The sequence below is a fragment of the Myxine glutinosa genome, chromosome 9 (genome assembly GCF_964187855.1).
Source record: "Myxine glutinosa chromosome 9, kmMyxGlut1.1, whole genome shotgun sequence".
Lineage (NCBI taxonomy): Eukaryota > Metazoa > Chordata > Myxini > Myxiniformes > Myxinidae > Myxine > Myxine glutinosa.
Genome location: NC_136269.1, coordinates 147087673 through 147376030, shown reverse-complemented (window position 1 = coordinate 147376030; position 288358 = coordinate 147087673). Strand labels below are relative to the sequence as shown.

The 288358-nt window shown below is 44.9% G+C and overlaps 1 long non-coding RNA gene across 1 annotated transcript; it reads right to left on the bottom strand.

Annotated features, from left to right (window-relative positions):
- Positions 1–123303: 123303 nt before the first annotated feature.
- On the bottom strand, positions 123304–277572 carry LOC144893578 (uncharacterized). The gene is made up of 3 exons (XR_013624478.1): positions 277477–277572; positions 174057–174155; positions 123304–124136 (listed from the first exon to the last, which is right to left on the bottom strand). It is a non-coding gene; the product is annotated as an uncharacterized LOC144893578 (long non-coding RNA).
- Between the last annotated feature and the right edge of the window lie 10786 nt (positions 277573–288358).

Sequence of the window (288358 nt, the reverse complement as noted above, 5' to 3'; positions counted from 1 at the left end):
AAGTGCGGAAAGTGGTTTTCAACACGAACACAAGTGCGAAAAGTAGTTTTCTACACTAACACTAGTGCGGAAAGTGATTTTGCAACACGACTACAAGTGTGGAAAGTGGTTTTGCAACACTAAAACAAGTGCGAAAATTGGATTTCAACACTATGAGGAGAGGAAAAGTGGTTTTGCAACAATTACACAAGTGCGCAAAGTGGTTTTGCTTCACCAGCACAAGTGTGGAAAGTGGTTTTGCAACACCAACACAAGTGTAGAAAGTGGTTCTGCAACACGAATACAAGTGTGTAAAGTGGTTTTCAACACGAACGCAAGTGCAAAAAGTGATTTTGCAACACGACCACAAGTGTGGAAAGTTGTTATGCAACACTAACACAAGGGTGAAAAGTGGTTTTCAACGCAACCACAAGTGCGGAAAGTGGTTTTCAATGCAACCACAAGTGCGGAAAGTGGTTCTGCAGCACGAACACAAGTGTGAAAAGTGGTTTTCGACACAAACACATGTGCGGAAAGTGTTTTTGCAATACTAACACAAGTGTGGAAAGTGGTTTTGCAACACCAAAACAAGTTCGAAAAGTGGATTTCAACACTATCAGGAGAGCGAAAAGTGGTTTTGCAACAATTACACAAGTGCGGAAAGTGGTTTTGCAACAATTACACAAGTGCCAAAAGTGGTTTTGCATTGCCAGCACAAGTGTGGAAAGTGGTTATCCAACACAAACACAAGTGCGAAAATCGTTTTGCATTACAAGCACAAGTGTGGAAAGTGGTTTTTCAACACCAACACAAGTGTGGAAAGTGGCTTTGCATGACTTGCACAAGTGTGGAAAGTGGTTTTGCAACACGAACAGAAGTGCAAAAAGTGGATTTCAACACGAACAGGAGCGCGAAAAGTGGTTTTGCAACAATTACACAAGGGCGAAAAGTGGTTTTGCAACAATTACACAAGTGCGAAAAGTGATTTTGCATTGCCAGCACAAGTGTGGAAAGTGGTTATGCAACACCAACACAAGTGTGGAAAGTGGTTTTGCATCACGAGCACAAGTGGGGAAAGTGGTTTTCAACACGAACACAAGTGCGAAAAGTAGTTTCTACACTAACACAAGTGCGGAAAGTGATTTTGCAACACGACTACAAGTGGGGAAAGTGGTTTTGCAACACTAACTCAAGTGCGGAAAGTGGTTCTGCAACACTAACACAAGTGTAAAAAGTGGTTTTGCATTGCCAGCACAAGTGTGGAAAGTGGTTATGCAACACCAACACAAGTGAGAAAAGTGGTTTTGCAAAACTAACCCAAGTGGGGAAAATGGCTTTGCAATACTCACACAAGTGTGAAAAGTGGTTTGTATTGATAGCACAAGTGTGGAAAGTGGTTATGCCACACCAACACAAGTGCAGAAAGTGGTTCTGCATCACCAACACAAGTGCAGAAAGTGGTTTTCAACACCATCGCAAGTGCGGAAAGTGGTTTTCAACACTAACACAAGTGCGAAAAGTAGTTTTCTACACCAACACAAGTGCCGAAAGTGATTTTGCAACACGACCACAAGTGTGTAAAGTGGTTTTGCAACACTAAAACAAGTGCGAAAATTGGATTTCAACACTATCAGGAGAGGAAAAGTGGTTTTGCAACAATTACACAAGTGCGCAAATTGGTTTTGCTTCACCAGCACAAGTGTGGAAAGTGGTTTTGCAACACCAACACAAGTGTGGAAAGTGGTTCTGCAACACGAACACAAGTGTGTAAAGTGGTTTTCAACATGAACGCAAGTGCGAAAAGTGCTTTTGCATTACTAGCACTAGTGTGGAAAGTGGTTTTGCAACACCAACACACGTGTGGAAAGTGGTTTTTCATCACTTGCACAAGTGTGGAATGTGGATTTGCAACACGAACAGAAGTGGGAAAAGTGGATTTCAACACTAAGAGGAGTGCGAAAAGTGGTCTTGCAACAATTACACAGGGGCGAAAAGGGGTTTTTCAACAATTACACAAGTGCGAAAAGTGGTTTTTCATTGCCAGCACAAGTGTGGAAAGTGGTTATGCAACACTAACACAAGGGTGAAAAGTGGTTTTCAACGCAACCACAAGTGCGGAAAGTGGTTTTCAATGCAACCACAAGTGCGCAAAGTGGTTCTGCAGCACTAACACAAGTGTGAGAAGTGGTTTTCGACACAAACACAAGTGCGGAAAGTGGTTTTGCAATACTAACACAAGTGTCGAAAGTGGTTTTGCAACACTAAAACAAGTTCGAAATGTGGATTTCAACACTATCAGGAGAGCGAAAAGTGGTTTTGCAACAATTACACAAGTGCGGAAAGTGGTTTTGCAACAATTACACAAGTGCCAAAAGTGGTTTTGCATTGCCAGCACAAGTGTGGAAAGTGGTTATCCAACACAAATACAAGTGCGAAAATCGTTTTGCATTACACAAGTGTGGAAAGTGGTTTTGCAACACTAACACAAGTGCTAAAAGTGGTTTTCAACGCAACCACAAGTGCAGAAAGTGGTTTTCAATGCAACCACAAGTGTGGAAAGTGGTTCTGCAACACTAATACAAGTGTGGAAAGTGGTTTTGCAACACGACCACAAGTGGGGAAAGTGGTTTTCAACACTAACAGGAGCGCGAAAAGTGGTTTTGCAACAATTAAACAAGGGCGAAAAGTGGTTTTGCAACAATTACACAGGGGCGAAAAGTAGTTTTGCAACAATTGCACAAGTGCGAAAAGTGGTTTTGCATTGCCAGCACAAGTGTGGAAAGTGGTTATGCAACACCAACACAAGTGTGGAAAGTGGTTTTGCATCACTAGCCCAAGTGTGTCAAGTGGGTTTGCAACACTAACACAGGTGGGGAAAGTGGTTTTCAACGCGAACACAAGTGCGAAAAGTAGTTTCTACACTAACACAAGTGCGGAAAGTGATTTTGCAACATGACTACAAGTGGGGAAAGTGGTTTTGCAACACTAATTCAAGTGTGGAAAGTGGTTCTGCAACACTAACACAAGTGTAAAAAGTGGTTTTGCATTGCCAGCACGAGTGTGGAAAGTGGTTATGCAACACCAACACAAGTGAGAAAAGTGGTTTTGCAAAACTAACCCAAGTGGGGAAAGTGGCTTTGCAATACTCACACAAGTGTGAAAAGTGGTTTTGTATTGATAGCACAAGTGTGGAAAGTGGTTATGCCACACCAACACAAGTGCAGAAAGTGGTTCTGCATCACCAACACAAGTGCAGAAAGTGGTTTTCAACGCCATCGCAAGTGCGGAAAGTGGTTTTCAACACTAACACAAGTGCGAAAAGTAGTTTTCTACACCAACACAAGTGCCGAAAGTGATTTTGCAACACGACCACAAGTGGGGAAAGTGGTTTTGCAACACTAACGCAAGTGCGGAAAGTGGTTCTGCAACACTAACACAAGTGTAAAAAGTGGTTTTCAACGCCATCGCAAGTGCGGAAAGTGGTTTTCAACACTAACACAAGTGCGAAAAGTAGTTTTCTACACCAACACAAGTGCCGAAAGTGATCTTGCAACACGACCACAAGTGTGGAAAGTGGTTTTGCAACACTAAAACAAATGCGAAAATTGGATTTCAACACTTTCAGGAGAGGAAAAGTGGTTTTGCAACAATTACACAAGTGCGGAAAGTGATTTTGCAACACGACCACAAGTGGGGAAAGTGGTTTTGCAACACTAACGCAAGTGCGGAAAGTGGTTCTGCAACACTAACACAAGTGTAAAAAGTGGTTTTGCATTGCCAGCACAAGTGTGGAAAGTGGTTATGCAATACCAACACAAGTGAGAAAAGTGGTTTTCAACACTAACACAAGTGCGGAAAGTGGTTCTGCAACACCAACCCAAGTGTGATGAGTGGTTTTGCATCACAAGCAGAAGTGTGGAAAGTGGTTTTGCAAAACTAACCCAAATGGGGAAAGTGGCTTTGCAATACTCACACAAGTGCGAAAAGTGGTTTTGCATTGATAGCACAAGTGTGGAAAGTGGTTATGCAACACCAACACAAGTGCAGAAAGTGGTTCTGCAACACCAACACAAGTGCAGAAAGTGGTTTTCAACGCCATCGCAAGTGCGGAAAGTGGTTTTCAACACGAACACAAGTGCGAAAAGTAGTTTTCTACACTAACACTAGTGCGGAAAGTGATTTTCCAACACGACTACAAGTGTGGAAAGTGGTTTTGCAACACTAAAACAAGGGCGAAAATTGGATTTCAACACTATGAGGAGAGGAAAAGTGGTTTTGCAACAATTACACAAGTGCGCAAAGTGGTTTTGCTTCACCAGCACAAGTGTGGAAAGTGGTTTTGCAACACCAACACAAGTGTAGAAAGTGGTTCTGCAACACGAATACAAGTGTGTAAAGTGGTTTTGCAACACGACCACAAGTGTGGAAAGTTGTTATGCAACACTAACACAAGGGTGAAAAGTGGTTTTCAACGCAACCACAAGTGCGGAAAGTGGTTTTCAATGCAACCACAAGTGCGGAAAGTGGTTCTGCAGCACGAACACAAGTGTGAAAAGTGGTTTTCGACACAAACACATGTGCAGAAAGTGTTTTTGCAATACTAACACAAGTGTGGAAAGTGGTTTTGCAACACTAAAACAAGTTCGAAAAGTGGCTTTCAACACTATCAGGAGAGCGAAAAGTGGTTTTGCAACAATTACACAAGTGCAGAAAGTGGTTTTGCAACAATTACACAAGTGCCAAAAGTGGTTTTGCATTGCCAGCACAAGTGTGGAAAGTGGTTATCCAACACAAACACAAGTGCGAAAATCGTTTTGCATTACAAGCACAAGTGTGGAAAGTGGTTTTTCAACACCAACACAAGTGTGGAAAGTGGTTTTGCATGACTTGCACAAGTGTGGAAAGTGGTTTTGCAACACGAACAGAAGTGCAAAAAGTGGATTTCAACACGAACAGGAGCGCGAAAAGTGGTTTTGCTACAATTACACAAGGGCGGAAAGTGGTTTTGCAACAATTACACAAGTGCGAAAAGTGATTTTGCATTGCCAGCACAAGTGTGGAAAGTGGTTATGCAACACCAACACAAGTGTGGAAAGTGGTTTTGCATCACGAGCACAAGTGGGGAAAGTGGTTTTCAACACGAACACAAGTGCGAAAAGTAGTTTCTACACTAACACAAGTGCGGAAAGTGATTTTGCAACACGACTACAAGTGGGGAAAGTGGTTTTGCAACACTAACTCAAGTGCGGAAAGTGGTTCTGCAACACTAACACAAGTGTAAAAAGTGGTTTTGCATTGCCAGCACAAGTGTGGAAAGTGGTTATGCAACACCAACACAAGTGAGAAAAGTGGTTTTGCAAAACTAACGCAAGTGGTGAAAATGGCTTTGCAATACTCACACAAGTGTGAAAAGTGGTTTGTATTGATAGCACAAGTGTGGAAAGTGGTTATGCCACACCAACACAAGTGCAGAAAGTGGTTCTGCATCACCAACACAAGTGCAGAAAGTGGTTTTCAACGCCATCGCAAGTGCGGAAAGTGGTTTTCAACACTAACACAAGTGCGAAAAGTAGTTTTCTACACCAACACAAGTGCCGAAAGTGATTTTGCAACACGATCACAAGTGTGTAAAGTGGTTTTGCAACACTAAAACAAGTGCGAAAATTGGATTTCAACACTATCAGGAGAGGAAAAGTGGTTTTGCAACAATTACACAAGTGCGCAAATTGGTTTTGCTTCACCAGCACAAGTGTGGAAAGTGGTTTTGCAACACCAACACAAGTGTGGAAAGTGGTTCTGCAACACGAACACAAGTGTGTAAAGTGGTTTTCAACATGAACGCAAGTGCGAAAAGTGCTTTTGCATTACTAGCACTAGTGTGGAAAGTGGTTTTGCAACACCAACACACGTGTGGAAAGTGGTTTTTCATCACTTGCACAAGTGTGGAATGTGGATTTGCAACACGAACAGAAGTGGGAAAAGTGGATTTCAACACTAAGAGGAGTGCGAAAAGTGGTCTTGCAACAATTACACAGGGGCGAGAAGGGGTTTTTCAACAATTACACAAGTGCGAAAAGTGGTTTTGCATTGCCAGCACAAGTGTGGAAAGTGGTTATGCAACACTAACACAAGGGTGAAAAGTGGTTTTCAACGCAACCACAAGTGCGGAAAGTGGTTTTCAATGCAACCACAAGTGCGCAAAGTGGTTCTGCAGCACTAACACAAGTGTGAGAAGTGGTTTTCGACACAAACACAAGTGCGGAAAGTGGTTTTGCAATACTAACACAAGTGTGGAAAGTGGTTTTGCAACACTAAAACAAGTTCGAAAAGTGGATTTCAACACTATCAGGAGAGCGAAAAGTGGTTTTGCAACAATTACACAAGTGCGGAAAGTGGTTTTGCAACAATTACACAAGTGCCAAAAGTGGTTTTGCATTGCCAGCACAAGTGTGGAAAGTGGTTATCCAACACAAATACAAGTGCGAAAATCGTTTTGCATTACACAAGTGTGGAAAGTGGTTTTGCAACACTAACACAAGTGCTAAAAGTGGTTTTCAACGCAACCACAAGTGCAGAAAGTGGTTTTCAATGCAACCACAAGTGTGGAAAGTGGTTCTGCAACACTAATACAAGTGTGGAAAGTGCTTTTGCAACACGAGCACAAGTGGGGAAAGTGGTTTTCAACACTAACAGGAGCGCGAAAAGTGGTTTTGCAACAATTAAACAAGGGCGAAAAGTGGTTTTGCAACAATTACACAGGGGCGAAAAGTAGTTTTGCAACAATTGCACAAGTGCGAAAAGTGGTTTTGCATTGCCAGCACAAGTGTGGAAAGTGGTTATGCAACACCAACACAAGTGTGGAAAGTGGTTTTGCATCACTAGCCCAAGTGTGTCAAGTGGGTTTGCAACACTAACACAGGTGGGGAAAGTGGTTTTCAACGCGAACACAAGTGCGAAAAGTAGTTTCTACACTAACACAAGTGCGGAAAGTGATTTTGCAACACGACTACAAGTGGGGAAAGTGGTTTTGCAACACTAATTCAAGTGCGGAAAGTGGTTCTGCAACACTAACACAAGTGTAAAAAGTGGTTTTGCATTGCCAGCACGAGTGTGGAAAGTGGTTATGCAACACCAACACAAGTGAGAAAAGTGGTTTTGCAAAACTAACCCAAGTGGGGAAAGTGGCTTTGCAATACTCACACAAGTGTGAAAAGTGGTTTTGTATTGATAGCACAAGTGTGGAAAGTGGTTATGCCACACCAACACAAGTGCAGAAAGTGGTTCTGCATCACCAACACAAGTGCAGAAAGTGGTTTTCAACGCCATCGCAAGTGCGGAAAGTGGTTTTCAACACTAACACAAGTGCGAAAAGTAGTTTTCTACACCAACACAAGTGCCGAAAGTGATCTTGCAACACGACCACAAGTGTGGAAAGTGGTTTTGCAACACTAAAACAAATGCGAAAATTGGATTTCAACACTTTCAGGAGAGGAAAAGTGGTTTTGCAACAATTACACAAGTGCGGAAAGTGATTTTGCAACACGACCACAAGTGGGGAAAGTGGTTTTGCAACACTAACGCAAGTGCGGAAAGTGGTTCTGCAACACTAACACAAGTGTAAAAAGTGGTTTTGCATTGCCAGCACAAGTGTGGAAAGTGGTTATGCAATACCAACACAAGTGAGAAAAGTGGTTTTCAACACCAACCCTGGTGTGATAAGTGGTTTTGCATCACAAGCAGAAGTGTGGAAAGTGGTTTTGCAAAACTAACCCAAGTGGGGAAAGTGGCTTTGCAATACTCACACAAGTGCGAAAAGTGGTTTTGCATTGATAGCACAAGTGTGGAAAGTGGTTTTGCATTGCCAGCACAAGTGTGGAAAGTGGTTATGCAACACTAACACAAGGGTGAAAAGTGGTTTTCAACGCAACCACAAGTGCGGAAAGTGGTTTTCAATGCAACCACAAGTGCGCAAAGTGGTTCTGCAGCACTAACACAAGTGTGAGAAGTGGTTTTCAACACGAATGCAAGTGCGAAAAGTGATTTTGCAACACGACCACAAGTGTGGAAAGTTGTTATGCAACACTAACACAAGGGTGAAAAGTGGTTTTCAACGCAACCACAAGTGCGGAAAATGGTTTTCAATGCAACCACAAGTGCGGAAAGTGGTTCTGCAGCACTAACACAAGTGTGAAAAGTGGTTTTCGACACAAACACAAGTGCGGAAAGTGTTTTTGCAATACTAACACAAGTGTGGAAAGTGGTTTTGCAACACTAAAACAAGTTCGAAAAGTGGATTTCAACACTATCAGGAGAGCGAAAAGTGGTTTTGCAACAATTACACAAGTGCGGAAAGTGGTTTTGCAACAATTACACAAGTGCCAAAAGTGGTTTTGCATTGCCAGCACAAGTGTGGAAAGTGGTTATCCAACACAAACACAAGTGCGAAAATCGTTTTGCATTACAAGCACAAGTGTGGAAAGTGGTTTTTCAACACCAACACAAGTGTGGAAAGTGGTTTTGCATGACTTGCACAAGTGTGGAAAGTGGTTTTGCAACACGAACAGAAGTGCGAAAAGTGGATTTTCAACACGAACAGGAGCGCGAAAAGTGGTTTTGCAACAATTACACAAGGGCGAAAAGTGGTTTTGCAACAATTACACAAGTGCGAAAAGTGATTTTGCATTGCCAGCACAAGTGTGGAAAGTGGTTATGCAACACCAACACAAGTATGGAAAGTGGTTTTGCATCACGAGCACAAGTGGGGAAAGTGGTTTTCAACACGAACACAAGTGCGAAAAGTAGTTTCTACACTAACACAAGTGCGGAAAGTGATTTTGCAACACGACTACAAGTGGGGAAAGTGGTTTTGCAACACTAACTCAAGTGCGGAAAGTGGTTCTGCAACAATAACACAAGTGTAAAAAGTGGTTTTGCATTGCCAGCACGAGTGTGGAAAGTGGTTATGCAACACCAACACAAGTGAGAAAAGTGGTTTTGCAAAACTAACCCAAGTGGGGAAAGTGGCTTTGCAATACTCACACAAGTGTGAAAAGTGGTTTTGTATTGATAGCACAAGTGTGGAAAGTGGTTATGCCACACCAACACAAGTGCAGAAAGTGGTTCTGCATCACCAACACAAGTGCAGAAAGTGGTTTTCAACGCCATCGCAAGTGCGGAAAGTGGTTCTGCAACACTAACACAAGTGTAAAAAGTGGTTTTGCATTGCCAGCACAAGTGTGGAAAGTGGTTATGCAATACCAACACAAGTGAGAAAAGTGGTTTTCAACATTAACACAAGTGCGGAAAGTGGTTCTGCAACACCAACCCAAGTGTGATAAGTGGTTTTGCATCACAAGCAGAAGTGTGGAAAGTGGTTTTGCAAAACTAACCCAAGTGGGGAAAGTGGCTTTGCAATACTCACACAAGTGCGAAAAGTGGTTTTGCATTGATAGCACAAGTGTGGAAAGTGGTTATGCAACACCAACACAAGTGCAGAAAGTGGTTCTGCAACACCAACACAAGTGCAGAAAGTGGTTTTCAACGCCATCGCAAGTGCGGAAAGTGGTTTTCAACACGAACACAAGTGCGAAAAGTAGTTTTCTACACTAACACTAGTGCGGAAAGTGATTTTGCAACACGACTACAAGTGTGGAAAGTGGTTTTGCAACACTAAAACAAGTGCGAAAATTGGATTTCAACACTATGAGGAGAGGAAAAGTGGTTTTGCAACAATTACACAAGTGCGCAAAGTGGTTTTGCTTCACCAGCACAAGTGTGGAAAGTGGTTTTGCAACACCAACACAAGTGTAGAAAGTGGTTCTGCAACACGAATACAAGTGTGTAAAGTGGTTTTCAACACGAACGCAAGTGCAAAAAGTGATTTTGCAACACGACCACAAGTGTGGAAAGTTGTTATGCAACACTAACACAAGGGTGAAAAGTGGTTTTCAACGCAACCACAAGTGCGGAAAGTGGTTTTCAATGCAACCACAAGTGCGGAAAGTGGTTCTGCAGCACGAACACAAGTGTGAAAAGTGGTTTTCGACACAAACACATGTGCGGAAAGTGTTTTTGCAATACTAACACAAGTGTGGAAAGTGGTTTTGCAACACCAAAACAAGTTCGAAAAGTGGATTTCAACACTATCAGGAGAGCGAAAAGTGGTTTTGCAACAATTACACAAGTGCGGAAAGTGGTTTTGCAACAATTACACAAGTGCCAAAAGTGGTTTTGCATTGCCAGCACAAGTGTGGAAAGTGGATATCCAACACAAACACAAGTGCGAAAATCGTTTTGCATTACAAGCACAAGTGTGGAAAGTGGTTTTTCAACACCAACACAAGTGTGGAAAGTGGCTTTGCATGACTTGCACAAGTGTGGAAAGTGGTTTTGCAACACGAACAGAAGTGCAAAAAGTGGATTTCAACACGAACAGGAGCGCGAAAAGTGGTTTTGCAACAATTACACAAGGGCGAAAAGTGGTTTTGCAACAATTACACAAGTGCGAAAAGTGATTTTGCATTGCCAGCACAAGTGTGGAAAGTGGTTATGCAACACCAACACAAGTGTGGAAAGTGGTTTTGCATCACGAGCACAAGTGGGGAAAGTGGTTTTCAACACGAACACAAGTGCGAAAAGTAGTTTCTACACTAACACAAGTGCGGAAAGTGATTTTGCAACACGACTACAAGTGGGGAAAGTGGTTTTGCAACACTAACTCAAGTGCGGAAAGTGGTTCTGCAACACTAACACAAGTGTAAAAAGTGGTTTTGCATTGCCAGCACAAGTGTGGAAAGTGGTTAAGCAACACCAACACAAGTGAGAAAAGTGGTTTTGCAAAACTAACCCAAGTGGGGAAAATGGCTTTGCAATACTCACACAAGTGTGAAAAGTGGTTTGTATTGATAGCACAAGTGTGGAAAGTGGTTATGCCACACCAACACAAGTGCAGAAAGTGGTTCTGCATCACCAACACAAGTGCAGAAAGTGGTTTTCAACACCATCGCAAGTGCGGAAAGTGGTTTTCAACACTAACACAAGTGCGAAAAGTAGTTTTCTACACCAACACAAGTGCCGAAAGTGATTTTGCAACACGACCACAAGTGTGTAAAGTGGTTTTGCAACACTAAAACAAGTGCGAAAATTGGATTTCAACACTATCAGGAGAGGAAAAGTGGTTTTGCAACAATTACACAAGTGCGCAAATTGGTTTTGCTTCACCAGCACAAGTGTGGAAAGTGGTTTTGCAACACCAACACAAGTGTGGAAAGTGGTTCTGCAACACGAACACAAGTGTGTAAAGTGGTTTTCAACATGAACGCAAGTGCGAAAAGTGCTTTTGCATTACTAGCACTAGTGTGGAAAGTGGTTTTGCAACACCAACACACGTGTGGAAAGTGGTTTTTCATCACTTGCACAAGTGTGGAATGTGGATTTGCAACACGAACAGAAGTGGGAAAAGTGGATTTCAACACTAAGAGGAGTGCGAAAAGTGGTCTTGCAACAATTACACAGGGGCGAAAAGGGGTTTTTCAACAATTACACAAGTGCGAAAAGTGGTTTTGCATTGCCAGCACAAGTGTGGAAAGTGGTTATGCAACACTAACACAAGGGTGAAAAGTGGTTTTCAACGCAACCACAAGTGCGGAAAGTGGTTTTCAATGCAACCACAAGTGCGCAAAGTGGTTCTGCAGCACTAACACAAGTGTGAGAAGTGGTTTTCGACACAAACACAAGTGCGGAAAGTGGTTTTGCAATACTAACACAAGTGTGGAAAGTGGTTTTGCAACACTAAAACAAGTTCGAAAAGTGGATTTCAACACTATCAGGAGAGCGAAAAGTGGTTTTGCAACAATTACACAAGTGCGGAAAGTGGTTTTGCAACAATTACACAAGTGCGAAAAGTAGTTTTCTACACCAACACAGGTGCCGAAAGTGATTTTGCAACACGACCACAAGTGTGTAAAGTGGTTTTGCAACACTAAAACAAGTGCGAAAATTGGATTTCAACACTATCAGGAGAGGAAAAGTTGTTTTGCAACAATTACACAAGTGCGCAAATTGGTTTTGCTTCACCAGCACAAGTGTGGAAAGTGGTTTTGCAACACCAACACAAGTGTGGAAAGTGGTTCTGCAACACGAACACAAGTGTGTAAAGTGGTTTTCAACATGAACGCAAGTGCGAAAAGTGCTTTTGCATTACTAGCACTAGTGTAGAAAGTGGTTTTGCAACACCAACACACGTGTGGAAAGTGGTTTTTCATCACTTGCACAAGTGTGGAATGTGGATTTGCAACACGAACAGAAGTGGTAAAAGTGGATTTCAACACTAAGAGGAGTGCGAAAAGTGGTCTTGCAACAATTACACAGGGGCGAAAAGGGGTTTTTCAACAATTACACAAGTGCGAAAAGTGGTTTTGCATTGCCAGCACACGTGTGGAAAGTGGTTATGCAACACTAACACAAGGGTGAAAAGTGGTTTTCAACGCAACCACAAGTGCGGAAAGTGGTTTTCAATGCAACCACAAGTGCGCAAAGTGGTTCTGCAGCACTAACACAAGTGTGAGAAGTGGTTTTCGACACAAACACAAGTGCGGAAAGTGGTTCTGCAACACGAATACAAGTGTGTAAAGTGGTTTTCAACACGAACGCTAGTGCGAAAAGTGATTTTGCAACACGACCACAAGTGTGGAAAGTTGTTATGCAACACTAACACAAGGGTGAAAAGTGGTTTTCAACGCAACCACAAGTGCGGAAAATGGTTTTCAATGCAACCACAAGTGCGGAAAGTGGTTCTGCAGCACTAACACAAGTGTGAAAAGTGGTTTTCAACACAAACACAAGTGCGGAAAGTGTTTTTGCAATACTAACACAAGTGTGGAAAGTGGTTTTGCAACACTAAAACAAGTTCGAAAAGTGGATTTCAACACTATCAGGAGAGCGAAAAGTGGTTTTGCAACAATTACACAAGTGCGGAAAGTGGTTTTGCAACAATTACACAAGTGCCAAAAGTGGTTTTGCATTGCCAGCACAAGTGTGGAAAGTGGTTATCCAACACAAACACAAGTGCGAAAATCGTTTTGCATTACAAGCACAAGTGTGGAAAGTGGTTTTTCAACACCAATACAAGTGTGGAAAGTGGTTTTGCATGACTTGCACAAGTGTGGAAAGTGGTTTTGCAACACGAACAGAAGTGCGAAAAGTGGATTTCAACACGAACAGGAGCGCGAAAAGTGGTTTTGCAACAATTACATAAGGGCGAAAAGTGGTTTTGCAACAATTACACAAGTGCGAAAAGTGATTTTGCATTGCCAGCACAAGTGTGGAAAGTGGTTATGCAACACCAACACAAGTGTGGAAAGTGGTTTTGCATCACGAGCACAAGTGGGGAAAGTGGTTTTCAACACGAACACAAGTGCGAAAAGTAGTTTCTACACTAACACAAGTGCGGAAAGTGATTTTGCAACCCGACTACAAGTGGGGAAAGTGGTTTTGCAACACTAACTCAAGTGCGGAAAGTGGTTCTGCAACACTAACACAAGTGCGGAAAGTGGTTCTGCAACACTAACACAAGTGTAAAAAGTGGTTTTGCATTGCCAGCACGAGTGTGGAAAGTGGTTATGCAACACCAACACAAGTGAGAAAAGTGGTTTTGCAAAACTAACCCAAGTGGGGAAAGTGGCTTTGCAATACTCACACAAGTGTGAAAAGTGGTTTTGTATTGATAGCACAAGTGTGGAAAGTGGTTATGCCACACCAACACAAGTGCAGAAAGTGGTTCTGCATCACTAACACAAGTGCAGAAAGTGGTTTTCAACACCATCGCAAGTGCGGAAAGTGGTTTTCAACACTAACACAAGTGCGAAAAGTAGTTTTCTACACCAACACAAGTGCCGAAAGTGATTTTGCAACACGACCACAAGTGTGTAAAGTGGTTTTGCAACACTAAAACAAGTGCGAAAATTGGATTTCAACACTATCAGGAGAGGAAAAGTGGTTTTGCAACAATTACACAAGTGCGCAAATTGGTTTTGCTTCACCAGCACAAGTGTGGAAAGTGGTTTTGCAACACCAACACAAGTGTGGAAAGTGGTTCTGCAACACGAACACAAGTGTGTAAAGTGGTTTTCAACATGAACGCAAGTGCGAAAAGTGCTTTTGCATTACTAGCACTAGTGTGGAAAGTGGTTTTGCAACACCAACACACGTGTGGAAAGTGGTTTTTCATCACTTGCACAAGTGTGGAATGTGGATTTGCAACACGAACAGAAGTGGGAAAAGTGGATTTCAACACTAAGAGGAGTGCGAAAAGTGGTCTTGCAACAATTACACAGGGGCGAAAAGGGGTTTTTCAACAATTACACAAGTGCGAAAAGTGGTTTTGCATTGCCAGCACAAGTGTGGAAAGTGGTTATGCAACACTAACACAAGGGTGAAAAGTGGTTTTCAACGCAACCACAAGTGCGGAAAGTGGTTTTCAATGCAACCACAAGTGCGCAAAGTGGTTCTGCAGCACTAACACAAGTGTGAGAAGTGGTTTTCGACACAAACACAAGTGCGGAAAGTGGTTTTGCAATACTAACACAAGTGTCGAAAGTGGTTTTGCAACACTAAAACAAGTTCGAAAAGTGGATTTCAACACTATCAGGAGAGCGAAAAGTGGTTTTGCAACAATTACACAAGTGCGGAAAGTGGTTTTGCAACAATTACACAAGTGCCAAAAGTGGTTTTGCATTGCCAGCACAAGTGTGGAAAGTGGTTATCCAACACAAATACAAGTGCGAAAATCGTTTTGCATTACACAAGTGTGGAAAGTGGTTTTGCAACACTAACACAAGTGCTAAAAGTGGTTTTCAACGCAACCACAAGTGCAGAAAGTGGTTTTCAATGCAACCACAAGTGTGGAAAGTGGTTCTGCAACACTAATACAAGTGTGGAAAGTGGTTTTGCAACACGACCACAAGTGGGGAAAGTGGTTTTCAACACTAACAGGAGCGCGAAAAGTGGTTTTGCAACAATTAAACAAGGGCGAAAAGTGGTTTTGCAACAATTACACAGGGGCGAAAAGTAGTTTTGCAACAATTGCACAAGTGCGAAAAGTGGTTTTGCATTGCCAGCACAAGTGTGGAAAGTGGTTATGCAACACCAACACAAGTGTGGAAAGTGGTTTTGCATCACTAGCCCAAGTGTGTCAAGTGCGTTTGCAACACTAACACAGGTGGGGAAAGTGGTTTTCAACGCGAACACAAGTGCGAAAAGTAGTTTCTACACTAACACAAGTGCGGAAAGTGATTTTGCAACATGACTACAAGTGGGGAAAGTGGTTTTGCAACACTAATTCAAGTGTGGAAAGTGGTTCTGCAACACTAACACAAGTGTAAAAAGTGGTTTTGCATTGCCAGCACGAGTGTGGAAAGTGGTTATGCAACACCAACACAAGTGAGAAAAGTGGTTTTGCAAAACTAACCCAAGTGGGGAAAGTGGCTTTGCAATACTCACACAAGTGTGAAAAGTGGTTTTGTATTGATAGCACAAGTGTGGAAAGTGGTTATGCCACACCAACACAAGTGCAGAAAGTGGTTCTGCATCACCAACACAAGTGCAGAAAGTGGTTTGCAACGCCATCGCAAGTGCGGAAAGTGGTTTTCAACACTAACACAAGTGCGAAAAGTAGTTTTCTACACCAACACAAGTGCCGAAAGTGATCTTGCAACACGACCACAAGTGTGGAAAGTGGTTTTGCAACACTAAAACAAATGCGAAAATTGGATTTCAACACTTTCAGGAGAGGAAAAGTGGTTTTGCAACAATTACACAAGTGCGGAAAGTGATTTTGCAACACGACCACAAGTGGGGAAAGTGGTTTTGCAACACTAACGCAAGTGCAGAAAGTGGTTCTGCAACACTAACACAAGTGTAAAAAGTGGTTTTGCATTGCCAGCACAAGTGTGGAAAGTGGTTATGCAATACCAACACAAGTGAGAAAAGTGGTTTTCAACACTAACACAAGTGCGGAAAGTGGTTCTGCAACACCAACCCAAGTGTGATGAGTGGTTTTGCATCACAAGCAGAAGTGTGGAAAGTGGTTTTGCAAAACTAACCCAAATGGGGAAAGTGGCTTTGCAATACTCACACAAGTGCGAAAAGTGGTTTTGCATTGATAGCACAAGTGTGGAAAGTGGTTATGCAACACCAACACAAGTGCAGAAAGTGGTTCTGCAACACCAACACAAGTGCAGAAAGTGGTTTTCAACGCCATCGCAAGTGCGGAAAGTGGTTTTCAACACGAACACAAGTGCGAAAAGTAGTTTTCTACACTAACACTAGTGCGGAAAGTGATTTTCCAACACGACTACAAGTGTGGAAAGTGGTTTTGCAACACTAAAACAAGGGCGAAAATTGGATTTCAACACTATGAGGAGAGGAAAAGTGGTTTTGCAACAATTACACAAGTGCGCAAAGTGGTTTTGCTTCACCAGCACAAGTGTGGAAAGTGGTTTTGCAACACCAACACAAGTGTAGAAAGTGGTTCTGCAACACGAATACAAATGTGTAAAGTGGTTTTCAACACGAACGCAAGTGCGAAAAGTGATTTTGCAACACGACCACAAGTGTGGAAAGTTGTTATGCAACACTAACACAAGGGTGAAAAGTGGTTTTCAACGCAACCACAAGTGCGGAAAGTGGTTTTCAATGCAACCACAAGTGCGGAAAGTGGTTCTGCAGCACGAACACAAGTGTGAAAAGTGGTTTTCGACACAAACACATGTGCAGAAAGTGTTTTTGCAATACTAACACAAGTGTGGAAAGTGGTTTTGCAACACTAAAACAAGTTCGAAAAGTGGCTTTCAACACTATCAGGAGAGCGAAAAGTGGTTTTGCAACAATTACACAAGTGCAGAAAGTGGTTTTGCAACAATTACACAAGTGCCAAAAGTGGTTTTGCATCACGAGCACAAGTGGGGAAAGTGGTTTTCAACACGAACACAAGTGCGAAAAGTAGTTTCTACACTAACACAAGTGCGGAAAGTGATTTTGCAACACGACTACAAGTGGGGAAAGTGGTTTTGCAACACTAACTCAAGTGCGGAAAGTGGTTCTGCAACACTAACACAAGTGTAAAAAGTGGTTTTGCATTGCCAGCACAAGTGTGGAAAGTGGTTATGCAACACCAACACAAGTGAGAAAAGTGGTTTTGCAAAACTAACGCAAGTGGTGAAAATGGCTTTGCAATACTCACACAAGTGTGAAAAGTGGTTTGTATTGATAGCACAAGTGTGGAAAGTGGTTATGCCACACCAACACAAGTGCAGAAAGTGGTTCTGCATCACCAACACAAGTGCAGAAAGTGGTTTTCAACGCCATCGCAAGTGCGGAAAGTGGTTTTCAACACTAACACAAGTGCGAAAAGTAGTTTTCTACACCAACACAAGTGCCGAAAGTGATTTTGCAACACGATCACAAGTGTGTAAAGTGGTTTTGCAACACTAAAACAAGTGCGAAAATTGGATTTCAACACTATCAGGAGAGGAAAAGTGGTTTTGCAACAATTACACAAGTGCGCAAATTGGTTTTGCTTCACCAGCACAAGTGTGGAAAGTGGTTTTGCAACACCAACACAAGTGTGGAAAGTGGTTCTGCAACACGAACACAAGTGTGTAAAGTGGTTTTCAACATGAACGCAAGTGCGAAAAGTGCTTTTGCATTACTAGCACTAGTGTGGAAAGTGGTTTTGCAACACCAACACACGTGTGGAAAGTGGTTTTTCATCACTTGCACAAGTGTGGAATGTGGATTTGCAACACGAACAGAAGTGGGAAAAGTGGATTTCAACACTAAGAGGAGTGCGAAAAGTGGTCTTGCAACAATTACACAGGGGCGAGAAGGGGTTTTTCAACAATTACACAAGTGCGAAAAGTGGTTTTGCATTGCCAGCACAAGTGTGGAAAGTGGTTATGCAACACTAACACAAGGGTGAAAAGTGGTTTTCAACGCAACCACAAGTGCGGAAAGTGGTTTTCAATGCAACCACAAGTGCGCAAAGTGGTTCTGCAGCACTAACACAAGTGTGAGAAGTGGTTTTCGACACAAACACAAGTGCGGAAAGTGTTTTTGCAATACTAACACAAGTGTGGAAAGTGGTTTTGCAACACTAAAACAAGTTCGAAAAGTGGATTTCAACACTATCAGGAGAGCGAAAAGTGGTTTTGCAACAATTACACAAGTGCGGAAAGTGGTTTTGCAACAATTACACAAGTGCCAAAAGTGGTTTTGCATTGCCAGCACAAGTGTGGAAAGTGGTTATCCAACACAAATACAAGTGCGAAAATCGTTTTGCATTACAAGCACAAGTGTGGAAAGTGGTTTTTCAACACCAACACAAGTGTGGAAAGTGGTTTTGCATGACTTGCACAAGTGTGGAAAGTGGTTTTGCAACACGAACAGAAGTGCGAAAAGTGGATTTTCAACACGAACAGGAGCGCGAAAAGTGGTTTTGCAACAATTACACAAGGGCGAAAAGTGGTTTTGCAACAATTACACAAGTGCGAAAAGTGATTTTGCATTGCCAGCACAAGTGTGGAAAGTGGTTATGCAACACCAACACAAGTATGGAAAGTGGTTTTGCATCACGAGCACAAGTGGGGAAAGTGGTTTTCAACACGAACACAAGTGCGAAAAGTAGTTTCTACACTAACACAAGTGCGGAAAGTGATTTTGCAACACGACTACAAGTGGGGAAAGTGGTTTTGCAACACTAACTCAAGTGCGGAAAGTGGTTCTGCAACACTAACACAAGTGTAAAAAGTGGTTTTGCATTGCCAGCACGAGTGTGGAAAGTGGTTATGCAACACCAACACAAGTGAGAAAAGTGGTTTTGCAAAACTAACCCAAGTGGGGAAAGTGGCTTTGCAATACTCACACAAGTGTGAAAAGTGGTTTTGTATTGATAGCACAAGTGTGGAAAGTGGTTATGCCACACCAACACAAGTGCAGAAAGTGGTTCTGCATCACCAACACAAGTGCAGAAAGTGGTTTTCAACGCCATCGCAAGTGCGGAAAGTGGTTCTGCAACACTAACACAAGTGTAAAAAGTGGTTTTGCATTGCCAGCACAAGTGTGGAAAGTGGTTATGCAATACCAACACAAGTGAGAAAAGTGGTTTTCAACATTAACACAAGTGCGGAAAGTGATTCTGCAACACCAACCCAAGTGTGATAAGTGGTTTTGCATCACAAGCAGAAGTGTGGAAAGTGGTTTTGCAAAACTAACCCAAGTGGGGAAAGTGGCTTTGCAATACTCACACAAGTGCGAAAAGTGGTTTTGCATTGATAGCACAAGTGTGGAAAGTGGTTATGCAACACCAACACAAGTGCAGAAAGTGGTTCTGCAACACCAACACAAGTGCAGAAAGTGGTTTTCAACGCCATCGCAAGTGCGGAAAGTGGTTTTCAACACGAACACAAGTGCGAAAAGTAGTTTTCTACACTAACACTAGTGCGGAAAGTGATTTTGCAACACGACTACAAGTGTGGAAAGTGGTTTTGCAACACTAAAACAAGTGCGAAAATTGGATTTCAACACTATGAGGAGAGGAAAAGTGGTTTTGCAACAATTACACAAGTGCGCAAAGTGGTTTTGCTTCACCAGCACAAGTGTGGAAAGTGGTTTTGCAACACCAACACAAGTGTAGAAAGTGGTTCTGCAACACGAATACAAGTGTGTAAAGTGGTTTTCAACACGAACGCAAGTGCAAAAAGTGATTTTGCAACACGACCACAAGTGTGGAAAGTTGTTATGCAACACTAACACAAGGGTGAAAAGTGGTTTTCAACGCAACCACAAGTGCGGAAAGTGGTTTTCAATGCAACCACAAGTGCGGAAAGTGGTTCTGCAGCACGAACACAAGTGTGAAAAGTGGTTTTCGACACAAACACATGTGCGGAAAGTGTTTTTGCAATACTAACACAAGTGTGGAAAGTGGTTTTGCAACACCAAAACAAGTTCGAAAAGTGGATTTCAACACTATCAGGAGAGCGAAAAGTGGTTTTGCAACAATTACACAAGTGCGGAAAGTGGTTTTGCAACAATTACACAAGTGCCAAAAGTGGTTTTGCATTGCCAGCACAAGTGTGGAAAGTGGTTATCCAACACAAACACAAGTGCGAAAATCGTTTTGCATTACAAGCACAAGTGTGGAAAGTGGTTTTTCAACACCAACACAAGTGTGGAAAGTGGCTTTGCATGACTTGCACAAGTGTGGAAAGTGGTTTTGCAACACGAACAGAAGTGCAAAAAGTGGATTTCAACACGAACAGGAGCGCGAAAAGTGGTTTTGCAACAATTACACAAGGGCGAAAAGTGGTTTTGCAACAATTACACAAGTGCGAAAAGTGATTTTGCATTGCCAGCACAAGTGTGGAAAGTGGTTATGCAACACCAACACAAGTGTGGAAAGTGGTTTTGCATCACGAGCACAAGTGGGGAAAGTGGTTTTCAACACGAACACAAGTGCGAAAAGTAGTTTCTACACTAACACAAGTGCGGAAAGTGATTTTGCAACACGACTACAAGTGGGGAAAGTGGTTTTGCAACACTAACTCAAGTGCGGAAAGTGGTTCTGCAACACTAACACAAGTGTAAAAAGTGGTTTTGCATTGCCAGCACAAGTGTGGAAAGTGGTTATGCAACACCAACACAAGTGAGAAAAGTGGTTTTGCAAAACTAACCCAAGTGGGGAAAATGGCTTTGCAATACTCACACAAGTGTGAAAAGTGGTTTGTATTGATAGCACAAGTGTGGAAAGTGGTTATGCCACACCAACACAAGTGCAGAAAGTGGTTCTGCATCACCAACACAAGTGCAGAAAGTGGTTTTCAACACCATCGCAAGTGCGGAAAGTGGTTTTCAACACTAACACAAGTGCGAAAAGTAGTTTTCTACACCAACACAAGTGCCGAAAGTGATTTTGCAACACGACCACAAGTGTGTAAAGTGGTTTTGCAACACTAAAACAAGTGCGAAAATTGGATTTCAACACTATCAGGAGAGGAAAAGTGGTTTTGCAACAATTACACAAGTGCGCAAATTGGTTTTGCTTCACCAGCACAAGTGTGGAAAGTGGTTTTGCAACACCAACACAAGTGTGGAAAGTGGTTCTGCAACACGAACACAAGTGTGTAAAGTGGTTTTCAACATGAACGCAAGTGCGAAAAGTGCTTTTGCATTACTAGCACTAGTGTGGAAAGTGGTTTTGCAACACCAACACACGTGTGGAAAGTGGTTTTTCATCACTTGCACAAGTGTGGAATGTGGATTTGCAACACGAACAGAAGTGGGAAAAGTGGATTTCAACACTAAGAGGAGTGCGAAAAGGGGTCTTGCAACAATTACACAGGGGCGAAAAGGGGTTTTTCAACAATTACACAAGTGCGAAAAGTGGTTTTGCATTGCCAGCACAAGTGTGGAAAGTGGTTATGCAACACTAACACAAGGGTGAAAAGTGGTTTTCAACGCAACCACAAGTGCGGAAAGTGGTTTTCAATGCAACCACAAGTGCGCAAAGTGGTTCTGCAGCACTAACACAAGTGTGAGAAGTGGTTTTCGACACAAACACAAGTGCGGAAAGTGGTTTTGCAATACTAACACAAGTGTGGAAAGTGGTTTTGCAACACTAAAACAAGTTCGAAAAGTGGATTTCAACACTATCAGGAGAGCGAAAAGTGGTTTTGCAACAATTACACAAGTGCGGAAAGTGGTTTTGCAACAATTACACAAGTGCGAAAAGTAGTTTTCTACACCAACACAGGTGCCGAAAGTGATTTTGCAACACGACCACAAGTGTGTAAAGTGGTTTTGCAACACTAAAACAAGTGCGAAAATTGGATTTCAACACTATCAGGAGAGGAAAAGTGGTTTTGCAACAATTACACAAGTGCGCAAATTGGTTTTGCTTCACCAGCACAAGTGTGGAAAGTGTTTTTGCAACACCAACACAAGTGTGGAAAGTTGTTCTGCAACACGAACACAAGTGTGTAAAGTGGTTTTCAACATGAACGCAAGTGCGAAAAGTGCTTTTGCATTACTAGCACTAGTGTAGAAAGTGGTTTTGCAACACCAACACACGTGTGGAAAGTGGTTTTTCATCACTTGCACAAGTGTGGAATGTGGATTTGCAACACGAACAGAAGTGGGAAAAGTGGATTTCAACACTAAGAGGAGTGCGAAAAGTGGTCTTGCAACAATTACACAGGGGCGAAAAGGGGTTTTTCAACAATTACACAAGTGCGAAAAGTGGTTTTGCATTGCCAGCACACGTGTGGAAAGTGGTTTTGCAACACTAACACAAGGTGAAAAGTGGTTTTCAACGCAACCACAAGTGCGGAAAGTGGTTTTCAATGCAACCACAAGTGCGCAAAGTGGTTCTGCAGCACTAACACAAGTGTGAGAAGTGGTTTTCGACACAAACACAAGTGCGGAAAGTGGTTCTGCAACACGAATACAAGTGTGTAAAGTGGTTTTCAACACGAACGCTAGTGCGAAAAGTGATTTTGCAACACGACCACAAGTGTGGAAAGTTGTTATGCAACACTAACACAAGGGTGAAAAGTGGTTTTCAACGCAACCACAAGTGCGGAAAATGGTTTTCAATGCAACCACAAGTGCGGAAAGTGGTTCTGCAGCACTAACACAAGTGTGAAAAGTGGTTTTCAACACAAACACAAGTGCGGAAAGTGTTTTTGCAATACTAACACAAGTGTGGAAAGTGGTTTTGCAACACTAAAACAAGTTCGAAAAGTGGATTTCAACACTATCAGGAGAGCGAAAAGTGGTTTTGCAACAATTACACAAGTGCGGAAAGTGGTTTTGCAACAATTACACAAGTGCCAAAAGTGGTTTTGCATTGCCAGCACAAGTGTGGAAAGTGGTTATCCAACACAAACACAAGTGCGAAAATCGTTTTGCATTACAAGCACAAGTGTGGAAAGTGGTTTTTCAACACCAATACAAGTGTGGAAAGTGGTTTTGCATGACTTGCACAAGTGTGGAAAGTGGTTTTGCAACACGAACAGAAGTGCGAAAAGTGGATTTCAACACGAACAGGAGCGCGAAAAGTGGTTTTGCAACAATTACATAAGGGCGAAAAGTGGTTTTGCAACAATTACACAAGTGCGAAAAGTGATTTTGCATTGCCAGCACAAGTGTGGAAAGTGGTTATGCAACACCAACACAAGTGTGGAAAGTGGTTTTGCATCATGAGCACAAGTGGGGAAAGTGGTTTTCAACACGAACACAAGTGCGAAAAGTAGTTTCTACACTAACACAAGTGCGGAAAGTGATTTTGCAACCCGACTACAAGTGGGGAAAGTGGTTTTGCAACACTAACTCAAGTGCGGAAAGTGGTTCTGCAACACTAACACAAGTGCGGAAAGTGGTTCTGCAACACTAACACAAGTGTAAAAAGTGGTTTTGCATTGCCAGCACGAGTGTGGAAAGTGGTTATGCAACACCAACACAAGTGAGAAAAGTGGTTTTGCAAAACTAACCCAAGTGGGGAAAGTGGCTTTGCAATACTCACACAAGTGTGAAAAGTGGTTTTGTATTGATAGCACAAGTGTGGAAAGTGGTTATGCCACACCAACACAAGTGCAGAAAGTGGTTCTGCATCACCAACACAAGTGCAGAAAGTGGTTTTCAACACCATCGCAAGTGCGGAAAGTGGTTTTCAACACTAACACAAGTGCGAAAAGTAGTTTTCTACACCAACACAAGTGCCGAAAGTGATTTTGCAACACGACCACAAGTGTGTAAAGTGGTTTTGCAACACTAAAACAAGTGCGAAAATTGGATTTCAACACTATCAGGAGAGGAAAAGTGGTTTTGCAACAATTACACAAGTGCGCAAATTGGTTTTGCTTCACCAGCACAAGTGTGGAAAGTGGTTTTGCAACACCAACACAAGTGTGGAAAGTGGTTCTGCAACACGAACACAAGTGTGTAAAGTGGTTTTCAACATGAACGCAAGTGCGAAAAGTGCTTTTGCATTACTAGCACTAGTGTGGAAAGTGGTTTTGCAACACCAACACACGTGTGGAAAGTGGTTTTTCATCACTTGCACAAGTGTGGAATGTGGATTTGCAACACGAACAGAAGTGGGAAAAGTGGATTTCAACACTAAGAGGAGTGCGAAAAGTGGTCTTGCAACAATTACACAGGGGCGAAAAGGGGTTTTTCAACAATTACACAAGTGCGAAAAGTGGTTTTGCATTGCCAGCACAAGTGTGGAAAGTGGTTATGCAACACTAACACAAGGGTGAAAAGTGGTTTTCAACGCAACCACAAGTGCGGAAAGTGGTTTTCAATGCAACCACAAGTGCGCAAAGTGGTTCTGCAGCACTAACACAAGTGTGAGAAGTGGTTTTCGACACAAACACAAGTGCGGAAAGTGGTTTTGCAATACTAACACAAGTGTCGAAAGTGGTTTTGCAACACTAAAACAAGTTCGAAAAGTGGATTTCAACACTATCAGGAGAGCGAAAAGTGGTTTTGCAACAATTACACAAGTGCGGAAAGTGGTTTTGCAACAATTACACAAGTGCCAAAAGTGGTTTTGCATTGCCAGCACAAGTGTGGAAAGTGGTTATCCAACACAAATACAAGTGCGAAAATCGTTTTGCATTACACAAGTGTGGAAAGTGGTTTTGCAACACTAACACAAGTGCTAAAAGTGGTTTTCAACGCAACCACAAGTGCAGAAAGTGGTTTTCAATGCAACCACAAGTGTGGAAAGTGGTTCTGCAACACTAATACAAGTGTGGAAAGTGGTTTTGCAACACGACCACAAGTGGGGGAAGTGGTTTTCAACACTAACAGGAGCGCGAAAAGTGGTTTTGCAACAATTAAACAAGGGCGAAAAGTGGTTTTGCAACAATTACACAGGGGCGAAAAGTAGTTTTGCAACAATTGCACAAGTGCGAAAAGTGGTTTTGCATTGCCAGCACAAGTGTGGAAAGTGGTTATGCAACACCAACACAAGTGTGGAAAGTGGTTTTGCATCACTAGCCCAAGTGTGTCAAGTGGGTTTGCAACACTAACACAGGTGGGGAAAGTGGTTTTCAACGCGAACACAAGTGCGAAAAGTAGTTTCTACACTAACACAAGTGCGGAAAGTGATTTTGCAACATGACTACAAGTGGGGAAAGTAGTTTTGCAACACTAATTCAAGTGTGGAAAGTGGTTCTGCAACACTAACACAAGTGTAAAAAGTGGTTTTGCATTGCCAGCACGAGTGTGGAAAGTGGTTATGCAACACCAACACAAGTGAGAAAAGTGGTTTTGCAAAACTAACCCAAGTGGGGAAAGTGGCTTTGCAATACTCACACAAGTGTGAAAAGTGGTTTTGTATTGATAGCACAAGTGTGGAAAGTGGTTATGCCACACCAACACAAGTGCAGAAAGTGGTTCTGCATCACCAACACAAGTGCAGAAAGTGGTTTTCAACGCCATCGCAAGTGCGGAAAGTGGTTTTCAACACTAACACAAGTGCGAAAAGTAGTTTTCTACACCAACACAAGTGCCGAAAGTGATCTTGCAACACGACCACAAGTGTGGAAAGTGGTTTTGCAACACTAAAACAAATGCGAAAATTGGATTTCAACACTTTCAGGAGAGGAAAAGTGGTTTTGCAACAATTACACAAGTGCGGAAAGTGATTTTGCAACACGACCACAAGTGGGGAAAGTGGTTTTGCAACACTAACGCAAGTGCGGAAAGTGGTTCTGCAACACTAACACAAGTGTAAAAAGTGGTTTTGCATTGCCAGCACAAGTGTGGAAAGTGGTTATGCAATACCAACACAAGTGAGAAAAGTGGTTTTCAACACTAACACAAGTGCGGAAAGTGGTTCTGCAACACCAACCCAAGTGTGATGAGTGGTTTTGCATCACAAGCAGAAGTGTGGAAAGTGGTTTTGCAAAACTAACCCAAATGGGGAAAGTGGCTTTGCAATACTCACACAAGTGCGAAAAGTGGTTTTGCATTGATAGCACAAGTGTGGAAAGTGGTTATGCAACACCAACACAAGTGCAGAAAGTGGTTCTGCAACACCAACACAAGTGCAGAAAGTGGTTTTCAACGCCATCGCAAGTGCGGAAAGTGGTTTTCAACACGAACACAAGTGCGAAAAGTAGTTTTCTACACTAACACTAGTGCGGAAAGTGATTTTCCAACACGACTACAAGTGTGGAAAGTGGTTTTGCAACACTAAAACAAGGGCAAAAATTGGATTTCAACACTATGAGGAGAGGAAAAGTGGTTTTGCAACAATTACACAAGTGCGCAAAGTGGTTTTGCTTCACCAGCACAAGTGTGGAAAGTGGTTTTGCAACACCAACACAAGTGTAGAAAGTGGTTCTGCAACACGAATACAAATGTGTAAAGTGGTTTTCAACACGAACGCAAGTGCGAAAAGTGATTTTGCAACACGACCACAAGTGTGGAAAGTTGTTATGCAACACTAACACAAGGGTGAAAAGTGGTTTTCAACGCAACCACAAGTGCGGAAAGTGGTTTTCAATGCAACCACAAGTGCGGAAAGTGGTTCTGCAGCACGAACACAAGTGTGAAAAGTGGTTTTCGACACAAACACATGTGCAGAAAGTGTTTTTGCAATACTAACACAAGTGTGGAAAGTGGTTTTGCAACACTAAAACAAGTTCGAAAAGTGGCTTTCAACACTATCAGGAGAGCGAAAAGTGGTTTTGCAACAATTACACAAGTGCAGAAAGTGGTTTTGCAACAATTACACAAGTGCCAAAAGTGGTTTTGCATTGCCAGCACAAGTGTGGAAAGTGGTTATCCAACACAAACACAAGTGCGAAAATCGTTTTGCATTACAAGCACAAGTGTGGAAAGTGGTTTTTCAACACCAACACAAGTGTGGAAAGTGGTTTTGCATGACTTGCACAAGTGTGGAAAGTGGTTTTGCAACACGAACAGAAGTGCAAAAAGTGGATTTCAACACGAACAGGAGCGCGAAAAGTGGTTTTGCAACAATTACACAAGGGCGGAAAGTGGTTTTGCAACAATTACACAAGTGCGAAAAGTGATTTTGCATTGCCAGCACAAGTGTGGAAAGTGGTTATGCAACACCAACACAAGTGTGGAAAGTGGTTTTGCATCACGAGCACAAGTGGGGAAAGTGGTTTTCAACACGAACACAAGTGCGAAAAGTAGTTTCTACACTAACACAAGTGCGGAAAGTGATTTTGCAACACGACTACAAGTGGGGAAAGTGGTTTTGCAACACTAACTCAAGTGCGGAAAGTGGTTCTGCAACACTAACACAAGTGTAAAAAGTGGTTTTGCATTGCCAGCACAAGTGTGGAAAGTGGTTATGCAACACCAACACAAGTGAGAAAAGTGGTTTTGCAAAACTAACGCAAGTGGTGAAAATGGCTTTGCAATACTCACACAAGTGTGAAAAGTGGTTTGTATTGATAGCACAAGTGTGGAAAGTGGTTATGCCACACCAACACAAGTGCAGAAAGTGGTTCTACATCACCAACACAAGTGCAGAAAGTGGTTTTCAACGCCATCGCAAGTGCGGAAAGTGGTTTTCAACACTAACACAAGTGCGAAAAGTAGTTTTCTACACCAACACAAGTGCCGAAAGTGATTTTGCAACACGACCACAAGTGTGTAAAGTGGTTTTGCAACACTAAAACAAGTGCGAAAATTGGATTTCAACACTATCAGGAGAGGAAAAGTGGTTTTGCAACAATTACACAAGTGCGCAAATTGGTTTTGCTTCACCAGCACAAGTGTGGAAAGTGGTTTTGCAACACCAACACAAGTGTGGAAAGTGGTTCTGCAACACGAACACAAGTGTGTAAAGTGGTTTTCAACATGAACGCAAGTGCGAAAAGTGCTTTTGCATTACTAGCACTAGTGTGGAAAGTGGTTTTGCAACACCAACACACGTGTGGAAAGTGGTTTTTCATCACTTGCACAAGTGTGGAATGTGGATTTGCAACACGAACAGAAGTGGGAAAAGTGGATTTCAACACTAAGAGGAGTGCGAAAAGTGGTCTTGCAACAATTACACAGGGGCGAAAAGGGGTTTTTCAACAATTACACAAGTGCGAAAAGTGGTTTTGCATTGCCAGCACAAGTGTGGAAAGTGGTTATGCAACACTAACACAAGGGTGAAAAGTGGTTTTCAACGCAACCACAAGTGCGGAAAGTGGTTTTCAATGCAACCACAAGTGCGCAAAGTGGTTCTGCAGCACTAACACAAGTGTGAGAAGTGGTTTTCGACACAAACACAAGTGCGGAAAGTGGTTTTGCAATACTAACACAAGTGTCGAAAGTGGTTTTGCAACACTAAAACAAGTTCGAAAAGTGGATTTCAACACTATCAGGAGAGCGAAAAGTGGTTTTGCAACAATTACACAAGTGCGGAAAGTGGTTTTGCAACAATTACACAAGTGCCAAAAGTGGTTTTGCATTGCCAGCACAAGTGTGGAAAGTGGTTATCCAACACAAATACAAGTGCGAAAATCGTTTTGCATTACACAAGTGTGGAAAGTGGTTTTGCAACACTAACACAAGTGCTAAAAGTGGTTTTCAACGCAACCACAAGTGCAGAAAGTGGTTTTCAATGCAACCACAAGTGTGGAAAGTGGTTCTGCAACACTAATACAAGTGTGGAAAGTGGTTTTGCAACACGACCACAAGTGGGGGAAGTGGTTTTCAACACTAACAGGAGCGCGAAAAGTGGTTTTGCAACAATTAAACAAGGGCGAAAAGTGGTTTTGCAACAATTACACAGGGGCGAAAAGTAGTTTTGCAACAATTGCACAAGTGCGAAAAGTGGTTTTGCATTGCCAGCACAAGTGTGGAAAGTGGTTATGCAACACCAACACAAGTGTGGAAAGTGGTTTTGCATCACTAGCCCAAGTGTGTCAAGTGGGTTTGCAACACTAACACAGGTGGGGAAAGTGGTTTTCAACGCGAACACAAGTGCGAAAAGTAGTTTCTACACTAACACAAGTGCGGAAAGTGATTTTGCAACATGACTACAAGTGGGGAAAGTAGTTTTGCAACACTAATTCAAGTGTGGAAAGTGGTTCTGCAACACTAACACAAGTGTAAAAAGTGGTTTTGCATTGCCAGCACGAGTGTGGAAAGTGGTTATGCAACACCAACACAAGTGAGAAAAGTGGTTTTGCAAAACTAACCCAAGTGGGGAAAGTGGCTTTGCAATACTCACACAAGTGTGAAAAGTGGTTTTGTATTGATAGCACAAGTGTGGAAAGTGGTTATGCCACACCAACACAAGTGCAGAAAGTGGTTCTGCATCACCAACACAAGTGCAGAAAGTGGTTTTCAACGCCATCGCAAGTGCGGAAAGTGGTTTTCAACACTAACACAAGTGCGAAAAGTAGTTTTCTACACCAACACAAGTGCCGAAAGTGATCTTGCAACACGACCACAAGTGTGGAAAGTGGTTTTGCAACACTAAAACAAATGCGAAAATTGGATTTCAACACTTTCAGGAGAGGAAAAGTGGTTTTGCAACAATTACACAAGTGCGGAAAGTGATTTTGCAACACGACCACAAGTGGGGAAAGTGGTTTTGCAACACTAACGCAAGTGCGGAAAGTGGTTCTGCAACACTAACACAAGTGTAAAAAGTGGTTTTGCATTGCCAGCACAAGTGTGGAAAGTGGTTATGCAATACCAACACAAGTGAGAAAAGTGGTTTTCAACACTAACACAAGTGCGGAAAGTGGTTCTGCAACACCAACCCAAGTGTGATGAGTGGTTTTGCATCACAAGCAGAAGTGTGGAAAGTGGTTTTGCAAAACTAACCCAAATGGGGAAAGTGGCTTTGCAATACTCACACAAGTGCGAAAAGTGGTTTTGCATTGATAGCACAAGTGTGGAAAGTGGTTATGCAACACCAACACAAGTGCAGAAAGTGGTTCTGCAACACCAACACAAGTGCAGAAAGTGGTTTTCAACGCCATCGCAAGTGCGGAAAGTGGTTTTCAACACGAACACAAGTGCGAAAAGTAGTTTTCTACACTAACACTAGTGCGGAAAGTGATTTTCCAACACGACTACAAGTGTGGAAAGTGGTTTTGCAACACTAAAACAAGGGCAAAAATTGGATTTCAACACTATGAGGAGAGGAAAAGTGGTTTTGCAACAATTACACAAGTGCGCAAAGTGGTTTTGCTTCACCAGCACAAGTGTGGAAAGTGGTTTTGCAACACCAACACAAGTGTAGAAAGTGGTTCTGCAACACGAATACAAATGTGTAAAGTGGTTTTCAACACGAACGCAAGTGCGAAAAGTGATTTTGCAACACGACCACAAGTGTGGAAAGTTGTTATGCAACACTAACACAAGGGTGAAAAGTGGTTTTCAACGCAACCACAAGTGCGGAAAGTGGTTTTCAATGCAACCACAAGTGCGGAAAGTGGTTCTGCAGCACGAACACAAGTGTGAAAAGTGGTTTTCGACACAAACACATGTGCAGAAAGTGTTTTTGCAATACTAACACAAGTGTGGAAAGTGGTTTTGCAACACTAAAACAAGTTCGAAAAGTGGCTTTCAACACTATCAGGAGAGCGAAAAGTGGTTTTGCAACAATTACACAAGTGCAGAAAGTGGTTTTGCAACAATTACACAAGTGCCAAAAGTGGTTTTGCATTGCCAGCACAAGTGTGGAAAGTGGTTATCCAACACAAACACAAGTGCGAAAATCGTTTTGCATTACAAGCACAAGTGTGGAAAGTGGTTTTTCAACACCAACACAAGTGTGGAAAGTGGTTTTGCATGACTTGCACAAGTGTGGAAAGTGGTTTTGCAACACGAACAGAAGTGCAAAAAGTGGATTTCAACACGAACAGGAGCGCGAAAAGTGGTTTTGCAACAATTACACAAGGGCGGAAAGTGGTTTTGCAACAATTACACAAGTGCGAAAAGTGATTTTGCATTGCCAGCACAAGTGTGGAAAGTGGTTATGCAACACCAACACAAGTGTGGAAAGTGGTTTTGCATCACGAGCACAAGTGGGGAAAGTGGTTTTCAACACGAACACAAGTGCGAAAAGTAGTTTCTACACTAACACAAGTGCGGAAAGTGATTTTGCAACACGACTACAAGTGGGGAAAGTGGTTTTGCAACACTAACTCAAGTGCGGAAAGTGGTTCTGCAACACTAACACAAGTGTAAAAAGTGGTTTTGCATTGCCAGCACAAGTGTGGAAAGTGGTTATGCAACACCAACACAAGTGAGAAAAGTGGTTTTGCAAAACTAACGCAAGTGGTGAAAATGGCTTTGCAATACTCACACAAGTGTGAAAAGTGGTTTGTATTGATAGCACAAGTGTGGAAAGTGGTTATGCCACACCAACACAAGTGCAGAAAGTGGTTCTACATCACCAACACAAGTGCAGAAAGTGGTTTTCAACGCCATCGCAAGTGCGGAAAGTGGTTTTCAACACTAACACAAGTGCGAAAAGTAGTTTTCTACACCAACACAAGTGCCGAAAGTGATTTTGCAACACGATCACAAGTGTGTAAAGTGGTTTTGCAACACTAAAACAAGTGCGAAAATTGGATTTCAACACTATCAGGAGAGGAAAAGTGGTTTTGCAACAATTACACAAGTGCGCAAATTGGTTTTGCTTCACCAGCACAAGTGTGGAAAGTGGTTTTGCAACACCAACACAAGTGTGGAAAGTGGTTCTGCAACACGAACACAAGTGTGTAAAGTGGTTTTCAACATGAACGCAAGTGCGAAAAGTGCTTTTGCATTACTAGCACTAGTGTGGAAAGTGGTTTTGCAACACCAACACACGTGTGGAAAGTGGTTTTTCATCACTTGCACAAGTGTGGAATGTGGATTTGCAACACGAACAGAAGTGGGAAAAGTGGATTTCAACACTAAGAGGAGTGCGAAAAGTGGTCTTGCAACAATTACACAGGGGCGAGAAGGGGTTTTTCAACAATTACACAAGTGCGAAAAGTGGTTTTGCATTGCCAGCACAAGTGTGGAAAGTGGTTATGCAACACTAACACAAGGGTGAAAAGTGGTTTTCAACGCAACCACAAGTGCGGAAAGTGGTTTTCAATGCAACCACAAGTGCGCAAAGTGGTTCTGCAGCACTAACACAAGTGTGAGAAGTGGTTTTCGACACAAACACAAGTGCGGAAAGTGGTTTTGCAATACTAACACAAGTGTGGAAAGTGGTTTTGCAACACTAAAACAAGTTCGAAAAGTGGATTTCAACACTATCAGGAGAGCGAAAAGTGGTTTTGCAACAATTACACAAGTGCGGAAAGTGGTTTTGCAACAATTACACAAGTGCCAAAAGTGGTTTTGCATTGCCAGCACAAGTGTGGAAAGTGGTTTTCCAACACAAATACAAGTGCGAAAATCGTTTTGCATTACACAAGTGTGGAAAGTGGTTTTGCAACACTAACACAAGTGCTAAAAGTGGTTTTCAACGCAACCACAAGTGCAGAAAGTGGTTTTCAATGCAACCACAAGTGTGGAAAGTGGTTCTGCAACACTAATACAAGTGTGGAAAGTGCTTTTGCAACACGAGCACAAGTGGGGAAAGTGGTTTTCAACACTAACAGGAGCGCGAAAAGTGGTTTTGCAACAATTAAACAAGGGCGAAAAGTGGTTTTGCAACAATTACACAGGGGCGAAAAGTAGTTTTGCAACAATTGCACAAGTGCGAAAAGTGGTTTTGCATTGCCAGCACAAGTGTGGAAAGTGGTTATGCAACACCAACACAAGTGTGGAAAGTGGTTTTGCATCACTAGCCCAAGTGTGTCAAGTGGGTTTGCAACACTAACACAGGTGGGGAAAGTGGTTTTCAACGCGAACACAAGTGCGAAAAGTAGTTTCTACACTAACACAAGTGCGGAAAGTGATTTTGCAACACGACTACAAGTGGGGAAAGTGGTTTTGCAACACTAATTCAAGTGCGGAAAGTGGTTCTGCAACACTAACACAAGTGTAAAAAGTGGTTTTGCATTGCCAGCACGAGTGTGGAAAGTGGTTATGCAACACCAACAACACAAGTGAGAAAAGTGGTTTTGCAAAACTAACCCAAGTGGGGAAAGTGGCTTTGCAATACTCACACAAGTGTGAAAAGTGGTTTTGTATTGATAGCACAAGTGTGGAAAGTGGTTATGCCACACCAACACAAGTGCAGAAAGTGGTTCTGCATCACCAACACAAGTGCAGAAAGTGGTTTTCAACGCCATCGCAAGTGCGGAAAGTGGTTTTCAACACTAACACAAGTGCGAAAAGTAGTTTTCTACACCAACACAAGTGCCGAAAGTGATCTTGCAACATGACCACAAGTGTGGAAAGTGGTTTTGCAACACTAAAACAAATGCGAAAATTGGATTTCAACACTTTCAGGAGAGGAAAAGTGGTTTTGCAACAATTACACAAGTGCGGAAAGTGATTTTGCAACACGACCACAAGTGGGGAAAGTGGTTTTGCAACACTAACGCAAGTGCGGAAAGTGGTTCTGCAACACTAACACAAGTGTAAAAAGTGGTTTTGCATTGCCAGCACAAGTGTGGAAAGTGGTTATGCAATACCAACACAAGTGAGAAAAGTGGTTTTCAACACCAACCCAAGTGTGATAAGTGGTTTTGCATCACAAGCAGAAGTGTGGAAAGTGGTTTTGCAAAACTAACCCAAGTGGGGAAAGTGGCTTTGCAATACTCACACAAGTGCGAAAAGTGGTTTTGCATTGATAGCACAAGTGTGGAAAGTGGTTATGCAACACCAACACAAGTGCAGAAAGTGGTTCTGCAACACCAACACAAGTGCAGAAAGTGGTTTTCAACGCCATCGCAAGTGCGGAAAGTGGTTTTCAACACGAACACAAGTGCGAAAAGTAGTTTTCTACACTAACACTAGTGCGGAAAGTGATTTTGCAACACGACTACAAGTGTGGAAAGTGCTTTTGCAACACTAAAACAAGTGCGAAAATTGGATTTCAACACTATGAGGAGAGGAAAAGTGGTTTTGCAACAATTACACAAGTGCGCAAAGTGGTTTTGCTTCACCAGCACAAGTGTGGAAAGTGGTTTTGCAACACGAACACAAGTGTGTAAAGTGGTTTTCAACATGAACGCAAGTGCGAAAAGTGCTTTTGCATTACTAGCACTAGTGTGGAAAGTGGTTTTGCAACACCAACACACGTGTGGAAAGTGGTTTTTCATCACTTGCACAAGTGTGGAATGTGGATTTGCAACACGAACAGAAGTGGGAAAAGTGGATTTCAACACTAAGAGGAGTGCGAAAAGTGGTCTTGCAACAATTACGAAGGGGCGAAAAGGGGTTTTTCAACAATTACACAAGTGCGAAAAGTGGTTTTGCATTACCAGCACAAGTGTGGAAAGTGGTTATGCAACACTAACACAAGGGTGAAAAGTGGTTTTCAACGCAACCACAAGTGCGGAAAGTGGTTTTCAATGCAACCACAAGTGCGCAAAGTGGTTCTGCAGCACTAACACAAGTGTGAGAAGTGGTTTTCGACACAAACACAAGTGCGGAAAGTGGTTTTGCAATACTAACACAAGTGTGGAAAGTGGTTTTGCAACACTAAAACAAGTTCGAAAAGTGGATTTCAACACTATCAGGAGAGCGAAAAGTGGTTTTGCAACAATTACACAAGTGCGGAAAGTGGTTTTGCAACAATTACACAAGTGCCAAAAGTGGTTTTGCATTGCCAGCACAAGTGTGGAAAGTGGTTATCCAACACAAATACAAGTGCGAAAATCGTTTTGCATTACACAAGTGTGGAAAGTGGTTTTGCAACACTAACACAAGTGCTAAAAGTGGTTTTCAATGCAACCACAAGTGCAGAAAGTGGTTTTCAATGCAACCACAAGTGTGGAAAGTGGTTCTGCAACACTAATACAAGTGTGGAAAGTGGTTTTGCAACACGAGCACAAGTGGGGAAAGTGGTTTTCAACACTAACAGGAGCGCGAAAAGTGGTTTTGCAACAATTAAACAAGGGCGAAAAGTGGTTTTGCAACAATTACACAGGGGCGAAAAGTAGTTTTGCAACAATTGCACAAGTGCGAAAAGTGGTTTTGCATTGCCAGCACAAGTGTGGAAAGTGGTTATGCAACACCAACACAAGTGTGGAAAGTGGTTTTGCATCACTAGCCCAAGTGTGTCAAGTGGGTTTGCAACACTAACACAGGTGGGGAAAGTGGTTTTCAACGCGAACACAAGTGCGAAAAGTAGTTTCTACACTAACACAAGTGCGGAAAGTGATTTTGCAACACTAACACAAGTGTAAAAAGTGGTTTTGCATTGCCAGCACAAGTGTGGAAAGTGGTTATGCAACACTAACACAAGTGTAAAAAGTGGTTTTGCAAAACCAACCCAAGTGGGGAAAGTGGCTTTGCAATACTCACACAAGTGTGAAAAGTGGTTTTGTATTGATAGCACAAGTGTGGAAAGTGGTTATGCCACACCAACACAAGTGCAGAAAGTGGTTCTGCATCACCAACACAAGTGCAGAAAGTGGTTTTCAACGCCATCGCAAGTGCGGAAAGTGGTTTTCAACACTAACACAAGTGCGAAAAGTAGTTTTCTACACCAACACAAGTGCCGAAAGTGATCTTGCAACACGACCACAAGTGTGGAAAGTGGTTTTGCAACACTAAAACAAATGCGAAAATTGGATTTCAACACTTTCAGGAGAGGAAAAGTGGTTTTGCAACAATTACACAAGTGCGGAAAGTGATTTTGCAACACGACCACAAGTGGGGAAAGTGGTTTTGCAACACTAACGCAAGTGCGGAAAGTGGTTCTGCAACACTAACACAAGTGTAAAAAGTGGTTTTGCATTGCCAGCACAAGTGTGGAAAGTGGTTATGCAATACCAACACAAGTGAGAAAAGTGGTTTTCAACACTAACACAAGTGCGGAAAGTGGTTCTGCAACACCAACCCAAGTGTGATAAGTGGTTTTGCATCACAAGCAGAAGTGTGGAAAGTGGTTTTGCAAAACTAACCCAAGTGGGGAAAGTGGCTTTGCAATACTCACACAAGTGCGAAAAGTGGTTTTGCATTGATAGCACAAGTGTGGAAAGTGGTTATGCAACACGACCACAAGTGGGGAAAGTGGTTTTGCAACACTAACGCAAGTGCGGAAAGTGGTTCTGCAACACTAACACAAGTGTAAAAAGTGGTTTTGCATTGCCAGCACAAGTGCAGAAAGTGGTTCTGCAACACCAACACAAGTGCAGAAAGTGGTTTTCAACGCCATCGCAAGTGCGGAAAGTGGTTTTCAACACTAACACAAGTGCGAAAAGTAGTTTTCTACACTAACACTAGTGCGGAAAGTGATTTTGCAACACGACTACAAGTGTGGAAAGTGGTTTTGCAACACTAAAACAAGTGCGAAAATTGGATTTCAACACTATGAGGAGAGGAAAAGTGGTTTTGCAACAATTACACAAGTGCGCAAAGTGGTTTTGCTTCACCAGCACAAGTGTGGAAAGTGGTTTTGCAACACCAACACAAGTGTAGAAAGTGGTTCTGCAACACGAATACAAGTGTGTAAAGTGGTTTTCAACACGAACGCAAGTGCGAAAAGTGATTTTGCAACACGACCACAAGTGTGGAAAGTTGTTATGCAACACTAACACAAGGGTGAAAAGTGGTTTTCAACGCAACCACAAGTGCGGAAAGTGGTTTTCAATGCAACCACAAGTGCGGAAAGTGGTTCTGCAGCACGAACACAAGTGTGAAAAGTGGTTTTCGACACAAACACATGTGCGGAAAGTGTTTTTGCAATACTAACACAAGTGTGGAAAGTGGTTTTGCAACACTAAAACAAGTTCGAAAAGTGGATTTCAACACTATCAGGAGAGCGAAAAGTGGTTTGCAACAATTACACAAGTGCGGAAAGTGGTTTTGCAACAATTACACAAGTGCCAAAAGTGGTTTTGCATTGCTAGCACAAGTGTGGAAAGTGGTTATCCAACACAAACACAAGTGCGAAAATCGTTTTGCATTACAAGCACAAGTGTGGAAAGTGGTTTTTCAACACCAACACAAGTGTGGAAAGTGGTTTTGCATGACTTGCACAAGTGTGGAAAGTGGTTTTGCAACACGAACAGAAGTGCAAAAAGTGGATTTCAACACGAACAGGAGCGCGAAAAGTGGTTTTGCAACAATTACACAAGGGCGAAAAGTGGTTTTGCAACAATTACACAAGTGCGAAAAGTGATTTTGAATTGCCAGCACAAGTGTGGAAAGTGGTTATGCAACACCAACACAAGTGTGGAAAGTGGTTTTGCATCACGAGCACAAGTGGGGAAAGTGGTTTTCAACACGAACACAAGTGCGAAAAGTAGTTTCTACACTAACACAAGTGCGGAAAGTGATTTTGCAACACGACTACAAGTGGGGAAAGTGGTTTTGCAACACTAACTCAAGTGCGGAAAGTGGTTCTGCAACACTAACACAAGTGTAAAAAGTGGTTTTGCATTGCCAGCACAAGTGTGGAAAGTGGTTATGCAACACCAACACAAGTGAGAAAAGTGGTTTTGCAAAACTAACCCAAGTGGGGAAAATGGCTTTGCAATATTCACACAAGTGTGAAAAGTGGTTTGTATTGATAGCACAAGTGTGGAAAGTGGTTATGCCACACCAACACAAGTGCAGAAAGTGGTTCTGCATCACCAACACAAGTGCAGAAAGTGGTTTTCAACGCCATCGCAAGTGCGGAAAGTGGTTTTCAACACTAACACAAGTGCGAAAAGTAGTTTTCTACACCAACACAAGTGCCGAAAGTGATTTTGCAACACGACCACAAGTGTGTAAAGTGGGTTTGCAACACTAAAACAAGTGCGAAAATTGGATTTCAACATTATCAGGAGAGGAAAAGTGGTTTTGCAACAATTACACAAGTGCGCAAATTGGTTTTGCTTCACCAGCACAAGTGTGGAAAGTGGTTTTGCAACACCAACACAAGTGTGGAAAGTGGTTCTGCAACACGAACACAAGTGTGTAAAGTGGTTTTCGACATGAACGCAAGTGCGAAAAGTGCTTTTGCATTACTAGCACTAGTGTGGAAAGTGGTTTTGCAACACCAACACACGTGTGGAAAGTGGTTTTTCATCACTTGCACAAGTGTGGAATGTGGATTTGCAACACGAACAGAAGTGGGAAAAGTGGATTTCAACACTAAGAGGAGTGCGAAAAGTGGTCTTGCAACAATTACACAGGGGCGAGAAGGGGTTTTTCAACAATTACACAAGTGCGAAAAGTGGTTTTGCATTGCCAGCACAAGTGTGGAAAGTGGTTATGCAACACTAACACAAGGGTGAAAAGTGGTTTTCAACGCAACCACAAGTGCGGAAAGTGGTTTTCAATGCAACCACAAGTGCGCAAAGTGGTTCTGCAGCACTAACACAAGTGTGAGAAGTGGTTTTCGACACAAACACAAGTGCGGAAAGTGGTTTTGCAATACTAACACAAGTGTGGAAAGTGGTTTTGCAACACTAAAACAAGTTCGAAAAGTGGATTTCAACACTATCAGGAGAGCGAAAAGTGGTTTTGCAACAATTACACAAGTGCGGAAAGTGGTTTTGCAACAATTACACAAGTGCCAAAAGTGGTTTTGCATTGCCAGCACAAGTGTGGAAAGTGGTTATCCAACACAAATACAAGTGCGAAAATCGTTTTGCATTACACAAGTGTGGAAAGTGGTTTTGCAACACTAACACAAGTGCTAAAAGTGGTTTTCAACGCAACCACAAGTGCAGAAAGTGGTTTTCAAGCAACCACAAGTGTGGAAAGTGGTTCTGCAACACTAATACAAGTGTGGAAAGTGGTTTTGCAACACGACCACAAGTGGGGAAAGTGGTTTTCAACACTAACAGGAGCGCGAAAAGTGGTTTTGCAACAATTAAACAAGGGCGAAAAGTGGTTTTGCAACAATTACACAGGGGCGAAAAGTAGTTTTGCAACAATTGCACAAGTGCGAAAAGTGGTTTTGCATTGCCAGCACAAGTGTGGAAAGTGGTTATGCAACACCAACACAAGTGTGGAAAGTGGTTTTGCATCACTAGCCCAAGTGTGTCAAGTGGATTTGCAACACTAACACAGGTGGGGAAAGTGGTTTTCAACGCGAACACAAGTGCGAAAAGTAGTTTCTACACTAACACAAGTGCGGAAAGTGATTTTGCAACACGACTACAAGTGGGGAAAGTGGTTTTGCAACACTAATTCAAGTGCGGAAAGTGGTTCTGCAACACTAACACAAGTGTAAAAAGTGGTTTTGCATTGCCAGCACGAGTGTGGAAAGTGGTTATGCAACACCAACACAAGTGAGAAAAGTGGTTTTGCAAAACTAACCCAAGTGGGGAAAGTGGCTTTGCAATACTCACACAAGTGTGAAAAGTGGTTTTGTATTGATAGCACAAGTGTGGAAAGTGGTTATGCCACACCAACACAAGTGCAGAAAGTGGTTCTGCATCACCAACACAAGTGCAGAAAGTGGTTTTCAACGCCATCGCAAGTGCGGAAAGTGGTTTTCAACACGAACACAAGTGCGAAAAGTAGTTTTCTACACTAACACTAGTGCGGAAAGTGATTTTGCAACACGACTACAAGTGTGGAAAGTGGTTTTGCAACACTAAAACAAGTGCGAAAATTGGATTTCAACACTATGAGGAGAGGAAAAGTGGTTTTGCAACAATTACACAAGTGCGCAAAGTGGTTTTGCTTCACCAGCACAAGTGTGGAAAGTGGTTTTGCAACACCAACACAAGTGTAGAAAGTGGTTCTGCAACACGAATACAAGTGTGTAAAGTGGTTTTCAACACGAACGCAAGTGCAAAAAGTGATTTTGCAACACGACCACAAGTGTGGAAAGTTGTTATGCAACACTAACACAAGGGTGAAAAGTGGTTTTCAACGCAACCACAAGTGCGGAAAGTGGTTTTCAATGCAACCACAAGTGCGGAAAGTGGTTCTGCAGCACGAACACAAGTGTGAAAAGTGGTTTTCGACACAAACACATGTGCGGAAAGTGTTTTTGCAATACTAACACAAGTGTGGAAAGTGGTTTTGCAACACCAAAACAAGTTCGAAAAGTGGATTTCAACACTATCAGGAGAGCGAAAAGTGGTTTTGCAACAATTACACAAGTGCGGAAAGTGGTTTTGCAACAATTACACAAGTGCCAAAAGTGGTTTTGCATTGCCAGCACAAGTGTGGAAAGTGGTTATCCAACACAAACACAAGTGCGAAAATCGTTTTGCATTACAAGCACAAGTGTGGAAAGTGGTTTTTCAACACCAACACAAGTGTGGAAAGTGGCTTTGCATGACTTGCACAAGTGTGGAAAGTGGTTTTGCAACACGAACAGAAGTGCAAAAAGTGGATTTCAACACGAACAGGAGCGCGAAAAGTGGTTTTGCAACAATTACACAAGGGCGAAAAGTGGTTTTGCAACAATTACACAAGTGCGAAAAGTGATTTTGCATTGCCAGCACAAGTGTGGAAAGTGGTTATGCAACACCAACACAAGTGTGGAAAGTGGTTTTGCATCACGAGCACAAGTGGGGAAAGTGGTTTTCAACACGAACACAAGTGCGAAAAGTAGTTTCTACACTAACACAAGTGCGGAAAGTGATTGTGCAACACGACTACAAGTGGGGAAAGTGGTTTTGCAACACTAACTCAAGTGCGGAAAGTGGTTCTGCAACACTAACACAAGTGTAAAAAGTGGTTTTGCATTGCCAGCACAAGTGTGGAAAGTGGTTATGCAACACCAACACAAGTGAGAAAAGTGGTTTTGCAAAACTAACCCAAGTGGGGAAAATGGCTTTGCAATACTCACACAAGTGTGAAAAGTGGTTTGTATTGATAGCACAAGTGTGGAAAGTGGTTATGCCACACCAACACAAGTGCAGAAAGTGGTTCTGCATCACCAACACAAGTGCAGAAAGTGGTTTTCAACACCATCGCAAGTGCGGAAAGTGGTTTTCAACACTAACACAAGTGCGAAAAGTAGTTTTCTACACCAACACAAGTGCCGAAAGTGATTTTGCAACACGACCACAAGTGTGTAAAGTGGTTTTGCAACACTAAAACAAGTGCGAAAATTGGATTTCAACACTATCAGGAGAGGAAAAGTGGTTTTGCAACAATTACACAAGTGCGCAAATTGGTTTTGCTTCACCAGCACAAGTGTGGAAAGTGGTTTTGCAACACCAACACAAGTGTGGAAAGTGGTTCTGCAACACGAACACAAGTGTGTAAAGTGGTTTTCAACATGAACGCAAGTGCGAAAAGTGCTTTTGCATTACTAGCACTAGTGTGGAAAGTGGTTTTGCAACACCAACACACGTGTGGAAAGTGGTTTTTCATCACTTGCACAAGTGTGGAATGTGGATTTGCAACACGAACAGAAGTGGGAAAAGTGGATTTCAACACTAAGAGGAGTGCGAAAAGTGGTCTTGCAACAATTACACAGGGGCGAAAAGGGGTTTTTCAACAATTACACAAGTGCGAAAAGTGGTTTTGCATTGCCAGCACAAGTGTGGAAAGTGGTTATGCAACACTAACACAAGGGTGAAAAGTGGTTTTCAACGCAACCACAAGTGCGGAAAGTGGTTTTCAATGCAACCACAAGTGCGCAAAGTGGTTCTGCAGCACTAACACAAGTGTGAGAAGTGGTTTTCGACACAAACACAAGTGCGGAAAGTGGTTTTGCAATACTAACACAAGTGTGGAAAGTGGTTTTGCAACACTAAAACAAGTTCGAAAAGTGGATTTCAACACTATCAGGAGAGCGAAAAGTGGTTTTGCAACAATTACACAAGTGCGGAAAGTGGTTTTGCAACAATTACACAAGTGCGAAAAGTAGTTTTCTACACCAACACAGGTGCCGAAAGTGATTTTGCAACACGACCACAAGTGTGTAAAGTGGTTTTGCAACACTAAAACAAGTGCGAAAATTGGATTTCAACACTATCAGGAGAGGAAAAGTGGTTTTGCAACAATTACACAAGTGCGCAAATTGGTTTTGCTTCACCAGCACAAGTGTGGAAAGTGGTTTTGCAACACCAACACAAGTGTGGAAAGTGGTTCTGCAACACGAACACAAGTGTGTAAAGTGGTTTTCAACATGAACGCAAGTGCGAAAAGTGCTTTTGCATTACTAGCACTAGTGTAGAAAGTGGTTTTGCAACACCAACACACGTGTGGAAAGTGGTTTTTCATCACTTGCACAAGTGTGGAATGTGGATTTGCAACACGAACAGAAGTGGGAAAAGTGGATTTCAACACTAAGAGGAGTGCGAAAAGTGGTCTTGCAACAATTACACAGGGGCGAAAAGGGGTTTTTCAACAATTACACAAGTGCGAAAAGTGGTTTTGCATTGCCAGCACACATGTGGAAAGTGGTTATGCAACACTAACACAAGGGTGAAAAGTGGTTTTCAACGCAACCACAAGTGCGGAAAGTGGTTTTCAATGCAACCACAAGTGCGCAAAGTGGTTCTGCAGCACTAACACAAGTGTGAGAAGTGGTTTTCGACACAAACACAAGTGCGGAAAGTGGTTCTGCAACACGAATACAAGTGTGTAAAGTGGTTTTCAACACGAACGCTAGTGCGAAAAGTGATTTTGCAACACGACCACAAGTGTGGAAAGTTGTTATGCAACACTAACACAAGGGTGAAAAGTGGTTTTCAACGCAACCACAAGTGCGGAAAATGGTTTTCAATGCAACCACAAGTGCGGAAAGTGGTTCTGCAGCACTAACACAAGTGTGAAAAGTGGTTTTCAACACAAACACAAGTGCGGAAAGTGTTTTTGCAATACTAACACAAGTGTGGAAAGTGGTTTTGCAACACTAAAACAAGTTCGAAAAGTGGATTTCAACACTATCAGGAGAGCGAAAAGTGGTTTTGCAACAATTACACAAGTGCGGAAAGTGGTTTTGCAACAATTACACAAGTGCCAAAAGTGGTTTTGCATTGCCAGCACAAGTGTGGAAAGTGGTTATCCAACACAAACACAAGTGCGAAAATCGTTTTGCATTACAAGCACAAGTGTGGAAAGTGGTTTTTCAACACCAATACAAGTGTGGAAAGTGGTTTTGCATGACTTGCACAAGTGTGGAAAGTGGTTTTGCAACACAAACAGAAGTGCGAAAAGTGGATTTCAACACGAACAGGAGCGCGAAAAGTGGTTTTGCAACAATTACACAAGGGCGAAAAGTGGTTTTGCAACAATTACACAAGTGCGAAAAGTGATTTTGCATTGCCAGCACAAGTGTGGAAAGTGGTTATGCAACACCAACACAAGTGTGGAAAGTGGTTTTGCATCACGAGCACAAGTGGGGAAAGTGGTTTTCAACACGAACACAAGTGCGAAAAGTAGTTTCTACACTAACACAAGTGCGGAAAGTGATTTTGCAACCCGACTACAAGTGGGGAAAGTGGTTTTGCAACACTAACTCAAGTGCGGAAAGTGGTTCTGCAACACTAACACAAGTGCTGAAAGTGGTTCTGCAACACTAACACAAGTGTAAAAAGTGGTTTTGCATTGCCAGCACGAGTGTGGAAAGTGGTTATGCAACACCAACACAAGTGAGAAAAGTGGTTTTGCAAAACTAACCCAAGTGGGGAAAGTGGCTTTGCAATACTCACACAAGTGTGAAAAGTGGTTTTGTATTGATAGCACAAGTGTGGAAAGTGGTTATGCCACACCAACACAAGTGCAGAAAGTGGTTCTGCATCACCAACACAAGTGCAGAAAGTGGTTTTCAACACCATCGCAAGTGCGGAAAGTGGTTTTCAACACTAACACAAGTGCGAAAAGTAGTTTTCTACACCAACACAAGTGCCGAAAGTGATTTTGCAACACGACCACAAGTGTGTAAAGTGGTTTTGCAACACTAAAACAAGTGCGAAAATTGGATTTCAACACTATCAGGAGAGGAAAAGTGGTTTTGCAACAATTACACAAGTGCGCAAATTGGTTTTGCTTCACCAGCACAAGTGTGGAAAGTGGTTTTGCAACACCAACACAAGTGTGGAAAGTGGTTCTGCAACACGAACACAAGTGTGTAAAGTGGTTTTCAACATGAACGCAAGTGCGAAAAGTGCTTTTGCATTACTAGCACTAGTGTGGAAAGTGGTTTTGCAACACCAACACACGTGTGGAAAGTGGTTTTTCATCACTTGCACAAGTGTGGAATGTGGATTTGCAACACGAACAGAAGTGGGAAAAGTGGATTTCAACACTAAGAGGAGTGCGAAAAGTGGTCTTGCAACAATTACACAGGGGCGAAAAGGGGTTTTTCAACAATTACACAAGTGCGAAAAGTGGTTTTGCATTGCCAGCACAAGTGTGGAAAGTGGTTATGCAACACTAACACAAGGGTGAAAAGTGGTTTTCAACGCAACCACAAGTGCGGAAAGTGGTTTTCAATGCAACCACAAGTGCGCAAAGTGGTTCTGCAGCACTAACACAAGTGTGAGAAGTGGTTTTTGACACAAACACAAGTGCGGAAAGTGGTTTTGCAATACTAACACAAGTGTCGAAAGTGGTTTTGCAACACTAAAACAAGTTCGAAAAGTGGATTTCAACACTATCAGGAGAGCGAAAAGTGGTTTTGCAACAATTACACAAGTGCGGAAAGTGGTTTTGCAACAATTACACAAGTGCCAAAAGTGGTTTTGCATTGCCAGCACAAGTGTGGAAAGTGGTTATCCAACACAAATACAAGTGCGAAAATCGTTTTGCATTACACAAGTGTGGAAAGTGGTTTTGCAACACTAACACAAGTGCTAAAAGTGGTTTTCAACGCAACCACAAGTGCAGAAAGTGGTTTTCAATGCAACCACAAGTGTGGAAAGTGGTTCTGCAACACTAATACAAGTGTGGAAAGTGGTTTTGCAACACGACCACAAGTGGGGAAAGTGGTTTTCAACACTAACAGGAGCGCGAAAAGTGGTTTTGCAACAATTAAACAAGGGCGAAAAGTGGTTTTGCAACAATTACACAGGGGCGAAAAGTAGTTTTGCAACAATTGCACAAGTGCGAAAAGTGGTTTTGCATTGCCAGCACAAGTGTGGAAAGTGGTTATGCAACACCAACACAAGTGTGGAAAGTGGTTTTGCATCACTAGCCCAAGTGTGTCAAGTGGGTTTGCAACACTAACACAGGTGGGGAAAGTGGTTTTCAACGCGAACACAAGTGCGAAAAGTAGTTTCTACACTAACACAAGTGCGGAAAGTGATTTTGCAACACTAACACAAGTGTAAAAAGTGGTTTTGCATTGCCAGCACAAGTGTGGAAAGTGGTTATGCAACACTAACACAAGTGTAAAAAGTGGTTTTGCAAAACCAACCCAAGTGGGGAAAGTGGCTTTGCAATACTCACACAAGTGTGAAAAGTGGTTTTGTATTGATAGCACAAGTGTGGAAAGTGGTTATGCCACACCAACACAAGTGCAGAAAGTGGTTCTGCATCACCAACACAAGTGCAGAAAGTGGTTTTCAACGCCATCGCGAGTGCGGAAAGTGGTTTTCAACACTAACACAAGTGCGAAAAGTAGTTTTCTACACCAACACAAGTGCCGAAAGTGATCTTGCAACACGACCACAAGTGTGGAAAGTGGTTTTGCAACACTAAAACAAATGCGAAAATTGGATTTCAACACTTTCAGGAGAGGAAAAGTGGTTTTGCAACAATTACACAAGTGCGGAAAGTGATTTTGCAACACGACCACAAGTGGGGAAAGTGGTTTTGCAACACTAACGCAAGTGCGGAAAGTGGTTCTGCAACACTAACACAAGTGTAAAAAGTGGTTTTGCATTGCCAGCACAAGTGTGGAAAGTGGTTATGCAATACCAACACAAGTGAGAAAAGTGGTTTTCAACACTAACACAAGTGCGGAAAGTGGTTCTGCAACACCAACCCAAGTGTGATAAGTGGTTTTGCATCACAAGCAGAAGTGTGGAAAGTGGTTTTGCAAAACTAACCCAAGTGGGGAAAGTGGCTTTGCAATACTCACACAAGTGCGAAAAGTGGTTTTGCATTGATAGCACAAGTGTGGAAAGTGGTTATGCAACACCAACACAAGTGCAGAAAGTGGTTCTGCAACACCAACACAAGTGCAGAAAGTGGTTTTCAACGCCATCGCAAGTGCGGAAAGTGGTTTTCAACACTAACACAAGTGCGAAAAGTAGTTTTCTACACTAACACTAGTGCGGAAAGTGATTTTGCAACACGACTACAAGTGTGGAAAGTGGTTTTGCAACACTAAAACAAGTGCGAAAATTGGATTTCAACACTATGAGGAGAGGAAAAGTGGTTTTGCAACAATTACACAAGTGCGCAAAGTGGTTTTGCTTCACCAGCACAAGTGTGGAAAGTGGTTTTGCAACACCAACACAAGTGTAGAAAGTGGTTCTGCAACACGAATACAAGTGTGTAAAGTGGTTTTCAACACGAACGCAAGTGCGAAAAGTGATTTTGCAACACGACCACAAGTGTGGAAAGTTGTTATGCAACACTAACACAAGGGTGAAAAGTGGTTTTCAACGCAACCACAAGTGCGGAAAGTGGTTTTCAATGCAACCACAAGTGCGGAAAGTGGTTCTGCAGCACGAACACAAGTGTGAAAAGTGGTTTTCGACACAAACACATGTGCGGAAAGTGTTTTTGCAATACTAACACAAGTGTGGAAAGTGGTTTTGCAACACTAAAACAAGTTCGAAAAGTGGATTTCAACACTATCAGGAGAGCGAAAAGTGGTTTGCAACAATTACACAAGTGCGGAAAGTGGTTTTGCAACAATTACACAAGTGCCAAAAGTGGTTTTGCATTGCCAGCACAAGTGTGGAAAGTGGTTATCCAACACAAACACAAGTGCGAAAATCGTTTTGCATTACAAGCACAAGTGTGGAAAGTGGTTTTTCAACACCAACACAAGTGTGGAAAGTGGTTTTGCATGACTTGCACAAGTGTGGAAAGTGGTTTTGCAACACGAACAGAAGTGCAAAAAGTGGATTTCAACACGAACAGGAGCGCGAAAAGTGGTTTTGCAACAATTACACAAGGGCGAAAAGTGGTTTTGCAACAATTACACAAGTGCGAAAAGTGATTTTGAATTGCCAGCACAAGTGTGGAAAGTGGTTATGCAACACCAACACAAGTGTGGAAAGTGGTTTTGCATCACGAGCACAAGTGGGGAAAGTGGTTTTCAACACGAACACAAGTGCGAAAAGTAGTTTCTACACTAACACAAGTGCGGAAAGTGATTTTGCAACACGACTACAAGTGGGGAAAGTGGTTTTGCAACACTAACTCAAGTGCGGAAAGTGGTTCTGCAACACTAACACAAGTGTAAAAAGTGGTTTTGCATTGCCAGCACAAGTGTGGAAAGTGGTTATGCAACACCAACACAAGTGAGAAAAGTGGTTTTGCAAAACTAACCCAAGTGGGGAAAATGGCTTTGCAATATTCACACAAGTGTGAAAAGTGGTTTGTATTGATAGCACAAGTGTGGAAAGTGGTTATGCCACACCAACACAAGTGCAGAAAGTGGTTCTGCATCACCAACACAAGTGCAGAAAGTGGTTTTCAACGCCATCGCAAGTGCGGAAAGTGGTTTTCAACACTAACACAAGTGCGAAAAGTAGTTTTCTACACCAACACAAGTGCCGAAAGTGATTTTGCAACACGACCACAAGTGTGTAAAGTGGTTTTGCAACACTAAAACAAGTGCGAAAATTGGATTTCAACACTATCAGGAGAGGAAAAGTGGTTTTGCAACAATTACACAAGTGCGCAAATTGGTTTTGCTTCACCAGCACAAGTGTGGAAAGTGGTTTTGCAACACCAACACAAGTGTGGAAAGTGGTTCTGCAACACGAACACAAGTGTGTAAAGTGGTTTTCGACATGAACGCAAGTGCGAAAAGTGCTTTTGCATTACTAGCACTAGTGTGGAAAGTGGTTTTGCAACACCAACACACGTGTGGAAAGTGGTTTTTCATCACTTGCACAAGTGTGGAATGTGGATTTGCAACACGAACAGAAGTGGGAAAAGTGGATTTCAACACTAAGAGGAGTGCGAAAAGTGGTCTTGCAACAATTACACAGGGGCGAGAAGGGGTTTTTCAACAATTACACAAGTGCGAAAAGTGGTTTTGCATTGCCAGCACAAGTGTGGAAAGTGGTTATGCAACACTAACACAAGGGTGAAAAGTGGTTTTCAACGCAACCACAAGTGCGGAAAGTGGTTTTCAATGCAACCACAAGTGCGCAAAGTGGTTCTGCAGCACTAACACAAGTGTGAGAAGTGGTTTTCGACACAAACACAAGTGCGGAAAGTGGTTTTGCAATACTAACACAAGTGTGGAAAGTGGTTTTGCAACACTAAAACAAGTTCGAAAAGTGGATTTCAACACTATCATGAGAGCGAAAAGTGGTTTTGCAACAATTACACAAGTGCGGAAAGTGGTTTTGCAACAATTACACAAGTGCCAAAAGTGGTTTTGCATTGCCAGCACAAGTGTGGAAAGTGGTTATCCAACACAAATACAAGTGCGAAAATCGTTTTGCATTACACAAGTGTGGAAAGTGGTTTTGCAACACTAACACAAGTGCTAAAAGTGGTTTTCAACGCAACCACAAGTGCAGAAAGTGGTTTTCAATGCAACCACAAGTGTGGAAAGTGGTTCTGCAACACTAATACAAGTGTGGAAAGTGCTTTTGCAACACGAGCACAAGTGGGGAAAGTGGTTTTCAACACTAACAGGAGCGCGAAAAGTGGTTTTGCAACAATTAAACAAGGGCGAAAAGTGGTTTTTGCAACAATTACACAGGGGCGAAAAGTAGTTTTGCAACAATTGCACAAGTGCGAAAAGTGGTTTTGCATTGCCAGCACAAGTGTGGAAAGTGGTTATGCAACACCAACACAAGTGTGGAAAGTGGTTTTGCATCACTAGCCCAAGTGTGTCAAGTGGGTTTGCAACACTAACACAGGTGGGGAAAGTGGTTTTCAACGCGAACACAAGTGCGAAAAGTAGTTTCTACACTAACACAAGTGCGGAAAGTGATTTTGCAACACGACTACAAGTGGGGAAAGTGGTTTTGCAACACTAATTCAAGTGCGGAAAGTGGTTCTGCAACACTAACACAAGTGTAAAAAGTGGTTTTGCATTGCCAGCACGAGTGTGGAAAGTGGTTATGCAACACCAACACAAGTGAGAAAAGTGGTTTTGCAAAACTAACCCAAGTGGGGAAAGTGGCTTTGCAATACTCACACAAGTGTGAAAAGTGGTTTTGTATTGATAGCACAAGTGTGGAAAGTGGTTATGCCACACCAACACAAGTGCAGAAAGTGGTTCTGCATCACCAACACAAGTGCAGAAAGTGGTGTTCAACGCCATCGCAAGTGCGGAAAGTGGTTTTCAACACTAACACAAGTGCGAAAAGTAGTTTTCTACACCAACACAAGTGCCGAAAGTGATCTTGCAACACGACCACAAGTGTGGAAAGTGGTTTTGCAACACTAAAACAAATGCGAAAATTGGATTTCAACACTTTCAGGAGAGGAAAAGTGGTTTTGCAACAATTACACAAGTGCGGAAAGTGATTTTGCAACACGACCACAAGTGGGGAAAGTGGTTTTGCAACACTAACGCAAGTGCGGAAAGTGGTTCTGCAACACTAACACAAGTGTAAAAAGTGGTTTTGCATTGCCAGCACAAGTGTGGAAAGTGGTTATGCAATACCAACACAAGTGAGAAAAGTGGTTTTCAACACCAACCCAAGTGTGATAAGTGGTTTTGCATCACAAGCAGAAGTGTGGAAAGTGGTTTTGCAAAACTAACCCAAGTGGGGAAAGTGGCTTTGCAATACTCACACAAGTGCGAAAAGTGGTTTTGCATTGATAGCACAAGTGTGGAAAGTGGTTATGCAACACCAACACAAGTGCAGAAAGTGGTTCTGCAACACCAACACAAGTGCAGAAAGTGGTTTTCAACGCCATCGCAAGTGCGGAAAGTGGTTTTCAACACGAACACAAGTGCGAAAAGTAGTTTTCTACACTAACACTAGTGCGGAAAGTGATTTTGCAACACGACTACAAGTGTGGAAAGTGCTTTTGCAACACTAAAACAAGTGCGAAAATTGGATTTCAACACTATGAGGAGAGGAAAAGTGGTTTTGCAACAATTACACAAGTGCGCAAAGTGGTTTTGCTTCACCAGCACAAGTGTGGAAAGTGGTTTTGCAACACGAACACAAGTGTGTAAAGTGGTTTTCAACATGAACGCAAGTGCGAAAAGTGCTTTTGCATTACTAGCACTAGTGTGGAAAGTGGTTTTGCAACACCAACACACGTGTGGAAAGTGGTTTTTCATCACTTGCACAAGTGTGGAATGTGGATTTGCAACACGAACAGAAGTGGGAAAAGTGGATTTCAACACTAAGAGGAGTGCGAAAAGTGGTCTTGCAACAATTACGAAGGGGCGAAAAGGGGTTTTTCAACAATTACACAAGTGCGAAAAGTGGTTTTGCATTGCCAGCACAAGTGTGGAAAGTGGTTATGCAACACTAACACAAGGGTGAAAAGTGGTTTTCAACGCAACCACAAGTGCGGAAAGTGGTTTTCAATGCAACCACAAGTGCGCAAAGTGGTTCTGCAGCACTAACACAAGTGTGAGAAGTGGTTTTCGACACAAACACAAGTGCGGAAAGTGGTTTTGCAATACTAACACAAGTGTGGAAAGTGGTTTTGCAACACTAGAACAAGTTCGAAAAGTGGATTTCAACACTATCAGGAGAGCGAAAAGTGGTTTTGCAACAATTACACAGTGCGGAAAGTGGTTTTGCAACAATTACACAAGTGCCAAAAGTGGTTTTCCATTGCCAGCACAAGTGTGGAAAGTGGTTATCCAACACAAATACAAGTGCGAAAATCGTTTTGCATTACACAAGTGTGGAAAGTGGTTTTGCAACACTAACACAAGTGCTAAAAGTGGTTTTCAACGCAACCACAAGTGCAGAAAGTGGTTTTCAATGCAACCACAAGTGTGGAAAGTGGTTCTGCAACACTAATACAAGTGTGGAAAGTGGTTTTGCAACACGACCACAAGTGGGGAAAGTGGTTTTCAACACTAACAGGAGCGCGAAAAGTGGTTTTGCAACAATTAAACAAGGGCGAAAAGTGGTTTTGCAACAATTACACAGGGGCGAAAAGTAGTTTTGCAACAATTGCACAAGTGCGAAAAGTGGTTTTGCATTGCCAGCACAAGTGTGGAAAGTGGTTATGCAACACCAACACAAGTGTGGAAAGTGGTTTTGCATCACTAGCCCAAGTGTGTCAAGTGGGTTTGCAACACTAACACAGGTGGGGAAAGTGGTTTTCAACGCGAACACAAGTGCGAAAAGTAGTTTCTACACTAACACAAGTGCGGAAAGTGATTTTGCAACACTAACACAAGTGTAAAAAGTGGTTTTGCATTGCCAGCACAAGTGTGGAAAGTGGTTATGCAACACTAACACAAGTGTAAAAAGTGGTTTTGCAAAACCAACCCAAGTGGGGAAAGTGGCTTTGCAATACTCACACAAGTGTGAAAAGTGGTTTTGTATTGATAGCACAAGTGTGGAAAGTGGTTATGCCACACCAACACAAGTGCAGAAAGTGGTTCTGCATCACCAACACAAGTGCAGAAAGTGGTTTTCAACGCCATCGCAAGTGCGGAAAGTGGTTTTCAACACTAACACAAGTGCGAAAAGTAGTTTTCTACACCAACACAAGTGCCGAAAGTGATCTTGCAACACGACCACAAGTGTGGAAAGTGGTTTTGCAACACTAAAACAAATGCGAAAATTGGATTTCAACACTTTCAGGAGAGGAAAAGTGGTTTTGCAACAATTACACAAGTGCGGAAAGCGATTTTGCAACACGACCACAAGTGGGGAAAGTGGTTTTGCAACACTAACGCAAGTGCGGAAAGTGGTTCTGCAACACTAACACAAGTGTAAAAAGTGGTTTTGCATTGCCAGCACAAGTGTGGAAAGTGGTTATGCAATACCAACACAAGTGAGAAAAGTGGTTTTCAACACTAACACAAGTGCGGAAAGTGGTTCTGCAACACCAACCCAAGTGTGATAAGTGGTTTTGCATCACAAGCAGAAGTGTGGAAAGTGGTTTTGCAAAACTAACCCAAGTGGGGAAAGTGGCTTTGCAATACTCACACAAGTGCGAAAAGTGGTTTTGCATTGATAGCACAAGTGTGGAAAGTGGTTATGCAACACCAACACAAGTGCAGAAAGTGGTTCTGCAACACCAACACAAGTGCAGAAAGTGGTTTTCAACGCCATCGCAAGTGCGGAAAGTGGTTTTCAACACTAACACAAGTGCGAAAAGTAGTTTTCTACACTAACACTAGTGCGGAAAGTGATTTTGCAACACGACTACAAGTGTGGAAAGTGGTTTTGCAACACTAAAACAAGTGCGAAAATTGGATTTCAACACTATGAGGAGAGGAAAAGTGGTTTTGCAACAATTACACAAGTGCGCAAAGTGGTTTTGCTTCACCAGCACAAGTGTGGAAAGTGGTTTTGCAACACCAACACAAGTGTAGAAAGTGGTTCTGCAACACGAATACAAGTGTGTAAAGTGGTTTTCAACACGAACGCAAGTGCGAAAAGTGATTTTGCAACACGACCACAAGTGTGGAAAGTTGTTATGCAACACTAACACAAGGGTGAAAAGTGGTTTTCAACGCAACCACAAGTGCGGAAAGTGGTTTTCAATGCAACCACAAGTGCGGAAAGTGGTTCTGCAGCACGAACACAAGTGTGAAAAGTGGTTTTCGACACAAACACATGTGCGGAAAGTGTTTTTGCAATACTAACACAAGTGTGGAAAGTGGTTTTGCAACACTAAAACAAGTTCGAAAAGTGGATTTCAACACTATCAGGAGAGCGAAAAGTGGTTTGCAACAATTACACAAGTGCGGAAAGTGGTTTTGCAACAATTACACAAGTGCCAAAAGTGGTTTTGCATTGCCAGCACAAGTGTGGAAAGTGGTTATCCAACACAAACACAAGTGCGAAAATCGTTTTGCATTACAAGCACAAGTGTGGAAAGTGGTTTTTCAACACCAACACAAGTGTGGAAAGTGGTTTTGCATGACTTGCACAAGTGTGGAAAGTGGTTTTGCAACACGAACAGAAGTGCAAAAAGTGGATTTCAACACGAACAGGAGCGCGAAAAGTGGTTTTGCAACAATTACACAAGGGCGAAAAGTGGTTTTGCAACAATTACACAAGTGCGAAAAGTGATTTTGAATTGCCAGCACAAGTGTGGAAAGTGGTTATGCAACACCAACACAAGTGTGGAAAGTGGTTTTGCATCACGAGCACAAGTGGGGAAAGTGGTTTTCAACACGAACACAAGTGCGAAAAGTAGTTTCTACACTAACACAAGTGCGGAAAGTGATTTTGCAACACGACTACAAGTGGGGAAAGTGGTTTTGCAACACTAACTCAAGTGCGGAAAGTGGTTCTGCAACACTAACACAAGTGTAAAAAGTGGTTTTGCATTGCCAGCACAAGTGTGGAAAGTGGTTATGCAACACCAACACAAGTGAGAAAAGTGGTTTTGCAAAACTAACCCAAGTGGGGAAAATGGCTTTGCAATATTCACACAAGTGTGAAAAGTGGTTTGTATTGATAGCACAAGTGTGGAAAGTGGTTATGCCACACCAACACAAGTGCAGAAACTGGTTCTGCATCACCAACACAAGTGCAGAAAGTGGTTTTCAACGCCATCGCAAGTGCGGAAAGTGGTTTTCAACACTAACACAAGTGCGAAAAGTAGTTTTCTACACCAACACAAGTGCCGAAAGTGATTTTGCAACACGACCACAAGTGTGTAAAGTGGTTTTGCAACACTAAAACAAGTGCGAAAATTGGATTTCAACACTATCAGGAGAGGAAAAGTGGTTTTGCAACAATTACACAAGTGCGCAAATTGGTTTTGCTTCACCAGCACAAGTGTGGAAAGTGGTTTTGCAACACCAACACAAGTGTGGAAAGTGGTTCTGCAACACGAACACAAGTGTGTAAAGTGGTTTTCGACATGAACGCAAGTGCGAAAAGTGCTTTTGCATTACTAGCACTAGTGTGGAAAGTGGTTTTGCAACACCAACACACGTGTGGAAAGTGGTTTTTCATCACTTGCACAAGTGTGGAATGTGGATTTGCAACACGAACAGAAGTGGGAAAAGTGGATTTCAACACTAAGAGGAGTGCGAAAAGTGGTCTTGCAACAATTACACAGGGGCGAGAAGGGGTTTTTCAACAATTACACAAGTGCGAAAAGTGGTTTTGCATTGCCAGCACAAGTGTGGAAAGTGGTTATGCAACACTAACACAAGGGTGAAAAGTGGTTTTCAACGCAACCACAAGTGCGGAAAGTGGTTTTCAATGCAACCACAAGTGCGCAAAGTGGTTCTGCAGCACTAACACAAGTGTGAGAAGTGGTTTTCGACACAAACACAAGTGCGGAAAGTGGTTTTGCAATACTAACACAAGTGTGGAAAGTGGTTTTGCAACACTAAAACAAGTTCGAAAAGTGGATTTCAACACTATCATGAGAGCGAAAAGTGGTTTTGCAACAATTACACAAGTGCGGAAAGTGGTTTTGCAACAATTACACAAGTGCCAAAAGTGGTTTTGCATTGCCAGCACAAGTGTGGAAAGTGGTTATCCAACACAAATACAAGTGCGAAAATCGTTTTGCATTACACAAGTGTGGAAAGTGGTTTTGCAACACTAACACAAGTGCTAAAAGTGGTTTTCAACGCAACCACAAGTGCAGAAAGTGGTTTTCAATGCAACCACAAGTGTGGAAAGTGGTTCTGCAACACTAATACAAGTGTGGAAAGTGCTTTTGCAACACGAGCACAAGTGGGGAAAGTGGTTTTCAACACTAACAGGAGCGCGAAAAGTGGTTTTGCAACAATTAAACAAGGGCGAAAAGTGGTTTTTGCAACAATTACACAGGGGCGAAAAGTAGTTTTGCAACAATTGCACAAGTGCGAAAAGTGGTTTTGCATTGCCAGCACAAGTGTGGAAAGTGGTTATGCAACACCAACACAAGTGTGGAAAGTGGTTTTGCATCACTAGCCCAAGTGTGTCAAGTGGGTTTGCAACACTAACACAGGTGGGGAAAGTGGTTTTCAACGCGAACACAAGTGCGAAAAGTAGTTTCTACACTAACACAAGTGCGGAAAGTGATTTTGCAACACGACTACAAGTGGGGAAAGTGGTTTTGCAACACTAATTCAAGTGCGGAAAGTGGTTCTGCAACACTAACACAAGTGTAAAAAGTGGTTTTGCATTGCCAGCACGAGTGTGGAAAGTGGTTATGCAACACCAACACAAGTGAGAAAAGTGGTTTTGCAAAACTAACCCAAGTGGGGAAAGTGGCTTTGCAATACTCACACAAGTGTGAAAAGTGGTTTTGTATTGATAGCACAAGTGTGGAAAGTGGTTATGCCACACCAACACAAGTGCAGAAAGTGGTTCTGCATCACCAACACAAGTGCAGAAAGTGGTTTTCAACGCCATCGCAAGTGCGGAAAGTGGTTTTCAACACTAACACAAGTGCGAAAAGTAGTTTTCTACACCAACACAAGTGCCGAAAGTGATCTTGCAACACGACCACAAGTGTGGAAAGTGGTTTTGCAACACTAAAACAAATGCGAAAATTGGATTTCAACACTTTCAGGAGAGGAAAAGTGGTTTTGCAACAATTACACAAGTGCGGAAAGTGATTTTGCAACACGACCACAAGTGGGGAAAGTGGTTTTGCAACACTAACGCAAGTGCGGAAAGTGGTTCTGCAACACTAACACAAGTGTAAAAAGTGGTTTTGCATTGCCAGCACAAGTGTGGAAAGTGGTTATGCAATACCAACACAAGTGAGAAAAGTGGTTTTCAACACCAACCCAAGTGTGATAAGTGGTTTTGCATCACAAGCAGAAGTGTGGAAAGTGGTTTTGCAAAACTAACCCAAGTGGGGAAAGTGGCTTTGCAATACTCACACAAGTGCGAAAAGTGGTTTTGCATTGATAGCACAAGTGTGGAAAGTGGTTATGCAACACCAACACAAGTGCAGAAAGTGGTTCTGCAACACCAACACAAGTGCAGAAAGTGGTTTTCAACGCCATCGCAAGTGCGGAAAGTGGTTTTCAACACGAACACAAGTGCGAAAAGTAGTTTTCTACACTAACACTAGTGCGGAAAGTGATTTTGCAACACGACTACAAGTGTGGAAAGTGCTTTTGCAACACTAAAACAAGTGCGAAAATTGGATTTCAACACTATGAGGAGAGGAAAAGTGGTTTTGCAACAATTACACAAGTGCGCAAAGTGGTTTTGCTTCACCAGCACAAGTGTGGAAAGTGGTTTTGCAACACGAACACAAGTGTGTAAAGTGGTTTTCAACATGAACGCAAGTGCGAAAAGTGCTTTTGCATTACTAGCACTAGTGTGGAAAGTGGTTTTGCAACACCAACACACGTGTGGAAAGTGGTTTTTCATCACTTGCACAAGTGTGGAATGTGGATTTGCAACACGAACAGAAGTGGGAAAAGTGGATTTCAACACTAAGAGGAGTGCGAAAAGTGGTCTTGCAACAATTACGAAGGGGCGAAAAGGGGTTTTTCAACAATTACACAAGTGCGAAAAGTGGTTTTGCATTGCCAGCACAAGTGTGGAAAGTGGTTATGCAACACTAACACAAGGGTGAAAAGTGGTTTTCAACGCAACCACAAGTGCGGAAAGTGGTTTTCAATGCAACCACAAGTGCGCAAAGTGGTTCTGCAGCACTAACACAAGTGTGAGAAGTGGTTTTCGACACAAACACAAGTGCGGAAAGTGGTTTTGCAATACTAACACAAGTGTGGAAAGTGGTTTTGCAACACTAGAACAAGTTCGAAAAGTGGATTTCAACACTATCAGGAGAGCGAAAAGTGGTTTTGCAACAATTACACAAGTGCGGAAAGTGGTTTTGCAACAATTACACAAGTGCCAAAAGTGGTTTTGCATTGCCAGCACAAGTGTGGAAAGTGGTTATCCAACACAAATACAAGTGCGAAAATCGTTTTGCATTACACAAGTGTGGAAAGTGGTTTTGCAACACTAACACAAGTGCTAAAAGTGGTTTTCAACGCAACCACAAGTGCAGAAAGTGGTTTTCAATGCAACCACAAGTGTGGAAAGTGGTTCTGCAACACTAATACAAGTGTGGAAAGTGGTTTTGCAACACGAGCACAAGTGGGGAAAGTGGTTTTCAACACTAACAGGAGCGCGAAAAGTGGTTTTGCAACAATTAAACAAGGGCGAAAAGTGGTTTTGCAACAATTACACAGGGGCGAAAAGTAGTTTTGCAACAATTGCACAAGTGCGAAAAGTGGTTTTGCATTGCCAGCACAAGTGTGGAAAGTGGTTATGCAACACCAACACAAGTGTGGAAAGTGGTTTTGCATCACTAGCCCAAGTGTGTCAAGTGGGTTTGCAACACTAACACAGGTGGGGAAAGTGGTTTTCAACGCGAACACAAGTGCGAAAAGTAGTTTCTACACTAACACAAGTGCGGAAAGTGATTTTGCAACACTAACACAAGTGTAAAAAGTGGTTTTGCATTGCCAGCACAAGTGTGGAAAGTGGTTATGCAACACTAACACAAGTGTAAAAAGTGGTTTTGCAAAACCAACCCAAGTGGGGAAAGTGGCTTTGCAATACTCACACAAGTGTGAAAAGTGGTTTTGTATTGATAGCACAAGTGTGGAAAGTGGTTATGCCACACCAACACAAGTGCAGAAAGTGGTTCTGCATCACCAACACAAGTGCAGAAAGTGGTTTTCAACGCCATCGCAAGTGCGGAAAGTGGTTTTCAACACTAACACAAGTGCGAAAAGTAGTTTTCTACACCAACACAAGTGCCGAAAGTGATCTTGCAACACGACCACAAGTGTGGAAAGTGGTTTTGCAACACTAAAACAAATGCGAAAATTGGATTTCAACACTTTCAGGAGAGGAAAAGTGGTTTTGCAACAATTACACAAGTGCGGAAAGTGATTTTGCAACACGACCACAAGTGGGGAAAGTGGTTTTGCAACACTAACGCAAGTGCGGAAAGTGGTTCTGCAACACTAACACAAGTGTAAAAAGTGGTTTTGCATTGCCAGCACAAGTGTGGAAAGTGGTTATGCAATACCAACACAAGTGAGAAAAGTGGTTTTCAACACTAACACAAGTGCGGAAAGTGGTTCTGCAACACCAACCCAAGTGTGATAAGTGGTTTTGCATCACAAGCAGAAGTGTGGAAAGTGGTTTTGCAAAACTAACCCAAGTGGGGAAAGTGGCTTTGCAATACTCACACAAGTGCGAAAAGTGGTTTTGCATTGATAGCACAAGTGTGGAAAGTGGTTATGCAACACCAACACAAGTGCAGAAAGTGGTTCTGCAACACCAACACAAGTGCAGAAAGTGGTTTTCAACGCCATCGCAAGTGCGGAAAGTGGTTTTCAACACGAACACAAGTGCGAAAAGTAGTTTTCTACACTAACACTAGTGCGGAAAGTGATTTTGCAACACGACTACAAGTGTGGAAAGTGGTTTTGCAACACTAAAACAAGTGCGAAAATTGGATTTCAACACTATGAGGAGAGGAAAAGTGGTTTTGCAACAATTACACAAGTGCGCAAAGTGGTTTTGCTTCACCAGCACAAGTGTGGAAAGTGGTTTTGCAACACCAACACAAGTGTAGAAAGTGGTTCTGCAACACGAATACAAGTGTGTAAAGTGGTTTTCAACACGAACGCAAGTGCGAAAAGTGATTTTGCAACACGACCACAAGTGTGGAAAGTTGTTATGCAACACTAACACAAGGGTGAAAAGTGGTTTTCAACGCAACCACAAGTGCGGAAAGTGGTTTTCAATGCAACCACAAGTGCGGAAAGTGGTTCTGCAGCACGAACACAAGTGTGAAAAGTGGTTTTCGACACAAACACATGTGCGGAAAGTGTTTTTGCAATACTAACACAAGTGTGGAAAGTGGTTTTGCAACACTAAAACAAGTTCGAAAAGTGGATTTCAACACTATCAGGAGAGCGAAAAGTGGTTTGCAACAATTACACAAGTGCGGAAAGTGGTTTTGCAACAATTACACAAGTGCCAAAAGTGGTTTTGCATTGCCAGCACAAGTGTGGAAAGTGGTTATCCAACACAAACACAAGTGCGAAAATCGTTTTGCATTATAAGCACACGTGTGGAAAGTGGTTTTTCAACACCAACACAAGTGTGGAAAGTGGTTTTGCATGACTTGCACAAGTGTGGAAAGTGGTTTTGCAACACGAACAGAAGTGCAAAAAGTGGATTTCAACACGAACAGGAGCGCGAAAAGTGGTTTTGCAACAATTACACAAGGGCGAAAAGTGGTTTTGCAACAATTACACAAGTGCGAAAAGTGATTTTGAATTGCCAGCACAAGTGTGGAAAGTGGTTATGCAACACCAACACAAGTGTGGAAAGTGGTTTTGCATCACGAGCACAAGTGGGGAAAGTGGTTTTCAACACGAACACAAGTGCGAAAAGTAGTTTCTACACTAACACAAGTGCGGAAAGTGATTTTGCAACACGACTACAAGTGGGGAAAGTGGTTTTGCAACACTAACTCAAGTGCGGAAAGTGGTTCTGCAACACTAACACAAGTGTAAAAAGTGGTTTTGCATTGCCAGCACAAGTTTGGAAAGTGGTTATGCAACACCAACACAAGTCAGAAAAGTGGTTTTGCAAAACTAACCCAAGTGGGGAAAATGGCTTTGCAATATTCACACAAGTGTGAAAAGTGGTTTGTATTGATAGCACAAGTGTGGAAAGTGGTTATGCCACACCAACACAAGTGCAGAAAGTGGTTCTGCATCACCAACACAAGTGCAGAAAGTGGTTTTCAACGCCATCGCAAGTGCGGAAAGTGGTTTTCAACACTAACACAAGTGCGAAAAGTAGTTTTCTACACCAACACAAGTGCCGAAAGTGATTTTGCAACACGACCACAAGTGTGTAAAGTGGTTTTGCAACACTAAAACAAGTGCGAAAATTGGATTTCAACACTATCAGGAGAGGAAAAGTGGTTTTGCAACAATTACACAAGTGCGCAAATTGGTTTTGCTTCACCAGCACAAGTGTGGAAAGTGGTTTTGCAACACCAACACAAGTGTGGAAAGTGGTTCTGCAACACGAACACAAGTGTGTAAAGTGGTTTTCGACATGAACGCAAGTGCGAAAAGTGCTTTTGCATTACTAGCACTAGTGTGGAAAGTGGTTTTGCAACACCAACACACGTGTGGAAAGTGGTTTTTCATCACTTGCACAAGTGTGGAATGTGGATTTGCAACACGAACAGAAGTGGGAAAAGTGGATTTCAACACTAAGAGGAGTGCGAAAAGTGGTCTTGCAACAATTACACAGGGGCGAAAAGGGGTTTTTCAACAATTACACAAGTGCGAAAAGTGGTTTTGCATTGCCAGCACAAGTGTGGAAAGTGGTTATGCAACACTAACACAAGGGTGAAAAGTGGTTTTCAACGCAACCACAAGTGCGGAAAGTGGTTTTCAATGCAACCACAAGTGCGCAAAGTGGTTCTACAGCACTAACACAAGTGTGAGAAGTGGTTTTCGACACAAACACAAGTGCGGAAAGTGGTTCTGCAACACGAATACAAGTGTGTAAAGTGGTTTTCAACACGAACGCAAGTGCGAAAAGTGATTTTGCAACACGACCACAAGTGTGGAAAGTTGTTATGCAACACTAACACAAGGGTGAAAAGTGGTTTTCAACGCAACCACAAGTGCGGAAAATGGTTTTCAATGCAACCACAAGTGCGGAAAGTGGTTCTGCAGCACTAACACAAGTGTGAAAAGTGGTTTTCGACACAAACACAAGTGCGGAAAGTGTTTTTGCAATACTAACACAAGTGTGGAAAGTGGTTTTGCAACACTAAAACAAGTTCGAAAAGTGGATTTCAACACTATCAGGAGAGCGAAAAGTGGTTTTGCAACAATTACACAAGTGCGGAAAGTGGTTTTGCAACAATTACACAAGTGCCAAAAGTGGTTTTGCATTGCCAGCACAAGTGTGGAAAGTGGTTATCCAACACAAACACAAGTGCGAAAATCGTTTTGCATTACAAGCACAAGTGTGGAAAGTGGTTTTTCAACACCAACACAAGTGTGGAAAGTGGTTTTGCATGACTTGCACAAGTGTGGAAAGTGGTTTTGCAACACGAACAGAAGTGCGAAAAGTGGATTTCAACACGAACAGGAGCGCGAAAAGTGGTTTTTCAACAATAACACAAGGGCGAAAAGTGGTTTTGCAACAATTACACAAGTGCGAAAAGTGATCTTGCATTGCCAGCACAAGTGTGGAAAGTGGTTATGCAACACCAACACAAGTGTGGAAAGTGGTTTTGCATCACGAGCACAAGTGGGGAAAGTGGTTTTCAACACGAACACAAGTGCGAAAAGTAGTTTCTACACTAACACAAGTGCGGAAAGTGATTTTGCAACACGACTACAAGTGGGGAAAGTGGTTTTGCAACACTAACTCAAGTGCGGAAAGTGGTTCTGCAACACTAACACAAGTGTAAAAAGTGGTTTTGCATTGCCAGCACGAGTGTGGAAAGTGGTTATGCAACACCAACACAAGTGAGAAAAGTGGTTTTGCAAAACTAACCCAAGTGGGGAAAGTGGCTTTGCAATACTCACACAAGTGTGAAAAGTGGTTTTGTATTGATAGCACAAGTGTGGAAAGTGGTTATGCCACACCAACACAAGTGCAGAAAGTGCTTCTGCATCACCAACACAAGTGCAGAAAGTGGTTTTCAACGCGATCGCAAGTGCGGAAAGTGGTTTTCAACACGAACACAAGTGCGAAAAGTAGTTTTCTACACCAACACAAGTGCCGAAAGTGATCTTGCAACACGACCACAAGTGTGGAAAGTGGTTTTGCAACACTAAAACAAATGCGAAAATTGGATTTCAACACTTTCAGGAGAGGAAAAGTGGTTTTGCAACAATTACACAAGTGCGGAAAGTGATTTTGCAACACGACCACAAGTGGGGAAAGTGGTTTTGCAACACTAACGCAAGTGCGGAAAGTGGTTCTGCAACACTAACACAAGTGTAAAAAGTGGTTTTGCATTGCCAGCACAAGTGTGGAAAGTGGTTATGCAATACCAACACAAGTGAGAAAAGTGGTTTTCAACACTAACACAAGTGCGGAAAGTGGTTCTGCAACACCAACCCAAGTGTGATAAGTGGTTTTGCATCACAAGCAGAAGTGTGGAAAGTGGTTTTGCAAAACTAACCCAAGTGGGGAAAGTGGCTTTGCAATACTCACACAAGTGCGAAAAGTGGTTTTGCATTGATAGCACAAGTGTGGAAAGTGGTTATGCAACACCAACACAAGTGCAGAAAGTGGTTCTGCAACACCAACACAAGTGCAGAAAGTGGTTTTCAACGCCATCGCAAGTGCGGAAAGTGGTTTTCAACACTAACACAAGTGCGAAAAGTAGTTTTCTACACTAACACTAGTGCGGAAAGTGATTTTGCAACACGACTACAAGTGTGGAAAGTGGTTTTGCAACACTAAAACAAGTGCGAAAATTGGATTTCAACACTATGAGGAGAGGAAAAGTGGTTTTGCAACAATTACACAAGTGCGCAAAGTGGTTTTGCTTCACCAGCACAAGTGTGGAAAGTGGTTTTGCAACACCAACACAAGTGTAGAAAGTGGTTCTGCAACACGAATACAAGTGTGTAAAGTGGTTTTCAACACGAACGCAAGTGCGAAAAGTGATTTTGCAACACGACCACAAGTGTGGAAAGTTGTTATGCAACACTAACACAAGGGTGAAAAGTGGTTTTCAACGCAACCACAAGTGCGGAAAGTGGTTTTCAATGCAACCACAAGTGCGGAAAGTGGTTCTGCAGCACGAACACAAGTGTGAAAAGTGGTTTTCGACACAAACACATGTGCGGAAAGTGTTTTTGCAATACTAACACAAGTGTGGAAAGTGGTTTTGCAACACTAAAACAAGTTCGAAAAGTGGATTTCAACACTATCAGGAGAGCGAAAAGTGGTTTGCAACAATTACACAAGTGCGGAAAGTGGTTTTGCAACAATTACACAAGTGCCAAAAGTGGTTTTGCATTGCCAGCACAAGTGTGGAAAGTGGTTATCCAACACAAACACAAGTGCGAAAATCGTTTTGCATTACAAGCACAAGTGTGGAAAGTGGTTTTTCAACACCAACACAAGTGTGGAAAGTGGTTTTGCATGACTTGCACAAGTGTGGAAAGTGGTTTTGCAACACGAACAGAAGTGCAAAAAGTGGATTTCAACACGAACAGGAGCGCGAAAAGTGGTTTTGCAACAATTACACAAGGGCGAAAAGTGGTTTTGCAACAATTACACAAGTGCGAAAAGTGATTTTGAATTGCCAGCACAAGTGTGGAAAGTGGTTATGCAACACCAACACAAGTGTGGAAAGTGGTTTTGCATCACGAGCACAAGTGGGGAAAGTGGTTTTCAACACGAACACAAGTGCGAAAAGTAGTTTCTACACTAACACAAGTGCGGAAAGTGATTTTGCAACACGACTACAAGTGGGGAAAGTGGTTTTGCAACACTAACTCAAGTGCGGAAAGTGGTTCTGCAACACTAACACAAGTGTAAAAAGTGGTTTTGCATTGCCAGCACAAGTGTGGAAAGTGGTTATGCAACACCAACACAAGTGAGAAAAGTGGTTTTGCAAAACTAACCCAAGTGGGGAAAATGGCTTTGCAATATTCACACAAGTGTGAAAAGTGGTTTGTATTGATAGCACAAGTGTGGAAAGTGGTTATGCCACACCAACACAAGTGCAGAAAGTGGTTCTGCATCACCAACACAAGTGCAGAAAGTGGTTTTCAACGCCATCGCAAGTGCGGAAAGTGGTTTTCAACACTAACACAAGTGCGAAAAGTAGTTTTCTACACCAACACAAGTGCCGAAAGTGATTTTGCAACACGACCACAAGTGTGTAAAGTGGTTTTGCAACACTAAAACAAGTGCGAAAATTGGATTTCAACACTATCAGGAGAGGAAAAGTGGTTTTGCAACAATTACACAAGTGCGCAAATTGGTTTTGCTTCACCAGCACAAGTGTGGAAAGTGGTTTTGCAACACCAACACAAGTGTGGAAAGTGGTTCTGCAACACGAACACAAGTGTGTAAAGTGGTTTTCGACATGAACGCAAGTGCGAAAAGTGCTTTTGCATTACTAGCACTAGTGTGGAAAGTGGTTTTGCAACACCAACACACGTGTGGAAAGTGGTTTTTCATCACTTGCACAAGTGTGGAATGTGGATTTGCAACACGAACAGAAGTGGGAAAAGTGGATTTCAACACTAAGAGGAGTGCGAAAAGTGGTCTTGCAACAATTACACAGGGGCGAGAAGGGGTTTTTCAACAATTACACAAGTGCGAAAAGTGGTTTTGCATTGCCAGCACAAGTGTGGAAAGTGGTTATGCAACACTAACACAAGGGTGAAAAGTGGTTTTCAACGCAACCACAAGTGCGGAAAGTGGTTTTCAATGCAACCACAAGTGCGCAAAGTGGTTCTGCAGCACTAACACAAGTGTGAGAAGTGGTTTTCGACACAAACACAAGTGCGGAAAGTGGTTTTGCAATACTAACACAAGTGTGGAAAGTGGTTTTGCAACACTAAAACAAGTTCGAAAAGTGGATTTCAACACTATCATGAGAGCGAAAAGTGGTTTTGCAACAATTACACAAGTGCGGAAAGTGGTTTTGCAACAATTACACAAGTGCCAAAAGTGGTTTTGCATTGCCAGCACAAGTGTGGAAAGTGGTTATCCAACACAAATACAAGTGCGAAAATCGTTTTGCATTACACAAGTGTGGAAAGTGGTTTTGCAACACTAACACAAGTGCTAAAAGTGGTTTTCAACGCAACCACAAGTGCAGAAAGTGGTTTTCAATGCAACCACAAGTGTGGAAAGTGGTTCTGCAACACTAATACAAGTGTGGAAAGTGCTTTTGCAACACGAGCACAAGTGGGGAAAGTGGTTTTCAACACTAACAGGAGCGCGAAAAGTGGTTTTGCAACAATTAAACAAGGGCGAAAAGTGGTTTTTGCAACAATTACACAGGGGCGAAAAGTAGTTTTGCAACAATTGCACAAGTGCGAAAAGTGGTTTTGCATTGCCAGCACAAGTGTGGAAAGTGGTTATGCAACACCAACACAAGTGTGGAAAGTGGTTTTGCATCACTAGCCCAAGTGTGTCAAGTGGGTTTGCAACACTAACACAGGTGGGGAAAGTGGTTTTCAACGCGAACACAAGTGCGAAAAGTAGTTTCTACACTAACACAAGTGCGGAAAGTGATTTTGCAACACGACTACAAGTGGGGAAAGTGGTTTTGCAACACTAATTCAAGTGCGGAAAGTGGTTCTGCAACACTAACACAAGTGTAAAAAGTGGTTTTGCATTGCCAGCACGAGTGTGGAAAGTGGTTATGCAACACCAACACAAGTGAGAAAAGTGGTTTTGCAAAACTAACCCAAGTGGGGAAAGTGGCTTTGCAATACTCACACAAGTGTGAAAAGTGGTTTTGTATTGATAGCACAAGTGTGGAAAGTGGTTATGCCACACCAACACAAGTGCAGAAAGTGGTTCTGCATCACCAACACAAGTGCAGAAAGTGGTTTTCAACGCCATCGCAAGTGCGGAAAGTGGTTTTCAACACTAACACAAGTGCGAAAAGTAGTTTTCTACACCAACACAAGTGCCGAAAGTGATCTTGCAACACGACCACAAGTGTGGAAAGTGGTTTTGCAACACTAAAACAAATGCGAAAATTGGATTTCAACACTTTCAGGAGAGGAAAAGTGGTTTTGCAACAATTACACAAGTGCGGAAAGTGATTTTGCAACACGACCACAAGTGGGGAAAGTGGTTTTGCAACACTAACGCAAGTGCGGAAAGTGGTTCTGCAACACTAACACAAGTGTAAAAAGTGGTTTTGCATTGCCAGCACAAGTGTGGAAAGTGGTTATGCAATACCAACACAAGTGAGAAAAGTGGTTTTCAACACCAACCCAAGTGTGATAAGTGGTTTTGCATCACAAGCAGAAGTGTGGAAAGTGGTTTTGCAAAACTAACCCAAGTGGGGAAAGTGGCTTTGCAATACTCACACAAGTGCGAAAAGTGGTTTTGCATTGATAGCACAAGTGTGGAAAGTGGTTATGCAACACCAACACAAGTGCAGAAAGTGGTTCTGCAACACCAACACAAGTGCAGAAAGTGGTTTTCAACGCCATCGCAAGTGCGGAAAGTGGTTTTCAACACGAACACAAGTGCGAAAAGTAGTTTTCTACACTAACACTAGTGCGGAAAGTGATTTTGCAACACGACTACAAGTGTGGAAAGTGCTTTTGCAACACTAAAACAAGTGCGAAAATTGGATTTCAACACTATGAGGAGAGGAAAAGTGGTTTTGCAACAATTACACAAGTGCGCAAAGTGGTTTTGCTTCACCAGCACAAGTGTGGAAAGTGGTTTTGCAACACGAACACAAGTGTGTAAAGTGGTTTTCAACATGAACGCAAGTGCGAAAAGTGCTTTTGCATTACTAGCACTAGTGTGGAAAGTGGTTTTGCAACACCAACACACGTGTGGAAAGTGGTTTTTCATCACTTGCACAAGTGTGGAATGTGGATTTGCAACACGAACAGAAGTGGGAAAAGTGGATTTCAACACTAAGAGGAGTGCGAAAAGTGGTCTTGCAACAATTACGAAGGGGCGAAAAGGGGTTTTTCAACAATTACACAAGTGCGAAAAGTGGTTTTGCATTGCCAGCACAAGTGTGGAAAGTGGTTATGCAACACTAACACAAGGGTGAAAAGTGGTTTTCAACGCAACCACAAGTGCGGAAAGTGGTTTTCAATGCAACCACAAGTGCGCAAAGTGGTTCTGCAGCACTAACACAAGTGTGAGAAGTGGTTTTCGACACAAACACAAGTGCGGAAAGTGGTTTTGCAATACTAACACAAGTGTGGAAAGTGGTTTTGCAACACTAGAACAAGTTCGAAAAGTGGATTTCAACACTATCAGGAGAGCGAAAAGTGGTTTTGCAACAATTACACAAGTGCGGAAAGTGGTTTTGCAACAATTACACAAGTGCCAAAAGTGGTTTTGCATTGCCAGCACAAGTGTGGAAAGTGGTTATCCAACACAAATACAAGTGCGAAAATCGTTTTGCATTACACAAGTGTGGAAAGTGGTTTTGCAACACTAACACAAGTGCTAAAAGTGGTTTTCAACGCAACCACAAGTGCAGAAAGTGGTTTTCAATGCAACCACAAGTGTGGAAAGTGGTTCTGCAACACTAATACAAGTGTGGAAAGTGGTTTTGCAACACGAGCACAAGTGGGGAAAGTGGTTTTCAACACTAACAGGAGCGCGAAAAGTGGTTTTGCAACAATTAAACAAGGGCGAAAAGTGGTTTTGCAACAATTACACAGGGGCGAAAAGTAGTTTTGCAACAATTGCACAAGTGCGAAAAGTGGTTTTGCATTGCCAGCACAAGTGTGGAAAGTGGTTATGCAACACCAACACAAGTGTGGAAAGTGGTTTTGCATCACTAGCCCAAGTGTGTCAAGTGGGTTTGCAACACTAACACAGGTGGGGAAAGTGGTTTTCAACGCGAACACAAGTGCGAAAAGTAGTTTCTACACTAACACAAGTGCGGAAAGTGATTTTGCAACACTAACACAAGTGTAAAAAGTGGTTTTGCATTGCCAGCACAAGTGTGGAAAGTGGTTATGCAACACTAACACAAGTGTAAAAAGTGGTTTTGCAAAACCAACCCAAGTGGGGAAAGTGGCTTTGCAATACTCACACAAGTGTGAAAAGTGGTTTTGTATTGATAGCACAAGTGTGGAAAGTGGTTATGCCACACCAACACAAGTGCAGAAAGTGGTTCTGCATCACCAACACAAGTGCAGAAAGTGGTTTTCAACGCCATCGCAAGTGCGGAAAGTGGTTTTCAACACTAACACAAGTGCGAAAAGTAGTTTTCTACACCAACACAAGTGCCGAAAGTGATCTTGCAACACGACCACAAGTGTGGAAAGTGGTTTTGCAACACTAAAACAAATGCGAAAATTGGATTTCAACACTTTCAGGAGAGGAAAAGTGGTTTTGCAACAATTACACAAGTGCGGAAAGTGATTTTGCAACACGACCACAAGTGGGGAAAGTGGTTTTGCAACACTAACGCAAGTGCGGAAAGTGGTTCTGCAACACTAACACAAGTGTAAAAAGTGGTTTTGCATTGCCAGCACAAGTGTGGAAAGTGGTTATGCAATACCAACACAAGTGAGAAAAGTGGTTTTCAACACTAACACAAGTGCGGAAAGTGGTTCTGCAACACCAACCCAAGTGTGATAAGTGGTTTTGCATCACAAGCAGAAGTGTGGAAAGTGGTTTTGCAAAACTAACCCAAGTGGGGAAAGTGGCTTTGCAATACTCACACAAGTGCGAAAAGTGGTTTTGCATTGATAGCACAAGTGTGGAAAGTGGTTATGCAACACCAACACAAGTGCAGAAAGTGGTTCTGCAACACCAACACAAGTGCAGAAAGTGGTTTTCAACGCCATCGCAAGTGCGGAAAGTGGTTTTCAACACGAACACAAGTGCGAAAAGTAGTTTTCTACACTAACACTAGTGCGGAAAGTGATTTTGCAACACGACTACAAGTGTGGAAAGTGGTTTTGCAACACTAAAACAAGTGCGAAAATTGGATTTCAACACTATGAGGAGAGGAAAAGTGGTTTTGCAACAATTACACAAGTGCGCAAAGTGGTTTTGCTTCACCAGCACAAGTGTGGAAAGTGGTTTTGCAACACCAACACAAGTGTAGAAAGTGGTTCTGCAACACGAATACAAGTGTGTAAAGTGGTTTTCAACACGAACGCAAGTGCGAAAAGTGATTTTGCAACACGACCACAAGTGTGGAAAGTTGTTATGCAACACTAACACAAGGGTGAAAAGTGGTTTTCAACGCAACCACAAGTGCGGAAAGTGGTTTTCAATGCAACCACAAGTGCGGAAAGTGGTTCTGCAGCACGAACACAAGTGTGAAAAGTGGTTTTCGACACAAACACATGTGCGGAAAGTGTTTTTGCAATACTAACACAAGTGTGGAAAGTGGTTTTGCAACACTAAAACAAGTTCGAAAAGTGGATTTCAACACTATCAGGAGAGCGAAAAGTGGTTTGCAACAATTACACAAGTGCGGAAAGTGGTTTTGCAACAATTACACAAGTGCCAAAAGTGGTTTTGCATTGCCAGCACAAGTGTGGAAAGTGGTTATCCAACACAAACACAAGTGCGAAAATCGTTTTGCATTATAAGCACACGTGTGGAAAGTGGTTTTTCAACACCAACACAAGTGTGGAAAGTGGTTTTGCATGACTTGCACAAGTGTGGAAAGTGGTTTTGCAACACGAACAGAAGTGCAAAAAGTGGATTTCAACACGAACAGGAGCGCGAAAAGTGGTTTTGCAACAATTACACAAGGGCGAAAAGTGGTTTTGCAACAATTACACAAGTGCGAAAAGTGATTTTGAATTGCCAGCACAAGTGTGGAAAGTGGTTATGCAACACCAACACAAGTGTGGAAAGTGGTTTTGCATCACGAGCACAAGTGGGGAAAGTGGTTTTCAACACGAACACAAGTGCGAAAAGTAGTTTCTACACTAACACAAGTGCGGAAAGTGATTTTGCAACACGACTACAAGTGGGGAAAGTGGTTTTGCAACACTAACTCAAGTGCGGAAAGTGGTTCTGCAACACTAACACAAGTGTAAAAAGTGGTTTTGCATTGCCAGCACAAGTTTGGAAAGTGGTTATGCAACACCAACACAAGTCAGAAAAGTGGTTTTGCAAAACTAACCCAAGTGGGGAAAATGGCTTTGCAATATTCACACAAGTGTGAAAAGTGGTTTGTATTGATAGCACAAGTGTGGAAAGTGGTTATGCCACACCAACACAAGTGCAGAAAGTGGTTCTGCATCACCAACACAAGTGCAGAAAGTGGTTTTCAACGCCATCGCAAGTGCGGAAAGTGGTTTTCAACACTAACACAAGTGCGAAAAGTAGTTTTCTACACCAACACAAGTGCCGAAAGTGATTTTGCAACACGACCACAAGTGTGTAAAGTGGTTTTGCAACACTAAAACAAGTGCGAAAATTGGATTTCAACACTATCAGGAGAGGAAAAGTGGTTTTGCAACAATTACACAAGTGCGCAAATTGGTTTTGCTTCACCAGCACAAGTGTGGAAAGTGGTTTTGCAACACCAACACAAGTGTGGAAAGTGGTTCTGCAACACGAACACAAGTGTGTAAAGTGGTTTTCGACATGAACGCAAGTGCGAAAAGTGCTTTTGCATTACTAGCACTAGTGTGGAAAGTGGTTTTGCAACACCAACACACGTGTGGAAAGTGGTTTTTCATCACTTGCACAAGTGTGGAATGTGGATTTGCAACACGAACAGAAGTGGGAAAAGTGGATTTCAACACTAAGAGGAGTGCGAAAAGTGGTCTTGCAACAATTACACAGGGGCGAAAAGGGGTTTTTCAACAATTACACAAGTGCGAAAAGTGGTTTTGCATTGCCAGCACAAGTGTGGAAAGTGGTTATGCAACACTAACACAAGGGTGAAAAGTGGTTTTCAACGCAACCACAAGTGCGGAAAGTGGTTTTCAATGCAACCACAAGTGCGCAAAGTGGTTCTACAGCACTAACACAAGTGTGAGAAGTGGTTTTCGACACAAACACAAGTGCGGAAAGTGGTTCTGCAACACGAATACAAGTGTGTAAAGTGGTTTTCAACACGAACGCAAGTGCGAAAAGTGATTTTGCAACACGACCACAAGTGTGGAAAGTTGTTATGCAACACTAACACAAGGGTGAAAAGTGGTTTTCAACGCAACCACAAGTGCGGAAAATGGTTTTCAATGCAACCACAAGTGCGGAAAGTGGTTCTGCAGCACTAACACAAGTGTGAAAAGTGGTTTTCGACACAAACACAAGTGCGGAAAGTGTTTTTGCAATACTAACACAAGTGTGGAAAGTGGTTTTGCAACACTAAAACAAGTTCGAAAAGTGGATTTCAACACTATCAGGAGAGCGAAAAGTGGTTTTGCAACAATTACACAAGTGCGGAAAGTGGTTTTGCAACAATTACACAAGTGCCAAAAGTGGTTTTGCATTGCCAGCACAAGTGTGGAAAGTGGTTATCCAACACAAACACAAGTGCGAAAATCGTTTTGCATTACAAGCACAAGTGTGGAAAGTGGTTTTTCAACACCAACACAAGTGTGGAAAGTGGTTTTGCATGACTTGCACAAGTGTGGAAAGTGGTTTTGCAACACGAACAGAAGTGCGAAAAGTGGATTTCAACACGAACAGGAGCGCGAAAAGTGGTTTTTCAACAATAACACAAGGGCGAAAAGTGGTTTTGCAACAATTACACAAGTGCGAAAAGTGATCTTGCATTGCCAGCACAAGTGTGGAAAGTGGTTATGCAACACCAACACAAGTGTGGAAAGTGGTTTTGCATCACGAGCACAAGTGGGGAAAGTGGTTTTCAACACGAACACAAGTGCGAAAAGTAGTTTCTACACTAACACAAGTGCGGAAAGTGATTTTGCAACACGACTACAAGTGGGGAAAGTGGTTTTGCAACACTAACTCAAGTGCGGAAAGTGGTTCTGCAACACTAACACAAGTGTAAAAAGTGGTTTTGCATTGCCAGCACGAGTGTGGAAAGTGGTTATGCAACACCAACACAAGTGAGAAAAGTGGTTTTGCAAAACTAACCCAAGTGGGGAAAGTGGCTTTGCAATACTCACACAAGTGTGAAAAGTGGTTTTGTATTGATAGCACAAGTGTGGAAAGTGGTTATGCCACACCAACACAAGTGCAGAAAGTGCTTCTGCATCACCAACACAAGTGCAGAAAGTGGTTTTCAACGCGATCGCAAGTGCGGAAAGTGGTTTTCAACACGAACACAAGTGCGAAAAGTAGTTTTCTACACCAACACAAGTGCCGAAAGTGATCTTGCAACACGACCACAAGTGTGGAAAGTGGTTTTGCAACACTAAAACAAATGCGAAAATTGGATTTCAACACTTTCAGGAGAGGAAAAGTGGTTTTGCAACAATTACACAAGTGCGGAAAGTGATTTTGCAACACGACCACAAGTGGGGAAAGTGGTTTTGCAACACTAACGCAAGTGCGGAAAGTGGTTCTGCAACACTAACACAAGTGTAAAAAGTGGTTTTGCATTGCCAGCACAAGTGTGGAAAGTGGTTATGCAATACCAACACAAGTGAGAAAAGTGGTTTTCAACACTAACACAAGTGCGGAAAGTGGTTCTGCAACACCAACCCAAGTGTGATAAGTGGTTTTGCATCACAAGCAGAAGTGTGGAAAGTGGTTTTGCAAAACTAACCCAAGTGGGGAAAGTGGCTTTGCAATACTCACACAAGTGCGAAAAGTGGTTTTGCATTGATAGCACAAGTGTGGAAAATGGGTATGCAACACCAACACAAGTGCAGAAAGTGGTTCTGCAACACCAACACAAGTGCAGAAAGTGGTTTTCAACGCGATCGCAAGTGCGGAAAGTGGTTTTCAACACGAACACCAGTGCGAAAAGTAGTTTTCTACACTAACACTAGTGCGGAAAGTGATTTTGCAGCACGACTACAAGTGTGGAAAGTGGTTTTGCAACACTAAAACAAGTGCGAAAATTGGATTTCAACACTATGAGGAGAGGAAAAGTGGTTTTGCAACAATTACACAAGTGCGCAAAGTGGTTTTGCTTCACCAGCACAAGTGTGGAAAGTGGTTTTGCAACACCAACACAAGTGTAGAAAGTGGTTCTGCAACACGAATACAAGTGTGTAAAGTGGTTTTCAACACGAACGCAAGTGCGAAAAGTGATTTTGCAACACGACCACAAGGGTGGAAAGTTGTTATGCAACACTAACACAAGGGTGAAAAGTGGTTTTCAACGCAACCACAAGTGCGGAAAGTGGTTTTCAATGCAACCACAAGTGCGGAAAGTGGTTCTGCAGCACGAACACAAGTGTGAAAAGTGGTTTTCGACACAAACACATGTGCAGAAAGTGTTTTTGCAATACTAACACAAGTGTGGAAAGTGGTTTTGCAACACTAAAACAAGTTCGAAAAGTGGATTTCAACACTATCAGGAGAGCGAAAAGTGGTTTTGCAACAATTACACAAGTGCGGAAAGTGGTTTTGCAACAATTACACAAGTGCCAAAAGTGGTTTTGCATTGCCAGCACAAGTGTGGAAAGTGGTTATCCAACACAAACACAAGTGCGAAAATCGTTTTGCATTACAAGCACAAGTGTGGAAAGTGGTTTTTCAACACCAACACAAGTGTGGAAAGTGGTTTTGCATGACTTGCACAAGTGTGGAAAGTGGTTTTGCAACACGAACAGAAGTGCAAAAAGTGGATTTTCAACACGAACAGGAGCGCGAAAAGTGGTTTTGCAACAATTACACAAGGGCGAAAAGTGGTTTTGCAACAATTACACAAGTGCGAAAAGTGATTTTGCATTGCCAGCACAAGTGTGGAAAGTGGTTATGCAACACCAACACAAGTGTGGAAAGTGGTTTTGCATCACGAGAACAAGTGGGGAAAGTGGTTTTCAACACGAACACAAGTGCGAAAAGTAGTTTCTACACTAACACAAGTGCGGAAAGTGATTTTGCAACACAACTACAAGTGGGGAAAGTGGTTTTGCAACACTAACTCAAGTGCGGAAAGTGGTTCTGCAACACTAACACAAGTGTAAAAAGTGGTTTTGCATTGCCAGCACAAGTGTGGAAAGTGGTTATGCAACACCAACACAAGTGAGAAAGTGGTTTTGCAAAACTAACCCAAGTGGGGAAAATGGCTTTGCAATACTCACACAAGTGTGAAAAGTGGTTTGTATTGATAGCACAAGTGTGGAAAGTGGTTATGCCACACCAACACAAGTGCAGAAAGTGGTTCTGCATCACCAACACAAGTGCAGAAAGTGGTTTTCAACACTAACACAAGTGCGAAAAGTAGTTTTCTACACCAACACAAGTGCCGAAAGTGATTTTGCAACACGACCACAAGTGTGTAAAGTGGTTTTGCAACACTAAAACAAGTGCGAAAATTGGATTTCAACACTATCAGGAGAGGAAAAGTGGTTTTGCAACAATTACACAAGTGCGCAAATTGGTTTTGCTTCACCAGCACAAGTGTGGAAAGTGGTTTTGCAACACCAACACAAGTGTGGAAAGTGGTTTTGCAACACCAACACACGTGTGGAAAGTGTTTTTTCATCACTTGCACAAGTGTGGAATGTGGATTTGCAACACGAACAGAAGTGGGAAAAGTGGATTTCAACACTAAGAGGAGTGCGAAAAGTGGTCTTGCAACAATTACACAGGGGCGAAAAGGGGTTTTTCAACAATTACACAAGTGCGAAAAGTGGTTTTGCATTGCCAGCACAAGTGTGGAAAGTGGTTATGCAACACTAACACAAGGGTGAAAAGTGGTTTTCAACGCAACCACAAGTGCGGAAAGTGGTTTTCAATGCAACCACAAGTGCGCAAAGTGGATCTGCAGCACTAACACAAGTGTGAGAAGTGGTTTTCGACACAAACACAAGTGCGGAAAGTGGTTTTGCAATACTAACACAAGTGTGGAAAGTGGTTTTGCAACACTAAAACAAGTTCGAAAAGTGGATTTCAACACTATCAGGAGAGCGAAAAGTGGTTTGGCAACAATTACACAAGTGCGGAAAGTGGTTTTGCAACAATTACACAAGTGCCAAAAGTGGTTTTGCATTGCCAGCACAAGTGTGGAAAGTGGTTATCCAACACAAATACAAGTGCGAAAATCGTTTTGCATTACACAAGTGTGGAAAGTGCTTTTGCAACACTAACACAAGTGCTAAAAGTGGTTTTCAACGCAACCACAAGTGCAGAAAGTGGTTTTCAATGCAACCACAAGTGTGGAAAGTGGTTCTGCAACACTAATACAAGTGTGGAAAGTGGTTTTGCAACACGACCACAAGTGGGGAAAGTGGTTTTCAACACTAACAGGAGCGCGAAAAGTGGTTTTGCAACAATTAAACAAGGGCGAAAAGTGGTTTTGCAACAATTACACAGGGGCGAAAAGTAGTTTTGCAACAATTGCACAAGTGCGAAAAGTGGTTTTGCATTGCCAGCACAAGTGTGGAAAGTGGTTATGCAACACCAACACAAGTGTGGAAAGTGGTTTTGCATCACTAGCCCAAGTGTGTCAAGTGGGTTTGCAACACTAACACAGGTGGGGAAAGTGGTTTTCAACGCGAACACAAGTGCGAAAAGTAGTTTCTACACTAACACAAGTGCGGAAAGTGATTTTGCAACACGACCACAAGTGGGGAAAGTGGTTTTGCAACACTAACTCAAGTGCGGAAAGTGGTTCTGCAACACTAACACAAGTGTAAAAAGTGGTTTTGCATTGCCAGCACAAGTGTGGAAAGTGGTTTTGCAACACTAACACAAGTGCTAAAAGTGGTTTTCAACGCCATCGCAAGTGCGGAAAGTGGTTTTCAACACTAACACAAGTGCGAAAAGTAGTTTTCTACACTAACACAAGTGCGGAAAGTGATTTTGCAACACGACCACAAGTGCGGAAAGTGATTTTGCAACACGACCACAAGTGTGGAAAGTGGTTTTGCAACACTAAAACAATTTCGAAAAGTGGTTTTGCAACAATTACACAAGTGCGGAAAGTGCTTTTGCAACAATTACACAAGTGCCAAAAGTGGTTTTGCATTGCCAGCACAAGTGTGGAAAGTGGTTATCCAACACAAACACAAGTGCGAAAATCGTTTTGCATGACTTGCACAAGTGTGGAAAGTGGTTTTGCATGACTTGCACAAGTGTGGAAAGTAGTTTTGCAACACGAACAGAAGTGCGAAGAGTGGATTTCAACATGAACAGGAGCGCGAAAAGTGGTTTTGCAACAATTACACAAGGGCGAAAAGTGGTTTTGCAACAATTACACAAGTGCGAAAAGTGGCTTTGCATTGCCAGCACAAGTGTGGAAAGTGGTTATGCAACACCAACACAAGTGTGGAAAGTGGTTTTGCATCACGAGCACAAGTGGGGAAACTGGTTTTCAACACGAACACAAGTGCGAAAAGTAGTTTCTACAATAACACAAGTGCGGAAAGTGATTTTGCAACACGACTACAAGTGGGGAAAGTGGTTTTGCAACACTAACTCAAGTGCGGAAAGTGGATCTGCAACACTAACACAAGTGTAAAAAGTGGTTTTGCATTGCCAGCACAAGTTGGGAAAGTGGTTATGCAACACCTACACAAGTGAGAAAAGTGGTTTTCAACACTAACACAAGTGCGGAAAGTGGTTCTGCAACACCAACACAAGTGTGATAAGTGGTTTTGCATCACAAGCACAAGTGTGGAAAGTGGTTTTGCAAAACTAACCCAAGTGGGGAAAGTGGCTTTGCAATACTCACACAAGTGTGAAAAGTGGTTTTGTATTGATAGCACAAGTGTGGAAAGTGGTTATGCCACACCAACACAAGTGCAGAAAGTGGTTCTGCATCACCAACACAAGTGCAGAAAGTGGTTTTCAACGCCATCGCAAGTGCGGAAAGTGGTTTTCAACACTAACACAAGTGCGAAAAGTAGTTTTCTACACCAACACAAGTGCGGAAAGGGATTTTGCAACACGACCACAAATGTGGAAAGTGGTTTTGCAACACTAAAACAAGTGCGAAAATTGGATTTCAACACTATCAGGAGAGGAAAAGTGGTTTTGCAACAATTACACAAGTGCGCAAAGTGGTTTTGCTTCACCAGCACAAGTGTGGAAAGTGGTTTTGCAACACCAACACAAGTGTGGAAAGTGGTTCTGCAACACGAACACAAGTGTGTAAAGTGGTTTTCAACATGAACGCAAGTGCGAAAAGTGCTTTTGCATTACTAGCACAAGTGTGTAAAGTGGTTTTGCAACACCTACACACGTGTGGAAAGTGGTTTTTCATCACTTGCACAAGTGTGGAAAGTGGATTTGCAACACGAACAGAAGTGCGAAAAGTGGATTTCAACACTAAGAGGAGCGCGAAACGTGGTCTTGCAACAATTACACAGGGGCGAAAAGGGGTTTTTCAACAATTACACAAGTGCGAAAAGTGGTTTTGCATTGCCAGCACAAGTGTGGAAAGTGGTTATGCAACACTAACACAAGGGTGAAAAGTGGTTTTCAACGCAACCACAAGTGCGGAAAGTGGTTTTCAATGCAAACACAAGTGCGCAAAGTGGTTCTGCAGCACTAACACAAGTGTGAGAAGTGGTTTTCGACACAAACACAAGTGCGGAAAGTGGTTTTGCAATACTAACACAAGTGTGGAAAGTGGTTTCGCAACACTAAAACAACTTCGAAAAGTGGATTTCAACACTATCAGGAGAGCGAAAAGTGGTTTTGCAACAATTACACAAGTGCGGAAAGTGGTTTTGCAACAATTACACAAGTGCCAAAAGTGGTTTTGCATTGCCAGCACAAGTGTGGAAAGTGGTTATCCAACACAAATACAAGTGCGAAAATCGTTTTGCATTACACAAGTGTGGAAAGTGGTTTTGCAACACTAACACAAGTGCTAAAAGTGGTTTTCAACGCAACCACAAGTGCAGAATGTGGTTTCCAATGCAACCACAAGTGTGGAAAGTGGTTCTGCAACACTAATACAAGTGTGGAAAGTGGTTTTGCAACACGACCACAAGTGGGGAAAGTGGTTTTGCAACAATTAAACAAGGGCGAAAAGTGGTTTTGCAACAATTACACAGGGGCAAAAAGTAGTTTTGCAACAATTGCACAAGTGCGAAAAGTGGTTTTGCATTGCCAGCACAAGTGTGGAAAGTGGTTATGCAACACCAACACAAGTGTGGAAAGTGGTTTTGTATCACTAGCCCAAGTGTGTCAAGTGGGTTTGCAACACTAACACAGGTGGGGAAAGTGGTTTTCAACGCGAACACAAGTGCGAAAAGTAGTTTCTACACTAACACAAGTGCGGAAAGTGATTTTGCAACACGACCACAAGTGGGGAAAGTGGTTTTGCAACACAAACTCAAGTGCGGAAAGTGGTTCTGCAACACTAACACAAGTGTAAAAAGTGGTTTTGCATTGCCAGCACAAGTGTGGAAAGTGGTTTTGCAACACTAACACAAGTGCGAAAAGTAGTTTTCTACACTAACACAAGTGCGGAAAGTGATTTTGCAACACGACCACAAGTGCAGAAAGTGATTTTGCAACACGACCACAAGTGTGGAAAGTGGTTTTGCAACACTAAAACAAGTTCGAAAAGTGGATTTCAACACTATCAGGAGAGCGAAAAGTGGTTTTGCAACAATTACACAAGTGCGGAAAGTGCTTTTGCAACAATTACACAAGTGCCAAAAGTGGTTTTGCATTGCCAGCACAAGTGTGGAAAGTGGTTATCCAACACAAACACAAGTGCGAAAATCGTTTTGCATGACTTGCACAAGTGTGGAAAGTGGTTTTGCATGACTTGCACAAGTGTGGAAAGTGGTTTTGCAACACGAACAGAAGTGCGAAAAGTGGATTTCAACACGAACAGGAGCGCGAAAAGTGGTTTTGCATCAATTACACAAGGGCGAAAAGTGGTTTTGCAACAATTACACAAGTGCGAAAAGTGGTTTTGCATTGCCAACACAAGTGTGGAAAGTGGTTATGCAACACCAACACAAGTGAGAAAAGTGGTTTTGCAAAACTAACCCAAGTGGGGAAAATGGCTTTGCAATACTCACACAAGTGTGAAAAGTGGTTTGTATTGATAGCACAAGTATGGAAAGTGGTTATGCCACACCAACACAAGTGCAGAAAGTGGTTCTGCATCACCAACACAAGTGCAGAAAGTGGTTTTCAACGCCATCGCAAGTGCGGAAAGTGGTTTTCAACACTAACACAAGTGCGAAAAGTAGTTTTCTACACCAACACAAGTGCCGAAAGTGATCTTGCAACACGACCACAAGTGTGGAAAGTGGTTTTGCAACACTAACTCAAGTGCGGAAAGTGGTTCTGCAACACTAACACAAGTGTAAAAAGTGGTTTTGCATTGCCAGCACAAGTGTGGAAAGTGGTTTTGCAACACTAACACAAGTGCTAAAAGTGGTTTTCAACGCCATCGCAAGTGCGGAAAGTGGTTTTCAACACTAACACAAGTGCGAAAAGTAGTTTTCTACACTAACACAAGTGCGGAAAGTGATTTTGCAACACGACCACAAGTGCGGAAAGTGATTTTGCAACACGACCACAAGTGTGGAAAGTGGTTTTGCAACACTAAAACAAGTTCGAAACGTGGATTTCAACACTATCAGGAGAGCGAAAAGTGGTTTTGCAACAATTACACAAGTGCGGAAAGTGCTTTTGCAACAATTACACAAGTGCCAAAAGTGGTTTTGCATTGCCAGCACAAGTGTGGAAAGTGGTTATCCAACACAAACACAAGTGCGAAAATCGTTTTGCATGACTTGCACAAGTGTGGAAAGTGGTTTTGCATGACTTGCACAAGTGTGGAAAGTAGTTTTGCAACACGAACAGAAGTGCGAAGAGTGGATTTCAACACGAACAGGAGCGCGAAAAGTGGTTTTGCAACAATTACACAAGGGCGAAAACTGGTTTTGCAACAATTACACAAGTGCGAAAAGTGGCTTTGCATTGCCAGCACAAGTGTGGAAAGTGGTTATGCAACACCAACACAAGTGTGGAAAGTGGTTTTGCATCACGAGCACAAGTGGGGAAAGTGGTTTTCAACACGAACACAAGTGCGAAAAGTAGTTTCTACAATAACACAAGTGCGGAAAGTGATTTTGCAACACGACTACAAGTGGGGAAAGTGGTTTTGCAACACTAACCCAAGTGCGGAAAGTGGATCTGCAACACTAACACAAGTGTAAAAAGTGGTTTTGCATTGCCAGCACAAGTTGGGAAAGTGGTTATGCAACACCTACACAAGTGAGAAAAGTGGTTTTCAACACGAACACAAGTGCGAAAAGTAGTTTCTACAATAACACAAGTGCGGAAAGTGATTTTGCAACACGACTACAAATGGGGAAAGTGGTTTTGCAACACTAACTCAAGTGCGGAAAGTGGATCTGCAACACTAACACAAGTGTAAAAAGTGGTTTTGCATTGCCAGCACAAGTTGGGAAAGTGGTTATGCAACACCTACACAAGTGAGAAAAGTGGTTTTCAACACTAACATAAGTGCGGAAAGTGGTTCTGCAACACCAACACAAGTGTGATAAGTGGTTTTGCATAACAAGCACAAGTGTGGAAAGTGGTTTTGCAAAACTAACCCAAGTGGGGAAAGTGGCTTTGCAATACTCACACAAGTGTGAAAAGTGGTTTTGTATTGATACCACAAGTGTGGAAAGTGGTTATGCCACACCAACACAAGTGCAGAAAGTGGTTCTGCATCACCAACACAAGTGCAGAACGTGGTTTTCAACGCCATCGCAAGTGCGGAAAGTGGTTTTCAACACTAACACAAGTGCGAAAAGTAGTTTTCTACACCAACACAAGTGCGGAAAGGGATTTTGCAACACGACCACAAATGTGGAAAGTGGTTTTGCAACACTAAAACAAGTGCGAAAATTGGATTTCAACACTATCAGGAGAGGAAAAGTGGTTTTGCAACAATTACACAAGTGCGCAAAGTGGTTTTGCTTCACCAGCACAAGTGTGGAAAGTGGTTTTGCAACACCAACACAAGTGTGGAAAGTGGTTCTGCAACACGAACACAAGTGTGTAAAGTGGTTTTCAACATGAACGCAAGTGCGAAAAGTGCTTTTGCATTACTAGCACGAGTGTGTAAAGTGGTTTTGCAACACCTTCCCACGTGTGGAAAGTGGTTTTTCATCACTTGCACAAGTGTGGAAAGTGGATTTGCAACACGAACAGAAGTGCGAAAAGTGGATTTCAACACTAAGAGGAGCGCGAAACGTGGTCTTGCAACAATTACACAGGGGCGAAAAGGGGTTTTTCAACAATTACACAAGTGCGAAAAGTGGTTTTGCATTGCCACCACAAGTGTGGAAAGTGGTTATGCAACACTAACACAAGGGTGAAAAGTGGTTTTCAACGCAACCACAAGTGCGGAAAGTGGTTTTCAATGCAACCACAAGTGCGCAAAGTGGTTCTGCAGCACTAACACAAGTGTGAGAAGTGGTTTTCGACACAAACACAAGTGCGGAAAGTGGTTTTGCAATACTAACACAAGTGTGGAAAGTGGTTTCGCAACACTAAAACAAGTTCGAAAAGTGGATTTCAACACTATCAGGAGAGCGAAAAGTGGTTTTGCAACAATTACACAAGTGCGGAAAGTGGTTTTGCAACAATTACACAAGTGCCAAAAGTGGTTTTGCATTGCCAGCACAAGTGTGGAAAGTGGTTATCCAACACAAATACAAGTGCGAAAATCGTTTTGCATTACACAAGTGTGGAAAGTGGGTTTGCAACACTAACACAAGTGCTAAAAGTGGTTTTCAACGCAACCACAAGTGCAGAAAGTGGTTTCCAATGCAACCACAAGTGTGGAAAGTGGTTCTGCAACACTAATACAAGTGTGGAAAGTGGTTTTGCAACACGACCACAAGTGGGGAAAGTGGTTTTGCAACAATTAAACAAGGGCGAAAAGTGGTTTTGCAACAATTACACAGGGGCAAAAAGTAGTTTTGCAACAATTGCACAAGTGCGAAAAGTGGTTTTGCATTGCCAGCACAAGTGTGGAAAGTGGTTATGCAACACCAACACAAGTGTGGAAAGTGGTTTTGTATCACTAGCCCAAGTGTGTCAAGTGGGTTTGCAACACTAACACAGGTGGGGAAAGTGGTTTTGCAACACTAACTCAAGTGCGGAAAGTGGTTCTGCAACACTAACACAAGTGTAAAAAGTGGTTTTGCATTGCCAGCACAAGTGTGGAAAGTGGTTTTGCAACACTAACACGAGTGCGAAAAGTAGTTTTCTACACTAACACAAGTGCGGAAAGTGATTTTGCAACACGACCACAAGTGCGGAAAGTGATTTTGCAACACGACCACAAGTGTGGAAAGTGGTTTTGCAACACTAACTCAAGTGCAGAAAGTGGTTCTGCAACACTAACACAAGTGTAAAAAGTGTTTTGCATTGCCAGCACAAGTGTGGAAAGTGGTTTTGCAACACTAACACGAGTGCGAAAAGTAGTTTTCTACACTAACACAAGTGCGGAAAGTGATTTTGCAACACGACCACAAGTGCGGAAAGTGATTTTGCAACACGACCACAAGTGTGGAAAGTGATTTTACAACACTAAAACAAGTTCGAAAAGTGGATTTCAACACTATCAGGAGAGCGAAAAGTGGTTTTGCAACAATTACACAAGTGCGGAAAGTGCTTTTGCAACAATTACACAAGTGCCAAAAGTGGTTTTGCATTGCCAGCACAAGTGTGGAAAGTGGTTATCCAACACAAAGACAAGTGCGAAAATCGTTTTGCATGACTTGCACAAGTGTGGAAAGTGGTTTTGCATGACTTGCACAAGTGTGGAAAGTGGTTTTTGCAACACGAACAGAAGTGCGAAAAGTGGATTTCAACACGAACAGGAGCGCGAAAAGTGGTTTTGCAACAATTACACAAGGGCGAAAAGTGGTTTTGCAACAATTACACAAGTGCGAAAAGTGGTTTTGCATTGCCAACACAAGTGTGGAAAGTGGTTATGCAACACCAACACAAGTGAGAAAAGTGGTTTTGCAAAACTAACCCAAGTGGGGAAAATGGCTTTGCAATACTCACACAAGTGTGAAAAGTGGTTTGTATTGATAGCACAAGTGTGGAAAGTGGTTATGCCACACCAACACAAGTGCAGAAAGTGGTTCTGCATCACCAACACAAGTGCAGAAAGTGGTTTTCAACGCCATCGCAAGTGCGGAAAGTGGTTTTCAACACTAACACAAGTGCGAAAAGTAGTTTTCTACACCAACACAAGTGCCGAAAGTGATTTTGCAACACGACCACAAGTGTGTAAAGTGGTTTTGCAACACTAAAACAAGTGCGAAAATTGGATTTCAACACTATCAGGAGAGGAAAAGTGGTTTTGCAACAATTACACAAGTGCGCAAATTGGTTTTGCTTCACCAGCACAAGTGTGGAAAGTGGTTTTGCAACACCAACACAAGTGTGGAAAGTGGTTCTGCAACACGAACACAAGTGTGTAAAGTGGTTTTCAACATGAACGCAAGTGCGAAAAGTGCTTTTGCATTACTAGCACTAGTGTGGAAAGTGGTTTTGCAACACCAACACACGTGTGGAAAGTGGTTTTTCATCACTTGCACAAGTGTGGAATGTGGATTTGCAACATGAACAGAAGTGGGAAAAGTGGATTTCAACACTAAGAGGAGTGCGAAAAGTGGTCTTGCAACAATTACACAGGGGCGAAAAGGGGTTTTTCAACAATTACACAAGTGCGAAAAGTGGTTTTGCATTGCCAGCACAAGTGTGGAAAGTGGTTCTGCAACACGAATACAAGTGTGTAAAGTGGTTTTCAACACGAACGCAAGTGCGAAAAGTGATTTTGCAACACGACCACAAGTGTGGAAAGTTGTTATGCAACACTAACACAAGGGTGAAAAGTGGTTTTCAACGCAACCACAAGTGCGGAAAATGGTTTTCAATGCAACCACAAGTGCGGAAAGTGGTTCTGCAGCACTAACACAAGTGTGAAAAGTGGTTTTCGACACAAACACAAGTGCGGAAAGTGTTTTTGCAATACTAACACAAGTGTGGAAAGTGGTTTTGCAACACTAAAACAAGTTCGAAAAGTGGATTTCAACACTATCAGGAGAGCGAAAAGTGGTTTTGCAACAATTACACAAGTGCGGAAAGTGGTTTTGCAACAATTACACAAGTGCCAAAAGTGGTTTTGCATTGCCAGCACAAGTGTGGAAAGTGGTTATCCAACACAAACACAAGTGCGAAAATCGTTTTGCATTCCAAGCACAAGTGTGGAAAGTGGTTTTTCAACACCAACACAAGTGTGGAAAGTGGTTTTGCATGACTTGCACAAGTGTGGAAAGTGGTTTTGCAACACGAACAGAAGTGCGAAAAGTGGATTTCAACACGAACAGGAGCGCGAAAAGTGGTTTTGCAACAATTACACAAGGGCGAAAAGTGGTTTTGCAACAATTACACAAGTGCGAAAAGTGATTTTGCATTGCCAGCACAAGTGTGGAAAGTGGTTATGCAACACCAACACAAGTGTGGAAAGTGGTTTTGCATCACGAGCACAAGTGGGGAAAGTGGTTTTCAACACGAACACAAGTGCGAAAAGTAGTTTCTACACTAACACATGTGCAGAAAGTGATTTTGCAACACGACTACAAGTGGGGAAAGTGGTTTTGCAAAACTAACCCAAGTGGGGAAAATGGCTTTGCAATACTCACACAAGTGTGAAAAGTGGTTTGTATTGATAGCACAAGTGTGGAAAGTGGTTATGCCACACCAACACAAGTGCAGAAAGTGGTTCTGCATCACCAACACAAGTGCAGAAAGTGGTTTTCAACGCCATCGCAAGTGCGGAAAGTGGTTTTCAACACTAACACAAGTGCGAAAAGTAGTTTTCTACACCAACACAAGTGCCGAAAGTGATTTTGCAACACGACCACAAGTGTGTAAAGTGGTTTTGCAACACTAAAACAAGTGCGAAAATTGGATTTCAACACTACCAGGAGAGGAAAAGTGGTTTTGCAACAATTACACAAGTGCGCAAAGTGCTTTTGCATTACTAGCACTAGTGTGGAAAGTGCTTTTGCAACACCAACACACGCATGGAAAGTGGTTTTTCATCACATGCACAAGTGTGGAAAGTGGATTTGCAACACGAACAGAAGTGCGAAAAGTGGATTTCAACACTAAGAGGAGCGCGAAAAGTGGTCTTGCAACAATTACACAGGGGCGAAAAGCAGTTTTTCAACAATTACACAAGTGCGAAAAGTGGTTTTGCATTGCCAGCTCAAGTGTGGAAAGTGGTTATGCAATACCAACACAAGTGAGAAAAGTGGTTTTCAACACTAACACAAGTGCGGAAAGTGGTTCTGCAACACCAACCCAAGTGTGATAAGTGGTTTTGCATCACAAGCAGAAGTGTGGAAAGTGGTTTTGCAAAACTAACCCAAGTGGGGAAAGTGGCTTTGCAATACTCACACAAGTGTGAAAAGTGGATTTCAACACAAAGAGGAGCGCGAAAAGTGGTCTTGCAACAATTACACAGGGGCGAAAAGCAGTTTTTCAACAATTACACAAGTGCGAAAAGTGGTTTTGCATTGCCAGCTCAAGTGTGGAAAGTGGTTATGCAATACCAACACAAGTGAGAAAAGTGGTTTTCAACACTAACACAAGTGCAGAAAGTGGTTCTGCAACACCAACACAAGTGCAGAAAGTGGTTTTCAACGCCATCGCAAGTGCGGAAAGTGGTTTTCAACACGAACACAAGTGCGAAAAGTAGTTTTCTACACTAACACTAGTGCGGAAAGTGATTTTGCAACACGACCACAAGTGTGGAAAGTGGTTTTGCAACACTAAAACAAGTGCGAAAATTGGATTTCAACACTATGAGGAGAGGAAAAGTGGTTTTGCAACAATTACACAAGTGCGCAAAGTGGTTTTGCTTCACCAGCACAAGTGTGGAAAGTGGTTTTGCAACACCAACACAAGTGTGGAAAGTGGTTCTGCAACACGAATACAAGTGTGTAAAGTGGTTTTCAACACGAACGCAAGTGCGAAAAGTGATTTTGCAACACGACCACAAGTGTGGAAAGTTGTTATGCAACACTAACACAAGGGTGAAAAGTGGTTTTCAACGCAACCACAAGTGCGGAAAGTGGTTTTCAATGCAACCACATGTGCGGAAAGTGGTTCTGCAGCACTAACACAAGTGTGAAAAGTGGTTTTCGACACAAACACAAGTGCGGAAAGTGTTTTTGCAATACTAACACAAGTGTGGAAAGTGGTTTTGCAACACTAAAACAAGTTCGAAAAGTGGATTTCAACACTATCAGGAGAGCGAAAAGTGGTTTTGCAACAATTACACAAGTGCGGAAAGTGGTTTTGCAACAATTACACAAGTGCCAAAAGTGGTTTTGCATTGCCGGCACAAGTGTGGAAAGTGGTTATCCAACACAAACACAAGTGCGAAAATCGTTTTGCATTACAAGCACAAGTGTGGAAAGTGGTTTTTCAACACCAACACAAGTGTGGAAAGTGGTTTTGCATGACTTGTACAAGTGTGGAAAGTGGTTTTGCAACACGAACAGAAGTGCGAAAAGTGGATTTCAACACGAACAGGAGCGCGAAATGTGGTTTTACAACAATTACACAAGGGCGAAAAGTGGTTTTGCAACAATTACACAAGTGCGAAAAGTGATTTTGCATTGCCAGCACAAGTGTGGAAAGTGGTTATGCAACACCAACACAAGTGTGGAAAGTGGTATTGCATCACGAGCACAAGTGGGGAAAGTGGTTTTCAACACGATCACAAGTGCGAAAAGTAGTTTCTACACTAACACAAGTGCGGAAAGTGATTTTGCAACACGACTACAAGTGGGGAAAGTGGTTTTGCAACACTAACTCAAGTGCGGAAAGTGGTTCTGCAACACTAACACAAGTGTAAAAAGTGGTTTTGCATTGCCAGCACAAGTGTGCAAAGTGGTTATGCAACACCAACACAAGTGAGAAAAGTGGTTCTGCAAAACTAACCCAAGTGGGGAAAGTGGCTTTGCAATACTCACACAAGTGTGAAAAGTGGTTTTGTATTGATAGCACAAGTGTGGAAAGTGGTTATGCCACACCAACACAAGTGCAGAAAGTGGTTCTGCATCACCAACACAAGTGCAGAAAGTGGTTTTCAACGCCATCGCAAGTGCGGAAAGTGGTTTTCAACACTAACACAAGTGCGAAAAGTAGTTTTCTACACCAACACAAGTGCCGAAAGTGATTTTGCAACACGACCACAAGTGTGGAAAGTGGTTTTGCAACACTAAAACAAGTGCGAAAATTGGATTTCAACACTATCAGGAGAGGAAAAGTGGTTTTGCAACAATTACACAAGTGCGGAAAGTGATTTTGCAACACGACCACAAGTGGGGAAAGTGGTTTTGCAACACTAACGCAAGTGCGGAAAGTGGTTCTGCAACACTAACACAAGTGTAAAAAGTGGTTTTGTATTGCCAGCACAACAGTGGAAAGTGGTTATGCAATACCAACACAAGTGAGAAAAGTGGTTTTCAACACTAACACAAGTGCGGAAAGTGGTTCTGCAACACCAACCCAAGTGTGATAAGTGGTTTTGCATCACAAGCAGAAGTGTGGAAAGTGGTTTTGCATAACTAACCCAAGTGGGGAAAGTGGCTTTGCAATATTCACACAAGTGCGAAAAGTGGTTTTGCATTGATAGCACAAGTGTGGAAAGTGGTTATGTAACACCAACACAAGTGCAGAAAGTGGTTCTGCAACACCAACACAAGTGCAGAAAGTGGTTTTCAACGCCATCGCAAGTGCGGAAAGTGGTTTTCAACACGAACACAAGTGTGAAAAGTAGTTTTCTACACTAACACTAGTGCGGAAAGTGATTTTGCAACACGACCACAAGTGTGGAAAGTGGTTTTGCAACACTAAAACAAGTGCGAAAATTGGATTTCAACACTATGAGGAGAGGAAAAGTGGTTTTGCAACAATTACACAAGTGCGCAAAGTGGTTTTGCTTCACCAGCACAAGTGTGGAAAGTGGTTTTGCAACACCAACACAAGTGTGGAAAGTGGTTCTGCAACACGAATACAAGTGTGTAAAGTGGTTTTCAACACGAACGCAAGTGCGAAAAGTGATTTTGCAACACGACCACAAGTGTGGAAAGTTGTTATGCAACACTAACACAAGGGTGAAAAGTGGTTTTCAACGCAACCACAAGTGCGGAAAGTGGTTTTCAATGCAACCACAAGTGCGGAAAGTGGTTCTGCAGAACTAACACAAGTGTGAAAAGTGGTTTTCGACACAAACACAAGTGCGGAAAGTGTTTTTGCAATACTAACACAAGTGTGGAAAGTGGTTTTGCAACACTAAAACAAGTTCGAAAAGTGGATTTCAACACTAACAGGAGAGCGAAAAGTGGTTTTGCAACAATTACACAAGTGCGGAAAGTGGTTTTGCAACAATTACACAAGTGCCAAAAGTGGTTTTGCATTGCCAGCACAAGTGTGGAAAGTGGTTATCCAACACAAACATAAGTGCGAAAATCGTTTTGCATTACAAACACAAGTGTGGAAAGTGGTTTTGCATGACTTGCACAAGTGTGGAAAGTGGTTTTGCAACACGAACAGAAGTGCGAAAAGTGGATTTCAACACGAACAGGAGCGCGAAAAGTGGTTTTGCAACAATTCCACAAGGGCGAAAAGTGGTTTTGCAACAATTACACAAGTGCGAAAAGTGATTTTGCATTGCCAGCACAAGTGTGGAAAGTGGTTATGCAACACCAACACAAGTGTGGAAAGTGGTTTTGCATCACAGGCACAAATGGGGAAAGTGGTTTTCAACACGAACACAAGTGCGAAAAGTAGTTTCTACACTAACACAAGTGTGGAAAGTGATTTTGCAACACGACTACAAGTGGGGAAAGTGGTTTTGCAACACTAACTCAAGTGCGGAAAGTGGTTCTGCATCACTAACACAAGTGTAAAAAGTGGTTTTGCATTGCCAGCACAAGTGTGGAAAGTGGTTATGCAACACCAACACAAGTGAGAAAAGTGGTTTTGCAAAACTAACCCAAGTGGGGAAAGTGGCTTTGCAATACTCACACAAGTGTGAAAAGTGGTTTAGTATTGATAGCACAAGTGTGGAAAGTGGTTATGCCACACCAACACAAGTGCAGAAAGTGGTTCTGCATCACCAACACAAGTGCAGAAAGTGGTTTTCAACGCCATCGCAAGTGCGGAAAGTGGTTTTCAACACTAACACAAGTGCGAAAAGTAGTTTTCTACACCAACACAAGTGCCGAAAGTGATTTTGCAACACGACCACAAGTGTGGAAAGTGGTTTTGCAACACTAAAACAAGTGCGAAAATTGGATTTCAACACTATCAGGAGAGGAAAAGTGGTTTTGCAACAATTACACAAGTGCGCAAAGTGGTTTTGCTTCACCAGCACAAGTGTGGAAAGTGGTTTTGCAACACCAACACAAGTGTGGAAAGTGGTTCTGCAACACGAACACAAGTGTGTAAAGTGGTTTTCAACATGAACGCAAGTGCAAAAAGTGCTTTTGCATTACTAGCACTAGTGTGGAAAGTGCTTTTGCAACACCAACACACGCATGGAAAGTGGTTTTTCATCACATGCACAAGTGTGGAAAGTGGATTTGCAACACGAACAGAAGTGCGAAAAGTGGATTTCAACACTAGGAGGAGCGCGAAAAGTGGTCTTGCAACAATTACACAGGGGTGAAAAGGGGTTTTTCAACAATTACACAAATGCGAAAAGTGGTTTTGCATTGCCAGCACAAGTGTGGAAAGTGGTTATGCAACACTAACACAAGGGTGAAAAGTGGTTTTCAACGCAACCACAAGTGCGGAAAGTGGTTTTCAATGCAACCACAAGTGCGGAAAGTGGTTCTGCAGCACTAACACAAGTGTGAAAAGTGGTTTTCGACACAAACACAAGTGCGGAAAGTGGTTTTGCAATACTAACACAAGTGTGGAAAGTGGTTTTGCAACACTAAAACAAGTTCGAAAAGTGGATTTCAACACTATCAGGAGAGCGAAAAGTGGTTTTGCAACAATTACACAAGTGCGGAAAGTGGTTTTGCAACAATTACACAAGTGCCAAGAGTGGTTTTGCATTGCCAGCACAAGTGTGGAAAGTGGTTATCCAACACAAATACAAGTGCGAAAATCGTTTTGCATAACACAAGTGTGGAAAGTGGTTTTGCAACACTAACACAAGTGCTAAAAGTGGTTTTCAACGCAACCACAAGTGCAGAAAGTGGTTTTCAATGCAACCACAAGTGTGGAAAGTGGTTCTGCAACACTAATACAAGTGTGGAAAGTGGTTTTGCAACACGACCACAAGTGGGGAAAGTGGTTTTCAACACTAACAGGAGCGCGGAAAGTGGTTTTGCAACAATTAAACAAGGGCGAAAAGTGGTTTTGCAACAATTACACAGGGGCGAAAAGTGGTTTTGCAACAATTACACAAGTGCGAAAAGTGGTTTTCAACGCAACCACAAGTGCAGAAAGTGGTTTTCAATGCAACCACAAGTGCGGAAAGTGGTTCTGGAATCCAGGAATACTAGGCTTGATCATGGCGAGTCACCTTGTTTGTAAAGCATATAAATACCAGGTCCCAGTTGTACCTGGAATCCAGGAATACTCGGCTTGATCACGGCGAGTCACCTTGTTTGTAAAGCAGTTAAATACCACTTCCCAGTTGTACCTGGAATCCAGGAATACTCGGCTTGATCATGGCTAGTCACCTTGTTTGTAAAGCAGTTAAATACCAGTTCCCAGTTATACCTGGAATCCAGGAATACTCGGCTTGATCATGGCTAGTCACTGTGGAAGTGTAACTTAGTGTAACTTATTAATTGGCACTGGTAACTTATTGATGAAGACTGGTAACGAAGCAGATACATTTTACCTGCAAACTCTGTGAAAGACGAGTTCGTAAATGAGTGTCAGGAATGTGCCCGAACATGGTAATCTCTTGTCCACCTGGTCACAGCCCCTGGCTGGAGCACCCCCCTATCGTTTGGTAAACGGAACTCACAGCAGGAGGGGAGCGAGCTGATGCCAGGACTTGGTGCATGCATGACCTCGGGGCAGTAGCGGAGAAAGGATTAACATTCAGCGGACAGGGGATTAACTCCAGTTTTGTCCATATAAACCAGAGCAAACGTTGAGTCAAAGAGCACTTGCCACGATAACTCCTGCTCGACGGAGCGAACGAGGGCCCATCATCAGAACCTCTGCCCGACGGGAATGGCGGAGGAACATCGGCCGAACGAGAAGGACCATGCGAAAAGAGTTAACTGGTCCATTGAATTAAGCGGTATTATTTGGTAATGGAATGAAGTGAATAACCAGTTAATAAACCAGACCTTTTGTAAAACCTGTGTCCGGTCATTGGAGTCTTGAGTCTCACGAATACTTCTTCGACAATTTGGAGGCACCGCTTGGATCAATTGTACACAAACAAGTCTTTAAAAGGTGAGTGTGTCTTGTTTTTGTCCAATATGATTTACGAACTTGGAAATAATTTGGTACATACATGGGGGAGGAGGTGGTCTGGGGCTTCCTTGCGCACCGATGCCGCGACATAGGATAAAGAATGGTACTTCGATAAACGATTGTAGCTATTATTCGTGTTTTTCTTAATGATTTCTGTAAATACGTATTTTTTTTGCGCTGTCTAAATAAAATGCACCAGGTCGGCGCTGGCCATTAAGGGCCTTGCTGTGACCTGGGAGCGGGCGGAGCATGTGTGCACCATGCGACCGTTTGCTTCCAGGTCGTGTAAGGCCGGTACACTCGTTTATACACCCGTACACGTGTAAAGTAGTTTTTTTTTTTTGCACTTGCTCAATGCACTTGCTCAATTGTTTTGCACTTGCTCAATGCACTAGGAATTGCACTTGCTCAATGTTTGATAATGGTCCTGGTAATTTTAGTCCTAGGAATAATATTGCTAGTGGTTTGTCTGAAGGCTTTAATGGGATCGGATTTTATATATATAAATTAAGGTAATATTGAGTTATGGAATTAATTGCTTTCAACAATGCAAAGGGTGACAAGATATGGGATTTTAATAGGATTTTAATGGGATTTTAATGGGATTTAATGGGATTTTAATGGGATAAATTGGGAACATTCAAATGTTGTGTTGTGCTAACGTTTCCACAACGTCGCTACAACGTTTCACTTTCGTTGTTGCAACGTTTTGCTCCAACGTTTTGGGAACATTCAAATGTTGTGTTTTGCTAACGTTTCCACAACGTCGCTACAACGTTTCACTTTCGTTGTTGCAACGTTTTGCTCCAACGTTTTGGGAACATTCAAATGTTGTGTTGTGCTAACGTTTCCACAACGTCGCTACAACGTTTCACTTTCGTTGTTGCAACGTTTTGCTCCAACGTTTTAGGAACATTCAAATGTTGTGTTTTGCTGACGTTTCCACAACGTCGCTACAACGTTTCACTTTCGTTGTTGCAACGTTTTGCTCCAACGTTTTAGGAACATTCAAATGTTGTGTTTTGCTGACGTTTCCACAACGTCGCTACAACGTTTCACTTTCGTTGTTGCAACGTTTTGCTCCAACGTTTTGGGAACATTCAAATGTTGTGTTGTGCTAACGTTTCCACAACGTCGCTACAACGTTTCACTTTCGTTGTTGCAACGTTTTGCTCCAACGTTTTAGGAACATTCAAATGTTGTGTTTTACTGACGTTTCCACAACGTCGCTACAACGTTTCACTTTCGTTGTTGCAACGTTTTGCTCCAACGTTTTGGGAACATTCAAATGTTGTGTTTTGCTGACGTTTCCACAACGTCACTACAACGTTTCACTTTCGTTGTTGCAACGTTTTGCTCCAACGTTTTGGGGACACTCAAATGTTAAGTAAATCGGATAAGAATTCACGAGTTATTTAATTATTAGCGATTAATGAAGTACTTATTTAATTAATTACATTTCTTATTAAATTACAGTAATTACATTACAGTAATTACCTGAGGTAATTACAGTAATTACAGTTCCGGTAATTACAGTAATTACAGTAATCATTACAGTAATTGCAGTAATCTTATTACAGTAATTACATTACATTAACTCAGGCACCTTTTGAGTAAGGAAGCTGATATTTGGACATGACACTGACCAAGTGATGTGGCTGTCAAGGAAAATTTTGATTTATTGATTAATCATTTAATAAATTAACTCGTTGATTTATAAATGACTTATTTAATTAAAATTCCTCAGAGATACATCTTCGGATGAAATACTTGCAGATTGGTTATGCTATGAGCCAATTGATTAAGGAAAATATTTTGTGATGGCCATATTGGCAATTTCGTGGCCATATTCGTGGCAACTCAGATAGTGCCACTGCACCTTTAAAATGCATCCCTGCGTTCATTTTTCGATCGATTGAGTTGAAATTTTGAACAATCGGATCTGGACTGTCGTTGTTAACGACTCTAGCACGCACTCGTCCAATCAGGATGGAGCGGTATGGTCCCCGGATCATCACTGCCCGCAGTTTTTTAATTAATTTTACTTTTCTCTTGGTCATATAATTTTGAAGACATGCATGTCATGATAGAGGAAATGTTTGTTCTGTAAAACGGAATAAATGTTGTTTATTTGTGTGGGTGTGTATTTTTGTGTATTTTGGATATATTTTCACGACTAATTCCAGTTATCGTCCTGCAAAAGGTCTGCTCGTTCTTTTTCCTTTGAGTCGTAAAATCCTGTTGAATTCTCATTAAAATGCGGAATTAAGTACGCTGTGTGATGATGGAGATCCTTGATGACGAATCAGCAATAGTGAATGAGCAAACAAATATCACGGATGGTACACCGGATAAGGAAAATGTAGATGAAACCCCTTTTGCTCAGGTCTGTGCAGCGCTGCACAAAGATCCATATGAGCGGGGCCTGGGTGCTGTGTAATTAGTACACAAAGAACCAATTACTAGGGTGCTGAATAAACACAAAGATCCATTTTTTGAGCTGGTTCTCCCGGTGCTGTGATTTATTCAAAGAACCAAATTTTGTAAGAATTAAGATATGATTTTTCGACATTATAAATACTTTAATATATGAAACGATTTTTGTAACGATCGTCCTGCAAAAGGTCTGCTCGTTCTTTTTCCTTTGAGTCGTAAAATCCTGTTGAATTCTCATTAAAATGCGGAATTAAGTACGCTGTCTGATGATGGAGATCCTTGATGCGAATCAGGAAAAGTGAATGAGCGGACAAAATTTGGGAGAGGTCTTACACACGGGTTTATCTATTATTCGTGTTTTTTTTCTCTCGCGATCTGTAAATAATGCATGTGTATGGAAGAAGTTGAATGATATGATTGGATATTCTTGACAATCATGGAAGAAGTTGAATGATATGATTGGATATTCTTCACACTTATGGAAGAAGTTGAATGATATGATTGGATATTCTTCACACTTATGGAAGAAGTTGAATGATATGATTGGATATTCTTCACACTTATGGAAGAAGTTGAATAATATGATTGGATATTCTTGACAATCATGGAAGAAGTTGAATGATATGATTGGATATTCTTCACACTTATGGAAGAAGTTGAATGATATGATTGGATATTCTTCACACTTATGGAAGAAGTTGAATAATATGATTGGATATTCTTGACAATCATGGAAGAAGTTGAATGATATGATTGGATATTCTTCACACTTATGGAAGAAGTTGAATGATATGATTGGATATTCTTCACACTTATGGAAGAAGTTGAATGATATGATTGGATATTCTTCACACTTATGGAAGAAGTTGAATAATATGATTGGATATTCTTGACAATCATGGAAGAAGTTGAATGATATGATTGGATATTCTTCACACTTATGGAAGAAGTTGAATGATATGATTGGATATTCTTCACACTTATGGAAGAAGTTGAATAATATGATTGGATATTCTTGACAATCATGGAAGAAGTTGAATGATATGATTGGATATTCTTCACACTTATGGAAGAAGTTGAATGATATGATTGGATATTCTTCACACTTATGGAAGAAGTTGAATAATATGATTGGATATTCTTGACAATCATGGAAGAAGTTGAATGATATGATTGGATATTCTTGACAATCATGGAAGAAGTTGAATGATATGATTGGATATTCTTCACACTTATGGAAGAAGTTGAATGATATGATTGGATATTCTTCACACTTATGGAAGAAGTTGAATAATATGATTGGATATTCTTGACAATCATGGAAGAAGTTGAATGATATGATTGGATATTCTTCACACTTATGGAAGAAGTTGAATGATATGATTGGATATTCTTCACACTTATGGAAGAAGTTGAATAATATGATTGGATATTCTTGACAATCATGGAAGAAGTTGAATGATGTGATTGGATATTCTTCACACTTATGGAAGAAGTTGAATGATATGATTGGATATTCTTCACACTTATGGAAGAAGTTGAATGATATGATTGGATATTCTTCACACTTATGGAAGAAGTTGAATAATATGATTGGATATTCTTGACAATCATGGAAGAAGTTGAATGATATGATTGGATATTCTTCACACTTATGGAAGAAGTTGAATGATATGATTGGATATTCTTGATTGATTGAATCTAATTGATTGAATTTAATTGAACAAATTTAACTGAATAAATTGAACTGAATAAATTGAATTGAATATATTGATTGTTTGACTGATGAAAATGCGGTCTCAAGAAAGAAGCTTTGATATCTTTGCGAGATATTATCAATGTGGAGACAACCTGGGAAAATTGAGCAAGGTGGTGAGTTTATATACAGATATATATGTGCGGTTACCATTGTGTGATTTCCCCGTCAACAGAGCGGACACCTGAGGATTCACCCATTTCATACTGACCCTCCGGCTCATCTGCAAATACTGATCTGTGAGATTGGATTGTGCAAAAGCCACAGCTGAGGGAGACTCTCTGGAAATCACCGTGTGAACAGGTGGAGAGATCCTTCCTGGAGGTACGAGTGAAGCTTTAGAGGAACCTGGAACAAGCTACAACACATCCAACGCTACTTTGATAAAAGGCAGAATGGGAAATGGAGCCTGCAAGAATACACAAGGACAACCAGAGATTCCACAAAAAGGTACTTGTACACATCATATGTACGACCGTTATGGTGCCGAAGCTATAAGGCAGGTCGAGAATTGGTATTTGTGGACAAAGGGACATGATGAGGAGTTTCCAAGAGATGGTACATTTGAGCGAAGTCGATTGGAAAGATTGGAACAAAGATTGAAAGCCAGGAAGAGACAGAATCTAACGGTAGACTGGCTTGCATTCCATCTTTGGGATGGTGAATCCAGACAACGGGAACAGCAAGAACGGATAACGGATCTAGAACTTAAAATAAAAAGGATACAGGATACAGTGGAGGAGACAAATGCACAACTGCCCTCGAAATTAGGAATGAAAGTGACAGTTGTCCCATCTGATTTCCAGTTGTCTCCCCAAAAAGGACGGAACAGAGAATTTTTTCGTGTTTCAGGAGATAACGAGAGATTGCAGTGGCAACTCAGGGATGTAGAGATGCAGCCCAGCAATACAAGTGCACAGGTGCACAGATCAGACAACGACAGAAACCGGTGTTTCGAGTGTGGAAAGTTGGGACATTGGAGAAGAAGATGTCCATATGTCAACAGGAGGACAAGGTCATGGGGCAAACCAAGATCAAGGGTACCAGTGCTTACTGGTACCTCAGACAATGATTAGGCCTTCATTGCGACAAATCCCAAATGACGATTGGCCTCAACAAATTAGATTACTGGACAAACATGAATAACTGTCGATGATTCTTGGGTCTGAAAAGCTTTCGGAGCAAGAATTATTCATTTTTTCTTTTGCTTGTAAGCAAATTGATAATTAATTGATCAAATGCCGAAATTGGATCTTTTATGTTGGGCACAAAATTTTAAATTTACAAAGTTTGGAACAATTGCTTTGCAATTTTTTGGCAAACCAAGTGACAAGAGTCACATGATGATCAGGTGGGAATTTCGGACTATTGTTCCGCACGATTGATAGGTCAGTGGTCGACTGACATGCAAATGGGTGTGTAGTCAAATTTGGATAAATTATTGTGGAAACTGAAAGGGTAATTTCAATGTGACATCATAGGGGTTTTCTAAGAATAGACTTTTAGTTTATTTGTGTATAAGCGTTTTAAATTTGATTGACAAATTTTATGAAATTGAAATAAAATTGACACCCATCTGATCTGTAAATAATGGTTCCAACGCAAACAAATACGCATAATGCATGTGTGTGTGTGTTTATGTGTGTCAATGTTAGTGTTTTTGTTTTTTTTGTTGTTTTGTATATCAATCTTACAAGATTGTTGACACCGACAGTGTGCCTGTCTGGAAATGGATAGTTTTATGTGGATGGGATTGAATATCCAGAGAATCCGTAAAATAAAATAGAAATATAATTTGATTATGAACATTATCTCTTTTGTCAAGGGAGATGGAATATAAAGATTTGATGTGCTGGGTTATGAGCAGCCATTAATTAATAGTAAAATTGTGAGTAATTTTGGGATTCCATTTTTGATAGAATTTATATGAGAATAACATCTATTTATGGATATGAGCTTCATAAAAAGAAATGAGGGAGTACAAAATTATCCAAATTTGGGAGAGGTCTTACACTGACTTCCCAGAATACTCTGCTCATGGATTTATATATATATATATAAACTTGAATTTTATCAGCATATAAATTGTGCTGCATGTATGGTTGTGTATTAGGCATAGATGATATGGGAAAATAGTAAAGAATATCTTGCTGGTTGGAACTATTGTGAGTTTTAAAACGGAATGCATTGTGAATCTTAAACCAAGGGGCAGCCATGAACGCGCTGTTACGTTATTTATACTCAGAACGCGATGTCACGTGTACCTGCAACATATTTGTTAATCTCGCACACCTACATTGGCATACTGGTGTCAGTAGTACTCACTGGGTGCATAGAAATGGATGAGCAACAGTTAAGGGGGTGTAAAAACACTTACTTGGATATTTTCTACAAAAGTAGGGGTTTCAATAAGTGGTAGCTGTACACATGGGATTCATCAAATTAAGTTTTGGAGTTCAAACAAAATCACTGGTTAACAGATGGGAATGGAGAGTAAATAAATTCTTTGATGCTGGGTAAATGAAGTGAGATATTACAAAGACTTATAAGAGCTATTGTTCTTCCTTGCAGCAGTGGGAGAAAATTTAGATCCAACATAATGAATCTATAAATGAATGTGATAGGGAGAATATCCTCAATTTGTACTAATTATTTGATTGTGGGTAAAGGAATTAATTTATCGTAGTGGATTGTTAACAAGCAGCCTGAAATGTCCTGAGAGTGTGCATCCATGTAATCAGAAATCCCAGATTTGTTGTTTTACAAACAACATTTTGGTAGAGGCCTTATGTGGACGAATACTTGCTTGGTAGATAAAAACGGTACTGCATGTTGGCAGCCACTTCGGTGGCCATTTAGACCGAACAAATTGGGAGAAACTGTAATTGAATATGTCATTTACAGATGAGTATTTGGGAAGAAAAAGGGAATTTATTGATTTGGGAGACATTTTTCGAAGGTTTATTAAAGTGTTGCAATATGACATTTGGCAAGGAAAATTATTGGATGGGAAAATTAGATCTGTTTATAAAATGAGTTTGTTGACCCATTGAAGTTAATTCTTTGAATTGTTGTTTAATTAGCATTTTGAGTTCAAATTGGAAATAGTGTGGTAGAGCTTTGGTTAAAACCTTTGGTTGCGGTATCTTGGAACGAAATGATAAACCATAGGAGATTGATAAGAATAGAAACGAATATGGACCCAAAATAGAAAGTTGGATTCATGCCTCTCATTGCAAGCAAGCACATGGGGCTAAGAAGGACGATCCCACAGAAAATGAGGCTGCACCTAGCAGCCCAGCAGAACATTCAGTGGCAGATAAATGATAGTCGTGATTTACAGTCATTTGAATTACATTTTAACACCCCTTGCATTGATAAACATTACATTTTCAACATGTGATATTCCTACTTGGGATAGTGACATTTATTTGCCTACATGACATACAATTACCTGCTGATATTAATACAACATGAGTGAAAAATGTATCACAACTACACTCATGATCAGGGGATTGAGTTCAACCCCGGGAGATAGGGGGATCAGGGTAAGACAAATAATCTGATTTATGCTACATATTAAGGGTTTGTTTGTTGGTTTAGTAGTTATATTGGCAAGTGTTTTAGTGGTGGCTTGCTTGAAAGCCTTAGTGACGGTGTGTCTGAATAAGGCAACCAACAACACGATGATAACGCATGAAGTGACAAATGAGGAAAGAAATGTGGAACCAGAAAAGGAAGACTTTTATGGCGACATAAACAGTATAATTAAGATAATGGCATAACGACAATGTTATGAGTTGTGTCAATCACAATATCAGTGAACTCATATCATCACGAGTGACACACTGTTAGAAAAAAAAAGGGGAAAAGAAAAAGTGGAGAGGAATTATGGTAATAATACATTATGCTTAATTTGTTGGTTTGGGAAAATTGTTGTTGGGAATTAGGTATTCCCGTTTGTGATTGTAATCATATACAATTTATTTTTCTTAGAGTAGTGCTAAAATACCTGCATGAGTTAATTTTTGAACTATATTAACCTGAAAGCAATTGTGGATGCTATTCTTAGTTTAGTAATAAAATACATACCTGATTGAATATTATTTGTGTGACGCATATAAATGAATATAACTTTTTGTGTTAAGGAAAAACAACAAATTGTTGAATGTGAAACTGTCGGAAGATATACATGATTATGCTGAATTCATGGTAAGATGTACCCTATCTGATTCAGTGTGTGCGGAAAGCAGATTCAGATGTGACTGAGCATAAGGATAAGACGAGATCACATTTTGAAGGGAGTGCTAACGAAATTGGGAAGAAGTTCGAGAAAGAAAATTTGTGGCTAAAAAATGAAGTTAATCGTGGCATACACCCTCTTTCTCAAAGAATGATGAAGACATTCTCCCGTGTAACTTGGAGATGAATGCTTACCTTCACCAAGGAAATTTATGTGACCATTTGCCTGGATCACACTGCAACATATGAAAGAAAGGCGATCACTTACTCTTGTTCGAAGGCTTCGAACATTCATCACATCAGAAGTTGCAGGACAACGACATTTTACCTGCAACCTCTGTGAAATGCGGGGACATATGTTATTACTTCACCAACTTCCGGGGAGCCAGCATGGAGCTGCAAACCAATGGCTGTGCCTTTTCACAACAGCTGTGCGCGATTCTGCGGGCCACTCCTGGTATGGACCATGGATGACCTGAACACCATGGTCCCAACATCATTGTGGATGCATCCGGCATCCCTGTTCCACATCTTGCTGGCCAATCAACGTCACACCAATACTTGCTGCCCACTCACAATGAGGGAGGAGGCAAGTCGACTACAACTGGATGAAGGCCTTGTTCAGGAATTACAATGGTTTACAAAAAAAGTGGCAAGAATGCTACAAGGAGAGCAGGGTCAGTCTATGACTCCGCAATGTTACCACAACAGCGAAATCCTACACGAAGTAGTGCAGGAGCTATGAAGACATTAGGAGAAAATGTTTCATACCTGAATTCAAACACAAGTGATCAGCCCTTCCTTTCAAACAAAGTCAACATTTGTGTGGAGGCAAACGTTTTTGCCAGATGGTGCAGATGCTTTACAAAACTTGAAAATGAAGTGAAATTGTTGTATCTTGGTGATGGTGAAGTGGTGTTTTGAAAATATATTTGTGATGCAAATGCAATAGATTGAACAATATGGAAGGAGTCAATGACCAACGAAATGTTTTGTGATTCTTGCAGGATGACGGTGTATGCCTAAGGGAATTTGATTACCAAAGTGATTGATTATTTACTTATACTTGTAATGATGTTTACTTGTAGTGATTGATTGTTTACTTATATTGATGTTTAGATTAATGGTTAATATAAACAAAAACAAAAAGATGAGGGAATTGTGGAAGTGTAACTCAGTGTAACTTGTTAATTGGCACTGGTAACTTATTGATTAAGACTGGTAACGAAGCAGATACATTTTACCTGCAAACTCTGTGAAAGACGAGTTCGTAAATGAGTGTCAGGAATGTGCCCGAACATGGTAATCTCTTGTCCACCTGGTCACAGCCCCTGGCTGGAGCACCCCCCCTATCGTTTGGTAAACGGAACTCACAGCAGGAGGGGAGCGAGCTGATGCCAGGACTTGGTGCATGCATGACCTCGGGGCAGTAGCGGAGAAAGGATTAACATTCAGTGGACAGGGGATTAACTCCAGTTTTGTCCATATAAACCAGAGCAAACGTTGAGTCAAAGAGCACTTGCCACGATAACTCCTGCTCGACGGAGCGAACGAGGGCCCATCATCAGAACCTCTGCCCGACGGGAATGGCGGAGGAACATCGGCCGAACGAGAAGGACCATGCGAAAAGAGTTAACCTGGTCCATTGAATTAAGCGGTATTATTTGGTAATGGAATGAAGTGAATAACCAGTTAATAAACCAGACCTTTTGTAAAACCTGTGTCCGGTCATTGGAGTCTTGAGTCTCACGAATACTTCTTCGACATCACCTTGTTTGTAAAGCAGGTAAATACCAGTTCCCTGTTATACCTGGAATCCAGGAATACTCGGCTTGATCATGGCTCGTCACCTTGTTTGTAAAGCAGGTAAATACCAGTTCCCAGTTGTACCTGGCATCCAGGAATACGAGGCTTGATCATGGCTCGTCACCTTGTTTGTAAAGCAGGTAAATACCAGTTCCCAGTTATACCTGGAATCCAGGAATACTCGGCTTGATAATGGCGAGTCATCTTCTTTGTAAAGCAGGTGAATACCAGTTCCCAGTTGTACCTGGAATCCAAGAATACTCGGCTTGATCATGGCTCGTCACCTTGTTTGTAAAGCAGGTAAATACCAGTTCCCATTTGTACCTGGAATCCAGGAAAACTCGGCTTGATCATGGCTTGTCACCTTGTTTGTAAAGCAGGTAAATACCAGTTCCCAGTTGTACCTGGAATCCAGGAATACGAGGCTTGATCATGGCTCATCACCTTGTTTGTAAAGCAGGTAAATACCAGTTCCCAGTTGTACCTGGAATCCAGGAATACGAGGCTAGATCATGGCTAGTCACCTTGTTTATAAAGCAGGTGAATACCAGTTCCCAGTTATACCTGGAATCCAGGAATACTCGACTTGATCATGGCTAGTCACCTTGTTTGTAAAGCAGTTAAATACCAGTTCCCAGTTGCACCTGAAATCCAGGAATACTCGGCTTGATCATGGTGAGTCACCTTGTTTGTAAAGCAGGTAATACCAGTTCCCAGTTGTACCTGGAATCCAGGAATACTCGGCCTGATCATGGCGAGTCACCTTGTTTGTAAAGCAGTTAAATACCAGTTCACAGATGCACCTGGAATCCAGGAATACTCGACTTGATCATGGCTCATCACCTTGTTTATAAAGCAGGTAAATACCAGTTCCCAGTTGTACCTGGAATCCAGGAATACAAGGCTTGATCATGGCGAGTCACCTTGTTTGTAAAGCAGTTAAATACCAGTTCCCAGTTGCACCTGAAATCCAGGAATACTCGGCTTGATCATGGCGAGTCACCTTGTTTGTAAAGCAGGTAAATACCAGTTCCCAGTTGCACCTGAAATCCAGGAATACTCGGCTTGATAATGGCTCGTCACCTTGTTTGTAAAGCAGTTAAATACCAGTTCCCAGTTGCACCTGAAATCCAGGAATACTCGTCTTGATCATGGCTCGTCACCTTGTTTGTAAAGCAGTTAAATACCAGTTCCCAGTTGTACCTGGAATCCAGGAATACTCGGCTTGATCATGGCTCGTCACCTTGTTTGTAAAGCAGGTAAATACCAGTTCACAGATGTACCTGAAATCCAGGAATACTCGGCTTGATCATGGCTAGTCACCTTGTTTGTAAACCAGGTAAATACCAGTTCCCTGTTATACCTGGAATCCAGGAATACTCGGCTTGATCATGGCTAGTCACCTTATTTGTCAAGCAGGTAAATACCAGTTCCCTGTTATACCTGGAATCCAGGAATACTCGGATTGATCATGGCTCGTCACCTTGTTTGTAAAGCAGGTAAATACCAGTTCCCAGTTGTACCTGGAATCCAGGAATACGAGGCTTGATCATGGACCGTCACCTTGTTTGTAAAGCAGGTAAATACCAGTTCCCAGTTATACCTGGAATCCAGGAATACTCGGCTTGATCATGGCGAGTCATCTTCTTTGTAAAGCAGGTGAATACCAGTTCCCAGTTGTACCTGGAATCCAAGAATACTCGGCTTGATCATGGCTCGTCACCTTGTTTGTAAAGCAGGTAAATACCAGTTCCCATTTGTACCTGGAATCCAGGAATACTCGGCTTGATCATGGCTCGTCACCTTGTTTGTAAAGCAGGTGAATACCAGTTCCCAGTTGTACCTGGAATCCAGGAATACGAGGCTTGATCATGGCTCGTCACCTTGTTTGTAAAGCAGGTAAATACCAGTTCCCAGTTACACCTGGAATCCAGGAATACTCGGCTTGAACATGGCGAGTCACCTTATTTGTAAAGCAGGTAAATACCAGTTCCCAGTTGCACCTGGAATCCAGGAATACTCGGCTTGATCATGGCGAGTCACCTTGTTTGTAAAGCAGGTAAATACCAGTTCCCAGTTGTACCTGTAATCCAAGAATACTCAGCTTGATCATGGCAAGTCACCTTGTTTGTAAAGCAGGTAAATACCAGTGCCCAGTTGTACCTGGAATCCAGGAATACTCAGCTTGATCATGGCTCGTCCAGGAACAGTAGATCATCAGAAGGAAAGATGACAAAGGTATGCTCATTTCCATGGGAGGTAAAGGGAAGGTGATATTTCAAGGTCATATACGAGAAGGTGAAGGTGATATACTAGACTTGATCATGGCAAGTCACCTTGTTTGTAAAGCAGGTAAATACCAGGTCCCAGTTGCACCTGGAATCCAGGAATACTAGGCTTGATCATGGCTAGTCACCTTGTTTGTAAAGCAGGTAAATACCAGTCCCCAGTTGTATCTGGAATCCAGGAATACTCGGCTTGATCATGGCGAGTCACCTTGTTTGTAAAGCAGGTAAATACCAGTTCCCAGTTGTACTTGGAATCCACGAATACTCGGCTTGATCATGGCGAGTCACCTTATTTGTAAAGCAGGTAAATACCAGTTCCCAGTTGCACCTGGAATCCAGGAATACTCGGCTTGATCATGGCTAGTCACCTTGTTTGTAAATCAGTTAAATACCAGTTCCCAGTTGCACCTGGAATCCAGGAATACTAGGCTTGATCATGGCTAGTCACCTTGTTTGTAAAGCAGGTAAATACCAGTCCCCAGTTGTACCTGGAATCCAGGAATGCGAGGCTTGATCATGGCTCGTCACCTTGTTTGTAAAGCAGGTAAATACCAGTTCCCAGTTGTACCTGGAATCCAGGAATACTCGGCTTGATCATGGCGAGTCACCTTGTTTGTAAAGCAGGTAAATACCAGTTCCCAGTTGCACCTGGAATCCAGGAATACTCGGCTTGATCATGGCTAGTCACCTTGTTTGTAAATCAGTTAAATACCAGTTCCCAGTTGCACCTGGAATCCAGGAATACTCGGCTTGATCATGGCTAGTCACCTTGTTTGTAAAGCAGGTAAATACCAGTTCCCAGTTGTACCTGTAATCCAAGAATACTCAGCTTGATCATGGCTCGTCCAGGAACAGTAGATCATCAGAAGGAAAGATGACAAAGGTATGCTCATTTCCATGGGAGGTAAAGTGAAGGTGATATTTCAAGGTGATATACTAGAAGGTGAAGGTGATATACCAGACTTGATCATGGCAAGTCACCTTGTTTGTAAAGCAGGTAAATACCAGTCCCCAGTTGTACCTGGAATCCATGAATACTCGTCTTGATCATGGCGAGTCACCTTGTTTGTAAAGCAGGTAAATACCAGTTCCCAGTTGTACCTGGAATCCAGGAATACTCGTCTTGATCATGGCGAGTCACCTTGTTTGTAAAGCATTTAAATACCAGTCCCCAGTTGTACCTGGAATCCAGGAATACTAGGCTTGATCATGGCAAGTCACCTTGTTTGTAAAGCATTTAAATACCAGTTCCCAGTTGTACCTGGAATCCAGGAATACTAGGCTTGATCATGGCAAGTCACCTTGTTTGTAAAGCATTTAAATACCAGTTCCCAGTTGTACCTGGAATCCAGGAATACTAGGCTTGATCATGGCAAGTCACCTTGTTTGTAAAGCATTTAAATACCAGTCCCCAGTTGTACCTGGAATCCAGGAATACTCGTCTTGATCATGGCTAGTCACCTTGTTTGTAAAGCATTTAAATACCAGTCCCCAGTTGTACCTGGAATCCAGGAATACTCGTCTTGATCATGGCGAGTCACCTTGTTTGTAAAGCAGGTAAATACCAGTTCCCAGTTGTACCTGAAATCCAGGAATACTCGGCTTGATCTGGGCGAGTCACCTTGTTTGTAAAGCAGGTAAATACCAGTTCCCTGTTGTACCTGAAATCCAGGAATACTCGGCTTGATCACGGTTCGTCACCTTGTTTGTAAAGCAGGTAAATACCAGTTCCCAGTTGCACCTGAAATCCAGGAATACTCGGCTTGATCATGGCGAGTCACCTTGTTTGTGAAGCAGGTAAATACCAGTTCCCAGTTGCACCTGGAATCCAGGAATACTCGGCTTGATCATGGCGAGTCACCTTGTTTGTGAAGCAGGTAAATACCAGTTCCCAGTTGTACCTGGAATCGAGGAATACTCGGCTTGATCATGGCTAGTCACCTTGTTTGTAAAGCAGGTAAATACCAGTTCCCAGTTATACCTGGAATCCAGGAATACTCGGCTTGATAATGGCTAGTCACCTTGTTTGTAAAGCAGGTAAATACCAGTTCCCAGTTGCACCTGAAATCCAGGAATACTCGGCTTGATCATGGCGAGTCACCTTGTTTGTGAAGCAGGTAAATACCAGTTCCCAGTTGTACCTGGAATCGAGGAATACTCGGCTTGATCATGGCTAGTCACCTTGTTTGTAAAGCAGGTAAATACCAGTTCCCAGTTATACCTGGAATCCAGGAATACTCGGCTTGATCATGGCTAGTCATCTTGTTTGTAAAGCAGGTAAATACCAGTTCCCAGTTGCACCTGGAATCCAGGAATACTCGGCTTGATCATGGCGAGTCACCTTGTTTGTAAAGCAGGTAAATACCAGTTCCCAGTTGTACCTGGAATCCAGGAATACTCGGCTTGATCATGGCGAGTCACCTTGTTTGTAAAGCAGGTAAATACCAGTTCCCAGTTGTACCTGGAATCGAGGAATACTCGGCTTGATCATGGCTAGTCACCTTGTTTGTAAAGCAGGTAAATACCAGTTCCCAGTTGTACCTGGAATCGAGGAATACTCGGCTTGATCATGGCTAGTCACCTTGTTTGTAAAGCAGGTAAATACCAGTTCCCAGTTGTACCTGGAATCCAGGAATACTCGGCTTGATCATGGCGAGTCACCTTGTTTGTAAAGCAGTTAAATACCAGTTCCCAGTTGTACCTGGAATTGAGGAATACTCGGCTTGATCATGGCTAGTCACCTTGTTTGTAAAGCAGGTAAATACCAGTTCCCAGTTGTACCTGGAATCGAGGAATACTAGGCTTGATCATGGCTAGTCACCTTGTTTGTAAAGCAGGTAAATACCAGTTCCCAGTTGTACCTGGAATCCAGGAATACTCGGCTTGATCATGGCTAGTCACCTTGTTTGTAAAGCAGTTAAATACCAGTTCCCAGTTGCAATTGGAATCCAGGAATACTCGGCTTGATCATGGCGAGTCACCTTGTTTGTAAAGCAGGTAAATACCAGTTCCCAGTTGTACCTGTAATCCAAGAATACTCAGCTTGATCATGGCTAGTCACCTTGTTTGTAAAGCAGGTAAATACCAGTTCCCAGTTGTACCTGGAATCCAGGAATACTCAGCTTGATCATGGCTCGTCCAGGAACAGTAGATCATCAGAAGGAAAGATGACAACGGTATGCTCATTTCCATGGGAGGTAAAGTGAAGGTGATATTTCAAGGTGATATACTAGAAGGTGAAGGTGATATACTAGACTTGATCATGGCAAGTCACCTTGTTTGTAAAGCAGGTAAATACCAGGTCCCAGTTGCACCTGGAATCCAGGAATACTCGGCTTGATCATGGCGAGTCACCTTGTTTGTAAAGCAGGTAAATACCAGTTCCCAGTTGTACCTGGAATCCAGGAATACTCGGCTTGATCATGGCGAGTCACCTTGTTTGTAAAGCAGGTAAATACCAGTTCCCAGTTGCACCTGGAATCCAGGAATACTCGGCTTGATCATGGCTAGTCACCTTGTTTGTAAATCAGTTAAATACCAGTTCCCAGTTGCACCTGGAATCCAGGAATACTCGGCTTGATCATGGCTAGTCACCTTGTTTGTAAAGCAGGTAAATACCAGTCCCCAGTTGTACCTGGAATCCAGGAATGCGAGGCGTGATCATGGCTCGTAACCTTGTTTGTAAAGCAGGTAAATACCAGTTCCCAGTTGGACCTGGAATCCCGGAATACTCGGCTTGATCATGGCTAGTCACCTTGTTTGTAAAGCAGGTAAATACCAGTTCCCAGTTGTACCTGGAATCCCGGAATACTCGGCTTGATCATGGCTCGTCACCTTGTTTGTAAAGCAGTTAAATACCAGTTCCCAGTTGTACCTGGAATCAAGGAATACTCGGCTTGATCATGGCTAGTCACCTTGTTTGTAAAGCAGTTAAATACCAGTTCCCAGTTGTACCTGGAATTCAGGAATACTCGGCTTGATCATGGCTAGTCACCTTGTTTGTAAAGCAGGTAAATACCAGTTCCCAGTTATACCTGGTATCCAGGAATACTCGGCTTGATCATGGCTCGTCACCTTGTTTGTAAAGCAGGTAAATACCAGTTCCCAGTTGTACCTGGAATCCAGGAATATGAGGCTTGATCATGGCTCGTCACCTTGTTTGTAAAGCAGGTAAATACCAGTTCCTAGTTATACCTGGAATCCAGGAATACTCGGCTTGATCATGACTAGTCACCTTGTTTGTAAAGTAGTTAAATACCAGTTCCCAGTTATACCTGGAATCCAGGAATACGAGGCTTGATCATGGCTCGTCACCTTGTTTGTAAAGCAGTTAAATACCAGTTCCCAGTTGCACCTGAAATCCAGGAATACTCGGCTTGATCATGGCGAGTCACCTTGTTTGTAAAGCAGGTAATACCAGTTCCCAGTTGTACTTGGAATCCAGGAATACTCAGCTTGATCATGGCTCGTCCAGGAACAGTAGATCATCAGAAGGAAAGATGACAAAGGTATGCTCATTTCCATGGGAGGTAAAGTGAAGGTGATATTTCAAGGTGATATACTAGAAGGTGAAGGTGATATACTAGACTTGATCATGGCAAGTCACCTTGTTTGTAAAGCAGGTAAATACCAGGTCCCAGTTGCACCTGGAATCCAGGAATACTCGGCTTGATCATGGCGAGTCACCTTGTTTGTAAAGCAGGTAAATACCAGTTCCCAGTTGTACCTGGATTCCAGGAATACTCGGCTTGATCATGGCGAGTCACCTTGTTTGTAAAGCAGGTAAATACCAGTTCCCAGTTGCACCTGGAATCCAGGAATACTCGGCTTGATCATGGCTAGTCACCTTGTTTGTAAATCAGTTAAATACCAGTTCCCAGTTGCACCTGGAATCCAGGAATACTCGGCTTGATCATGGCTAGTCACCTTGTTTGTAAAGCAGGTAAATACCAGTTCCCAGTTGTGCCTGTAATCCAAGAATACTCAGCTTGATCATGGCTCGTCCAGCAACAGTAGATCATCAGAAGGAAAGATGACAAAGGTATGCTCATTTCCATGGGAGGTAAAGTGAAGGTGATATTTCAAGGTGATATACTAGAAGGTGAAGGTGATATACCAGACTTGATCATGGCAAGTCACCTTGTTTGTAAAGCAGGTAAATACCAGGTCCCAGTTGTACCTGGAATCCAGGAATACTCGTCTTGATCATGGCGAGTCACCTTGTTTGTAAAGCATTTAAATACCAGTCCCCAGTTGTACCTGGAATCCAGGAATACTCGTCTTGATCATGGCGAGTCACCTTGTTTGTAAAGCAGGTAAATACCAGTTCCCAGTTGTACCTGGAATCCAGGAATACTCGGCTTGATCATGGCTAGTCACCTTGTTTGTAAAGCAGGTAAATACCAGTTCCCAGTTGTACCTGGAATCGAGGAATACTCGGCTTGATCATGGCTAGTCACCTTCTTTGTAAAGCAGGTAAATACCAGTTCCCAGTTGTACCTGGAATCGAGGAATACTCGGCTTGATCATGGCTAGTCACCTTGTTTGTAAAGCAGGTAAATACCAGTTCCCAGTTGTACCTGGAATCCAGGAATACTCGGCTTGATCATGGCTAGTCACCTTGTTTGTAAAGCAGGTAAATACCAGTCCCCAGTTGTACCTGGAATCCAGGAATACTCGTCTTGATCATGGCTAGTCACCTTGTTTGTAAAGCATTTAAATACCAGTCCCCAGTTGTACCTGGAATCCAGGAATACTCGTCTTGATCATGGCGAGTCACCTTGTTTGTAAAGCAGGTAAATACCAGTTCCCTGTTGCACCTGAAATCCAGGAATACTCGGCTTGATCACGGTTCGTCACCTTGTTTGTAAAGCAGGTAAATACCAGTTCCCAGTTGCACCTGAAATCCAGGAATACTCGGCTTGATCATGGCGAGTCACCTTGTTTGTGAAGCAGGTAAATACCAGTTCCCAGTTGCACCTGGAATCGAGGAATACTCGGCTTGATCATGGCTAGTCACCTTGTTTGTAAAGCAGGTAAATACCAGTTCCCAGTTATACCTGGAATCCAGGAATACTCGGCTTGATCATGGCTAGTCACCTTGTTTGTAAAGCAGGTAAATACCAGTTCCCAGTTGCACCTGAAATCCAGGAATACTCGGCTTGATCATGGCGAGTCACCTTGTTTGTGAAGCAGGTAAATACCAGTTCCCAGTTGTACCTGGAATCGAGGAATACTCGGCCTGATCATGGCTAGTCACCTTGTTTGTAAAGCAGGTAAATACCAGTTCCCAGTTATACCTGGAATCCAGGAATACTCGGCTTGATCATGGCTAGTCACCTTGTTTGTAAAGCAGGTAAATACCAGTTCCCAGTTGCACCTGGAATCCAGGAATACTCGGCTTGATCATGGCGAGTCACCTTGTTTGTAAAGCAGGTAAATACCAGTTCCCAGTTGTACCTGGAATCCAGGAATACTCGGCTTGATCATGGCGAGTCACCTTGTTTGTAAAGCAGGTAAATACCAGTTCCCAGTTGTACCTGGAATCGAGGAATACTCGGCTTGATCATGGCTAGTCACCTTGTTTGTAAAGCAGGTAAATACCAGTTCCCAGTTGTACCTGGAATCGAGGAATACTCGGCTTGATCATGGCTAGTCACCTTGTTTGTAAAGTAGGTAAATACCAGTTCCCAGTTGTACCTGGAATCCAGGAATACTCGGCTTGATCATGGCTAGTCACCTTGTTTGTAAAGCAGTTAAATACCAGTTCCCAGTTGTACCTGGAATCGAGGAATACTCGGCTTGATCATGGCTAGTCACCTTGTTTGTAAAGCAGGTGAATACCAGTTCCCAGTTGTACCTGGAATCGAGGAATACTCGGCTTGATCATGGCTAGTCACCTTGTTTGTAAAGCAGGTAAATACCAGTTCCCAGTTGTACCTGGAATCGAGGAATACTCGGCTTGATCATGGCTCGTCACCTTGTTTGTAAAGCAGGTAAATACCAGTTCCCAGTTGTACCTGGAATCCAGGAATACTCGACTTGATCATGGCTAGTCACCTTGTTTGTAAAGCAGGTAAATATCAGTTCCCAGTTGCACCTGGAATCCAAGAATACTCAGCTTGATCATGGCGAGTCACCTTGTTTGTAAAGCAGGTAAATACCAGTTCCCAGTTGTACCTGTAATCCAAGAATACTCAGCTTGATCATGGCTCGTCCTGGAACAGTAGATCATCAGAAGGAAAGATGACAAAGGTATGCTCATTTCCATGGGAGGTAAAGTGAAGGTGATATTTCAAATGTGAACCCTTTGTCGTAGGAAGAGCTTGGAGTCATTGGAGGAAGAAGCTTTCTTTGTCTGATGAAGGACTAACAGCCGAAAGGTGTACTTTAGGTTTGCCTCCCACGAGTGTCAGCACACCTTTGTCAACTTTTATTTGATAAATCCTCTCACTTGAACAGCACACTACCTCTGAACTACCTTGTCAGCGCCGCCATGTTTAAATATTGTTCAAATTTAAAATATACGATCCCAATGTAAATAAAAATTCAGACATCTGCACGTTGACTTCCACTTCACTTCGTCTGACGTAGGACACTGTAAAAGGTGCAGTAAAATGTCACCTGTCAAACAGTAAGACCATATATGTGTTGTGCACCTTGCGTGTAATTACTGCAACTTACTGATTCAGCATTTCCCTGATTCGAACATAAACGATGTCAAAATGTGACTTTTGACAGATGCTGCTCGGAAATGGCCACAGCTCACATATTTGTACAAGGCACGTGATCTCACAATGGTTTAGCTTTCTGTCCGGTTCGTGTGAAGTACGAAGAAGTTCTCTCTGTCTGCAGAGCACACCAATTAATTGCACTGTGGAGCTCAATCCAACGCTGTCTGCAGAGCACACCAATTAATTGCACTGTGGAGCTCAATCCAACTCTGTCTGCAGAGCACACCCATTGATTGCACTGTGGAGCTCAATCCAACTCTGTCTGCAGAGCACAAACATTGCACTGTGGAGCTCAATCCAACTCTGTCTGCAGAGCACAAACATTGCACTGTGGAGCTAAATCCAACTCTGTCTGCAGAGCACAACCATTAATTGCACTGTGGAGCTCAATCCAATTCTGTCTGCAGAGCACAACCATTGCACTTTCGAGCTAAATCCAACTCTGTCTGCAGAGCACACCCATTGCACTGTGGAGCTAAATCCAACTCTGTCTGCAGAGCACACCCATTGCACTGTGGAGATAAATCCAACTCTGTCTGCAGAGCACACCCATTGCACTGTGGAGCTAAATCCAACTCTGTCTGCAGAGCACACCCATTGCACTGTGGAGCTAAATCCAACTCTGTCTGCAGAGCACCCCCATTGCACTGTGGAGCTAAATCCAACTCTGTCTGCAGAGCACAACCATTGCACTGTGGAGCTAAATCCAACTCTGTCTGCAGAGCACAGCCGTTGCACTGTGGAGCTAAATCCAACTCTGTCTGCAGAGCACACCCATTGCACTGTGGAGCTAAATCCAACTCTGTCTGCAGAGCACAGCCGTTGCACTGTGGAGCTAAATCCAATTCTGTCTGGGTAGTCGCTTCAGTGACAATCTTTACCATTTTCAGGTCTTTTCTATTTTTTCACACATTTTATGAAACCTTCAGCATGTTTTTCAAAACTCTTAACACACCACATGATACCATAACTCAAACATCCAACTTTTTCAAAACTTTTCAGAAAACCCTCAAATTCACGTTGGCATGTGTCAGTCCGCCCAAAATGTGTTGGCGCTCGTATCTCAAAGGCGATACATTGAAACCAGCTGAAACTTGGAATATACATCGGCCAATCTTATTATAATAGAACAAACGTAAATGGTTTTGTTTGTTAAAATGAGACCAAAAGGTCTTCTTCTTCATCAAATAAATTACCACCCAAAACACAGACCGTGAACTCTTTTAAATATGTTTAGACTGCTGACAACCCTTAAAGTCCCCCAAAATCCTTAACACCACCAAGACCCCTGAAGACCCAAAAGACCCTGAAGACACAAAACACCCCGAAGACCACAAAGACACCCTGAAGACCCAAAAGAACCTGAAGACCCAAAATAACCCGAAGACCCAAAAGAACCCAAAGACCCAAAATAACCCAAAGACCCAAATGGGCCTGAAGACCCAAAACACCCCGAAGACCAAAAACACCCCGAAGACCCAAAACACCCCGAAGACCCAAAACACCCCGAAGACCCAAAACACCCCGAAGACCCAAAACACCCCGAAGACCAAAAACACCCCGAAGACCAAAAACACCCCGAAGACCCAAAACACCCCGAAGACCCAAAACACCCCAAAGACCCAAAACACACCGAAGACCCAAAAACACACCGAAGACCCAAAAACACATCAAAGACCCAAAACACGACAAAGATCCAAAACACCCCGAGGACCCAAAAGACCCCAAAGACCCAAAACACACCCAAAGACCCGGAAGATCCAAAATACCTTGAATACCCAAAACACACCAAAGACCCAAAACAACCTGGAAGAACCAAAATACACCAAAGACCCAAAATACCCCGAAGACCCAAAACACCCAGAGGACCCAAAAGACCCCGAAGACCCAAATGGCCCCGAAGACCCCAAAGACCCCGAAGACCCTGAAAACCAGAAAACACCCCGAAGACCCAAAACACCACGAAGACCCAAAAAAGACCGTGAAGACCCAAGAAGACCCCGAAGACCAAAACACCCCGAAGACCCAAAAGACCTGGAAGACCCAAAATACCCAAAACACCCCGAAAACCCAAAACACCCTGAAGCCCCAAAACACCCTGAAGACCCAAAACACCCCAAAGACCCAAAACACTCTGAATACCACAATGACCCTTAAAGACCCTGAAGAAAAAAACACCCCGAAGACCCAAAATACCCTGAAGACCCAAAATACTCTGAAGACCCAAACACCCAAAAGACCACAAAGACCCAAAACACCCCAAAGACCCAAAACACCCCAAAGACCTTAAAAGACACAGAAGACCCAGAAGACACTGAAAACCCAAAACCAAAGAAGCAAACAGCAAAACACCCTGAAGACCCGAAAACACCCCAAAGACCCAAAACACTCTAAATACCACAAAGACCCTTAAAGACACTGAAGACCCCACAGACTCCAAAGACACAAAACACACCCAAAGACTCAAAATACCCTTAAATGCCCAGGGGATCCAAAAGACCCCGAAGACCCAAATGGCCCCGAAAACCCAAAAGACCCCAAATACCCAAAAGACCCTGAAGACCCAAAACACCCTGAAGACCCAAAAGATTCTTAAAGACTCAGAGGAACCAAAAGACCCTTAAGACCCAAAAGCCGGTGAGGACCCTGAAGACCCCAAAAGACCCCAAAAACCCAAACACCCCAAATATCCAAAATGTTTTCAAAGGCCCAGAGGATCCAAAAGACCACAAAGACCCAAATCGCCCTGAAGACCCAAAACACCCCGAAGACCCAAAACACCCCGAAGACCCAAAATACGCTGTGATGAAATATGATGTAATGTCTCGAGCTGAATGAAGAGCCGAGCCGCGCGAAGGGACGACCTTGAAGGAGCTCATATAAACAGTGTCCATTCGGTGCGCAATCGGATGGCATTTTGTATCCCAGTGCTGTAGACTACTGAGATTTAACAGGTACGTTAATGCTTGCTTGCAGGAAACTAGAAGGAGATGTATGATTTGATTGCTTTCTTTATGGATCTAATAATCTGCATTCTTGTGTTGCATGAAGGTTAGAGATATAGTTCATTAAAGCCTCATTTCTTGGAAGAGTTCTGAGTTTTATTTCACAACAATTTATTGAACTACATCTCGACTTCACGAGCCATGGAGAAGCTGATTAAGCTGGAAAGATTCAATGGCGACCCACATGCCTACGATGCCTCGAGGCAATGGACCTATTAGGAACGAGCTCCCGGACACCATTTGTCGACTGTTCCCGACCTCTGACGCGCAGAAGTTGACCATTCTCCACTGTAATGTGTCAAACATGGTCTGTGATTATTTCACTCATTGTGAGACATATGAGTCGGCCATAGAAACTTTGCGCGCACTCTACGTGAAACTGAAGAGTCCGATATATGCCGAGCGTCTTCTTGCTACCCGGCGACAGGAGACTACAGAGTCCCTGGAGCAATATGTACAAGCCCTATTGCAGCTCGGCAAAGACTGTAGGCTGCCTGATCGAAAGGCCGCCGAGATCATTGACAATCTCATGCGGGATGCTTTCATAACAGGACTTCAGTCACCGGCTATTTGGCACCGCTTGCTGGTGACTGAGACTGCGTCTTTACAAGACGCATATGACCAAGCCCGTGTACTTCAACTAGCCCAGGTTAGATCCAAAACCTACGGGAGACCCTATATGACGGCTAGTGCTGCTGTTGCTGCAAAGCACCCGGAGGCCGATATATCTGTGGAGGATGCTTCCATGCGGGCCGACACCCGCCGAGATGAATCGCTCGTCGTGAGCTCGGATGCAGAGGAGAACGAACTTATAACTACTGCTGCGGTAAATCCTGCAAGGATGATGGCAAAATGTTATTTTTGCGGAAATAGGCAACATCTGAGGTCCCTTTGTCCAGCGAGACGCGCTGTGCAATAATTCCGGCCGGAAAGGCCATGATGCTAAAGTCTGCTGATCGAGCAAAGCCAAGCGGGTGACTCTGGTGAGGGCCTTCATGTCAAGAACCGACCCGCTCACAATGACTGCTCCCCATGGGCTAGCCAAAGCTGTGATGCCGGTGGAGATTAACGGCCGGGATGCTGATGCATTGATTGACATGGGGAGCAGTGACAGTTTCGTCAGCCATGCTCTGGTTTGAAGTCACGGATGGCCCATCATGCTGACCCGGTGACCTATCTGGGTCTATATGGCATCCGCGTCACTGTGTCAAAGCACCAAAGGGATCTGTGTTGTAAATCTGGTGGCCAACGGAGTGATCTATGTGGATGTTAAACTGTTAGTACTGCAAAATCTGTGCTCTGATGTGCTATGGGGTCACAATTTTTGAAATCGTCACAGGAGACTGCAAATGCAATTTGAGGGAGCTAGTGCCAAGACCTTCTTGGTATGTGGTTTGACAGAAATGGCGATCAACCCTGCCTATCCCCCCACCCACCCCCCACCCCCCACTGTTTCCGTGTTTAACTCCCGACTGCCATCCGGTCATGGTAAAGTCCAGACGGTATTCAAGGGCGGACGCTCAATTTATCGAGAGCAAAACCAAACGATTGTTACGGGAGGGAATTATCGAGACCAGTATTTCGCCGTGGAGAGCTCAAGTACTCGTGGTCGCTAGTCATAACCACCGGAAACGAATGGTAATTGACTACTCACAAACGATTAATCGTTATACTCAGTTGGATGCCCACCCGCTCCAAAAGATGGAAGATATGGTCCGGATGGTGGCTACCTAAAGGGTGTTCAGCACCTTAGATAGTCACGGAGCGTATCATCAGATACCGATTGGAGAAGCCGATCGACCTTATACCGCCTTTGAATCCGGGCAGCAGTTGTACCAGTTTCGAAGAATTCCATTTGGAGTCACGAATGGGGTAAATCCTGCTTCCAACGTGCGCTCAATGACATCATAGCCGAAGAGCAATTAAAGGATGTGTTTGTATACGTTGACAATGTGACGGTCTGTGGCTGTGATCAAGCCGACCAAGATGCAAATTTGCAGAGATTCTTTGCCGTGGCTCAAAAGTACAATTTGACCCTTAACGAAGATAAGTGTAAATATTCAGCCAAAACTACAGACCTGTTAGGGTACATGGTGACCGACGGAGAGATTAGATCCGACGCAACTCGCCTGCAACCGTTGCTTGAGATGGCCCCTTCACCTGATCAGGCTGCGCTGCGCCGGGCACTCAGTCTGTTCGCGCATTAATCAAAATGGATCCCACGGTACTCAGAGAAGATCAGACTGCTAGTGAAATGTAAATTATTCCCGTTGACCCTATCGGCTAAAGCTGCTTTTCAACAACTCAAAAGCGACATAGCGGGAGCTGTAGTGACCTCGATAGACGAAGCGGTACCTTTCATGATTGAGACGGATGCCAGCGACTGCGCGATTGCTGCTACACTCAACCAGGCGGGGTGCCCTGTCGCATTCTTTTCGAGGACTTTTCCTGATAGCGAATGGCGCCATTCTGCGAAAGAAAAGGAAGCGTACGCTGTCGTAGAAGCTGTTAGACAGTGGCGTCACTTTCTCCTTGGAAAACATTTTCAACTAATTACCAACCAACAGTCAGTGGCTTTTATGCAACGCACGGCATTCTCAAAAGCTTAAGAATGACAAAATATATCGCTGCCCCATAGAGTTGGCCGACTTCAGTTTCGAGATCATGTATAGACCTGGACAGGATAATGTGGCGGCCAATGTGCTGTCTCAGCCTGTCTGTGCTGGCATGACGTCAGAAGAGTTACGTGGGATCCATGAATCATTGTGTCATCCGTGCGTCACCCAGTTAGCTCACTTCGAATGATGTAGGAATCTGCCCTTTTCCATCGAAGATGTCTGGCGACTTTGTCGGTCGTGTCCTGTGTGTGCCGAAGTCAAGCCGAGATTCTATAGACCTCCCATGGGGACTTTGATCCACGCGGGATGACATTGAGAGTGACTGCATGTGTTTTTTAAGGGGCCATTGCTGGGGCTCGGCACGTGACGATACATTCTTACAATTGTTGACGAGTACTCATGATTCCTGTCCGCACACCCCTGTGCTGATATGTCATCCACCACAGTCATACGCTGTCTTCAGCACCTGTTTCTCACGTTCGGCTATCCTGCTTATGTACACTCAGACCAGGGGACCGCATTTCTGTCCAGGGAGGTTAAGCAATTCCTCCAGAAACGGGTAGTAGCCTCCAACCGTACTACCGCGTATAATCCCCAAGGCAACGGAAAGGTGGAACGTTACAACGGAATTGTATGGAGAGCAGTTACAATGAGCTTGAAAATGCGTGGGTTACCTGTGCAATCATGGGAGCGAGTGTTACCTGAGGCATTGCACGCCATTCAAGCATTACTCTGTACCGCAACGAACGAAATCACACACGAGCAGTAATTTCGATACCAACAACGCAGTGCCAGTGGGCAATCGCTACCCTCGTGGCTGTCGGAGCCCGGTCCTGCTCTGCTGAAGCGAGCGGTTAGGCAAAGCAAGTACGAGCCATTGGTAGATCGCGTACACATTTTAGAGGCCAACCCGGATTATGGTCACGACAGATTACAGGACGGGCGAGAAACTACGGCATCGGTCCGACACCTCGCGCCCTGTGGAGAGATCCTGGATGAGAGGGACACAAAGGCTAATGTTATCGCAAAGATCCCCGATCAATTTAAGCCATATGATTTGCCGGATGCTGAGGACGTGATGATCGGAGATGATATTTCGTTACCTGGTTCACCAATCCGTACAGTGGCGGTTAGTCCGCAAATAATCCGACCGGGCGAGGACGACCTTCCCGCTACGGGTAGTGAAGGATCTGGCCAGGAAGGGATATATCGCACCCGTTCGGGCCGTCTGTGCCAGCCACCGAAGCACCTCGGTTAGTAGGAATTCTGTGTGTTCTTAGACTGCTCCATTTTCTTGGTATTGCTTAAGGGCTTGCTTGATTTTTTTAATGGAGGATGAATGCGATGAAATATGATGTAATGTCTCGAGCTGAACGAAGAGACGAGCTGCGCGAAGGGACGACCTTGAAGGAGCTTATATAAACTGTATCCATTCGATGAGCAATCGGGTGGCATTTTGTATCCCAGTGCTGTGGACTACTGAGAATTAACAGCTCCGTTAATTGTTGCTTGGAGGAAACTAGAAGGAGATGTATGATTTGATTGCTTTCTTGATGGAACTAATAATCTGCGTTCTTGTGTTGTAGGATGGTTAGAGATATAGTTCAATAAAGCATCATTTCTTGGAAGAGTTCTGAGTTTTATTTTACAATAACCCCGAAGCACCAAAACACCCCGAAGACCCAAAACACCTTTAAAGGCCCAGAGGCTCCAAATGGCCCTGAAGACCCAAAAGACCAAAAAGACACCGAAATGGTCAAAGATGCCTATCCCTCTGAAACGACGTGTGGTGAGGTGTGTGGAGCGTGCCGAGTCACGCTAGTAGGTCTAATTAATAGCTTTCAAACAAATTCAAAATCTGCGCTCATCGAGAGGGTTTACGGCGGGTGAGGGGGGGGGTTGTGGGGGGTTATTACCCCTGATAAAGAGGTATTTCGTCTTAAAGGATCAGATCTGTCATTGAAAGGATCAGAACGTGCATGACATTATAATATGTTAGATCATGTGTTTGAGTCCGTTTTTTGCAAGTATGTTGATCACTCCGGTTTGTGAGTTTGTGTGTGTGTTTGTATGTTTGTCTGTCTGCTCACTTATACTTGCCTACAGGTCACAATTTGAAACCGATCTTCACGAAACTTCACCAAATGGTAGAGTTTGTGGTCCGAAATTTCTAAAATCCTCAATTTTAATCCGATTGACTTGAAATTTGAATAGGATTTACATTTCGGCTAACTGAATTCAACCACCAACTATTTTTGAGATCAGCTTAGGCCAAAAGGTAAACACAGGCCAAAGGTCAACCACTTTTTTTTGAATTTCTAAAATCCTGAATTTTCATCCAATTGACTTGAAATTTGAAGAGGATTTACACATCAGCTAACTGAATTAAACCACCAACTATTTTGAGATCAGCATAGGCCAAAGGGTCAAGATAGGCCAAAGGCCAACAACAATTTCAAGTTTCTAAAATCCTCAATTTTCATCCGATTCACTTGAAATTTGAAGAGGATTTTCATTTCAGCTAACTGAATTCAACCACCAACTATTTTTGAGATCAGCATAGGCCAAAGGGTCAACATAGGCCAAACGTCATCAACAATTTCAAATTTCCAAAATCCTCAATTTTCATCCGATTGACTTGAGATTTGAATAGGATTTACATATCGGCTTACTGAATTCACCCACCAACTATTTTGAGATCAGCATAGGCCAAAGGGTCAAGATAGGCCAAAGGTCAACAACAATTTCAAATTTCTAAAATCCTCAATTTTCATCCGATTCACTTCAAATTTGAATAAGATTTACATATCAGCAAACGGAATTCAACCACCAACTATTTTTGAGATCAGCATCGGCCAAAATATAAACATAGGCCAAAGGTCAACCAGTTTTTTTTGAATTTCTAAAATCCTCAATTTTCATCCAATTGACTAGAAATTTGAAAAGGATTTACATAAGGGCTTACTGAATTCAACCACCGAGTTTGGTGGAATATGACAGGGGTTTCGATATTTGGTTAGGCTAATGTCATGTGTCTAGCCCCACGGAGCTCGATTTTTCATATTTCTTTCCCCATTTTTTATTTATTTATTTTCATTTCATTTTTCACCGAATTTTCGGTATTGTGTAGCTCACTAACCTCATAATTGATTATACATTATTTTCTATCTCATTTCAAGGTCAATAACCTTCGTTTTGATATTTCCGGGCCTGGCCTGTCCGGGCCTGTTTCGGTTACAGTCCGTCCTTTGTCATTGAATACCACTCGCTCGTGAACCATCGTCGTCTCCTGACTTGTATTATTCCTTTATCATGATGAGATATCGCTGTCCCAAAGTTTTGCCTTTCTCCTTTGGCTGAATTTGCCATGAAAGTTGGCAAGTCTCTGAACCTGCTGAAATATCTCGTACTTTAACGGTTAGATTATCCACTCTGAGATCATCCACATCGGTAGTTCGAACCCTGGCCGAATCATACAAAATACTTTTAAAATTGTGTATGATGCTTCCTTGCTTGACGCTCAGCAGTTGGAAAGGATTGAACATGGACAAACAACCATAGGTTGGCAACCATAGCGCAGGCTTGATGGGCCCAATGGTCTCCTCCTACATTGAAGCTCCTTGTAAGGGAACTCATCTTAAATGCAATGCCCTCCATAAGTATTGGAACAGTGAAGTCAAATTTGTTATTTTTGCTATATACTCAAGAAATTTAGATTTGAGATCAAAATATGAATTTGAGGCAATAGTACAGAAGGTCAGATTTTATTTGTTGGTATTTCTATGTATTTACGTATGTTTTACCATTGTGGAACTATAGGTAGTTTTTATGTTCAGTCCTCCCATTTTAGGTAAGTATAAGTATTGCAACAGATGACTATGAAGTGTTTCTTGTTGCATTGGTTGTTCACACATAAAAGAGCTGTGAATGTCTAATCTTGGTTTTGGCCTTTGTTTTTGCCTTGGGAGTCAGTAGTCAGTATGTTTTTGGAGTCAGTAGACATAAACTAACATTAAGACCAGAGACATGTCTCGGAAAGAAAAACAAGCAATTTGGAAGCTGGAAGAACAGAATAATTTAATTAGAACCACAGCACAAACATTGGGCAGAGCAAATACAATAATTTCGAATATATTGGAAAAGAAAGAAACCACCAGTGTACTTAGTAATAGGCAACGGTCAGGTTGGCCAAGGAAAACAACTGCAGTTGATAACAGAATAGTCATGAGAGCTGTGAAGAAAAACCCTAAAACAATTGTCGGTGACATCACCAAAATCCCCAGAGTACAGGGGTGAAAGTATCACAATCTACCGTTCACAGAAGAATTTGACAGCAGAATTACAAAGGCTACACCGCCAAATGCAAACCTCTCATTAGCATCAAAAACTACAAAGGCCACATTGGAATTTGTCAAGAAGTTCAGAGGTGTATGTGAGTGAGTTCTGGAACAAAGTTTATGAACAGATTGGTACCTTTACCAAGACAAACCTTTATCAAGATAAACCTTTACCAAAGCAATGGATAGATGAAAGTGTGGAAAAAGGAAGGAACTGCATATAATTCAAAGCATACTAATTTGTCTGTGAAGGATGGTGGAGGTATTGTCATGGTTTGACCTTGCCTTCGGAACTGGCTCACTCATATTTATTGATGATGTAACTAATGATAGAGGCAGCAGAATGAAATCGAAAGTGTACAGAAACATTGTGTCTGCCCATATACAAGAAAATGCCTCCAGACTCATTGGGCGGCGCTTCACCATGCAGCAAGACAATGACCCAAAACACACTGCCAACGCAACCAAGGCGTTCATCAGAGGAAAAGTGGAATGTTTTAGACTGGACAAGTAAATCTCCTGACTTAGATCCAATGGAGCATGAGTTTCACGAACTGAAGAGGAGACTGAAGTTAGAAACCCCCAAAACATACAACTGAAAATGGCTGCAGTAATGGCATGGCAAAGCATCTCAATTGAATGTACCAAGAGTTTGATGACGTCAATGGGTCACAGGCTCGATGTAGTTACTGCATGCAAGGGATATGTAACCAAACAGATTTGAGGACTTTTCACTCTCTCACCGCAGGCAAGTTGGCGGTTTCTCTGTCTTCTACCATCTCCTCTCCAGCCTTGCTCCCCCAGCTCTCTCTGTGCTCTGTTCCCCAAATATTCCTACAGGTCGCACAAGATCTGCCAGAAACCCTCTTTTTTTTTTTTTTTTTCTTTTTTTTTTTTTTTTTTTTGTATACAAGATCGAGGCTCGTGAAAGAGCGAACATTAATCACACAGAAAGACAAACAGACACACAAAACAAATAACATCGGGAGCGGTAGACAAGATGGGGAGAGAGGGGGAAGGACACAAACACAACATTTGAGAGCAGGGACCGAGAGACATGGAGACATCGAGAGAACTGTGGGAGGGAGAGGGCTTTGGGGGAAGGCATGGGAAGGGGGGGGGGGGGGGTGGGAGAGGTATAAAACATATGGACACTGCCAAGACTTCCAGGAAAGAAGTTGGAATTTCAAACAATTGATCAAACAATTTCAAACAATTTCAAACAATCAATTGATTGATCTGGGGTGAATTAGTGGGGGTAGAAAAGATCAAGGTTTTGGATGGGGGAAGATAAGAGATGGTGGTGAACAGCTGTTTTGAAGACCTGGAGGGAGGAGTGTGATTGAAGTGAGTGTGGGAGTTTGTTCCAGAGGCGGGAGAAAAGAGGAATGAAAGAGTGAAGGTGAGCAGAGAGCCGAGATTTCGGCAGTTTAACCATCAGAGGGTGGCTGGCAGATCTTGTGCGACCTGTAGGAATATTTGGGGGACAGCTCTTCTGGTGAAACTGCCAAAATCAAGACTCTGCTCAACTTCACTCTTTCATTCTTCTTTTCTCCCACCTCTGGAACAAACTCCCACACTCTCTTCAATCCCTCTCCTCCCTCCAGGTCTTCAAAACAGCTGTTCACCACCATCTTTTATCTTCCCCCATTCAAAACCTACTCTAGCAGGGAAAATGGCCTTAAAATGCCTGTTGTTGTTGTGTTGTATTCAAAACCTTGAACTTTTCTACCCCTGTTAATCCACCCCAAACCCACCTCCTTCAAATTCCCTGTTTTCTTTCCTGAAAGTCCTGAGATCAAGCAATTGGAGAAGAGGAAGGATCTAATGTCGGAAGCAGTGATGGATTCCATAACCTTGCTGATGAATGGCAGCAGGTTGCTTCTTAACTTTAACTAACTTGTATGTGATAACGGTACATTTTTAATTCCTGCTTCAAAATTATTTGTGTACTTGATAAAGATAAGTTCAATTCTTGATTCTGCATCGACCGATGCAGCGATTTCCTAGGGCTCCTCAAAACTGCTTCATGGACCTCTTCTATGTTTTCTCGTGATCCTGCAATCCTCGGGTGGCCTGACTTTGAACAATTAATATTTTGTGCTGTCTCATGGGACTTAAACCTCTTTATCAATCGAAAAATAGCCGACTTTTCTGGGGCTAATCTGGTCTTGAACTTTCTGAATAATGCTTGAGTCTGTTTAAATGACATTGTGGCAAAGTAAGACTCCACAATAAAGATCCTTTGTTCAATTGTCCATGCCATATTCAATATTAGCACTGTGACTTTGGATGTTTGCAGTTTTTCCTCCAAACAATGCTTCATACAAACCTGCAATAGAAAAAAATTGTATTAAAAAATTTAAATTTCACATAACTTTAATAGGGTTGTGTTTTTTTTAATGAAACACCCTGTACATTATCAGAGTCAGACTCCTCTCTTGTAAGCAACTGTATGCACCACGTTGTGCTTAGCACGTGCTCTATACTTCTATTCCAAACAAAACCATTTTTTCTTGCAGAAAATTACGCTTTGAATTGCATTAATTATTTTGCATATCTTGAATTTGATGCATTTCATTACATTTAAAAAAACTTTTACTTTTGTAAACTTAAAATACAGTGCAAATTCGGAATATTTGAATATACAATTTAGGGAGGACAAAGTTATTTTTCAGAAATCATATGAAAACGATGAAAACCAAAAATAAGTTAGAAGGTAAAGCAGCAGGATCAATGTGAGTGCAATTTACAACATAGTAGCATTGTACAATTTGCATATTTATTCCCACTGGTGTTGCTATGTAGTGATGTGTGCTCATGGCCAGTGGCTGATGATAAACTTTTGACCCTAAACTTACTTTGCCTGAAGCCAAAATGTGGTCAAGACCTCGGCTTAAAGGAATGTGAACCCAAACCTGGCATTCATTAAGCTGCCATGTGGAAGTTGCCACACATCCGTTGTGCTGTATTAATAGGATTAATGGGAAAAAAGAAACCAGTGAATTCGACAAGCTGCAAAATGCTTTAATTGCTCAGGGTGATGTAAACAGCTTTATTTTTGGGCCTTTGGAGGAGTTTCAAAGAGAATGACATTGAAGTTGAAGATCATTCATAATGTACCATACAGTAATCGCTAAAGGGCCCATACAAACTTAATTTTATGTTATACCGCATCTAGCTAAGTGGGCTCGATTATGCCATACAATGTTCTGTCCAAACTAGTTTACCTACATATTGAAGTGCCTTCAGCAATGAACCAGCTTTACTGCCAACAACCAACAAACAATGGCTGTTTTGTGGTTCACATCAGATTTGCCATGGAATTGCCATTTTTGTTGTTATTTTTTTCCAAGGAAAGTCATTATGTTACTTTATTTCAGCGATATAAGCCCTACATTTGTCAGTGTTATAGTCAGTGATTCAGGTCCATTGACAAACACCAGTAAATAGTAAATATGTAACATTGGTGTTGGATAACCCCAGTAAGGTAGTTGCTCATCTGCTACATCTGTTGCTGGTTGACCATATTTGTCCTCTTTGAGATGACCTGTCAAACTAAACGGATGAACAACGAAGTTCGGATTACAGGAATGTCCTGGTTTGTAAAGTTGACCTGAAGAGAACTGAATGGCAACTTAATGATGGGTTAATGGAGGATAAATCTCAGGTTGTTTTTAATTAGAGACAGTTTTAATAGGTGACATGTGAGCCACAGATGGTTCACAGTAATTGCTTAAATGGACAAACATCCATCTTTCAAGAAGTGACAACATGCACTGACACACAACTTTGTCCCACTTATGGTGAGATAGTGAAAAAAGATCTTCTTAAATTTATTTGATGCACCTTAGGTTTATACCATAATATTGAATTTGCAGAAGTGAGAGTGTGGATGAGCTTTTAAAAAATGTTGCAGATTATGACAAATTAAAAATTGTTATACTTTCTGCATATACGAGGAACTAAAAGTATATTTAAATAGCCCACAATTTGATTAAACATTCCTGTTAGATGATTTCCTTATAAACACACTGATTCAACATTGTTTTACTGGCTCCCATTTTCCAATTTTGACTTGATTTGAAACTTTTATTAGATGAATGACTTTCAATTATTATAAAAGACCAAGACATTTTAAGCTTGAATAGATGTTTTTATAGTTTCTTTTTTTTACACTTTAGTGTTTTGCAGTCTTATAAAAGCTTATATTGAACCCTTCCTTGCCTTCTTGCATTTGATCTATAGGCTGTTGGTGCTTCTATGATTAATTTGCATATTTCTTGTTTACAGAATAAATATATAAAAACTCAGGGTCAAGAAATGGACAAACAAACCTCATTTTATAATCATCGTTGCCTCATAAACTTCAAGCTAAAAAATTTTCAGCCTGTAAATAAGGAGCTAAATGTAATATAAAAGTTTTCAGCATGTCAAACAGCTAAATATATTTGAAAAGTTTTCAGCATGTCAACAGCTAAATATATTTGAAAAGTTTTCAGCATGTCAACAGCTAAGTATATTTGAAAAGCTTTCAGCATGTCAACAGCTAAATATCATTTAAAAGCTTTCAGCATGTCAACAGCTAAATATTGTTGCAGATATGGGATTTGGCCTCCATCCATATCCGCTTGTAAATATTCCCCTATTTCCCCAATACTCCCCAACTATCCCCAATCCCCCATTCCCTAGTCCCATTGTCTGTAAACAACACTCTGTAGCCCCGACCTTCCCCTTTTTCCCCCATTAAATGTCGTGCCCAGGTTCACCGCATCTCACGTAGACAACTATAGGACATCTTGCTAGTTATTCTTAGTCTATGTCAGTTAAGGACTCGTTTCCATTAATTCTGACTCTTCGTTGCACCAGAATGTGATTGTATGGCACCAGTAGTAAGTTTAGGACCTCCCAATACCTCCCCGCATCTCTTCCTCATGAAACAACAACACCAACAACAACAACAGCGGCGCGGGGAGTGCGCGTCCTCACTCCGGCTTGGTTAGCCGCCATTGACCATGTGCTCCGACGGGGTTACCCCTCAGGGGCTGACTGTCAGCTCCTCGTCAAGGGCGGAGCCCGGTAACCCCCCGCACCCAATAAGAAGCGGCGGACCGATTCCATCTGGGGCGGAGCTAACGAGCCGAGGGCGTGTCACTCCCCGCTGGCCAAGCGCAGGAAGACGGAGGTGACGTCAGATGCATCTCAGCTACGAAGAAGAACGGACGCCACCTCCAGCGCGACGATACCTACCCGCATCTTTGGACCGAACCGGGTCGATTCTGCCCCTGAGCCAAGGTGCACCTTGAGCCATCGATTCTGCCCTTCCTTGCCATCAATCCCTGTGTGAGTCAGTCTTGTCCCGTTTGTCTGTGGTCTGTCGGAATTAAGATAAGACCGTGTTTAAGTGCCCACCTTTCTGTGCTGTACCTCTTGTGATGTGTAATCTAAACGTTCTGCATATCCCATATTATATCCTCCTCCGGAGGTCTTGAGAACTGTACCCCTGGTGTCGTGTCATTTAACCCAGCCGTTGTGTCCTTTCCTTCATTGATCTAGCGTAGCGCGATTCGGCCAACGTTCGAGTATAATCGGGTAACTTGTGCGAACACGGCGGCCATTCCGCTCGGTCAAGCAACATCTAAGTCGTGTCCGTAACAATTGGTTGTCAGGAGTTGGATTCGGACCTGGGACTAAATTTGTTAGACCCAAATGTTGGAACACCAATTGTACTATTAGAGTAACAATTGGTGTCGGGAAGTGGGATCGGTCCCGGAGCGCGTTTCACGCGCTCGAAATTATAACGGCGAAATTTGATTGTGTTTTACAAAAAAAATAAAAACCCGAATTTTGAAAGTCGCGCTATGGCAAATCAAGACGGCTGGGTTCCGGTAGAGGAGAGTGAGGCAGGGTCGATCCAGGACCAAAATGAGGGACATGAGGAGAGCGAAGCAGTGAGGGTGGCAGGTTCGCAAAATAGCGTCGTCGCGCACGAGGTTACGGGCGCGCAAAATGGCGCCTCGCACATGGCCACGGCGACCACGCCCGCGACCGTAGTAGCGCCGCTGGTAGATTTGGACCTTTTTTTCATACAAATGAAGGCCCTTATGGCCCAGAATAGCGAGAAAATGAGGGAGGAAATGAGGGCTGATAGTGAGCGATTGGGTGAGCGATTGGAGGGCCAAATGGGGGTAATGGGGAACCGGATGGATGCTCAGGGTGAGCGATTGGAGGGCCAAATGGGGTCCAATAGCGAGAAATTGAGGGATGACATGGGGGCCCAGATCGGGGGGTTAGGGAGTAGAATAGAGGGATTAGACAATAGATTAGGGGAAATACAGGAGGGGTTAATGGGGGTAGAAAACAGAATGGCCGTTCAGGAGAATCAAATGGAAGGGATGAAAAAGGGGTTAGAGGGGTTAGAAAACAGTATGGAAGGCAAATTGAGGGACATGAGGGACCAAGCGGAAAGGGAAGTTAAACAAATGGGGCAGCAGATAGAGGGGGTCAGAATGGGGGTAGAAACCAAACTGGATGCTCACAGGGAGGAAATGGAGCAGATGAGGGTGGCATCTGGGCAGGAGATGCAAGTGATGGGAGAAGAGATCAGAAGAGGTGTGAGTGAGGAGGTCGGAGGAGTGCGCGAGGAGGTGAGGCACTGTAAGGAGCGCATGGAGAAGGAGGTGAGAAAGGGGACTGTAAAATTGCAAGGTGGTATAGAGGAGTTGACGCTGGGAGTAGAACAACTGACAGTGGGACAAAAGGAGTTGGGGGACCAGGTAAAGAAGAACACAGCGGTAATAGAGGGTTTAAAATCGACACAGAAGGAGATGAAAAAGGACGTAGGGGTAATTAAAAAAGAGTGTCAGACGGTACACGAGGACCTGACGAGGAAAATGAACAAGGTGGTAGAGGTGATGGAGGTTAAAGAGCGGGAGGTGCGGGAGCACATAGAAAAAAATAAAGTGGAGTTAGAGGAAGAACTTAAAGGGGCGCACGAGGAGATGAAGGAGGTGAAACAGAAATTAGAAGAAGTGGAAGAAGGGGTGAGCGAAATTAAGAAGCGACGGAGAGAGGATAAGAAAGAGATAAAAGAGGAGGTAAAAGAATTGGTCCAAAGTCTGTGTTCGGATCGTGATGATGTGCTCATTAACCGGATGAGGGATTCGCAGGTGATGGAGGAGAAGTGAAGAGAAAGAGGACCCGGTGTAAGTGGTGACCAATATGGTCGTGCGTATGATGCGCCAGGTGATTTAATAAGCTTGGGGGTCGAGATAGACCCGGATGTTCGTGAGAGGCCAAGAGTGAGGTGTATGGCTGGTCCGGAGGGTATGGAACGAGAGGTGCGAGGTGTGGGTGAGCAAGGTTGTGGTGGTATGGAATGGGTAGCGGGTTGCGGAAGTGTGACCCATGCATCGACACCAACAGGGGTAGTTGTTGGAGGGACCGGGGAGGCACGAGAGCCCCTTGGGGGTAATGTACTGTGGGGGCCCGGCCGGTTCGGCCCCGCGCTGACCCCGCAAGGGGCGACGCACGGGGTCCGGCAGGCGGGCAACGACTCGCATACGAGGTGGTCCCACCAGGTCCCACTCGCGCCGTATGACGGTGGGTAAGGATGGCATCCCTGCCACCCTTCCCATGTAGGTGGGGCAAAGGAGCTATAGTTTATGGGGTGTATGGCAGTGAAAACTAGCCCGGGTGGGTTAGGTTATATTGTTAGGGATCTAGAGAATGACATTAGGTAACGTTAAGTTTAGTTAGTGACTGATACCTGTAGTGGGGACGCAGGTAGTTTAGTGTGGTTGATAATGACGTGGGAGCGCAATGGTTTAAAGGGACGACTGGGAAGCGCAAGTTTCAGAGGGGAGTAGTTAGCTGAGATGATGCCGTGCTGTGTGAGAACTGGACAGGTGTGTGGAGCAGTGTATGAGTAGTGAGTGTGTGGATCAGCGCGAATGCGCTTGGGGAGAGAAGGGTGCAGGTGGCACCAGGTGTGAGAGCACAGGTGTGCAAGTACAGGTGTGTGGAATATATGGAGCAGAGAATGAGTGGTGTGGAGAGAGTTGGAGTAAGTGGTACGGAGTGGTGTGCATGGTGCGAAGGTGTGGATGGGGGAAGAGTGGACCCCTTTCACGAGTACCCGGGGCGGGTAGTGTAAGTGTTAGGTAGAGGGTATAGGTAAATTGTGGTTGGATATTGGCATTTGTGGTGCGGTTGCAGAATGGTATTGTGGATGGGTGCATTAGTGTTGTGGAAATGGCTGGGCGTGTAGCCTGTTAGTGTGTGTAGTTGGTTGGGCACTCCACCACTGTGAGGATGTCGGCCAGGTGAGGCCGCAGGTGGGCTCTGGGAGCCGTTAGTGTCAGTGGGGCCCGAGGATCCGGAGGACGGACCCGGGTAGCCCAGTGCCAGAGAGGGCACCGAGTGGGGAGAGCGCCAGAGGGCCTTCCCCAGGTAGTTAGGTTAGGGTAAGGAGCAGGTAAGCTCGGAGGCAACTGCAGTGGTGGAGGTGTGCAGGTGGGTAGACCTGCTGGGAGAGCTACACGTCGCAGCCCAGAAATTGTGCGAGGCACCGGGAGATGAATCGGGGGAGTGAGACCCCAAATTGAAAAGCACCACAGTTTGGTCAATGGGAATTGGTTTTTAGAACCCATAGTGTAAGAGGGCCAATGGTTTGGCAGGAGAAAGACCCCGGGTAATGTAAAGTTGTTAAAGTCATTTAGGAAATAGTTAGGATTGATGAACCTGTCGCACCATACGCAGCCACTTACCTGTGGTGATGATGATGACTCCACACCTGTGTTTTCTTTGTTCTGTGTGCAGGAAATGAGAATTGCTGTGTGGATTGGTGAGACGCATCACGACGTGGATGAGACATTGGGGTGATTCCATCTCTCCCTCCTTAGGAGGGACTGATGATGAGTTGGAGATGGCAAATTATGATGTTGAGTTGGAGATGGCAAATTTTGATGAGTTGAAAATGGCAAATTTGATTGGTTAGGAGGGAGAGAAGACGAATTTGGTTTATGGGAGGAACGGGGAAGACAGTAGGGACGTTTGTTGATTTGTAAAGTAGATGTTTATGGGTAGTGTTGTGTTTTGTGGATACAGTAAGGGGTAAGGGAGGGGCAATGTAGGTTACCTGGTGGGGGGGGGGGGCGTACGGTAGGAACGTACCTGTCTCAACTGGTTCCCATGTGCCCCCAGTGTGCATCATCTTGTATTGCGTGCACTTTTGCGCCCTTACCACCTTACTCACTTGTCTTCTTATTTTGTCTCCCACCTCCGAGGATCTGGCTTTGGGGCAGAGAGAGAGGAGAGAGAGGTGCTGGCTCCGCAGTTGTGGGCCTGTACTTTCGCTGCTTGCTGCCTGGATCGATACACCATATGGACCGCAATGTTTGTGGCCGCCCACCATGGACCGCAGTTCTCTTGCGGACAAGCACCACCCGTGGATGGACCTATGGGTCAACGTGGCACCTATGCCATACAGGTGAACCACTTTTAGTTGGCCCCCTGGCGGCCACAATACAGAAATGGACGCGGTTGGCGCCTTTCTTTATTTTTGAAAGAAGCCAGAAGGCCAAGTGCACCACACGAAGGCAAGACCAGCGGCAGAACATCGGCCGGCTGCGACACCACCGGTGATTATTGAACACTTTATTGGTGCACCGGATGGTGCTGACTGTGTTATGGGGTGGTGCTTTTGGTGCTTGGAAGGGGTGCTCTGCACATTATTAAAGGCCGTAGGGCCACAGAGCACTCGTGGGTTGGTGTATCGATGCTGGCATGCGTGCTCTCTCTATGCATAACATCTGCATGTGTTCCCCAAAGAACAGGTCCTGGATCGTAGTGTAAATATCAGTGTAGTCTTGTATAAATAATGCTCCCTACCGGCTGTATGTTTAGTTTGAGGATTCTTTCCGCGATTCGGTTATCCTGTGGGTGTGTTTAGGTGAGGAGAAGGGTGCAACGTCGCAGGGGGACATATTTACTCATTTGTGAACATCTGTAAAACTGTCGCACTCAGGGTAGAGTTAATAGTAGAGGGAACTACATCTGAGTGCCACACTAAAGTAGGTAAAAATTTATCGGGTCGGGACGCCCCGAGGTAGAGAAGGGTGCAATGTTGCGGATATGGGATTTGGCCTCCATCCATATCCGCTTGTAAATATTCCCCTATTTCCCCAATACTCCCCAACTATCCACAATCCCCCATTCCCTAGTCCCATTGTCTGTAAACAACACTCTGTAGCCCCGACCTTCCCCTTTTTCCCCCATTAAATGTCGTGCCCAGGTTCACCGCATCTCACGTAGACAACTATAGGACATCTTGCTAGTTATTCTTAGTCTATGTCAGTTAAGGACTCGTTTCCATTAATTCTGACTCTTCGTTGCACCAGAATGTGATTGTATGGCACCAGTAGTAAGTTTAGGACCTCCCAATACCTCCCCGCATCTCTTCCTCATGAAACAACAACACCAACAACAACAACAGCGGCGCGGGGAGTGCGCGTCCTCACTCCGGCTTGGTTAGCCGCCATTGACCATGTGCTCCGACAGGGTTACCCCTCAGGGGCTGACTGTCAGCTCCTCGTCAAGGGCGGAGCCCGGTAACCCCCCGCACCCAATAAGAAGCGGCGGACCGATTCCATCTGGGGCGGAGCTAACGAGCCGAGGGCGTGTCACTCCCCGCTGGACAAGCGCAGGAAGATGGAGGTGACGTCAGATGCGTCTCAGCTACGAAGAAGAACGGACGCCACCTCCAGCGCGACGATACCTACCCGCATCTTTGGACCGAACCGGGTCGATTCTGCCCCTGAGCCAAGGTGCACCTTGAGCCATCGATTCTGCCCTTCCTTGCCATCAATCCCTGTGTGAGTCAGTCTTGTCCCGTTTGTCTGTGGTCTGTCGGGAATAAGATAAGACCGTGTTTAAGTGCCCACCTTTCTGTGCTGTACCTCTTGTGCCGTGTAATCTAAACGTTCTGCATATCCCATATTATATCCTCCTCCGGAGGTCTTGAGAACTGTACCCCTGGTGTCGTGTCATTTAACCCAGCCGTTGTGTCCTTTCCTTCATTGATCTAGCGTAGCGCGATTCGGCCAACGTTCGAGTATAATCGGGTAACTTGTGCGAACACGGCGGCCATTCCGCTCGGTCAAGCAACATCTAAGTCGTGTCCGTAACAATATCATTTAAAAGCTTTCAGCATGTCAACAGCTAAATATCATTTAAAAGTTTTCAGCATGTCAACAGCTAAATATCATTTAAAAGTTTTCAGCATGTCAACAGCTAAATATCATTTTAAAGTTTTCAGCATGTCAACAGCTAAATATCATTTAAAAGTTTTCAGCATGTCAACAGCTAAATATATTTGAAAAGCTTTCAGCATGTCCATAGCTAAATATAGTTGGTAAAGTTTTCAGCATGTCTGTAGCTAAACATAGTTGGCAAAGTTTTCAGCATGTCGATAGCTAAATATAATTGAAAAGTTTTCAGCATGTCTGTAGTGAAGTATAGTTGGTAAAGTTTTCAGCATGTCTGTAGCTAAATATAATTGGTAAAGTTTTCAGCATGTCTATAGCTAAATATAGTTGGTAAAGTTTTCAGCATGTCCATAGATAAATATAGTTGGTAAAGTTTTCAGCATGTCTCGTAGTTGGTAACGTTTTCAGCATGTCTGTAGCTAAATATAGTTGGTAAAGTTTTCAAGATGTTGATTGCTAAATATAGTTGGTAACGTTTTCAGCATGTCTATAGTTAAATATAGTTGGTAAAGTTTTCAGCATGTCGACAGCTAAATATATTTGAAAAGTTTTCAGCATGTCTGTAGCGAAGTATAGTTGGTAAAGTTTTCAGGATGTTGATTGCGAAATATAATTTAAAGGTTTTCAGCATGTCTATAGCTAAATATAGTTGGTAAAGTTTTCAGCATGTCTATAGCTAAATATAGTTGGTAAAGTTTTCAGCATGTCCATAGATAAATATAGTTGGTAAAGTTTTCAGCATGTCGATAGCTAAATATAATTGAAAAGTTTTCAGCATGTCTGTAGCGAAGTATAGTTGGTAAAGTTTTCAGGATGTTGATTGCTAAATATAATTTAAAGGTTTTCAGCATGTCTATAAACTTGAAAAATACATTTCCAAGCTGTCCTCCAAAGCCAGTCCCCGGATGAGCATCGTCCATCATGTGAAGTCCTTCCTTGGCACTACTGAGCTTCTCCCCACAAATTTTTCATCCGCAGCTTTATGGAGTACTGCTCTTCCCTCTGGGCTTGTGCTTCTCCCTCACACCTAGCTCGTCTTCACGCTGTAGAAAACAAGTTTTCAGGATCATTTGTATAACCTGCAATGAAGCCGAATCTGAAGGCCTTTCACCCTCTGAACGCAGGCAGGTTGGTGGACTTTCTGCCTTCTAAAGACTCCTCTCCGGTCTTGCACCCCTGCTCTGTGTTCTGTCCCCGAAATATCACTGCAGGATGTACAAGATCTGTCAGCAAACCTTTTCTGATGAAACTACCAAAATCAAGACTCTCTGCTCACCTTCACTCTTTCATTCCTCTTTTTTCCAACCTCAGGAACAAACTCCTACAATCTCTTCAATCCCACTCCTCCCTCCCGGTCTTCAAAACAGCTGTCCACCACAAACTCTTATCTTTCCCCATCCAAAACCTTGATCTTTCCCCCCCCCCCCCGTTAATCCACCCCAAAGCCACCTCCTTCAAAATCCGTTTTCTTCCAGAATATCCTTGTAGTGTCCATCTTGTTTATCCCATGTACTCCGCTGCAGCCCTCTCCCTTCCACAGATCTCCCGATGTGCCTGTTCTCTACTGTTTTTTTTTTGTTTGTTTTTTGTATACAAGATCGAGGCTCGTGAAAGAGCGAACATTAATCACACAGAAAGACAAACAGACACATAAAACAAATAACATCGGGAGCGGTAGACAAGATGGTGTTACGTGGTCCCCTCGGTGACTACCTGGTCTCGGTGACCCCCGGACCGCGAGAGGAACTTCGCCAGAAAGTAATAGTATATCTGCGCTTTCGCACCACAATCCCTATGAATTCCACCCAAGAGAAACTGATGTTCAATGATATATTTCCAGGGTAAGGATATCATACGATTTCAATGATACAATCACGGATATTCCCCGAGCAATCAACAACAAACAACCATCAACAATTCCCAATCCACAATCAATTCCCTATATGATTAAGATGGCCATCTTATATACGTGTGTCCACTTCTGTACTCACGACCCCCTTTTGGTCTCTGCCCCTCACAATGTCTCTGGGCCCCTCCTGACCAAGATGCTGGTCGGCGTCGCCGCACTCGGGCGGTTGAACGAACCCCGGGTGGACGTTTTTCCACCGGGCAGGTATCGTACCAGGCACCGCGGCTGCAGCCCCTCGTGGCCACGCGAAGCGGGTACGGTAAAGCACGCCAAAAGCCCCACGCCGCTTGCAAGGCGTGTTAGGCCCCAACGTGCGACCCGTACGCGTCTGTTTAAACGGTGCCGCGAACGGTGCCAGACGCGGGGTCGATGCACGGCCCCACGTCAACTTGACGTCTCCACCGGGTAGGTACACGTCCCGGTAACTCCTCTCGCCAGACGGGCTTCGGAACGCCGCTTTTCCACGCAGCGCAAGGTCGATCCCACCTTTCGTCGGAGCGGGGCGAGGAAAAAAAAACTCGTCGCTTTTCTTCCTCGTGTCTTTTTCTCTTCCGTTTCCGGTCACTTCCGTTTCCGGACACTTTTCAGAAGGGCTCCTGACCCTCCAACCACAACAACCCTTAATCTATTACACATGGATAAGCAAAGACCTGAATGGTAATTCACATACATTCACATAAATATGTAACACTCCCCCCCTTCAAGAAAGAAAGTTTGAACCCAGCGAAAACTTTCTTTGCCGGCCAATTTGGAGAAACAAACCAGATAACTCAACCCCCCCACCTTATCAGTTCCCCCCGGGCACAGTTATCACTTAAAAATAAAGCAACCAAAATTTCACCACAACCCCTCCAGATTACTCCCTCTGGACTAAGCACCAGCAACGACATTGTCCCTGCCAAATCAAACTCCATCTCATGACCCTCTGACTTTGACCGTCAGTTTCTTGTGAATGAAGGTTAAGGGGTTGATCAAAGATCCAAAGTTAAGCAACTCGATAGCACTTTTTCCGGGAGGCCAAGCCGAGTATTCACTACATGGATGCCTTTAGGAACGTGGAGTTCACGGTTAGTCCGTGCAGGAAAGTTCTCTACATGGGCGCCTTGAGGAACGTGGAGTTCACGGTTAGTCCGTGCATGAAAGTTCACTACATGGACGCCTTTAGGAACGGCGTTCACGGTTAATCCGTGTAGGAATCTTGGCTCGGCGGCTCCGCCGCATTCAGTGCTTCAACTTCTCAGAACTTCCCTAATAATTAGGGTGGGACCACTTGTCCCTGTAGTCCCATGAATAGCGGTCTCCTTCTCGGCCACTACTTTGCCAATCCTTCCTTCGGGAGCGGCCGTAACTCAGGGAGCCTCCATAATAATATTGATTGCGGCCACCCCCAAAACTACCGCCCAGTTGTCCTCTCCTGTAGACCTCTCGACGCCTACGAAATGCCTTCCCTACTGTTATGGTCCGACCCTCCAAATCCTTGCCATTCCAATTCTTCTCTGCCTCTCTGGCGTCTTTTGTGCTGGCAAACGTGACAAAGCCGAACCCTCTTGACTGTTGCGTTTCCCAGTCTCTTACCAACCACACTTCCACCAGCGGCCCATATCTGTTGAAGACAGAGGTCAGAACTTCTTCCTCTGTTTTGAAGTTCAGTCCCCCTACAAATAACTTGGCACTTTTGTCGCCATCCCGAGCTGGTGTGGTGTTATTTTCCCTGCTGAGCTCTTTACCAACGCTCAGGTTACCATAAACTTGACCCCCGGCCAAATCATTCCCGATAACCACAGATACACCCTCTACAGGAAGCGTGGCTTGTAAACCGACGGTGACCGGTCCTGACACCAAATCGGACTCCAAATGGATGACATGAAGGGGAGCACTAACACCGCCCCCGATCCCCTGTAAACGAACACTATCCCCCGTTGCTGTCTCCTCGGACCATGGCAAAATGCCTTCAAGCATTAAAGATTGATGTGCCCCTGTGTCCCTCAATATCCTAACCGGTTTCCGGTTAGTCGAGGCTCCATCCCGTGACACAAACCCCTCTGAAATAAATGGTTGGTAACCCTTTTGATGGCGATTTCTCACAATGGCCATTGCATTTGGAGTCGTAATAGTCGGACTCCGCTCTGGGTCTTCCCTTTTCATGCGGTAACAACTGGACATCAAGTGTCCAGGTTTCTTGCAAAAAGCGCAAGTAGGCCCGGAGGAAAAACTCGTGGTCTGCCTCGGGCCCCCCGAACTATAAGTTTGTCTTGGGCCCGCATCCCTCTGATTTCGAACAGGTGGGGTATCATAGTTGTCCCCATAATCATCTCGAGGCCGCCGCCATGTATGGTCGTTCTCCGCACCTGCTGTTCCCCACCTCCCCTGCGGAGATCTAGGTGAGGAGTTAGGTTCGTGGACCCCTATTCGGTGGGTTAAGGCATAATCATCTGCCATGGTGGCTGCGTCCCACAACTTTGGTACTTTCTTTTCCTGCAGGTACACTTTGATGTCCTCGTGGACACACTGCTGGAATTCCTCCACCAGGATCAAGTCACGCAATGTTTCGAAGTCTTTCCCGACTCCTTTTGACTCACACCACCGATCAAACATGTTTTCTTTCACTCTGGCAAACTCCACATGGGTCTCACTCTCCCTCTTCCTGGCATTCCTGAATTTTTGCCTGTAAGCTTCCGGAACCAACTCATAGGCTTTGAGGATGTGCTTCTTCAGTACCTCATAATCTGCACATTGGTCCATTGGTAGCGCCGAATAAATTTCCTGAGCTTTCCCCACCAGCACACTTTGCACGAGTATGGCCCAGGCCTCCTCCGGCCAGTTTAATTGTCGAGCCACTTTCTCAAAGTGTGGAAAAAATTTCGCGACTTCCTTTTCACTGAACGGTGGAACCAGCCTCACATGTCTGCCCACATCCCAGGTTTTCTGGTTAGGTGTCGACCCCGTCAGCAAGGGTGGTGCCTCTCCCCGTTCTCTCATTAACTCCAGCTCCTTGAATTTAATTTCCTGCCGAAGCTCCATGTCACGTTCCTTTAATTCCCTTTCTGCTGTTCTCTCCTCTGCTTCGAGTTCCCTTGCAGCTCTCCTCTCCTCTGCTTGTTTCTCTTCTCTCCTCTCTTCTGACCTTTCCTTTCTTCTTCTGATCTTTCCTTTTCTGCTTTCCTTTCTTCTTCTGCTCTTTCCTTTTCTGCTTTCCTTTCTTCTTCTTTAATCCGTTCCTGGCTCCGTAATTGCAACTCCAGTTTCCGGAGCTCAACATCTTCTGGTTCTTCGGGTAGCCACTCCCAGGCTAACTCGTCCCATGTTCCTAATCCCACCATAGATTGTATCACCGTGGCCTGCAACTCTGCCTTCCTCAAATTAGTTCGGACCTCCAAGTTAAAATGTTTGGCCAATTTCAAGAGGTCCGACTTTAGTAACGCTCGGAACTGTGCCTCACTCGGTGTTACCGCAAAGTTCTGTGCCACAAACGCCATGGTGACTATCGTTACCACCTGTTAACCTTCACCCAAGACTTTACCCCAATTTCCCCAAAAATTTTCCAATTAATACTTATTTAATAAATTTTAATTAATAAAAATCTTATTTTATTATTTTATACAATTTTAGATCCCGGACGTAGACCCAATTGTAATTTGGACGAGCCCCCAATTCTGTTACGTGGTCCCCTCGGTGACTACCTGGTCTCGGTGACCCCCGGACCGCGAGAGGAACTTCGCCAGAAAGTAATAGTATATCTGCGCTTTCGCACCACAATCCCTATGAATTCCACCCAAGAGAAACTGATGTTCAATGATATATTTCCAGGGTAAGGATATCATACGATTTCAATGATACAATCACGGATATTCCCCGAGCAATCAACAACAAACAACCATCAACAATTCCCAATCCACAATCAATTCCCTATATGATTAAGATGGCCATCTTATATACGTGTGTCCACTTCTGTACTCACGACCCCCTTTTGGTCTCTGCCCCTCACAATGTCTCTGGGCCCCTCCTGACCAAGATGCTGGTCGGCGTCGCCGCACTCGGGCGGTTGAACGAACCCCGGGTGGACGTTTTTCCACCGGGCAGGTATCGTACCAGGCACCGCGGCTGCAGCCCCTCGTGGCCACGCGAAGCGGGTACGGTAAAGCACGCCAAAAGCCCCACGCCGCTTGCAAGGCGTGTTAGGCCCCAACGTGCGACCCGTACGCGTCTGTTTAAACGGTGCCGCGAACGGTGCCAGACGCGGGGTCGATGCACGGCCCCACGTCAACTTGAAGTCTCCACCGGGTAGGTACACGTCCCGGTAACTCCTCTCGCCAGACGGGCTTCGGAACGCCGCTTTTCCACACAGCGCAAGGTCGATCCCACCTTTCGTCGGAGCGGGGCGAGGAAAAAAAAACTCGTCGCTTTTCTTCCTCGTGTCTTTTTCTCTTCCGTTTCCGGTCACTTCCGTTTCCGGACACTTTTCAGAAGGGCTCCTGACCCTCCAACCACAACAACCCTTAATCTATTACACATGGATAAGCAAAGACCTGAATGGTAATTCACATACATTCACATAAATATGTAACAATGGGGAGAGAGGGGGAAGGACACAAACACAACATTTGAGAGCAGGGACCGAGAGACATGGAGACATCGAGAGATCTGTGGGAGGGAGAGGGCTTTGGGGTTGAGGCATGTGAAAGGGGGGGGGTGGGGTGGGAGAGGTATAAACATATGGACACTGCCAGGACTTCCAGGAAAGAAGTTGGAATTTCAAACAAGGTGGATCTGGGGTGAATTAGTGGGGGTAGAAAAGATCAAGGTTTTGGATGGGGGAAGATAAGAGATGGTGGTGAACAGCTGTTTTAAAGACCTGGAGGGAGGAGTGGGATTGAAGGAAGTGTGGGAGTTTGTTCCAGAGGCGGGAGAAAAGAGGCATGGAAGAGTGAAGGTGAGCAGAGAGCCGAGATTTCGGCAGTTTAACCATCAGAGGGTTGCTGGCAGATCTTGTGCGACCTGTAGGAATATTTGGGGGACAGAGCACAGAGAGAGCTGGGGGAGCAAGGCCGGAGAGGAGTCGGTAGAAGACAGAAAGACCACCTACCTGCCAGCTGTTGTTGAACTTCCCTCTCTCTCACCCTCATCTCCTGCTCCCTTCATTACATGTTCTATGTGTTAGCTCTTACACGAGCCTCGACTTAATATACAAAAAAGCTAAATATAATTAAAAGGTCTTCAGCATGTCTGTAGCTAAATATAATTGAAAAGTCTTCAGCATCTCTACAGTTAAATATAATTTTAAAGTTTTTTTTTTCCCTTTTTTATTTATTATAATTAAAATAAAAAGTTGGAAAATTGGATTGGACGATGAATTAGGAAGGATGGCGGTTATGCAGAATTCTAAAAATTTGAACTGTATTGAGTAAAAAAGTGATGAATTGTACATCCATGCACCATTTTTCATTTATATATACAGTGCATTCAGGAAGTATTGTCGTGTCCCTAGCTAGTTAAGACCAGCCTTGGATGGATGAACTGAACCAGCTTTAACTCCCGAGGCGATCTCCAATATGGCGGTTATTGCGTGAACAAAACACGGGTTTAAGCCAAAACCCAAAGCAATAACAAGATAAATATAATGCAACAATCAGGATTTATAATCATATAAAGGCGCGGAATGAAAAATAACGGAAATTAAGCTGAGGTAAATTTCTACGGTAAGGTACCTCGGCACATGGACACAAAGATGCACACAGGGAAAGGTAAGAAAATAAAAAATATCCCCTTTTTCACTTATCTCGGCCCAATGGGTCCTTTTGTATCAGCAGTTGGTGAAGGCCCAGAGCAATCAAGCAGGCAGCAGCAAAAAATATGGGGGCGATGCCACGCGGCGAATGCGCCATGCGCACCCGGGGATGAGGCAAGTGATAAAGACGGCCCTCTTTGTTTCTCCTCCACTTCGGAAAAACAGCGTAGCCTCCAGCCCATCAAAGAGCCCAACAGTCAAAGCTCCCTCACGATCCCGTCACACCAACCGCTCTTTTCAGGAACACCCAAAATGGCCAAGCTTCTTCACCAACAATAACCAAGCGCATTTTCTTCTTCTTCTTCACCGGCGAGAGCCAATTGCAAAGCTTCTTGCTGCTGCTCGCACTCCCTCCCTTCGGCCAATAGCAAAGCTTCTCTCTCAGCTCGCCGACGTCATCCGGCAGCGTCACTCGGGAGAGGTGGCCTGCCAGCGCTGTTCCCCCCGCCCACCGACTCACGTTACTCCACCTCTCCTGGGAGGGTCTTTGCTATATATATCCATGGAGCGTGATTAGCTTGGTCGGCGGTTGTTATAATTTTAGGGATGGCCACAGAGGGTTTGACGCACAGGGGAAATTAACCTAAAACCCTACTCTAATTAGCACAGCATTATCCCCCGTATGATGCACATTTAAACACAACCTTAAGCTACATTTTCCCTACTAAGTACATCGAAATGCTACACGTCACGTCGTCACATGGTCCATGCTATTTCTTATACAATTCTACCCTTCCTACTCTATTCTCTTACCTACCCCAATAAACGTAACAGTATTCACACCCTTGACTTTTTCACATTTTGTTGTGTTGCATCCTGAATTAAATATGGATTAAATTTAGATTTTTTGCCATGGATCTCCACATAATGTCAAAATTACCTTCACCCTATGGCTAATGCTCTTGCATATATGTCCCTAAATTTCTTTTTTTTGGAAATTTTCCAAAACAATAAAAATGAAACACAGAAATATCTAATTTACGAAAGTATTCAACCCCCTCAGTCAATACTTCGCAGAAGGGCCGTTGGCAGTGATTACAGCTTCGAGTCTTCTTGGGTATGTTTGTATCAGCTTTGCACATCTAAATTTGGGGATTTTCTCCCATCCGTCCTTGCAGATTCCCTCAAGTTCTGTCAAGTTGTATGGGAAGCGTCTGCCAGCAATCTTCAAGTCTTTCCACAGATTCTCAATGGGATTCAGGTCTGGGCTTTGGCTGGGCCACTCAAAGACTTTCACTGTCTTATTCTGGAGCCATTCCTGTGTAGCTTTGGCTGTATGCTTGGGGTCATTGTCCTGTTGGAATGTAAATCTTCGCTGCATTCTAAGGTCTTTTGCACTCAAAGTAAGTTCTCCTCAATGATTTGCCTGTATTTGGCTCCATTCATTGTTCCCTTTTTCCTTACAAGTCCCCCAGTTCCTGCTGCTTAAAAGCATCCCCATAGCATGACGCTGCCACCACCATGCATCACAGTAGTGGTGGTGTTAGATGGGTGATGAGCTGTGGTCGGTTTCTGCCAGAAGTAGCATTTTGCATTCAGGTCAAAGAGTTCAATTTTCGTCTCATCAAACCACATAATATTTTGCCTCATGCTCTCAGAGCTTTTCAAGTACTTCTTTGCAAACTCTAGGCATGCTGTCATGTTCCTTTTTCTCAGGAGTGGCTTCTGTCTGGCCACTCTCCCAAAAAGTCTCGATTTGTGAAGTGCTGCAGCGTCTGTTGTCCAGGACCCTCTGTGCAGCTGTTGTCCAGAGACTGGCAGGTTCTCCCATATCAGCCATGGAACTCTGTCATTCTGTCACAGTGGTCATTGCTACTTGGTCACCTCCCTGACAAAGGTCCTTTTTCCCCCAGTAGCTCAGTTTGGTTGGATGGCCAGCTCCAGCAAGAGTCTGGGTAGTTCCATATTCTTTCCATTTCCTAATGATGGAGCTCACTGTGTTCTTGGGAACTTTAAACACTCTATAAATTGTGTTCTACCCTTCCCCAGATCTACGTCTCCACACAATTCTATATCGGAGTTCTACGGACAGTTCCTTGGACTTCATGGTGGAAGTTTCCCCCATTCACACCTTCGCACCATCCGCTCCACTCCACAGTTTCCACCATACTCCCTCCACACCATCCATTCCATACTCCATGTATTCCATACTCCATGTATTCCACACAACCATTCTCCATACACCTGTATTTGCACACCCGTGCCATCACACCTGGTGCTTCCTGCACCCTCCTTCCTCCCAGGCTTCTTCAATCATTCAATACAATGCACAACCACAATTGTTGCTCATGCACTGCTCCATACACTTCCACGCTCAATACAACTCACAATCACCTCACACTTTTCACAATACACTTCCGAATACACTTTCGATTCTCAAACACACGGCATCATGTGATCTACCTGGTTTCCTTCTAACTTGGTGCTCCCCGTCTTCCCTTTAAACTAAGCACATCCCGCGTCATTAACAACCATTCTAACCTCTCTATGTCCCCGACTACCTGTCCAATGTCGCTACTTACCTCTACCATTACCTATGGTCATCTCTAGGTTCCTATACATTATCCAAACCCTCCCTCGGTGAGCTTACACTGCCATAAACCCCATAAAACTATAGCTCATGTGCCCCCTGTGTGCGGGGGATGGTGGATTTGCCATCCCACCACATCGGGCATCTTCTGCTATCAATTTGGCCCATCCAATTTCCTGCAAATCAAAATTTGCCAATCACTGCCAATCATTCTACCAATCATCAATTTGCCAAACATTACTGCCAATCCTATCCACTATTTTCAATTTCGGATTCAAAACACTATTACCATCACAGTCCAATATATCTGAGCCTCGGTGCGTCGTTACATCATTAAAACTCGGCTTCGCAAAGCCGAGCAATGAATTTGGGTGGTTCGGTCGCCTGCAGGTTGATTCCGTCCTGCATTCGGTTCAGGGGAGGCGGTTTGGTCGGGCCGAGATTCCACGAACCATCTCGGCGCGGATCCTTGCGGTCTCCGGCCCGATGGCTCAATCTCGCCCGGTCGGAACCCCGTCCCCACCAGGGGGCGAAGGTCCGACCTGCCCCCCCTCCCCCGGAATCGCGCCGATCGCGCACTGACGCGGTACCGACCATTCAGTGCGGGACCCGGCCCGAATCGTGTGCGACGCTCCGAAGAGCGACGCGCTTACGGTCCCAGCCGGTCCTCGCTGCAAACAAAGTGCACCGCGCACGCTATCTGTCGCCCTAAACGCTGCCCCGGTCAACGTCGATGCCTCCCGGACATGCTCACACCACTCGTTCCGTTTGTTGCTCATACATCCCATGCACTTCGTCAATTCCACCACCGTACTCCCTGTTACACACCACACATCTCGCGCCCCCTCTTGCGCACACTCACCGTTCGCACACTTCCTTAACACACCTTGCGCACCGTCTTGCGCACTCTCCCTCGGTACGTACTCCATACCTCTCATGGGGGTGCACTCTTGCATCCACACACTCACGCGCTCTGATGTGCCCTCCCGCACACGCGCCACAACCAACTCAGGTGTGCGTTCTCGCACACTCTCAACCATTCCAAGCGTGCATTCTCGCACCCGCTCCTCCACCAACTCACCCTCCGTGTCACACTCCGTACACTCCGACGTGCATTCTCGCTCGCACTCGGTTTCACACTCGTGCTCCGATGTGCCCTCTCGCACCTGCGCCACAACCAACTCACTCCCTGTGTCACACTCCGTACACTCCGACGTGCATTCTCGCTTGCACTCGGTTTCACACTCGCGCTTTGTAACACGCTCATTCCCCGATGCACACTTTTTTCCCACAAGCGCGCCATTTCCACTCACACCACTCACAGGGGACCCTTCACCAAGCCCGGATGCTTTCTCGATCCCAAGCACGCGAAAATTCTTTTGTAGCCAAACATCCTCCTGCAAAATCTCCCCGCACAATATACAGCACGACTCACCTGGGGGATTCTTCTCCTTCGCTCCAACACCACCTGCAAACTTTCATTGGTGTTATTAAGCACAGCATCGTGATGTGAGCAGGGACTTTGCACATTATCCATTCCTTCCTCCAATTCCCGGGCTACCTCCGTCGTCTTTTCAATTTCAACGATACCCATTATTTATTTGTTCACCTCGACGACCGTTGGCTTTAATAAAATTCCCTCTACCTCAGCGGTCGCCGGCTTCTCCATACCCCGGGTCGCGATGTCTACCCCGGTCCAGTTACCTGTGCCTTGCTCAACTCGCTCGCTCAACTCAACGACTCGCTCAACCAGCGCTTCTCGACCCGCTTTACCTCGTCGCATACCCCTGGGACCTGCGCGCCCAACCTGCGGTCACTGTCCCTCTCCACTTCCCTTACCTCATACGTGGCTTGCCCCCTCGCGAACCACTCATTCATTTATTGGGCTCGGTCATTTCTGCCCTCCAATTTTCCCGTATCACACCTTGTTTCGTCTATCATGGCATCCATTTTTGCATTCATCTGGATTAGCAATAGTTTAATGCTCACCCAGTCTTGCACAGGGGGCCGGCTATCGCCGTCACATACGGGAGGCCGCCATTTTGTGCACCCCCAACCTCGTGCGCGAGGCCGCCATTTTGTGTGTCTGAACCCTCCGCTACCCAATGCGTATTGCGCTCCTCCATTACTCCCAAATCCTCCCCGGGGTCCTGGGTCGATTCTACCCCCCCTTCTAACTCACCCACCGGCATCCGGTCGCCTTGACTATCCATGGCACGATTTTAAATTTGGATGTTTTAATAAAATTTTGGCCACTCGTAATTTTGAGTGCGCTAAGCGCACTTCAGGTCCGAATCCCTCTCCTGACACCAATTGTTGTGGATCTCAACATCTGCCCCTTTTCCCCTTACCAAGGGGGGATTAATCCCCTTGTCTGCGACTGACCGACGTGAGTCCTGAAGCTGCCCAGCTCCCTCCACGAGGCAGGTGAGCAACCTCGTTCGAGACCGCGGACAAGATGTTATTTTGCCGAGCGGATTAGCAGCCCGCGGCTCAAACCATGAGCAATACTAAACCCGATCCTAAACGTTGGCCAAATCGTGCCGCAGGTATTCAATGGGGAATCACAAAGACGATCGAATGTGAAGAAGAAGACGAAGGTAGGAAATAACAGGATTTATTATTATTTACACAAGACTAAAGGAAGAGAGACAAGCATTACGCCTAGGTCCCCCATCGGTGAAGTGATGTGAGTTGACAAAGTTTAAGATGCAGAAAACATGCTATGATATGATATTTCGCTCACAAGGTTCAGACATACATGGAGGTGGCTATATTGGATTTTGACGTGGCCACCCAATTTTCAATAGCGTTCTTCCTTATGCGTAGATACACCCACACACCAGATTAGAAGTTGGTACTTCGCTTATTTTTCAAGATATTCCGCTCACATGGTTCAGACATACATGGCGGCGGCCATCTTGGATTTTGACGTGGCGACCCAATTAGGAAATCAGAGCTGTCTCCCTTGACATATCACATGCCTTCGATACGGTCTGGCACCCAGCTCTGCTCACCAAACTCTCCTCCTATGGTATCCATGGAAATCTCCATGCATGGCTTGTGGACTTCCTCTCTGGTCGTAGTCAACATGTGGCCCTGAATGGATTTCTCTCATCTCCCCTTCCCGTTCAGGCTGGAGTTCCCCAAGGCAGTGTGCTGGGCCCTGTGCTTTTTCTGGTCTTTATCAATGATCTCTCCGACTCTCTGGAAAATCCTCTGTATCTCTTTGCTGATGACTCCACTCTCTGCCGCTCCATTCCTCTTCCCTCAGATCGGCAGTCTGCAGCCTCCTCACTCTCTGAAGACCTGGACAAAATCACAGACTGGTCAAACATGTGGAACATGTCTTTCAATCCTGACAAATCTCACACTCTTACTATGTCTCTCCGAAAAGATCGACTGGACAACCCTCCCATCTACTTTCTCAACAATCCTCTCCAAGAAGTTCTGTCGCTCAAGCTTTTGGGTCTCACCATCTGCCATGATCTTTCTTGGGAAAACCACATTTCCAAGCTGGCCTCCAAAGCCAGTCGCCGACTGGGCATCCTCCGTCGTGCGAAGTCCTTCCTAGGCACACCTGAGCTCCTCACCACATACAAGGCTTTCATCCGCAGCTCAATGGAATACTGTTCTCCCCTATGGGCTGGTGCTCCTGCCTCACACCTGGCTCGGCTTCACGCTGTTGAATCCAAAGCTTTCAGAATCATTGGAATCTCCCGTGATGAAGCTTTCTCTGAGGGCCTTTCACTCACTCACCGCAGGCAGGTAGGTGGTCTTTCTGTCTTCTACCGACTCCTCTCTGGCCTTGCTCCCCCAGCTCTCTCTGTGCTCTGTCCCCCAAATATTCCTACAGGTCGCACAAGATCTGCCAGCCACCCTCTGATGGTTAAACTGCCGAAATCTCGGCTCTCTGCTCACCTTCACTCTTTCATTCCTCTTTTCTCCCGCCTCTGGAACAAACTCCCACACTCACTTCAATCACACTCCTCCCTCCAGGTCTTCAAAACAGCTGTTCACCACCATCTCTTATCTTCCCCCATCCAAAACCTTGATCTTTTCTACCCCCAATAATTCACCCCAGATCCACCTTGTTTGAAATTCCAACTTCTTTCCTGGAAGTCTTGGCAGTGTCCATATGTTTTATACCTCTCCCACCCCCCCCCCCCCTTCCCATGCCTCCCCCCCAAAGCCCTCTCCCTCCCACAGTTCTCTCGATGTCTCCATGTCTCTCGGTCCCTGCTCTCAAATGTTGTGTTTGTGTCCTTCCCCCTCTCTCCCCATCTTGTCTACCGCTCCCGATGTTATTTGTTTTGTGTGTCTGTTTGTCTTTCTGTGTGATTAATGTTCGCTCTTTCACGAGCCTCGATCATGTATACAACAAAAAAAAAAAAAAAAAAAAAAAAAAAAAAACCGAGTCTAAAACTATGTTAGCGACTGTGAAAAATGAAATGATATATCGAATTTGATTTGAAATAAAACTGGGAGAGAGAGCAAGACACCACGGGCCTACAAAACAGGCCTCAAAGCTATGCGAGTTAATAAAATGGTGGATATTTTTTGTTTATAATTATATGAAGCCACTCCCAGAATGGGTGGAGCTATGGGTGGAGATACTCTGCAAACCGAGTAAGCCACACCCCGGACAGACAGACAGAATCATCTACGGCTATTATAATATATATATATATATATATATATATATATATATATATATATATATATATATATATATATATATATATATATATATATACAGTGAAACCTTGACTTACGAGTGCACCAACTTACGAGTTTTCCGAGATACGAGCCGTCGCTCGGGCGGTTTTTTGCTTTGAGATGCGAGCCGAGATCTGAGTTACGAGCTTACGCCACCCGCCACCAGGTGGGTTCCGGTCACGTGGTTATCTTGCCGCGCAAGCATCTCTGCCGTATATCGCTGCTGCTTTGTTTTCGCATGTTGGTTATTTTGGAAAATTTCTTCGTTTTAACCATGGGTCCTAAGAAATTGAGTGACAAGGGCAGTGCTGAGAAGAAGAAGAGGATGATGTGCTTGGATATAAAACACGCAATCGTCGAAAAACATGAGCGAGGTGTGCGTGTTGTCGACTTGGCGAGGCAGTACGATCGTAGTACTTCTACGATATGTACGATTTTGAAGCAGAAGGAGTCGATAAAGGCTATAACGCCAGCCAAGGGCGTTAAGATTATTTCAAAGCTCCGGACCTCTATCCATGAAGAGATGGAGAATTTTCGAAACATTTTGAAAGGGAGGAAGAAACAAACCTCGTTGGACAGGTTTTTATTGAAACGCCCTGCAAGTGAAAGCGAGGAAAGTGTGGCGAAAAGGGCAAAAGTTATCTCCTCCACCTCCGCCAGCATCTTCGTCTGGTCTTCAAGGTAAATACACTGTAGCGCGATGCTGCGCGCGCTAATGCTTACGCAAGGAGCAAGCGGACAACGCAGTTCATACAAGTCTTTATTCAAACTGCAGCACTAAGCTGCTCAAGGCTGCGCGCCCCGTCTATATCCTGAGGCCACGCCTCTCTCCCCGGCGTGGCCCACCCCCACTTGGTGTGCGGGGTGATGTCACCACGTCAGTGCTTTCGTGTCCGCCACAACACTTAATAAAACCAGTTTATTTCTTTACATTGAAGGAGTCTGGACTCCAGCAGAATACGGCTAAAAGGACGGCAAGGCACAAACTCGTCCGAGAAGATGTTTATTCGTAAAACCAACTCGGGAACACTAAAAAGCCCGTTTATCGGGCTGCCTTATAAAGCAAAACCAAAAACCCAAACCGAAACCGAAAGCCACGCCTCTCAAGCGAGGCGTGCTTCGGTGGTCACGTGATCCACAGGTGTAGCTCATTATACCCGCACGCGCGGGACGCTTTGGCGGTCACGTGACCAGCCACTCTGGCGCCGGGGATCCCCGCCGGTGACGTCACCGGCTGGAGCAAGGAGATTCTGATGCCGGTCTTGCTTGGGGGACCCATGGGTCGCTACAACATTCTCTTTTATTATGAACAGTATATACGAGGTCGTGCTTGTTTATACATTATTTGTTATTTATAAAGTACATTTTTCTTCTTTAAAAACACGTAACAAAAAAAATTGGTGTGGTTTTTTGGGGGCTGGAACGGATTAATAGCATTTCAATGCCTTTTAATGGGGAAATTTAATTTGAGAAACGAGCAAATTGAGTTATGAGCTCAGTCACAGAACGAATTAAACTCGTAAGTCAAGGTTTCACTGTGTGTGTGTGTGTATATATATATATAGATATATATATATATATATACATATATCTATACATATACTATACACGATATCTATACATATATATATATCTGTGCAATGTCTGTGTTGTGTTGTGTTGTGTTGTCTTGTCACTGTACTTTCTCAACCTTTTGTGAAATCGTACCAAACTTCTGGTATGCACATATCTCTCCCGTCGGTATGTCCTAAGCGTATTTTGTTTGAAAAAATTTCCAAATTTTTTTTTCTGGGGGGGAATTCTTTTTTTTCAACTTCAGTTTTCAACTCCAATTGTTTATAAAATGTGATATCACGTATATTACAAATAAATGTGCAAAATAATTGTTTGAATTATGATTTGTTTAAACCATGTTTAAACCGATCGTTTAAACCATGTTTAAACCATGACATTATTTAAACCATGGGCTTTTCAACCAACATCGGATTACCAGAAACTCGACCCCGGCCAAATCATTTCCGATAATGAAAGAGATTCCCTCTACAGGAAGAGTGGCTTGTAACCCCACAGTGACCGGTCCTGACACCAAATCAGACTCTAAATGGATGACATGAAGAGGAGCTTTAACATAGCCACCAACCCCCTGTAAAAGAACACTAACACCAGTTGCCGTCTTCTCTGATAATGGCAAAATGCCCTCAAGCATCACAGATTGATGTGCTCCTGTGTCCCTCAATACCCTAACAGGTCTCTGGTTAGTTAAGTCCCCATCCAGTGACACAACCCCCTCGGAAATAAAAGGTTTGTCACCCTCTTCGACAAGGTCGTTCTGTGATGCCGTAACTTTGGCATGGGAACCTTCACAAGGCACTGTCCTCCAAGGACGATTTCTCGCATTGGCCAATGCATTCGGAGTTGCACTAGTTTGACTCCGCTCCTGATTTTTCCTTTTCAGGGCGTAACATTGGGACATCAAATGCCCAGGTTTCTTGCAAAAAGTGCAAGTAGGCCCGGAGGAAAAACTCGTGGTCTGCCTCGGGCCCCCCGGAAGATAAGTATGTCTTGGAACTGCAGTCTTCTGATCCCTAAAAGTCGCGGTATCAGATTTGTCCCCATAGTCCTCTCTAGGCCGCATCCATGAAAATTTGTTCTCCGAACCTGATTTGCCATAACTCCCCTGGCTAACTCTAGGTGGGAAGTTAGGTTTGTGGAACCCCATCCTGTGTGTCAAGGCATAGTCATCTGCCACTGTTGCTGCCTCATACAACTCCGGTACTTTTTTTTTATCTAGATACTACTTTAATGTCCACGTGGACACACTGTTTGAATTCCTCCACCAAGATCAATTGTCGCAAAAGGTTGAAGTCTTTCCCAATCTCCTTCGAGTCACACCACCTATCAAACATAGTTTCCTTCATTCTGGCAAACACCACATGGGTCTCACTCTCCCTCTTCCTGGCATTCCTGAATTTTTGTCAGTAAGCTTCAGGGACCAATTCATAGGCTTTGAGAATGGCTTTTTTCACTATCTCATAATCTGCACATTGGTCAATCGGTAAAGCCGAATAGATATCTTGAGCTTTACCCACCAGAACACTTTGCACTAACATAGTCCAGGACCCCACAGGCCATTTTAAGATTTGAGCCACCTTCTCAAAGTGTAAAAAAAAAACTTGGCTACAACCTTTTCATTGAAGGGTGGAACCAGCCTCACATGCCTACCAACATCCCAAGAGTTCTGACTGGTTGTCGAACTAGCCGGCATGGATAATACTTCTCTCCATTCCCCCAGTAATTCCAGCTCCTTGAGTTTAAGTTCCTTCTGATACTCCATGTCCTATTCCTTTAACTCCCTTTCGGCTCTCCTTTCCTGTGCTCTTCTCTCCTCGAGTTCCTTTTCAGCTCTCCTTTCCTCTGCTCTTCTTTCCTCGGCTTTCCATTCCAACTCTTTTAACCTTTCCTGGCTCTGCAGTTGCATCTCCATTTTCCAGAGCTCCACATTTCCTTTTTCCTCTGGTAACCAATCCAAGGCTACCTCTTCCCATGTTCCTTGTCCCACTAGAGACTCTACCACCAATGTCTGAATCTCTGCTTTCTTCATACTAACTCGGACCTCCAAGTTTAAATATTTGGCCAATATCATGAGTCCCGATCTTTTTAACGCCTGGAACTGTGCCTCATTAGGGGACGCCGCAAACATTTCTGCATCAAACACCATGGTGACTATCAGTTATCACCTTTTAACCTTCACACAAAAAATTTCAATTTTTTTAGAAAAATTTGGGAATGTTAGAAAATTCCAAAATTTGGGAATTTGGGGAATGTTAGGGAATTCTATCCTGGACGAGCCCCCAATTTCTGTTACGTGCTCCTCCCCAAACCGCAGTCACGGTTTACCTCCGAGCCCCGAAAGGAGTCACGGCAGAAAGATGTGTTATTCTGTGTCAAAGACCAATGGTGAAACCACACCAATTGTTACCAAAAAAGAAGTATTGTATTAAGGTCACACAAGAATAACAGCACAAAAACAATATTAATCAATTATACAACCAATGTTATATCATTCCTATGATGGTACCATCAGTTTCGTACAATATAACTCACTGTGCTCCGAGTGAACGAAAAGACCATTCCCAAATTCTCTGTCCCAGCATCAAACCAAAGTCGATCCACGCTCCGGTGATCGTAAGAACGATGTCGTGTCGACACCAGAATCCCGTTCGGCTTGCAGTCACACTACCAAAGATGCGCAAAGGTGCCCTCAAGAGGCGACTGGGAAATCACACCTTCGGGTATGAACGTTCAACGGCTCCCAAACAGCGAACCACAAATTTCCACTCGAAATCCACATTACACACGCAAACCAGGTTAACGACTGCATGCGGTGAAATGGTTGGAGCGAGGTGAAAAGCCTGGAGCGATGCGAAATCAGGAGCGAGGCAAAATGGCCGACGGGCCCATACTGAAGGCGTACCTGCACTCCAACAACGATTCTCTTCGGAATCAACCGCAAAACATGTCACGCAGGTTTATCTGTCACAGCGATAACTACTCTGTCACAGGAATCCGTTTCCCAGGAAACCCAAAGTTTGCTCATGACCCCTGTTTGCCAGCGTTTGCTCAAGACCTCATAGCAACTCGGCTTCTTCTCGACCTCACTTGCTCCGCTTCTTCTTCCTCCTCTTCTTCATCCGGTTTTCTCTCGATGCGGTTTCCGGTTTCTTTTAAAACATTAATTTTTTACCTTTTGCAAACAGTTATCTCCATTTCACTGAAACGATAACAATAACAGTACATGGAACCAAAAATGCTTACAGTGGATGAAAACCACGACGGAAGTGACGAATCCGTAACAATATATTGTTGTGGATATGAGAATGGTGTTTTTTTATTGTGTTTTTTATTGTATAGTACATTGTAAAAATATCGCCCTCCTTCCTCCATTTGTTGTTGTATAAAGGTCAACGGTCGTGCCCGTAGTTATTTCACAAGCACCCACGTAGCCAATAATAGATTTCCTCCTTGTTGACAGTTATTTCCTTATTCTGTGTAGTAGGGTAGGCCTTGTCTTCCATTAATTTGACACTCCATTGCACTGCATTAAATAAGGTAGATCCCTCCGACATGGCATCTTCAAAGTGCCAGGTTTGCCAGGTTTGCTGCAATTGCCAACTGCATTTGGGCGGTTTTCTTCATTCACCATTGCTGCCCTTTGGCTGGGGCTGGCTCGAATCGCCCCAAAACCACCATTAGCCACGAGGTAAGGTCGGGGAAGAAAGGCGTGTCTCCACCTCGTCATAGAGGGGAGTGAACCAGCCCTTGCCGACCAACCCAGAACGAGGGGTTGGCTTTAGAGGGCGGAGAGAGAACGTTTGGGGGAGGTTCGCAAAAGGGTCAAGGGTGGGGCTTATATAACCCGCGGGAGACGCCCCCAGGAGAGTGGAGGAGGGAGGAGATCAGATCACAGACAAGCCAAAAGAGAGTCCTGCGAGTTTGTGAGAGAGGGAGAGAGAACCCGTCATGCCAGACCCCCCACCAGCAGCGTTGGCTCCACCAGGCAGCTTCGACCCGTTACCCCGCGCACACCACAGGATCGGTGGCATCGGCGGCCATCGAGGTCCAGCCCGACGTCCCGTGCGGGATCAAGCTCCAGCCAGCTCCGTGCCTTCCTCCCCTTCTCTGCCGTCCCAAACCATTCCAGTCCTGTCATTCCTGCCTGCAAATTCCCCATTCGTGTGAGTCCGTCTTTTGTTTGTTCTGTCCAGGGTATAAGTTAAGCCTGTTTAGATAAGCTAGCAATTTTCACTGTGTCTCCTTGATTTCTTCTGTAAATTATTTTATTATCCTTCCTTCTCCTTGGTTACTTTTGGTTGTAAATAGCAAATAAATAATATTCGTATTCCCTACTTCTGTCTTCCTCTCCTTCACATCCGTGTCGCCTTTGTCTTTTCCCTCATTGAATATCTGTGGCACGATTTGGCCAACATTTCAGGATCGGGTCTAGTCATTGTAAAAACGGTTCGGGCCACGGCGCCATCCACTCGGCAAATTAACATCTTATCCGCGGTCCGTAACAATTGGTGTCTGGGAGTGAGATTCGGGTCCCGAACCAAATTTTTTATAACATAAAAAAAAAATTGGGTCAAAATTTGGAGCGGCCAAAATTTTGTTATAACATCCCAAATTGAAAATCGTGCCATGGATAGTCAAGGCGGCGGGATGCCGGTGGGGGAACAAGAAGAGGGGTTAGGGGTAACCCAGGACCAGAGGGAGGAAATGGAGGAGAGCAATGGTGAGGTGGTTGAGGAGGTGTCAGGTGCACAAAATGGTGCCCTCGCGCACGTGGTTACAGCGGCACCAAATTTAGCGGCGCCCGTGACCGTAGCAGCGCCGCAAATGGACTGGGGCCTATTCATGCTGCAAATGCGGGCCCTCATGGAAGAGAACAGGGGGCTGGGAGACCAAATTGGGGCAATGAGGGACGAAGCGAGGAGTACTGGTGAGCAATTAAGAGACGGGTTAAACAATATGGGAAATAAATTTGAGGGTTTAGACAATAAATTTGAGGGTTTAGACAATAAAATTGAGGGGTTAGACAACGGGATAAAAGAGGTAAAGAATGGGTTAACGGGGCTAGAAGATAGGATGGAAGGCAAATTGCGGGAGATAGGGGAGCAATCCGCCCGGGAAATCAAACGGATGGGGAACCAGATAGAGGAGGTGAAAATCGGGTTAGAAGGTAAATTGGATGCTCAGAGGGATGAATTAGAACAAATGAGGGCGGCATCTACTAAAGAGATGGGAGAAATGGGAGAGGGGATCAGACGAGGTGTAAGCGAGGAGGTCTCAGGGGTACGCGAGGAGGTAAAGCGAGGTGAGAAGCGTATGGAGAAAGAGGTGAGAAATGGGACAGCAAAGTTACAAGGGGGCATAGAGGACCTGACGCAGGAGGTGGAACAGCTGACGGTGGGACAGACGGAGATAGTGGAGCAGGTACAAAAGAACACTGCGGTACTAGGAGGGTTAAAGGCGACACAAAAAGAACAAAAAAATGACTTGATAGCGACGAAGAGGGAATGTCAGATGGTACGTGAGGGACTGACAAGGAGGTTGGACGAGGTGACGGAGGCAATGGAGACGAAGGACCGGGAGGTGAGGACGCACATAGAAACGGTCAAGGTAGCCTTAGAGGACGAAATTGAGGAGACGCACCGGGAAATAAAAGAGGTGAAGCAAAAGTTAGAGGAAGTGGAAGAGGGGGTGAGTGAAATTAAGAAGAGACGGAGGGAAACTAAGAGAGAAATACAGGAGGAGGTGATGGAATATGTGCAAGGTCGGTGCTCAAATCATGATTGTGTGCTTGCTAACCAAATAAAGAGTTTGCAGGTGGCGGAGGAGGTGCAGAGACGAGGTGCCGAGGTGAGTGGCGATATACGCGGAAATGTATATGGTGTGAGGGGAGCTTCAGTCGGCTTGGGGGTTGGTTTGGACCCGGGTGTTCATGAGAGGCCGCTGGTGAAGTGTGTGACAGGTACGGTGTGCGAAAGAGGTGTGCGAGAATATCCGACTATGGGGTGTGTGAGGAAAAAGTGCGCGCCGAGGAGTGAGTGTGCTGTCGAGAGTGAGTTGGTCGTAGCGCGTGTGCGGGGGGGGCACATGGAAGCGCAGGATGGGGAGTGTTACAAGAGATGTGACGGAAGCATGCACACCTGTGGTGAGTGTTACGGAGGGTGTAACGGGAGAGTGTGCGCAAGAGGATGCGCGAGAAAGGTGTGTAACGGACGGGTGCATGAGGAAAGAGGGCGCTGTCAAAAGTAAGGGTGAATGCGCGACCGAGTGTGGTGGTGAAAGTAGTAAGAGTGACACGGAGCGTGAGTTGGTTGTGGCAGGTGAGAGAGGATGTACACCTGGAATGGAAGGATGCACACCTGGAATGGTAGAGTGCGTATGGGAATGCACGCTGGAGTTGGTAGTGAGGCACGTGGTTGGGTGTGCAAGTGAGAGCACACCTGTGGTTGTCACAGAGGAGGTGACCGAGGAGGGGGCATGAAGAGGTGTGTTGGTGAGGTGTGCGAACGACGAGTGTGTGCAAAGGTGTGTGGTGGTCAGGTGTGTGACAAAGTCTGTAAGCGGAATGAGTGTACCTCGGTGTGTAAGAGAAGGTGCAATGACGAGGAGCATGGGAACGGCTGGATGTATCAGCAAGGAACGGGCTGCGGGGTGTGAGCATGCAAGTGGAGCATCGACGCTAACCGGGTTAGCGGTTAGAACGACGTTTAGCCGAAGCGGGCCCTCGGGGCGTGCCGGGCAGCTTTGCGTGCCACGGGGATTGTGACCGCGGCGGTTTTGAAAGAACCGCCGTGCAGGATTCATGCCGGGCCGCGCTCTGACCGGCCGCGTCCGTGCTCCGCTATGCGGAGCGGGCGGCCCGGTAGGAAGGGTCGTCATGGCGACCCCTTTTTGTTGCGGCGTTCCGGCAGGGCGAGATCGGGCCATTGGACGGCTCTGTGCCGAGATGGTGCGTGGGATCTCGGCCCGGGTAAGCCCCCTTCCCTGCACCGAGTGCCGGACGGATCCAGCCGCCAGCACCAAGCAACCCGCGTTCATTGCTCGGCTTTACGAAGCCGAGCTTTAGAAATGAATTGGCGCACCGAGAGGCTCAAGTGAGTAGACGTGTGATGAGGATAGTGTTTTGGACCCGAAATTGAAAAGCAAAATTTGATGATTGCAAAGGATTGGCAGAGTGATGATTGGCAGATGATTGGTAGAGTGATTGGCAAATTTTTAATTAGCTGGAATTTGGTGTGCAAAATTGGTAGTGGAAGATGCCCGATGTGGTGGGATGGCAACTCTGCCATCTCTCACAACGGGGGCAAAGGAGCACTAGTCTTATGGGGTTTGGCAGTGAAAACTAGCCCGGGAGGGTTAGGATATCGTGTGTAGGGACCTAGAGATGACCTTAGGTAACGTTAAGGTTAGGTAGTGACAATGATACCTGTAGTGGGGACGCAGGTAGATTAGTTTGGATTATAATGACAAGGGAGCGCAATAAAGTAAGGGACGACTGGGAAGCGCGAGTTTCAGAGGGGAGTAGTTAGTTCAGATGATGCCGTGTATGTGTGTAAAAATGTATTGTGAATTGTATTGAGGATCGAAAGTTTATTGAGCAGGGTATGAGTAAATGATTGTGATTGTGAGTTGTATTGTGATTGCACAGGTGTGCAACTGAACAGGTGTATGGAGCAGTGTATGAGGGAGTGATGGTGATGTGTGTTGTGTTGACCCAAATGGTCCAGGAAGGAAGGAGGGTGCAGGTGGCACCAGGTGTGATTGCACAGGTGTGCAACTACAGGAGGTATGGAGAATGGTTGTGTGGAATACATGGAGTGTGGAATATATGGAGTATGGAATGGATGGTCGTGGAGTGAGTATGGTGGAAACTGTGGAGTGGAGTGGATGGTGCGAAGGTGTGAATGGGGGAAGAATGGACCCCCATCACGAATACCCGGGGAGGGTAGTGTAAGTGTTAGGTAGAGGGTATAGGTAAATTGTGGTTGGATATTGGCATCTGTGGTGCGTGTGGAAGAATGGAGTTTGGATGGGTGCATTAGTGTTGTGGAAATGGCTGGGCGTGTGGCCTGTTAGTGTATGTAGTTGATTGGGCACTCCACCACTGTGAGGATGTCGGCCAGGTGAGGCCGCAGGTGGGCTCTGGGAGCCGGTAGAGTTGTTGTGGATGGGGCCCGAGGATCCGGAGGATGGACCCGGGTAGCCCAGTGCCAGAGGGCACCGAGGGGTGACAGAGCCAGGAGGGGCCTTCCCCAGTTAGATAGGTTAGGGTGAGGAGCTAGGTAAGCTCGGGTGGCAACTACAGTGGTGGAGGTGTGCAGGTGGGTAGACCTGCTGGGAGAGCTACATGTCTCAGCCCAGAAATTGTGCAAGGGCACCGGGAGATGAATCGGGGGAATGAGACCCCAAATTGAGAAGCACCACAGTTTGGTCAATGGGAATTTGGTTTTTAAAACCGCATAGAGTGTAAGATGGCCAATGGTTTGGCAGGGAAAGACCCCGGGTAGTGTAAAGTGTGTTAATGTCATTTAGAAGGTAGTTAGGATTAAGAATCTCCTCGCACCATCTACATCCACTCACCTGGGATGACGTACCTCCACACCATGCCAGGTTGTTTTTATTATTTTTATTGTGCAAATGTTTGGAATGTGAGACGCATCATGACGTGGGTGTGACATTGTGCTGATGTTCCATCTCTCCCTCCTTATGAGGATTGATGATGAATTGGTGATGGCAAATTTTGGTTAGAGGGATTGTGGAGACGAATTTGGTATAGGGGAAATATGGGGAAGATGTGACAGTAGTGACGAATTTGTAATGTGTAGATTGTTGTAAATATGGGGTAAGGGCAAGGGTGGAGTAGGTGACAGGGGGGGTGACGTACGGTAGGGACGAGCTTTTCTCCGCTCCGTCTCCATATGCACCTCACCTTCCATTGCCTTGTTTGATGTGTACCCTTGAGACCTTACCCCTCGCTCATATGTCTTTTCCCCCCTTGCCTCCCACATGAGGACTGTGCGCCACTGGGCGCCGAGGGGAGCGTGTGTGAGTCCTCCATTGGGCGCCCGAAACTCTCGCAACCACAGCTGTCTGCATCGATGCACCACCTTATGGACCACATGTCTGTGGCTGAGCACCACTTGTGGACCCCATGGGTTGGGGCATGGCCCCTCTGCTGGAACCGGCCATGAAGGCCCGAGATCTTGCTGGCGGACCTTGGCCACAGGGCACCTATGCCCCACAGGTGAACCACACTAGTCGGCCCTGTGGGCGCTAAATAAATAACAATGGACACATTGGGTGCATTTTATTTTAATCCAAATAGGCCGCCAGCAAAGAAGATGACAACATCAGGAAGAGAGCAATAGCCAGCAGAGGGGGCCGAAGAGCAAGACCAGCACCAGGGTTTGGTGTTTTTATTTTTATTGAACTGTGGTGACTGTGCACCGATTGGTGCTTGAGGGTGTATTGGTGCGTTGTGGGTGCTTTCATGGTGCATCGATGCAGGGCAGACTGTCTTCCCCCCCCCAAAGAACGATCACAGGTCCTGGGTTGCATTTTGTAAATAAAGTAGAGTCATTGTAAATAATGCGCCCCCACCGTAAATGTATAGTTTGAAGACAATTCCGCAATTCGGTTAGCTGTGGGCGTGAGTCTGTTAGGTAGGGTGCAATGGAGCAGCGGCACATATTTATTTATGTTTTAAAACTGTCACACTCAGGGTCACGTTAAATGTAGAGGGAACTACACCTACGTGCCACATTAAAAGTAAAGGTAAGAGGCCCGGGACATGCCTAAGAGGAGGAGGGTGCAGTGTTGTGGAAATGAGAATGGTGTTTTTTTATTGTGTTTTTTATTGTATAGTACATTGTAAAAATATCGCCCTCCTTCCTCCATTTGTTGTTGTTGTATAAAGGTCAAAGGTCGTGCCCGTAGTTATTTCACAAGCACCCACGTAGCCAATAATAGATTTCCTCCTTGTTGACAGTTATTTCCTTATTCTGTGTAGTAGGGTAAGGCCTTGTCTTCCATTAATTTGACACTCCATTGCACTGCATTAAATAAGATAGATCCCTCCGACATGGCATCTTCAAAGTGCCAGGTTTGCCAGGTTTGCTGCAATTGCCAACTGCATTTGGGCGGTTTTCTTCATTCACCATTGCTGCCCTTTGGCTGGGGCTGGCTCGAATCGTCCCAAAACCACCATTAGCCACGAGGTAAGGTCGGGGAAGAAAGGCGTGTCTCCACCTCGTCATAGAGGGGAGGAGTGAACCAGCCCTTGCCGACCAACCCAGAACGAGGGGTTGGCTTTAGAGGGCGGAGAGAGAACGTTTGGGGGAGGTTCGCAAAAGGGTCGAGGGTGGGGCTTATATAACCCGCAGGAGACGCCCCCAGGAGAGTGGAGGAGGGAGGAGATCAGATCACAGACAAGCCAAAAGAGAGTCCTGCGAGTTTGTGAGAGAGGGAGAGAGAACCCGTCACGCCAGACCCCCCACCAGCAGCGTTGGCTCCACCAGGCAGCTCCGACCCGTTACCCTGCGCACACCACAGGATCGGTGGCATCGGCGGCCATCGAGGTCCAGCCCGACGTCCCGTGTGGGATCAAGCTCCAGCCAGCTCCGTGCCTTCCTCCCCTTCTCTGCCGTCCCAAACCATTCCAGTCCTGTCATTCCTGCCTGCAAATTCCCCATTCGTGTGAGTCCGTCTTTCGTTTGTTCTGTCCAGGGTATAAGTTAAGCCTGTTTAGATAAGCTAGCAATTTTCAGTGTCTCCTTGATTTCTTCTGTAAATTATTTTATTATCCTTCCTTCTCCTTGGTTACTTTTGGTTGTAAATAGCAAATAAATTATATTCGTATTCCCTACTTCTGTCTTCCTCTTCTTCACATCCATGTCACCTTTGTCTTTTCCCTCATTGAATATCTGTGGCACGATTTGGCCAACATTTCAGGATCGGGTCTAGTCATTGTAAAAACGGTTCGGGCCGCGGCGCCATCCGCTCGGCAAATTAACATCTTATCCGCGGTCCGTAACAATATATACAGTATACATACATACATACATATATATATATATATATATATAAATATATATATATATATATAGTCATCCCTCGTTTATCGCGGGGTTTACGTTCCAGAACCCCCCGTGATAGGTGAAAATCCGCGAAGTAGAAACCATATATTAATTCTATTATTTTTATATATTTTAAGCCTTTAAAAACCCTCCCCATACTCTTATAAACCTTTCCCACGCTCTTATAAACCCTTTCTACACTCTTAAACACACTTTTGAGACCCATTATTACGTATTAGAAAAATATTTGTTCGTGTATATATAGCTGTACAGTATATTTGAAAATACTGTAATAGATACTGGGTAAGTATATCAATAATAGTTTTTACTGTACTGCACAGCAAAGAAGAGCATTACAGCTCTTCTGAAGGCGCCACTTCAGCAGGCGCCTCGTCAGGTGGTGCAGTATCTTCGTCGTCGCCCGGAACTTCTTTTCATGCTGAAGACGTAGGCGTGTCTTCTTTCTTTTTTCGGGTGAGGAACATAGTGATGGGCAGTTGCTGGCGCTGCCTTTTCTTCTGGGCGAGGAGGTTTTTATAGACTTCAATGCCTCCGTCGATTACATTTCTGAACTTCAACGAACGAATCATCTGGGGGTCCCATTCTTCAGCCCTTTCCTTAAGTTATTTTGCCATTCTCACTAGGGTTGCGAGGCGTTCCAGTGATAGGCCTTCTTCTTCTTCATCCACTGGACCCTCTTCTTCCTCTTTTTCTTCCTCACTTGCTGACTTCGTCATCTCCGCCAGGTCTTCGCCCGTTAACGGATCTGAGTGGGTCTCGAGCAGATCCTCAACATCATCGGGAGTCATATCGTTAAAGCCATCTCCTCCTAGTAATTTTGCCAGCTTCACTGCCTTATCTACTGCAGAGTGGTGGACTTCGTCAGGAGAGAAACCCTTGTAGTGGGGCTGCTTAACTGATGAATTGTGCCTTTTCCCTTAAAAGCATGAAACTTGGCACATGGCTAGAATACCCCAAAAGAAAGATTTTTAGTCCAGGGGGCATCTCCAATTTCACCCCATATGGCGGCCATCTTGAAATTCAATATGGCCGTCATACAAGACCTGTTTTGATGAATATCTCCATAATTAGAACAGCTATCTAAATGGTTGCAGTGCCTACACCTACATTTTTAGGGTCTAGGAATCCAATGGTAACATAAAATATTAAGCAGTCATATGAAAATATTAATTTTGCATAGTATCATGCATACTGGGAATGCATATAAATACTCTTAACAGGTTGGCATTCTTCAGTGATTAAAAGTGTCTATGACATCGCAGACTGTAACTGTGCCATCTTGTGGTTTTCTAGTCTTTGCTGCATTCTCCATCACATGCGCAGAGAGAAGTACAGGGAAGTGCAGCTTTCTTACACCGGCAACGACCAGTACATCCTTTTTTGCACCCACACTTAACAAGTTCATTGCAGATCTTTGCAGCCTCTGGAAGTGTTGTCCATATTGGTTTGAACTGGCCAGCAGACGTTTTTTGCCAACCCCATTCAGTGGGGCTTGGTAGATCAGGCTTAGCATGCAATGCTTGTCCCCAGCATAGTGCGCCTTGGTATACTGCCCGCTTTACGTGCTGCACAAGGGCATCATGTGTTGGTGGAATTGATTCCACAGGTCTGCCCTTCTTTGCAAACAGTTTCTTTCGTACAATGTTAATGTCAGTAGCAGTACTTGTGCGATCATACAACAGAATAACAAATCTCTCAATGACGTTCATGCAGGTTTCAGTTATCTCTGTGCTCTGGTGGCAAATTTCTGCTAGTACCTCTGTGAGCTCAGGGAATGATTCCCACACATTCCATGCAGTTACCTTTCCACGCCCATTAAACGCTGAAGAAGTGTCACACCCTGTTAGTGCATGAAACATGGGGAGGGCTTTAGATTTCTCAGGGCCAAGAGCTGTGGCTATATCATGTGCAGAGATAAATCGCATGTTCTTGCCTGTCCCATATTGTAACCATATCATCACTGAAAGCTTCTGGGATGCTGTAACTGCAAGCACGACAACATCTGTCTCCACAGTTTGTATGAGGACCTTACTATGCCCTCTCTGTGTTGCATCAGCAGCATGTAGGAACAGAAAATGTAGGTATAGGCACTTCAACCATTTTGATATCTGTTCTAATTATGGAGATATTCATCAAAATAGGTCTTGTATGACAGCCATCTTGGATTTCAAGATGGCCGCCATATGGGGTGAAATTGGGGATGCCTCCTGGACTAAAAATCTTTCTTTTGGGGTATTCTAGCCATGTGCCAAGTTTCATGCTTTTAAGGGAAAAGGCACAATCGATCCGAATTTTTTAGCTAAGCCGCCCAGCTATTGTACACGTAATCGTGGACTACTTCTGGCCACAATTTTTTCCAGCAGGCATTCAAAGTTTCTGTCTTCATCTCCTTTATGGCCATCTGAATATTTTGCAGACACGTTGCAATGGTGTACTGTACTCACGCCAGTACGCCTTCAGCGAGAAGTTTTCGTCCGAGTCCATAGCCTCGACCAGGTGCTGCAGGGTGTTTCGCGTATAAAGTGCCTTAAATGCGCGAATGACGCCTTGATCCATGGGTGGTATCAGCGATGTGGTGTTTGGCGGTAAGAACTCTATTTGTACGCCATCATACGACAGGTCGAGCGCATGACCTCCTGCATTATCCATGAGCAACAGCACTTTGAACTCGAGTCCTTTTTCTGTGAGATAAAGCTTGACCTCGGGAATGAAGCACTGGTGGAACCAATCCGATGTGAGGAGTTTCGTAATCCAGGACTTCTGGTTGTGCATCCAATACACTGGCAGCAGGTTCTTATTTTTGTTTTTGGGACCCTTGGGTTTTTGGACTTATAAATAAGACCAGGCTTTATCATAAAGCCTGCAGCATTCCCACACATTACTAAAGTCACCCGATCTTTGTGGGCCTTAAATCCAGGGGCTCTGGCTTCCTCGATCATGATGAAAGTGTGAGACGGCATCCGTTTCCAAAATAAGGCTGTCTCATCCATATTAAAAACTTGTTCAGGCTTATAACCCCCCTTCCTCGATGATCGTCCTGAACGTCTCGTTCACGTACCCCTCGGCGGCGGCTTTATCAGCAGAAGCAGCTTCTCCATGCAGGACCACGCTCTTTAGCTTAAATCGTTTTTGAAATTTTTCAAACCAGCCCTTGCTGGCATTGAATTTGGTTGGTTTGGTGGGAGATACGGTCGATGGTTCGGATTCGGGGTCGTCGTCGCCAGCGCCTTCAGCGAACTTGGCGTAAAGCTGCCTGGCCTTCTCACGGATAACGTTGGTATCCAGTGGGATATTCTTCTTCCTGCAGTCACTGATCCAAAGGGCCAATGCAGACTCCATCCTTACAATGGCCTTATTGCGTGAAGTTACCACCCTTTTCGCTGTCTGGTTAAAGGACACTGCTGCCGTCGCCCTTATATTCTTTTCGTCCTTCTTAATGTACCGGACGGTAGATTCATTGAGCCCGTAATGGCGGCCTACAGCCGCAAAGCTTCTCCCTTCCTTTAACATGTCGAGGAGTTTCACCTTCTCTACGATATTAAGCATCTTCCTCTGGCGCTTAGGTTCAGTGCCAGAACCCTTAGAAGACGCAGAACGTTTACACGTCATCGTGGGGCTTGAAACAACTTCACAATTTTACACAAAATGCACAAAAACACAACACCGCAGGATACTGAACAGCGTGCTCTGATTGGTCGCGTCTCATCCATCTGCCAATAGTGTGCCGCGTACGAAATCATCTGGGCAAACTAGCGCAAGCAACCCAAGCTTGGTTTTCCATACGCGCGATTCTTTGTCTACTCATTTATAATGCGTATTTTATTTCGATTTACTGTAATATTCTTTTAATATAGGTTTTAATTAATGTGTTATATTTTTATTTTTATTATTATTAATTTTTTAGGCTAGAAAATGCTTATTTTACCGCAAAAATAATTAAAATCTAAAAAAATAAAAATACCTATAGGCCGCAGAATCCCGCGATATAATGAAAAATTCGATATATAATTTTACATATACTAGCGAGAAAAACCCGCGATGTACCGAAGCCGCGAAAAGTGAAGCGCGATATAGCGAGGGATGACAGTATATATATACATATATATATATATATATATATTTATATATATATATATATATATATATATATATATATATATATATATATATATATATATATATATATATATATATATCTATCTATCTATATCTATATATATTGTTGCGAATATGGAATTTGGCCTCCATATCCGCTTGTAAATATTCCCCTATTTCCCCAATACTCCCCAACTATCCCCAATCCCCCATTCCCTAGTCCCATTGTCTGTAAACAACAATCAGTAGAGCCGACCTTCCCCTTTTTCCCCCATTAAATGTCGTGCCCAGGTCCACCGCATCTCACGTAGACAACTTTCGGACATCTTGCTAGTTATTCTTAGTCTATGTCAGTTAAGGACTCCTTTCCATTAATTCTGACTCTTCGTTGCACCAGAATGTGATTATATGGCACCAGTAGTGAGTTTAGGACCTTCCCTTACCTACTCCCATCTTCTTCCCCAAACAACAACAACAACAACAACAACAACAACAACTACAGCTACAACAACAACTACAACAACGGCGCGCGGGGGGAGTGTGCGTCCTCACACCGGCTCGGTTCGCCGCCATGACCATGCGCTCCACGGGGTTACCACGAAGGGGCTCCCTGTCAGCCCCTCGTCAAGGGGCGGAGCCGGTAACCCCCCCGCACGCACCCAATGAGAAGCAACGAGCCGATTCCATCTGGGGCGGAGCTAACGAGCCGAGGGCGTGTCACTCCCCGCCGGATATACGAAGCGACTCACCGGACGTGATGTCAGATGCGCCCCCAGCTTGAGACGACAAGACGCCACCTCGAGCGCTGTGAAACCTCCCGCATCTCTGGACCGGACCGGGTCGATTCTGCCCTGAGCCCAGGTGCACCTGGAGCCATCGCTACCTGCCTTTCCTAGCCATCAATCCCCGTGTGAGTCAGCCTTTTGTCCCGTTTATCTGTCGTCTGTTGGGGTTAATATAAGATTGTGTCTAAGTGCCTATCTTCCTTTGCTGTCCCTCTGGTAGTTGTAATCTAACCTTCCGAACGAATATAATCTCCTCCGGAGGTCTTGAGAACCGTATCCCTGGTGTGTCATTTTAATCCCAGCCGTGTGTCTTTTCCTTCATTGACCTAGCGTAGCGCGATTAGTCAACGTTCGGGTATAATCGGGTAACTTGTGCAGACGTGGTCATACCAAACCGCTCGGTAAATAACATCTAAGCCACGTCTGTAACAATATATCTATATATATCTATATATATCTATATATATATCTATATATATTGTTGCGGATATGGGATTTGGCCTCCATCCATATCCGCTTGTAAATATTCCCCTATTTCCCCAATACTCCCCAACTATCCCCAATCCCCCATTCCCTAGTCCCATTGTCTGTAAACAACACTCTGTAGCCCCGACCTTCCCCTTTTTCCCCCATTAAATGTCGTGCCCAGGTTCACCGCATCTCACGTAGACAACTATAGGACATCTTGCTAGTTATTCTTAGTCTATGTCAGTTAAGGACTCATTTCCATTAATTCTGACTCTTCGTTTCACCAGAATGTGATTGTATGGCACCAGTAGTAAGTTTAGGACCTCCCAATACCTCCCCGCATCTCTTCCTCATGAAACAACAACACCAACAACAACAACAGCGGCGCGGGGAGTGCGCATCCTCACTCCGGCTTGGTTAGCCGCCATTGACCATGTGCTCCGACGGGGTTACCACTCAGGGGCTGACTGTCAGCTCCTCGTCAAGGGCGGAGCCCGGTAACCCCCCGCACCCAATAAGAAGCGGCGGACCGATTCCATCTGGGGCGGAGCTAACGAGCCGAGGGCGTGTCACTCCCCGCTGGATATGCGCAGGAAGACGGAGGTGACGTCAGATGCGGCTCAGCTACGAAGAAGAAAGGACGCCACCTCCGAGCGCTGAGAGATACCTCCCGCATCTTTGGACCGAACCGGGTCGATTCTGCCCCTGAGCCAAGGTGCACCTTGAGCCATCGATTCTGCCCTTCCTTGCCATCAATCCCTGTGTGAGTCAGTCTTGTCCCGTTTGTCTGTGGTCTGTCGGGAATAAGATAAGACCGTGTATAAGTGCCCACCTTTCTGTGCTGTACCTCTTGTGCCGTGTAATCTAAACGTTCTGCATATCCCATATTATATCCTCCTCCAGAGGTCTTGAGAACTGTACCCCTGGTGTCGTGTCATTTAACCCAGCCGTTGTGTCCTTTCCTCCATTGATCTAGCGTAGCGCGATTCGGCCAACGTTCGAGTATAATCGGGTAACTTGTGCGAACACGGCGGCCATTCCGCTCGGCCCAGCATAACATCTTAATAAGTCGTGTCCGTAACAATTGGTTGTCAGGAGTTGGATTCGGACCTGGGACTAAATTCATTTAGCCCAAATTTTGGAACACCAATTGTACTATTAGAGTAACAATTGGTGTCGGGAAGTGGGATCGGTCCCGGAGCGCGTTTCACGCGCTCGAAATTATAACGGCGAAATTTAATTGTGTTTTCCAAAAAAAAAAAAAAAACTCGAATTTTGAAAGTCGCGCTATGGCAGACCAAGACGGCTGGGTTCCGGTAGAGGAGAGTGGGGTAGAATCGACCCAGGACCCCAGGGAAGAAGTGGGGAAAATGGTGGAGGAGAGTAAAGAAGGTGTGGTTGAGGAGGTATCAGGTGCACAAAATGGCGCTCTCGCGCACATGGTTACAGCGGCACCAAATTTTGCCGCGCCCTTTGTACCAACGGTGGAAGACATGCAATTATTTATGGCTGAAATGGAAGCCCTTTTGAACCGGAACAGTGAGCGATTGTTAAACGAAATTGAAGCAACAACGAACGGAATGAGGGCCGATAGAGAGGCAAGGGAGCAGAGGGACAGAGACCGCAAGTTGGGCGAAAGGGTCCCAGGGGTGCACGAGGAGGTAAAGCGGGTCGAAAAGTGCTGGTTGAGCGAAGCGGAGGAAAGCACGGGTACAATGACGGGGGTAGAAATCGCGACACGGGGTTTGGAAAAGCCGGCGACCGATGAGGTAGAGGGTGTTTTATTAAAGCCAACGGTCGTCGAGGTGAACAAAGAAATTATGGGTATAGTTGAAATTGGAGAGACCGGGGACTTAAAGTTAAAAGAGCAACAATCGGAGGAAGGAATGGAAATTGCTCAAAGTCTAAATGCACATCCTGATGCTGTACTCGCTAATCCAAATGGAAGTTTGCAGGTTTTGGTGCAGGGAGGAAGAAGAACCCCGAAGGTGAGACGTGCTGTTGTGTATTGTGCTGGGAGATTTTGTAAGAGGATGTTTGGCGACAAAAGAATTTTCGCGCGCTTGGGATCGAGGAGGCATCCGGGCGTTGGTGAAGGGTCCCGTGTGAGTGGAAATGGCACGCGTGGGAGTTAAAAGTGTGCGTCGGCGAGTGGGTGTGTTATAAAGTGTGGGAGTGAAACCGAGTGCGAGCGAGAATGCACGTCGGTGTGTACGGGGTGTGACACAGGGAATGAGAGCAATACGGAGTGCACGCCCATGGTGAGTGTTACGGAGGACGTAACGGAGGAGAGGTGTGGACCGAAGTGTGCGCAAGAGTGTGCGCGAGAGGTGTGGTGTGTAACAGAGAGAGCGTTGGTGGAATGTACGGACGGCGTTGGAACGCCAGGTTTTGTGAGGGTGAAAGGGGTAGCGTATGCTTGTGAGCATGCAAGTAAAGCATCGACGGTAACCGGGGTAGTGGTTAGGGCGACGGATAGCCGATGCGAGCACTCGGGGCACGGTGTGATTGGTTGGATGCAGGGCCCGGCGCGGATCGATGCTGCGTCGCTTCTCTTCGAAGCGTCGTTGCCGATTCGGGCTTGGCCCCGCCCTGCACGGTCGAGTCCGGGCTTTGTCGGGCGAGGCGACCGGTCCGGTTCGAGGGCGAGTGGGAGGAAGCGGAACGGTGCCCCCTCGTGGGTACGGGGTTCCGACCGAGGGAGATTGAGCCATCGGGCCCGGGACCGCAAGGTGCCGCGCCGAGATGGTGCGTGGAGCCTCGGTCCAACCAAACCACCTCCCTTGAACCGAAAGCCGGACGGATTCAACCTGCAGGCGACCAAACCACCCGAATTCATTGCTCGGCTTTACGAACCGAGTTTAATGATGTCACGGCGCACCGAGAGGATCTAATAAGTAGACGGGTGATGAGGATAGTGTTTTGGCCCCGAAATTAGAAAAACAAAATTTGATGATTGGCAAAGGATTGGCAGTAATGATTGGCAGATGATGAGTAGTGATTGGCAAATTTTTGATTTGTTGAAATTTGATGTGCAAAATTGATAGTGGGAGATGCCCGATGTGGTTGGATGGCAACTCTGTCATCCCTCACAAAGGTGGGGCAAATGCGCTATAGTTTATGGGGTGTATGGCAGTGAAAACTAGCCCGGGTGGGTTAGGATATTGATAGGGCCCTAGAAGATGACATCAGGTGACAAGATTTAAGTAGGAGACTTGATACCTGTAGTGGGGACGCAGGTAGATTAGTGTGGATTATAATGACGAGGGAGCGCAATAGTTTAAAGGGACGACTGGGAAGCGCGAGTTTCAGAGGGGAGTAGTTAGATGAGATGATGCCGTGTGTGTGAGAACTGGACAGGTGTGTGGAGCAGTGGATGAGTAGTGAGTGTTGTGGATCAGCGCGAATGCGCTTGGGGAGAGAAGGGTGCAGGTGGCACCAGGTGTGAGAGCACAGGTGTGCGAGTACAGGTGTGTGGAATATATGGAGCAGAGAATGAGTGGTGTGGAGAGAGTTGGAGTAAGTGGTACGGGGTGGTGTGCATGGTGCGAAGGTGTGGATGGGGGAAGAGTGGACCCCTTTCACGAGTACCCGGGGCGGGTAGTGTAAGTGTTAGGTAGAGGGTATAGGTAAATTGTGGTTGGATATTGGCATTTGTGGTGCGGTTGCAGAATGGTATTGTGGATGGGTGCATTAGTGTTGTGGAAATGGCTGGGCGTGTAGCCTGTTAGTGTGTGTAGTTGGTTGGGCACTCCACCACTGTGAGGATGTCGGCCAGGTGAGGCCGCAGGTGGGCTCTGGGAGCCGTTAGTGTCAGTGGGGCCCGAGGATCCGGAGGACGGACCCGGGTAGCCCAGTGCCAGAGAGGGCACCGAGTGGGGAGAGCGCCAGAGGGCCTTCCCCAGGTAGTTAGGTTAGGGTAAGGAGCAGGTAAGCTCGGAGGCAACTGCAGTGGTGGAGGTGTGCAGGTGGGTAGACCTGCTGGGAGAGCTACACGTCACAGCCCAGAAATTGTGCGAGAGCACCGAGTGTTGAATCGGGGGAGTGAGACCCCAAATTGAAAAGCACCACAGTTTGGTCAATGGGAATTGGTTTTTAGAACCCATAGAGTAAGTTGGCCAATGGATTGGCAGGGAAAGACCCCGGGTAGTGTAAAGTGTGTTAATGTCATTTAGAGGATAGTTAGGATTGAAGTCTCCTCGCACCATCTACATGCACTCACCTGAGATGACGTACCTCCACACCATGCCATGTTTTGTTATTTTATTGTGCAGATGTTTGGAATGTGAGACGCATCATGACGTGGGTGTGACATTGTGTTTTGTTGTTCCATCTCTTCCTCCTCATGAGGATTGATGATGAATTTGGTGATGGCAAATTTTGGATAGAGGGATTGTGGAGACGAATTTGGTATAGGGGAAATATGGGGAAGACGTGACAGTAGTGACGAATTTGTAAATGTGTAGATTTTTGTACATATGGGGTAAGGGCAAGGGTAGGGTAGGTGACAGGGGGGTGACGTACGGTAGGGACGAGCTTTCTCACTTCGCCCTCCGTACGCATTTCGCCTTGCATTGCCTTATTGATGTGTACCCTTGTGACCTTACCCCTCGCTCATTGTCTTTCCCCTTTTGTCTCCCACATGACCTGTGCGCCATTGGGTGCCGAGGGGAGCATGCGTGAGTCGGCCATTGTGCGCCCGGCACTCTCAGAACCAGCTGTCTGCATCGATGCACCACATTATGGACCACATGCCTGTGGCCGAGCACCACTGATGGACCCCATGGGTTGGGGCATGGCCCCTCTGCTGGAACCGGCCATGAGGGCCTGAAATCTTGCTGGCGGACCTTGGCCACAGGGCACCGATGCCCCACAGGTGAACCACACGTAGTCGGCCCTGTGGGCCATAAATAAAGAAAATAAAAAGGACACATGGGGCACACTTTATTGCAAATAGGCCGCCAGTAAGAAAATGAAAGAAAGACAACAACTGGAAGACAATAATAATAACCAGCAGAGGGAGCCGAAGAGCAAGAGACACCTGCAGGGTTAGGGGTTGTTGTTTTTATTTTCATGAACAATGGTGACTGCACCGATTGGTGCTTGAGGGTGCTTTGGTGCGTTTTTGGGTGCTTTAATGGTGCATTGATGCAGAGCAGACTGTCTCCCCCCCAGAAAGAACAATCACAGGTCCTGGGTTAGTCTTGTAAATAAAGTAGCGTCAATTGTAAATAATGCTCCCTACCGGCTGTATGTTTAGTTTGAGGATTCTTTCCGCGATTCGGTTATCCTGTGGGTGTGTTTCTGTGAGGAGAAGGGTGCAACGTCGCAGGGGGACATATTTACTCATTTGTGAACATCTGTAAAACTGTCGCACTCAGGGTAGAGTTAATAGTAGAGGGAACTACATCTGAGTGCCACACTAAAGTAGGTAAAAATTTATCGGGTCAGGAAGCCCCGAGGTAGAGAAGGGTGCAATGTTGCGGATATGGGATTTGGCCTCCATCCATATCCGCTTGTAAATATTCCCCTATTTCCCCAATACTCCCCAACTATCCCCAATCCCCCATTCCCTAGTCCCATTGTCTGTAAACAACACTCTGTAGCCCCGACCTTCCCCTTTTTCCCCCATTAAATGTCATGCCCAGGTTCACCGCATCTCACGTAGACAACTATAGGACATCTTGCTAGTTATTCTTAGTCTATGTCAGTTAAGGACTCGTTTCCATTAATTCTGACTCTTCGTTGCACCAGAATGTGATTGTATGGCACCAGTAGTAAGTTTAGGACCTCCCAATACCTCCCCGCATCTCTTCCTCATGAAACAACAACACCAACAACAACAACAGCGGCGCGGGGAGTGCGCGTCCTCACTCCGGCTTGGTTAGCCGCCATTGACCATGTGCTCCGACGGGGTTACCACTCAGGGGCTGACTGTCAGCTCCTCGTCAAGGGCGGAGCCCGGTAACCCCCCGCACCCAATAAGAGGCGGCGGACCGATTCCATCTGGGGCGGAGCTAACGAGCCGAGGGCGTGTCACTCCCCGCTGGATATGCGCAGGAAGACGGAGGTGACGTCAGATGCGGCTCAGCTACGAAGAAGAAAGGACGCCACCTCCGAGCGCTGAGAGATACCTCCCGCATCTTTGGACCGAACCGGGTCGATTCTGCCCCTGAGCCAAGGTGCACCTTGAGCCATCGATTCTGCCCTTCCTTGCCATCAATCCCTGTGTGAGTCAGTCTTGTCCCGTTTGTCTGTGGTCTGTCGGGAATAAGATAAGACCGTGTATAAGTGCCCACCTTTCTGTGCTGTACCTCTTGTGCCGTGTAATCTAAACGTTCTGCATATCCCATATTATATCCTCCTCCGGAGGTCTTGAGAACTGTACCCCTGGTGTCGTGTCATTTAACCCAGCCGTTGTGTCCTTTCCTCCATTGATCTAGCGTAGCGCGATTCGGCCAACGTTCGAGTATAATCGGGTAACTTGTGCGAACACGGCGGCCATTCCGCTCGGCCCAGCATAACATCTTAATAAGTCGTGTCCGTAACAATATATATATATATATATATATATATATATATATATATATATATATATATATATATATACACACCTTCCACAAGAGGGGATTAAATATCCTTAAATTGCTTAACTAGCCCCATAATTGACTGTGCCACTTGGTGTCCAAACTGGCAGCAGAGTTCTTTTATCGACAATTGCATGTTTGTCCATGTCTGTTTGCAAATTCAGAACAGATGAGAACAACGTAACAGGATATAGGATTTTTTCCCCCACTCTGCCCTTGTGACTCGGGTCGAGTAAAAAGAGTCACTGCTCCTCATGGGTCTGCTCTCGATACATTAAAGAAACATCAATGGGAAAAGTTATCTGAAACACTTCTGATTTACACCTGGATGCATGATCCTCCATGATCCTCCATATGCATAGTTTCGCGTGCGCTTCGTTTATAATTTGATTCGTTGGACGAAAGTCATTTGTGCAGTTCAGGTTGTTCTATCCATACACTAGACCGCAGGCCCTGTTAAAATATTTACGTTCGGAAATTATACATACACACCAGGAGTGCAAATGGCATTCGCCGGAAAGAAAAAGCAACATTCAAGAGAAATCTACCGGACAGGTCATGAAGAATTAATTACACGTGAAATCGCTAATTGACACGAGATGGACATTCAATGGACCACCGGACAGAACACTCCTAAAAGTGTTACCGCACCACAATGGCTTATCCTTTACTCTTAACACATTTAAACCCAAGGAATTCCAGGCAAAGCATTCCATGGAGTTACAGCAGGATTTTCCCGCCATGTCGGCCACTTTTGCTTTGGCCTTGCGAGCTGCACACACTTTTGACATTGCTACCGAAACCAGGTGTGTCGACCTGTCTTGTGCTCATACTCTTCTCATCGCTCTAATTGCAATTCCAGGTATTGTGTTTATCTTCTGCATCACACAAATATCATTCCACACACATGTTCAGCTGCCCTGCCAAGTTCTTGTTTTTATACCAGGGGAGGACCCTGTACACGTATTATATGAAGGAATCGGTAGACATCGTTGTACTTGTATCTACATCATGAACCAAGGTGTCACATGCGAACCTGGCCAGGCCATCCGTACATGGTGCTGGTGTCGTGTTTGTCTTCTTGTGAACATTCATCCATTCCCTGTGCAGACTGGGACAGCCGTCTATCATCACTGGGAGCGGGTCAGTGCCGTCCGTTTACCCAAAGGCCCAAAAGTCTGTTTACCGACATTATCAATCTTGATTTTCAGCACAGAAGGCCTACACTAGATCAGGAAATAATGATACATCATTGAGCAATAGTTCTTGGTTTCCAGCAAAATTACGTTGCCTGAAAAAACAAAATAATGATAACAAAATAATCATACTTTTTAATATCTAAACTAACTTTTGCACTAACTTTCATATAATTGTGTGCTGGATGTTTTGATTCTACTTTAACTATTTCTGAAAAGAACTAGATAGTTCATAGAACACCTTACCCCACGCACTCTCGACAACGAAAGACAAGGGCGGTGTCTGCGAGCAGCAAATTTCATTCGTCCGGATGATGGAAAATGCAGGAATATCTTGTCCAAGTACTGCTACACAGAACGGGTTTTGAAAGTGTTACACATGCTATTTGTATTCTCCATTATACAAGTATATAATTCATTTGAAATAAAATAAAGATTTATAAGTTGTAGCGAAAAATGGAAGTTTACTGCCTTACAAAAAGTTTTAAAAAACAACAACAACAAAAAAAAACTTTAAACTTAAGAAAATAAATGCAAGTGTACTGCCATTTACTCAGCTTCCATTACACCATCTTATCCAAAACATTACTTTAGTTCGTGGTGCCTGATGTTTGTGACGTCCTTAAATATTTTTTAACCCTTTATGACGTCCTTAAAAACAGGAAGTTTGCTGTTTGGAATGATTTTCCATTTTGTTTGACTGTCAGATGGGAAGCTATTCCATTTGTCTGCATTTGTGCGATTTGGAAGAATTCAGAGCTAAAGCTCCATTAAACAGCAGGTTTGGTTTCCAATTCATGTTAAAAATTTAACATTGAATTCAAATGAATTGTTCCTCAATCACAAATTGATCTTTGTGGACAGACAGATAAGAGTCACACGATTGCTTAACCGCATTCTTCACTTCTCATGGACGAGGTACTAACTTTGTAAGGTGGGCACTGCCATCTCCCTCCGTCCCTCCTTCAGCTCTAGATGCTCTAGGTGCTCGAGATGCCCACTTTAACCGTTAGTCATTGCTTGTTTGAGTAAATACTTATTTCGGTTAATACACCAGGAGTGGACAATTCAGGTCCATTGGTGGCCCAGTGGTGCAGACTCTGGAGTAGCGAACCAGATGTGGGTTCAAATCTGCAGAGTCTAAGCTTTAGAGTGGAGCTGCCTCACATTCCACCCCTCCCCCCCCCCCCCACCCCCACACACACACACACACACACACACACACACATACACACACAAAGACACAGACGCACACGCACACACAGACACGACTGTTAAATGGGTAAACACAGCTACTGAGCTTGGGGGAAGTGCAAGCACTTCCTGGTTTACTCTTGGTACCGGCGACGTCACAACAATGGCGCCGCTTTTCTCACCACATTCAGTGGGGCATTTCCTAAGGAATTTTCCTCCTCCCGATGGGTGACAACCAATGTGGATTGTCCATAATCAATCCTTTAAATATTGAGCATCAAACAAACAAGCAGCACATGACATTTCTAAAGGCATTGGTATGACTCGACCGGGGTTTGGACCGCCGACCTTCGGACACTTTAAACATCACACCACCTGGTTTTTGTTTTGTGAGTCTGGTCAAAGTTGATTTTGTTTTTTGTTTTTTACACCAGTGTTTTTCACTTGCCCATATTGGTCATCGTTACATCACATCGCTATTTCGCCATCATGAAGTATCTGTGGCCTTCAAATTCAGTGAGGTCCATTCTCCCTCCTGGACCACACCACACACACCATATTGAATATTACCTTAATGCACAAAGTCTACAACTATTTAGGATTCAGTACTTAATTCCACACACTCGTTAGTTCACCGGAAAATGTAACTCCATTGTACTACGAGGATTACCGCCAAATATCCATGTCTTGGGAATGCCAGGTTTTGTGATTTGTTCGTCATGCCCACATTATTGCAAACGGGTGAGCCAGATCCACACCACCTCCAAGGGATTGTGGGTCGAGTTATGTAGCACTGGACAGGGTTACCAGTTTCAGTGTGATTCGTGATACCAGTGCGAACTGAACCCAAGACCAGACATTGAAGGGACCAACTAGATCCCAGCTGCGTCCTGACACTTGATGATGGAGACAATCATAAACTGCAGTAAGTACCAGTAATGGTGCAGGTCCAGCACCTGTTTGACATATCATTTGTTTATTTTTCTGCACTCATGGCACAAAATAAGTTCGGTTTAAATTATTTTGTTTTTGTTTTGCCTTTTTCACACATGCGACTCATCGATTTTTGGTTGAGGTTTGTATTTACCCTGCGCCCGCGAAGCGAAAAGCAGGGTTATGCATTCGATTGCATACATGTGGCGTATCTGCATTTTTAAAATTCATTTTCTAGGCGACCGATTGACACCAAATTTTACCAGGAGCGCCTCCGCCTGTAGAATCATGGGTCACGTGATACTGACGCCATCTTGGAAAAATTATACACCTCCATATCTCCCAAACCGCTCAATCTAAAAAGTTGAAACAAAGCTCATTGTCAAGTACTCCTCATGCGGAATAAGATAAGTTGATGATGATGTAATCGGTGCCTTCATTATGATATCATAATTCGACAAGTTCAACACTTTATCTGATCAGAATTTAAAAAAAATTCCTCTGCAGCTGTTGGTCCGATTGACACGAAATTTGTATCATAGGAGCACGTCCTCCTGTATAATTTTTATTGATAATTATGACGTCATGTGTCACGCGGTCCAGGTGCCACCTTAGAAAAATCGAAAAACGTTGCACCTCTACATATCCGAAACCGCTTCATGGAAAAAATTGAAACATGGCTCATTGTCAAGTGCTCCCCATGGGGAATAACATATGTTAATAATGATGTCATCGGTACCTTAATTATGACGTCATAATTCGACAAGTACAACACGAGTTGATTAGTATGAATTTTTCTCTCTGCAATTCTTAGTCCGATTGACATGAAATTTTCACCATAGGAGCGCCTCCTCCTGTAGAATATTTTAATGATAATTATGATGTCACGTGATACAGGTGCCATCTTGGAAAAACTTTACACCTCTATATCTCTGAAACCAGTCCATGGAAAAAATTGTCAAGTACTCCCCATGGGGAATAAGATATGTTGATGATGATGATATCAGTGCTTTCATTATGACGTCATAATTCGACAGGGACAATGCTTTGTCTGATCAGTTTGAAATTTATTGAGCGTGATCTACGCAACAATTACATTAGGGAATAAAAATGTATGACGTCATCGCTCACGTGGTCTGGCAGCCATATTGGATCAAAGGAAAAAAACCTTCAAAAACAGAAGAGTTGGCTCGCACCAAGTTGACTGTGCAGGGTAAGTATTATATGAATACCATATAGTCAATTATTAAAGTATCAATTGTTTTTACAGCTCTAAAAACTTTAAAATAAATAATTTTGTTGATTGCATTGAAATATTTACATAGAACGAAAGATTTCAAGCCGCCTAGTATTTTTGGGGGAAGAGCATCAGCTTGGAGCTGGTTCAAATACCCGACTTTCGAAATGACAAATGACGTATGAATGATAAATGAGGCCTTTCACACATGCGCTGTGAGTGTTTCCACTGACTCAGTTCTGCTCACCAGGCTCTTTTAACCTGCCGTTACTAGCACGAAATCTGGAATTCAAATAATCTTTTAAACAACATCTTCAGCATTATCAGCGGCAATTTCAAAATGGGTAATTATAATTATGTTCCTCAATGCAAATCGGACTCACATAAATATAGGAATATGAGACATGTCCGTGGATTTGAGAGGAGTTGGGTTCCTAACATTACCTGTTAATAAAATTAGCTAGCGACGGCCATGACTATAACACACACACACACACACACACACACACACACACACACACACACACACACACACACACACACACACACACACACACACACACTAACGGATGCTTCTCCTTCTCCCACTAGATGGAAAAATCGAGTATAATTTATTTTGTGGCCCCAGAACCAAACATAAAATATATATTTATAACATCACTCACAGCCCACACAACTCCATTAATAATAAATATCATCATCAACATTATCTGCGATTCCACAAGTCCCAGATAGACCTTCCCATCAGTGTTAAGAAGCACAAAGGTTTGGGTAGAACGTGCCCGTTTACAAACATTCAGCTTTTCACGGTCCCACATATTGGAGAGTTTTTCCAATACGGGTCGCAAGATGTAAACCTTTTGGACCAGTTGATCAAGAAATTCTCCAACTCTTTCAATGTGCAGAGGCATGCCCCATTTCGAGCAGGTACGTTTCCAAGTATTTTTGGCTTCTTTAAATGTTTTTCAGTCGTTCCATGCTACAGTCTTTATCTGGGAGTCATGAAATACTGCAGGGCCTCCCCAATGAACATCATTACTCGGGTCATTGTCATCCCTAAAACCCCTTCAAACCCGAAGACCCTTTAAGACCCGGAAGACCAGGAGGACCCAAAAGACAAAAAAAGACTCAAATATCCCAAAGATCCAGAGAGGATCCAGAGGTCTGAAAAGACCCCAATGACCCAAAAGACCCAAGACCAAGAGGACCCAAAAGACCCAAGACCAAGAGGACCCAAAAGACACAAAATACCCAGAGGGCCCAAAGGCCAAAACGACACAAACACGTCCTGGTCTACAATCTCTGATTGCTCTTTCTTGTTAGAATACTACATTAAAGAGATTAGACCCGAGGATTTGAGCAGGAGTGCCGATGATGAAGATGTACACTAGATGACAATGTGCTGTGTATATTGAAGGATCAAGATATACACCAGATTACAATGTGCTGTGTATATTAAAGGATCAAGATGTACACGAGATTACAATGTGCTGTGTATATTGAAGGATCTAGATGTACACTAGATTACAATGTACTGTGTATATTGAAGGATCTAGATGTACACTAGATTACAATGTACTGTGTATATTGAAGGATCAAGATGTACACGAGATTACAATGTGCTGTGTATATTGAAGGATCTGGATGTACACTAGATTACAACGTGCTGTGTATATTGAAGGATCTAGATGTACACTAGATTACAATGTACTGTGTATATTGAAGAATGTAGATGTGCACTAGATTACAATGTACTGTGTATATTGAAGAATGTAGATGTGCACTAGATTACAATGTACTGTGTATATTGAAGAATGTAGATGTGCATTAGATGACAATGTACTGTGTATATTGAAGGATCTAGACGTACATTAGATGACAATGTACTGTGTATATTGAAGGATCTATATGTACACAATATGACAATGTACTGTGTATATTGAAGGATCTAGAAGTACATTAGATGACAATGTACTGTGTATATTGAAGGATGTAGATGTACATTATATTACAATGCACTGTGTATATTGAAGGATGTAGCTGTACATTATATTACAATGTACTGTGTATATTGAAGGATGTAGATGTACATTATATTACAATGCACTGTGTATATTGAAGGATGTAGATGTACATTATATTACAATGTACTGTGTATATTGAAGGATCTGTATGTACACTAGATGACAATGCACTGTGTATATTGAAGGATGTAGATGTACATTATATTACAATGTACTGTGTATATTGAAGGATCTGTATGTACACTAGATGACAATGCACTGTGTATATTGAAGGATGTAGATGTACATTATATTAGAATGTACTGTGTATATTGAAGGATGTAGATGTACATTAGATGACAATGTACTGTGTATATTGAAGGATCTATATGTACACTATATGACAATGTACTGTGTATATTGAAGGATGTAGATGTACATTATATTACAATGTACTGTGTATATTGAATGATGTAGATGTACATTAGATGACAATGTGCTGTGTATATTGAAGGATCTATATGTACATTGTACACTATATGACAATGTACTGTGTATATTGAAGGATGTAGATGTACATTATATTACAATGTACTGTGTATATTGAAGGATCTATATGTACACTAGATGACAATGTACTGTGTATATTGAAGGATGTAGATGTACATTAGATGACAATGTACTGTGTATATTGAAGGATCTATATGTACACTATATGACAATGTACTGTGTATATTGAAAGATCTATATGTACACTAGATGACAATGTACTGTGTATATTGAAGGATGTAGATGTACACTAGATGACAATGTACTGTGTATATTGAAGGATCTATATGTACACTATATGACAATGTACTGTGTATATTGAAGGATCTATATGTACACTAGATGACAATGTACTGTGTATATTGAAGGATCTATATGTACACTAGATGACAATGTACTGTGTATATTTAAGGATCTATATGTACACTAGATGACAATGTACTGTGTATATTTAAGGATCTATATGTACACTAGATGACAATGTGCTGTGTATATTGAAGGATCTATATGTACACTAGATGACAATGTACTGTGTATATTGAAGGATCTATATGTACACTAGATGACAATGTACTGTGTATATTTAAGGATCTATATGTACACTAGATGACAATGTACTGTGTATATTGAAGGATCTGTATGTACACTCGATGACAATGCACTGTGTATATTTAAGGATCATGAATAGAGTAACCAGTGTGTCGATGAAAACGTTTATTTGCATCTTGCAGGAAACCATTGAAATCTTGAATAAATAACCATTCATGTATTCACATGATACTCTTGCAGTTGTTTAAATGTGTCCAAGGAAAAAACACCATGAGGTTATCCTCGTCTGTGTTGTTTACCTTTTGTCCGTGTTGGTTGCTCCATAAGTGCTCCTTTGAGCACGAAAGGTCGTAAATGAGGCAATGGCGGCTTGTGAATTTGACTATCGCAATGCTCGGCATTTTTGCACAGCACTGCTTTACCAGGGTAGTATAATGGGAACCTCATGTGCTCGTTGTAGGGAAGGTCGGACACACAGGCCGAGACCCGCGCAGACTCGATGCGAAGGGAGGGAGGGAGGATGCTTGTGCAAGGCCCAAAGAAACATCTGAGCCTCACACTATTCCTAATGACTTTCTTATTTATACATTTGTCATGTACTATTTCATCCTGACATTGGGTTACAGATGCGAGAATTTCGGTCCATGTAATCGTATCTGATTTCCCAATGAAGTCTGGGAGTTGAAGCCGGCTAGACTTGCCAGAGAAGATATCTCCCAGAAGAAGATCCCATGCACCAAAGTGGTCGACTCAATGGTTCGGAATTTTACGAGGAGGCTCGATTTAAAAACAATAATAGTGACTCCTGAAAGGTAAAATCATGAGATTTTAATCATCACCAGACACGCTGGACCACCATGACACTTCACTATGACATGTGGCTTGCTGACAGCCAATCACAGGAAGGTTTGATTATGCTGGACCGCCATGACACTGCACTATGACATGTGGCTTGCTGACAGCCAATCACAGGAAGGATTGATTACGCTGGACCGCCATGACACTACACTATGACACGTGGCTTGCTGACAGCCAATCACAGGAAGGTTTGATCACACTGGACCGCCATGGCACTTCACTATGACATGTGGCTTGCTGACAGCCAATCACAGGAAGCTTTGATTATTCTGGACCACCATGACACTTCACTATGACATGTGGCTTTCTGACAGCCAATCACAGGAAGGATTGATTACGCTGGACCGCCATGACACTACACTATGACACGTGGCTTGCTGACAGCCAATCACAGGAAGGTTTGATCACACTGGACCGCCATGACACTGCACTATGACATGTGGCTTGCTGACAGCCAATCACAGGAAGGATTGATTACGCTGGACCGCCATGACACTACACTATGACACGTGGCTTGCTGACAGCCAATCACAGCAAGGTTTGGTCACACAGGACCGCCACGACACTTCACCATGAAATGTGGCTTGCTGACAGCCAATCACAGGAAGGTTTGATTATGCTGGACTGCCATGACACTGCACTATGACATGTGGCTTGCTGACAGCCAATCACAGGAAGGATTGATTACGCTGGACCGCCATGACACTACACTATGACACGTGGCTTGCTGACAGCCAATCACAGGAAGGTTTGGTCACACAGGACCGCCACGACACTTCACCATGAAATGTGGCTTGCTGACAGCCAATCACAGGAAGGTTTGATCACACTGGACCGCCATGACACTGCACGATGACATGTGGCTTGCTGACAGCCAATCACAGGAAGGTTTGATGACACTGCACCGCCATGACACTACACTATGACATGTGGCTTGCTGACAGCCAATCACAGGAAGGTTTGATTATGCTGGACCGCCATGGCACTGCACTATGACACGTGGCTTGCTGACAGCCAATCACAGGAAGGTTTGATTACACTGGACCGCCATGACACTACACTATGACACGTGGCTTGCTGACAGCCAATCACAGGAAGGTTTGATCACACTGGACCGCCATGACACTTCACTATGACATGTGGCTTGCTGACAGCCAATCACAGGAGGTATGGATTACGCTGGACCGCCATGACACTACACTATGACACGTGGCTTGCTGACAGCCAATCACAGGAAGGTTTGATTATGTTGGACCGCCATGACACTGCACTATGACTCGTGGCTTGCTGACAGCCAATCACAGGAAGGTTTGATCACACTGGACCGCCATGACACTGCACGATGACACGTGGCTTGCTGACAGCCAATCACAGGAAGGTTTGATTATGCTGGACCGCCATGATGCCCCATGATATGTGGCTTGCTGACAGCCAATCACAGGAAGGTTTGACCACACTGGACAGCCATTATGACATGTGGCTTGCTGACAGCAAATCACAGGAAGGTTTGATTACGCTGGACCGCCATGATGACCCATGACATGTGGCTTGCTGACAGCCAATTACAGGAAGGTTGATCACACTGGACTGCCATGACACTGCACTATGACATGTGGCTTGCTGACAGCCAATCACAGGAAGGTTTGATCACATCAAAAAAAAATTACATTCTAATTCAGGATCAGACAACCCAAGATTGATCGTTCGCTCAACTCCTACTCTCATTTACTGTTAACAATGATGATATCATGCGTGTTAATCTGATGTGTTTCTACATGGAAGTTGCATTGTGACAACGAGTGAGGTACCCATGCTACGCACAAGTGGGAGGCCAGAAGCAAACAGACAATGCAGAAACGGCGAATGCTAAAGCATGAAACCAATAAATTCCACATTCCTGTAGCACCTTCAGTCGCACGTCAGACATGGACAGCAAGTTCGTGAAGGCCTTCCATGAAAAACGTACCCGTTCGCAAACAAACGGGTACGTTTGTTCCATACCCAGTCATGGCAAATCTGCATATGGCGATCCGCGAATTCACGTTTAGAAAGTAGAAACCACACGGCATGTCGTCATTCACTTGAACTCGATATCTCTTTTTTCATTTCAAACAGCATAAGTCCAATCATAAATTAAATAACATTAATATAAACAAGTCAGGCGACGACGATGGTTCACGAGCGAGCGGTATTCAATGACAAACAACGGACTATAACCGAAACAGGCCCGGACTGGGGGGTCGGGGGCCCACGTGGCAGGTGTCGGCCTGCGACATGCGGTGTACATGCCTATTTACAAAGGGCCCCAATGCGCTGCGTGCGCAGGCCTTTAAGAGCTAGCTGTACGTAATTGTGTGTGGTGCTGGCCCGGAAATGTCAAAACAAAGGTTACTGACCTTGAAATGATAGAAAATAACGTATAATCAGTTATGAGGTTAGTTAGCTACACAATACCGAAAATTCGGTTCGATTCCGACATCTTTAAAAAATTGACCTTTGTGACCTTCAAAGGTCAAAGGTCGAAGATTCTGAAATTTGTTGGAAAACTTGTATTTCATGATGTATGTGATAATATAAGATCATGTACGACATTTCACCCTATCACGAAGCGAACAATGTAATAAAACCATCAAAAATCGACTTTTCTAAATTTCGTGACCTTGTGACCTTGACGCGAAGATGAAAAATCGAGCTCCGTGGGGCTAGACACATGACATTGGCCTAACCAAATACCGAAACCCCTGTCAGATTCCACCAAACCCCTCGGAGAAGATTCCACATTCCTGTAGCACCTTCAGTCGCACTTCAGACATGGACAGCTTGAACTCGATTACCCCCTAAAAAGACATCTTTTTCGGGCGTGGCTCTGCCCACAATGGGCGCAATATGCCCACTCTGGGCAGGACACAACTAGATCATGATATGAACCTCCCACCCAAGTCTCATCAAGATCGGGTGATATCATCGGGTAGTTATGCTGCGGACAGACAGACGCACAGACACACACCTATGACGAATATAGTGGTCACTCTGTTTGATAACTCGTGAACCAAAAATAAACTTTTAACCACATTCGTGACATAAACAAATATTTAAATCCTGATGTGAAGTTCCATACGGTTGGGTAAATACAATTACGAATTCAAAATCGTAATTGTATTCACTCAATTCCAATCATCAATTGATACTTTAACAAAACCATTAACATGACAAGTCAGGAGACGACGATGGTTCACGAGCGAGCGGTATTCAATGACAAAGGACGGGCTGTAACCGAAACAGGCCCGGACAGGCCAGGCCCGGAAATGTCAAAACGAAGGTTACTGACCTTGAAATGAGATAGAAAATAATGTATAATCAGTTATGAGGCTAGTTAGCTACACAATACTGAAAATTCGGTGAAAAATGAAATGAAAAATAAATAGATTAATAAATTGAAAAAAATAAATAAATAAATAAAATGAAAAATCGAGCTCCGTGGGGCTAGACACATGTCATTGGCCTAACGAAATGTCGAAACCCCTGTTAGATTCCACCACCTCCCTCGGTGAAGATGTAGCTTGAACTCGATTACCCCCTAAAAAGGTCTTTTTCGGACGTGGCTCCGCCCACAATGGGCGCAATACGCCCACTCTAGGCAGGACACAACTCGATCATGATATCAAGCTCCCACCCAAGTTTCATCAAGATCGGATATCATCGGGTAGTTATGCTGCGGACGGACGGACACACACACACACACACACACACACACACGCACACACACATGACGAATATAGTGGTCACTTGATAACTCGTGAACCAATTAACGTTTAACGATTAAACATTACGATTGAATGACGGTTGTATTGGGATATTATCAAACCCGCGCATTGCCGTCATCTGTCCACTTCCGCATTCGCGGCGGGTTCATAATTGTCATCAAAATCTAAACAGTATCTTTAGAATTTCAATAAAAGCCACATCACTGTTCATATCGGTAAATATTATTCCATCGTGTTTGGAAAAACTGGAAAATTGGAAAATTGGAAAAACAATATAGCCTATTTTACTCCCAGGGGTCCCAGGAATACCCACCCAAAATATCGTTGTGATCGGTTGAGCCGTTTTTGCGGTACCTTCGAACGGACAGACGGACATTCGGTGAATTATAGTAAGATGCTTCTTCAGTGCTCTTACTCCGTACACCTGCGGACATCAAGGACACCTGCGGAGTCTTCAGAACTTATTTCTGAATACTTAAAAAAAGAAAAAAAAGATTTTGATCAAATTTGTCCAAAACAGGTCCCTAAACGGAATTGATCATTTCCGCATAGTATCAGCACACAACTTGGCCTACTCTTCGCAAAAATAAGAGTGAGGTTTTTTTAATAGGAATGACGTGTAAATGTTAACAGGTGGGACAGGTTAACTTCCTTTGTAAAGGAGTTCATTTCGTCATTGGTGCAGGAGCATTAGTCTGTGAAGCATTAGGGAGACAGTTTATAGCGGGAATCAAACTCGGACAAGACAGCTCACAGGTGAGCGAGCATGCCTTGTCTGAGCGATCCCATCAACAGCTCACAGGTGAGCGAGCATGCCTCGTCTGAGTGAACCCATCAACAGCTCACCGGTGAGCGAGCATGCCTCGTCTGAGTGAACCCATCAACAGCTCACAGGTGAGCGAGCATTCCTCGTCTGAGTGAACCCATCAACAGCTCACCGGTGAGCGAGCATGCCTCGTCTGAGTGAACCCATCAACAGCTCACAGGTGAGCGAGCATGCCTCGTCTGAGCGAACCCATCAACAGCTCACAGGTGAGCGAGCATGCCTCATCTGAGCGAACCCATCAACAGCTCACAGGTGAGCGAGCATTCCTCGTCTGAGCGAACGCATCAACAGCTCACAGGTGAGCGAGCATGCCTCGTCTGAGCGAACCCATCAACAGCTCACAGGTGAGCGAGCATTCCTCGTCTGAGCGAACGCATCAACAGCTCACAGGTGAGCGAGCATGCCTCGTCTGAGCGAACCCATCAACAGCTCACAGGTGAGCGAGCATTCCTCGTCTGAGCGAACCCATCACCTGACACACACAAACACACATATTCCTACAGACGTCCACACCACACCTGTTTCTTTAGGATACAGATCCCACACTGCTACACACAATATGTCCACAGGTGTTTTCACTGGACGTGCTGCAAACAAGCATCATAATGATGAACCCACAAAATAAAACGCTTCAATAAACAAAGCCACAGCCATTGGACCTCTAAGTAATTCAAGGCCATATTTTCACTCTCGACCCACGACAAGACTGTGCTAAAAGGTAGGCCTAGCAGGAGAGTGCTAGAAACAAGGTGTGACCTCGGAAGCAGCTTTTGGCAAATCCTTATTAGCCGGTCCATGCACACCTGGAGATGGAGGTTTGCAATCACTTCTGCGTGTCTGTCTGTCTGTCTGTCTGTCCGGGCCGTAACATTTTTAAACGTTTGAGCTTTTGTCATCAAAGTTTCAACAAAGCTTTATTATAATTATAATAATAATAATAATAATAATAATAATACGGAGAAGGCAAATTAATAATTTTCTCAAAAAAGGTCAGAGGTCAGCGTCACCAAAAATCATCAATTTTCATCCAATTCAACTGAAATTTAAATTGACCATTTGAGTTTTGTCATCAAATATTCAACAAAGCTTTATCTATCTATAATTCCAGCAATCTCTGTGTGTGTGTGTGTGTGTGTCTGTATGCGACCGCTGTTTCTCGACAACTACTGGTCCGATATACTTGAAACTTGCCAGGTATATTGCTGGGGACCCGAGGATGTGCCTTTTCAAGGTTTGAAATTAATCGGAGAAGTAGTTACCGAGCTATGTCCAAAAAACGATTCAACCAATCAGAGAGCAGCGAGCTATCACGTGTGCCGAACGTGGCGAACAGACTCTGCCTCGGACGGCACATTTGAGAGCGTATTCATTTATTTCCCGTCGGCAAACTATGTTGGCGTTCACCTATGTTTTAAAACTAATTAAAACTAATTTGCGATTCTTTCGCTTTGCGATGCGATTTGCGATTGCTTTACCAAACTCCGCAAGCCGTTCGCTTTGGACCAAACCATTTCATGTAAATAGAGGGGGGGGGATATAATTTAGGTATAGATATAGTACGGGCATGCCCTAGTTATGATAATATGGAGAAGACAAATTTATTATTTTGTCAGAAGGTAAAATAAGTAAAGGTCACCATCACCTAAAAAGCGTACTCCACAAGTACTGTACAGTATATAAAACTGAAAAACACAGGTGGACGGTGAAACCTCGGTCAGGTGAAGTCTTGGTCAACCCCTGTGCGTATGTCCATTAATTACGTACTGTCGGAACGTGAGTTGGACGTTGAGTACATCTATTAATTACTTATTAATGGACCTTTACTGGATCTATTAATTACCTCTCTTAATTACGGGACTATCGGAACACACCTTTTAGGCTTTAAATCCTTTACACCCTTTGGACTCCTTAGATGCTCTAGAACCCAAAGACCTTTTAAGATCCCCAAGATTCCTAATACCCTTTGGAGTCGTTTAGACCCTTAAGACCCTTCAGACCCGTATAGCCCTAAGACTCGTCATCTGTCCCAAATGGATCATCTGATCATATGCTTGTGAAGGTCGACATCTCTCTGGCCATTCTCAAAGGGCCGGTGCCCCTCCCCTCTGTGCTGGTGCTCCTGCCTCACACCTAGCTCGGCTTCACGCTGTTCAAACCAAAGCGTTCGGAATCATTGGAATCTCCCGCGATGAAGCTAACTCCAATACAAGGGCCTCTCGCTCACTCACCGCAGGCAGGTTGGTGGTCTTTCCGTCTTCTACCGACTCCTCTCCGGCCTTGCTCCCCCAGCTCTCTCTGTGCTCTGTCCCCCAAATATTCCTACAGGTCGCACAAGATCTGCCAGCAACCCTCTTATGGTTAAACTGCCAAAATCAAGACTCTCTGCTCACCTTCATTCCTCTTTTCTCCCACCTCTGGAACAAACTCCCTCACTCTCTTCAATCCCACTCCACCCTCCAGGTCTTTAAAACAGCTGTTCACCACCATCTCTTATCTTCCCCCATCCAAAACCTTGATCTTTTCTACTCAAGCATTTCACTCAAGCAAAGTGGTAGGGAGTGCGAGCAGCCATCACGCTTCAGGACTTGTCTCCTATATCTACCGCCCCTAATATTCATTCGGCCTGGGAATTCTTCCACATTAACCTGCCGTCTCTTGTGCACAGATTCATCACATCTTGTCTTCAGTTATCTTACCGATCCCCACAATCTCGGTACTCTGAATCCTGTGGTGAAGCAGGTGCTTAAAACAACTTGTATTTTCCTCCTTGAAGGCAAATCCAACCGACGGAAACCTCAGATCATTACCCAAGGCCCACAACAAGTGTGTATCTACTCTCAGGAGAGCGAGAAAACAACACCTGTCCAATCTCGACAATGAGCTTTCAAACGTGTCTCCCTCCTCCAATACCTGCTGATGCTTTCTTAAGTCTGTCTGGTGCATCCATTCCTTCCCTCACTGCAAATGGTACCACAGCCGACTGCTCGTGAGAAGGTTGAATGCCTAAATTTTGTGTTTGCTTCAATATATCGTGTCCCTAATCCGAGAGTCCCTGTATAGAGTTACGACAACCCGGAATTAGAAGCCATTTTGTTTCCATTGTTTGCGCCACGCACGAGTGCACTGCCCGCTAGTGTGTACACATTGTGCAGAACCGAGTACAAAATTTGAGTGCCTACATTGTGTAATTTGCGATTTGCACCGTGCCCCTCGCTTTTGATATGATTTTCTCTTAGTCCAAGATAAGAATCGGATTTTGTTTATTGCAATAATCTTTGTTCAGAAATGTAGTTTTATGTGGGGAGGAGAAGGAGACGGGGAAAAGGAATAAAAGGGAAAGAGGGGACAGGAAGTGCCCATCATTTTCTGGACTGCCTTGCTCTCTTGCGTCTTAGTTTCTTGACGAGCATGCATGCACACAAAGCCGACAATGTGAACATTTTCAAATCTCTGTAAACGACTCATTTATTTGAAAATGCCTACATCTGATTATATCTTAGGTTTTCTTTTTCTTTTTTGTATACTGAATCGAGGCTCGTGAAAGAGCTGACATTTACTTCACAAACAAATCAACCAGACAGACAAAATATATAAAAAGAGGGAGCGGAAGACAAGAGAAGGGGAAGCACACAAACACTTGAGAGCACACAACATTTGAGAGCAGGGAGATGTGTGGGAGGGAGAGGGCTTGGGGGGAGGAGGCGTGAGAAGGGGGGGGAGGGGGGGGGGGTGGGAGAAGTATAAAATACAAGGACACCAACGACTTCCAGGACAGAAGTTGGTATTTCAAAAAAAGTGGAATTGGGGTGAAATTAGAGGGGGTAGAAAAGATCAAGGTATTGGATGGGGGAATATAAGAGATGGTGGTGAACAGCTGTTTTAAAGACCTGGAGGGTGGAATGAGATTGAAGAGAGTGAGGGAGTTTGTTCCAGAGGCGGGAGAAAAGAGGAATGAAGGAGTGAAGGTGAGCAGAGAGTCTTGATTTTGGCAGTTTAACCATGAGGGTTGCAGGCAGATCTTGTGCAACCTGTAGGAATATTTGGGGGACAGAGCCCAGAGAGAGCTGGGGGAGCAAGGCCGGAGAGGAGTCGGTAGAAGACGGAAAGACCACCAACCTGCCTGCGGTGAGTGAGTGAAAGGCCCTTGGAGTTAGCTTCATCGCGGGAGATTCCAATGATTCTGAATGCTTTGGTTTCAACAGCGTAAAGACGAGCTAGGTGTGAGGCAGGAGCACCAGCCCAGAGGGGAGAGAAGTATTCCATTGAGCTGTGGATGAAAGCCTTGTATGTGGTGAGGAGCTCAGGTGTGCCAAGGAAGGACTTCGCACGACGGAGGATGCCCAGTCGGCGACTGGCTTTGGAGGCCAGATTTGAAATGTGGTTTTCCCAGGAAAGATCATGGCAGATAGTGAGACCCAAAAGCTTGAGTGACAGAACTTCTTGGGGAGGATTATTCAGAAAGTGGATGGGAGGATTGTCTAGTCGGTCTTTTCGGAGAGACATCGTAAGAGTGTGAGATTTGTCAGGATTGAAAGACATGTTCCACTTGTTTGCCCAGTCTGTGATTTTGTCCAGGTCTGCAGAGAGTGAGGAGGCTGCAGACTGCCGATCTGAGGGATGAAGAATGGAGCGACAGAGAGTAGAGTCATCAGCAAAGAGATAGAGAGGATTTTCAAGAGAGTCAGAGAGATCATTGATGAAGACCAGAAAAAGCACAGGGCCCAGAACGCTGCCTTGGGGAACTCCAGCCTGAACAGGAAGAGGAGATGAGAGAAACCCATTCAGGGCCACACGTTGACTACGACGAGAGAGGAAGTCTGCCAGCCAAGCGTGGAGATTTTCATGGATACCAAAAGAGGAGAGTTTGGTGAGCAGAGTGGGGTGCCAGACCGTATCGAAGGCACGTGATATGTCAAGGGAGACAGCTCTAATTTCCTGTTTGGCATTGAGGACCTCCATCCATTGTTGAGAAAGCAGAAGCAGCATGTCCAGAGTAGAGTGACCAGGTCTGAAACCAAATTGATGATCAGAGATCAAGCCATTGGAGAAGAGGAAAGATTTCATATCTGAAGCAATGATGGATTCCATGACTTTGCTGATAATTGGGAGAAGGCTGATTGGTCTGTAGTTGCTGGGATCTGTTTTTACACCTTTTTTGTGCAAAGCGGTGATGTTGGCAGATTTCCAAGCAGATGGCAGGTGACCTTGAGCAAAGGAGAGGGTGAAGAGAACTGAGAGAGGGAGTGAAAGAGCGGAAGAACAGGATTTTAGGACCCGTGGGCTGATGGCGTCAGGTCCAGTTGCAGAATCAGAGTCGAGGGTTGACAGAAACTTTTCCACCTTGTCAGGAGGAAAGGACACAGAGTCCAGGAGCAGCTGGGTACGGTGGGTACAGAGAGGGATGGGTTTGGGACACAAGATTTAGAGTCAAACACAGAGTTGAGGCATTCAGCTTTTTCACGTGCGGAGTCAGCCGTGTGGCCGTTTGAGGTGAAGGAGGGGATGGAGGGGGAACAAACACCAGAAACAGATTTGACCAGACGCCACCAGGATTTGGAAGAGGGAGACAGATAAGAGAGTTCGGTCTTGAGAACGGAGAGATATTGTTTCCTGGCTCTCCTGAGGGTGGACACACACTTGTTTCGGGCTTTGTGAAAGGAAATGAGATTTCCTTCCGTTGGATTTGCTTTCCAGGAGACGAAAGCAAGTTGTTTCTGGGCAATAGCCTCACCACAAGATTCCGTGTACCATGGACGGGAGGAAGGGTATGACAACTGAAGACGAGATGGGATAAAAAAGTGGCATGATATCAACCAAATGTATTATTCACAACATTCCATCATGTAAAACACTTGATAGATCAAATTCTACAAGTTACCAAATTGCTGTTTCCATGGAAACGATTGTTTATTTGGATTTTGCAAGTTTCATGTTATTCACTGAAAGGAAAGGAAAAAGGCAATGCACAACATTTTTCTTGTTGGTTTGTCCATTTGTCTCTGAGCTGGATATCTCAATAGGTTATTGACGGATTCGGACGAAATTTGGTGGACAGATTGGGTGTCTGCCATGGACGAATTGATTCGATTTTGGTGAAGATCAAAATCTGGATATGAGAATTTTTACATTTTTTAAGTGATTCTTCGCCATTGAGTGATAGGGCAAAAAACTATATACAACACGATATTTCAAAAAGTTATGGACACATTATAGCAGATACTATTTTGGTATAGGTCCGAATCCAGATCCAGACTATCGGTAGAATACAAAACGTAAACTGTTTAGTCTGGCGGAGGTATGATCTCTACAGAGTACCGGTGCAGTTTGAATCATTGGTTTGTTTTATTGTTTTATTTTGTGAATAATCCATCCTTACAGATTGGTTAATTTCCCTAGAATTGGCAAATTTTGACATGATGTGTCTGCCATACCATCACCTACAGGGAACGATGCTAGGCTGCACCATACATATTTACATATAAAGAATTGAGATCCTCTCTACACCTTGAACCCCTGAGACAATGAACTCTTTCCCACCTAAAACCTGCCCGTACACACACCAAGTAAAACCACCAGTTTTCAACTCATTCAATGCGGCAGTTGAAGAGCAGCATAGAAGTAAAACCAACGAACAGACACTTCTTGAATTACAGTATGATGGGCTCAGTTTGAGTTTGTGGTTCAATATAATCTTTCCCTTTTCTTTTATACATTTTTTTTCTCATCCTCCTCATCCTCGTCCTTTTTCTCCTTCCGCTTCTCCTTTTGTTTATTCTTGTTCTCGAACTTAACCTTCTTTTCCTTTCACTGGAGCAAGTTTTATCTGTTTTGCATTAATAATCACTTTTAACGCTAAATGTAAGGAGACAGTCATTTTAATTAATTATGCCCAGGGAAAAAAGTTGTTTAGAAGATATATCGAAAACTAAACTGGATTCAATTTATTTTGAAATGTGTATAACACTTACAACCTAGTATGGTGGGAGCTGTTCCCATCAAAGTACTTCCCTCGATGAATGGATGCATTTATTCCAACATTCCTACAACTTCTGGAAACATTCTTTGGAGTTCTTTTTTTGGAACTTTTGCAAAATGCTGTTGTTGTATGTTGAATACACAAAATCAGACACCTCATTTTACTTATTTTTCTCTTTTGGAATAAAATAAAAGTTACATTAAAGAAGAGATGAACGAGGTGGGTGGTTGACGAGTAGAATGAGGTTCTTTATCGCGATATGCAGCGTACACAGAGCACATTTTGATGTTGCAGATTCTTTGTTTGGATGTCCTCTGCACACAGCACTGTGTTTCACAAAAAAAGTTTCATGTCGTTATTATAAAAAAAATTAGCGACATTTCATCAGCAAATCATTCCATGACACACTTTGTGCCTCAATAAGGCGGTTATCGCGTCATCACACGATATGTGTATTAGTGCTTTGTTTGTCCTCAGAGAATGTGTAAACAACCCTAACATTTGACATTGACAGTGTAAGCTTGACTTGCCCTGTGTGTGTTTCGGGTTATTCCACAGAAACATGGACACGGCTTCCCAAAGTACAATTGATCATGGCATTGTTATTTTACATTAACCTCATAGGTAGTGTCCTCAAGTTTTATGATCTGATGTCTTTGTTATATAATTCGACTTAACTAAAAATCTGAGCACTTTTGAATCATGTATCCTCACTGGTTAAAATTAAATAACAGAAATAAATTGTTAGAGAAAGTCTCCAACATTACTCTGAATTAAACACGATTATTTATGTTTAGTATATTGTAGTTCCGTTGCTAGGCTACACAGTGAAACAATTTTTTTTTGTTTGTTTTATATACAGCATCGAGGCTCGTGAAAGGGCTAACATTTATCACACAAAAAAAATCAAACAGACACACACAACATATAATAAGGGTAGCGGTAGACAAGATGGGGAGAGAAGGGGAAGCACAAACACAACATTTGAGAGCAGGGACATCGGGATATCTACGGGAGGGCTTGGGGGGAGGAGGCGTGGGAAGGGGGGGGGGGGAGCGGTGGGAGAAGTACAAAACACAAGGACACTGCAAGGACTTCCAGGAAGGAAGTTGGTATTTCAGAAAAGTGAATCTGGGGTGAAATTAGCGGGGGGTAGAAAAGATCAAGGTTTTGGATGGGGGGAGATAAGAGATGGTGGTGAACAGCTGTTTTAAAGACCTGGAGGGAGGAGTGGGATTGAAGAAGTGAGGGAGTTTGTTCCAGAAGCGGGAGAAAAGAGGAATGAAGGAGTGAAGGTGAGCAGAGAGTCTTGATTTTGGCAGTTTAACCATAAAAGGGTTGCTGGCAGATCTTGTGCGACCTGTAGGAATATTTGGGGGACAGAGCCCAGATAGAGCTTGGGGAGCAAGGCCGGAGAGGAGTCGGTAGAAGACGGAAAGACCACCAACCTGCCTGCGGTGAGTGAGTGAATGAATGGTCCTCAGAATCAGCTTCATCGCAGGAGATTCCAATTATTCTGAAAGCTTTGGTTTCAACAGCGTGAAGCCGAGCTAGGTGTGAGGCAGGAGCACCGGCCCAGAGGGGAGAGCCGTATTCCATTGTTAAATGTGCACAATTAAATCAATTCAAAATTGAAATGACCACCTTCAGAGGCCATTTCTCCCCGCAGAGCAGCGGTTGGCCTTTTTCGGGCACCATGGTCCCCTTTTTGAAGCAATGTTTTATGGCTGGATGCTCTTCCTGCTGCCAACCCTGTTAGTCGCCTCTTGCGACACACAGGGAATTACGAGTGAGCTGGTGCTCAATTTGCCGACCTCGGAAGGATGAACAGGCTGAGTCAACCCCCCCCCCCCCCTCCCGGCGTTAATTCAGCGATCGACCGGGATTCGAACCCAGGATCCTTGGATCCCAAGCCGGCACCCTAACCGCTAAGCCAACACCAGGCTAATTCAAAATTGAAATTCAAAGCACTAACTCAAAATGACACAACTAACTCAAGCAATTTGTGATGGAATGAAACACAATCAGTTTGAGAAAAGCTCGATGAAAATGCAGGACAATTGGTTTGATAAATGAAGATAATAAATAACGTCTTACCACTTGTGCATCTCACAAAGGTCATAACAAAAAAGGAAAGGGTGCTCCAAGCATTCCCAGTTCAACTATACCACGATATTGGGATTACTCAAGTGTTAATGGGAGTGTTACTTCTGGGAAAAATACAAAGTAACAGAAAATGAATCAACATTCGAGATCTTTCATTTCAACAAGTAACATATTCCTCACTACTCTTTAAATCTAAAACATCGTTGAGTAATTTGGTACAGAGTTGTTGTTTTTCTGTTTTGTTTCCATTCCTCACCAAGCAGTCATCTGTGCTGACCATTGGAGAACAAGCAGGAACAGTGATCTGTTTGCTGACACATGCGTACAAATTAACTGTAACTAATGTAAACTCTAATCTGACAAAATTCAATGTAAACTGGAAAATAGAAATTGGACGCATGAAAGCCCGCTTGGAGTTTGCAAAAAAGCACCTAAAGGACTCTCAGACTGTGAGAAACAAGATTATGTGGGCTTTCATGTGTCTTTCACTGAGGAGAGGCTTCCGTCTTGCCACTCTGCCATAAAGTCCAGATCGGTGGAGTGTTGCAGTGATGGTTGACCTTCTGGAGGTTTCTCCCATCTCCACACAGGATCTCTGGAGGTCAGCCAGAGTGACCATCGGGTTCTTGGTCACCTCTATTACCAAGGCCCTTCTCCCCCGATTGCTCAGTTTTGCCGGGCGTCCAGCTCTAGGAAGAGTCCTGGTTGTTCCAAACTTCTTCCATTTAAGAATTATGGAGGCCACTGTGCTCTTGGGAACCTTCAATGCAGCAGAAATTTTTTTGTAGGCTTCCCCAGATCTGCGCCTCGACACAATCCTGTCTGAGCTCTGCAGGCAGTTCCTTCGACCTCATGGCTTGGTTTTTGCTCTGATATGCATTGTCTGCTGTGAGACCTTATATAGACAGGTGTGTGCCTTTCCAAATCATGTCCAATCAATTAAATTTACCACAGGTGGACTCCAATCAAGGTGTAGAAACATCTCAAAGATGATCAAGAGAAATGGGAGGCACCTGAGCTAAATTTCAAGTGTCATAGCAAAGGGTGTGAATACTTATGTCAATGTGATATTTCAGTTTTTTCTTTTTAATAAATTTGCAAAGCTCTCTAAAATCCTGTTTTCTCTTTGTCATTATGGGGTGTTGAGTGTAGATTGATGAGGGAAAAAATGAATTTAAACGATTTCTGCAAAAGGCTGCAACATAACAAAATGTGAAAAAAGTGAAGGGGTCTGAATACTTTCTGAATGCACTGTATATGAAACAAAATCAAAATATACTCGTGTTTAGTCTCTTGACAGATCAACTCTCATAAATCCAGTGAAACTGCTGCGAAGTGTTGCTTGAGTTTCAGAGGCTACATCAGTTCATCATCATCAATTTCACCAGACTTGGTGGTGCAATGTTTCGAGCATCTGCTCTGAGTTTTGGAGGTCGACGCTTCGAATCCTGACCGAGTTACACCAAAGACTTTAAAGATGGTACGTTCTGCTTCCTTGTTTGACGCAGGGCATTTTAAAAGGAGGGAGCACGGACAGACAAGCATTAGGCCCATCAAAGGAGGGAACTCATATTTATTTATAATGTAACATACTTTTTACAGTCCGTTGTTGGTGTCCAAGCAGTTCCTGGGCAAGGGTTCTTTATACTCGGTTGTTGTTGATCAAATAACAGACAAATTTACCATGAAACACAGAACCCTTTTGCCATTTGAATCGTTAGCTTCTCCATCCGACGCACGTCCATCCGTTGGCAAACCTCCATCATGTTCTATTGACTCCATCCATTATTCTCGGAGGTTTACCGTCGTCGCCCCAGCATTAAGTCCGAGCAGGAATTTGTAATTTGTTTTAAGGTTCCAGCGATGAACTCGCCTACTCTTCGGAAAGGACACCATGCAATATTTATCGTTCACCAACTATTGCTAACAGATGTGACGCCCGGTTCAGAGTCCATCCGAGGCACCCGCATGTGAAACCATCCAGTAGCTGGACCAAGATTCGAACCTAGGCGCGTCCCAAATAGAGACAGGACAACCATTGTTAATGGTGGTGGTGCCTCGTATGCATGGTGGGCGCGGTGGTGGGAACAGCTGTCTGTGCCATTACCACTGGTGTAGCTCATTTTGCCGACCTCAGGAAGAGTCAACCCACCGGGTGATAATTCAACAGAACGACAGGGGCTCAAACTCAGGACCCTAAGATCAAGACAGCCACAATAACCGTGGCAACACCAGGGTTATTCAGTGTTCAGTAACTAAGATTAAAGCAAAAATTAAAGATGGAGGCCAACCGAAATTTGAAGGCAATAGTGGAGGAACACAAAACAAAGGCTGCAGATTGTTTTTTTTAAACTATTTAGATTAAATATTTCAAGGGATTACAGTCTCGGGAGATGAAACGAAATGGAAAATAAAATTTAATAAACGATAAATCTAAATAATGTGCAAAAAGAAAAGCAAAATAGGAAGTTTTAGGAGGTTGATATATTGGCCTTCTATGCTGCAAACTTGGACAGCATTTCTTTTTCACCCACAATGCCACAAACTTGGACAGCATTTCTTTTTCATCCCCAATGCCACAAACTTGGGCCCGATTTATTTTTCATCCCCAATGCCACAAACTTGGGCCCTATTTCTTTTTCATCGCCAATACCGCAAAGTTGAGTCCCATTTATTTTTCATCCCCATTGCCGCAAACTTCAGCCCCATTTATTTTTCATCCCCATTGCCCCAAACTTGAGCCCCATTTCTTTTTCATCCCCAATCCCGCAAACTTGGGCCATATTTCTTTTTCATCCCCATTGCCCCAAACTTGGGCCCTATTTCTTTTTCATCCCCAATGCCGCAAACTTGGGCCCGATTTCTTTTTCATCCCCAATCCCGCAAACTTGGGCCATATTTCTTTTTCATCCCCAATGCCGCAAACTCGGGTCCCATTTATTGTTCATCCCCATTGCCGCAAACTTGAGCCCCATTTATTTTTCATCCCCATTGCCACAAACTTGGGCACATTTCTTTTTCATCCCTAATCCCGCAAACTTGGGCACATTTCTTTTTCACCCACAATGCCGTAAACTTGCGCCCCATTTATTTTTCATCCTCATTGCCGCAAACTTGGGCACATTTCTTTTTCATCCCCATTGCCGCAAACTTGGGCACATTTCTTTTTCATCGCCATTGCCGCAAACTTGGGCCCGATTTATTTTTCATCCCCAATACCACAAACTTGGGCCCATTTATTTTTCATCCTCAATCCCGCAAAGTTGGGTCCCATTTCTTTTTTATCCACAATGCCGCACACTTGGGCCCATTTATTTTTCATCCCCATTGCCGCAAACTAGGGCCCCATTTATTTTTCATCCCCAATCCCGCAAACTTGGGCACATATTTTTTTCACCCACAATGCCGCAAACTTTGGCCATATTTCTTTTTCATCCCTAATGCCGCAAACTTGAGCCCGATTTATTTTTCATCCCCAATGCCGCAAACTTGGGCCCGATTTATTTTTCATCCCCAATGCCGCAAACTTGGGCCCTATTTCTTTTTCATCGCCAATGTGGCAAAGTTGAGTCCCATTTATTTTTCATCCCCATTGCCGCAAACTTGAGCCCCATTTATTTTTCATCACCAATGCCGCAAAATTGAGCCCCATTTCTTTTTCATCCCCAATCTCGCAAACTTGAGCACATTTCTTTTTCACCCACAATGCCGCAAACTTGAGCCATATTTCTTTCACCTCCATTGCCCCAAACTTGGGCCCTATTTCTTTTTCATCCCCAATGCCGCAAACTTGGGCCCTATTTCTTTTTCATCGCCAATGCCGCAAAGTTGAGTCCCATTTATTTTTCATCCTCAATCCCGCAAAGTTGGGTCCCATTTCTTTTTTATCCACAATGCCGCACACTTGGGCCCATTTATTTTTCATCCCCATTGCCGCAAACTAGGGCCCCATTTATTTTTCATCCCCATTGCCACAAACTTGGGCACATTTCTTTTTCATCCCTAATCCCGCAAACTTGGGCACATTTCTTTTTCACCCACAATGCCGCAAACTTGAGCCCCATTTATTTTTCATCCTCATTGCCGCAAACTTGGGCACATTTCTTTTTCATCCCCATTGCCGCAAACTTGGGCACATTTCTTTTTCATCCCCAATCCCGCAAACTCTGGTCATATTTATTTTTCATCCCCAATTCCACAAACTTGGGTCATATTTCTTTTTCATCCCCAAAGCCGCAAACTTGAGCCCCATTTATTTTTCATCCCCAATCCCGCAAACTTGGGCACATTTCTTTTTCATCCCCATTGCCGCAAACTTGGGCCCCATTTATTTTTCATCCCCAAAATCTGAGTGCTATATCAATGGCAGCACGAATTTGTGCGATCCGGCACGAGGTTATAATTATTCCTTAATTAGATACAAACAGCACAGCGTGAGCTCTCACAAATCAGCTCCCATCTGAAGGATTGGGCAACCGCTCGGAGGCAACACCGCGCCTCTAATGAGGCACAGCAATGTGCGCTCGCCTCTACCCACAAAGCAGTGTGTGCTCGCCTCTACCCCACCAACTCAATAAGGGAGCGTTTGTATTCACCGGCTCTCTGCAACTGGTCCCGATTGCAATATACGCATGGACACGTGTATAGTGCTCGAGTGTGTTAGCACATGGCATCAAGCATGTGCAAATGGTGTTTTTCTTTTTCATTGGGCATGATGATAAAATACCCGCGAGCAGTGTCCAGCTAATCACATATATCAAGCAAGTTTGAGATGGCTGCAAATGTAATTAAACTCGGCGCTCCCACTTTCCTTTTCCTTGCATCTCCCTCCGCTCAATTTGATTAACCATCTCATGGGCAATTAGTGTCACGGCAGTCACGCAAGCCCGGTGGTGCACTGTTGTCAATTGATGGTGAACAACAGGAAACTACAGACTATAGACTACAGGGTACGGGCAATAGCGTTGGTGCAATAGCGTAAACATCTCTGTTTCTATCACAAGCTTTCAATTTGCTCACATCAGATAATACACATAACGTGTTGAAACACTTACTGCAACACACATAACGTGCTGTAAAACTTACTGCAATACACATAACGTGCTATAACATATACTGCAATACACATAATGGGCTATAACACTGTAATGTATCAGGCTGGGAAGACAGTTTGAGTGCACCATCGGTCATTTATTGCGCAGCCGGGAAAACCACAAGCGCCCAGCGTAGGCCCAGCTTCCTCTGCCAATCCGTATGCCCCGCCTCCTTTATATCCACCTTCCGGTTTAATCCCATGCAATACATAACATCTCCCTCCCCCCGCCCCCCCCCCCCCCCACTCCCATTAGCAGTAAAAATACCAATGTGAAAATAACAGTGAAAAGCATACCAATGCATTTTTTAAATACAGACATACAAAATTGCGAAATTGCAAATGCAAAATTGAATGCGAAAATTGAATTGAAATTGAAAATCGAATGCAAAATGCATACAAGAATATTAGCTACAGGTCAAGGCGAGTAGGCGCCTTTCGAACTCTGGATGATCGGCGGGATGCAAAGCCACCACACGGCTCCACTGGTGGTGCTGCAACAGCATTATGGGGTTCAGCCTCAGGGAGTGGTGCAAAGCCACCACACGGCTCCACTGGTGGTGCTGCAACAGCGTTATGGGGTTCAGCCTCAGGGAGTGGTGCAGTACTATCTGCGGCAACAATGTCGCTGTTCACAGGTTCAGGAAGTGGCGAGATATCCTTTGTGAAAATGACAGGATCACAGGACCGATACCGGACATGATCAAGGTGCCTCCGGACGACTCGATTGTCCTCTAGTTTGATAACGTAGGACAATGGTCCCTCATTTTTGTGAACCCGCCCTGGTAACCAAACCATTCCGCGACCAAAGTTTCTCGCAAACACCAGGTCCCCCGACCTTTATAGAGCGCTGTACAGCACGTTTGTCATGGTGAAGTCTCTGTTTCCACTGATTTTGATACACAACCGACACCACATCTGGTCTTAGACAATCCAGGTGTGTACGCAAACGTCGTTTCATCAGCAGCTCAGCCGGTGTCACCCCTGTCGTTGTGTGGGGAGTGATGTGGTGAGCGAAAAGCACACGTGATAGTCTGGTCTGAAGGCTTCCGCCGGGTATCTTACTTAGACCAGACTTGACAAAACTCACAGAGCTTTAAGATAGTCCATTTGAAGTTTGATGGTGTGGGCTCACAAACTTGTGAATTATACCATTCAGGCGGGTGAATTCAGTGAATTCAGAACTTGATAAGCAGGTCCCATTGTCCGTGACTATCAAGCGTGGCAAACCATGAGTGGCAAAGCACTGGTGCAGCCTCTCTATGGTAGCGTATGAGGTTGCTGTATGTGTTACATAGGCGTCGATCCATTTAGTGTGAGCGTCCGTAACAACAAGGATCATACGGCCTTCGATGGGTCCAGCATAGTCAAGCTGAATCCTCTGCCATAGTTCAGTGGGCCATTCCCAGGGGTGTAATGGTGCCTTAGCAGGGGCGTTTCGACTGCTTTGGCATGGATAACAATGTTTCACACACTGTTCGATGTCAGAGTCGAGGTGAGGCCACCAGACATAGTTCCGTGCCAGCGATTTCATTCTTACAATGCCTGGATGACAATCGTGAAGCTGGTCCAAAATCTTTGTGCGCAAGTTTGGGGGAATGACCACTCGGCATCCCCACAGCAGGCAGCCATTCTCGACACTTAGTTCATTTTGCCTGACCTTGTAAGAATTCAATTCAGGGTCAGCATCGCGTAGAAGGCCCCACCCATGCCCAGTAGCACGAATGACCTTGGAAAGAAGTGGGTCACGCCTGGTGTAGGTCCGTATCTGGTTGGCATCAATTGGGTTGTCATTCAAAAAGTCCATGAGAGATATCACGCTGCCAGGTACAGGGGGGTCAAACACTGTGTCCGGAAGTGGTAGGCGACTCATGGCGTCTGCATTTGAAATTGTGGAGCCAGGTCTGTACGTAATATCGTAATCGTAAGCCGAGAGTGAAAGTGACCAGCGTATGATCCGAGGCGGTAAGACCTCTGAGGTAGCCTTTGATGGACCAAACAAACTAATCAGTGGCTTGTGGTCCATGTAAATCATGAAATGCCGACCGAAAACGTACTGGTGAAACTTCTTAACTCCAAATACAATGCCGAGTCCTTCTTTGTCCAACTGACTGTAGTTCTTCTCAGCAGGAGACAGTGTACGAGATGCGAATGCTATTGGTCTCTCTGTGCGATCTGGCATGATGTGTGACAGAACAGCACCAACCCCGTACTGACTCGCATCACACGACAGGACCATGTCTTTGTCTGGGTCGTAGTAAACTAGTACATTTGAAGACCGCAGCATGTCTTTTGACTTCTGGAAGGCTGCTGACTCCAGAATGTCCCATTTCCAGCTGATGCCTTTTTTTAACAGGCAATACAGTGGGCCCAGCATGGTAGCAATGTTTGGGATATACCCGCTGTAGTACTGCAGCATGCCAATGTAAGCCTTGAGTTCAGTAATGTTTGTCGGAGCAGGGGCGTCTTTGATTGCTCTGATCTTCTCTTCTGTGGTATGTAAGCCTTCGGCATCGATACGATGGCCCAAATAGGTCACCGACGGAACCATGAACTCGCACTTGTCTCTCCGCAGGCGTAGTCCAGAATCGCAAATAATATGTAGCACACGTTCGAGGTTGTCCAGATGATGAAGCTCTGAGCGGCCAGTGACTAGGATGTCGTCTTGTTAAACAACAACGTGTGGTTCAGCAGCAAACAGGCTGTCCATACAGCATTGGTACATTCCTGGCACCGATTTGACACCAAAACTCAGGCGGTTGCATCTGTAGAGCCCCCGATGCATGTTGATGGTGAGATATTCTTTGGAATCCTCATCCGGAACGACTTGTAGGTAGGCCGATCTCATGTCGAGCTTGGTAAAGGACTGTCCTCCGCCCAGTTTTGCGTTTAAGTCATCGATCCTTGGTATGGGATATTTGTCCAAGGTGGAACATTTGTTGATTGACATTTTGTAATCCCCACAAAGGCGTATCGACCTGTCTGCTTTCACAACAGGAACAACTGGAGCAGGCCAATTTGAGTACTGAGCTGACTCAATGATACCTAACTTTTCCAGTCTGGCTAATTCTGCGCTAACTTTTCCTTGCAATGCGAGAGGGACTGGGCGTGCTTTGCAGAAAATTGGCTTCTCATCTTTCTCAACATTGAGCTTGGCAGTGAAGCCCTTCAATGTCCCGAGTTCATCCTTGAAGATGTCCGGGTATCTCCCGAGGAGGTGCTGCAGTACAGTTGGTGGCTTGGAAGCCTGTAGTTGGTGGATGTGTTCCCAATTGAGTTTGACAACATCGAGCCAGTTTCGCCCGAGAAGTGTGGGTCCATCCCCAGGGACGACCAAGAGTTGTAATTCGTGAGTGTTGTTTCCGTAGGTTACTGTGACATCACACGACCCGCAGGCTTGTATTGACTCACCAGTATATGTGGTGAGTTGGATCGGGGACCAATGGAGGCTGGGTTGTTCACAATTCCTCCACAGGTTACGGAAAGCTGCTTCACTCATGAGTGAGACGGCAGCACCCGTGTCTATCTCCATTTCCACATTCCATCCGTCTATATCTACTATAACCAGTATTGGAGTAGACTGTCTGCCAGACTTTGTGTGGAGAAGGTCATACGACTGAACTCTGTGGCTAGGGCTGTCTCCATCAGTCACATCTTCTTGGTTAGGCTCTGAGTCAAGGAGGTGGGTTTTGCATTCCTCTCTCCTTGCCCTCCGTTTTCGAGACAAGCACGCAGAGGCGATATGACCCACCTTGTGGCAGTAGTTGCAAGCAGCATTCTTGAAACGGCACGTAGTGGGAGAATGCTCCCCATTGCAGCAGAAACATTTTCCAGCACCAGCTGCCAAACAGTTTCCAGGTGTTTTGGCGTTGGATTTTCTGGTCGGATGTTTTCCCACCCGGTTGACAGATGACAGGTCAGCTCTAGGTTGGTAAGTAATGGAGCGTACAATATCTGCAGCATTTTTGTCTGCACACTCCATTGCGATAGCAATGTCCTTTGCACTGGAAAATGTCAGAGTCCGTTCAGCAAGTAGGCGCCGACGAATTCGATCTTGCTCCACTCCCACTACGAGCAAGTCCCTTAGCATGTCGTCGAATGTAGCACCAAACTGGCAATGCTGGGCAAGGTGTTTCAGGTGAGCTATGAATGCCGAAATGGACTGCGTTGAGGTTTGGCGGCACATGTAAAAATTGAATCGACTCACAATGACTGAGGGTGTAGGTTCGCAGTGCTCCTTCATTGCTGCCACAAGCTCGGCGTGTGTTCAATCCATCGTGGTCCTGGGCATGGCGAGATTCTTCAGAATAGTAAACGTCTCGCTGCCGCATACCGACATCAGGATTGCTTTCTTCCTGGCATCATCCTCGATGCCGTTAGCTTGGTAGTAATACTGTAGACGCTCAATGTACGCCTCCCAGCTTCCTTCACGCGAGTTGAACTCGTCAATCCGGCCATAGGACATGGTGCTCAAGTAGCGTATACTGTGAAATAACGAGTTGGTAGGCCAACAGCGAACTGCAATAGCTCAGCTTGCTTTGCACCCGCTCACCAGAATCCCATCCTCGTCGCCATGTAAAGTATCAGGCTGGGAAGACAGTTTGAGTGCACTATCGGTCGTTTATTGCGCAACCGGGAAAACCACAAGCGCCCAGCATAGGCCCAGCTTCCTCTGCCAAGCCGTATGCCCCGCCTCCTTTATATCCGCCTTCCGGTTTAATCCCATGCAATACATAACAAACACTAACTGCAACACACATAACGTGCTGTAAAACTTACTGCAATACACATAACGTGCTATAACACTTCCTGCAATACACATAAAGTGCTGTAACACTTCCTGCAACACACATAACGTGCTGAAACACTTACTGAAACACACATAACGCGCTGAAACACTTACTGAAACACACATAACGCGCTGAAACACTTACTGCAACACACATAACGTGCTGAAACACTTACTGCAACACACATAACGTGCTGAAACACTTACTACAATACACATAATGTGCTGAAACACTTACTGCAATACACATAACGTGCTGTAACACTTACTGCAACACACATAACGTGCTGTAAAACTTACTGCAATACACATAACGTGCTGTAACACTTACTGCAATACACATAACGTGCTGTAACACTTACTGCAATACACATAATGTGCTGAAACACTTACTGCAATACACATAACATGCTGTAACACATACTGCAACACACATAACGTGCTGTAACACCTACTGCAATACACATAACATGCTGTAACACATACTGCAATACACATATGTGCTGTAACACCTACTGCAATACACATAACATGCTGTAACACATACTGCAACACACATAACGTGCTATAAAACTTACTGCAATACACATAACGTGCGAGAACACATACTGCAATACACATAACGTGCTGTAACACTTACTGCAACACACATAACGTGCTGTAACACTTACTGCAACACACATAACGTGCTGTAAAACTTACTGCAATACACAAAACGTGCGAGAACACCTACTGCAATACACATGATGTGCTATTGAAGGAGCAGCGCTCCTGCTTGAGACGGACGAAGTGACGGACAAGACACAAACTCGTCCGAGAAGATGTTTATTGTATAATCATCTCGGGAACTCTGAAAACCCATTTATCGGGTTCGCATATATATATATCCAAACCAAAAAGCATACATCAGAACGAAAGCCCCGCCTCTCAGGCGAGGCATGCTTTGGTGGTCATGTGACCGACAGGTGCAAAGGATTATAACCTCGGCGCCGCGGTTTGGCCGCCGGTTACGTCACCGGCTTGGGCCAGGAGATTCTGTTGCTGGTCTCGAGCTTTGGGGGACCCATGGGTCGCTACACACGCCCCCCCAGAATCGACTTGGTCCAGGAAGGTCAACCTGAGGGGGGTCCGGATGACCCGACCGAAACGACCCCTGGCTGGTCGCGGGGGAGGGGTCCGGTGTGGTGGCGGGTGGCCGGAAGGGGGGTGCAGTGGACGGGGGGCGGCCGCGCCGCGGTGGGAGAGCCAGCCGTGGCGGCTGGCCGACGTCCATGTGGGCCGGCTTGAGGCGGTCCACCGAAATCCGGTCCGCCCGGCCGCCGATGCTGACGACGAAGGACTTATTGTCCCGTCGTAGGACCCGGAAGGGTCTGTCGTATGGTGGCCGGAGCGGCCCCCGGTGCGCGTCGTGGCGCACAAAGGCGTACTCCGCCGTGGCGGGACGTGGGCACCGGGGCGAAACGTTGGGCGGCCTCCTGGAAGTCCATGCGCTGGCGCGCGGCGGACCAGGCACTGGTGGTGTCGGGCACGAACTCGCCCGGGACGCGGAGGGCCTGGCCGTACACCAGCTCGGCGGTGGACGCCTGGAGGTCCTCCTTTGGAGCCGTGCGGAGGCCCAAAAGGACCCACGGGAGCCGGTCGGCCCAGCCATCGTCCTGGAGGCCGGCCATGAGTGCGGCCTTCATGGAGCGGTGGAACCGCTCGCACAACCCGTTGGCCTGGGGGTGGTAGGCCGTGGTGCGGTGCAGGGTAACGCCCAACGTGCGGGTGACCGCGCCCCACAGTTCGGACGTGAATTGTGGGCCGCGGTCCGACGAGATGTCCGCCGGTGTGCCGAAACGCGCGACCCAGGTGGCGATGAACGCCTGGGCCACGTCGGCGGTGGTGGTGGAGGCGAGGGGCACGGCCTCCGGCCACCTGGTGGTCCTGTCCACCATGGTAAGCAGGTGGGTGAACCCCTGCGATGGGGGCAGGGGACCCACCAGGTCCACGTGGACGTGGTCGAAACGTCGCTCGGGCACGGTGAAAGGAGCCAGCGGAGCCTGGGTGTGACGGTGGACCTTGGCCCGCTGGCAGGGTGTGCATGCGTTGGCCCAGTCGCGGACGTCCCGTCGCAACCCGTGCCAGACGAAACGTGCCGACACCAGCCTCTGGGACGCCTTCCGGCCCGGGTGTGAGAGGACTTCTCTCAGGACTTCCACGACTGGACTTCCACGGGTGTGAGAGGCCGTGGAGCGAAGCAAAAATGCGACGCCGCCAGGTGACAGGCACAACGGGGCGAGATTGGCCTTGGGAGACGTCACAAAGCAGGAACGTGTCCGCGAAGGGGACGTCAGCCAAGCGGAGGCCTGTGTCCGCCACCCGGTGCGCCTGCACCGTGCCGTCGGTGGCCTGGTCCGTCGCCATCAGGGTGAAATCGACGCCGAGGTGGACGGTGTTGGCGCCGGCTCGAGAAGGGCAGTCGGCCACGGCGGTCCTTTCCGGCGACGTGCCGGATGTCCGTGGTGTATTCCGACACGGCGGAGAGGTGGCGCTGCTGGCGGGCCGACCACGGCTCCGTGACCTTGGCCATGGCGAAAATCAATGGCTTGTGGTCGACAAAGGCCGTGAACGGGCGGCCCTCCAGGAGGTGGCGAAAATGGCGGACGGCCAGGTACAGCCCGAGGAGCTCGCGGTCGAAAGTGCTGTACTTCAACTCGTTGGGCAGGAGTTGCCGGCTGAAGAACGCGAGCGGCTGCCAGGCCCCGTTTACCCATTGCTCATGAACCGCGCCCATGGCGTAGTCGGAGGCATCCGTGGTGAGGGCGATGGGAGCATGGGGTACCGGGTGGGCCAGCAGCGTGGCGTTGGCGAGGGCCCGTTTCGCGCCGGTGAAAGCAGCGTCCATGTCCGTGGACCAGACGACGTCGCGCTTCGCCGGCTGGCCGCGAAGGGCAGTGTACAAGGGCCGCATGAGTTGCGCAGCTCGGGGCACGAAGCGGTGGTAAAAGTTCACCATCCCGAGGAACTCCTGCAGCGCCTTGACGGAGCGGGGGCGCGGGAAAGCGGCGATGGCCTCGACTTTGGCCGGTAGCGGTACGGCGCCGTTCCGGGTGATGTGGTGGCCCAAAATGTCGATCGTCGCCGCACCAAAGTGACATTTGGCCGGGTTGACGATCAAGCGGTGCTCGCTGAGGCGGCCAAACAGCGTCCGGAGGTGGAGGAGGTGCTCGGCTCTGGACGTGATGGCGACGAGGATGTCGTCCAGGTAGGTAAAGAGGAACGGCAAGTCACGCAGCACGCCGTCCATCAGGCGCTGGAACGCCTGTGCCGCGTTTTTGAGGCCGAAGGGCATCCGGAGGAATTCGAAGAGGCCGAAAGGTGTAATAACGGCCGTCTTCGGGATGTCGGCCAGGTGGACGGGCACCTGGTGGTACCCCTGAATCAGGTCCACTTTTGAAAAAATGGTCCGCCCCACCAACCGGGCGGAAAAATCCTGGATGTGCGGGACGGGGTACCTGTCGGGGGTAGTGGCGTCGTTGAGGCGGCGGTAGTCGCCGCATGGCCGCCATCCGCCCCCCGGCTTCGGGACGATGTGCAGCGGCGAGGCCCAGGCGCTGTCGGAGCGCCGCACGATGCCGAGGCGCTCCAGCGCGGCGAACTCGGCCTTGGCGACGGCGAGTTTGGCTGGGTCGAGACGGCGAGCTCGGGCGTACACCGGCAGGCCCGTAGTGGGAATGTGATGCTCGATGCCGTGACGCACCGCGACGGCCGAAAACGTCGGTCGCGTGAGGGCCGGGAACTCCGCGAGGAGACGCGCGAAGTCGTCTGCCAACGGGAGGACGCAGGAAAGCTCGATGGGCGCGGAACGGCTCAATGCGCACGCCAGCGAGCTGAAAGTTTCGGCGTTGACGAGACGCCGACGTTTAACGTCGACCAGCAGCCCATGGGCGCAAAGGAAATCGGCCCCGAGCAAAGCCATGGGGACGTCCGCCATCACGAACACCCAGCGAAAGAGCTGGCTGCCGAAGCGGAGGGCGACGGTGCGTGGGCCGAAGGTGCGGATGGCGGAGCCGTTGGCCGCGATTAAGGAGGGGCCGCAAATGGCGGCCCGCCTGTCCTCCGCCGAAGCAGGAATGACGCTCAGCTGAGCGCCGGTGTCACAGAGAAAACGCCGCCCCAACGCTTGGTCCGCGATGAATAGCAGGTTCCCGGAACGGCCGGCGCTCATGGCTGGTAGTGAGCGCCGGCCCGACCGTTTCCCGACTTGCCGAACGTGCACGGGGGTCGACATGATCGGGCCTGCCGCCCGAACCTGGCGTGGAAATAACACCAGGCCGGGTCTGGCGGGGGCTCCAGTCGACGCGTCGGGACCGGGTGACGCGGCGTCGCCGCTGCCAGTCGCGCCGGCCCGGCGGCCTCCGGGAAGGAAGCTGCGTCGCGGGCGTCGGGCGGGTGGGCGGGAAACCGCGCCACGGGCGCCGACTGGGCGGCGGGCGGGCTCCCGGCAGCCACCCCGACGAGCTGGCTCGCCGCTCCGACGAGCTGGCTTGCCGAATCGATCTTGTCGGCCTCCCTGGCGAGGGCGTGGGGGTTCGTGATGGTCGTGCTTGCCAGGGTGACCCGGACCTGGGCCGGGAGCTGGCGGAGAAAAAGCTCTTGGAAAAGGAAATCCGAGGGATGCTCGCCGAGCAACGCGAGCATGTAGTCCATACGTTCGGACGGGCGCGTATCGCCGAGCTCAGGAAGGTCGAGCAGGCGTCGTGCGCGTTCCGCCGGGGAGAGGGCGAAAGCGCCCAGAAGAAGTGCCTTGATGGCGTCGTACTTGCCGTCAGCGGGCGGGCTCTGGAGGAGGCTCAGGCAGCGGGCGGCGGTCACGGAGCCGAGCGTGGCGACCACGTAACGGTATTTCGTGGTGTCCTCCGTAATGCCACGCAGGGCGAACTGGGAGTCCGCCTGAGCGAACCAGACGGCGGCATGTGCTTCCCAGAAAGTGGGCAGTTTGAGGGACACTGCCGTGTCCATCGCGTGTCGTAAACTCGGGGTCACCAGTGAAGGAGCAGCGCTCCTGTTTGAGACGGACGAAGTGACGGACAAGACACAAACTCATCCGAGAAGATGTTTATTGTATAATCATCTCGGGAACTCTGAAAACCCGTTTATCGGGTTCGCATATATATATCCAAACCAAAAAGCATACATCAGAACCAAAGCCCCGCCTCTCAGGCGAGGCACGCTTTGGTGGTCATGTGACCGACAGGTGCAAAGGCTTATAACCTCGGCGCCGCGGTTTGGCCGCCGGTTACGTCACCGGCTTGGGCCAGGAGATTCTGTTGCTGGTCTCGAGCTTTGGGGGACCCATGGGTCGCTACACTATAACACTTACTGCAGCACACATAACGTGCTGTAACACTTACTGCATTACACATAACGTGCTGTAACACATACTGCAATACACATAACGTGCGATGTAACACTTAGTGCAATACACATAACGTGCTGTAAGACTTACTGCAACACACTTAACGTGCTGTAACACATGATGTGAAATGTAACGCATACTGCAATACACATAACGTGCTGTAACACTTACTGCAACACACTTAACGTGCTGTAACACATAATGTAACACATAACGTGCGATGTAACACGTACTGCAATACACAGAATGTGCGAGTCGAACTTGGATACACCACCGTTCATTTAATCCATCCAAGACCACTATCACTGTTCATGGCAACCTTTAGGTGTTCTTTTAACATTGACCAATGTCATCACTTTGGCAAATGCAGCAAGTGACGAGTTAGAAACAAGTGACAACACAGGAACAATAGTAGCTCGACAGTAACGACAAATTACAGGTGGAGTAGTTCTTCAATACCGAGCTCAAATGGCCCTTTTGAGCGGCAGTCATGTCATATTGAAAGAAGCCTTCATTTTTACCGATTGGATGTGGAAGGTATATCGTGAACAAGGTGTGATTATATCTCAAAGACTTAACAAGAGAAAAATGACCACAGTGTGGTCACCAGCTTCGACGTGTAGAATCATGAGGATATCCATTGCAATATGCGCTACCAAACATTTTATAAAATTTTTATAATACCTCATACCAACGCACGTCCGAGTGTATGCGCATGCGCTATTCAAAAAGGCACCCCAACAACAAGAACAACAACGCGGTCCTCTCATAGAGTTGCTCGTCGCAGCTAAAAAGACCAAGATATTTGGTCTCCAAAAGACAAACATTGAGGACAAATCTCATGCCCGTGTCATGCTCCATATCAATAGCTTCAAGCTCAAAGCAGAAGTGCATCATGGAAAGTATGGCACCACAACCTATATAAGGCACACTGGACTGGAAATCCCACCCTTGAAGAGACAAATATCATGAATGTCTTCCAGAATCTAGATATCAAAGACAGAAACTCTGTCTTTGCGTCCAAATCACACCGTGTTCGCAATACACTCCGTTAATTGGGCCCCACCTTATCCTGACAGACCCACAATGTCCACTGAATTATGTATCATTCTCACAAAGAAGGTAGAGAATGTTCTGCCTGGACAACCAGCTTTGGTTACAGGCCCAGATGGCATCAGTGGCCATATTCTCAAATCTGGCGCTGCCGTTCTTGCTTTGCCTCCCTTTGCCCAATCCACTTTGTCCTTCTTTGGTCACCTTCCCTCTACATGGAAGTCCGCAAACATGGCTCCCTTCTGCACGAACGGTGAAAAAACAGACCCTATCAACTATAAACCAGGGAGCTCGATTACAATTACAAGCAAAATCATGGAATCAATAATTTATTCCATTGTCTAAGACACAGACTCAGTTTGCATTCTCAGTTCTCAGACAATCAGTTTGGATTTCTGTCCCAGGAACTGAACTCTGAACATGCTTCTGCTCATTTCCCAAAATGGTTGGTGACCTCCAATCACAAACAGTCTCTCTGGGCATATCTCCACGCATTCAACACAAACACATCCTGCATTGCTTGCCAATCTATCTACTTGTGGCACACACGGTCGCCTTCATTCATAGATGTGTCACTTCCTCCACTCACACAGTCAATATGTCGTCATCAATGGAACACTTTTCTCTCCCCTCTCCCAGTGGAGGCTGGAGTTTTCCAAGAGAGTATTTTGGGCCGTCCTGTTCTTCATCTATACAATAATACGCTCGTTTGCCTGTCCGCCCGTGACTGTAACATTCCATTCCACCCATTGGTTGGACAGCTTGCCTGACTCCACCCACAATTTCAACCTTATGAGAAATCACATGGCCACCATGTTGGTGCTTACTGCTATGTGAACCCAAAGACATTCACAATCACCATGCCCTCCCTACCCGTTTTCCCTTTAGTGTAAAAAGACTAAAGCAACGGTTTAAAGGAAGCTGATAGGCATCACAGGCCTTGTAAAGATCGGCCTCAGCGATCGAGGCAGCAGTTTGTTGCCTTATACACTGCCAAAATAACGATGTGGCATTCTCTCAAGTAGGGTCATTATTTACTTTTATATGTAAATGTATATAAAATGTCTGAAGTATAAAGCCCATCAATTGACGGGTTGGAACATTTTATTTGACGGTGCAGCCGCGTGAGCGTGCCAAAGTATGAAGCCTGGGCCTAGTATCAGGTGTGCTTATATCTTCTTTGTTTATTAGACATCCTACAGACGTAAATGAACACTTTTGGGTCTTTGTGGTCTTTTGGGTTTTTGTGGTCTTTTGGGTCTTTAATGGTCTTGGGGTATTTTTAGTCTTTTGGGTATTCAGGGTATTTATATGTCTTTGGGGAATTTTGGGTCTTCAGGGTATTTGGGGTTTTTGTGGTCTTTAACGGTCTTTTGGGTCTTTGGGATCCATTGTATCTGCTTGGTCTTTGGGGTATTTTGGGTCTTGAGAGTCCTTGGGGTCTTCTGAGTCCTAAGGACATTTTGGGTCCTCTCCTCTGGGTCTTCTGGATCCATGGGGCCTTTGAGGTCTTTCAAGGTCTTTGGGGTATTTTAGGTCTTTGGGGTATTTAAGGGTATTTGGGGTATTTTGGGTCTTTGTGGTCTTGCCGTCTTTTCAGTCTTTGTGGTCTTGCCGTCTTTTCAGTCTTTTGGGTCTTGGGGTCTTTTGGATCTTCAGGGTATTTTGGATTTTTGTGGTCTTTAATGGTCTTTTGGTTTTTCGGGGTCTTTTCGTTGTTTGGGGTCCATAGGGTCTTCAGGGTCTTTATAGGTCTTTATGGTTCTTTTGGGTTTTTGTGGTCTTTAACTATCTTCAGGGTCTTTTGGTTCTCCGGGGTATTTTAGGTGGTTGGGGTCCATTGGATCTTCAGGGTCTTTTCAGTCTTTAGGGGTCTTGGGGTCTTTTCAGTCTTTAGGGTGTTCAGGGACTTTTGGGGTTTCGTGGTCTTTGGGGTATTTTGGGTCTTCAGGATATTTAACGGTCTTCAGAACCCTTGTGGTCTTCTGGGTCCTTGGGGTCTTCTGGGTCCTCAGGATCCTTTGGATCTTTTGGGTATTTTGGGTCCTTGGGATCTTTTGGGTCTTCTATGTCCTTGGGGTATTTGGTGTGTTTTGGGTCCCCAGAGTCTTTTAGGTCTTTCAACTGGTGTAAACATAGTTGTGTTCAAAGATTGCCCATTAAAACCCCACTCAAATCCGTCTTAAAGCACAACTCAGACTTTAAAATCCACCCTTATGAAGGGGGACAGACATCACACAAACACAAACACAAACACACATTGTGTTTTATTTGATAGATTTTCAAAAATAGTAAAACTGAACAACACTGTAATAATAAAATGACTATATGATGGAGAACTGTTCTCCACTCTTCACGTTGCATTTCAGACCTAGAATCAAAGGACACGTTTGTCTGTTCATAAATCCCCCAAAAACGAATAGAAATAAATTTGTGCATTAACAAGTCAGGTGTATAGTTATCATCATCAGGTGTATATAGTCAGATATAATTGTGCATTAACAAGTTATCATTAACAAGGCTGAAATGATCAGCGCCATGTGCATAGAAACAACTAGGGTTGCTTACACATGTCGTTGAACACCACAAGAAGCAAAATGAGCTCATTTGCGAGTCAGGTTTCCTCCTTGGATAGAGATGCCGCCACCACCGAATTGGTCATGGGTCTGACCACCTTTGTGCCTCTGTGTGCAAAGCGGAGACCACTGGCACATCGCCCCAGGGCTTGGACAAGGATGCACCTTGAACAAGATGCATTTGTGCGAGACACGTGCCTCTGTCTAACCTTCTTCAAAATATTATTGGAAAAGGTTCCGCACTGAAACCGCGTTGAGCTTTTCTTAATTCCTTGTGTGCATTTCATGAATGTGAGAAAGAAACATGAACATGAATACGTGGAATCGTTCCATCCTTGCCACATACCCGACCTGTCCACCAAGTTACGTCCATATCTGTCCGTAATCTTTTGAGATATCCAGCTCACAGACAAACAAACAGACAAGAGTGAAAACACAACCTCTACCCACCGAACGACTGTCCTCCTTTATTACCTGTACCCCAAAAGAGGACGAAGGTAATGTTTTCACAAGTTTGAGTGTTTGTTTGTTACTTGCGAAAATTCGAAGATTTTATTGGTTGGTCTTGTGCGTTATTATCCCGTTGGACTTGGTCAGAAACGGGGGCTTGTGGACTGCATCTTGTCTGTCCATCCGTCCGATGTCCACGATGTGATCAAAGATGGCCGACTGGCGGCCATTTTTAGTTGTTAAAAAAAAACCCAATGTTGAACACGTCCTCAACCTTTTCTCGGACTTAATTTGAAGAACATTTGCATATCAGGTCACATAATTCAACCACCAATTATTTGTGTAGTCAAAAGGATGCTCCACCGAGTGCCATTCTACTTTGTCCTCTTGTTGTCAAGTGTCGCTCTATGATTGATTTTTCATTTGTATCTTTGTTTATTTGTGACCAAAAATTCTTCTTCTTCTTCTTGAGATAAAATTAACACCCAAAACAGTCGGTGAATTCTTAATTACGTATTGTTGAAAATACCTTTTGACCCTTTAAACTGCTGAGACCCCTCAGACCTTTGACAACCCTTGACATCCCCCAAAACTTCTTTTTTTTTGTATACTAGATCGAGTATCTAGCCTGGTGTTGGCTGAGCGGTTAGGGTGCCGGCTTGGGATCCTAGGATCCTGGGTTCGAAATCCCGATCGATCGCTGAATTAACGCCAGGGGGGTTGACTCAGCCTGTCATCCTTCCGAGGTCGGCAAATTTGAGTACCAGCTTGCTGGGATGAATGATCACGGTGAGTAGACCGTATCCCTGCGCATCGTGTGAGCGTGACCAAGGGTTGGCGTCAGGAAGGGCATCCGGCCATAAAAACATTGCCTCAAACAGGGAACCATGATTGTCATGGGGCCCGCAAGGCTAACCCCCGCTCTAGCGGGGAAAATGGCCTTAAAACGATCATTCATTTCATATTCATTCATCGAGGATCGTATAAGAGCGATCACAAACACATCAATCACATCAACCACAAAAAAACAACAACGAACGGACACACAAAGCATACAAAAAAGGGAGCGGGAGACAAGATGGGGAGTAAGAGGGTAGCACACAAGTACAACAGCAGAGAACAGGAACAACGGAAGATCTGTGGGAGGGAGAGGACTTGGGGGGAGGAGGCATGGGAAGGCAGGTGGGTGGGAAAATATAAAACACATGGACATTGCTGGAACTTCCAGGAAGGAAAAAAGTTGGTATTTCCAAAAAAAAAAAAGTGGATTTGGGGAGAATTAACGGGGGTAGAAGAGATCAAGGTTTTGGATGGGGGAAGATAAGAGATGGTGGTGAACAGCTGTTTTAAAGACCTGGAGGGAGGAGTGGGATTGAAGAGAGTGAGGGAGTTTGTTCCAGAGGTGGGAAAATAAGAGGATTGAAAGAGTGAACGTGAGCAGAGAGTCTTGATTTTGGCAATTTCACCAGAAGAGGACCCTTAATACCACCAAGACCCCTGAAGAACCAAAAGACCCTTAAAGACTGCAAAGACCCAAAATACCACAAAGACCCAAAATACCACAAAGACACAAAAGACTTTGAAGACCCAAAATATCCTGGAAACCCAAAACACCCTGAAGACCCAAAAGACCCCAAAGACCCAAAATACCTCAGACACTTAAAGACAAAGAGGACCCAAAAGACCTTGAAGCTCCCAAAGACCCAAAGATCCTGGAGACCCCCAAGACCCTGAAGACCACTTTTACTTTTAAGAGCCTTTCAATACGTTAGTCACCTTTAGATATGTTCAACCTAACAACCTTTTATCACCTTTAAACCTTCACACCACTTAAGTCCCTTTTGACCCCTTCGACCTTAACACCATTTAAACCCTTACACCTTTCAGACCAATTAGACAGCTTGGACCCTTGACCATTTAGGGCTTTGCACCACTTTGATTACAATAAATTACAACGAAATAATATCACCAATATTACAAATAAATTTGTACAAAAGAAATGTTTGTATTATGATTGGTGGAAATCATGACAACACAGCAACTCAAGTTCAATCAGGTCATTATCCTCAGTTAAAGCAAGCCCGTGACTCTGCGGCGACTGTGGTGAGGCGAGCATAGCGAGAGCCAATCGACACGAGTGAATGTATATACAGTCATGGCCAAAAATATTGGCACCCTTGCACTTTTTTCAAATAACTAACAATTTTCTCCAAAAATAAGTTGAAATTGACAAAAGTATTTGGCCTCCACAATTCTTTATTTCACTGTTAATATTACAGAACCTTTGTTTTTGATTCAGAACTTGATATATCCTTTTAAATCAGAAAATAAAAAGAAATGTCTGACAAAATTATTGACACCCTAGACTTAATATTTGGTATCACGGCCTTTGCACAAAATAACTGCAGTCAAGCGCTTCCTATAGCCGTGAATGAGCTTCCTCCACCTCTCTACTGGAAGTTTGGCCCACTTTTCTTGTGCAAACTGCTCCAGTTCTCCCAGATTTGAAGGGTACCTTCTTCCAACTACTGTTTTCAGATCTCCCCACAGGTGTTCAATGGGATTTAGATCTGGACTCATTGCTGGCCACTTCAGAACAGTCCAGCGTTTTGTCTTGAACCATTCCTTGGTGCTTTTTGAAGTGTGTTTGGGGTCATTGTCCTGCTGCAAGACCCATGACCTTCGACGGAGACCCAGCTTTCTGACACTAGGTTGAACATTGCGGTCCAAAATGCCTTGGTAATCTCCTGATTTCATGACGCCATGCACACATTCAAGGCACCCAGTGCCAGAGGCAGCACAGCAACCCCAAAACATCACTGAAGCTCCTCCATGTTTGACTGTAGGGAAGATGTTCTTTTCTTTAAAGGCTTCATTTTGTTTTCTGTAAACAGAGATGATGTGCTTTACCAAAAAGCTCTAATTTGGTCTCATCTGTCCACAGGATATTCTCCCAGAAGGATTTTGGCTTGTTCAGGTGTGTTTTAGAAAACTCCAGTCAGGCTTTCTCAGCAGTGAGATCCTCCTGGGTCTCCTACCATAGAACTCCCTTTCATTGAGTTGGCGACGGATGGTGCGAGTTCAAACTGTCTTACCTTGTGTCTGAAAGTCAGCTTGAATCTGTTTGGCAGTTGATTGAGGTGCTTTCTCCGCCATGCCTATAAGTTTTCACTTGTGGCAATGTCCAGGAAGGTTGGCTACACTGCCATGGGCCTTAAACTTCCTGATAACATTGTATATGGTGGACACAGGAACATCAAGGTCTCTGGAGATGGACTTGTAGCCTTGAGATTGTCCTTGCTTGGCTACAATATTGTATCTGACCTCCTCAGACAATTCTCTGGTTTTCTTTCTTTTCTCCATGCTCATTGTGGTACACACAGTGACGCAAAACAGCAGAATGACTCCTTTTCTCGATTCAAACTGGTTGAATGAGCGATTTTTTATATTCCAGGCACCTGCAACTCACCACAGGTGAGTTCAATTCCAATGTAAAGGAGAATCACAAAAAAGGTGCAAAAACAGATCCTTGCAACTACAGACCAATCAGCCTGCTCCCAATTATCAGCAAAGTCATGGAATCCATCATTGCTTCGGATATGAAATCTTTCCTCTTCTCCAATGGCTTGATCTCTGATCATCAATTTGGTTTCAGACCAGGTCACTCTACTCTGGACATGCTGCTTCTGCTGTCTCAACAATGGATGGAGGTCCTCAATGCCAAACAGGAAATCAGAGCTGTCTCCCTTGACATATCACGTGCCTTCGATACGGTCTGGCACCCAGCTCTGCTCACCAAACTCTCCTCCTATGGTATCCATGGAAATCTCCATGCATGGCTTGCGGACTTCCTCTCTGGTCGTAGTCAACGTGTGGCCCTGAATGGATTTCTCTCATCTCCCCTTCCCGTTCAGGCTGGAGTTCCCCAAGGCAGTGTGCTGGGCCCTGTGCTTTTTCTGGTCTTTATCAATGATCTCTCCGACTCTCTGGAAAATCCTCTGTATCTCTTTGCTGATGACTCCACTCTCTGCCGCTCCATTCCTCTTCCCTCAGATCGGCAGTCTGCAGCCTCCTCACTCTCTGAAGACCTGGACAAAATCACAGACTGGTCAAACATGTGGAACATGTCTTTCAATCCTGACAAATCTCACACTCTTACTATGTCTCTCCGAAAAGATCGACTGGACAACCCTCCCATCTACTTTCTCAACAATCCTCTCCAAGAAGTTCTGTCGCTCAAGCTTTTGGGTCTCACCATCTGCCATGATCTTTCTTGGGAAAACCACATTTCCAAGCTGGCCTCCAAAGCCAGTCGCCGACTGGGCATCCTCCGTCGTGCGAAGTCCTTCCTAGGCACACCTGAGCTCCTCACCACATACAAGGCTTTCATCCGCAGCTCAATGGAATACTGTTCTCCCCTATGGGCTGGTGCTCCTGCCTCACACCTGGCTCGGCTTCACGCTGTTGAATCCAAAGCTTTCAGAATCATTGGAATCTCCCGTGATGAAGCTATCTCTGAGGGCCTTTCACTCACTCACCGCAGGCAGGTAGGTGGTCTTTCTGTCTTCTACCGACTCCTCTCCGGCCTTGCTCCCCCAGCTCTCTCTGTGCTCTGTCCCCCAAATATTCCTACAGGTCGCACAAGATCTGCCAGCCACCCTCTGATGGTTAAACTGCCGAAATCTCGGCTCTCTGCTCACCTTCACTCTTTCATTCCTCTTTTCTCCCGCCTCTGGAACAAACTCCCACACTCACTTCAATCACACTCCTCCCTCCAGGTCTTCAAAACAGCTGTTCACCACCATCTCTTATCTTCCCCCATCCAAAACCTTGATCTTTTCTACCCCCACTAATTCACCCCAGATCCACCTTGTTTGAAATTCCAACTTCTTTCCTGGAAGTCTTGGCAGTGTCCATATGTTTTATACCTCTCCCACCCCCCCCCACCCCCCTTCCCATGCCTCCCCCCCAAAGCCCTCTCCCTCCCACAGTTCTCTCGATGTCTCCATGTCTCTCGGTCCCTGCTCTCAAATGTTGTGTTTGTGTCCTTCCCCCTCTCTCCCCATCTTGTCTACCGCTCCCGATGTTATTTGTTTTGTGTGTCTGTTTGTCTTTCTGTGTGATTAATGTTCGCTCTTTCACGAGCCTCGATCTTGTATACAAAAAAAAAAAAACAACAAAAAAAAAATCACCTGCTTGAAATCTAATTATTTCTAACAACTTCTAAAAGGTACCAATAATATTGTCCGGACCATTTTAGAATTTCTGGGTGGAATAAGCTAAGATTTAGTAGTTTTTTGAGCTTTTTTTGTTTTGTTGCACTGTAAATCAAATAAATACAAATGTGGATACCAAAACATTTTTTAATTTAAACAATTTTCTGGAATAAATGGTGCATTATTTGAAAAAAGTGCAAGGTGGCAATATTTTTCGCCACGACAGTATATATATCGTCACGTGATTGCTATCAGTTAAGACCGAGAGTGATACACGGATGGAAACGAGCGTTAATGGAGGTGTTCCACTCAAATTGATGATACGCGAGGAGGAGGAAGAGTGCCGACTTACCTGGACGGCCTCGCTGATGTCTTCTCCCTGCGAAAATAACTCACACGAAAACCCGGGTTTTAAATGTACAGGGAAAGATAATGAAAGTATTTATTTACAGAACCCGACAACAAGGAAAACGCGACGCTGACCTAAAACCTAAATGGAGCGCTCCCTCACCAGACTTAAAAGCACAGACCCAGGGGAATATAAACTGGATAAAATAAAGGTGTGATTTTTATGTGTGTTTCGCTCAATCGGATGGTGTCGCCGCGATGGTCAGGCCCCGAGTGCGCAGTCCGGACTTGGCGGGAAGTCAGCCTCCTCCTGTGGCTTCCAGCGGGAGGCGAACAAGCAGGCGCGCAGCCGGCTCCCCTGGTGTGTCCGTCCTCAGGTGTCCGGCACAGGAACTGCGATGCACCCAAAGTCCGAATCAAAAAGGAGAGAGAGAGTCGAGGGTGAAAGAAGGCGTGAGGGCAAGAGGTCAAGGTAGAGGAATCGCAAGGGCAGTAGCGAACGAGGTCCAGGCACGAAGGGATACAAAACGAGAGAGACAAAATGCTGGCCAGCCGTGGTTTTGACGTTGGGTCCTGACATCCTAGGTGCCTCTCCTCCAATCCCTGCCGGCAAACACCACAGGCTTAGCTCTCCACCAATGGCCGCGTCGCTTCTCCCTCATGCCGTCGGTCCGTGGCCAATCAACGCGTCGCTTCTCCTCGCTCCTCCCTCCACCAATTGGCGGGCTTCGTCCTGCATCGTGTCTTCCTATTGGTCAACTCCCGCCCAATGAGGTCCTTCTGGGCATGGCTCTCAACCTGCCTGTTTCAATGTTGCCATACAAGCTGGTGATGTAGCTGGCCGCGGTTCCATCGGCAGTGCTTTGAACTGGCTTCCGGTGAGTTTTAATTCATGTGCTAGGGCCATTCTATTGTAATATGTCTAAAGTGCGGTGCCATAAAGGACAACGGCATGCGTTCCCCACGTCTACGCCAAACTCTCACGCTACCATCTGCCGTGGAAACACAGTATCGGCTTTCGTCTGAGAAAAGAACGGTTCTCCACTGCTGGTAACGCCAATTTTGATGCTGTGTGGCCCACTGTAGTCGCTCACGGCAGTGTCGAGCTGTAAGAATGGGGCCACGATACAGCCTGTGAAAACGGACATCCCTGTTCTTCAAACGTCGACGGACTGTATCACCACTAATGTGTCTCTGGTGGGTTCCAACTGTTTGTCTTGCGGTTTCTGTAGCCCTGGTAAAGCGATCTTGGATGGATGTGATGACGCACAATCTGTCGATCCTGTCGTGGTGTTGTTACCCTCGGTCTGCCACTGCGTGGGCGGTCATCAGTGCTGTTGGTGGCCTGGTATTGTTCCTGTAACCTGTAGATGGTTCTCACGTTGACATGGAAAGCATTGGCAACCATTCGTGCAGTCTGTCCAGCATGCAATCTTCCAATAGCCTGGTCTCTCTGAATCCTCGTAAGTCTGGGCATGGCGCTGGCATCGAAACACGAATGATGAACACACGTTTTGGGGTGCCTTTTATAGGGAAAGTCACAAGGAGACGCACGTGCATTTTGATTTCCATGGGAATCATGCACGACTTTGTACCATGGTCGTTTTCTTGCCTGCGTTTTGGTGACCTGTTTTTATCCACGTGTGCACCACTGTCGGTAGTTAGGATTAAATTTAGATACAGACTAATGTAAATAACGAGATATCTAAACGAAATGCATTGATATTTCTATGGGAAATGTTCAGGAATTATTTTTATGAAGTGACGTTTCTATTGCTGTTCAGTGTATATATATATATATACGGTGCCTATAGAAAGTCTACACCCCCAATTCAAAATTTTCACCTTTGTTACCGTATAGCCTGGAATTAAAATGTATTAAATCAGACTTTTTACACCATAATTTACACATCATAACCCACATTTCCCAAGTGAAAAACAAATTATACAAATTTGCGAAAATGAATTAAATATTGTTACGTGCTCCTCCCCAAACCCTGGTCACGGTGTACCTCCGAGCCCCGAGAGGAGTCACGGCAGAAACATGTGTTATTCTGTATGTCAAAGATCAATGGTGAAACCACACCAATTGTTACCAACCAACAAGTATTGTATTAAGATCACACCAGAATAACAGTACAACAACAATAGTAATCAATTGTACAACCAATATATATTTCCTATGATGGTACCATCAGGTTCGTACAATATAACTCACTGTGCTCCAAGTGAGCGAAAAGAAGAACATTCCCAATGTCTCTATTCCCGGCTTCAAGCCAAAGTCGATCCACTCCAGTGATCGTCCGTACGATGTCGTATCGAGACCAGAATCCCGTTGGGTTGACAGTCACAGTCCCGCTGCCAAAGCTGCGCAAAGGTGCCCTCAAGGCGACTGGGAAATCCCACCCTCGGGTATGGACGTTCCACGGCTCCCACTCGGCGAACCGCAGATTTCCAACTCAAAAGCCACGTTACACACACACACACACACACACACACACACACACACACACACACACACACACACACACACACACACACACACACACACACACACACACACACACCAGATTAACGTCTGAATGCGGTGAAAATGGTTTGAAGCTAATTGAAAAACCTTGAGCGAAGCGCAAAGCGCGTGAGTCAAGATGGCCGACGGCCCGTTCTCGAGGCGTAATGGCACTACGATGATTCTCCTCGGACTCAACCACAAAACCTGACACGCAGGTTGATCTGTCACAGCAATAACAACTCTGTCGCAGGAATCCCTTTCCTGGGAAACCCAAAGTTCACTCGTGACTCTCGTTCGCCAATCGTCCGCTCAAGACCTCGAATCAGCTAGGCTTCTTCTCCGACTCACTCGCTCTGCCTTTTTTCCTCCTCTTCCTCTTGGTCGTCGTTTGGTTCCGGTTTCATTTAAAACATTAACTTTTTTACCTTTTGGAAATAGTAATCTCTATCTCCCTTAAACGACAACAATAATAGTACATGGAATCAAAAATGTTTACAGTGGATGAAAACCACAACAACGGAAGTGACGAATCCGTAACAATACATAAAACTAGAATATCTTGGTTGGATCGGTGTCCACCCCCCTTATAATAGCAATTGTAAATTAGCTCAGGTGTAACCAATCACCTTCAAAATCACACAAGTTAATTGACCTTCACCTATGTTAAATTGTAGTGATTCTGATTATTTCAGAATAAAATCAGCTGTTCCTGTAGGTTTCATCTGTTGGGTAGTGCATTTCATTGTAAAGACTCAACCATGAGCACCAAGGAGGTTTCACAAGACCGGGATAAAGTTGTGGAAAGGCACAGATAAGGGGATGGGTATAAAAATATTTCAAAGGCCTTGAATATCCCTTGGAGCACAATCAAGACAATCATTAAGAAGTAGAAGGCGTATGGAACCACCAAGACCCTGCCTAGATCAGGCTGTCCCTCCAAAGTGGATGACCAATCAAGATCAGAGAGGTGACCAATAGTGGTAACTTTGAAAGAGTTTGGCCTCAAGGTAACTTTGAAAACGGAAACTTTATACACATACACTACCAGTCAAAAGTTTTAGAACACCTCAATTTTTCCTGTTTTTAATGAAATTTATGCAGTTTAATGTCCAGTGAATAACCTGAAATGGTACAAAGGTAGGCAGTAAACTGCTCGAGGTTAAAAAAAAAGTTTAGGTTAGCAAAAACCGGAAAATTATGTAAATTGCACAGTTATATTATTTTTAAAAAAGGCCTTCTTCAGGGAACAAGTAATGAGTTAACAACTTATAGCTGTTGTGCAGTAATGTAAGTAAATTAAGCCTTGAAAGTTGATGCAAACAATTCCTACAGGTGTCCCCACCTCTGCTGATTACTTGATTACAAACCCCCTCCCGGTCTGTATAAAAACAGTATTGGAACAGACTGTTATTACACCCTCTGAAGCATTATTTGGACAACTGGAGGAAACTCTGACAGGAAGAGGTCTGGCGGACCCAAAGCCACAACAGAATCAGAAGACAAGTTTCTGAGAGTCAACAGCGTGCGTGACAGGCGGCTCACAGGACAACAGCTTCAAGCACAGCTTAACACGGGTCGAAGTAAGCAAGTCTTAGTTTCAACTGTGAAGAGAGGACTTCGTGCTGCAGGTTTGACAGGTCGAGTGGCAGTAAGAAAGCCATTGCTAAGATGGCAAAATAAGAAAAAGAGGCTTGCCTGGGCCATGAAGCACCACCAGTGGACTACTGAAGACTAGAAGAAGGTCTTATGGACCGATGAATCAAAATTTGAAATCTTTGGTTCATCACGCAGGGTTTTTGTACGCCGACGAGTAGGCGAAAGGATAGTTCCTCAGTGTGTGACACCAACTGTCAAACATGGAGGAGGAAGCGTGATGGTCTTGGGCTCTTTGCTGGATCCAGAGTCCTTTTGCTGGACTGGCACCCTGAACCAAAAGGGCTACCACAGCATTTTGCAGCGCCTTGCAATACCCTCTGGTATACACCTAGTTGGTCAGGGATTCATCCTACAGCAAGGTAATGACCCTATACACACCTCCAGGCTATGTGAAAACTACCTTCGAGGAAAAGAACAAGACGGCAGGCTTCAAATCATGGAATGGCCAGCACAGTCTCCAGACTTAAATCCCATCGAGCTGGTTTGGGATGAACTGGACAGAAGGCTGAAAGCAAAGCAACCGACAAGTGCAACACATTTGTGGGAATTTCTGCAACAGTGTTGGGAAGAACTTCCCAAACAATATTTGATTTCCATTGCAGAAAGAATGCCACGAGTGTGTTCGGCGGTTATATCTGCACAAGGTGGCTACTTGCTGAGTAAAAAATGTAAATTAAATTTCGATAAACAAAATGATTCTATGATTTCTTTTTTACCTCCAATTGTTTATTTGTTCTATGCTTAATTTCAGAGTACATTGAGATATTAAACTGAGTAAAGTTCAATAAACCTGGAAAAATGAAGGTGTTCTAAAACTTTTGACCGGTAGTGTACATACATTGTGTGTGTGTGTGTGTGTGTGTGTGTGTGTGTGTGTGTGTGTGTGTGTGTGTGTGTGTGTGCAGCATATATAAAAAAACAGAATTATTGAATAAGGCAAGCCATTGCTTATGCTCAGTAGAGATCGTTCATTTTGATTTGAAATTTTATTCGTTGAAATAAAAACAATAAATAAACAATGGAAGTATTATTAAGTCACGTGACTCCCAAGAGTTAAGGTCACGAGCACGCGGACACGCGGACACGCGGTACGATGATCCCGCACGGCGCTCGGGGCAGTTTACTCATCGGGACAGATGACACAGACTTGAAGCTGACACCCGTCGTTCCCGCTGAAGGCACATGAAAGGGATCCCTTTATGAGTTGCTGTAAATCGAATCCCATTAAGTCATCCATTTTGAGGCATCTGTAAAGTGGGAATTACTGTATTTCAAAGAGAAAGTGTATAATTGCTCCCATCAGATTTCGTCCGCTCAGCTGAGATGATGGCGGAACATCTGACAGCGAAACCCCGATGGACGCAAACCACAAACAAGGATAAGTTTCGTGTTAATAACATTTATGATTCTTTATATGACCCTCGTGTATTTTTACTTTCAGTGATACAGTATCAAGATTTGCAGAAGTATTCTGTCTCTGTCTCCAATATACACAGACACAGAGACAGACAGACAGACAGAGACAGACCACACACACACACACACACACACACACACACACACACACACACACACACACACACACACACACACACACACACACACACACACACACACACACGACAGTGTCCTGTTAGCCATTAAGTATCCGCAGGCTCTTCCTGTCTACCTGATTGCCAAGCGATAGGTGGGAGACGCTTTTGATTGTGTTTGAGTCACTGGGAGGAGGAGACAGTTGACAGGTAATGGTGAGCATTTACCTTTTATGCTTTATTCCTGGTATTGCATCTTGTCTTGCTTGGTGTGTAGGCTACATGTAACTTGATAAAAGAACAACCTTCTCACCCTCCATGCCCTTCCTCCTTGAGCCAGTCCCAGTGGACATTCGAGACATAAAGGCTCTGTTCTTCTCACATTACAGATAGGCTGAGAGCAGCATGGCTGCAGAGGAGGGCGGGGGGGGGGGAGCAGGGGCTGAGAGCAGCGAGGCTGCAGAGGAGGGCGGAGGGGGGAAGCATGGGTTGAGAGCAGCGAGGCTGCAGAGGGGGGCGGGAGGGGGAGCAGGGACTGGGAGCAGCATGGCTGCAGTGGGGGGGGGGGGGGAGTAGGGGCTGAGAGCAGCGTGGCTGCAGAGGGGGCGGGGGGGGGAGCAGGGGTTGAGAGCAGCGAGGCTGCAGAGGGGGGCGGGAGGGGAGCAGGGGCTGGGAGCAGCATGGCTGCGGTGGGGGGGGGGGCAGCAGGGGCTGGGAGCAGCAAGGCTGCGGAGGGGGGAAGCAGGGAGCGCACGATCCCTAATACCTGTGGGAGGAAGTCTCAAGTTGCCCTGATGCTGAATGGAAACCGAGACCATGTCTCCGAGTCCTTTTTGTTACAAACAAAGAACGAACTTGTTTTTTTCATTCTTGTCGAGTTGAATAAGAAAAGAATAAAAGACGATTTGTGTTATTTTGGAGGATGATCAGGGAAATAAAATCAGAGGTGTGACGTGTGCATTGTCATTCATGAACAGGTACAGGTAGCGAAGGGTGCATGGTCATTCATGAACAGGTACAGGTAGCGAAGGGTGCATGGTCATTCATGAACAGGTACAGGTAGCGAAGGGTGCATGGTCATTCATGAACAGGTACAGATAGCGAAGGGTGCATGGTCATTCATGAACATGTACAGGTTGCGACGGGTGCATGGTCATTCATGAACATGTACAGGTAGCGAAGGGTGCATGGTCATTCATGAACAGGTACAGGTAGCAAAGGGTGCATGGTCATTCATGAACAGGTACAGGTTGCGAAGGGTGCATGGTCATTCATGAACAGGTACAGGTTGCGAAGGGTGCATGGTCATTCATGAACAGGTACAGGTTGCGATTCATGAACAGGTACAGGTTGCGAAGGGTGCATGGTCATTCATGAACAGGTACAGGTAGCGAAGGGTGCATGGTCATTCATGAACAGGTACAGGTAGCGAAGGGTGCATGGTCATTCATGAACAGGTACAGATGGAGAAGGGTGCACCTTTCACACAAAACAATAACTCTGTGCCCAGCTGTAGGAGTAATTTGTGTAAAGATTGTTGCTGCAAGAGTATCCAATTAGCATACATTGCTGCAGGCAGTGTCGCCATTGTGTGTAATGTGGTGGAAGGTCCTGGCTCTGTGCCGGCACGTCTCTGCTTACCATGGTGGCCCTCACATTCAAGCAGAGCCACAAAAGGACTACTTTGTGTTTGGAATACCGCAAAGCATTGTACTGTAACATTTGGAACTCGATAAAACTACAACTACTACGACTACTACAACTACAACTACAACTACAACTACAACTACAACTACAACTACAACTACAACAACAACAACAGCAACAACAACAACAACAACAAAGATCAATCAGAGATTGCAGAACATCGCCAGGAGATGTTTTTAGTGGTTTTTAAGGCTTTTGTGTTAAAACAAATTTGGCAGCCGAACTATGTGACCAAAGTCATCAATAAAAAAAAATCGACATCAATTTATACCGAGAAGATGCTCAAGAAATTTCATCCTGATCGGATAAAGTTTTTTTACTTGTCGAATTATGACGTCATAACGGCGGCACCTATGACATCATCATTAACATATGTTATTCCCCATGGAGAGTTCTTTACAATGAGCCATGTCTCAATTTTTTATATTCAGCGCTTTCGGAGATATAGAGGTGCAAAGTTTTTCGGTTTTTCCAAGATGGAGCCTGTACCACTTGACATATGACGTCATAATTATCATTTAAAAATTCTACAGGAGTTGCACATATGGTGAAAATTTCCTCTCAATCGGACCAATGGTTGCAGAGAAAATCATATTTATTCTGTGCGGACAGACAAATGCACTAAAATGCAATACCCTCTCCTCTGGCGAGGGTAACAACGACGACAATGACGTGGCTGGTATACACCCTCTCCTCCAACCCATCTTGTCTGGGTTAGAATCCCGACCGAGCTGAATTTGGTCTTTATTGTCAGCTCCATTCTAAAGGGTAAATGTAAAGGGTAATTCCGAAGGGTAATTCCGAAAGGTTATACCGAAGGGTAATTCCGAAGGGTAATTCTAAAGGGTAATTCTAAAAGGTAATTTCTAAAGCTTCCGGTTGACTTCCGCCTCCGGTTTTGCCGGCAAGGTTACGTTTTTTCGAAGCTCTCCACGCCATCCAAGTTAAGTAATTGTTCCCATTTGTATTTTTGTCAAAACTATTTTATTTTATGGTGTACCCACTTTGGAAGATTCTCGGTGTAAATCGTTCATACCTGTATATAATCATCGGTTATTTTGTGCCAGGTTTTTTGCGGCCTAGTACTTTAAGTTTCCTACCTTGAGGCTCTGTTTTCTCTCAGTGGTTGATTGTGGTCCATTTACTTTAGTTCTCTCAAATTTACCCAGTCTTTTCACCCAAACTCAAAAAATAAAAGAATAAAACTTCCTTCTTTGTTCTTGTTCTTTCTTCGACCACGTGTTTCAACCCCAATTCCCCAGATAGTTTTCACGGTTTCGTTTAAAAATGTTTAAAGTTTCCCCTGAAGTGCTGTATTCTGACGTGTATTATAACACATTTTTCTTCTTCTTCTTTAAAAGGCTGCTTTCGACTTGCTCACCAAATCTCTTCATTTCAAATAAAAATTCCATCTCTTACTGTTCCTCCTTCCTACATTCCCTAATAGGAAGGGAAACATATGAAAATCTGTTAACTAAATTGTTACCAAAAAATTTCTTCACCAATATGTTTGTAAAGGTGTGTAATAACATGTGTTAAAATGTTGAAGGTCAACTCCCGTGGGAAACCCAGAAAAAAAGCTGTTGAATTCGGGTACCGAAAAATTATTTTCGAGAATTTTTATTTTTTTTAATCGGCCCTTAAGTAACTTATGACTATGAGGGGTCAAATAAGGGTTTTTCATGATTCTGAGTTGATTGTTAACATTTATATTTCACCACAGACACTCCTTTGTGGAAAAATAATTTCTAAATATATCTCATTTTCTACTTTGCAGGACATGGAGTCTAGCAATATGGATGAAGACGTTACTCCACCTGTGCTCAATTGCTTCATCTGTGCACGCTCGGATACACCAGCTGAAAGGCTCATACAGGCAACTCCAAAGGGATACTCAACTTTATTGAAACAAGCAGAAACTGTCGAAAATGTTACTGTTGTGGAACGTATGAAGGAGGCTCAAAAGGAAGGAAAACTGAGGTACCACCAGAAGTGTAAAAATGATCTGTACAACAACTTTGTTGCAACCACCAAGAAGTCAGCTCAAGCATCAAAGGCAGAGAAAGAGTCATCAAAGTTGAAGAGAAGACGCACTACTTGCGAGTTCAGTTCATCAACTGGCTGCAGTTCTAGAAGATCACAGTCAGTTGACCTCCTGTATAAGGATGTATGCATTCTTTGCAACCAACCAGCCCAGCTCTACAAAAATAATCCAGCACAAGCTAGAAAGAAATACAGAGTGCCAGATAATTTGACTGCAGATACACTGAAGGCACGCTTGCTGAAGACAGCACGGAGTCGCGGGGATGACTGGGGCACTGAAGTCACTGGACGCCTGGAAGGGATCAACGACTTGGTAGCAGAAGAAACACTGTACCATTTGCGATGCAAACTTATGTTTGCGAGAGGTGACAGTTTGTCCAAGACTGATGAGGAAGGAAAAAGGAAGAGAGGACAGAGGAGTATTGATGAGGAGCGAGAGGCAGTTTTTATTGAATTCTGCGAATGGTTAGACTCAGAATTAGAGCATGGGGTAATGAACATGGACCAAGTCCATGAAAAGCTGCAGGAGTTTGATCAGTCACCAGAGAAGAGCCTTTCTTATTCAAAGCATTGGCTAAAGATAAAACTTCTAGAGAAATACGAAGACACCTTGTATTTCACAACACAGGAAAGAAGGGCAGATGTACTCTGTCTCAAAGATGGCACCGACAATATTCTGCGACAGCATCATGCTAATCTTGACCATGGAGATGAGAAGACTCAGATCATAAAGACGGCGCTCAAGTTCATATCCAATGATATTGCCTTGATTGATTTAGGTCCAAAGTCATACCCCACCACACACAGTATGACTGACATCGATAGTCAGCTGACACTTGTTCCTGCAAGCCTTCAGATGTTCTTGAGACCGATTGTCAAGACAGACGAAAGAGTTGCCGTTTGGGGGCAGAATTTTATTAAGGCCTGTCGACCTCGGTCTGGAGTATTGCCACACCAAATGGGGCTTGCCATACAACTTGATCATAGATTTGGGTCAAAATGGATGCTCAACAAGTTCCACCGGCTGGGATACACTGAGTCTTACACGGAGACACAAAACTACAAATACTGCTTCCTTAATAGTAGGAGTGGAGATGATGTTCCAGATACTTCTGGCACTCTTGACACCATTGTGGAGGAAACCGATGAACAGATCAATGATGAGGTTGCGGTTGATGCTGCGCTTGAGGATCAATCAGTGATGACAGCCAAAGTGCCAGCCAGTGAAAGTGAATTGTCAAGTAATGATCAGGTGGTCTTTATGGAGGTTGGGGAAACAAACAATGCAGTCACTCAGTTTGTTGGAGACAATATAGATTTAAACATTGTCTCTATTCACGGAAACACTCCCTTTCACTCAATGGGTTGGATCGAAGTCACCTCTCCGGCACCACCTTTGCCAGATCCACAGACAACAGCAGCTTTCCCCCGGGTGAAGTTGAAGGCACTCGACAAAGCCTGAGAGGAACTGAAGTAAAGATTATTCCATTTACGAACAGGAAACAGATAGGAACGAACGCGATCATGTTTCTCCCCCTCGCTGAGCTTTCCTCCTCCCTGGCTCATGATCAGCCACTCCTCACTCCAGGTGACACACTCTGGGCAGCGGGGTGGGTGATCAAAGCCAACGATCCTGAGTTCCCACACTCCAACTGGAATGGCTGGATGAAGAGAATCCATGCTAATGATGCAAAGCAGAGCACACAGATCGAGTTCCTCCCAGTTATTGAAGGAGACCCTAATGACCTCAACACCATCTTCACCACTCTGAAAGAGTGCATACGGTGCGCTGGGGTCGCTATAGTGACCTTTGATCTTCCGATTTGGCTGAAGGCTGTGAATATAATAAAGCAGGCAAATCTACCCGTCATTCCAAGGTTGGGTGGTTTTCACCTGCTGAAGTCTTATCTTGGATCAATGGGTAACATCATGGAAGATTCTGGACTACTAGATGTGATCCAGTTGATCTATCCTGGAAGTACGACAGCCAACCACATCATGGATGGAGGATGTTTTGACAAGGCAATCCGTGTTCACCTCCTCATCGATGCAGCCATCTATCAACACATCATGAAACTTGCCTTCACTGAGGAGGAGCATGGTGACATGAAGACCTTCATGGAGAAGGTGGCTGATGGGAAGATGGGAGCCAGACACTCAGACCCAGTAGTGCCAGTGTTTGAGCAAAGATTTGAAGAAACCTTCAAACGACTCGCAAAAGGAGGAAGAACACCTGCACTCTGGGTGGAGTACCACCACATGGTAGATGTGATCAAGGTCTTTATCAGAACCGAGCGACTTGCAGACCACAATGGGCATCTGTCCTGCATTGTTACCAAGATGCTTCACATCTTTGCCGCTGCAGGCCATCATCAGTATGCCAAGGGCGCACGGCTGTACTGTCAACTCATGAAGGAACTAGAAACTTTGCCTGCTTACAAAGACACCTTAGAACGTCTTACTGCCCACGGGAACCACGTTGTCCGTTACTCAAGTCATGAGTGGTCCGGCACATGGTGTGACATTTGCATTGAGCAGACATTAATGAAGGCAGCCAAGTCACAAGGTGGACTGAGCAGAGGAAGAATGAGAAACAGTTTTTCTGGCCACAAATGCTGGGTGCTCACCCTCAGTCACCTGTCTGATGTCAACCGGCGGATGGAGGACATCTTCCTTGACACAGAAGCCACCAAGGAAACAGTGATTCAGGCTGGTACTGCGATTTTCAAGTACATTTACCATGGATGAGATACTACATTGGGTGAAATTCGGTACAACATGTTCTCAAGGAAGGCAGCGGCAGGAGTGATCAAACCAGAGACTCTACCTCCAACAGAGGGTGCAGCTGCACAACATTCACTCCGTGCCTACCTGCAGACCCGGGACTGGATCCTTCTACAGAGCATGTCTCTGAACCCCAGTGACTATGGATGGACAATAGGTGTGCATGGGTATGAGCCAGTTCCAACACTGGACCCCACGGCTCCTGAGGAGCTATTGCAGTTCACGAGCTGTAATTGTCATGGAGATTGCAGCAACCGGCGATGCAGCTGCAAGAAGAATGGGGTCACGTGCATCTCGGCCTGTGGAGTCTGTAATGGCATTACATGCAGAAACTGCAGTCATGATGTTGTTGAGTCTGAAGAAGACATAGACAATGACTGTTGAAACTTCTGACATTGTGAATGAGAAATAACTCTTGAGTATTATATATGTATGTGAAATAAAAGCTACTTTGTGTGTAAATGTAAAAGTGAAAATATAAATGTTAACAATCAACTCAGAATCATGAAAAACCCTTATTTGACCCCTCATAAGTTACTTAAGGGCCGATTTAAAAAAAAAAAAATTCTCGAAAATAATTTTTCGGTACCCGAATTCAACAGCTTTTTTTCTGGGTTTCCCACGGGAGTTGAACTTCAACATTTTAACACATGTTATTACACACCTTTACAAACATATTGGTGAAGAAATTTTTTGGTAACAATTTAGTTAACAGATTTGTGAAATATCTCATAAAATGCCCTTACTATAAACTCACCTGCATTCTACCCCTCCACCAACGTTTGCAAACGGATCTCTGACTCGAAAATCACAAGAAACTCATTTTGCAATAAATGTTCATTTCCCATTAATTGTACAACACTTTATGAATCCAAACTCACCCATCCCCTCCTAATCTTCCCCATCACCCATCCCTTTCAAATCACCGCCCTTGCCACTTCCCTCCTAAAATCCCCCCTCTCCCCTTCCCTCCTAAACTCCCCCCTCACCCCTCCTAATCTCCCCCTCCCCTCCTAAACTCCCCCCTCACCCCTCCCCTCTTAATCCCCCACATCAACCATCCCCTCCTAAACTCCCCCTCACCCCTTCCCTCCTAAACTCCCCCTCACCCCTTCCCTCCTAAATTCCCCATTACCCATCCCCTCCTAAACTCCCCACTCCCCCCTCCCCTCCTAAACTCCCCCCTCCCCTCCTAAACTCCCCCCTCAACACTCCTCTCCTAAACTCCCCCTCACCCCTCTCCTCCCAAACTCCCCCCCTCCCCCCACCCCTCCCCTTCCCCTTCAAATCTCCCCACCCTCCTTTTTTCTCCAATTCTCCCCTCTCATCCCTCCTCCTCAAGGCGTCCTCCCTGCTTCTTCTCCCTTCCAACTCTCACCTCCATCTCCCCCAACCTTCTTCCTTGTTCTGCTCCTCGCCCTCAAACAACACCTCACTGTGCCTCACCCAATCACCATCAAAACTTTTGTCTGTCTCATCCTTCCCTTTCTCCTGGCTATTCTGAAATCTCTGACACATTATCAACAGCTCTCCCTACCTCTTCCTCCTCTTCCACATCACTGCGCCTCACCCAATCACCATCAAACCTTTTGTCCGCCCCATTCTTCCCTTTCTCCAAGCTATTCTGAAATCTCTGACACACCTTCAAAAGCTCTCCCTACCTCTTCCTCCTCTTCCACATCTTACCCTACCGCTCCCCCCTCCCCTGTTCTGTATCCGATGCTCCCCCTTCCTCTTCATTAACGGTATGGTCCGCAAACATCCGGGGCCTTCGCTCAAATTTGACTGATCTCTCCATACAGGTTGCTTCTGACAAACCAGACTTGATCTGCTTAACAGAAACTTTCCTCCTTCATGATGTCTCTGATTCCTTAATATCTCTCCTGGGTTGCTCCCTCCTCCAGTATGATAGACTTGAGCCTCCTCCTGGAGCTGGGGTTGCTATCTCCATCAAAAACTCTCTTCCTCACTCTCCCTGCACTGCCCTCTCTCCACCTCACCCCCAGGAGTACCTCTGGCTACGGCTTCCCCATTCGCTCCCACCTTTTGTTCATATGTGTGTTGTACCTCCACCAAACAGTGATGACACCATCTACATCTCGCTGTCTGATAATATGGACCAACTTCTATCTACTCATCCCAACTCTCTCTTCCTCATATGTGGTGATTTAAATTGTCATCATGCCAGTTCGCTGGGTGTGGGTACCTCTCTCACCAGGCAAGGCTCCACAGCAAAGGACTTCTGCGACTCATTGGGACTGACACAGTCTGTCAATTTCTCGACCCAGATCTCAGTCAACGGAGCATCTTCTCTTCTAGACTTAGTAATGACGAACTTTCCTGCAAATGTCTGCTGCTCTTCTTCTGCTCCAATCGGCTCATCTGATCATGTGCTGGTTAAAGTGGACATCTCTCTGGCCCTTCTCAGAGAGCCTCCTCAGCGTCGACAAGTCTGGCATTAAACTCAGGCCAACTGGCACGGTCTTCAAGCAGCCGTCAATCATCTGGACTGGTCTCCCATCTCTACCGCCTCTGACATCAACTCATCCAGGGAATTCTTCCAAAGTAAATTGCTCTCTCTCATGCACAGATTTATCCCATCTCGTCTTCAGTTGTCATACATTTCCTCCCATCCATGGTACACTGAAACGTGTGGTGAGGCAGTTGCCCTGAAAGACCTTGCCTTTGCCTCTTGGAAGGTTAATCCAACTGAAGGCAATCTCATTTCCTTTCACAAAGCCCGAAACAAGTGTTGTATGTCATTGTCCACCCTCAGGAGAGCCAGGAAACAATACCTCTCCACTCTCAACTGAACTCTCAAACCTGTCTCCCTCTTCCAAATCCTGGTGGCGTCTGGTCAAATATGTTTCTGGTGTTTGTTCCCCCCTCCATCCCCTGCCTAACCTCAAACGGCTAAAACAGCTGACTCTGCACGTGAAAAAGCTGAATGCATCAACTCTGTGTTTGCCTCAAAATCTTGTGTCCCAAATCCTTCCCTCTCTGTACCCACCATACCCAGTCATACCCAGCTGCTCCTAGACTCCATGTCCTTTTCTCCTGACAAGGTGAAGTTTCTGTCAATCCTCGACTCTGATTCTGCAATTGGACCAGACGGCATCAGCCAACGGGTCCTAAAATCCTACTAAGCCGCTCTTTCACTCCTTCTCTCTGTTCTCTTCACCCTCTCTTTTGCTCAAGGTCATCTGCCTTCAGCTTGGAAATCAGCCAACATCACCGCTTTACACAAAAAGGTGCAAAAACAGATCCTTGCAACTACAGACCAATCAGCCTTCCCCCAATTATCAGCAAAGTCATGGAATCCTTCATTTCTTTGGATATCAAATCTTTCCTCTTCTCCAATGGCTTTATCTCTGATCATCAATTTGGTTTCAGACCATGTCACTCTACTCTGGACATGCTGCTTCTGCCGTCTCAACAATGGATGGAGGTCCTCAATGCCAAACAGGAAATTAGAGCCGTCTCCCTTGACATATCATGTGCCTTCGATACGGTCTGGCACCCCGCTCTGCTCACCAAACTCTCCTCATATGGTATCCATGGAAATCTCCACGCATGGCTTGAGGACTTCCTCTGTAGTCGTCGTCAACGTGTGGCCCTGAATTGGTTTCTCTCATCTCCCCTTCCTGTTCAGGCTGGAGTTCCCCAACGCAGTGTTCTGGGCCTTGTGCCTTTTCTCGTCTTCATCAATGATCTCTTTGGCTCTCTTGAAAATCCTCTCTATCTCTTTGCTGATGACTCCACTCTCTGCCGCTCCATTCCTCATCCCTCAGATCGGCAGTATGCAGCCTCCTCACTCTCTGCAGTCCTGGATAAAATCACAGACTGGTCAAACAAGTGGCACATGTCTTTCAATCCTGACAAATGTCATTTCAATCCTGACAAATCTCAAATCTCAAATCTCTCCGAAAAGACCGACTAGACAACCCTCTCATATACTTTCTGAACAATCCTCTCCAAGAAGTTCTGTCACTCAAGCTTTTGGGTCTCACTATCTGCCATGATCTTTCCTGGGAAAACCACATTTCCAATCTGGCCACCAAAGCCTGTCGCCGACTGGGCATCCTCCGTTGTGCAAAGTCCTTCCTTGGCACACCTGAGCTCCTCACCACATACAAGACTTTCATCCGCAGCTCAATGGAATACTGTTCTCCCCTCTGGGCTGGTGCTCCTGCCTCACACCTAGCTCGTCTTCACGCTGTTGAAACTAAAGCTTTCAGAATCATTGGAATCTCCCGCGATGAACTTAACTCCGAGGGCCTTTCACTCATTCACCGCAGGCAGGTCAGTGGTCTTTCTGTCTTCCACCGACTCCTATCTGGCCTAGCTCCCCCAGCTCTATCTGTGCTCTGTCCCCCAAATATTCCTACAGGTCTCACAAGATCTGCCAGCAACCCTCTTTTGGTGAAATTGCCAAAATCAAGACTCTCTGCTCACCTTCACTGCTTCATTCCTCTTTACTCCGGCCTCTGGAACAAACTCCCTCACTCTCTTCAATCCCACTCCTCCCTCCAGGTCTTTAAAACAGCTGTTCACCGCCATCTCTTGTATTCCCCTTATCCAAAACCTTGATCTCTTCTACCCACGTTAATTCACCCCAGATCCGCTATTTTTTTTGAAATCCCGACTTCTTTTTTTCCTGGAAGTTCCAGCAGTGTCCATGTGTTTTATACCTTTCCCACCCCCCTCCCCCGCCTTCCCATGCTTCCTCCCCCCAAGCCCTCTTCCTCCCACGGATCTTCCGTTGTCCCTGTTCTCTGCTGTTGCACTTGTGTGCTTCCCTCTCTCTCCCCAACTTGTCTCCCGCTCCCTTTATTGTATGCTTTGTGTGTCCGTTTGTCCTTCTTTGTGATTGAGGTTAGCTCTTTCACGGGCCTCGATCTTGAATACAAAAAAAAAATACAAAAAAAAAGGTAATTATAAAGTGTAATTATAAAGGGTAATTCTAAAGGGTAATTACCCTGCGCTCGCGAAGCGAAAGGCAGGGTTAAGCATTTGGGTACGTACATACATACGTACGTGCGTGTCTGCATTTTAAAAATTCATTGTATCGGCAACCGTTGGTCCGATTGACATGACATTTTCACCATAGGAGGGCCTCCTCCTGCAGAATATTTTCGTGAAGATTATGACGTCACAGGTCACGTGGTACAGGCGCCATCTTGGAAAACCCCAAAAACGTTGCACCTCCACATCTCAAAAACCGCTGCACATAAATAATTGAGACAGGTCTCATTGCAAAGAACTCTCCATGCGGAATAACATATGTGAATGATGATGTCATAGGTGCCGCCGTTATGACGTCATAATTCGACAAGTAAAAAAACTTTATCCGATCAGGATGAAATTTCTTGAGCATCTTCTCGGTATAAATTGATGCAGAAATAAAATGATAATGACATCGTAGGTCACGTGGTTCGGACCCCATATTGTTTTGAGTGATAAGCCTGAAAAACCACTAAAATCCTATTTTCTCCAAAGTGACTGAACAGATCGAGGCCAAACTTTGCAGACAGGATCGCATACCAATGACGAACAAAAACGTCAATGAGCACGACATCATGCATCATATGGTTTTGGAGATATGCTGTTTTTAAGCATAAACTTTTAAAACCTAGCTCCTCCCTCATTTTTGATCCTATAGAGGGGAAACTTCACAGATGTGTTCAGCGTATCAGTGTACAAAAACGACATTTTGGAATTTGCGATAGGTGACGTGGTTTGGCAGATATGAATAATTAAACGAAAATATTTAAGAATTTATAACTATTGAACCACTTCATTCAACGACGTGAAACATTACATTTTAGTAGAGGTGATGAAGTGTAACTAGTGTGCAAAATTTCAAGATGATTGGATGTAGGGTCTGGAAGCTAGAAGTTGTTATTGTGTGAAGAAGAAGAGTCTTCTACTGTGGGCATGAAATTAATTATCACACTGCACATGACGAGCAGGCAAAGTACGGAGCGACCTCACGGGATCATTTTGACCTGAAATAAAATTCTGACTTCAGATTTGTCAATCGCTGCGGTATATTAACACACGACCAAACCAGATTTGGCGAAATTCCGACGATTTTTGATGAAAATATAACATTAATTGTGTCTGTATTGCAGTAAAGTAAAGTGTATGCCGTGTCAGCATTTTAAAAATTGAAACGTGGCTCATTGTAAATAACTCCATATGGGGAATAGGTGTTGTTCACGATGACATCATTGGTGCCATAATTACGACATCATAATTCGACAGGGACAACGCTTAGTCTGATCAGTTTGAAATTTAATTGAGCATGATCTATGCAACAATTATTTAGAGAATATAAATTTATGATGTCATCGCTCACGTGGTCTGGCAGCCATATTGGATCAAAAAAAAGAAGAAAGGTTCAAAAATAGAAGAGATGGCTTACACCAAGTTGACGACGCAGGGCAATTATTCCATGAATACCATCCAGTTCTAAATTGTAATTCTAAAGGGTAATTCTAAATTGTAATTCCAAAGGGTAATTCTAAAGGGTAATTCTAAAGTGTAATTCTAAAGTGTAATTCTAAAGGGTATTTCTAAAGGGTAATTCTAAAGGGTAATTCCAATGGGTAATTCCAATGGGTAATTCTAAAGGGTAATTCTAAAGGATAATTCCAAAGGATAATTCGAAAGGGTAATTCTAAAAGGTAATTCTAAAGGGTAATACTAAAGGGTAATTCCAATGGGTAATTCTAAAGGGTAATTCTAAAGGATAATTCCAAAGGATAATTCGAAAGGGTAATTCTAAAAGGTAATTCTAAAGGGTAATACTAAAGGGTATTTCTAAAGGGTAATTCTAAAGGGTAATACTAAAGGGTAATTCTGAAGGCTAATTCTAAAGGGTAATTCTAAAGGGTAATTCTAAAGGGTAATTCTAAAAGGTAATTCTGAAGGATAATTCTAAAGGGTAATTCTAAAGGGTAATTCTAAAAGGTAATTCTGAAGGGTAATTCTAAAGGGTAATACTAAAGGGTAATTCTGAAGGCTAATTCTAAAGGGTAATTCTAAAAGGTAAATCTAAAGGGTAATTTTACTGGGAAATTCTAAAAGGTAAATCTAAAGGGTAATTTTACTGGGAAATTCTGAAGGGTAATTCTAATGGGTATTTCTAAAGGGTAATTCCAATGGGTATTTCTAATGAGTAATTCTAATGGGTAATTCTAAAGGGTAATTCCAATGGGTAATTCTAATGGGTAATTCTAATGAGTAATTCCAAAGGGTAATTCTGAAGGGTAATTCTAAAGGGTAATTCTAAAGGGTAATTCCAAAGGGTAATTCTAAAGGGTAATTCTAAAGGGTAATTAGAAAAAGTAATTCCAAAGGGTAATTCTAAAGGGTAATTCTAATGGGTAATTCCAAAGGATATTTCGAAAGGGTGATGCTAAAGGGTGATTCTAAAGGGTAATTCCAAAGGGTAATTCTAAAGGATAATTCTAAAGGGTAATTAGAAAGGGTAATTCCAAAGGGTAATTCTAAAGGGTAATTCTAAAGGGTAATTCTAATGGGTAATTCCAAAGGATATTTCTAAAGGGTGATGCTAAAGGGTGATTCTAAAGGGTAATTCTAAAGGGTAATTCTAAAGGGTAATTCCAATGGGTAATTCCAAAGGATAATTCCAAAGGGTAATTCTAAAAGGTAATTCTAAAGGGTAATTCTAAAGGGTAATACTGAAGGGTAATTCTGAAGGCTAATTCTAAAGGGTAATTGTAAAGGGTAATTCTAAAAGGTAATTCTGAAGGGTAATTCTAAAGGATAATTCTAAAGGGTAATTCTAAAAGGTAATTCTGAAGGGTAATTCTAAAGGGTAATACTAAAGGGTAATTCTGAAGGGTAATTCTAAAGGGTAATTCTAAAAGGTAATTCTGAAGGGTAATTCTAAAGGGTAATACTAAAGGGTAATTCTGAAGGGTAATTCTAAAGGGTAATACTAAAGGGTAATTCTGAAGGGTAATTCTAAAGGGTAATACTAAAAGGTAATTCTGAAGGGTAATTCTAAAGGGTAATTCTAAAAGGTAATTCTGAAGGGTAATTCTAAAGGGTAATACTAAAGGGTAATTCTGAAGGCTAATTCTAAAGGGTAATTCTAAAAGGTAAATCTAAAGGGTAATTTTACTGGGAAATTCTGAAGGGTAATTCTAATGGGTATTTCTAAAGGGTAATTCCAATGGGTATTTCTAATGAGTAATTCTAATGGGTAATTCTAAAGGGTAATTCCAATGGGTAATTCTAATGGGTAATTCTAAAGGGTAATTCCAAAGGGTAATTCTAAAGGGTAATTCTAAAGGGTAATTAGAAAAAGTAATTCCAAAGGGTAATTCTAAAGGGTAATTCTAATGGGTAATTCCAAAGGATATTTCGAAAGGGTGATGCTAAAGGGTGATTCCAAAGGGTAATTCTAAAGGGTAATTCTAAAGGGTAATTAGAAAAAGTAATTCCAAAGGGTAATTCTAAAGGGTAATTCTAATGGGTAATTCCAAAGGATATTTCGAAAGGGTGATGCTAAAGGGTGATTCCAAAGGATATTTCGAAAGGGTGATGCTAAAGGGTGATTCTAAAGGGTAATTCCAAAGGGTAATTCTAAAGGATAATTCTAAAGGGTAATTAGAAAGGGTAATTCCAAAGGGTAATTCTAAAGGGTAATTCCAAAGGGTAATTCCAAAGGATATTTCGAAAGGGTGATGCTAAAGGGCGATTCCAAAGGATATTTTGAAAGGGTGATGCTAAAGGGTGATTCTAAAGGGTAATTCCAAAGGGTAATTCTAAAGGATAATTCTAAAGGGTAATTAGAAAGGGTAATTCCAAAGGGTAATTCTAAAGGGTAATTCCAAAGGGTAATTCCAAAGGATATTTCTAAAGGGTGATGCTAAAGGGTGATTCTAAAGGGTAATTCTAAAGGGTAATTCTAAACGGTAATTCTAAAGGGTAATTCTAAAGGGTAATTCTAAAGGGTAATTCTAAAGGGTAATTCTAAAGGGTAATTCTAAAGGGTAATTCTAAAGGGTAATTCTAAAGGGTAATTCTAAAGGGTAATTCTAAAGGGTAATTCCAATGGGTAATTCTAAAGGGTAATTCTGAAGGGTAATTCTGAAGGATAATTCCAAAGGATAATTCTAAAGGGTAATTCTAAAAGGTAATTCTGAAGGGTAATTCTAAAGGGTAATACTAAAGGGTAATTCTGAAGGCTAATTCTAAAGGCTAATTCTAAAAGGTAAATGTTAAGGGTAATTTTACTGGGAAATTCTGAAGGGTAATTCTAATGGGTATTTCTAAAGGGTAATTCCAATGGGTAATTCCAATGGGTATTTCTAATGAGTAATTCTAATGGGTAATTCTAATGGGTAATTCCAAAGGATAATTCTAAAGGGTAATTCTAAAGGGTAATTCCAATGGGTAATTGTAGTGGGTAATTCTAATGAGTAATCCTAATGGGTGATTCTAATGGGTGATTCTAATGGGTGATTCTAATGGGTAATTATAAAGGGTGATTCTAAGGGGTAATTTTAATGGGTAATTGCAATGGGTAATTGCAATGGGTAATTCTAATGGGTAATTCTAATGGGTAATTCTAATGTGTAATTCTAATGGGTAATTCTAATGGGTAATTCTAATGGTTAATTCTAATGGGTAATTCTAATGGGTAATTCTAATGGGTAATTCTAATGGGTAATTCTAATGGGTAATTCTAATGGGTGATTGTAATGGCTGATTGTAATGGCTAATTGTAAAGGGTAATTCTAATGGGTAATTCTAATGGGTAATTCTAATGGGTAATTCTAATGGGTAGTTCTAATGGGTAACTCTAATGGGTAATTCTAATGGGTAATTCTAATGGGTAATTCTAATGGGTAATTATAAATGGTGATTCTAAGGGGTAATTTTAATGGGTAATTTTAATGGGTAATTCTAATGGGTAATTGTAATGGGAAATTCTAATGGGTAATTATAAAGGGTGATTCCAATGCGTAATTATAAAGGGTGATTCTAAGGGGTAATTTTAATGGGTAATTGTAATGGGTAATTCTCATGGGTGATTGTTATGGGTAATTGTAAAGGGTAATTGCAATGGGTAAGTGTAATGGGTAATTCCAATGGGTAATTCTAATGGGTAATTCTAATGGGTAATTCTAATGGGTAATTATAATGGGTAATTCTAATGGGTAATTGTAATGGGTAATTCTCATGGGTAATTCACATGGGTAATTCTAATGGGTAATTGTAATGGGTATTTCTAATGGGTAATTATAAAGGGTGATTCTAAGGCTTAATTTTAATGGGTAATTCTAATGGGTAATTGTAATGGGTAATTCTCATGGGTAATTCACATGGGTAATTCTAATGGGTAATTGTAATGGGCAATTCTAATGGGTAATTATAAAGGGTGATTATAAAGGGTGATTCTAAGGGGTAATTTTAATGGGTAATTGTAATGGGTAATTGTCATGGCTAATTGTAATGGGTAATTGTAATGGGTAATTGTAATGGGTAATTGTAATGGGTAATTGTAATGGGTAATTGTAATGGGTAATTCTAATGGGTAATTCTAATGGGTAATTCTAATGGGTGATTCTAAGGGGTGATTCTAAGGGGTAATTCGAAGGGGTAATTGTTAACGGTAATTCTAAAAGATAATATTCAATGGTTCTAAAGTGTTCAGCAAAAGTTACACAAGCGTTACGCCTAGGTCCCCCGTCGTTGAAGTGATGAGAGTTGACAAAGTGGAAGACGCAAGGCGACCATCTTGGATTTTGACGTGGCGACCCAATTTTCAATAGCGTTCTCCCTTATGCATAGATACACCCACACACCAGATTAGACGTTAGTAGTTCGTTTATTTTTCAGGATATTCCACTCACAAGGTTCAGACATATATATGGTGGCGGCCATCTTGGATTTTGACGTGGCGACCCAATTTTCAATAGCGTTCTTCCTTATGCCTAGATACACCCACACACCAGATTAGAAGTTGGTACTTCGCTTATTTTTCAAGATATTCCGCTCACAAGGTTCAGACATACATGGCAGCGGCCATCTTGGATTTTGACGTGGCGACACAATTTTAAATAGCCTTCTTCCTTATGCCAAGATACACCCACACGCCAGATTAGAAGTTGGTACTTCGCTTATTTTCAAGATATTCCGCTCACAAGGTTCAGACATACATGGCATCAGACATACATGGCGGCGGCCATCTTGGATTTTGACGTGGCGACCTAATTTTGATTGGGTTCTTCCATATGCCTAGTTGCACCCACACAGCAAATTAGAATTCGGTCCTTCGCTTACGCACGCACGCACGCATGTCCGCACGCACGGACGGGAAAGACCATAGTCCTCCTTTCGCTCCGCGCTGCGACAAAAAGAAAAGAAGCGTTGTTCGGCTTAGGTTTTGTGTTAGGGTTAGGGTTTGGTTTAGGGTTAGGGTTAGGGTTTCGGTTTGCGTTAGGTTTCAGGAAAGTACCAGTTCCATTGTCAGCTCCGTTTTCTACCAGCAGTGACAAGATAAAGTCTGCACCGGCGCCTCTTATTCACGGATATTTCCTTTGACGTAACTTTTGTGACTGTTTTGTGATTTGTCCTGAGATAGTGACTGAGTTGCAGCAGTTTGCAAATTTTCAGCTTTCTACTTCAAAGGTTTTAAACATTGATGTGGTTAGAAAGAGCTTTGTGTATTAGATATGTAATGCCTTGTAGTCTTGCTCACTCATAACATTTCAATGCATTTCACACTTTGATCCCAATAATTCATTCTGCCACCTTCCTCAGGGGGAACACGCGTGGTGTGTGAAGAAGGTACTTGTTATGACACGTATGAAGTGTGTTGTTGATCTTGGGAAGGAGAGAGAGATAGAGAGAGAGGGAGAAAGGAAAAAAAATAATAAGAATGTGAGGCTATTACAAACTGTTCTTCACCCCGGTGGAAGTTGAACACCTGAGTTAGTGCCTCCCAGCATTTTGCTTCGCACAGTTTGCCCTGTGACTGCTTGGTGTCATTTTCCCTTGTGACTGTTTGCCCTGGGACTGCTTGGTGTCATTTTGCTTCACACAGTTTGCCCTGTGACTGTTTGCCCTGGGACTGCTTGGTGTCATTTTCCCTTGTGACTGTTTGCCCTGGGACTGCTTGGTGTCATTTTGCTTCACACAGTTTGCCCTGTGACTGCTTGGTGTCATTTTGCTTCGCACAGTTTGCCCTGTGACTGCTTGGTGTCATTTTGCTTTGCACAGTTTGCCCTGTGACTGTTTGCCCTGCGACTGCTTGGTGTCATTTTGCTTCGCACAGTTTGCCCTGTGACTGTTTGCCCTATGACTGCTTGGTGTCATTTTGCTTCGCACAGTTTGCCCTGTGACTGCTTGGTGTCATTTTGCTTCGCACAGTTTGCCCTGTGACTGCTTGGTGTCATTTTGCTTCGCACAGTTTGCCCTGTGACTGCTTGGTGTCATTTTGCTTTGCACAGTTTGTCCGGTGACTGCTTGGTGTCATTTTGCTTCGCACAGTTTGCCCTGTGACTGCTTGGTGTCATTTTGCTTCGCACAGTTTGCCCTGTGACTGCTTGGTGTCATTTTGCTTCGCACAGTTTGCCCTGTGACTGCTTGGTGTCATTTTGCTTCGCACAGTTTGCCCTGTGACTGCTTGGTGTCATTTTGCTTCGCACAGTTTGCCCTGTGACTGCTTGGTGTCATTTTGCTTCGCACAGTTTGCCCTGTGACTGCTTGGTGTCATTTTCCCTTGTGACTGTTTGCCCTGTGACTGCTTGGTGTCATTTTGCTTCGCACAGTTTGCCCTGTGACTGCTTGGTGTCATTTTGCTTTGCACAGTTTGTCCGGTGACTGCTTGATGTCATTTTGCTTCGCACAGTTTGCCCTGTGACTGCTTGGTGTCATTTTGCTTCGCACAGTTTGCCCTGTGACTGCTTGGTGTCATTTTGCTTCGCACAGTTTGCCCTGTGACTGCTTGGTGTCATTTTGCATCGCACAGTTTGCCCTGTGACTGCTTGGTGTCATTTTGCTTCGCACAGTTTGCCCTGTGACTGCTTGGTGTCATTTTGCTTCGCACAGTTTGCCCTGTGACTGCTTGGTGTCATTTTGCTTCGCACAGTTTGCCCTGTGACTGCTTGGTGTCATTTTGCTTTGCACAGTTTGCCCTGTGACTGCTTGGTGTCATTTTGCTTCGCACAGTTTGCCCTGTGACTGCTTGGTGTCATTTTGCTTCGCACAGTTTGCCCTGTGACTGCTTGGTGTCATTTTGCTTCGCACAGTTTGCCCTGTGACTGCTTGGTGTCATTTTGCTTCGCACAGTTTGCCCTGTGACTGCTTGGTGTCATTTTGCTTCACACAGTTTGACCTGTGACTGCTTGGTGTCATTTTGCTTCGCACAGTTTGCCCTGTGACTGCTTGGTGTCATTTTGCTTCGCACAGTTTGCCCTGTGACTGCTTGGTGTCATTTTGCATTGCACAGTTTGCCCTGTGACTGCTTGGTGTCATTTTGCTTCGCACAGTTTGTCCTGTGACTGCTTGGTGTCATTTTGCTTCGCACAGTTTGCCCTGTGACTGCTTGGTGTCATTTTGCTTCGCACAGTTTGCCCTGTGACTGCTTGGTGTCATTTTGCTTCGCACAGTTTGTCCTGTGACTGCTTGGTGTCATTTTGCTTCGCACAGTTTGTCCTGTGACTGCTTGGTGTCATTTTGCTTCGCACAGTTTGCCCTGTGACTGCTTGGTGTCATTTTGCTTCGCACAGTTTGTCCTGTGACTGCTTGGTGTCATTTTGCTTCGCACAGTTTGTCCTGTGACTGATTGGTGTCATTTTCAGCTGGAGACAAAAGCAAGTCGTTTATCTTTCATCCGTCTAATTGTACCACTTCCGGAACTTTCTTTTCACCCTGAAGATGATTCTTTCCTGTTTGCGGCATCACTTGTTGCCCGTCGCTCATGGCAAATTGTAGCACGAGTTGTCGGACGCAACACAAGCTGGGGCAATAGCAATCGGTGATGCTTCGCTCGTCACCGCGGCGCTTCCAAAGCAATCCCATATCGTCAGGATTTTCAACCTTTTTCTTTGCTTCTTCTTCTTTTATCAGCCAAAACCTCCGATATTGGGTGTTCAACGACCATCGGATTTGGAGGATCCAAACCATTCCTAGCGTCGCGATCGTTATCCTCGGTACCTTGGTTGCATTAGGTGTATCCAGGTTCGCATTTAGCCCGCAAAGCTGCTGACTGCCATGTGCAAAATGGATGCCTTGATTAATGGGAGTCTGTCACGGAAAGACTCGAGGCGCTATCCTGATTGATCGGACAGCTGGCACGACCTAACCTTTAGGGCCACAGAAGATTTCTGCTAAACATGTTTGTAACGTGCCGTGTTGTCCAGGCTCCCCTACCTTTTGCCTTGATGTCCGAGTCGCCTTCTCCTCAGGGGCATTTCCGAAGCTTATTTACACCCGGCACCTTATTGGACCTGAATGTAAAGGCAGGTGGTTTCATCACGGTTAAAGGTTCATTAAATCAAATTTGTTCCCTTGCTCTATCGAATTCTCATGAAGCACGAGGCCTCCTTCCAATCAGGTGTACATTATTGTCTCTTCGGAGCATCGTCCGGCATACAATTTCCAACGTGTTCAAAAAGAAAGAAAGAAAGAAAGAAAGAAAGAAAGAAACCTTTTCCTCATTTTTTCCCTTCGAATAAAACTCTTTATTCTGAAATTGCTGCCTTATTTATGAATATGATTTATCAGTCGATTTCAAATTTTGACCTTAACTCAGAGAAATGATTTCCATTTCATTTCAGTACGTGAAAGAACAGTCAACAAATAGCTGTCTGGTCTTTGCAGAGTTGTTATAAGGGCCAAAACCCCGTTCCCTGACTAGTTTATACCGGAGCATCGTGTGAGCCATCCTGCATTATACATCTGACATATTCTGACCAGGCCATTATATACTGTGGGGGTATCGTCTCGGCGAGTCCATAATACAGCAATGAATCCCGTTTAACATTAGAGAAGGGATGTCGTTGGTATAAGCGAATGTTCTCGGTGCGCTAGTCAACAGTATTCAAGTGTATAAACGGATCATGCAAAGGGTTTTGGCTGTTACACCTGCATGGAATGCACACAATCTATTTTGATGTATGTGTAGTATGGTATTGGTGCCGGACCTGGAGGGGACTATAGGTTTGCTCTCCATCTGTCTGTCCATCCATTCGTCTGTCTGTCGAACCCACCTGTGGTTTTCCAGACTTTTCCCCATACCCTTTAACATATTCATCTGAAACTTGGAACTTGGCTTTATTATGATACGTTACAGAACAAGTTTGAGTTTCAGGGAGTTTCCCCAATTTCTCACGGAGTTATGGCCTTTTTGAACTTAAAATATCACATCATAGTACATGGGTCAGTTTGCAGCTGCTCTGACTCCACCCCACTGTTTTACACCCATTGGCTGGACAGCTGGCCTGACTCCACCCCACTGTTTTATACCCATTGGCTGGACAGCTGGCCTGACTCCACCCCACTGCTTTACACACATTGGCTAGACAGCTGGTCTGACTCCACCCCACTGCTTTACACACATTGGCTGGACAGCTGGTCTGACTCCACCCCACTGCTTTGGTATTGAACAGAAACTTGAGGAAAAAAATTGAGGATTTTAGAAATTTGAAAATAGTGGTTGACCTTTGTCCTATGTTGACCTTATGACCAATGTTGATCTCAAAAATAGTTGGTGGTTGAATTCAGTTCGCCGATATGAAAATCCTATTCAAATTTCAGGTCAATCAGATGAAAATTGAGGATTTTAGAAATTTGAAAAAAGTGGTTGACCTTGTGACCCATGTTGATCAAAAAAAATGTTGGTGGTTGAATTCAGTTAGCTGACATGAAAATCCTATTCAAATTTCAGGTCAATCAGATGAAAATTGAGGATTTTAGAAATTTGAAAAAAGTGGTTGACCTTGTGACCCATGTTGATCAAAAAAAATGTTGGTGGTTGAATTCAGTTAGCTGACATGAAAATCCTATTTAAATTTCAACTCAATCGGATGAAAATTGAGGATTTTAGAAATTTGAAAAAAAGTGGTTGACCGTTGGCCTATGTTGACCTTTTAGCCTATGTTTATCTCAAAAATAGTTGGAGTTTGAATTCAGTTCGGTGATATGAAAATGCCATTCAAATTCCAAGTCAATCAGATGAAAATTGAGCATTTTAGAAATTTGAAATTGTTATGGCCTTTGGCCTATGTTGACCTTTTGACCTATACTGATCTCAAAAATAGTTGGTGGTTGATTCAGTTCGCCGATATGAAAATCCCATTCAAATTTCAAGTCAATCGGATGAAAATTGAGGATTTTAGAAATCTGAAAGGGTTGTTGACCTTTGGCCAATGTTGATCTCCAAAATAGTAGGTGGTTGAATTCAGTTAGCAGATATGTAAATCCTATTGAAATTTCAAGTCCATAGGGTGAAAATTAAGGATTTTAGAAGGTTGAAAAAAGTGGTTGACCTTTGGCCTATGTTGACCTTTTGGCCTATGCTGATCTCAATAATAGTTGGTGGTTGAATTCATTTAGCTGAAATGTAAATCCGATTGAAATTTCAAGTCAATAGGATGAAAATTGAAAATTTTACAAATCTGAAAAAAAAGTAGTTGACCTTTGGCCAATGTTGACCATGTGACCAACATTGATCTCAAAAATAGTTGGTGGTTGAATTCAATTCGCTGATATGCAAATCCTATTCAGATTTCAAGTCAATCGGATTAAAATTGAGGATTTTAGAAGTTTGAAGAAAGTGGTTGACCTTTTGGCCTATGTTGACCTTTTGGTCTATGTTGATCTCAAAAATAGTTGGTGGTTGAATGCAGTAAGCCGATATGTAAATCCCATTCAAATTTCAAGTCAATCACATGAAAATTGAGGATTTTAGAAATTAAAAAAAGTGGTTGACCTTTTTTCCTGTGTTGACCTTTTGACCTCAAAATACATAGGATTTTGTTGGACCACTAACTCTACTATTTGGTGATGTTTTGTGAAGATCAGTTTAAAATTGTGACCTGTAGGCAAGTATAAGTGAGCGGACAGACAAACACACAAACCGGAGTGATCAACGTACTTGACAAAAAAAATAAATTTGGCCAAGTTACAAACGGACTCAAATGCAATACCCTCTCCACTGGTGAGGGTAATGATGACGTCATAGGTGCCACCATTACGACGTCATAATTCGATAAGTACAAAACTTCATGGTCACGTGGTTCGGCCGCCATGTTTGTTTTAACACAAAGCCTTTTTTTAAAAACACTAAAAACACATGCTGGCGAGGGTCTGCAATCTCTGATTGCACTTTCTAGTTGTAAATGTTTTGGTTGAGTTCATTTTTCCAGATTAGTTTCATCTGTTGCAGACTGCCTTTTGTTTTCTTTTTTCAAAGCACAAGATTAACTAGTGGATTGAATCTGTATGTTTTTGAAGGCTCCTGAAGCATCTACAAAAAGGTTGTTGTCTGCAAAAAAATCTGCAAAGAAGCTTGTCGTACATCTCAAAGTTTATATAATCAAGGAAGTTTCTCGTAGTGATTGATGTTCTGCAGGTACAGTTCGTTTTGTATCCCATTGAGAGGACGGATCTGGATCTGGACATGAACGAAACTCTAATCGCTTCTTGTTGCCGAACCAACTCATCCAACAAGTTTGGTCATAATCGGTTCACAACTTTTTGAAATATCGTGCTATGTATCGTTTTGGCCCTATCTCTCAATGGTGAAGAATCACTTAGAATTTTTTTTTAATTCTCGTATCCGGACCCGGATTCGGATATTCACCAAAATTGAAACAATTCTTCCATGTCAAACACTTAACCTCTCCACCAAGTTTCGTCCAAATCCGACTACGACTTTTTGAGATATCCTGTTCACAAACAGACAGATAAACAGACAAGAAGGCATCAGGCGGCAGGCAGCCTGACAGGTCTGACGAAAATCGATATCAATGAAAAATATATATAATATTGTCGCGCAACCGCTTTTGATTAATATCAGGCGGTCACGGATGCCGATCGCGAAGGCCTTAGCCCCCGATGCGAAAACTCAATGGCGGATTCCAAAACCAAAAGCTACCCCAAGCCCGTGGGATGGAGGGGAGCGGCGAGACCCCCGCAGCCTTATCTATTAAATCAATCACCCGGAAAACTGCGTTCAAGTCATGTAATGGTGAACACGCAACTCGGTCTTATCTGGTCTTTGTCGTTGGCTTTGGCCGCCGTCCAACACACGGCTCCTTTCATCCCGTGGCACGCCTCGCTACAAGTTCCAAAGCACCGAGCACCACGCACCAAGCACCGATCACCACGAGGTCGACCCTCGTACACAGTCGACAAGCCAACTCGGATCTCACCGGGACGGCCAACTCAGGCTGTGAATCTTCCAGGAATCTGCCAGGAATCTGCTAGGAATCTCACTGGAATCTGCGAGGCAACGCAACCAGGGATCTCACGAAACTGCCAGGGCCAGGAATCTCACAAGTGCGCAACTGCTCAACTCGTGCATAACTCACTCGGGATATCTGAACGACTCTCAAATGAACTGCCCTCTCAACTCGGGATCCAACTCACAACTCTCTCGACAATTGCAACTCGTCTGCCAGTCCTCCCGCTCAACTGCGCAAAATGGCGTCCGGCCTCGTTAATATCTACTGGCCCGTGACATCAGCCTTGGCGCGCTCCCAACCAATCAGAGCCTCGTAACTTCCCGCCCTCTGTCGACCCGCTTCACGCCTCTCGCGTCCATTCGCGTCAAACCAAATTCCAAAGCTTTCAGAATCATTGGAATCTCCTGCGATGAAGTTAACTCCGAGGGCCTTTCACTCACTCACCGCAGGCAGGTTGGTGGTCTTTCTGTCTTCTACAGACTCCTCTCTGGCCTTGCTCCCCCAGCTCTCTCTGTGCTCTGTCCCCCCAATATTCCTTCAGGTCACACAAGATCTGCCTGCAACCCTCTTATGGTTAAACTGCCAAAATCTAGGCTCTCTGCTCACCTTCACTCTTTCATTCCCCTTTTCTCCCGCCTCTGGAACAAACTCCCCCACTCCCTTCAATCCCACTCCCCCCTCCAGGTCTTTAAAACAGCTGTTCACCACCATCTCTTATCTTCCCCCATCCAAAACCTTGATATTTTCTACCCCCGCTAATTCACCCCAGAGTCCTTGCAGTGTTCATATGTTTTATACCTCTCCCACCTCCCCCCAAGCCCTCCCCCACCCACATTTCTCCCGATGTCCCTGCTCTCAAATGTTGTGTTTGTGTCCTTCCCCCTCTCTCCCTCTCCTCCTCTCCTCTCCCCCTCTCTCCCTCTCTCCCCATCTTGTCTGCCGCTCCCCTTGTTTTTTGTGTTTTGTGTGTTGGCTTGACTTTTTGTGTGATTAATGTTAGCTCTTTCACGAGCCTCGATCTTGTATACAAAAAAAACAAAAAAAAAAAACGAGCACAACCCTCCTGGGCGTGGTACTCAAGGTGGATAGGCCTGTCCGGAGATGTAGGTGGCGGCGGCCATTATCGGCGGTGTCCTGACCTGGTCTCTTCCCAAGTCATGTCAGGGGAGGGCATTACTTAGTGTTGTACTAAAGGTCCTAACTAACGTCTAAGTGGTGTGCAGTGCCAAAAGGGACAAAGGTTTGGCTAACCAAGTGAGACATACAAGGGTGCTACTCCTTAATCCCTACACTACTTATCACTCGAACCTCCTGGTAGATTCACAATTATACTCTTAACCGACAAAACGCCTACACATGAAATTACAGGGTAGTTTTCCTTACCACGACACCTCGAAGCATGTTACCTACGCAGCTCTATCTGCTCTACATATCACTACCCGCCAGACATAACAATATCAATGAAAATTATTTTGTGAAATGTGAGACAATTCTGAAATATTTTCCCTTTGGCAGTATTTTGCTGACCACCACATCTCGCTACACCAAATATTTATCCCGATAGAGCCGAAAACATTTTAAGCAAATGATGTCACTGTCACCTTGACCTTTGACCTATATAGTCAATTAACATTGACATCCTCACTTTTGTCCTTCGGAATCCTCTGGTAAAGTTTGACGAAGATATCTAAAAGCGTTCGAGTTATCGCAATCACAGGCCAACTTACATGTGTCAGGGACAATTTCCATCAATGAGATTTATTTATCCCTAAATTTTCAATTTTCAAATAATTAATCGATTAATTGATTAATCAATGAATCAAAAATACCCTTTATATCCAAATCACTTGGTCACTGCCGTAACCAAATACCAGCTTCCTAGCTCAAAAGGTGCCTGAGATATTGCCCAGATGAGAAAGAAACGAAACAAGTGATTAGAAATCGATTATATAGATATATACAGTATATATTGTTTTTTTGGAATACGAAGTCGAGACTCATGTAAGACGTAACACTCATGTAAGAACATATAATAAAGGGAGCGGGAACAAAGAGGGGAGAAAGAGAGGAAAGCACATCAACAGCGGAAGAACAGGCACATCGGGAGATCTGTGGAGGGGAGAGGGCTTGGGGGAGGGGTACACTGTAGAAACAAGATGGACGCGATTAGGACTTTCAGGAAAGAAAACGGAATTTGAAGAATGTGGATTTGGGGTGTATTAATGGGGGTAAAACAGATCAAGGTTTTGGATGGGGTTGATAAGAGATGGTAGTGAACAGCTGTATTGAACACCTAGAGGGAGGAGAGGGATTGAAGAGAGTGATGGAGATTGTTCCAGAGGTGGGAGAAAAGAAGAATGAAAGAGTGAAGGTGAGCAGAGAGTCTTGATTTTGGCAGTTTCACCAGAAGAGGGTTTCTAGCAGATCTTGTGAGACCTGTAGGAATATTTGGAGGACAGAGCACAGATAGAGCTGGGGGAGCTCGGCCAGATAGGAGTCAGTAGAAGACAGATAAAACACCAACCTGCCTGTGATAAGAGAGTGAAAGGCCTTCACAATCAGCTTCATCACGGGAGATTCCAATGATTCTGAACGCTTTGGTTTCTACAGCGTGAAGCCGGGCTAGGTGTGAGGCAGGAGCACCTGCCCTGAGGGGAGAGCAGTATTCCATTGAGCTGCGGATGAAAGTTTTGTATGTGTTGAGCAGCGAGGAAGTGGCCAGAAAGGACTTCACACAACGGAGGATGCCCAGTCAGCGACTGGCTTTGGAGGCCAGCTTGGAAATGTGGTTTTCCCAGGAAAGATCATGGCAGATAGTGAGACCCAAAAGCTTTCGATTACACCAGCTTAGCTCTTACACGAGCCTCGATCTTGTACACAACAAAAAAAAACAAAAAAAAAAACCCTAAATCACTTGAGGAGCAAATTATTTGTTTAAAATGTTACAAAACAAGTGTGATAGGTTTTACCTGTATGTAATCAGTGGTTTCACTTAAAAAATTAATCTTCCCCACTTATCTAAGGGTTATAAGGAGTAACTCACTTGTTCAAATAACAAGGTAAACATGAAGACCAAGGAGCTTTCCAAAGAAGTCAGACATAAAGTGGTGGAGAAGCACCATTCTGGAGAGGGATATAGGAAGACTTCAAAGTCATTCATTATCCCTCTGAGTGGGTGAAATCCAACATTATGAAGTGGAAGATGTATCATTCCACCCAGACTCAACATCCGGGCAAGCAGGAAACTGGTTTGGGATGTCACTGTAAATCCAACAATGACTTTGAAAGATCTGCACGGCTCGATGTCAGAGATGGGGGTCAGTGTTCGTCAGTCAACTATATACCGTTTCCTTCACAAAGATGGCCTCTATGGACAGGTGGCAATAAAGAATCCATTACTGAAAAGACGCATCTAAAAGCTCATATGGAGTTTGTGAAAACCATCTTAATGATATTGCAGGCATGTGGAGAAAGTTTTGTGGCCAGACGAGACAGAAATTCAACTTTTTGGTATAATTTCAAAGCGTTCACGTCTGACGCAAGCCTAACACTGCACGTCATCCAGTCTACAGTCTACACCATCCCTACTACCAAGCATAGTGGCGACATGGTGGTGGCAGCATCATGTTATGGAGCTGCTTTTCATCAGCAAGGACTGGCAAGCTTGTCAGGATAGAAGGGACAATGGACAGTGCCCATTACAGGAGAATCTTTGATGAAAATCTGCTCGAGTCAGCCATGAATCTGAAGCAGGATAGGAGATTCACATTCCAGCAGGTGAGTCGGCCATGAATCTGAAACTGGGTAGGGGATTCACATTTCAGCAGGTGAGTCGGCCATGAATCTGAAACTGGACAGGGATCGATTCACATTCCAGCAGGTGAGTCGGCCATTAATCTGAAACTGGGTAGGGTATTCACATTTCAGAAGGACAATGATCCGAAACACAAAGCTAAAGCCATATGGGAGTGGCTGAATAAGAGGAAAATAAATGTTCTTGAGGGCCCGGTCAAAGTCCTGATTTGAACCGAAATAAATATTTAATAAGCGAGACGACGATTCCCGTCTATCGACGATCCCCATGAAACTCGGCAGAACTAGAGCAATTTTCACATGAAGAATGGGTAAAGATTTCACCACCTCACTGTGAAAACCTGGTAGAGACAGACCTACCCAAAAAGACTGGGAGCAGTCATTGCTGCAAACGGTGCTTCCACCAAGTGTTGACCTAAGGGGCTGGATACTTTTGCAACCAGTGCATTTTGATTTCTACATGTTTTTTGCAGGTATTCCTGACATGTAACCTCCAACCATAACAGTGTTTAGTTTGATCTCTTCAGTTATAAATAAAAAAGTTCATTTGGCAAAGTGTTTCCATATAATTAGTAATTCATCAAAACGTGGCATTATTGGTAGGGGGTGAATACTCTTGCAGGCCGCTGTATGTCTATCCACATTTACATACTGTTATGTCGGGGAGGGGGGAGGGGTGTAGAGGAATATATAGCTCCAGGTAGATCTGCATAGATAGGTACTCGACTGTCGTGATAGGGAATCTACCTGTAATAAGTTATATGTCGCGTGACAATATACATTACGTACGTACGTACATACATACATTATATACCCTCACACAAACATTACGGGTTGCAACTTGTTCCACACTTTTGGATCATGTGGCTGCCTCCTTCTTTGGTGTGGCCAATTTGGCCATTTGATTGTGCACGTGTGTCATGACCATTGAGCAAAATGTATTATATACTGACGGACCCCGCTATTCGCGGTTCTGCGTATTTGCGGGTGATAAAATGCGACCCGTTTCTCTATTCACGGAAAAGTGTTCCGCAAAATCGTGGGTTTTTTTCCTATTGGCGGCCGTGTTCCACGAATTCATGAGGGGGGGGGGGGGTTCTATTTGCGGCCGTGTTCTGCGAATTCGCGGTTTTTCTGGGGCGCAAAAAAAATAATTTCACGAGCTGTTAGCTTCACATACGGTATTTAAAAATCCTTCGTGGATTATCATCGACATTATTTGTAATCCGACCAAAGATGGCCGACTGGCGGGCCTTACTCCGTTCCGTAGAATTACAAAAACCATGGGGACCATGACATTTTATGTCTTTTTCTCCTTATTAGTGGAAGGGTGGATATTGGATGTGAGTGGTGGGGAATGAGGAGCTGGGGTAAAGGGAGAGTAATGTGGAGTCTGGTAGTGTATGGGTGGTGGGAGGGGGTGGGGAATGAGGAGCTAGGGTAAAGGGAGGGTAATGTGGGGTCTGGTAGTGTGTGGATGATGGGATGGGTGGGGATTTGACAAGAGGTGGGCATGGTGTTACGACCTAGCCCTTGTGTAGAGGGCTCGGGGTACAGCCTATTGCTCCGGAGGTCCTAATTTACGTACTCGGGAGGTCAATACGTTCCCCGTTCGTGCGTCTCGCCGTTTAAGCAGTCAGATATAACCGAGAGAGATTATCTGAGTGCTTACGCAACCTAACACCCCCCACTCAGCGATACACAGTATGCAAATGAATCCCAATCCAGCAATGCAATGCAAGTTCAGAAATTAATGCAAATCCTTTACTCAGGCCAAATCAAAACACAGATCAGCCCTGCTCAACAATACACTATATGCAAATATACGCTGATCCAGCAATGCAATGCAAGTTCAAAAATGAATACTGTAACGAATTTGAGAAGTGTAACGGTTTTGAAAAGTGTAACAATTTTGGAGGAAGTGTAACGAATGTGAAAAGTATGGTTTTGTTGTGTGTAACACCCTCGTAATGTAAATAATGGTTGCAGCCGTCCTCCTAGTTAATTCCATGAAACTTACACACAGGCCACGATATATCTTTTTAAATAGTTTATTTCCTTATTCTATGTAGCCTAAATATGTGTTTCCCACTAGCTGGACTCTGCATTGCATCAAACGAAATAAAGCGTAGGCCCTTCCGATGATCCATGGCAGCTCAACTGCCAGGGATCCCCCCACTTGAGCTTTCACAGCAACCGTTTATTGCAGTACTGAACTGATGAGCAAAGTGACGGCGCCTTACCTGCAGCTGCTGACCGGTTTTCGCCATTTGCGGCCATTACGAACAAGGGGAGTGGCTAGAGAAGACGGGTCGCCCCCCTCGTCATAGGGGGGAGGAGTAAGTCGGCCCCGCTCATCCAACCCAGAACAAGGGGTTTGGCTAAGAGAGGGCGGAGCGGGAACCCCCGAGAAAGTGCGCGAAGGTTCGGTGAGGAAACCAATATACGCCGCCGCGGGACGCACTCCACCTTCTTGCCCCTCCAGCTCTTGCTCCTCTTGCTCCTCTTGCTCTTGCTCTGACCCGGTCCTCGTGCTTGTGGTCCCTCGTTGTTGCTGGGGAGAAGGAAGACGCCTGAACGAGCAGGTGTGTGCGAGCCATCGTGCGACCAGCTGCGCTGCAGCTAAGGGGGCAGCTAAGGGGCCGCAGGCCACGAAAAGGACGCGCCAGGCAGCAATCCACGCTGGACCCTCCATTGCCTCCCAAAAACAACCATCCATCCTCAAGCCATACCTGCCTGCAATATCCCCCGTGTAAGTGTGAACGTCGTCTGTCCTAATCGTTGTCCTGGGGTTAAGTAAATTGACTAGTATAAGCTAACGATGCAGTGTGACTGCTTCTTCCATCCATTGCTTGTAAATAATTTTGATCGCTCCTTCTTTTTGCTTGTGTGTATAATAAATCCTGTTATTCCTCCGTACTCTGTCTTCTTCTCTCTTCCTTCTCTTTCGGTCGCTTTAGAGGTTTCCCGATTGAATATCTGTGGTGCGATCTGGTCAACGTTGGGGGAGTCGGGCCAATTGGGGATCCTGTAACGGTCGCGGTGGACCATCCGCTCGGCCCAAAGTAACATCTAAACCGCGTCCGTAACAATTGGTGTCAGGAGTGTCGGATTCGGACCTGGGACTAAATTTGTTAGGCCCAAATTTTGGAACACCAATTGTGTTATTACCGTAACAATTGGTGTTGGGAGTGAGATACGGACCCGAAGCGCGCTTAAAAGTTAACGCGCTCAAAATTACAAAGTGCTGGAAATTTGTGTTGTTGTAAAGGAAAACCCGAATTTTGAAATCACGCCATGGCTGGTCAAGGCGATCGGATGCCGGTGGGGGAGCTAGAGGAGGGGTTAGGAGTAACCCAGGATCAAATGGAGGGGAGCAATGAGGAGGCGGTTGAGGGAGTATCAGACGCACAAAATGGCGCTCTCGCGCACGTGGTATCAGACGCACAAAATGGCGTCCTCGCGCACGAGGCTTCAGGCGCGCAAAATGGCGTCCTCGCGCACGTGGGTGTAGCGGCACCAAATTTTGCCGCGCCCGTGACCGTAGCAGCGGCCGCAGCACCAATGAACTGGGGCCTATTCATGCAGCAGATGCAGGCCTTCATGGTCAAGGCGGATGAGGAGAGGGAAGAGAACAGGGGGATGAGAAACCAAATTTTAGGAATGGGGAACCGGATGGATGCTCAGAGTGAGCAATTGGGGGTAATGAGGGACGAAGCGAGGGGTACTGGTGAGGGGTTAGACAAGAAATTTAGGAAGTTAGACAATAATTTTGAGGAGTTAGACAAGAAATTTGGGAAGTTAGACAATAATTTTGAGGAGTTAGACAAGAAATTTGGGAAGTTAGACAATAATTTTGAGGGGTTAGACAACGGGATAAAAGAGGTGAAAAATGGGTTAATGGGGTTAGAAAATAGGATGGAGGACAAATTGCGGGAAATAAAACGAATGGGGAACCAGATAGAGGAGGTGCAAATCGGGTTAGAAAGTAAACTGGATGCTCAGAGGGATGAATTGGGACAGATGAGGGTGGCATCTACAAAAGAGATGGAGGAGATGAAAGAGGGGATACGACGAGGTGTAAGTGAGGAGGTTTCGGGGCTACGCGAGGAGGTAAAGCGAGGTGAGAAGCGTATGGAGAAAGAGGTGAGGAATAATACGGCTAGGTTACAGGGGGGCATAGAGGGTCTGACGAAGGGAGTAGAACAGCTGACAGTCGGACAAAGGGAACTAGCGGACTAAGTGGAAAAGAACACTGCAATCATCGGGGGTTTAAAAGCGACACAAAAGGACATTAAAAACGAATTAATAGCAACACAAAAGGAATGTCAGATGGTACATGAGGGGTTGACGAAGAAGTTGGAGGAGGTGACAGAAGTAATGGAGACGAAGGACCGAGAGGTGAGGACGCACATAGAAACGGTTAAGGTGGCGTTAGAGGAAGAGATAGAGGGGCGCACCGGGAGATGAAGGAGGTAAAGGAAAAATTAGAGGAGGTGGAAGAGGGGGTGAGTGAAATTAAGAAGAGACAGAGGGAAACTAAGAGGGAGATAAAGGAGGAAGTCATGGAATATGTACAAGGTCTGTGTTCAAATCATGATGAGGTGCTCACTAACCAAATAAAAAGTTTGCAGGTGGCAGAGGAGGTGCGACGACGAGGTACGGAGGTGAGTGGCAATGTATATGATGTGAGGGGAGATTCAGTCGGCTTGGGGGGTGGTGTAGACCCGGGTGTTCGTGAGGGACCAATGGTAAGATGTATGACTGGTCCGGAGTGGATGGACAGGGCAGGTGTGCAAGGAGGTTTGGCTATGGGGAGTGAGGGGGGTGCTGGTGAGCAAGGATGTGGGGGTATGGCGTGGGTAGCGGGTTGCGGAGGGCGACCCAGGCATCGACACCAGGAGGGGTAGTGTTTGGAGGGACGGGGGACGCGCGGGAGCCCCCCGGGAATAGCGTACTGTGGGAGCCCGAACGGGTTGGTCCCGCGTTGATCCCGCAAGGAGTGACGCGCGGGGTCCGACCTTCGGGCGCCCACAAGGTCCCACTCGCGCCGTATGACGGCAAGAGTGATTTGAGGGCGTACCTGGCGCAGTTTGAGTACGTGTGTAAAGGCAACGGTTGGAATCCGGACGAAGGTGGAGTACACCTGGTGGGGGCACTGCGCGGTGCGGCGGCGGAGGTGCTGACGGCTTTACCACCGGGTGCTCTCACCCTGTCAGCCCTCCGTGCGGCATTAATTAATCGGTTCGGCATTGAACAGCAAAGCGAGCTTGTTAAAGCTCAACTTGCGCAGCGAAAACGCAAGCCCCAGGAGACCATCGGGGAACTTGCTCACGATATTCGCCGCGCGGTCGGGATTGCACACGCGGACATGGCAGCGAGTTCCCAGGAAAGCCTGGCTCTGGATCACTTTATTCAGGCCCTTCCGGATCTGGAGCTCCGGCAACAGCTCGCCATGTGGCGCCCGCAAACCATGAGTCAGGCGGCCGACGCTGCAGCCCGTTGGGAAGCAGCGAGGCCCCTGGCCTGGGGAGGCGAGCGCCACGCAGTGGCGGTGCGTCAGATGGGGCCCGTGATGGGGGCCCTGACCTGGAGAGCATGGTCTGGAGGTTAGTGGATCGGCGCCTGGCGGGACCTGGACCATGGCAGGCGGCCCCAGCGGTGGCACCCGGTAGTCCCCGACAGAGTACCCCAATTCGGACATACAGGGGGGGGAATTTGGAATACCGGAGGCAAGCACCTTACCAGGTGAGGTGCTATAATTGTGCTCGGATGGGTCACCGTGCATGGGAGTGTCGAGCTCCGCGCCGGGACGTTTCCCGCCAACCGATGCCCTCAACTCCGCCCCGTATAGATCGGCCTAGCCGACCTCAGACACCCCCCCGCCAGGGCCCGGGAAACTAGAACGTGCCGGGCATGCAGGGCGGTGTTCGGCAGTAGGGGATGGAGAGAAGCCCTCGTTGACGCGACAGGTCATTCATTGTGGCCGAATTGGGACGGGTAGTTTGACAATTCGGTGCAAAATTGCCGGCGTGGGGGTAGACGCCGTGGTGGACACGGGAGCCAGCGCCACGATCATCAGCCCCGTGGTCCTTAATTCGAGTGCAGACGGCTGGGGTAAAATCCAGCGTCTGGAAAATCATAGTTTGCAGTTGGCTACCGGGGCAACGGCTCCGATCATAGGGCGTGGTTTTGTGACCCTCAAGTTGGGATCGGTAAAGCAAGAGATAGAGGTTTGGGTGGCGGAGGTGTGCGACCCATGCTTAATAGGGTTGGATTTGTTGACTGCCAGCGGGTGTAAAATCGACTTGAGTCGGGGGATCCTGCGATGGGGAGTGGAAGAGCTACCATTGGAGGGGGTGAGCACGGCCGAGAGGGTGGAGCTGGAGGCTCCTGAGGCCGTGACCATCCCTCCGGGGGCCGAGGCCATAGTGCCGGCCCGATGGTCAGCTCGCCCGACATGGCAGGAATCCTGCGGCCTGGTCGAACCGGTGGCAGCGCTATCCATACCTGGTTTAATCGTGGGCCGTACCCTTGTAAAAACGGACAGGCCGGTGGTGGCCGTCCGAGTAATTAATATTAGCACAGAACCACGCACTATAGTGAGGGGCACGAAGGTAGCTGGCTGCACCCCAGTTAGAGAAGTCGCGTCAGTGAGGGGCGAGAACGTCCAGCCGAGCCGGCCCCAGGGGGAGCCTTCAATAAGTTCTAGGAATTGGCCCGATCCCATTTGCGAGATGGTAAATCGTAGTAGTGTAGAGTTGGGAGGTACCCAGAGGGAGGCCTTACACAAACTGGTTGGGTCCCATTTGGACCTCTTCTCCTTGTCCACCGAGGATATTGGACGTACGGGCCTGGTGAAACATCAGATCCACACCGGTGAGGCCCGGCCTATTCGTCAGGCCGCCCGACGGCTCCCTTGGAGCAAGAGGGCGGAAGCTGACGAGCAGGTTGAAAAAATGCTCGACGCAGGTGTGATCGAGCCCTCAGGAAGTCCTTGGATGTCACCTGTTGTGCTGGTCAAAAAGAAGGATGGGACCACGCGGTTCTGCGTAGACTATCGCCAGCTAAACAACGTGACACTCAAGGACTCATATCCCCTGCCAAGGATTGATGACACCCTCGATGCCGTTGCGGGCTCAAATTGGTTCTCAACTTTGGACCTCAAGAGTGGGTATTGGCAGGTGGAGATGGATAGGGCAGGGAAGGAGAAAACGGCATTTTCCACAGGTAAGGGACTGTATCAGTTTACGGTGATGCCGTTTGGTTTGTGTAACGCCCCCGCCACCTTTGAAAGATTGATGGAACATGTACTAGGCGGCATGCCATGGCAATCATGCCTGGTGTACCTGGATGACGTCCTAGTACATGCCAAAACGTTCCCCCAGGCAGTAGCTAATTTGGACCAGGTGTTCGGGTGCCTCAGACAGGCAGGGTTGAAGCTGAACCCGAGTAAGTGCACTTTGTTTGCAAGAGAGGTGGCCTATCTAGGTCACGTGATCGGCCGCGAGGGGGTAAAAACGGACCCAGACAAAATTAAAGCGGTAGAGGAGTGGCCCGCACCACGTACCATCAAGGAGGTGCGGGGATTTTTGGGACTCTGCTCCTACTACCGGCGCTTTGTGGCGAAATTTGCGGAGTTGGCCCGTCCCCTCCACCGGCTTACGGAGAAGGGGACGCGATTTAATTGGACACGGGAGTGCCACGAGGCCTTCCAAAAATTGAAGGGGTGTCTAACATCCGCACCCCTTCTAGCTTACCCCACTAGCAACGGGGCATTTACCCTGGACACGGATGCGAGCCAGGAAGGATTGGGCGCAGTTTTGTCTCAGACACAGGAGGGCGTGGAGAGAGTGATTGGTTACTATAGTCAGGCCTTCAGTAGGCCCGAGCGAAATTATTGTGTCACTCGCAAAGAGTTATTGGCTATGCTGGCTGCCATGAACCATTTCCACCCGTACCTGTACGGGCGGAAATTTTTGGTTAGAACTGACCATTCCTCCTTGCAATGGCTCCTTCGGTTCAAGGAACCGGAGGGCCAAATTGCAAGGTGGTTGGAAAAGTTGCAGCAGTACGATTTTGATGTGGCCCATAGGGCCGGGAAGGCCCATGGTAATGCGGACGCACTCTCTCGGCGTCCTTGTCTGGGGGCAAACTGTAAATTTTGTGCGAGACACGAGGAGAGGGAGCAATTGGGCGATTCCGCCCCGATTCTCGTCGTCCGGGCAACCCGGGTGAGAGGGCCAATTTTGCCACTAACCGCGGACGAGGAATTTGGAGAGTTGGCTTGGAGCACGACCCAGCAGGAGGATCCTGTTCTGGGGCCGGTGTTCCAATGGGTCAAATTGGGGCAAAGACCAAAGGGGGAAGAGGTCACCCCCCTCGGGGCGCAAACAAAGGCGTATTGGGCTCAGTGGCAGACCCTGGAATTGAAAGGCAACATCTTGTATCGCAAGTGGGTGGAGGTTCCCTCTGATAGAACTTCCTGGCTGGTGATAGTCCCTGACAAATTTAAGACCGTCATATTGCAACAGGTGCATGGTACCCGCTCCGGCGGCCATTTGGGCAGGACAAAGACAATATCTCGGGTCCGCCGGAGGTTCTATTGGGTGAATATGGGGCGCGACATACAGGACTGGTGTCGGAGATGCGACGCCTGTTCTGCCAAAAAGGGACCAGCACGGAGGATGAGGGCCCCCCTCCAATTACATCAGGTGGGGGCCCCCCTTGAGCTGGTGGCTATGGATATTCTAGGACCGCTGCCCCGCACCCGCCAAGGTAATAAGTATATCCTCGTTGTAATGGACTATTTCACCAAGTGGCCGGAGGCCTATGCCCTCCCCAACCAAGAAGCAGGGGTGGTAGCACAGGCCTTCGTAGAAGGATTTGTATGTCGGCACGGGATTCCACAGGAGCTGCACACCGATCAGGGTCGAAATTTTGAAAGTCAATTGCTAAAAGATGTGTGCAGACTCCTGTCAATTCGGAAAACCAGGACCACGCCCTTGCGGCCACAATCTGACAGGATGGTGGAAAGGTTCAATCGAACATTGATCCAACAACTGGCATTGTTCACCACCACCCGTCAGGATGACTGGGACGAACATCTCCCGTACATGTTGATGGCCTACCGAACTAGCCAGCACGGGGCCACCGCATGCAGTCCAGCGTTGCTTATGTATGGGCGGGAGTTACGGGCTCCCGCCGACTTGCTATGCGGTCCCGTGCCAGACACCACGGATACACCGCCGAGGGAGGGTTACGCACGTCACCTGGAGGAAGGCATGGAGCGGGTCCATGCCTTCGCCCGCCGCCAGCTCCATCTGGCGGGGGCCAAGATGAAGCGTAGGTACGACGACCGGAGCCAGGGGAGTCAATACGCTCCGGGGATGAAGATTTGGTTCTTTAATCCCCGGAGGCGGAAGGGCAGGTGCCCAAAACTCACCTCCCCCTGGCAAGGCCCGGGAGTCGTCCTGTCGCAAATCTGTGACGTGGTCATTAAAATCAAAATGGGGCCACGGGCCCCCCTCGGATCGTCCATGCCGACCGGATAAGACCTTATGCTGGCGAGCAGGCGCCCTCATGGATCGCCTCGGCTCTAGATGCCGAGGCAGGACCCAGTACCTCTTGCGACAGGGGCTCGTAGCGTCAGAGGACTGGGGGGGATGATAGTGGGAACGCCCCTCATGTGGTGGGATGGCAACTCTGTCATCCCTCACAGGGGGGGGGGGGGCAAAGGAGCACTAGCTTATGGGGTTGATGGCAGTGAAAACTAGCCCGGGTGGGTTAGGATATCGTGTGTAGGGACCTAGAAGATGACATTAGGTGACGTTAAGGTTAGTTAGTGACAAGGATACCTGTAGTGGGGACGCAGGTAGATTAGCGTGGATGATAATGACGTGGGAGCGCAATAGTTTAAAGGGGCGACTGGGAAGCGCAAGTTTCAGAGGGGAGTAGTTAGATGAGATGATGCCGTGTGTTTGAGGATTGAACAGGTGTGATTGCACAGGTGTGCAACTGAACAGGTGGATGGAGCAGTGTATGAGTGAGTGATGGTGATGTGTATTGTGATGACCAAATGGTCCAGGAAGAAAGGAGGGTGCAGGTGGCACCAGGTGTGAGGGCACAGGTGTGCAACAACAGGTATGGAGAATGGTAGTGTGGAATAAATGGAGTATTGGAATGGATGGTCGTGGAGTGAGTATGGTGGAAATTGTGGAGTGGAGTGGATGGTGCGAAGGTGTGAATGGGGGAAGAGTGGACCCCCATCACGGATACCCGGGGCGGGTAGAGTAAGTGTTAGGTAGAGGGTATAGGTAAATTGTGGTTGGATATTGGCATCTGTGGTGCGGGTGGAAGAATGGTATTTGGATGGGTGCATTAGGGTTGTGGAAATGGCTGGGCGTGTAGCCTGTTAGTGTGTGTAGTTGGTTGGGCACTCCACCACTGTGAGGATGTCAGCCAGGTGAGGCCGCAGGTGGGCTCTGGGAGCCGGTAGTTGTTGTGGATGGGGCCCGAGGATCCGGAGGACGGACCCGGGTAGCCCAGTGCCAGAGGGCACCAAGGGGTGACAGAGCCAGGAGGGGCTTTCCCCAGTTAGATAGGTTAGGGTGAGGAGCAGGTAAGCTCGGGTGGCAACTACAGTGGTGGAGGTGTGCAGGTGGGTAGACCTGCTGGGAGAGCTACACGCCACAGCCCAGAAATTGTGCGAGGGCACCGGGAGATGAATCGGGGGAGTGAGACCCCAAATTGAGAAGCACCACAGTTTGGTCAATGGGAATTTGGTTTTTAGAACCCATAGTGTAAGTGGCCAATGGATTGGCAGGGAAAGACCCCGGGTAGTGTAAAGGGTGTTAAAGTAATTTAGATGATAGTTAGGATTGAAGTCTCCTCGCACCATCTACATGCACTCACCTGAAGTAAAGATGATGTACCTCCACACCATGCCATGTTTTGAGTATTTTTTATGATGCAAATGTTTGGATTGTGAGACGCATCATGACGTGGGTGTGACATTGTGCTTTGTTGTTCCATCTCTTCCTCCTTATGAGGATTGATGATGAATTGGGTGATGGCAAATTTTGGTTAGAGGGATTGTGGTGACGAATTTGGTATTGGAGAAATATGGGGAGACGAGACATTAGTGACGAATTTGTAAAGGTGTAAATTCTTGTAAATATGGGGTAAGGGCAAGGGTAGTGTAGGTGACAGGGGGTATGACGTACGGTAGGGACGAGTTTTTCTCACTTCGCTCTCCGTACGCACTTCACCCTGCATTGCCTTTATTGACGTGTACCCTTGTGACCTTACCCCTCGCTCATTTGTCTTCCCCCCTTTTGTCTCCCACTTGAGGACCTGTGCGCCATTGGGTGCCGAGGGGAGCGTGCGTGAGATGGCCATTGTGCGCACGAGATTCTCAGAACCAGCATGCATTGCGTTGATGTACCACTTTATGGACCGCTGTTCTGCGGCCAAGTACCACTTGATGGACCCCAGGTTCTGGGGCAGGGCACCTCTGTTGGAGACCGGCCATAGTGGCCAGGGAATCTTGCTTGCGGACCTCGGTAAGGCGGCACCTATGCCAAACAGGTGGACCACCCTTAGTTGGCCCCTGAGGCCCTAAATAAAAATGAACACAAGTTGTGCTTTTTATTATTTCCAAGTAGGCCGCATGAAGCCAGAAGACGTCGGGAAGAACATCGGCCCAGCAGAGAAAGAGAAGACCACCACCAGTTGTTTTGTTGTGTTTATTATGAACCGTGGTGACTGTGCACCGAGTGGTGCTTTTGGTGCTTTGTGGTGCTTTTGGTGTTTTTGGGTGCTTTGGTGGTATTGGTACGGGTGCATCGATGCAATGCGTGCTGTCTCCTCCCTCCCAACAGGAATTTCTTTTTCTTGTTCCCTAAAAAGAAAAAAAAACACAGGTCCTGGGTTGCGTTGTAAATAAGAAATAACGTCACTGTAAATAATGCTCCCCACTGTAAATGTATAGTTTGAGAACAATTCCGTAATTCGGTTAGCTGTGGGCTTGAGTCTGTTAGACAGGGTGCAATGCAATAGGGGGACATACTTATTTGTGTTTTAAGATTGTCACACTCAGGGTCAGGTTAATTGTAGAGGGAATTACACCTACGTGTCACACTAAGTTAAAGTTTTGTAGGCCCGAGACGGGCCTGAAGAAAGGAGGGTGCAGTGTAACGAATTTGAGAAGTGTAACGGTTTTGAAAAGTGTAACAATTTTGGAGGAAGTGTAACGAATGTGAAAAGTATGGTTTTGTTGTGTGTAACACCCTCGTAATGTAAATAATGGTCGCAGCCGTCCTCCTAGTTAATTCCATGAAACTTACACACAGGCCACGATATATCTTTTTAAATAGTTTATTTCCTTATTCTATGTAGGCTAAATATGTGTTTCCCACTAGATTGACTCTGCATTGCATCAAACAAAATAAAGCGTAGGCCCCTCCGATGATCCATGGCAGCTCAAGTGCCAGGGATTCCCCCACTTGAGCTTTCACAGCAACCGTTTATTGCAGTACTGAACTGATGAGCAAAGTGACGGCAGCAAAGTGACGGCAGCGGCGCCTTACCTGCAGCTGCTGACCGGTTTTCGCCATTTGCGGCCATTACGAACAAGGGGAGTGGCTAGAGAAGACGGGTCGCCCCCCTCGTCATAGGGGGGAGGAGTAAGTCGGCCCCGCTCATCCAACCCAGAACAAGGGGTTTGGCTAAGAGAGGGCGGAGCGGGAACCCCCGAGAAAGTGCGCGAAGGTTCGGTGAGGAAACCAATATAAGCCGCCGTGGGACGCACTCCACCCTCTTGCCCCTCCAGCTCTTGCTCCTCTTGCTCCTCTTGCTCTGACCCGGTCCTCGTGCTTGCGGTCCCTCGTTGTTGCTGGGGAGAAGGAAGACGCCTGAACGAGCAGGTGTGTGCGAGCCATCGTGCGACCAGCTGCGCTGCAGCTGCTCAAGTGCCAGGGATTCCCCCACTTGAGCTTTCACAGCAACCGTTTATTGCAGTACTGAACTGATGAGCAAAGTGACGGCGCCTTACCTGCAGCTGCTGACCGGTTTTCGCCATTTGCGGCCATTACGAACAAGGGGAGTGGCTAGAGAAGACGGGTCGCCCCCCTCGTCATAGGGGGGAGGAGTAAGTCGGCCCCGCTCATCCAACCCAGAACAAGGGGTTTGGCTAAGAGAGGGCGGAGCGGGAACCCCCGAGAAAGTGCGCGAAGGTTCGGTGAGGAAACCAATATAAGCCGCCGCGGGACGCACTCCACCCTCTTGCCCCTCCAGCTCTTGCTCCTCTTGCTCCTCTTGCTCTGACCCGGTCCTCGTGCTTGCGGTCCCTCGTTGTTGCTGGGGAGAAGGAAGACGCCTGAACGAGCAGGTGTGTGCGAGCCATCGTGCGACCAGCTGCGCTGCAGCTAAGGGGGCAGCTAAGGGGCCGCAGGCCACGAAAAGGACGCGCCAGGCAGCAATCCACGCTGGACCCTCCATTGCCTCCCAAAAACAACCATCCATCCTCAAGCCATACCTGCCTGCAATATCCCCCGTGTAAGTGTGAACGTCGTCTGTCCTAATCGTTGTCCTGGGGTTAAGTAAATTGACTGGTATAAGCTAACGATGCACTGTGTGACTGCTTCTTCCATCCATTGCTTGTAAATAATTTTGATCGCTCCTTCTTTTTGCTTGTGTGTATAATAAATCCTGTTATTCCTCCGTACTCTGTCTTCTTCTCTCTTCCTTCTCTTTCAGTCGCTTTAGAGGTTTCCCGATTGAATATCTGTGGTGCGATCTGGTCAACGTTGGGGGAGTCGGGCCAATCGGGGATCCTGTAACGGTCGCGGTGGACCATCCGCTCGGCCCAAAGTAACATCTAAACCGCGTCCGTAACAATACAAAGGTTTCACTCAGGATAAATCAATCTGCAACATATACGACCAAGCCATACAAAAAACAAGACCAAAAGTCTAACAGCGGCGTAGCTGGGTTTGTAAAATATTATAAACCACAAACACATATGTTTAGCTTTTCAAACAGTCGCCAATGCTGCTTATAACATTAAACAAATAAATTTAGAGGAATCCCGATATCCGTGAGGTAAGTTTTACTTAGAGAACTGAGGGAAGATCTACTGTAATCTATGTACCCCACAAAGGTTGTTGGTGTGCTCATTTACCAAGCAGCTAGCTAGTGCTTGCCAAGCCAGCCGTTCCTTAACGGTTTTGATTGGAGTGCTTGCTCGAATGCTTAAACCCCTTGGCGATCTCTGCACAAGAAACATGGTAAATGAACACATACCCAATGTTCTTGAGACCGGACCAAAGACAGACTGTAACCTATATACCCCAAAGAGGAATGACCCTTCCTGCCACTCCCGTAGTGAGCGGGTGTAGGCCTAATAGTAAATTAAAATGTTGGTCAGTGGACTCGGCGGTCATAATGACATCATAGACGTAATGACGTAACGGACACAAAACTGATATATTTTAACTTCAAGTAAGTTTGCAGTCACTACAAAGGGATTAGTGTTACGATTAGATTTACTATAATATTAACGTTATATTATCATTATTTCGAAAATGATATTACAGGCAGTCCCCGGGTTACGAACGCCCGACTTACGAATGCCCGTACTTAGTACCGACCTCCGTAAAGCCTATTATATTTAAAAAATCGAGTTACATACAATGGTTCGTACTAACGAACGGGCGGACTACTTTCCGTGAAGCTCAAAACACCGCGTTTTCAGCGGTTCGTCGGCCCGAGGGAGAACAACGCCACGCCGTCGTCGCCATTTAAAGTCGGATCGCGTAAACACTGTTGTGTGCATTGTGTTTTGACTTGAATTTTTCGTGTGTTTACCCTCGTAATCATGGCTCCAAAGCGTAAATCTGATGCAAGTGATGGTGATGCATCGAAGAAAAGGAAAACGATCACGATTGAAACGAAAGTGGAAATAATAAAGCGATCGGAGAGAAGTGAAACACCAACAAACATTGGAAAAGTGTTAGGCTACAGTCAGTCAACGATCGGGACATGGAGCATGTAAAAGGCTCTGTCCCGATGAAAGCGACAATTATCACTAAGCAACGCAGTGGTTTAATTATCGAAATGGAAAGGCTATTGGTAATTTGGTTAGAGGATCAAAAAAAGCACTAGGTCCATCCTCTCCAGCACCAGGTCCATCCTCTCTAGCACCAGGTCCATCATCTCCAGCAACAGGTCCATCCTCTCCAACACCAGGCCCATCATCTCGGAGAGATAGGTATGATCGTTTCAAGGTATGCAAGACATCAATTGGAACGAGATTAAGTGTTAACCTTTCATCATTATATTTTCTTTTCTATCTAAACAGTTTAAGAAATGTTTATTTAATGTTTTTTAATACCTATAGATGTTTTAGATAAAATATATACTACTAGCAGAAGTACCCGGCATTGCCGGGCGGGGGAGGGGAGGGAAGGGGAAGGGGAGGGGAACAGGGGGGAGGGGAGGAGAGGGGGGAGGGGAGAGGGAGGGGGGAGGGGGAGGGGGAGGAGGGGGCAGGGAGGGAGGAGGGGGGCAGGGGGAGGGGGGAGGGGGAGGAGAGGGGGAGGGGGGAGGAGAGGGGGAGGGGAGGGGGAGGGATGGGAGGGGGAGCGGAGTGGGAGGGTGGGGGGAGGGAGGAGTGGGAGGGTGGGGGGAGGGAGGAGTGGGAGGGTGGGGGGAGCGAGGAGTGGGAGGGTGGGGGGAGGGGGAGGGAGGAGTGGGAGGGTGGGGGGGAGGAGGAGGTGGAGGGAAGGGTGAGGGGGTGGGGGAGGTGGAGGGGGAGGTGGAGGGTGAGGGGAGGGGGAGGGGGGAGGGGGAGAGGGGTGGGGAAGGGGTAGGACAGAAAGGAAGGGGTAGGGGGGAAAGGGAGGAGCATGAGGGAAAGGGAGGGGGATGGGGAAGGGGTAGGGCAGAAAGGAAGGGGTAGGGGGGAAAGGGAGGGGCATGGGGGAAAGGGAGGGGGAGGGGAGGGGAGGGGGAGAGGAGGGGAGAGGGAGGGGGGAAGGGGAGAGGGTAGGGTGGAGGGAGAAGAGAGGGGGAGGGGAGGGGGAAGGGGAGGGGGGAAAGCGAGGAGTGGGAGGGTGGGGGGAGGGAGGAGTGGAGGGTGGGGGAGGGAGGAGTGGGAGGGTGGGGGGAGGAGGAGGTGGAGGGGGAGGGGGGAGGGGGAGAGGGGTAGGACAGAAAGGAAGGGGTAGGGGGAAAGGGAGGAGCATGAGGGAAAGGGAGGGGGATGGGGAAGGGGTAGGGCAGAAAGGAAGGGGTAGGGGGGAAAGGGAGGGGCATGGGGGAAAGGGAGGGGGAGGGGAGGGGGAGGGGAGGGGGAGGGGAGGGAGGGGAGGGGGAGAGGAGGGGAAAGGGGAGGGGGGAAGGGGAGAGGGTAGGGAGAAGGGAGAGGGAGGGTAGGGGGAGGGGGAGGGGGGAAAGGGAGGGGGAGCGGGAGGGAGGGGGGAGGGGGAGGGGGAGGGGGATGGGAGGGGAGGGGAACGGGGGGAGGGGAGGAGAGGGGGGAGGGGAGGAGAGGGGGGAGGGGGAGGGGGAGGGGAGGAGAGGGGGGAGGGAGAGGGATGGGAGGGGGAGAGGAGTGGGAGGGTGGGGGAGGGGAGGGGGGAGGGGAGGGGAGGGGGAGGGGAGGGGAGGGGGAGGGGAGGAGAGGGGGAGGGGGAGAGGAGTGGAGGGAGGGTGGGGGGGAGGGAGGAGGGGAGGTGGCGGTGGAGGGAGGAGGGGGAGGGGAGGGGTCGGGGGAGGGGGTGGGGGTGGGGGAGGGGGGTCGGGGGAGGGGGAGGGGAAGGGGTAGGTCAGAAAGAAGGGGTAGGGGGAAAGGGAGGAGCATGGGGGAAAGGGAGGGGAAAGGAGGGGGAGGGGAGGGGAGGGGAGGGGAGGGGGGAGGGGGATGGGGAAGGGGTAGGGCAGAAAGGAAGGGGTAGGGGGGAAGGGAGGGGCATGGGGGAAAGGGGAGGGGAGGGGAAAGGGGAGGGGGGAAGGGGAGAGGGTAGGGTGGAGGGGGAAGGGAGGGGAGGGAAGGGGAAGGTAGGGGAGGGGGAGGGGGAAGGGAGGGGGAGGGAAGGGGAGGGAGGGATATAGATGGTTCTGGCAATTGATCACATCCAGAAATGATGTAATCCACACAATTTATGTACTTTACATAACGTTAATAGGAATACATGGCCGTGTAGATGGGAAATACAGTTTGTTTGAAATAAATCACAAATATCAGATGAAAGTGAAAAAAACCTATGTGGTGTGAATGGCAATGTTCCTCGCTGAAATGTGAAAAAACTGAATTACGTGTGAACGCATAACTGTGAGATTATGGCGGCAAAGTTGGAACATCACGTGATCCTAGCAGAAGTACCCGGCATTGCCGGGTGGGGGAGGGGAGACCCGTACATTCCCAACCCGGACATTCGCCCTCTCGACTCAAGCTCGTATTCGATTCGTATTCAAAATCGAAAGGGGAAAGGGGAAATCCTTCGTATTCGAAAACATGAAATATGAATTAAAATTTAATTCATATCGCACAAAATCGACACAAAACACGGTCGCATAAAGGTGAAAAACGCAATGGCTTTTCGCCCTGAATCACGTGCAAACGTGTGACGGGATGGAACATCACGTGATCGCTCTGAGCGAATCAGAGAGCTGCTCGCACTGGCTGAGATTAGCGGGTACTTCGCTGAAATGCGCCGAGATAAATATGAATAAAAAATATGGATCTCGTCAAACATGGTCTCCGCCATGTTCGTCCCAGGCTCAATGGCATGTCTATGCCAAATATCAAGCACGTAAGCCTCTCCGTTTTGGAGTCTATCGGTAACATCACTCACACACACACACACACACACACACACACACACACACACACACACACACACACACACACACACACACACACACACACACACACACACACACACACACACACACACACACACACACACACACACAAACACTGTTTTATATATATATAGATACCAAAACAAACATTTGACTAATTGACGCTAGATGTGAACCGTACGTAACTGTTCTGACTTGCATACAAATTCGACTTACAGACAGACTTAAAAACAGAACTCGTTCGTAACCCGGGGACTGCCTGTACAATCAAAAAACCGAGGCCAATTCCTTATGTCCTCGGTTATTAATACGAGTGAGATACCCGTGCTATGCACGGGTAGGAGGCCAGAAGCAAACAGGCAATGCAGATACGGCAAATGCTAAAGCATGAAACCAATAAATTCCACATTCCTGTAGCACCCTCAGTCGCACGTCAGCATGGACAGCAAGTTCGTGAAGGACTTCCATGAAAAACGTACCCGTTTGCTTGTTCACGTATAGAAACATCGATTGTGGGTCCGTGGCGAATCTGCATATGGTGATCCGTGAAGTTCACGTTTAGAAAGTAGAAACCATCACGGCATGTCGTCATTTACTTGAACTCGATATCTCGTTTTTTCATTCCAAACAACATATCTCGAATCACAAAATAAACTTTTAACAACATTGTTAATGTTTCCTTCATTGTAAAAACTACCAAGTCAACAGTTAAAAGGATTTTGAGCCGATAGGTGTTACGGCCTTGGCAAGATCGAGGGAGACAGTGATCTGTTAGCGTATACGCCACCCAAATAGCTATATGGATTTCTCTCATGTAGAGATTAAACTCACGTCGTTTGAACTTTGGCCGAGGTCATTATTTACTTTTAATGATGTTTATATACGAATCAAAAATAAGATAATTGGTTTTGGGTCGTCCTTTCCGCATATCTCGTGGGATTGTGAGTTGGAGAGACCGTGATGGCGGGGAGGGGGTTGGCATTCTCTCAAGCAGGGATTCAACCCATGTCCTTATAAAAGGTGTTTGTCCGAGGTCACCGAGTCCGATCGGTGCAGCCGTGCAGCGATCGGTGCAGCCGTTTGTGCGGCACCCGGGAAAATAACGTTATGCGGGAGTCCAAACCTGAAAATGCTGGAGGTCAAAGCTGAAATTGGAAAAACAATATACCCTATTTTACTCCAGGAGATCCCAGGATTACCCACCCAAAATATTGTTGCGATCGGTTCAGCCGTTTTTGCGGTACCTTCGAACGGATGGGCAGACAGACAGACGGACAGACATTTGCTGAATTATAGTAAGATTAGTGTCGAACAACACTCATTATTGATCATGAACAATAAAACGCTTCAAACCATTAACTTTCCATTCACGACATTGGGATTAAATTGTTATTGTCATATTTACAATATTATTATTACTATTACGAAAACGATACTACTGAAACGATACACTACTGTATTAAGAAACCTGGGCTTAATTTGTCTGAAGCGGTCCGAAGATTAGGCAAAAAGCCTAAGGCTATATACGTACCGCATTGTTGGAAGAGCCGTAACGTCTATGCTTTCGATATTTGATGATCATTTTAACAATCGGTTTGTTTGTTTCACACTGAATGAAAAACATAAAGGTAGAGCATGGCGATTGTGATATATGACAGGTTTGACGATATGTTCGGCATGAACGGCATAAAAATCGGCATAAACGGCATAAAAATCAAAATGGCGGTGTGTGGAGAGTCCGCCGCCGTACTGCCATAATGACATCAGACGTAATCACATCACCCTGTCATGTGACCAGATCCTCAGCTCTGATTGGTATGAGGGGACACACATACATACATAGTTATGTCTGGCGGGTAGTGATATGTAGAGCAGACAGAGTGAGTAGGTAACATGCTTCGAGGTGTCGCGGTAAGGAATCTGACCTTTAATAAGTTCTTCATGTGTAGGCGTTTTTTGTTTTTTGTTTGTTTGTTTTTTTTCGGTTTTTTTTCTTTCTTTCTTTTTTTTTTGTATACTGAATCGAGGCTCGTGAAAGAGCTAACATTTACTTCACAAACAAATCAACCAGACAAACAAAATATATAAAAAGAGGGAGCGGAAGACAAGATGGGGAGAGAAGGGGAAGCACACAAACACAACATTTGAGAGCAGGGAGATGTGTGGAAGGGAGAGGGCTTGGGGGGAGGAGGCGTGAGAAGGGGGGGGGGGTGGGGGGGAGAAGTATAAAACACAAGGACACCAAGGACTTCCAGGACAGAAGTTGGTATTTCAAAAAAGTGGAATTTGGGGGAAATTAGCAGGGGTAGAAAAGATCAAGGTTTTGGATGGGGGAAGATAAGAGATAGTGGTGAACAGCTGTTTTAAAGACCTGGAGGGTGGAGTGGGATTGAAGAGAGTGAGGGAGTTTGTTCCAGAGGCGGGAGAAAAGAGGAATGAAGGAGTGAAGGTGAGCAGAGAGTCTTGATTTTGGCAGTTTAACCATAAGAGGGTTGCAGGCAGATCTTGTGCGACCTGTAGGAATATTTGCGGGACAGAGCCCAGAGAGAGCTGGGGGCGCAAGGCCAGAGAGGAGTCGGTAGAAGACGGAAAGACCACCAACCTGCCTGCGGTGAGTGAGAGGCCCTTGGACTTAGCTTCATCGCGGGAGATTCCAATGACTCTGAATGCTTTGGTTTCAACAGCGTGAAGACGAGCTAGGTGTGAGGCAGGAGCACCAGTCTGTCAGGTTAAGTTGTATAATTGTGAATCTACCAGGAGGTTCGAGTGATAAGTAGTGTAGGGATTAAGGAGTAGTGCCCCTGTGTGTCCTCACCTGGTTGGCCAAACCTTTGTCCCTTTTGGCACTGCACACCACATAGACATTCCGACAGATCCTTAGCGCAACACTAAATAACGCCCCCCCCCCCCCCCCCCCCGACATGACTTAGGAAGAAACCAGGCCAGGACACCACTGATAATGGTCGCCGCCACCTACACCTCCGGAGAGGCCTATCCACTTCGGATAGCACGTGCTTTACACCAGGAGCAGGGAGCGGGAGTGAGAGTGACGCAGTGGGCGTGCACCTGGGTGAGCCGGCGAGTCGGTGGAGGAGACTGATTGGTTGGCAGTGCGCCAAGGCTGACGTCACGGGCCGGCAGATATTAACGAGCACTGAACGCCATGGGGCAGTCCAGTTGAGCAGGAGGACGGGGAGTGAGTCTGAGGGCAGTTTGTTTGAGAGTTGAGAGTTTAGTTTGGTTGAGTGCGCAGAGTTGAGTTGCGCAGAGTTGGGTTCGCACAGCAGTTAGTTGGACTTTTCTTGGAGAGAGTTGGGTTGAGTTCGCAGAGACGAGGACTTTGGTTGGAAAGAGTTCATTTTGAGCAGTTGGGTTTGAGACGCGGCAGGACGTTGGTCCGAGTGAGTGAGTTGCACGCAGATCCCTGGCCCTGGCAGTCTCTGGCGGCGCTGGGTTTTCTTCGTCTGCCTAGCCCGAGTGGAGTTCGCTGCTTCAGACACGTTCCTTTGTTTCGCTTGAACGTCCTTTTGCTTGGCTGGTAGTGTGCAGTCACACCTGCGTTCTCTCTGTTCCTGTCTTTTGGTGCTTCGTGTGGAGATCGACCTCGTGTGGAGCCGCTGGCCTGCGTTGGACGCGTGGCACTTGGAGCGAGGGACCTCGTGGTGTGCGATCGGGGCTTGTGGAGCTTGGAGCGAGGCCTCGTGGGTACATCGGGGCCGAACGGAGCTGTGTTGGACGGCAGCCAAGAACAGGACGACAAAGACGAGATAAGGCCGCATCCGCGATTACATTTTACACAACGAACGTGTTTCTTTTCCTTAGTTTGCAGTCCCTCGTTTGTATCTGAAGTGTGAGTGGGGACGTCCCGATTAGGATATTTTATTACCGGCGCGTGCTTTTTCCTGTCCTTGCCTTTTTACTTGAATAAATCCTTCTATTATTTTCTGTACATACTTGAACGCAGTTTCCGAGTGATTAATTTAATAGATAAGGCTGCAGGGCTCTCGCCGCTCCCCTCCATCCCGCACGCTTGGTGTAGCTTTTTGGAATACGCCATTGAGTTTTCGCCTCAGGGATTAAGGCCTTCGCGATCGGCATCCGTGACCGCCTGATATTAATCAAAGGCAGTTGCGCGACAATACATACATACGGACGGACAAACACTGTTCTAGACAGCTTCGCCCGATGGGCTACGCCGTAAAAAACAAAAGGAAAATTCCACGGACATGTGGAGATAAAGAAATAAGTAATTAAAGAGGAACAGACACTGACAGGCGCAGGGACAAGACAGACACCACAATCAAACACCCCAACAGATATCCCTATCTAAAAGACTAATCCAAAGGGGGTAGGGGGAAGCAAACGAACCGTGCCTCCAACTGACAGCCCTCAGGAGAGATCACCGAACTTCTCCACAGATGGTGGAGTTCCACACCGCAAAAAACCGGGCGCTCCTCCCTCTCTGTGTTTCCGCCTTTCACTTTTCCCACTGTCATTCTCGCCGGCAAAATCGCCACACCAGCTTCACACGCTTCTTCTTCCCCCCTCCTCTCTTCTCTCAATTTCCTCCTCCAGCCATGCACAAAGTTCTGCCACATGAAATTATGCAGAGACCTCGTAGAGTTGAAAGAATGTAGATAAGGAAGTTCTTTTAATAGAAGATTCAAAATAAAACTTCAAGGAAATAAATAAAAAGGAGAAATTCTGGATCCACAGCCAAGCTGGCAGACCATTAATATACACCTCGAGTGTCACCTCTTTATTGCGCAATATTTCTACAATATTATTGAGTAATATCGAACACAATAAACCCCGTGAACATAACAATGGACACTCACCTGTGTTAAGGTGATGCACGTTCGATGTTTTTTCCAACTGTGGCCCTGGTAAGGACTGAAGGAATGAAACGTTCTTATTGATGTAAATGACGTCGTTTGCTCATTTGACACTATTATTAGGCGTTTCTGTTTCATTAGTTTTGTCACGACCAGATTAAACCTGACTCGATTACGAATACCTTAGCATGCGAGTTGTGTAGCTACCCGAATTATTATTTTACAAAAATGTTAAAGATAACTTTACAATGTAAGGAATTGTTGTTTTTAGGTGTTTGGTGTTGGATATAAACAAAGGATCCTGCGCCAACCGCTTACAATGGCCCAATGGAAGAAGCACAAGCTGAGTACAGTGTTCCGAGTCGTTACTAAAACCCAAACGTTATACTCGAAGTGCGATACAAGCACCAGGATTACAGGGAGCCGAACGTCCGGATGCCCAGTGTACTCGCACGTTGCATTAAACCTTTGATTTATGTAGGAAATGAGAAGCAGAGAGGAGACCCTTTGGGCCAAGGTGTAATATACAGGCAGTCATTACCTGTCATCCGATAGCACAACGCAGCTGACACGCAATCCTTGTGTGCGCTCCGAGCCCCCGACAGGGGCTTCGCTTTAACCCACTTCATGACTCTGGGGTCCGGGGCCTGCGAATGGAATGTCCCATTTACACAGCCTTGCTTCATCGGAAACCTCATGGAAATGAATCCAACTCGATGTCACCGCCTAATATATGCCATTGTTCAGTTTCTGCTTCATAAATGGAAAAATTCTCAAAAATATTTCGGAAGGCCTGTTTGAGAAAGTACCTGGGAATACATATATATATATATATGGGATATGCACTGTTGGGATTCTATCCAGCCAGGCAGGAAATATCTGCAATGAGGGAGTCTCTGTTTTATCCCTTTGGAAACGTGACTAAAGTTTTGGGGAATTTGTATTATCAGCACTTGTGGTTTCACTTGAACGAATTCCAAAACGGTTCTGGGCTTTTTTTAGTTGTCGAGACATGAATTAACATGAACAAAATTGTCTATTTGATATGTGCTCCATTATAGACATACATATATATATACATATATATATATACTGTATTGTAATTATTCGGACTTTACAAAAATTTTGTAAAGAATAATACAGCGCTCTCCATAAGTGTTGGAACAGCGAAGTACAATGTCGAATTATTGTTATATACTCAAGAAATTTAGATTTGAGATGAAAAGATGAATAATAAGAGTACATAAGGTCATCTTTTGTTTATTGGTATGTTGATGTATCTATTGTTGTACAATGGTAACATATTGGTACTTTAGCATTGTAAAACAATAGATTTTTTTGGTCTAAAACAATCGATTTTTTTTGTCTAAAACAATAGATGTTTTTGCTCTAAAACAATAGATTTTTTTTGTCTAAAACAATAGATTTTTTTGTCTAAAACAATAGATTTTTTTGGTCTAAAACAATAGATTTTTTTGGTCTAAAACAATAGATTTTTTTGGTCTAAAACAATAGATTTTTTTTGTCTAAAACAATAGATTTTTTTGGTCCAGTCCTCCCATTTTAGATAAGCGTAGGTATTGGAACATGTGACCGTAAAGTGTTCATTGGTGCATTAATTGCTCTCACACATGAAAGGGCTGTGAATGTGTAATCTTGTTTTTTTTTTAGCCTTTCCTTTTGCTTCACGAGTCTGTCTTTAGACCAAAGATCGTAAAGCGGAGCTCCCGCTTTACGATCTTGAAGACCAGATAACTGTCTATGAAAGAAAAGCAAGCAATTTGGAAGCTAAAAGAACAGAATAATTCAATTAGAACCATCGGACAAAAACTGGACATAGCAAATACAACAATTTGGAATAACTTGAAAAAACTAAAACAACAATTAGACGTCACAACGTGGACCGATATGCCTCCGCCCACATTATTACATCGTTATAATACATGTACCAAGTTTGATTTAAATCCATTCAGCTGTCCTCAATTATCACATCATTACCTGACTTGACCTTTGACCTCTTCACCCCAAAATTAAATCAGTTCTTACTTACATCATTATACATACCTGTACCAAATTTTAATTTTAATCCCTTCAGATGTTCATAAGCTATCACATTTTTACCTGACATGTCCTCTGACCTTTGACCACACGACCACAAAATAGAATCAGTTAATATTTACATCATTATACACATCTGTACCAAGTTTGACTAAGGTCACTTCACCCGTTCTCAAGTTATAGACCTATTACAGACTTTGACCTTTAACCTTTCACCTCTTGACCACAAAATCTAATCAGTTCATCATTACATCATCATACATACCTGTATCAAATTTGAATTAGATCACTTCACCTGTTCTCAAGTTATAGACCTATTACAGACTTTGACATTTGACCTTTGACCTCTTGACCCCCAAAATATAATCAGTTCATCTTTACCTCATTGTACATACCTGCACCAAGTTTGACTAAAATCCCTTCAGCCGTCTTCAAGTTATCGCGGTAACGAAAACCTATCACGGACGGACGGACGGACAACCTGAAAACATAATGCCTCCGGCAATGAACAACAACTGAAAATGACTGCAGTAAAGACTTGACAAAGCATCTCAAAGGAGTTTTGGTGACGGTACCAAGAGTTTGGTGACGTCACTGAGTCACTGGCTCGATGTAGTTATTACATGCAAGAGATATGCAAACAAATACGAACTATTATACAACTTTAATTTATTTTAAGTTAACCTGTTACAATACTTATGCTTACCTAAAATGGGGGGACTGAACATAAAAAGTGCTATCGTTCTGAATTAGTAAAACATATATATTGTTACGGTTCTCCACCGCCCTTCTTCCCTTTACAAAGGGGGGGATTCATCCCCTTGTTCTTTCTGGGCTTGACGGAACCGAGAGACTTGAAACGCCTCTTCCGGGCAAAACGCAAAGTAGGGTTTCGGGACCAAGTCTCGCTCGTACCTAAATCCCTGCGCCGCCACGGAAGCGAGGAAGCAAGCCTCGCACGAGCCACGTGCGATCTGGGTACACCGAGCGGATTGAGTACCACGTGGTCCGTGCAGTCTTAGTCGTGGAACCCGATTTGAGCGGTTATATTCGTACCACGCTTAGCCAATGAGGAAATCACAGGAACGATCGAATGGAAAAGGAAGAACACAGGTTTAATTATGATTCCCACATGTATGTACAATGATCGGGATGCAGAGACACAGAGCAGCACTTAAACAGTCTTATCTTCCCTCCCAGACTCGGGCCCATCACACTCACACAGGGAATTGCAGATGGGTTGATGTTCCAGCCAAACGCATCGACGTGGTCTTCCACGAATGGCCCCATCCAGCTCTCCACGGTCCCAGCACGTCCCGCGAAGATGGCGAGCAGGCGGTGGAAAGAACCTCGTGCCGTGTCTCCCGAACAAAGGCAGCCGATGAGGTATAACGGAAATTGCGCATCTCTGAGCGCGGCTGGCGATTACACAGCCATTATCACTTGGGTGACTTAATGCACTGTACGCGGCTCGGCCTCCAGCTCAACCGAGCGTCACTTTATAATAGCGCGTATTCCGGTTCATGCGTGTCTTTCTTCACCCGCGTATCTCTCAAAGTTCTTTGACGCTCTCAACTCCTGCTCGTCAATGATTCCTCCTGGTTGGTCAGTGCCGCCGAGTCCTCTGACACTCAGTCCTTTCGGGCAGTCCTCTGATGCTCAGTCCTCCCGCGCTGGTCCTCCTGGGGGCTTTGCGCGATGGGTTATATAGATACGTCCCGAACCTTCTTGAACCCTCTCCAACCTTCCAACCACACCCTGTGACGCAGTGCTGCCGCCACAACCTCTGAGCCCTGATTGGCGGCTCGTGCTTACCGTCAGCTCCTCTGCCGCCCCTCATTCGGCTCCGCCCCGACCCTCCTGGGCCTGCCTCGTGTTAATTCGCCCAAAATGAACCAAAGTCAGCGCAAAGGGACATGAGGCTAGGGAGGCTGGAAAGTCGGTAGAAGTAGGACCTATTCTCCTGACTCTACTCAACGCAGAACTAACATAGGAAAGGGACTAGGCTCACAGATACTAAGAGATAACTACACTATCGCGAGGCTACATGTTGCTTGTGTGACTAACTATGAGGGGGAAATATTAACCTTTATTATACTGACTGTACAAAACTCAAAACCGCAACAGTATATATATATATATATATATATATATATATATATATATATATATTGTTACGGTACGCGGACAAGATGTTACTTTGGGCCGAGCGGATGGTCAACCGCGACCGTTACAGGATCCCCGATTAGCCCGACTCCCCCAACGTTGACCAAATCGCGCCACAGATATTCAATATGGAAACCTCTAAAGCGACCGAAAGAGAAGGAAGAGAGAAGAAGACAGAGTTCGGAGGAATAACAGGATTTATTATACACACAAGCAAAAAGAAGGAGCGATCAAAGTTATTTACAAGCAATGGATGGAAGAAGCAGTCACACAGTGAATCGTTAGCTTATCTATGCAGTTTACTTAACCCCAGGACAACGATTAGGACAGACGACGTTTACACTTACACGGGGGAAATTGCAGGCAGGAATGGCGGAGGTGGGTTGCTGGAGAGGGAGGCAGGGTCAGGTCCCTGCAACCGGCAGGGCTGGAGGTAGCAGCTCCCACTCTTTGCGTTTTTGGCGGGAAAACCCTCGGTCGCGTCGACGCTGCTGATGCTGTGGATGTCACGCGCTGGCTCGGTCACACCTGCGCCTCTCCTGATGGAGCCGTCTCCCTCCTCTCAGCGCGTCTCTCCAAAGCTTGTTTCATCTCCAAGTACCTCTCCTTTTTGGAGCGTCTCTCATCTCTCATCTCACAGCTCATCTCTCATCTCACCTCATCTCACAGCTCACCTCTCATCTCACCTCTCATCTCATCTGCCGAAGCAGTCCCTTCCAGTCGCTTTTATTACTCGGGTCGGAATCAAGCCGCCGGCTGCGAGGGCACGCCTACCGGGTCGCTCACCGCAGTGCTGGTTGGCTGTTAGGGCTGTCCGATTCCCCCTTTGATCATGACGACGTGCCACGCCCGTGAGTTGGCGGCTCCTACCCCCCTCTTCTCCGAGATTAGCACATGGGCAATGGCGGCTTGCGGGATTGAACACCACTCGCACCGCTTTTGAAAGGAACTTTGGAGAGCGGAGATGATTGGGGAAATTGAAGGGGGCCTACGCTTATTTCGTTTGATACAATGCAGAGTCAATCTAGTGGGAAACACATATTTAGCCTACATAGAATAAGGAAATAAGCTATTTAAAAAGATATATCGTGGCCTGTCTGTAGGTTCATGGAATTAACTAGGGGGACGTCCTTCGACCTTATTTACTCTACGAGGGTCAGTTAAAACACAGCAAACCAGTTCTCACATTCTTTACACTTTCCAAATTCGTTACAATATATATATATATATATATACCAAAAAATAAAATCTGAACTTCTGTGCTCTTGCCTCATATTCATATTTTGATTTCAAATTCAAATTTATTGTTGTGAACCAGTAATAACAAATTCGTTTTTACTGTTCCAATACTTATGGAGGGGAATGTATATATCTGATATACAACAACAACAACAACAGGCATTTTATGGCCATTTTCCCTGCTAGAGCGGGGGCTAGCCTTGCGGTCCCCATGACAATCTTCTCCATTTTGCCCTATTTTCTGCATCTCTCCTTGTTAACCCCCTTGCCCGCATTTCTTCTTCCACCATCTTTAGCCCTTCTTCCACCATCTTTAGCCAAGTCTTTCTCGGTATTCCCCGTCCTCTACTTCCTTCTACATTCATTTCCATCACTCTTCTCAACCAGTCACTTTCATCCTTCCTCAACACATGACCAAACCATCTCAACCTGTTCCTCTTCACAGCATCAATCACAGGCTCTATTCCCATCATCTTTCGCAATTCATCATTTGTCTTCCTCTCTCTCAACGATACTCCGCACATCCACCGAACCATTCGCATTTCCACCCTTTCCAGCCTTCGTTGCTGCTCTACGTTCATTACCATTGTCTCGCTCCCATAAATCATAACACTTCTCACACATGCAGCATACACCTTTCCCTTCAGCTTCAACGACACTCCCCTCCTCATCAGCACGCCACTCAGTTCCCGAAACTTCTTCCATGCACATCTCACTCCAGCAACCGTTGCCGAGTCTGATCCACCTTCTCCATTCAGCATGTCTCCGAGGTAGCAAAATGTTTTCACACCTTCCAGCTCCATGCCGTATCTGATATCATGTGCCATATTCTGTTACAGAGGATCGGTGCTGCTAAAGCAGTTTCGTGGTTACACTGGGTGGTTTGACGTTGCTTTCCTCGCAGTAGTTGGGGCAGGAATTTGTAATTTATTCAGGCTGCCGGCGATAGCTCACCGACTCTTCGCGAAGGCCTCCGTGGGAACTAATCCCAGCAGATGGGACCCTAGTTAAAGTCCATCAAAGGGACGGCACACACATTGATGAATCACCCTGCCTGTGAAACACCAGCATGACAGTTGATACCTGGGTCAGGATTCAAACCCAGGCTAGACAGCTTGGAGGCAAGTGTGTGTAATTCTAGGCCATTCATTGACCCTCCCCTCCACACACACACACACACACACACACACACACACACACACACACACACACACACAATATGTATATATGTGTGTCTATACATATATACAGATACTCGTACATACCTGTATATATATATATATATATATATATATATATATATATATATATATATATATATATATATATATATATATATATATACTGTATATATATATATATATATATATATATATATATATATAAATTATATATATATACAGTATATATATATATATATATATATAGATATATATATATATAGATATATATATATATATATATATATATATATATATATATATATATATATATATATATATATAAATAAATTATATATATATATCTATCTATAATTCCAGTAATCTCTGTGTGTATGTGTGTGTGTCTGTGTGTTTGTCTGTGACCGCTGTTTCTCGACAACCACGGGTCCGATATACTTGAAACTTGCCAGGTATATTGCTGGGGACCCGAGGATGTGCCTTTTCAAGGTTTGAAATTAATCGGACAAGTGGTTCCCAAGGTATGGTCACCGTACTCGCAAGCCGTTCGCTTTGGCTTTGCGAATGAACCAAACCATTTCATGTAAATACAGGGGGGGGTTCTACCGTACTCGCAAGCCGTTCGCTTTGGCTTTGCGAATGGACCAAACCATTTCATGTAAATATAGGGGGGGGTTCTGTGGTCGTTACTGCCACGTGGTTTCAAAGTTTTTTTTGTTGTTGTTGTTTGCACGCATGTTTTTTTGCACCCACGTACGGGCACGCCCTAGTATATATAATACTAGCAAGGTACCCGCACGGGGTGCGTAGCCGAAAGCAAGCAGACAATGAGGAAACAGTGAATGCTAAACCATGGAACCAGTAAATTCCACATTCCTGTGCCACCTTGAGTCACACGTCAGGCATGGACAGCAGGTTCGTGAAAGCCTTGCTCGAAAAACGTACCCAGTCTGAATGGTTCTATACACAGTCAATGGCGAATGTGCATATAGTGTGAATGTCACGGTTAGAAAGTTGAAACCCTCACTTCATTTCCTCATTAATTTCAACTCCATATCTCTATTTTCATTCCAAACAGCATAACTCCAATGACAAATTAAATAGGATTAATATGAAAAATAGACTTTTACCAACACTCGTGACATAAACAAATATTTAAATCTGTGCTGACGTTACATCTGGATATGGAGGAGTTCCGTACGGGTGGAAATTCAAAATCATAATTGTATACTCTCAATTCCAAACAGCATAACTCCAATCATAAATTGATACTATAACAAAATATTGTGTTAAATAACGATTGTGTTGAGATATTATCAAACCCGCTCATTATCGTCATCTGTTCACTTCTGGATTCAGAGCAGCTCGGTGTCGAGCCAATTTCAAAATCATAATTTTATGGAGGAACTTGTGAAACCTCCTCCCTAACTTAAAACATCCGCTGGGACCCCAAAACCTTCTACAGGAGGTTTGGTGAGGCTAGCCCCAAAACTGAGGGAGTAGTTTTGGGACGGACAGACGGACAGACTGATGGACAGACAGATATACACTCCTGTTTTATAATATATATATTGTCGTGTCACCCTGCGATTAAGACCACTGGGTGACGAATGACCGATCGTTTTTACTCCCGAGACGAACTCCGAATTATTGGCGGTTATTTTTTGCATGCACGGGAATTAAGGTAGCGAGGTGCTTACCTGAACGAAGTACATGGGATGATTCCAGGACCCCCGAACAAAGAAACACGACACAACAAATGAAATGCAACACAATAATTTAATGAAAATAAATGTAACACAAAAATGGTGAAATAGAAACTAAAATTCTACTTTGAGACGTCTCCGCTCAGTCACAAATACGACACAGGGGAAGAATAAAGTAAAAATAAAATCCCTTTAGCCGGCCGGCACTTAGCTTTGGTCCAAAAGGCTTTTAGCGGCTTGGTGGCCGTTGCAACCGGTGAAGCCACTTGTATGGGTAGCACTCCAAAAATGGCGCAGAAAACGTGCGTCAAACGCCCAGACTCGAAGCAGGCAGCCAGGACGGCCGCCTTTCGCTCTCCACTGTCAAGTGCCACACGGACCCCGGCTCCTTGATGAGCCCAAATGCTGCCCGCCACTGTCGAGATTCTGCCAGTGCAGCAAAAGCTCCACGCTCCTTCAAAAGCGCACCCAATCCTAGCACACCAAACCCACCAACAATGGCGAGCTTCTTGTTCGTGCCAAGAGACTAAGCGACTCTTCTTCCTCCTGCTCAAAACTTCTCTCCTCTAACGTCATCCTGACCAATCATCGAGTTCCACCAAACCTCCACGTGTCTCCATGACCAATCACGAAGCTCAGGGCATGGCCTGCCAGTCTGGAGATCTCCTCTGGAGGTGGGGCTTAGTTGCCGATTGGGAATGTTCTGAGCTTTGTCGGCAATTATGTCAGTTATTGTTGGTTAATGGATCGTTTTATGGCTGGCCCTGTCGCAACTGCAAAAACGTAGGGAAAAACCACCGAGGGAAATCACATACTGGGGGAAACTAACCTTAACCACTATCTAATTACCATAACTTCACCCCTCGTGTGAAGACACATAAACAACTTAAGCTCCAGTTTCCCTTCTTAATACATCGAGATGTCTCCTACTTGTCCTCACGGTCCATGCTCTACCTATACGATCCTATCTTTACAATGGTATTCCATCGTCTACCCCCACAAATGTAACAATATATACGTGTGTGTGTGTGTGTGTGTGTGTGTGTGTGTGTGTGTGTGTGTGTGTGTGTGTGTGTGTGTGTGTGTGTGTGTCCACTATACATGTGTAAAATCCACTATACAGTTTCGCATATATTTATATGTTTATTCTTGGTTGATGTGATTTTAATGTGTTTGTTAAACTACATTTATATGATATTTTATGTTTGTTCAACTACATTAAAAAGCATGAAAACCACAAAAAATATAATTAATTGCACAGTAACGGCTAGATGTTACAAGTTAAAATAAACTAAAGAATTAATAACATGTAAAACCTCAAATATAGTTTACCTATTGACCTGAAGCAAATGTGCGATGCAATATGTTGGTGCATTGATGGGTTGACTGACTGCCTGGACGCAACTGAGGTTGTGGATCTACTGATGTACCATCTATTGATGTGGATCCATGATCGAGGTTGTGGATCCGCCGTTTGGAGAGGTCCTGGGCTGAAAGGATCGAAACCTCGAGGAAGAACGGTGCCCAGCTGATGATCCATGCAGTCGGGAAACTAGTCAGTTGCTTACGGGTTAAGGTTCTTGGTTTAGGTGGAGAAACTATGTTTGAGGTTTACAATTTAAATAAAGTTCAATATGGGATGTTGTGAAATTAACATCATTTACAACAATCCTTTAAATTATTTAAGTTTAAGTTTAGGAACAACCGATACTGTACAATTAATTAAGTGTGTGTGGTGTGTGGTGTGTGGTGTGTGGTGTGTAGGTGTGTGTGTGTGTGTGTGTGTGTGTGTGTGTGTGTGTGTGTGTGTGTGTGTGTGTGTGTGTGTGTGTGTGTGTGTGTGTGTGTGAATAAAAGAGAGAGAATTGTGAGGAACAGAAATGAAAAAACGAGATGTGTGTGTGTGTGTGTGTGTGTGTGTGTGTGTGTGTGTGTGTGTGTGTGTGTGTGTGTGTGTGTGTGTGTGTGTGTTTAATTGCAGGGAGTAGTCAAATAAACAACTACCCAAGGTGACGAGGATTTTTAAGTACTCTGATGCTCTTCCAGCCAAATAAATATATATGCACAAAACAACCATGAAAAGCTACACATGGTAAACCCTTTGCTGTTTCAAATCCTACACAGGTTCCTCTACAGCTGCAGACATTCAAAGGTGTACATGCATGAGAATCCCCCTCATCTATCGGACTGGTTTCATCACTTGTTGCTGAATCATGAGCAAAAGTGTAGACTCAGACCATGTGCGTGGACCTGGACTCACCCCGTGTGTGCATAGCGAGGGATGTCGGTCTTCTCTTCTCTCTCTGTCTCATCCACTCTCCCTCTCCTCATCCTCCTTGTCTCATCCACTCTCCCTCTCCTCATCCTCCTTGTCTCATACACTCTCCCTCTCCTCATCCTCCTTGTCTCATCCACTCTCCCTCTCCTCATCCTCCTTGTCTCATCCACTCTCCCTCTCCTCATCCTCCTCGTCTCATCCACTCTCCCTCTCCTCATCCTCCTCGTCTCATCCACTCTCCCTCTCCTCATCCTCCTCGTCTCATCCACTCTCCCTCTCCTCATCCTCCTCGTCTCATCCACTCTCCCTCTCCTCATCCTCCTCGTCTCATCCACTCTCCCTCTCCTCATCCTCCTCGTCTCATCCACTCTCCCTCGCCTCATCCTCCTTGTCTCATCCACTCTCCCTCTCCTCATCCTCCTTGTCTCATCCACTCTCCCTCTCCTCATCCTCCTTGTCTCATCCACTCTCCCTCTCCTCATCCTCCTTGTCTCATCCACTCTCCCTCTCCTCATCCTCCTTGTCTCATCTACTCTCCCTCTCCTCATCCTCCTTGTCTCATTCACTCTCCCTCTCCTCATCCTCCTTGTCTCATCCACTCTCCCTCTCCTAATCCTCCTCGTCTCATCTACTCTCTCTCTCCTCCTTGTCTCATCTACTCTCTCTCTCTCTCCTCCTCCTCCTTGTCTCATCTACTCTCTCTCTCTCCTCCTCCTCCTTCTCATCTACTCTCTCTCTCCTCATCCTCCTCGTCTCATCCACTCTCCCTCTCCTAATCCTCCTCGTCTCATCTAC